The sequence below is a fragment of the Geotrypetes seraphini genome, chromosome 15 (genome assembly GCF_902459505.1).
Source record: "Geotrypetes seraphini chromosome 15, aGeoSer1.1, whole genome shotgun sequence".
Classification (NCBI taxonomy): Eukaryota; Metazoa; Chordata; class Amphibia; order Gymnophiona; family Dermophiidae; genus Geotrypetes; species Geotrypetes seraphini.
The window spans coordinates 43,177,246-43,397,576 of NC_047098.1; the positions used below are offsets into that span (position 1 = coordinate 43,177,246).

General features: G+C 42.5%; 1 protein-coding gene across 1 annotated transcript; it reads left to right on the plus strand.

The window, feature by feature from the left end:
• The first annotated feature begins 9,757 nt into the window (after positions 1 to 9,757).
• CLTC (clathrin heavy chain) lies at positions 9,758 to 220,052 on the plus strand. The gene is made up of 32 exons (XM_033921311.1): positions 9,758 to 10,247; positions 64,316 to 64,523; positions 84,637 to 84,905; positions 87,431 to 87,592; positions 93,335 to 93,448; positions 93,871 to 94,044; positions 112,515 to 112,712; positions 125,238 to 125,438; positions 125,622 to 125,774; positions 133,118 to 133,240; positions 134,158 to 134,295; positions 137,312 to 137,476; positions 145,805 to 145,985; positions 157,006 to 157,169; positions 167,214 to 167,339; positions 168,363 to 168,505; positions 171,399 to 171,633; positions 171,948 to 172,070; positions 172,226 to 172,371; positions 172,713 to 172,896; positions 173,097 to 173,289; positions 178,975 to 179,132; positions 179,223 to 179,387; positions 179,633 to 179,740; positions 180,316 to 180,483; positions 180,804 to 180,953; positions 182,514 to 182,645; positions 182,974 to 183,084; positions 184,200 to 184,370; positions 198,722 to 198,943; positions 212,986 to 213,061; positions 217,340 to 220,052. Exons 1-32 carry the CDS (start codon positions 10,206 to 10,208, stop codon positions 217,462 to 217,464), a joined length of 5,028 nt encoding a protein of 1,675 aa, XP_033777202.1. The 5' UTR covers positions 9,758 to 10,205; the 3' UTR covers positions 217,465 to 220,052.
• The last annotated feature ends 279 nt before the right edge of the window (positions 220,053 to 220,331 follow it).

Here is a 220,331-nt window from a genome sequence, read left to right on the forward strand (position 1 = left end):
AAAATGAAAGAAGAATTTCAGCATGTAAGAACAGATTTATTGACTCATTTGCTTGCCAAATAAATAATAAAAACATAAATACCAGAATGGTGTAAGCCAAAAAAAAAAGTTTTTTCACTGTAGGATGCGGTAGGTATGTGGAAGAAGACAATCTTCTAGATGTTTCATAAGAGACAACCTGAACTGTAGCCATTCATTTTTTTATCTGTTTGGCTGCTAATCTAAAATACTGTATACATTCAAGTGAATATTTGGCATGAACTCATCTAACAATTAGACCCTGTCTACAGTTTTTCATACAAATCCAAAACTGAGTACCAACCTACAGATTTTCAGTTCTTTGGCTGATACTGAGTGGCTTTGTCAGAGAGAAGCACTCGTCATCCATGCTTAACTTGTAGGCAAAAAGGAAATTAAGTGGGGGGGGGGGGGGGGAGAGATGGTAGCTTCGGCAGTTTGGGAGAAGGAGTAGTTCAAAGATAGCAGCAGAAGCTACAGCAGGCTCAGAAGCTTGCTGCTCTCAAGCAGAGGAAAAGGGAAAATGAAATGTCTTATAACTAAAGTACCATTCTCCCTCCGTATTCGCAGTGGATGCGGGCGGAACATAGCCGCGAATATGGAAAAACCACAAATAACTTTTTATATGTTATTCACGGTTTTGGGAAACTGCCAGAGTTTTTACTATTGAAACCACGAATAACATTTCAATAGTTATTCACGGTTTTTGGAAACAGGCAGCGATTCACAAAGCTGTTAGGGCTTTTAGCAGACTATTACCAAAGATCCCTAGCGTTTTTCTCTATGGATGCTGGGAAGCAGCGTTTTTCTCTATGGATGTTGGGAAGCAGCGTTTTTCTCTGTGCACACTGGGAAGCTGGGAAGCAGTGATTTTCAGAGTGAATGTTGGTAAGCTAAACTTTTTTTTATTGGTACAGTAAAAGAAAAAGAACTTTATTCATGATGTAATTTGGGGGGGGGGCGGAATCAGCATGTGAAAAATCGCGAATAAGTGAAACCGTGAGTGCTGAAACCGCGAATACGAAGGGAAAAGTGTATACCTTTTCTTATAACCTGCAATTATCAGCAAGGATTCATTGCGGTTTACAAAAAGGTTAATGGTTACTCATAAGAATAGCCGTACTGGGACAGATCCAATTTCTTGTTTCAAGCTGTGGCCACGAGGCCAAAGCAGGGTCCTCCCCAGCGCCCCACTATCGCGTGGAATGCTTCTGGGGACAAAACCCACTCACCTTGATACGGAGTCAGTCTGCTTAGGAAGTCTGCTGGAACGCTGTCTACTCCCGCCACATGCGCTGCCGTCGGCACTAGGATGCTCCATCCAATGAAAAAGAAGATGGGCTTCCTGAGCCAGAGGAATGCTCTTGGTTCCTCCCTGGTGAGTGACGGAGGCTACTGTTATTACATTAGTGGAGAAGACCCAGACCGCTTGGCTATCCAGCATCTTCTGTAATCTTGTCAGAGCTAGTCGAATGGCTCTGAGCTCCAACCGGTTGATTGACCACTTTTGCTGAGAGGGTGTCCAACACCCCTGAACAGGACAATATTTGACTCTTTGATTACCTTTAGTTGGAATTCCTTTAGATCTTGCTATTCAAGAATTACAACAATTCACAAATTTGCATTTCCTTCTCTGAAAGGTATTAAATGCACTGGGAAGCTTAGTAAATCTTTTACTTTTAAATTGGTGAGAATTAGGAGTGGACTTCCAGACTCTCTAAGATCAATTATATCAATTTTGAAAAAGTTTAAAAACCTGGTTGTTTTCACAATAGTTAATTTGATTTTAGTTGTCATATAGAAATTTTAAGCCATTCAACTTACTTTTTTCTAACTTTTTCCATCCATCTAATCTAACCAATTTCTGCTTTTATCCCACAGTTTTTGCTTGTTATGCTTCATTTTTTAATGAACTGTAAACCGACTCGAGCTTCTTAGGGAGTAGATTCGGTATATAAAATGAAGATTAGATTAGGACAGCGATTGCAATGAGCTCCCCAGCCCTGAAAGCTGGCATCTGTCATCACAATCCAGGAGGCAACGAGTAAATGAGTAATGAACACCCCAGCAATTGTGGGAGAAGCCACTAGGCCATGCTTACTCGGGCTTCCAGAATCTGTTCTGGGACAGCAAGTTTACTCCAAAATAAGAATGTGTATTTATAATGGAAAATGAGGGTATAAAATCATTTACTAATATTTCTTCCCAAAAAATGCCCATTCTTCCTAGCAATAAATAATGTACAAGCAGTGAGTCAATTCATCTTAGTATAGAATAAGTACTAGCATTAAAAGGGAAAGGCATCAAGACTTGTATACCACCTTTTTGTAGTTATTACTGCCACACTATAGAGATGAAATGAGGTAAATGTCAAAATACTGAAAGACAATAAAACCAGCTTCTCAACTAATCTAAAAATAAGCTAATGTACCAATTTGTGCAGGATATAAACATCTAAAAAAAAGGGAGGGGGGGTGAAATAATCCAGACTTTTTTTTTTTTAACCAAGCCTTTAATGACTGAAATGATAGACTTGCAAACTTCAAATACCTCCCTGACCAGATAACATCTTCCATCACCTATCTTTGGTAGCACACTTTAAAGTTGTGCTGCTAAACCAGTCATTTCATTAATCCTTTCAATTATATGGTCACACTACATTTACTTCACACTGTCTTCATGGGCTGTTTATTTATTTCAAATTGATACCTTTAATCTATGCTCACTAAAATTTAGATCCTTTGGGTATGTTACTACACTTTACTATGTGTTCCAGTCTGGATTTTAAAGATATAGATATGGTAGTGTATCTATGCAAGCTATGGTACCTTGCCTTCCATGAATTTCTGTAGTCTACTCTAAAGCATGGGTAATAAAGCCTAATAATGCGATCTGTTAAGCAACTGAAGCTACCACCTGATTTCCCTGAAGAAAATATTACATATTAGACACTTCATTTATAATAGGTAAAAAGAGAGATACTATCAGGAGCAAAAGCTTATAAAAGACTCCACATTGTATAACAATTGTGTGGCAAGCTGCAAACTGTGTGAGCACATCTCAAAGGATCCCAGAGTCACTCATATGGGAAAAACATTCAACAGAAGGGGATTATTCACAGGCTCATCTTCTAATGTAGTATACCCTGTTTCCCTGAAAATAAGCCCTAGCATGATTTTTAAAGATGCTCCTAATAAAACCCCTAGTTAAGATTGACCCCTGAAGACCCCCCCCCCAAAAAAAAAAATGTCCCCGACACTCCCTGACTCCATCCCTACCCAATTCACTGAAAAAATTGGACTCGTTGATTCAGCAACCCCCACCCCGGGTGAGATCTGACATACCTCCACTCCGAAGCCTCCTAAAGCAGCAGTGCTCTGAATGGACTGCTTTACAGACTTCCCTGCCGGGGCCTTCCCTCTGCCGCATCACTGATAACTGTTTTTGGAGATCTCGGAGGTACAGTATGTCAGTCTCAAGGTGGGAAGGTCAGTGGGGTTCTGCTGCACAGGGGGATGGGAGGGAGGGATCGAAAGATGCTGCACAAGGTGATGGGGGAGGAAAGATGCTGCACATGGGGGGGGGAAGGAGAAATGAAAGAGGAAAAATTGGAGTGGAGGAGAGGGAGAGATGATTGTTGTACATGAAAAAATATAAGACATCCCCCAAAATAAGCCCTAATGCGTTTTTTGAACCCAAAATTAATATGACACTGCCTTATTTTTGGGGAAACACGGTATATATCATTCAATGCAAAGAAATGTGCTACAATATTTTATTGAGAGCTTCTATACCGCTACTACTGACTGGGGAGTCAATTCAGAGCGGTTTACATGAGCTCTATAAAGGTGTTACGCTACATCAGCTTCTGTAAGATGTTGCCATATAGAGTTACAAAGAGCTTCTGTGAGGTGTTACAATACAAGGGTTCTATACTGAAATATACGAAGTTCTGTGGTGGTGTTACAATACAGAGTTATTAATACTGGCATGATTATGCTACAATCAATCATCCTACTTATATGCACATTTATACCAAATCAATCATCATACATATATAATACTAAGTTTACTATTGCAGCTAAATAAACTATATTTTACACACCTCCTAAAGGAGGTTGGCCATTTCAACTAAATATAATCTATTTACATGCATCCCTGAAAGATCTAGTTTCCTCTCTGTCAACTTCATAATTTCAGTCTGAGAAAAGGACAGTCTTTATCCCTTTCTTTAATTTTCCGGTATCCTTCTCTAGCTTTAATTCTTTTGGTGGGGCATTCTACCACATCGGGGCCATTACCGAGAACATTATTGCCAATGGTAAAATAGACCAGATGCTAGACTAGGATCAGCTTATACCAATATCATATTAAAAATTGCAATTCCAACCAGCATGTCACCTCTGTGGGACAACACTTTGGAAAAAGTGACCACTGTACCAATGATTTTGTGGTGAGAATACTAAAATGAAATTTTAAGACAATCCAAGAATGTAAGACCTTTGAAATTAAAATGATGAAATATTTTGATACCTGCTAGATAGAACTTAAGACCTCAGCTTCCTTTCACACTACAATGAAATTTAAACTCTTTGTCACCTCTCTGTCTCCTACTTACCCACCCCTCCCTCATCCTGTGAAACTATCACAAAAATGCTTTCATGTTTCCCTTATATATACTGATATTTGTCAACATTTGCTTATTTCTTATCTTTGAAAGCTAATCATAAAATACATTGAGCTAGTCCAATAAAAAAGATATTACCTTATTTCCTTTATGGTTTTGTTTTATTTCTATATATTACCTTGAAAAGTGGACTATTTAATTATAACAATTATGAAAGATAGCTTTCAAAAAAAATCTGGAACTGTATTAACTCCTGTCCAAATGCTAGTAATTGCTACTAGTGAGTCTTCTGCAGATAAATCTATCACCTTACAGGACGTTTGGACAGTAGTAAATAGAATAGAAAATTCCTTGCAGGGGACGGTTGTAAAACTTTGTCAATTCTCAACTGAAATTACTAATAAAGTAAGTGAGCAAGAAGCTCAATTAAACTTAATAGGAAAAGGAGTTGATAAAGTAGACTCATCTGTCTCTGTGATTCAAGCATGCTTAACATCAAATATGAAAGATAATTCAGTAATACATATGCAGATGGAGAAAATTGAGAATGCCATGAGATCTAGGAACCTCCGCTTCTTGAATTTTCCTATATCTAATTTTCTTTCTCCTTTGGAGTCTGAAATGTATTTGAAAGATATTCTCCACTATACTCAGGTGGATGGATTCTCTCTTGATAATTTATATTACATTTCCAGAAACACCAAAGCAGTAGCTGAAGAGGGAGGTGTAGATCAATTGGTATCACTGGACAGTCTGAATATATCTCTCTTTTTGGAGTCCTCTAAAGATTATAATGCAAAAAGAGCAACGTTACTAGTAACATTAAAATCTGAAATGGAAAAGCAAGCTATTCTTAAACTTTATTTCATAAACAAATATGCTCTATTCTGTGGTCAGAAATTAAATGTGTTTCCAGATGTCTCCAGGCAAACACAGTAAAGGAGAAGACAGTTTCTACAACTCAAGACATGAGTCTTGGCAATAGGAGCCTTATTCTTCCTTAAATTTCCTTGCAAATGTTTGGTTACACATGAAAGTAATAAGTATATTTTTGTTGATCCGTCTCAGTTGGAAAGTTTCTTTCAAGATAAACTTAAAGTAGATAAATTACCTGGGATTATTGCAGAGGTTGATAAGAAGTGACAAAGTAAAGAAACGAATATAGATATGTTGTCTGCTTGTCCGAAGTTATAATTATCTTTTATGTATGTGATCTATTGGGTGATGTTACAGTCCCAATAATGTGGACTTGGAATTGAAAGGTTTATTTTCTTTAATGTAATAATTTTTGTTTTATACTAGAATGTTTTTCTAGTTTTATTTGTTGTAACAAATGAATAAATTTATATAAAACAAAAGATACTTTCAAAAACCTCATCAGTACTTCTATATAGTTGTTATATGATAGTAGTGATGACGCAGAAATGGTTTTTAACATATATGAAGGTTAGTAACATAAATAAAATGTTACTATGAAAATTAGCACCTACCCTACCGAAATCCTCTAAACTTCCAATGATGTAAACTTCTCTGTATGTGAGCATGAGGGCACCCGGGGGAAGGAGGAAATGTCTCTACTTTTTATATAAGACTCTAAATTTGAGGAAAAAGTTAGTGGTATGGTTACTTTATTAGTCACTTAGTTTAATCAAACTATATAGAAAAATGTAAAAACAGTGGTTACTGACTGATAGCATATGTTAGAACAGTGTATACCTACATATTCTAGAAGTAGAAAAGAGATTTCAAAAAGTTTGTTTTATTTATCAATATAGTCTCCTGATAGCTCCATACACTCATCCACTTTTCCTGCAATTACTTTAAACCCTTTGAAAAGAATGCTTATGTTTGACCTTCAAACCAGGAAGTCACAGCTTCCTTGACATCTTCATCACTTGAAACCCACTGTCCATGGAGAGATTTCTTCAAAACTTGGAACAGGAAATAATCCAAGGGAGCCAAGTCAGGATTGTTGGGTAGATGGTTTAGTTCAGAGGTCTCAAACTCAAACCCTTTGCAGGGCCACATTTTGAATTTGTAGGTATTTGGAGGGCCGCAGAAAAAAATAGTTAATGTCTTATTAAAGAAATCACACAGTAACTCCAAAAATAATACTGCCAAAGATACTAAATAGAAACCACATAAAGCAGTAAAAAGTCTAATGAACTCACAGAGCAACCTACACTGTCTAGAGCACCAAATATATAGTCCAAAAAGGAAATAATATAATGAAATGTACTATAATAAGTGAAGGAGAAGGTCCTCAGTGTGAAGGATAAACGAAAGGAGAAGTTCTCCAGCGCTTTACACACACTGGTGAAGATATAATAACATCCACCTACACACCATCACTGGATCCCTCCTGTGCCCAAAATAATCATAAACAGTGAAGTGATAAATCATAATCAAGTGATAAAATAATCACAACAGTGAGTTGCTCAAAAAAGAAGACAGAATAGGGCGCTCAGGGAGTTCTCCAGCCGACTCCTAGATGAAAAAAGGCAACTTAGCTTGCAAACATGGTCCGGCAAGTTGGAATCAACAATGAGGCAAAGAAACTGCCGCCAATCAGGATTCTACCAAGCCCGGTTTCGGTGACACTAGGATTTTTTAGCTGAATGCTGTTCATCCCCACGGCCTCAATGAAGGTATGGAGTGAAATACCATTGTGTAGTCTTTGTTGTCGCCGTTGGGGCTCTTATTGGCTGTCCATTGATGACGTTGTCCTACTAAGTTTTTAAGCACGTTTTTGCGTGCTGCTCTTTTAGCTCCTCCTTTTCATGGCTGACTTGTGCTGGTGCCGCTCATGGCCTGATGACTGTCGTCCATTTTGCCTAACAGATTCCTGAGGAAGGGACCTAGTGTCACCGAAACCGGGCTTGGTAGAATCCTGATTGGCAGTGGTTTCTTTGCCTCATTGTTGATTCCACTTGCCGGACCATGTTTGCAAGCTAAGTTGCCTTTTTTCATCTAGGAGTCGGCTGGGGAACTCCCTGAACGCCCTGCTCTGTCTTCTTTTTTGAGCAACTCACTGTTGTGATTATTTTATCACTTGATTAGTCCTTCACTGTTTGTGATTATTTTGGGCACACCGGAGAGGTCCAGTGATGGTGTGTAGGTGGAGGTTATTATATCTTCACCTGTGTGTAAAGCGCTGGAGAACTTTTCCTTTCGCTTATCCTTCACACTAAGGACCCTCTCCTTCACTTATTATAGTACATTTCATTATATTATTTCTTTTTTGGACTATATATTTGGTGCTCTAGACAGTGTAGGTTGCTCTGTGAGTTCATTAGACTTTTTACTGCTTTATTTGGTTTCTATTTATTAAAGAAATGACAACTTTGCATGAGGTAAAACTTGTTATAGTTTATAAATCTTTCCTTAATTGCTTCTGATAATTTCAGCTATACACAGCTGAAAGCAGTGCAACATGCAGAAAGTGAAGTTTAGATAGTTTTTCACTTTCTGCATGTTGTACTGCTTTCAGCTGTGTATAGCTGAAATTATCAGAAGCAATTAAGGAAAGATTTATAAACTTTAAAGAGTTTTACCTCATGCCTAATTGTGATTTAGATACTAAAGTTTCAATTGCAAGAGACAAGATTTTGGTGTAGTCCTCTGGGCTTTTTTTGTAGAGGGGAGAATCAATATCCGACTTGTGCCTGGAAAACCTGAGCCTTAAATGTCTGGTAGTCGCGTCCACAACCGCCTTTAGCTCTCACTTCCTCCAGCACCGGACACAACCGCCATCTTACATCAAGCAGTTACCACGAGAGTTCACAAGATTACATACACATGTACAAGCTGCATTGTCTCCAAAGGTTACCTTATGTTCTGGAACTGCTGCAACCTCACACAAGTGTTTTCCTATGTCTGTATGCGATTGTCCTCTCCACCTCACAATTGTGTACAGACACAGGAAAGCGCTTGCGTGACGTTACAAAAGTGAGGTGGGCAATGTTCCAGAACAATGGTAACATACCAAGGGCCTCAAAATCATACCTGGTAGGCTGTGAGTTTGAGACCATTAGTTTAGCTGCAGAAACCAACATTCTCGGATGGCAACCTGTGTGGACCAGCACATTGTCATGAAGAAGCAGCATGCCTGCTGCGAGTTTTCCTCGTCTTTTCTCCTTGATTGACTCCTGCAAAGCAATCACTGTGTTGGTGTAACTCTTCCTGGTTATAGCTGTCTTGTGTGGCATGAACTCCAGAAGCAAAAAGTCCTTCATCATCCTAGATGACAGTTGCCATGACTTTGCCTGCAGATGTTTGTCTTGAACTTTTTCAGGATGATGGATGACTTGTGCTTCCACTGCATTAACTCCATTTTAGACTCAAGATCTCTGTGTTAGACCCAAGTCTCATCTCCAGTCACCAAACTGGAGCCTTGTGGCTTCTTACATAGCATCTGCATTCTTGGAACCCATCGTATGTTAACCTTGGACATGCCCAACTTCTCATGAATTATTTTCCAAACTGTACTTGCCGAGATGCCCATTTCTTCAGCTATTCAGGGAAACCTTAACTTGTCTGTCTGACAAAATTAAATCCTCAACTTTCTTGCACATTGCTGTGGAAGTTGCTTCCACAGGCTATCCAGCGTGAGGGTCATCTATCTACCCTATTTAAACTGCTTGCTCCAAAATTTTACTTTGTAGGATAATGGGGCAGACTCATCATAAACTGCAGTCATGGATCTCCTTTGGCTTTTTCCTTCTTTTGTGAGAAATGTTATCACTGAACAGTGCTCCAAATCTAGCAGTTTATTACTTGATTTGCACAAGGACTCTCCTATCATCCTGTCTCTTAGCATGTATCTTTAAAATAAATCCGAATCACTGTAATACAAATACTAACTTGTTACGCTAAATCTCCCCAATTCACAGCGCCACAAAAATACAGTATACATGTTAAAATTCAAGTACTCCACAAAAGTCCAATCAAACGATGAAGGCAAAATAACCTTTCTCAGCGTAACCTCCCTCTTCACGTGACACACCCAGGAAACTGGAGGAGGAAGGCGGAATCCAGCGAAAACGGAAGTGACGTTCTTTACCTAGTCGCATGATGTGGCAAAAAAATCCAAACGTGAAAATTGACCTGAAAAATAATCCCTGTTGTTCTTTTTTTACCTGTCTCTGTTTGCCTCCCACACTCGAGCCTACCCGACTTCGTTTGTTCTTCTGTTTGTTTCAAGTTCTCCCTTTCTTGTGGGCAAATAAAGCCAAATACCGATAAAGTTCCCTAGAGGTAGGAGGACCGGGACTGGGTGCTGCGACCGTGAAGGACGGTATCCGTCCGCCACCGTTTCCGGATTGCTGAGCTCACAGTTCCGCCATTGCGGCTTTTCCTGGAGTCCGTTTGCGCTGCCTTTCCGTCTCTTCAGCGCGACAGGCGGGGACGAGGGAAGAGTGGGAAGGACACTCGAGTCCAACTGTCCTGTGAACTGTGAGAGTATTTAGCCGCTGGCTGCTACTGCCTTAGGGAGTTGGCGACGCTACCTGGCCTGGAGTGCGAGTGACAGGGAAGAACTAGAGAGGGAACTGCTGCCGCCATGGCTCAAATTCTTCCTATTCGCTTCCAGGAGCACTTACAGGTGGGGAACCCTTTGGGCTGTCATATCTAACCTCGTGTCCTCTAGTTCTCCTTCACTGTTGCCCCCAGCCCTCACTGCCTTCTCCTGCTGCTGGTGTCCGTAACTCCCAGTTCCTAAGCCCGTTGATTTTAAAGATTATTTTAGCACAGGGGAAGAGCTTGGATCTTTATGGAGAAGAGAGGGCTTAGTCCCCGAAGTTCCCTCAAATCTATGAGCGGTACAAAAGGAGGGGAGGGAGGGAAGGTGGTGGCAGAATGAATGAACTCCGCGCCGCCCTTCGGGACCAGCAGAGAGATTTACTGTCTGTGTACAAATAGAAAGGAAAGCAGAATGAAGAAATGTGCTTTGTTGGACGTAGAATTTAAAGCAACGCTTATCTATTCCAAGTGCTTTTATAGTAAGGTGCTGAGCGTAAGGAAAAGCGGAAATGTCACGGAGAAGTTGAAAGCTGCTTTGATATTCCATTGATGTTTTATTGCTGGCACGTATTAGACCTTAACAATAACTTCACTATCTTTGGAAGCTTTATTTTCCCCCCCCTAGTCTATTAACCAAGTTCCGTGTGGGCGATGCTGAAGCGTGGCTTGCCCGTACTAACACCTGCTGGGAGGTGCAGAATCGGAGAAGGGGTGGTAGCTGGGCGGTCTTTCCAACCTCTGACACTTTATCATTACGAATGAATAAGCCACCTTGAATCAACTATACTAAACGAGTAGAGTACTCCCTTTTTTTTTTTTTAATGAAGTAGTGTGAACTAGTTCTGTGTGGCTGAGAGAGGTTTTAATATTTTATTTGTGAGATCATATGGATCTAGTGTAATAGAATCCACAGCATGTGTCTTAAGTTTATCGTTTTCTATCAGATAGTTATAGAGGAGGACAGTGCTGGTAAACCCTGTACTGTTAATATAGGAATTTTTAAAAGTGCCCTTTTAATTATACTTGGCTTTCCTTTTCATTTAAGGAGAAACTAAACAAACTGCAGTGCCACATGGGAGAGAGGCTGCAGGCAGCTATATCTGCACTACTCTTCATACTACTGCTGTAGCAGTATTGTGCATTGTGTATGTTCTCTTCTGTTTTTTAAACATTTTTAAAGGCTAAATCACTGTGTATTATTGTGTTCAAAATGGTGGGCAATACACTAATTAGATGCCTGCAGATAATTATTTTATTACTACATCTTTTAATCTAGATAATTACATAAGGTTCACAATATTACAGCTGTATTTTTAAACCTCAAGTTCAGCCTTTGGGTATAATAAATCTACAAAACAAGATTTTGTTCAAAATGCGCACACATTTTTTAAATGGAGTCCTTGAAGTGCACAGAAATTCTGAATAACAGAACAAGCAGATCCCAAATTTTATCTCCCTCATAATGTAACAATCAAGCTATATACTGTGTAAGTGTATCAAAGTTCTAAGGTAACTAGTATTTAATAACAATGTCCAAAAAGCTTGCTCTCTGAAGTTCACTTGGAGGACAAGAACACTTAAGCAGAATACATTAAATATAATGAATACCTCCCAATTAGGGTCTCCCAGAACATAGACAAAACAAAATATAACATATACGCAGGAGATCTGTGCACTTATACTCACTATACTGTTAAATATCCATATTTTTCAGTTCTGAAATGGTCAAAATTTAGAATTTCAATTGTATGTTTTCTCAAAGTAACTAGATGGTCATACTGCTAGATGGGTACTAGGAATATTTCTGAACATTCATTTAGCCTTGACTTGGTATCTGTAAGAATTGATATCAATTTTTTTCTAACTCATATAACTGAATGCTCTGCTCCCGACACTCATAGAGCTCCTATGAGTGTAGGGAGCAGCGCAGAGAATTCAGCACTCCGGCCTGCGCTAAAACTTGCTTTTGTGGTTTAAAAAAAAAAAAAAAGGGGGGGGGGGGTTAATTTGGCTACTCTTCATAGTCTATGATCTGACTAACTTCAAAGAGTTGTCCGGCAGCCTATCCTCACCAGCTCTTGAGTATAGCAAACCACTCCTTCCCATGTGTCAGGCATGGTGTCATCAAACTGCATCAGACTCTGTAATGCAGGATATGTCTTTGGCTTGTTAACTGAAGGAACTATCCTGATATACAAGAGATGACACTCTTTTGGATGCAGCTACTGCCTCTAGCCATAAAAACTCCATGGGGAAGGCTGGTGGGATCTGGTCTTCAGGACTGGGCTCTATCCATGCTTAAAGGGATTGCCACTTCTACCATTTTCTGTACTTCTACAGCCAATCTCGATGATAACAGCAGCTCAGGACACAAATGGTCCTACCACGGGGTTCTGTGACTCTCTAGGATAAAACTTTAGCTTTCACTTTACACTTCTGTGTAGTTGTTATAGGAGAGTAGTGTTGACACAGAAATGGTTTAACATATACAGTACAAAGGTTGGTAACATAAATGTTACTATGAAAATAGAGAGCTTTCAGGTAGTGCAACAAATCAACTAACTGTCTGCACCTTGGTTCCTCCTTCGCTTTATCTTGCTGATCAGATAAGGCTTAATCTTTGAAGATAAAAATGTATCTAAAAATAATAGAATAACCATAAGCATTTGTTACAAAGAAAAATGTTTCTGTTAAATTGAATATCTTCACAGTGTAGCAATTAGTACACAGATGTTTAAAGGTTTTTTTTTGTGTATGTCTTGGCTTGAAGAAATTTATTTATTTAAAAAAAATTATATACCGCCTGGAGTCTCAGCTGTTTCTAAGATAACATACATAAAAATAAAACATACATAACATTGTACAGTAATTCAAAACAACTTTAAGAAGTGCAACCTGAGGATTCCTTAATATCATCATTCACTGTCATTACAGGTAAATTTAGAACAAAATCCTAGGGCGCAATTCAAATATACATCAACAAATAGCTTTGTTTTTAAGCAATTTCTTAAAGCTATGATGATCCGGACATAGTCTTTATTGACCCCGTAGTTTATTCCATAAAGAAACACCCATACATGAGAACATTTTTAATTGTATGGCCACGTACCTTATGTTCATAGCCGATTTGAGATATCAATCGCATACTACCATATGATCTCGGAGCTCACGATTGTCTCTAGACCTCCCAAAGATCCTGAAACCAGTTAGGCACAGAATGATCCCTCCCTTCCCCTGATATGTCAAGAACATACTTTAGAACTATCTAGTGAATCTTGTGCTGTCTTCCACAATACAACTTAGGAACATTGGTCTATCCTAGTACTTTTTATGAGGGGACAGGATTTCAAATTGTGCCAATTTTTCCGATAGGGAAGAGAGAATTCTTGGGATCTAAGGTGTTCTCATTCCCCAGAAGCAATGGGAACATGAAATTTATATTTTTTTATGTTTTGACAAGGCTGCTGTCCACAAAGAGAATCCTGTCTTAGTGGCCAATCCAGGTCAAAAATACCTGGCAGAAACCCAAATAGTAGCAACATTTCTATGCTACTGATCCCAAGGCAAGTTGTGCCTTCCCCTGTGTCTGTCTAAATAGCACACTATAGACTTTCTCTCAGGGAACTTGTCCAAACTTTTTTAAACCCTGCTACACTAACTGCTGTTATCCAAATGAGTTCCAGAGCTTAACTATTTTTTGAATGAAAAAAAGTTCCTCCTATTTTGTTAAAGGTATCTCCATGAAACTTCACAAAGTGTCCCCCAGTCTTTGTAATTTTTGAAAGAGTAAAAAATCAATTCACTTTACTCATTCTATACCACCCAGGATTTTGTAGACCTCAATCATATCCTCCCTCAGATGAAACTTTTCTAAGTTGAAGAACCCTAGCCTCTTTAACTTTTTCCTCATATGAGAGGCGTTCCTTTTATCATTTTATTTATTCACAATTTGATATAATGCAACAGCTCACTAGCAGAGCTAAGCAGTTCACAGACAAATAAAATCAATACACAGAAAGGGAACTCAATTTTAGTTGCTCTTTGAACCTTTCTGGATTCCATTATATCTTTTTGTTGAGATACAGTGACCAGAATTGAATTCAGTACTCTGTTAGGTCTCACCATGGAGTGATACAGAGGCATTTTAATAATCTTGGTCTTATTTACCATCCCTTTCCAAAAGAATTCCTAGCATCCTATTTGCTTATTTGGCCACCGTCGCACACTGGGTGGAAGATTTCAGTATACTGTATTGTCTACAATGACACCTAAATCTTACTTGGGGGCAGACTCCTAAGGTGACTCCCTAGCATCTGGTAATTATAATTTTGGATTATTCCTCCCAATGTACATCACTTTGCATTTGTCCTTATTAACCCCACCCCTTTTTACAAAACTGCAATAGCGGTTTTTAGCACAGGCTAGCACACTGAATGCTCTGCACTGCTTCCGACACTCAGAGTTCCTTTGAGCATTGGGAGCAGCACAGAGCATTCAGCGCGCCGGCATACGCTAAAATCCACTATCGTGGTCTTGTAAAAGGTGTGTGTGTGTGTGTGGGGAGGATAAATTTCACCTGCCATTTGGATACTGTTTTCTAGTTTAAGATCTTCCTGCAGTTTTTCACAATCTGCATGCGTTTTTGACAAAAATAGTTTTGTCATTTGCATATTTAATCACCTCACTTGTTCTGATTTCCAGATCATTTATAAATGTTAAATAGTGCTGGTTACAGTACAGATCCTTGAGGCATTCTTTACACTCCTTCATTGAGAAAAATGGCCTTTACCCCCAACTTCTGTTTTCTATCCAATAACTAATTCCTAATCCTCAACAGAACATGCCTTCTATCCTATGCTTTTTAATTTTCTCAGGAGTCTCTCATGGGGGGGAACTTGTCAAAAACTTTCTGAAAATGTAGATATATCAACTGGCTTACCTTTTTCTACATGTTTATTCAGGCCTTCAAAGAAATGAAGCAGATTGGTGAGGCAAGACTTCACTTGACTAAACCTATGCTGACTCTGTCCCATTAAACCATTTATGTCTGTGGTCTGTAATTTTATTTTTTTATAACAGTTTCCACTATTTTGTCCAGTATTGAAGTCAAGACTTACTGGTCTGTACTTTCCTGGGTTGTTCCCAGAACCCTTTTTAAAAACCAGCATTACATTGGCTGGCTGCCAATCTTCAGGCACTGTAGATAATTTTAAACAGGTTACAGATCGGTAACAGCATATCAGCAATTTTATACTTGAGTTCTTTTCCTTGGGGTGTCCAGATGATTTATCAACCTTTTTTAATAATTGGCTCAGGACGTCTTCCAATTCTTCCACATTGTCACCCTTGAAAACCATTTCTGGTACAGGTAGATTTTTAGATCTTCTGTAAAAGCTGAAGCAAAGAAGTCATTCAGTCTTTCCATTATGGCCTTCAATGCCCCTTTTGCTCCATGATGACCTAACAGTCTCATGGATTCCTTCATAGGCTCTCTGCTTCTGATTAAACCTGAAACAGTTGTTGTGAGTTTTTGCTTCTTTTAGCCTTTTTTTGTATCAAAGGTTTCCATTTAACATGCCAGTGCTTATGTAGCTTTTTATTTTCTTCAGATCCTTTTTCCTCTCTTCCATGCTTTTTACTAGTGTCGCTTCATATTTCTGCAGCATTTGATACTACAGATCATAAAATTGTTACAGTGGCTTCAAGCATTAGGAATTAATTGGACTGTTTATCAATGGTTTGCATCTTTTCTATCTGTGAGATGGTTGGTTGTATGTAGTTAATGGGCAGGATCACTCTAGGTTTATGGACCTTTGTTCTGTTTGACATTTTTGTGACTATTATGTGTTTGGGGGGGATTCTTGGTCTTAGGATATGTGCTGCTGATAAGGCTGTTCTACTGTAAGGAGAAACTGAATTTCGTTAAGATACTAGATTATTTAGCTATGTTCCTAAATATGATAAATCAATGGATGAGGCTCAGTCACCTTAGAACATAGGTAAGATGGGCTATTCTGCTAGCTAGCCATTCTATACCAAATTTTGATTTGGTTGATGGAATGGAGATTCATTTTGTTCAATGGATCAGGCCTTTAGGGGCCAGATTCTATAAAGCACACCTATGTTAGGCGCTTACATTAATTACCTAAATGAGCTTTAACAAGCTCCTAATTGGAGGAAAAAAAATTCATTGGCCAATTTTATAAATGGTAGGTGCCTATCACATTGTGCTTAGGGGCGCCTAATGCCTAAATGGGTGTGTTTGAGGGTGGAGACAGAGAGAGATGCTGTTGGGTGCGATTCTGAAACAAATTTAGGCACCTGCAGTGTAGGCCATTAAAACCCTACCCTAATCTTGTACATGAGTAATTTCAAAGGTACTTCAGAAGGAAGTTACATAACATCCTGAAAATGTGGGCCTAGCAATAGTGACATTCTGATCGTAATGAACCCAGTTGAACTTTGCTGTTTAAGATTTTGTATACTTTTTGTCATTATTTTATGTGATTTTATTGTGTGTGTTCTAGTCTGCTCTCTCCCTACAGTTCTAGGCGGATTACAAGTGTAGACAATAAAGAAATTATCCCAGGACAAGCAGGCAGCATATTCTTAACGCATGGGTGACGTCACCGATGGAGCCCCGGTACGGACCTTTTTAACTAGAAAGTTCTAGTTGGCCGCACCGCGCATGCGCGAGTGCCTTCCCGCCCGACGGAGGAGAGCGTGGTCCCCAGTTTCTTCATTTCCGCGGAGCAAAGAAGACGCATGTGCTTTCAACGGCCGGTGAAAAGCTAGTTTCTGCCTTCCCGCTCGCGTAATTTTTCGTTTTTCTTCTAAGTTTTCCTTTCGGATTCCCTATTTTTACTTGCAAAAAAAAAAAAACTCATCCAGTTTTCTTTATTTTTTCAGGCCGGCCCCAGCGGGGCCTGTTGCCACCATACAGGCCTCCGGATTCGATTTTGCGGAGGCCGTGTTTCCCTTCATGCCCCCTCAACCGGGCTTTAAGAAGTGCCAGCGGTGTGCACGCCCGATCTCTCTCTCCGACCCGCACAATTGGTGCGTGCAGTGCCTGGGTCCAGAGCATCGGGCTGACTCTTGCACCCGCTGTGCTACGCTTAAAAAGCACACATTAAAAAACAGGCAGATCCAGCAAAATCTTTTATTTGGTACCGGATCTGCCATGGAACCTGCTGCGACGTCGATGGCACCACAAAAGTCGGCACCCACGACGTCGACACCACCTGACCCTTCTTCGGGGTCGTTGGGCCCAGGTAAGCCGGCTAAGAAGCCTTCCACTTCCCTTGAGCGCCCTCCTGCCACGTTTGTGACACCGGCCCTCCCGGCACCGCACCGACCCCGCAAACGCTCCGCTCCGATATCGGTGAGTGCCTCATCATCGGCCTCCTCATCGCCGGAGCGTAGAGCGGCACCTATGGTACCGAAGAAGAAAAAAGCGGTACCGGTGCCCCCCCTGGATGACCGCATCGCGGCCATACTCCAAAACCAATTACAGGAGCAGCTCCAGCAACAACTCCAACAACTGTTGCTGGCGTTGCTGGCACCGCACCTTCCGGTACGGGACCGGTCCGAGCCTCGCACTGTCCCATCGGTGTCGACCCCCTCGGTACCGATTAATACCTCCATGCTGGTGCTCTTGGCTGAAACACCTACAGTGCATACCCGTACTGCTGCCGACCCTTCCCGGTCCCAGGAACGACATCGGTCTTCCTCTCCCGGTACCGCCTCGGTGCGCTCAGGCAAATCTCTCTCAAAGACCCGCCATGCCGAGCCTTCCACACTGATGTCCAAACGTGCACACCCTGACGTTAGAGACCCAGACTTGTGGGAAGACTCCCCGCACGGTACCGAAGAGGACGCTTCGTCAACCGACGAAGAACCCTCCATGACCGATACCGCCTCAAAACCAGAACAATCCTCTTTTTCTAAATTCCTTAGGGAGATGGCAGCAGCTCTTTCCATCCCCTTAGAGTCCGACTCTAAAAAGTCTCAGACTTTCCTCGATGCCCTAGACTTTGAGCAACCTCCCAAGGAATTTCTAAAGTTGCCCGTCCACGACATCTTACGGGAAACTTTCTATAAAAACTGGGAGACTCCCCTCACTGTTCCCAGGGCCCCTCGCAAATTGGATAGCTTGTACCGGGTTATTCCAATCCCAGGGTTTGACAAACCTCAATTGCCCCACGAATCCCTCCTGGTGGAATCTACTTTGAAAAAGTCTCAGGGTTCCAGTGTATATGCCTCCACCCCTCCTGACAGAGAGGGAAAAACCATGGATAAATTTGGTAAGCGCCGTTTCCAAAATGCCATGCTAGCCAATAGAGCCAACAACTACACCTTCCACTTCTCCTTCTATATGAAGCATCTGGTGCAACAGCTCTCCTCCTTACAGACATACCTTCCTGAACGTAAGGTCCCTCTTTTCCAGCAACATATTTCCAGCCTCCTCCAACTCAGGAAATTCATGGTTCGCTCCATCTACGACTCATTTGAGCTGACCTCTCGGGCATCTGCCATGGCGGTGGCCATGCGACGTTTGGCATGGCTGAGAGTCTCTGACCTGGACATTAACCACCAGGACCGCCTGGCTAACGCACCTTGTCTGGGTGATGAACTCTTCGGAGAGTCCCTGGACTCAACAACCCAGAAACTCTCAGCACATGAGACCAGGTGGGACACTGATTAAACCTAAAAAGAAGACTCCACCTGCTCGCAGCCTATCGGAGGTCGCCTCCAAATCTTCCTCAGCCGTTGGGAGGTCATCACATCAGACCAATGGGTCCTCAACATCATTCGCCATGGCTACTCTCTCAACTTCCAGACTCTTCCACCAGACAATCCTCCCGTAGAGTCTGCTTCTCACTCCTCCCAAACCCCCTCCTCCTGAGGGAGGTCCACTCCCTCCTTCTTCTCAATGCCATCAAAGAGGTGCCTCCGGACCAAAGGGGTCAGGGATTCTACTCCCGCTACTTCCTGGTTCCCAAGAAGACAGGAGACCTTCGTCCCATCCTCGATCTCAGGGACCTCAACAAGTGTCTGGTCAAGGAGAAGTTCAGAATGCTCTCCCTTGCCACGCTTTACCCTCTTCTCTCTCAACACGACTGGCTATGTTCCCTGGACCTCAAAGAGCCCTACACTCACATCCCAATCAATCCGACTTCACGTCGCTACCTACGGTTTCAGATACAGCACCGTCACTATCAGTACAAAGTGCTACCTTTTGGCCTCGCTTCATCGCCCAGGATGTTCACCAAGTGCCTTATTGTGGTGGCGGCCTTCCTCAGGTCTCACAACCTCCAGGTGTTCCCCTACTTGGACGATTGGTTGGTGAAAGCACCTACGTCTCCACTTGTGCTACAAGCCACTCATCACACCATTTCTTTCCTCCATCTCCTGGGGTTCGAGATCAACTACCCCAAGTCGCATCTGCTTCCCACACAGCGACTTCAGTTCATTGGAGCAGTCCTCGACACCACACTAATGAGGGCGTTTCTCCCCTCCGACCGTCAACGGACCCTGCTCCACCTCTGTCGTCAGGTGCTCCTTCATCACTCCATTCCTGCCCGACAGATGATGGTCCTCCTGGGCCACATGGCCTCGACGGTCCATGTGCTTCCTCTGGCGCGACTCCACCTCAGGACACCTCAATGGACTCTTGCCAACCAATGGTCACAGACCACGGATCTTCTTTCTCATCCCATCTCTGTGACATCGTCTCTTCAGCAATCTCTTCAATGGTGGTTGAACTCCTCCAATCTTTCCAGGGGTCTACTCTTTCATCTACCCCCTCACTCCATGATCATAACCACGGATGCCTCCCCCTATGCGTGGGGAGCTCACCTGGGAGATCTACGCACCCAGGGACTCTGGACCCCTCAGGAGCGTCAACATCACATCAATTTCCTGGAACTCAGAGCCATGTTCTATGCTCTCAAGGCCTTCCAGCACCTTCTCTGCCCTCAGGTCCTTTTCCTGTGCACAGACAATCAAGTCGCCATGTACTACATAAACAAGCAAGGCGGCACCGGATCTCGCCTCCTTTGTCAGGAGGCTCTCAGCATCTGGACCTGGGCCACGGCCCGCAATCTCTTCCTCAAGGCTGTCTATATCCAGGGCGAACAGAACTCCCTGGCCGACAATCTCAGCCGCATCCTTCAACCTCACGAGTGGACTCTGGACCCTTCAACACTCCACTCCATCTTTGCTCGCTGGGGCACTCCGCAGGTGGACCTCTTTGCAGCGCCTCACAACCATCAGCTACCCCAGTTCTGTTCCAGACTCTTCTCTCCTCATCGTCTGACGCCAGATGCATTCCTGCTCGACTGGACGGATCGGTTCCTCTATGCCTTTCCTCCACTACCTCTGATGTTGCGGACGTTATCCAAACTCCGCAGGGACAGGGCCACCATGATTCTCATCGCTCCTCGGTGGCCTCGCCAACACTGGTTCTCCCTCCTGCTTCAGCTCAGCTCCAGGGAGCCCATTCCTCTTCCTGTGTTTCCTACTCTACTTACGCAGCAACGTCAGTCTCTACTGCATCCCAATCTGTCTTCGCTCCACCTGACAGCTTGGTTTCTCTCGGGCTGACCTCTCCAGAGAATCTGTCTCAGCCTGTCTGTCGCATTTTGGATACCTCCAGGAAACCGGCCACCCTCCAATGTTACCATCAGAAGTGGACCAGGTTCTCCTCTTGGTGTCTACTGCATCATCACGATCCCACCTCATTAGCGGTGGAAACTGTACTGGACTATTTGCTCTCTCTGTCCGACGCTGGCCTCAAGTCTACCTCAATCAGAGTCCACCTCAGTGCCATCACTGCGTTTCATGAGCATATCCTCGGTAAACCTCTCACGGCTCATCCACTGGTTTCCTGGTTCATGAGAGGCCTCTTCAATGTCAAACCACCTCTGAAGCCTCCTCCTGTCGTCTGGGACCTGAATGTGGTTTTATCAGCCCTCATGAAACCCCCTTTTGAGCCTCTTGCCACAACTTCGCTCAAACTTCTCACATGGAAGGTGCTTTTCCTCATTGCCATCACCTCTGCCAGGAGGGTTAGTGAGATGCATGCACTGGTCGCCGATCCACCGTTCACTGTTTTTCACCATGACAAGGTGGTTCTGCGTACCCATCCTAAATTCCTTCCCAAAGTGGTCTCGGCTTTTCACCTCAACCAGTCCATTGTGTTGCCTGTCTTTTTCCCTAAACCCCATTCTCATCCTGGGGAACAGGCGTTGCACACGCTGGATTGTAAGTGTGCCCTTGCATACTACCTTGACCGTACCAGGGCTCACCGCTCGTCCCCTCAGCTCTTTCTGACCTTCGATCCTAACCGTCTAGGTCGTCCTGTCTCTAAACGGACGCTTTCCAACTGGCTTGCTGCCTGTATTGCGTTCTGTTATGCTCGGGCCGGTCTCTCACTGGAAGGTGCTGTCACGGCCCACAGGGTCAGAGCTATGGCTGCTTCTGTGGCTTTCCTCCGTTCCACGCCCATCGAGGAAATCTGCAAGGCTGCCACTTGGTCCTCAGTTCACACGTTCACTACTCACTACTGTCTGGATGCCTTCTCCAGACGGGATGGACACTTCGGCCAATCTGTGTTACAAAATTTATTTTCCTAATGGCCAACCATCCCTCCTCCCTCTCTGTTAGCTTGGAGGTCACCCATGCGTTAAGAATATGCTGCCTGCTTGTCCTGGGATAAAGCACAGTTACTTACCGTAACAGGTGTTATCCAGGGACAGCAGGCAGATATTCTTACGTCCCACCCTCCTCCCCGGGTTGGCTTCTTAGCTGGCTTATCTTAACTGGGGACCACGCTCTCCTCCATCGGGCGGGAAGGCACTCGCGCATGCGCGGTGCGGCCAACTAGAACTTTCTAGTTAAAAAGGTCCGTACCGGGGCTCCGTCGGTGACATCACCCATGCATTAAGAATATCTGCCTGCTGTCCCTGGATAACACCTGTTACGGTAAGTAACTGTGCTTTCTTTGAAGGATGTTGTTATGTCTCCGAGAGCCTCTTTCAGTTCACCTACCATTTGCTTTTCTCCTCCCCCCCCCCCCTTTTTTTAATACATGGAATATATCTGGCTTAAACTTCCACATTGGTATTTTTAAACAACATCCAGGCCTGATATTAAAGTCCTAACCTTAGCAGCAGATCCTTTTTAGCTTCTTAACAAGTTTCTTCATTTTTATCATAGTCTCCCTTTTGAAAATTATATGCTGCATTGCTGCTACAGTAAACTTCCTTTGACCATCAAATTTGAGCTAATATCTGGAATGATCACCGTTTCCCAGCAAACTCAACACTGTTGCTTCTCGTACTATGTTTGCATTCCACTAAAGAACTAGATTTAAAATAGCTCCTCCTTTTATCAGTTCTTGGACCATTTGCTGCAAGAAGCAGTCATTTATTACTTATAGGAACTTTACCTCCCTAGCGCTTCCTGATGCAACATTTAACCAATCAATATTGGAGTAACTGAAATCAAGATAATAAAAAAAAAAAGACCTCAAAGAAAAGGAGCGAACCACTGTCGCAATTTGCTGTAATAACGCTCGCATTCATCACTGAACAAAATGAATTCCACTTAAGATAATCTTCATATTTATCAAACCATTTTCAATGTATGTGTATATAGAAGAAAAAAAATTTCATCTTGTGCAGAATTGTACGTTTCAGCACATGAAGGTAATGTCAAGCAAGTGTTGCTTATAAGCAAGATGGAGTATGGGAATGTAGTATATTTATTTATTCAATTTTTTATACCGTTCTCCCAGGGGAGCTCAGAACGGTTTACATTTATTTGTTCAATTTTCTATACCGTTCTCCTAGGGGAGCTCAGAACGGTTTACATTAATTTATTCAGGTACTCAAGCATTTTTCCCTGTCTGTCCTGACGGGCTCACAATCTACCTAATGTACCTGGAGCGATGGAAGGATTAAGTGACTTGCATAGGGTCACAAGGAGCAGCGTGGGTTTGAACCCACAACCCAGGGTGCTGAGGCTGTTGCTTTAACCACTGTGCCACACACTCCCCTATAGGCAGGATTACCTATGATACAAATAGTTCAAAATCTGACAATTAAAACTTGTGGCCAATGCACATTTATATGATCATGTAATCCCTCTCCTGATCAAATTCCACTGGCTCGCAGTAAAGTTTTGTGCTGCATATAAAATTCTATGCCTAATGCACAAAACAATTTGGGATGTTAAACCTGCTTAATTAACTAGATCTACTATACTCTACACCAGTGTTTTTCAATCTTTTTACACCTATGGACTGGCAGAAATAAAAAAATTATTCTGTGGACCGGCATTGGTCCATGGACCAGCAGTTGAAGAACACTGGGCTAAGTCATGCGCCAGACCTCGCCCATCTCTACCCAATGTCTACCCCAGACCCTGCCCCCATAATAGTACTAATTGCACATGGCATGTCCCTTGCCTCATCTGACGTTGCAACGTCAGAGAGAAGGCTTCCGGTTCAGGCGCAGGATGCCCATAAGAGCCACTGCCCGTGGCTTTGTGCACTAAATCAGTTAGGAAGAGGGAGCTGGCTCGAAGATAACGCCGCATCGATTGCACCGTGGACCAGCGGTTGAAGAACACTGTTTGGGCCTGATGCACGTGCTGGCCCTGTGGACTGGCAGGAAATTTCTTTGGACCGGCACTGGTTGAAGAACACTGCTCTACACCACCAAGATGCTTTAGGTTGCTTCAGGTGATTATAGATTTATCTATTCCACCTTTAGTGGAGCACCACAAGAGAGCTTATTTTGGTTAGCCCCTGTCCTTTGGAATAATTTACCTCAAGAAATTTGAGGGAAATGGATCATAAGTTTAAGGCAACTGAAGATCAGGGAGGTGAAGGTGGCCTTCTCTGAGATCCTCCCAGTACCAAGAGCGGATGGAAAGAGACAAGGGGAATTGCAAGTAATCAACGCCTGGATGAGACGATGGTGCGAAGAAGAAGGCTTCGACTTCGTGCGCAACTGGACGGCGTTCTGGGGAAAAAGCAAGTACTACAGAAGGGACGGACTACACCTCAACAAGGAAGGAGCAAGAGTTTTGGCAGGCAACATGAAGAAGGCAATCGAGAAGGCTTTAAACTGAAAGATAGGGGAAAGCCGACAGTCGACCACCGGTCGATGGTACGGATAGCAGGATGCCCCGACGAAGAAGCCAAGGACAACTACACCTACACAAGAGAAGACGACCTCACAGCCAATAAGGGAGAAAAAGCAGGAAGGGACAACTCAGACACAGGAGGGGACGACCACACAGCAAACAAGGGTGATAACACAGGAGCAGTAAATGATACCGTAATTGAAACTACAGGGACAGCCAAGAGTAGAAGGTCCAAAAAGGTAACACGAAGGGAACTTAGATGTATGTATACGAATGCTAGAAGTCTGGGTAACAAAATGGGGGAACTAGAGACAATAGCAAGACATGACATACTGGATATCATTGGCATAACAGAAACATGGTGGAATGAAGAAAACAAATGGGACACAGTACTACAGGGATACAAACTGTATAGAAGAGATCGAGTAGGGCAGAAAGGTGGAGGTATTGCTCTATATGTTAAGGAGGGAATAGATTCTGTTGAAATGGTTACAACAGAAATGAAAGAGAAGCTTGAGTCACTCTGGATCAAAATTCCTGGTCAATATGGCGCAGATACGAAAATTGGCCTTTACTATCGTCCACCAGGACAGGCGGAGGAAACTGACTCAGAAATGATGGAGGAAATCAAACAAGAATGCAAGACAGGCAATGTAATTATATTGGGAGACTTCAATTTCCCAGGGATAGACTGGAAACTAGCAACCTCCAACTGCGGCAAGGAAGCCAAGTTCCTGGAGGTGCTAGGGGATTGCTTCCTGGAACAAATGGTAAAAGAGCCGACAAGAGGCAACGCCACCTTGGACTTGGTCCTAAATGGCCTCACGGGACCGATAACAGAAGTGGAAGTCATGGTTCCACTGGGAACGAGTGATCACAATGTAATCAACTTTAAACTTGACATCGGGAAAGGGAAACATGCCAAAACCTTAACCACCACCTTGAACTTTAAAAAGGGTAAATACGATAGCATGAGAGCCATGGTAGAAAAACGACTCGAGAAGATGGTGGACAAACTTGAAACGGTTGATCAGGCATGGACCCTACTGAAAAATACTATCACAGAAGCACAAGATCTCTACATTCCGAGGATTTCCAAAGATCAGAGAACAAAGAGCAAAAGAGAACCGGCATGGCTTACCATACAGGTGAAGGAAGCCATAAAGAAAAGAAGGACTCTTTCAAAAAATGGAAATGCATAAAGACAACCGAAGCCTGGAACAAACATAAAGATGATCAGAAGAAATGTCACAAGGCGGTGAGGGATGCAAAACAGGAATATGAGGAAAAAATAGCCCAGGAGGCCAAAAACTTCAAGCCCTTCTTTAGATACGTGAAAGGGAAAAAAACCTGCAAAAGAGGCAGTGGGACCCCTGGACGACCAGGGAAGAAAAGGGTACATCAAGGAAGATAAACAAATCGCAGACAAACTAAATTCCTTCTTTGCGTCCGTCTTTACGAAGGAGGACACCTCAACAATACCTGAAGCGGAGAAAGTGTTTGCAGGAGAAATAGAAGACAGCCTCACCACAGTTGAAGTGGACTTAGACCAGATATACTATCAGATCGACAAACTTAAAAGTGACAAATCCCCTGGACCGGATGGGATTCATCCGAGAGTCTTAAAGGAATTGAAGGTTGAAATCGGAGAGTTATTGCAAAAACTTGCAAACCTGACAATCAGAACTGGACAGATACCGGACGACTGGAGGATAGCGAACGTCACCCCAATTTTCAAAAAAGGATCGAGAGGGGAACCGGGCAACTATAGACCTGTGAGTCTTACGTCTGTCCCTGGCAAGATGGTTGAAGCACTGATCAAGGATAGCATAGTCCGGCACTTGGACGCACATGACTTGATGAAACCCAGTCAACATGGATTCAGGAAAGGGAAATCATGTTTGACGAATTTACTCCAATTTTTTGAAACCGTGAACGAGCAAATTGATAGTGGGAAGCCGGTGGACATAATATACTTGGACTTCCAGAAAGCGTTCGACAAAGTTCCACACGAAAGACTTCTCAGGAAACTACAAAGCCATGGCATAGAGGGAGATATACAAAGATGGATAGGCAAATGGCTGGAAAACCGAAAGCAGAGAGTGGGCATAAATGGGAAGTTCTCCGACTGGGAGAAAGTGACTAGTGGTGTACCCCAGGGCTCTGTACTTGGGCCGATCCTTTTTAATATTTATATCAATGACCTGGAGGAAGGAACATCCAGTGAGATCATCAAGTTTGCAGACGATACAAAACTATGCCGGGCGATCAGATCGCAGGATGATAGAGAGAAACTCCAGAGCGACTTGTGTCGGTTAGAAACATGGGCGGAGAAATGGCAGATGAAGTTCAATGTGGAGAAATGCAGGGTAATGCATTTAGGCAATAAAAATAAGGAATACGAGTATACAATGTCAGGTGCAACTCTGGGGAAGAGTGAACAAGAAAAGGACCTGGGTGTACTGATAGATAGGACCCTGAAGCCGTCGGCGCAATGCGCGGCAGCGGCAAAGAAGGCAAATAGAATGTTGGGCATGATAAAGAAAGGAATCTCGAGTAGATCGGAGAAAGTTATAATGCCGCTTTATAGGGCAATGGTCAGACCACACTTGGAATACTGCGTCCAACATTGGTCTCCCTACCTAAAGAAGGATATAAAACTGCTGGAGAGGGTGCAGAGACGAGCAACAAAACTGGTGAAGGGTATGGAGAAACTGGAATACGAGGACAGACTTATAACACTAGGATTGTTCTCCCTTGAGAAAAGGAGACTGCGTGGGGATATGATCGAGACCTTCAAAATACTGAAAGGAATCGACAAAATAGAGCAGAGAAGATTATTTACATTGTCCAATTTGACACGGACTAGAGGACATGTAATGAAGCTAAGGGGGGACAGGTTCAGGACTAATGTCAGGAAGTTCTGCTTCACTCAGAGAGTGGTTGACACCTGGAATGCCCTCCCAGAGGAGATTATGACGGAATCGACCGTCCTAGGCTTCAAGAGCAAACTAGATGCATATCTCCTTAAGAGAGGCATATAAGGATATGGTGGACTATAAATTAAGCCAGGTGTACACCTGGCAGGGCCTCCGCGTGTGCGGATCGCCGGACTTGATGGACCGAAGGTCTGATCCGGAGAAGGCAGTTCTTATGTTCTTATGTTCTTATGTTCTTATGGCAGTGTTCTTCAACCGCCGGTCCATATAAATTTCCTGCCAGTCTACAAGGTCGGCACGTGCATCGTGCCCCAGACAGTGCTTTTCAGCCACCATTCCACGGTGCAATCGATGCGGCGGCGTCTTTGGGCTGGCTCCTTCTTCCTCAGTGCTGCAGTGTACAAAGCCGTTGGCAGAGGCTCCTACGTGCGTCCTGCACCTGAACCGAAAGCCTTTTCTCTGTCGCAACGTCAGAGGGAAGGCTTCCAGATGAGGCGCTGCCCATGGCTTTGTGCACTGTAACATTGTGTTAAAATGATTGATATTGAGATATATATTTCTATATCTATATATCTATATCTCAATATCAATTGTATTAACACATAATGCACGAAGCCATGGGCAGCGCCTCATCTGGAAGCCTTCCCTCTGACGTTGCGACATATATATAAAGGACAGACGAATACAATCACACAAGAGACCACGAGACCCATACATTCTTACACTAACTCATAGAGGGGTCACAGTGAACGTCTCCACTGACAGCATACCTAGAGACACTTGTTAAGCATCATCAGCTGCTTATTTAATAAGTGCCTTAAAGCAGTGTTCGTCAACCTTTTGACACCAATGGACTGGCGGAAATAAAATAATTATTTTGTGGCCCGGCAGTTGAAGAACACTGGGCTAAGTCGGGTGCCAGACCCTTCCCATCTCCACCCCCATAATAATACTAATTGTAACACAATTTTTTCCATTCATTGCCTCTCACTCCCCACACCCATACACAGTCCAGCACAACCCTTTCTCTCTCCAACAATAGTTTATTGTACACGTAAGAGACGGCCCCTGCTCAGAAGAGCTTGCTATCCACTTATGACAGACACACAGACTCCCTACCCCTTGTGTGATCTTTGTAAACTTACCCTGTTTCTCTGGTAACAGTCAATGATTGAAGCAGGCTGCCTTAAGCCTCCACTCAGCTGATTTTGCCCTCATTTGATTCAATTTACTGTTTCCGCAAGGGCAGGACTGGCTGAGGGAAGGCTTAAGGCATTTGTCACTAAGGTAAATGTGTGGTAAGTGAGTAGAAATGGTAGGCTGAGGGAAAAATAACATAGAAAATGGGAGAACTAGGGAGGTAAGCTCAGGAAATAAAAAGCTTAAGTGATAGATGGAGACTAAAGATGGGGGTTGGAGAAGGAGGAATAAAATCTAGCAACAGGTAAATTTAAAAAAAAAGCAGATGAGAGAAGGAAAATATCAGTTTTACCCCCCCTCCTTATGAAGCTGTGGGGGTTTTTCATCGCAGAGCTCAGACGCTCACAGGAATTCTATGAGAGTTGGAGCTTTTACTGCTGCAGCTGGTGATAAAAATACCCTAGCGCGGCTTCATAAAAGGAGGTGGTTAGTTAGATAAGAAAGGAAGAAGACATACAGTGAATATCAGGAAATAGAAATTTAGATCCAGGAAAAGGACTTGGGAGAAAACCAACAAGAGGATTTATGGTAATAGAGAGAGACCAAGACCAGCCCAAGTGGAAAAACAAAATTCTCAAGACTACAAAGCTACAAATATATTTTTTGCCTTTTTAATATTTAGAGAAATGAGAGATCAGCTTTGAGAATGTGGATTTCTTGTATTTTGTTCAGAATAGGAGGAAATGTCTTTCTCTATTTTAAAGTGTTTCATTGATCAGTGTGTTTTTTTTTTTTTTTGTTGTTGTTTTTGTTTGTTTTTAGTTTATCTAATTTTTTTTCTAGGTATTTTTTTCTAGGTGGTGGTCTGTGATTTCCTTTTATAACTGCAGAAAAAAGATTATTTTGACAAGTAGATTGTGTTCCATTGTGGACCATTTGGGTGTTTATCTGCCATCATTTACTATGTTGTTATTTTTTCAGCTGGAAGTGTGCTGGTCTTCTAGAATATCTACAGTGCTGACTTTTTTTCATAGGCAGGGTTAGTGTACTAGCTTGTCTATTTTGGATTTGGATTTAGCTCATGCCATTCTTAATTGTAACTCAATGCAAGTTGTATTCAAGTACACTTATTTCTTCATATCCACGGGGGTGAAGGGCAGAGCTGGCCCACGAATATTTAAAAAACCGCGAATAATATTTGGGCCATCTCTGACCCACCCCCCGCTTCCCTTAAGCCTTATCTGGTGGTCTACCGGGTTTTCAGGGCAGGAACGATCTTCCTACGCTCCTGCCCCGTGCAGATCACTCATAGGAAATGGCTGCCGTGAGCTCCTGTTGTAGTTTCGTAGGAAGATCGCTCCTGCCCCAAAAACCTGCTAGATCACCAGGTAAGGCTTAAGGGGGGGTCTAAGAGGGCTTAAAAATAGCCCTAAAAATTAAAATGGGTTTAAAAAAAAAAATTGTGAATAACCGTATCCTCGGATACTGAAACCGCATATTTGGAGGGAGAAGTGTACAGTAAATATTTCCCTGTCCCAGGAGGGCTTACAATTTGAGGTTTATACCCAAGGCAGTAGAGTAGATGGTTAAGTGACTTGTTGAAGATCTTGCGTAGCAGCAGTGAGATTTGAACCTTGGCTTCCCTGGTTCTAACTATTATGTGCAGATAATTTATTCCAAACATGTTTGGTAATTCAACAATAAAGGGAAGTACATCTGAAGCTTGATGGTCATTTGGCAACCTACCAAAAACATGGATAAGCAAATCATTTTATTGTTGCCATTAAACACAGGATTTCTGTAACAGTGCTTTTTTTGGCACATTCTATCAAATATGTTCAGTGGAGTAGAGAAGTAGTCTAATGGTTAGTGCAATGGACTGTGATCCTAGGGATCTGGGTTCAGTTCTCACTGCAGCTCCTTTTGACCCTGAGTAAGTCACTGAACCCTCCATTGCTCCAGGTTAAAAGAAAAGATTGTGAACCCACTATGGACAGAGAAAGTACCTGCAATTAATGTGTATATCTAGTAGTTCTATAGAAATTATTAGTAGTAGTGGAAGTGTGCAATGTTACTATCGGTAACAGAGGTATGGGGGGGGGGGGCAGCTGGTGCAGTTGCACTAGAGTGACATAGTGAAGAGGTCCTTCCCTGCTGTGTTTCAAAAGTACCCCCATTGTTCCTTTACTGCTGACACTAGGTATTGTCACCCTAAGGATTTAAACTTCACCTGCTGCACCCCACTCCGCTCTACTTTAGCCTTTTCAAAAATCTGAATCACTGACCACCTATGCCTATGCAGATTTTAACCCTCCCCTCTTTTGGCCCTTTAGCATTGCACTGGTGCCTATTTTACAAAAGTCTACTCCCCCCCCCTAACATCAAAACCTGGCTATGCTTCTGGTCCTCTAGGCACAGGGAAATATATTCAGGTGGAGTAGGAAACTCACACTGAGCTACTACAGAAAAGGTGTGAGCTAAATCAAAATATTTTGTAGATGATATAATTCCATTTTTTTTTTAAAGTTGAATTTAACCTCTTTAGTAGTAGTTCAAAGCAAGTGCCTACAGTATCTGAATGTAATTTGCAAGCCATGTATGGTAGGGAATTTCAAGTTTTTCCTGAGGCAAAGGAGGATGACCTGACTTGCCCAAGATCACAAGAAACATCAGTGAGATTGGATCCTGGCTTCCTTATCTTAGCATGCTGATTTAATTACTAGGTGGCTATTCTTCTCCAATAGGCATTACCATGCTAAAAGCAAACCATTCTGTATCATAGGGGCCAACCTTGCATTTATTTAATAGTACATTTTATGTGTGTACATTTAATGCTAATTTAAGAGTGATTCTCAAATGTCTCCATTTTTATTCTTTTCTGAGATTCAAGCATTTTTACCCTTTACAAAATTAACCATTCCAGAAGAACTGAGCAAGGTGGTAGATTTCATAAGAACATAAGAATTCATCTTCTTTTGGAAAGGCTTAAAAATAGGATGGGATAAGATGTTCGATGTTCTGCTATAACTTGAGTGCTGTAGTCAATGGAATATAGTAGACTACTAAGACTTTTTTTCCCAAATAATTAAAACTTAACAAACAGAAGATCTTACAGATACAAGAATCAACCACTGTCATTTGTAGAAAGTGTTGTCAATTGTAGAAAGTGTTATTTGGTTGTTGGGATTCTGTGTGTGAACTACCAGAACACTTAATAGTATAAATGCAAGATTGGTCGCTTCATCTGTATAACCAGTTGTATGTATGTCTGTCCATCCACACACATGCTAGTTTAATCACGGATTATGAAATATCAAAAGGGAACAATGCTAGTATGCTAGACTAACCAGTTTGAGGCATAAAATAATGAACTTCATCTTGGTCATAAAGACAAGGAACATAATGCTGGAAGAATCATGGAGAGAGATTGGGATACAAAGATAATGTATTAGAAAAGCCAGGGTATAAAATAGTTTGCAGTGGAGTTTTTCAGTCTACTTCATGGCTTATCTGGAGGGAGAAATTTTGAAAATTTGATTACTGCTAATGGGATTAATACCCATTTTTTTAAAAAAATTGTCCCCTTTTTATCTAAAGAATAGTTAGATTTTTCATTTAAGACCTTGCATTTTTAAATACCTAGTAGGCTATATGGTATTAGTTTATTCTGCTCAAAATTACAAATGGCCTTGATTGGTTAAACGTTGACATTCTTGCAGTGTTGCCTCTACTCCCTTTGATAACACCTAATAGCTGTTCTAGTGCAATAGGTGTGTCATTCTGGACGGATGGGGCAATATTCCAGTGCTTGCGAGCCGTGCAAAAGGAATCCACTCCAGTTTTTGAATCCCTCCTACTTCACCAGTTTTTTTCCTTGTGCATGCGAGCTGAACTGTTCTTATTTCTTGCCAGTGTTTTTGTGGTCTTTTGCTTCATTTCGGTGCTGTAGAGCTCTGCCTGTGTAGAAGAGAAACAGACTACAGTCGGCAGCTGACAGGCTGATCCCTTGCGATTCATGTTTGCCATACTGCAGAAGCCTTTTTGGAGCTCAGGGTTCATACCACTTGTAGCATTGCTTGCCTACTGCATTGGAGGGACTTGAGCTTGTAGGGGGGTTCAGTGGGGTCTCGCAGGGTGCTGGCTTTGTTTTACCTCCTCTCTCTCCCACCCACCCCCACACCTTTTGTGTCCGCATGTGTTGGAGATTGTCAGACACCGGTCAGACTGGCAGCCCAAAGATTCAGTGCTGGAAGAGTGATCTATTTTGAGGCAGTGATTTCTTCCAGATACAGCTACCTTTGGAGTAAGGCTTTCACGGCCTATGAGAAAAATCGGAGGGTCTGTAAATCTTATTTTTAAAGGTTTCTGCCTGTTCCATGATGTTCCCCCCATCTCTAAAATCGCTAGGACTTTTTTTTCTCTTCATTTTATTTCAGTAATTTGGATCAGTTTTTGACATCAAAATGCTGCCATGGCGGTCATCTAGGATTTTCTGATTATTCCCTCCCCCCCACCCAACACAAGTTCTCCAGAAGCTCCAAATTGCCTTGTTTTGTCTCAAAACTGGCAGGGGTAGAGTCTTTGGGCTCTTTTTTAACCCTAATTCATGCCAGGTTTGCACTGGATGGGCGCCTGCCCTTGTGCCATGTGCCATGCAGCATATGAAGGGGGGTGGGAGTGGTCAGCTTAGCTTCCCCTTTGCTCTTTAGGGCCAAGGAATGGACAGGAAGCCTATTGACTGGGGCCAAATTCCTTCTGGAACCCCGGAATAGTGGGCGTCCTAAATGCAGGGCCGCAAAACCCAAGAGACACAAGATGGGAGTCCTCTACAGAAGACTCGGCACTGCCTAGTATGGCATTTTCTCCAGAATTTAATTTGATGTGAAGAGGCTTTCTGGACAGCCAGACTTCCAAAAGGAAGTCTAGCAGTGCATCTGAGGGCACACGCTCGGAGGTTGGCTCTACCAGTGAGCTACACCTTCCCAGTTTGGACTGGTGGTTCCATCCACAAGCTTTATTGAGGGGCATAGCTGCCTAGGTGCTTGTGACAACAGATGCCAGCCTGTTCAGCTGGGGGGGGGCTCACTGCAACTGATGTTTGATTTAGGGATGTTGGTTGGCCTCCCAAAGAAAGTGGTCGATAAAACAGGCTGGAACTTTGAGCCATTCGATTGGCTTTGCAAAAGACTCTAGAGCAGTATCTTGCCAACTTTGCCAAGCTGTAGCATACTAAACGTGATGGCTGTGGCTCGAGGCATCCAGAAGTGTGCTGACGTCGACGTGATGATGTTGCGCACTTGCGCGAAGGCCCTTCAGATAGGCCCTGAGCCGCCACTTGCTGATGTAGAGGGAGAAGCGGTCTGAGTCTACAATGGCGGCCTATGTCGATCACCAGGGAGGCACCAAGCGTGCCTAGCTGGGTGTGGAAGCCTACTTACTGTTCAGGTGGGTAGAGCTTCATCTTCAAGCTCTCTCGGTGGCACATGTCATGGGAGTGGACAGTGTCTGAGTAGACTTCCTCAACAGACATACTGGATCCGAGTGAGCAGACGCTGCCTGCATTAGCCTTCCAAACAATTGTTCATCACTGGGGTCACCCGATGTTTGATATCATAGCAAAAGCACAAAACTAGAAGGCGGACAGATTCTTCAGTTGAAGGTCCAAACCCAGAAGTGTGGGTCTTGATGCTCTGGTCCAGTCATGGTCACAAAGCAAGCTGTTTTAAGTGTTCCTCCGTGGCCCATGATAGGTAGGATCCTCCATAGGATCGCAAGCCATCAGAGAGAGGTCATGCTCATGGCTTCAGATTGACCATGCAGACTGTGGTATGCAGATTCGGACCTGCCTGAACACAAACTAGTCTCAGACTACGAGTGCAACCGACTTCCATTCTCAGGTGGTCCTAGAAGATCAGATCGCTTTGCTCATAACGGCATGGCTCTTGAGTGTGAGACATTGGTGCGCAAGGGATACTCATAGGTAGCCATTGCTACTCTGCTCGGGTCTAAAAAGCCAACAACAGTCTCTGCCTATGCTAAAGCATGGAAAACTTTCCAGCACTGGTGCATCAAGGAAAAGGAGGAACCTTTTCTCTGGTCTGGTCTGTGTTGTTAGCTGGCCTTGTCAAGGGATTCAGTGGCATTCCTTAGAGACCAAGTAGCAGGACTCTTGTTTTAGGGCTCGAGACCAAAGAACTACACTGGCGTCCCATCCAGACATAGCTAGATTTCTAAGCGAGAACTGTGTATCAAGCCCCCAGTGAACTTCCATTCTCTTCTTGGGATCTTAGTGCAGTTCTGCAGGGTCTCAGCCAGGCTCCATACAAACTGCTGAAGGAAGTTTATCCTTAATGGTTCTGATGCTCAAAACAAGTTTTTTTGGTGGCCAGTAACTCAGCGAGAAAGGTCTCAGAGTTACAAGCCCTTTCTTGCAGAGAGCCTTTATTCAAATTTACTGAAGCTAGAGTCTTTGTGCACCGTTCCATCTTTTTTGCCAAAGGTTGGTTCAGCATTTCATGTCAATCAGGAAGTCAGATTGCCGGTGTTCCCCTCCACAGGTTCCAAGATAAAGGACCAGATTCTGAAGAGGTTGGAAGTTAGAGTGCTTCTCCAGTATCTTTTCAGGTCACCAATAAGTACCATCTCTTTTGTGCTTTCAAATCTAGCTATAGGTGGTTCACTGGCTTCCAAAGCCACATTTTCCAGATGGATCTGTAGGGCAATTTTGTACAAATATATTGCTTATGGGAAACAGTCCTCTGTTCCATAAAGGCACATTTGACTAGTAGCATGACTTTGTCATGGGCAGAAGCTCCGGTGGTCTCCCCTGAGATTTGTACGGCAGCGACTTGGTCCACTCTACATACATTTATTTTTTTTCTGGTTTTAAAAATAGATGTAGTGGCAAAGGAGGACTCTGCCTTTGGGTCCTCAGTGTTACAATCCGGTAGTGGTCACACCCTAGATTTCTGGGACTGCTTTTGTACTTTCCATCTGTCCAGAATGGCATTGCACTAGAAAAAGAGATTAGGTTCTTACCTTGCTAATATCTTTTCTAGTAGATAGATGTGTCATTCTGGACCCCTTTCCTGTTATTTATTTCCTATCCAAACCTGAACTTTGGATACCAGTCAGATTTTAAGGGTATGAAGAATAGAACACTTTAGGGTATTATTTGAGCTCCATAAATGTTTGTTTGGCATGATTTGTTTTGCTGTTTTGATCAATGTTTAACATGTTTGTTATAGTTTCAACGCAGAACAGGGTGGTTGTTTGGGAAGTTACCCTGTATCCCTCCTTCATATGTATTTCTAGAGGGGACTGTTGCCTGTTTTCGAACAAACTGAAGTGGGCAGCAGAGCCCTCTGGTGAAGTAGGAGGGATTCAAAAACTGAAGTGGTTCCTTCTGCATGGCTCGTGAGCATTGGGATATTATGCTGTCTATCCAGAATGACACACCTATCTACTAGAAAAGATATATTAGCAAGGTAAGAACCTAATCTCTTTTTCTTAGTCTTATAACTACAGAACATAAATCCTGAATGATAAAGTGGGAATTTGTTGCGAACCTAACATGCTTAAGAATTGGTGTCTAGATAAAAACAGTTTTTTTCATTTATAGAATAAGGGAATGTTTAACAGTGAAGACCATTGTTATATTTATGTCTGGATTCTAAAGCAGTTTGTGTTCAGGTAGTGTTTTTTTGACCATGTATTACTTCCCATACCTAGTTTACTTTTACAGTTTACATAATTTAAGCATATAAACATTGTGAGGCAGATGGGAGCCAAAATTGGCATCTCAACTTTTTTTGAGAGTTTGGGTGATTTTCACATTAATTGAAAGGGAATGGGACTTTGTACATATCCATTTGAGACAAGCCCAGATGATTCTAGCTCCTTAGTGGACCCAAGCTATGGGAATCTAGCAGATGCCATCACTGTCACTTTCTTTCAAGAAGTCTGTCTTGGTGGATGATTTTGAAGCAGTTTGGCCAAGGGACTACCATTCCAGATTCTCCTCTCCACAAAACATTGACAGGTACATCCAACCATGACTGGAAAAGTCCTGTTGATGGGCTCCACACCTAGGGGCCGTGGTCTCTTCAGAAGAGTCAGCTCCATATCAGCCTCTTAAGAGTTATAGGCCTTATGGAACACTCAAAAGGTGTTCATGGATTTGCAAATGCATCAAATTATCCACAATCAATTGGGTTGCAATAAGCAGGGATGCATTAAGTTATACCTCCCTGTGTAAGGAAACTGTATGTGGTCCTGGATATCCAGCAATGGCATGGTTCTTAGAGCCACTTACTGACAGACCGAGCCAGATAATGAAACACAAATAGTCTCTCAGCATGGGCTTAATCTGGGAGATCTATCAAGAGGGGGGGGGGGGGTTCCATGCTCAAAATATCTTTTCCGCTCACCTGAGCAACAAGACCTTTCAGTACTGCTCCAGACTGAGATCATGTGATAGCTAGCTTCAGATGCTTTTCTCCTCTATTGGAGGAAGGGACTTCTGTATGCATATCCTTTCATACCCCTTATAGGGAAAACCTTTACGAAGTAGGACTGGGGAACTACAAGGAGTGCTAAATTCTCAGCAAAACCAAGAAGGGAATGATATGGATCCATTAAACTTACAAGTTATTCCACAGATTCACCTCTAAGTTCAACACATTTGGCACATTGTGTCTGAAGTTTCTGTAACCCTTCCAAAAAATACTCTAATGTCTGGTCACTGAAATACTGCTCCACTGCTGCAATTACCTCTGAATCACTCAAATTCTTGCCCTTTCAAACTCTCTTTTTAAGGGTTGGAAACAAAAAATAGTCAGATTTAGCAAGATCTGGTGAATAGGGTGTATGTATGATCTATACACTGAAACCCCAACTGTGTCAAAACATTTATCATTTTGCCTTGCTTGTAAGCAGATGCATTGTCTTGCAAAAAGAGAACTCCTTCCCACAGCTTCCCTCTCATTTTTTTCTTTCAATGTCTCCTTTAATCGGCACAGCAAGTTACTGGAAGTCATTACAACCAACACCTTCCTGATCCCAAAACACTTTCCTGCTGTCTTTTGGGTCTTGAATTCCCTTGGCCATGGAGAACCTGAGTGTTGCTGTCGCATGGACTGTGTTTTTGTTTTTGTTTTTTTCCTCGGGATCATACTGGTGTAACCATGTTTCATCAACAGTAACTAGTCATTCCAAAAAGTTGGCACCAGCTCGCTGAAAATACTGCAAAAACAACTTGGACGTTATTTCTCGTTAGCAATCAAACATTTGGGCACCCACTTGGCTGATAGCTTCTGCATATTCAGCTACTCAATACACCATGTTCACGGGATCTCTGTAGTGTCTCAGCAATTGTTTTAGTCAGTATTCACAGTTCTGCCAAAATCAGGTCATAGACATGGTCAACAATTTCAGAAGTTGACACCGTTTGAGGCCTTCCAGACTTTAATTAATCTTCGGCCTCAAAATCTCCATGCTGAAAGTTTGCACACCACTTCTTCACTGTGGAGCATGATGGGCATTTGTCACTCAGTGTTTGCATCAGACATTCATGGATTTCCTTTGAAGTTTTCTTCTGCAGGAGTAGAAACTTCCTGATGGCTCGGAGTTCCGCTTTAAATTCCACACTTTTAGTTGACCATGGCATTATTTCCAATTTAGGAAATTTTTAAATCGTTCCTTTTTTTTTTTTTTTTTAAATCATGACTGGGGTTTAAAAAAAAAAAAAATTGGGTTTTAAAATAAGTTTGTGTTTTAATTTGTAATTCCTAGACAAATTGGTCTGGTTTTCTTTAGTTTTGTTATCTGTCCTTGAACTGGCTAGGTAAAGGTAGACTAGAAAAAACTAGAATAGAACATGGTTCAATCAATGATCTGATACAATGTCAAAACATACATAGCATTACAGTTCTGCAAATTGACATTTTGTAAAATAAAATAACTTTTCAACTACAGTGGCAAAATAATGTTCAGAATTTAGGAAGTTGATTAGGCTGAGAACTTTTCAGCAGCTCCTTGATCCTCATTGCCCCAGACTGGCTGAGACAGATTAGCTTCCTCCTACTTCTGGAGTTATCCTCCAGAGACCTGTGAAGACTGGCATGTGGGCTGTTATCATAACTCATAACAAAGGTTTCTTTCTGCATTCCAGCTTTCAGTCCCTGGCTCTCACAATTTGGAGAGAGTAAACTTTTAGTCTCGACCTCTAATTGCATACGAGTGTCTCTTGTTTCCTCCTTACTTTCAGAAAAGATTCCAGTGAGAGGCCATACAATTTTGAGTGGAGGAGGTTTGTCATCTGGTTTGAAATAGGGCCATGGATCCTTTTTTTTCCCTGTCCTACACAAACAGCTTCAATATCTTCTCCTTTGAATCTGGCCTTGAAACAGCTCTGCAAGAGTCAACCTCTTTGCAGCTGGAACCTTCTGTCATGTCAGGAAAATTTTATTTATAGCTTTATACTATGCTGAAAATGTTTCTATTTAAGAACTTTCTCCTTGATAATTGATTTTGTGATGATGTAATTTTGTGATATTGATTGTAAGCCACATTGAACCTTGATTGGAAAATGTGGGATACAAGTGTCAATAAATAATAAATGAAGACAGTCATGTAGAGTGTAAATCAATCTGTGCAGCCTTTAGTTGTTTGCTACATGGGGGATTGGCTGTTACTGAAGCCCTTGGTCAGGCCCAGCTCCAGTGTTGTGGGATCTCGTCGCCACTCACCTAACTGATGAAAACTCCTTTTGAACCACTTGATACCTGCAATATGAAGTACCTGACATTAAAAGGTCTTTGAATTTGGTGGTGGTCAATTCAACCCACCAAATACAACAGGTCACTGAGCTCAAGACTCTAGTACTTGATCCATCTTACACAAGACTTTATCATAGAATGTGTGCGAAAAACTGCTCTTGTTTTTCTTAAGGTTGTGTTAGAATTCTACCTTAATCAGTCTGTTGAACCAACATTTTTCCCCAAAATGTCATGCCTATCTTGGTGAAAGTACACTGCATACTTTGGACAACAAGAGTTTTGGCCTTCTATATGGAACAGAAGGTCTACCTAACCTTTTGTTTCTTTTGACCTTAATAGAATTGTGGAAGCCATTGGTAAATACACATTATCCAGTTAGCTAGCAGACTGCATCTCCTTCACCTAGGCCCATATGGCTCACAATGTTAGAGCCATGGCCATTTCAGAACAGCTATTGAGATTTGTAAAGTTGTAATGTGGGTATTGGTCTTCACATTCACATCTTATCTCAGTACTATCTGGATAATGATGCCTGACTAAACCAGCTGTCATGTTAGGAAGTCCTTCAGAATTCAGGGTATAGAATCCAGGTCTACCCTTCCCAGACTCATTTTCTTTGTGTTCCAAGCTGTCCTGTTTTTTTTTTTTTTTTTTTTAAACACTTGTTTTCTATTGGCTGGCCTTGTGTTTTCCCTCTTATTTCAGACAGCCTCATTGCTAGGGATCACATATGAGAGATGTCCTTTAGAGAAAGTGAAGTTACTCAACTGAAGCAGATGTTCTCCAAGGACAGCAGTACATATTCTCATATACTGGCCCACCTCCCCTGTGATTTGAATTGTCAACCATTGTCCTAAACTTCCCTGGTCTTACACAGCAACAGTGTGAGGGGAAAATACACACATGTGGTAGGCACTTCTAAAAGCTTTGAGAGAGAACATTGGGGAGAGTTTCAATACTATGCTTCGTTGGTGATATTGCTGAAATATAAACATATGTCCTGTTTCAGAGAATACCTTCTACAAGTGAGTAACTTCACTATCCACAAAGTTTCAGTCCTTCAATAAGGAGAAATGAATGAGAAGCATAGGAAGAGAAGAAGTGATAGGCTCAGGAGTAATCTAAGGAAATTTTTTTTTTTTTTTTTTACAGAAAGGGTGGTAGATGCATGGAATACATAGTCTCCCAGTAGAGGTGGTGGAGATACTGTGTCTGAATTCAAGAAGCATGGGACAGGCATGTGGGATCTCTTAGGTAGAGGAGGATATAGTGGATACTGCAGATGAGCAGACTGGAAGGGCCATTTGACCTTTATCTGCCATCATGTTTCTATGCTTCTATAAAATTTGCTACCTGGGTTTCTGCCAGGTACTTGAGACCTAGATTGGTCACTGTTGGAAACAGGATCCTGGGCTAAATGGACAATTCGTCTGACCTTGTATGGCTGTTAACGTTAAATTTATTTTTGTTTTACTTTTTTTGTGTGTGTGTGTTTGTATTTGTTCATATGGCTGTGCATTAAAGTAGTAATGGGAATAAAAACATTTTTTGTGAACCTCTTAATTTCTTTTAAAGACTGTTTAATACTTTTCCTTAGTGTCTAGCTACACTGTTCTGCACAAGTGGTTGTTATCCCCTCCTACCAACAGATGGAGGTAAGAGAACCTGAGTTCTACGATGACCTCACTGGCCTGGAAAGAAGCAAAGCAACAGAGGAAAGCAAAGTTCCACAAATGACATCAAAGAGCAGAACAGTGGAGATGAAATCCAAAGTAATAGTGCTTTAAATTATTTTTCCTTAGCAACAGCAGCAGATGAATCCAGAGACCAATGAGATAGCACACATCTACCAGCAGGCGGAGATAGAGAAACTGATTAACAGGTGGTCCTATTGGCTGGCACTCCTCCTGTATTTCCAGTATGCTCTATCTCCCAGCAGGTGATGGTCGCTATTCGAATAGCTCCTGGATTCCTATTTCTGATTTACAAAATCTGGGGTTTCAGTTCGGACGGTACCACAATTTCTTTCTAAGGAGGTGTCATCCTTTCTTTTATGACACTCTCACTTTTCCTTCCTTCTTCCTGTGAGGAGAAATGGGGAGACGTGCTTTTATTCACTGCATTTTTAGAAAGTGCGTAGTGTTCTCCGCGAGCTAGGTTTCTAACGACTTTTGTTGGTTTAGATCAGTGGTTCCCAACCCTGTCCTGGAGGAACACCAGGCCAATTGGGTTTTCAGGCTAGCCCTAATGAATATGCATGAAGCAAATTTGCATGCCTATCACTTCCATCATATGCAAATCTCTCTCATGCATATTCATTAGGGCTAGCCTGAAAACCCGATTGGCCTGGTGTTCCTCCAGGACTGGGTTGGGAATCACTGGTTTAGATAACCTTTTTGTATTCTTCACGGGACGCCTCAAACATATGGTGGCGTCCAAAGCCTCCATCGCTCGATGGGACCAAGAGGACATTATTTCCGCTTGCTTGATGGCAGGGAAGCGGTTGGCGAAAGAACTTCATGACTATTCCACCAGAGCGATGGCTACTTCTTGGACTCGGTCCAGAGGTTTTTTCCTTGGAGGAGTTTTGTCTTGCGGCTACTTGGTCTTCCAAGAGTGCTTTATCTCAGCATTACTGGTTGGATGTGGGGGCGCATGCGGTGGATGCATTTAGTGCTTCGGTTGTTGCGGAGGCGGCGTTTGCTTCCCACCCAGATAGAGGATTGCTTTGCTACATCCCATTGGTCTCTGGATTCATCTGCTGCTGTTGCTAAGGAAGGAAAAATTATGTTCTTACCTGTTAATTTTCTTTCCTTTAGACATAGCAGATGAATCCAGAGCCCCACCCTTTCTGGATATTGTCTGTCGTTTTTTTATTTTCCAACTTTCAAAGTTTGTTATTATTGATGGTTGTATTCTGTATTATTGCCTTTTGAGATTTGTTATGGGAAAGAAGTTTTTTACATGCTATGCGTATTGATGGTTACGGATGCTTGGGCAAGGAGCTATACTGGAGATACAGGAGGAGTGCCAGCCAATAGGACCACCTGTTAATCAGTTTCTCTATCTCCGCCTGCTGGTAGATGTGTGCTATCTCATTGGTCTCTGGATTCATCTGCTGCGTCTAAAGGAAAGAAAATTAATAGGTAAGAACATAATTTTTCCATTGTAATCGTTTCTGACTCGGAAAAGATTACAAAAATGATTTTTGAAGCACTGTGCTTTGTCATGATGTCCACTGCTCTGTTTCATGTACTTTCTCTATCTCAGCTGATGGAAGGTTGTGCTGTTTTGGTGCTCCTGGTCCCTAGCCTAGCTCCCCATGCTCCTGGTTGAGGCTGCACAGCATGGTTCAGCGCCCGGGCTCCTCCTTAAAAGGAGTTGAGTCGGGTGCGCAGCAGGAGAGCAGGAGGGCTTCTGGCCGCGAGAGCCGCGGGCACGAGGCACGCCGGAGAAAAGCAGGAGGAGAGCGGAGAGTCAGTGAGGGAAGAGGCAGGCAGCTCGTGGCAGCTTGGGGTCGCGGCGAGAGGGAGCTCCGCCCACCCCCACCGCGTCAGAGGCACAGTCAACGCCCGGGCTCCTCCTTAAAAGGAGTCGAGTCGGGCGCGCAGCAGGAGAGCAGGAGGGCTTCTGGCCGTGAGAGCTGCGTGCACGAGGCATGCCGGAGAAAAGCAGGAGGAGAGCGGAGAGTCAGTGAGGGAAGAGGCAGGCAGCTCGTTGCAGCTTGGGGTCGCAGCGAGAGGGAGCTCTGCCCACCCCCACCGCATCAGAGGCACAGTCAGCGCCCGGGCTCCTCCTTAAAAGAAGGCGTGCCAACGGTGCGCAGCCGTTTGGCGCGCGGCAAAGGCGAGCGGCAAAGGCGCTCGCCTTAGCGAGAGCGCCTTTGCGAAGGAGCCTTGAGAAGGAGCCCAGGCAGCCCAGCAGCGATATCTAATATCTAAACTTTTGTAAACTAAACCACAGGTACTTTCTTCTCTACTCATTTCTCTCTCTTCTCTCTCTACTCTTTCAGCTAGCTGCGCGCCGGGCACCACTCATACACCGTGGGACATAGGAGCGGGAAAAGAGTAATGGAGGCTGTAGGAACCCAGCAGAGCTACCCAGTATACTGCACCGAGTGTCATATGTATGACTACCTCCCCTCGGGGAGGCAGGCGTACATATGTGGTCGGTGCCAGGAACTCGATAGCCTGAAGAAGGTGGTCGGGAGACTGCAGATTAGAGTCCAGGAACTGGAGGGACTCTGCACCATAGAGGAACAGTGCTGGGCAACTGAAGACACCACCAGGGAGAGCCACATCACGGAACAAGTTAGAGAAGTTCATCGAGGAGACCTGCAGGATGGTGGAGGCACAGGACCACCAGCACACCAGGAGAGAACCAACAGTTGGACGACAAAATCCACCAGACACCATGGGAGTAGGACCTTGCGGAGGACCTGGACAGGCAGATGAGGTGGAGACCCAACAGAGCCCGGAGGAAGGACTAGCGGACAGCGCCACTGATACAGACCTGAGACCAGAGAGACAGTTGAGGAAGGGGAGATCTGCTATCGTAGTGGGAGACTCAATCCTGAGAGGAGTGGACAGTCACATAGCCAGAGGGAGAGAGGACCGACTAGTGACATGTCTCCCGGGGGCAAGAACGAAGGACGTCATCGACAGAATTGAGAGGATCCTGGAGGGAGCTGAGACAGAGGAGACGGCAGTAGTAATCCACATTGGAACCAACGACGTCAGCAGGAGGAACTACAACAGGACTACACTAACTGACCAGTTCAGGATCCTGGGGGGGAAACTGAAACTGAGGACCAAGAAGATAGCCTTCTCAGAGATCCTGCCAGTACTGAGAGCGGACGCAAGGAGGCAGAGCGAACTACAAGCAATAAACGGTTGGCTGAGGAGATGGTGCAAAGAGGAGGGTTTCCACTTTGTTCGGAACTGGATAACTTTCTTGGGGAAGAACAAGCTCTACAGGAGAGACAGACTGCACCTGAGCACGGCTGGGACGAGGATGCTGGCACGCAACATCCAGAGCGTCAAAGACTTGGCTTTAAACTAAGGAGAAGGTGAAAGCCGATAGTCGATCTGACCTCGACACATCGGACAATAGTATCAAATAAGGATACTGAGCAAGGACATTGTAAAAGAGGGCTCGGGACTGAGTGGGAATTTTTGGAAAAAGGACCTAAGGACGCATTGCAGGGGCCCAGGATACAAATGAAACTAGCAAGCAGGATCAACAGAGAACAACAGGAACCAGAGGGGCAAGGACATTGTAAAAGAGGGCTCGGGACTGAGTGGGAATTTTTGGAAAAAGGACCTAAGAACGCAATGCAGCGGCCCAGGGCACAAATGAAACTAGCAACCAGGATCATCAGAGAACAACGGGAGCCAGAGGGGCAACCAAAAATGGGGAAACAGGCTGAGGACGAAACAGACACACCGCAGGAGGAGGGTGACCGAGCCGAGGCAAGGGGACTGACAACCCATGAGGGGTCGGCAGGAGTGCCAAACCACGAGGAAAACCAACAGGGAGAGCAAATAAACGGGACTTACATTGCCTATACACTAATGCTAGGAGCCTAAGGGCCAAAATGGGAGAGCTGGAAGTCATAGCCAGCAAGAAGGACCTTGACATAATTGGAGTCACGGAAACGTGGTGGACTGATGACAATAAATGGGATGTGGCCATACCAGGATACAAACTCTACAGGAGAGACAGGACACACAAAAAGGGTGGAGGAATAGTGCTATATATAAAAGACTCCATACCCTCAACCAGAATGGAAACAACAGTAAGGGCGGATGGCTTGAAATAGCTATGGATTAAGCTACCAGGAGGAACTAGAGCAGACATAAAATTGTGTCTGTACTATCGCCCACCAGGACAACCGGAAGAAATCGACCAGGACCTGGAGGCTGAACTGAGGCAGGTATGCAAAAGCGGAAGTGTGGTGGTGATGGGGGACTTCAACTACCCTGGGATAGACTGGAATATCGGGCACTCAAATTGCACGAGGGAGACCAAATTCCTGGAGGTCACGAGGGACTGTTTCATGGAACAGCTGGCCACGGAACCAACACGGGGAGATGCCACTCGACCTAATCTTCAACGACTAGGGGGACACGCAAAGGAGGTGGCGGTATTAGCCCCACTTGGAAACAGCGATCATAACATGATCCAGTGCAGGCTAGAAATTGGATCATCAAAGGTGAAAAGAACCACAACGACGGCACTCAACTACAAAAAAGGGAATTACGATGTCATGAGGAAAATGGTGGGAAAGAAACTCAACGGCAACATAAGGAAGATGGAGTCTGTAGAAAAAGGCTGGACCCTACTCAAGGGTCCTGTGCATCCCCAAGTTCAGGAAAGGGTGCAAAAAAAAAAAAAATAGAACAAAAAACCCAGTGTGGATAACAAATGCAGTGAAAAAGGCGATAGGTGACAAGAAAGCATCGTTCAAAAAATGGAAAAAGGACCAAACAAAGGACAACCAAATGGAGCACAAAGAACACCAAAGGGAGTGTCGCCGAGTGGTTAGGAAAGCAAAAAGAGAATACGAAGAGAGACTGGCGGGGGAAGCAACAAACTTCAAATCATTCTTCAGGTACGTTAAGGGGAAGCAACCAGCAAGGGAGGAAGTGGGACCCCTTGGATGATGGAGGAAGAAAGGGAGTGTTAAAAGAGGAAAAAGAGATAGCTGACAAGTTAAATGAGTTCTTCACATCAGTCTTCACGAGGGAAGACACAACCAACATTCCGGAACCCGAAGAGATTGTAAATGGAGATCAAGATGATAAGCTGGTTCAACTAGAGGTAAGCCAAGAGGATGTCCTCAGGCAGATAGACAGGCTAAAGAGCGACAAATCACCAGGTCCAGACGGCATTCACCCAAGAGTACTCGAGGAACTAAGGAACTGAGTTCAAAGAAGCGTGGGATGAACACAGAAGATTTAGAATCAGAAAATAATATTAAAGATTTAACTAGGCCAGTTACTGGGCAGACTTGTACGGTCTGTGTCTGTGTATGGCCGTTTGGAGGAGGATGGGCAGGGGAGGGCTTCAGTGGCTGGGAGGGTGTAGATGGGCTGGAGTAAGTCTTAACAGAGATTTCGGCAGTTGGAACCCAAGCACAGTACCGGGTAAAGCTTTGGATTCTCGCCCAGAAATAGCTAAGAAGAAAAAAAAAAAAAATTTAAATTGAATCAGGTTGGGCAGACTGGATGGACCATTCGGGTCTTTATCTGCCGTCATCTACTATGTTACTATGTTACTATGCTACTTCAACAAATATACAACCTATCCTTAAAACCTGGAAAGATCCCGGAGGACTGAAAAATAGCAAATGTCATGCCCATCTTCAAGAAGGGTTCAAGGGGTGACCCAGGAAACTACAGGCCGGTGAGCTTGACCTCGTTCCCGGGAAAGATGATTGAAGCGCTGATTAAGGACAACATCTGTGAATACATCGAAAACAATGGATAGCTAAAGCCGAGTCAGCATGGCTTCTGCAAGGGAAGATCATGCCTCACAAACTTATTGCACTTCTTTGAGGGGGTAAACAGCCAGGTGGTTAAAGGGGAATCCATAGACATCATTTACCTTGACTTCCAAAAAGCCTTCGACAAGGAACCACACGAAAGACTGCTTAAGAAGCTATGGAATCACGGGGTGCAAGGGGAGGTCCACCGATGGATCAAAAACTGGCTGGCAGACAGGAAACAGAGGGTTGGAGTAAAGGGTCATTACTCAGACTGGCAATGGGTCACGAGCGGAGTTCCACAGGGCTCGGTGCTGGGACCGCTCCTGTTCAATATATTCATTAATGACCTGGAGGCGGGAACAAATTGTGAGGTGATTAAATTTGCGGATGACGCCAAACTATACAGCAGGGTTAAAACCACGGAAGACTGCGAAGATCTCCAAAAGGATCTAACGACACTGGAGAAGTGGGCCAAAAAGTGGCAAATGAGCTTCAGCATAGGGAAATGCAAGGTCATGCATGTAGGGAAAAAGAACCCGATGTTCACTTACAAAATGGGGGGATCACTACTAGGAGTAAGTAACCTTGAAAGAGAGTGATGATAGACACAACATTGAAGGCGTCGGCATAGTGCGCCACAGCCTCAAGGAAAGCAAACAAAATGTTGGGTATCATTAAAAAGGGTATCGCGACCAGGACGAAGGAAGTCATCCTGCCACTGTATCGTGCAATGGTGCGCCCGCATCTGGAATACTATGTCCAGTGCTAGTTGCCGTACCTCAAGAAGGACATGGCAGTGCTTGAGGGAGTACAGAGAAGAGCAACTAAGCTGATTAAGGGTATGGAAAATCTCTCATATACTGACAGATTGAAACAGCTAGGGCTGTTCTCCCTGGAGAAGCGGAGACTTAGAGGAGACATGATAGAAACCTTCAAGATCCTGAAGGGCATAGAAAAAGTAGACAGGGTCAGATTTTTCAAATTATGGGGAACCACAAATACACGGGGGCACTCGGAGAAATTGAAAGGGGACAGGTTTAGAACAAACGCTAGGAAGTTCTTTTTCACCCAGAGGGTGGTGGATACATGGAACGCGCTTCCGGAAGCTGTGGTAAGAAGGAGCACGTTACAGGGCTTCAAAGAAGGTTTGGACAGGTTCCTAGAGGACAAAGGGATTGAGGGGTATAGATAGGAGTAGAGGTAGGTTATAGGGATAGGAGTAGAGGTAGGTTATGGAAATAGTCAGGGACCACTGCTCAGGCAATGGCCCTGATGGGCCGCCGCAGGAGCAAACCGCTGGGTGAGATGGACCTCTGGTCTGCCTCAGCGGAGGCAACTTCTTATGTTCTTATAAGGGCTGCTCCCAGGTTATCCAGTCTTGGGATCAGACCTGGTTGAGCATGGCAGTTGCCTTTGCTACCCTGATTATGCTCCTTAACTTTCCTTCATTTTAAATGCCGTAGTTCTGCTTTTCACACCGTTCCTTATCCTTGTCACAAAACCTGGGTGTTGCCACTTTTTGTGTTTAGAATTTGAAAGTCTCTCCTAAAATGTCTTTAATCTCTGACACCAGGTCTTATCATGGTAAGCCAACTCCCTCCTAATGTTAGCAGTGCTGGTGGGGTCTTTATTGACTTTTTGCAAATGCTGTCAGCATCAAGGTCATTAATCTGGCCTTCCTGTCAGGGGAAGCTGTCAGAATTACCAGCACAAAATTAAGTAGCTACTTGGATAAGTCAAATATGCTTATGAGTGTGTTTTCTTCTGAACTGAAGTACCACAGAACTAATTTCCTAAAAACACTTTTTTTTTTTTTTGTCAGCTGTGCTAGGACTTGATTTGAGGGTTTTTCTCTTTAAAGTTCTAGGAAAGTGAAGAAGAGATGACCAATAATTGCTGTGAGTAAATGAAAGAGATGTTGGTGGGGGATGCAATTCAATTTGGGAGCCATCTGTAATTAGGAATCAGGACAACAATGTTCCTTTTTTGGATTTTTTTTTTTTTTTTTACTGTAGTTCAGTTTTTCAGTTTCTTTCTGTTTTTGGGAGTTCTTCTGTGCCTTTTAACATATTCTCCCATTCCTTCCCCTAGCTTTTGTCAATCTTATCAAAAACTTTATCATAGACCCTCTGCCCCAGCTATGTTGGAAGAGTTGGGGAAACTTCATACATTATGAAATCTTTGACAAATAAGATTCCAGGACTGTATGGATTTTCACTAGAGTTTAAAAAACAATACTTACTTTGATAGTGGTATGTGAAGAAATGTTTACATAGAAGAAATTTCCCTTAACAATGAATGCACAGCTATGATACCGATATCAAAAAAGGGCAAAATGTCTTGCATCAGAGTTTTATAGGCCATTTTTGCTTCTCAGTGTTGGTCTTCAAATTGTTTACTGTGGTGATTGCAGCCAAGCTGGTAGATGACATAATAAGACTGGTTGGTACAGAAATTGGCTTTAAGAATCACAACGCTGTCACTAATGTCATTTGATTGCTGTTTACTATGGAAACAGTACAGAATGGTTTTGGAGGCCATATAGGTAAATGGTTATATTGAAAATGTGTTTTGAAGTAGTTATGTGGGACTACCTTTGGCAAATTTTTAATTATTTGGCTTTAGAGGGCCAATTCTAGACTGAATCAAACAGCTCATGTTTTGGCATGTGGTGGTCTTTCGGCTCCTGGAAGAACAATGATGTATGTACATTGCAGGAATGTCCCTTGTCTTACTCATTGTGCTCTGTATAGAACTTTTGTCTTTAACTCCTAACTCCTGCTCACTTGTCTGTTTTCAGCCCCTCTGCGAGTAAATTCCCTAACCCCTATTTGTCCTGTCTGTTTTAATTAGGTCGTAAGCTCTATTGATTAGAGATGGTTTCTTGCATTTTAATGTACAGTGCTTGCGCACATCTAGCAGTGCTATAGTAGTAGTAATAGTAGAAGTTTCAGAAGCTATTTATAAGATTTAAAAATTTAGGATATCCCTACAGATTTCCATGAACTTAAGTAGCACTTTTTGGGTTTAACATGCTTGGTATGCCTCGGATTTCCTTGTCAGGTGGCTTTGACATTTATGATACTATGTTCAGATTTCTGTACATTTAACTGCATTAAATCAGAAGTCTTATTCCGGAAAGATGGTTATGAACACTAGTGCGTGAGAGGTTTTCCACTTTGGGCAGGTGATCATATAAAGCATCTTTGGTATAGTTAACACACTGAGTGTGACCTATATTGGGTGTCACCCAGCAGCTTTTTCAAAAGTGGTAAACATGCCCATTTCAATATGGTGGGAAGAGCCAATTCATTTTTCTGCCAAAGTGACTCTACCCATTGCATCATTTGCTGCTTATCCTGAAATCTAAAGTCATTAAGGTGTGGAATAAGATATTACAGAACTTCATTTGGGGTGGGTAGAAACCCAAGGGCAGATAACTGTAAGCTCTGCCTTAACCGCACAAGCCTTGAACACTTATGATTTTCAAGTATTTGAGGCTTGTGCAGATGAGGATGGAGCAATGGGGCAGGGTTGGGAAAACGAGTTCCCACAGGGACGTGGAAAAAATTTGTCCCAGTGTCATTCTCTAGTTCTCAGTAAGGTTTTAAGAAGCATTTCTTTGATATTAGTCCCACAGTTTCCAGATGTAATAAATATAATTCATACATTTCATATCTCCAGAGTGTCAGTCGGGGTTGGTTGCAGCTCAAGGATCCTTCAATAGTTTGTTCAAATTCTACACTACAAAATTCTAAAGTACCAAATGAAATATACCTGCAATTGCCTGATCTGAAAACATAACCAGTCTCAAACCCCCTTTCCCCATCTTAGAACCTGTAGCAAATCTGAATGGGGCAGGGACAGTGACAAAACTCATGTAGACAGGGACAAATTTGTCCCCATGTCATTCTCTATTGGGAACCTTAACAATGAGAGCTTGATCTACTTGGTGGCGGCAGCGGGGTGGTGGGAGCAGGGGACCGTGGGAAAGGGTGACAGGTCGGGGGCGTGCGCTGACGGGGGCGCGCCGGGACGGTTGGGCGCGGGGTGGAGGCTCGCACCGAAGAAGGGTGGTGTTTTGGGAGGCTCCGACAGGGGGTGTGGGTGGAACCCCACACTTTGCTGGGTGCGGATCGCGCCGGCGTTGTGAGGGAAAACAGGGAAAAAGTTAAGTTTCCAGTATAATGAGGGGGGTTACAACTCCCCAAGCCCCCCCCAATGCCGGCGTAATCTGTGTTCAGTGAGGTGGGGGGTTTCCCCACCGACACCCCCTGTCGGAGCCCCTTGGGACACTGTTTTTCTTCGGCACGGGCTTCCACCTTGCGCTCAGTTGTCTCGGCGTGCCTTTGTCGCCGCACGCTTTTGACTATGAACCGGGGAAAGGAAGGAGTGAGGCTTTTATTTTATTTTATTTTTTTTTGCGCGACAAGTAGGGACAGGAAATGATCGCCTGTCCCGTTGTCCCCGAGCACAGCTTCGGGATGCTGTCCCGGGGCTGTGTGTGGGGACAACGGGATAGGAGGTCGGAAAACAGTCATCTTAATCTTGCTGGCCCTGCGCGGACCGGCAGAGATTTCCTGCGGACCGGCAGTTGAAGAACAATGGGTTAGTCTCAGTTAGGGCACTGGTCTTTGACCTAAGGGCCGCCGCGGGAGCGGACTGCTGGGCACGATGGGCCACTGGTCTGACCCAGCAGCGGCAATTCTTATGATCTTATGAACTTGAAGACTTAAGGCTGGCAGAATAAGAGGAGCTTTACAAGATGACACTGTTTTGCTACCATGATTTTTGTGTGACTTGAGATATGACAGCATTGGTTGCCGTACATGAAGAAGGACATGGTACTACTCGAAAGGGTCCAGAGAAGAGCGACTAAGATGGTTAAGGGGTTGGAGGAGCTGCCGTATAGCGAAAGATTAGAGAAACTGGGCCTCTTCTCCCTCGAACAGAGGAGATTGAGAGGGGACATGATCAAAACATTCAAGGTTTGAAGGGGATAGACTTAGTAGATAAGGACAGGTTGTTCACCCTCTCCAAGATAGGGAGAACAAGAGGGCACTCTCTAAAGTTGAAAAGGGATATATTCCGTACAAACATAAGGAAGTTCTTCTTAACCCAGAGAGTGGTAGAAAACTGGAATGCTCTTCCGGAATCTGTCATATGAGAAAACACCCTCCAGGGATTAAAGACAAAGTTAGACAAGTTTCTGCTGAACAAGAACATTCGCTGGTAGGGCTAGTCTCAGTTAGGGCACTGGTCTTTGACTAGAGGACTGCTGGGCATGATGGACCACTGGTCCCAGATGGCATGATGGACCCAGAAGCGGCAATTCTTATGTTCTTATGATTACATTAAAAAGTGACAACATAGTTTGCTACTAAGACAAATCTCTGATTTCTACTTTCATAGTATAAGTTCCTTGAGAAATAGTAACTGTATTTTTGGAGTGAAAAAAAGATATGTATGGTAATTCAGTTGAGTGCCTAGCTGATGAGAGCTATCATAGGAATTTAAAGTATAGGAAATATTGAGAACAGCGTAGGTTCTGTAGGCATATTGCTGAAATGCTAAATAATGTAGTAGGATACATGGTAACTGAAGGTGTGTATCTTGTTACAAGTTTCACCATTGATCTCTTTCATGTGTTGCTGTTTAATCTTTAATCTATCATTAAGCATGAAGTACTATCCTGTAGAAATCATTAAACTGGATTTATTGTCCTTGATATACCACTATGGCAAAAGTATTAAGCGATTTACAATACTAATTACAGTGATATTTCAATAAAAAAATAAAATCTACAAACCAATAACATCACAGTAAAAATAAATACAAAATATAATTGTAAGTGCTTCTTCACATTTGATTTGATTTTAATACTTGATATACTACTCAAAACCAAGGTGCTGGAGTGGTTTACGAAACTGTCAATTTACAATAATACAATCAATCAATCTCATAACAATATAACCCACCCCTCTATACAATAATCATTTCTTCATCATATCTAAATCCATCATTTAACCTTAAAACCATATGATTTCCATAAAAATAGTTCACAACTGGCTGGAGAGGGCTTCAATGGCTGGGAGGGTTTAGATGGGATGGAGTAGGTTTTAACGGAGATTTCGGCAGTTGGAACCCAAGCACAGTACCAGGTAGAGCTTTGGATTCTTGCCCAGAAATAGCTAAGAAGAAAATTTTAAAAATTTAAATTGAATCAAGTTGGGCAGACTAGATGGACCATTCGGGTCTTTATCTGCCATCATCTACTATGTTAATTTAACTTTTTTTAAATTAAAGAGCCAAGTTTTCAACAACTTCAAAAACTCAAGTAACTCTGTAGATTGAAACTTAATTGGCAATGAATTCCAGAGCTTTGGTCACATGTAACAAAAAACCTTGTTTGTTCCAATCAATCTCACCTGAGCCAAGGATGGCAGTTGGAGCAGATGTTTTTGAGATGAATATATATATTTAAAGGTATTAACATAGAACAAAATCTTTTCCAGAGAAAGGAAAATGGTAAAAACCAGAGGACATAATTTGAAGTTGAAGGGTGGCAAACTCAAGAGCATTATAAGGAAATTCTTCTTTACGGAGAGGGTGGTGGATGCCTGGAATGCACTCCCGAGAGAGGTGGTGGAGAGGAAAACAGTGACAGAGTTCAAAAAGGCGTGGGATGAACACAGAGGATCTAGAATCAGAAAATAGTAAATATTGAAGAACTAAGGCCAGTACTGGGCAGACTTGCACAGTCTGTGTCTGTATATACCACTTGGGGGAGGATGGGCTGGGGAGGGCTTCAATGGCTGAGAGAGTGTAGATGGACTGGAGTGAGCTTTGACGGAGACTTCAGTAGTTGGAACCTAAGAACAGTACCGGGCATAGATTCTTGCCCAGAAATAGCTAAGAAGAAAACAACAACAACAAATTTTTAGATTGAATCAGGTTGGGCAGACTAGATGGACCATTCGGGTCTTTATCTGCCATCATCTACTATGTTACTATGTATCTCAACTCTTGTGTGCACTGGAGGGGATTTGGCTGTAGTTTCGCTATTTCTCCATCAGGGGTAGTAGGTGCCTATTCTTTCAAGCATGGCTGCTTCTTCTCAGGTATATATATATATTTTATTTCTCCCCCTTATAACCCTATTGTATTATGTAACATCTTTCTTCTCTCATGTATTCTTCCCCCATGCTTCTCCAATTCATGATGTAACTTCATTCTTCTTGCATTTTGTAATTCGCTGATTGTCCAGCCTTCTTTCTATGTGAACCGCCTAGAAGTCAGTTTGACTCTGGCGGTATAGAAAAATAAAGTTATTATTATTCTTCTGCAATAACTCTGCATGCACTTTCTCATTGCAGCACCCTACTAGGCAGTGCTGCCGGACATATCTGTTCTAGCGCTCTGGCTGTCTGCACATAAGTTCCAGGTTTGAGTGAGACACTTCCTGCCTGTTAGCCCATCTGGACCCAAGCACATGCCTCATTGGAGCTAGTCTTTTTAGGGGTCTATTCCTCCTTAGAAGGGCCAGGGGAGCTCCCTACCACTTCAGCACAGCTCCATCTCTGTTTCTTGATATGGAGCAGGATGCCTTCAGCTAGTTTGTCATGATTCTTTTCATGGTTCTCCTCAATATCTGAACTTAAGAGTCCGAGCAAGTGCCATTTCCACATGCAGGATGGGACACCTTTGGTCCATTTGTCTCGGCTCCCTTGCTCCGGCTGCATCTGCCACAGCTCCATTGCTAGAGGGGCAGTGCAGCCTCAGCTCCATCTCTGAATATGGAGATTTGTCTACCGGAGTGCTCTAGGTTCCCGGGCTTCACTTCTCCGTAATAGGCTGTAAGTTACAACTTTGGTTCTCTACTTGGCTAGGCTCCATCTCAGGGTAGAGCTCGGCTCCTCTTGCCTGCTTGGTACTGCTCCATCTTTAGAGTTAATTTGGGGTCCATTGACGTCTTTTATGGATTCATTATAGTTGTCTTTTTCCTTTATTTCTGTTGGTATAATACACACACACCCAGGGGGAGGGAGGGCGGGAGGGGGGTAATTTTTTTTTGTATGGTTCTATTCCCTTATGAAAATGTTGGTTGGGTGGTTTTTTTTAATGTTGTATGGATTCTGACTGATTATATGTGCATATATGATTACTATTACTTGTATAAATATTGTATTGCATTTTTGTTAGCTTTAGAAACTCAAAGATTAAAAAAAAAAAAAAGATGTAGAGCTGCTTGGTGCAGTTCCATTTTTGGTTGTGGGGTGCGGCTCCATCTAGCAGTCTGACACAGTTCCATCTTTGAATGTAGAGCATGGCTCTGTTTGATGGTTTAGCATAGCTCTATCTTTGCCTTTCTATGGTACAGCCAAAGTGGTTTAAATATTACTTGCAGATACAATAGGCCTCTGTCCTTTATACCTTTCAATTTTAAACCATAAACTATAAAGTTTGGAAAGCAGTTTTTCCTTGAAGAAAATTAAAAGTATATGGCATTTGCACTCATTGGCACCATCAGTTAACACAAGTAGCATGGCTTGAATGGTAGTGTAGAAAAATGATGAATAAATGGCATGGTCGCCTTGGGGAAGGTAATAGACTTATGAGGAGCGCTTTTTTCCCCAAAGTTTTTTAAACCCTGGCCCCCCCAAATAATAAAAAATTGCAGGGAAGAAAATTAAAGCTTGGTGCCTCCAGCACAGCAGGAAGGAGAATAGATGTACATGCAAACTAAATGGGCCTTATGCTCTTTATTTGCTATCAGTCTCTGTGATTGAGAATGAAAGATTACATTGCACTATATAAAGGGAAATTTTAATCTGCAAATGACTTGGAAAGATGGGTCTAACCTTAACAAGAAAAAGTGGTTTGATAGTTTAAATTCTTGTTAAACTTGTGCATTTTGTGTTCCACACTAGACTAGCTGTATGTGACGTGTTTTTCTCTCCATTTCATTCGGCTTATGTTTAATGTAAAGGTAATCCTATCTACTGGTAATTGTGAATGTAATAGGCAAATACATATATGCTGCGTGCAGTCTAGGTTTGCTCAACATATGAGTGTAGTACCACTATTAATAATTTCTAGAGCACTACTAGGGGTATGGGTATATGGAATGCCAATGACTATTCTAGCTGTAGATATTCATTTTAAATGAGGTGGTAATATATTTTTGCAAACGTTTTGGATAGTTATACCAGTAACATGATTCATGAACTTTTTTTTTTTTTTCTTTTAAAATATTGGCACAAAATCCTTGTAAACCCATTTTTCCTACATTCTCATAGTTACCAGAAGAGAGCAGTTTGTCCAGTGTTTTCCATGACACATCCACATTTTTGATTCATAAGTCTAATTTTTTTAAATCTACTTTTATATCAAATTCATAGGTGAAAAATATGCTTTATTAGAAGATTGAAACCATATTGTTAAGCTATGTGGTATGTTGGTTGCCTGCTGATTTATCAATTATGTGAAATCTCTTAGATGGCTGAATGCAGAATTTTGTTTTCCTGGACACAGTCATTACTGTGATGTCCTTCTAATCTAAATTAAAGATCCACCTTTTACTGGACTCTCTCTCTCTTTTTTTTAATTTTAACTTTTCTTACAGTTTACTATTTTTCCAGAATAACAGTGCTCTTGGTTGAGATTTCATGCATATTATTTGGATGGAACATAACTAGATTGTACTGGAATTTTAAAAAAACAAAAAATGCATATCTTTTTGTAATGCTTGAAAACTCTTGCGATTAAGACGCTCTGGTTATAAAACACAGGTAACGTAGGGGGAAGTCACATGCGCGTTTTCAAGATGGCCGCTTAGCGCCCTCGCTCCAGTCCGAGCCTCGCTGAACTTTTAAATTTAAACCTCACAAAGCAAACTTTCAGGTCAGCACGCACTGCTCCCTTGCAGCGGAATGTCATCTAAGGCTAATAAGCCCGACTCCGCTCCTCCACCTGGCCCGCCGGCGGCGCATCCAGCGCCGAAAAGATCCAAACATGAACCGCCCTCCCCGATTAAGGCCTCCGCGTCAGGCGCCACAGCGCAGGGTGATTCCATCTCCCACGATCTCCACGTGTTAAGAGAACTGATGCAAGAAAACCTAGCCGCCACGGCTGATATCAAAACTGAAATCGGGGGCATTCTTACTCAACTTAAACAACAAAATGCTCGCATAGATTTGGCAGAAGAAAGACTTGCAGCGCATGACTCACAATATATTGAAATACAACGTGATTTTCACAAGCTACATGTGCTGCAGCGTGATATTGAAGATCTCTCTAACAGGATGCGTCGGAGTAATATTCGCATTATTGGTCTTCCAGAATCATCTGAAGGTACTGACCTTATGTCTTTCTTGCTCTCCTTCATTCCTACCACTCTAAAGCTCCAATTTGACCCTCCGCTCGAGATTGAGAGAGCGCACAGGGTCCCATCTGGTCCGCCATCACCTGCCAAACCTCCCAGGCCTGTAGTCCTAAAACTCCTACGCTACACTCAAGCTCTCCAAATCCTGCAAGCTGCTAAATCCTCTTCTACACTGCAATATGATGGTAAAAAAATCATCATGGTCCCTGTCCTGGCTAAAGCAACAGCACAAAAATGAAAAGCCTTCTTGGCAATGAGACCTCAGCTTAAAAATATTGGAGCCCGATACGGGTTATTCTATCCTGCGAGGATGAAAATCACCTACCATAACAACACCAAAAATTTTGATGATCCGGTTGACTTACAAAAATTCCTGGATGACACAGTAGGAGCTATGACCTGACTTTTCTTTTATTAAACCGTTATCTGCTTTACTGTTTATGAGGTTTAAATAATAACATTTGATACACAATTTAGGCTCGAGCGGAGGGCTGCCTGAGCACCTCTTGTCAGCATGGGATCCCATTTCTGGATCTTTTTCTACTTTTTGATATGGTTCTTTGTTAGACTGAATCATCCTCCTTATTTTTTACTTTTTCCCCCTTTTTCTGTTTTTATATGCTGTGATACTCACAAGGACAAAGCATGGAATTCAAGTCTTTATCCATATTTTGTTTTCTGCTGTGCAGAGCTTAGATGTTTCTCCCGAGAACAATCCCCAGAACCTGTTATCCAACAGCTTACCAATGGTTAAACTACACATAGTCTCACTAAACGTCAAAGGAATCAACAGCCCTATTAAACGAAAGAAAATCCTGCACTATCTCAAACACCTTGAAGCGGATATATGTCTCCTGCAAGAATCACACATCAGCGCTGAAGAAGCTAATAAGCTAACTGGAGGATGGGTTCAATACTGCTTTGCTGCCCCCGCTTCAGGAAAGAAAAATGGGGTAATCACACTAATAAAAAAATCTCTTAATTTTCAACTTCAAACCCACAAATTTGATCCTTCTGGCCGCTGGTCCTTTTTAGAGGGCTCCATAGCCGGCAGGCCGATAAAACTGTTCAACATCTACGCCCCTAATGCAGATGACCCTTCCTTTTTTCAAACATTCCAAACACTCTGCCACTCATCACTTTCCTCAGACACCATTTTTGCAGGTGACCTCAACTTTCCTCTAGATCCCTTTCTTGATCGCTCATCGAAATGCCGTCCAGCAAAACTTCGAGTGAGATCCACTGTTAAAAACCTAATGGACTCTTTTGGCTGGTCGGACATCTGGAGAATACTGCATCCGTCTGACAAAGATTTTACCTTCTATTCTGCACCCCATCAAACATACTCAAGAATTGACTATATTCTTGGATCTAAAGACATATTAAATATGGTTTCTTCATCACGCATACATGACATCACCATTTCAGACCATGCGGCTATCTCCTGCCACCTCAATTGGACCACCTCTTCCACATCCAGACAATGGAGATTTAACAACTTTCTTCTACATGAAGACTCCTTCATCTCACATATCAAGGAAGAATCTCAATCATTCTTTGACACTAACATCTCTTCAGTTGACGACTTCTCCATAGTATGGGAATCTTATAAAGCATGGCTGCATGGTAAAATCATCAGCTTCTCAGCCTTTCAATTGAAACAAAAAAAATCTAAACTACATCTACTTGAAACAGACATCCATACTTATGAATCTCAACTCTATAACCATTATGATCCTGAGTTGTACAGGAAATTGCAGCAACTTAAATTCCAATATAATGAACTCTTCAGTTCCATGGCTTCCGCCTCCTTATTCAGACGTTCAACCACATATTATGCCTCTTCCAACAAATCAGGTCATCTTCTTGCTCTTTTCCTGAAAGGGAAACGTTCAAAAAACCGTATCACACACATCAAAACCAACTCTGGTCATATCCACCATACAACCAAAGACATATTAGAAGACTTTCGCAAATTCTATGAAGACCTTTACACATCGGAAGCTTCCTCCTCCTCCTCGTCTATTCAAGATTTCCTTCATTCGCTTGACCTACCGACTTTATCTGACCAGCAACGTCGTCCCCTGCAAGCACCTATTTCCACTGATGAAGTCACTCGTGCCATCTCTTCTCTACCTTCAGCTAAAGCGCCTGGACCCGATGGATTGTCTTCAGAATTCTACAAATCATTCTCAGCTCTTTTATCTCCTCATTTACTCTCCTACTACAAGGGTATCCAGGAAGCTCCGGCAACCCTCCACAGATTTCTTGAAGCGAACATTATAGTTCTACCAAAGCCGAACAGAGATCCTGACCTCGTTAAGAACTATAGACCTATATCTCTTTTAAATTTGGACTATAAAATTTATGCTAAAATATTAGTTTTTCGGTTGGAAAAAGTAATGTCTTATCTGATTCACAGAGACCAAGTGGGATTTCTAAAAGGTCGCTATGGTGCAGATAACACTAGACTTTTATGTCATGTACTCCACTCCTCTCAATCGTTCACTCAGCCGTCAATTCTTGTTTCTCTAGACGCTGAAAAAGCGTTCGATAGAGTGGAGTGGAAATACCTATTTGCAGTCCTGTCTAGATTTGGTTTTCCCCCATCTCTCATTCATATGATCTCCATACTTTACAACTCCCCCTCAGCAAAACTTATCGTCAATGATGAGGCATCTGCCCCATTCACCCTACACAGAGGCACCCGTCAAGGATGCCCTATGTCCCCACTTTTATTCAACTTAGCCCTAGAACCCCTTCTTACAGCCATCCGCCTCTCCCCAGATATTAAAGGGATTAACATTGCATCCATAGAAATAAAAATCTCTGCCTACGCAGATGATGTCCTCCTTTATCTCACTGATCCCGAGAACTCGCTTTCTGCATTGACACAATTAATTTCGACATACTCCTTGTTTTCAGGATACAAAATAAATTGGGATAAATCTGAGATTATGTCCCTCCATGATTGTAATCCCTCCCTTTTTCAAATGACTCATTCCTTTACATGGGTCACCTCAGGTATCAAATACTTAGGGCTATTGTTTGATAAAAACATTAATTCATCCCAGCAATTAATCTCTTCCAGAATCCTCGCTCAAGTACAGAACTCTTTATCCTCCTGGTCCCCCTTACACCTTTCTTGGTGGGGTCGATTAGATACCATAAAAATGATGATAGTCCCCAGAATCACATACGTCTTTAGCATGCTTCCTATATTATTTCCATCTTCTATATACAAACAAATTGAGAACCTACTCTTACGTTTTCTATGGAATGAAAAACCCCATAGAATTTCTCTTCAGAAACTAAAAGCTCCTCGCATCTCAGGTGGAGTTAACTTTCCAGATCTTCTTCTCTATCATAAAGCTTTTATTTTGAGACAAGGTGCTGAATGGCTCTCTAATCCTATGTCTACTGATATCCCAAATTGGCTACGATTAGAGCTTTCCCTTACATATCCTTTCCCCCTCCTCCGTCTTATAGGGACACATAATTCTCCCTATATTAAACATAATCCTATCCTGTACACCACTCACAAAGTATTATCAAATCTAGATTCTTTACTGGAGATACCCTGGAATAAATCAACACTCTGTCCTCTCTGGTTTAACAAATTCCTATTGATAGATAAGAAAACCTTCTCATGGCCCTCCTGGTCCCAACATCATCAAATATGGGATTTGGGATCGGTGTGTCATTCTGATGGTTCACTCTTTACCTTTCAGGACATGATGGCCTCTTTTTCCCTCGCTGAATCTAACTTTCTCAAATGGTTACAACTCCGGTCAACCATTAAAAAATCAGGTCTTCTCTCCTCACTTTCCCTTTCTTCTCCCACGTTATACACCTACTCTCAGAAATTTCTAGCTCATGGTCACACAGCATCTCACTTCTATAAGCTACTTAAATCCTTTTCGCCCAATCCCTTCTCCACTACGCAATCCGCTTGGGAACATGACATTGGAATGGCTATAACGGATGATGCTTGGTCCTCCATATTCACTTCCACGTTCAAAACATCGAGATCTGCCTCAATCCTACAGAATATGTTCTTCTTTCTTCACAGAGCCCAATGGACTCCTATCAAATCCATCAAAATAGATGCTTCCTATTCTAAAAACTGTTGGTCTTGTAAGAAAGAAGAAGGAACTCTATATCACTTATTATATTCCTGCCCAATGATTCAAACTTTTTGGCATTCTGTTTGGAAAACAATTTGCTTAATTTTCAACATAAATATTGCCCTTTCCTATCAAATGCTCCTTCTCAAGTCCTTCGCACTCAATCATTTAATCTCTGAAAATGATCTATATTTAGTAGATATGCTAATCACTCTAGCCCTAAAAATTCTTTTATCAACATGGAAGGACTTATCAAAGGCCTCCCACCCACAATGGTGGAATTTAGTTTGTTCAACATACAGAATGGAGGCTTATCTTGCTAAATCATATAACAGGATGCATCGCTTTCATTCCAGATGGAACCTACTAAAACTTTACCTTTCTTCCCACAACAAATGATTTCCATGATCACAGTATACCCCTTATTTTCTTTTATTAACCTACTCATTTCTTTATTCCCAGGATGATTCACTCTACCAATTAATGGAATGTTGTCATTGTCTTCTGAGATGTTTTCTATGATATCATTCTTTATTGTTATTATATCATTATGACTCTCTGTTTAATATGATGAGCACCATATTACTGCTGTATTCATTTCATTTATATCAGAATCTGTATTAGCATATTCCACTGGTTTACATTTGTATTTTCTTTGCAAAAATTTTTCAATAAAAATACCTTGACAAAAAAAAAAAATAAAACACAGGTAACGTAAACAATCTGCTACCTGCAGATTTTCCTCAACTAAATGCAATGCATAAGAACATAAGAATGGGCATACTGAGTCAGGTCAATAATCTAGCCCAGTATCCTGTGGCCAATCCAAGTCACAAGTACCTGACAGAAACCTATTTGTTGCACTATTCCGTGCTATGGATCCCTTGGCAAGCAGTGGCTTTTCCCTTGTCAATCTCAAATAGCAAACTATGGACTTTTCCTCCAGGAACTTGTCCAACCCTTCTTTTAAATCCAGCTATAGCTAACCACATTCACCACATTCTCTGACAACAAGTTCCAGAGCTTAACTTTTTCTTTGAAGGAAAAAATATTTCTTCCTATTTATTTTAAAGATTTTTGCATATAATTTCATTGAGTATATCACCTAGTTTTCATAATTTTTGAAAAAGTAAAATATTTATTTACTATTTTACCTGCTCTACATCACTCAAGATTTTATAGGCATCATGAAGAGCCCTAAGTTCCTTAGCCTTTCCTCATATGAGAAGCGCTCCATCCTCTTTGCCACTCTTCTTTGAACCTTTTCTAATTTTACTATATCTTTTGAGATACAGTGACCAGAATTGAAGGCAGTAATCAAGGTGAGGTTGTGCCATGGAGTGATGAGGTATTATAATAATCTTGGTCTTATTTACTATCCCTTTCTTAATAATTCCTAACATCCTGCTTGCTTTTTTGGCCACTGTTGCACATTGCAACTAGACATATTCTCTTGGAATAAATTACCCTTGCTAGGCTGTCAATTCTTTTAACTGAAAAATTTGCAGAAGATAGTAGAAATGATCTACCTAGTCATGACACAACTGCTGTATGTGTTCTGGTGAGCAAGATGAAATGGGAACTAAATCAGGCAGATGAAAAGGACAAAATTCAAACAGTTCTTTTTATTGTGGAGATTTCACAATTAGTACTCAACACAAGCTGTGTTTTGGCAACAAGGCCTTCATATGAGTCTAATCAATATCTATCAAAGTAATAAGACATAAAAACAAATAATTGAACATATAACAAAAACATATAAACTTAAAAACAGTAAAGAATAAAAAGTTATAAAAACTTCTTACCAGAATGTCCACAAGACTACTACTACTACTAATTATTTCTATAGCGCTACTAGATGAATGCAGTGCTTTACAGAGTCATAAAGAAGATTTATCCCAGGACAAGCAGGCAGCATCTTCTCAACATATGGGTGATGTCATCCACGGAACCCCAATGCGGACAGCTTGACAAGCAGACTTTTAGAAAGTTCGCGACTGCTGCCTACCCACCCAAGATAGGGCGCGTGTCTCCTCAGTTCTAAGTTTTCCGTGGAGCTGAGAAGCCCTCGTTTCAAGGCTCTGCTTGAGAGTTAGTTCTAACTCATGCCTTCTCTTCACCACAGCTCGTGTAATTCTTTTATTTACTGGAGTCGTTGTGTAGCTTTAAAAAAACCAAAAAAAACCAAATTATTTTTCTTTTTTTGTTGTGTCATGGCAGGGCCTACTCTGCGGCCTCAGCCTGCGGGCTTCGATTTAGCTTCGGCCGTCCTTCACTCCATCTCCCAGCCGGTCATGGGGTTTAAGTAGTGTAGCCGGGGTCAAAGCGCAATCTCTCTCACTGACCCATATAACTGGTGTATTCAGTGTTTAGAGTCTGCTCACCGCCCGGAGTCACGAGCCCGTTGTTTGGACTTCCACAAAAACTCCAAAGAAATATCATCGTGGCTGATGCCATTGTGCAGTTGGCTTAAAACAACAAAAGATGACATTGAGAAACATGCGCATTGATCGCAAAATGTCAACCTAGCCAACGTTGTGGGATAATTAGCTGAAAAGGATGACGGAACATGACCTGCTGAAAAATTTGTAGTAAAACTCTTAACTTCATCTAATGAAACTCTCCGTTTAAAACAATATAAAACACAAGTGGGCAATAAGATGGACAAGCAGCATCGAAACATGACTCTAAAAAAAAAAGCATGCAAATGAGACCACATACTTTAGTGGCATTTTTTTTTAAATTAAAAACTTAGTGGCATAACTTCATTTAATAGAATTCACACAGAAATAAAAACATAAAGAAAATTATATTTTAAAAAAATGAAGAAATTATAATCATATCAGACAGGTATTACTAGCAAGTTAAAAGGAAATATAATCAAATAGACAGATACTAGTGCGCTATAAAATATTGTACGATTAGTCAAATACTCCAACACAGACATACTAAAAAAAAAAAATGAAACAATTGTACAATTATGTACTCATGTAGAATAAACAAGTATCTCATGTAAAACTACAAACTAAAAATAAACTAAACACTCATTTTATGTGTTCTGGTTCCATTTGTTGGTCTGTATTTCTGTTGTAGTTATTCCTTCAATTTAATTTTGCCTTTCTGGTTTTTGTTTCAATAGCTCCAGAATCTAGGTATTAACCCAGCTAACATTGGCTTCAGTACTCTGACCATGGAGTCTGACAAATTCATCTGTATAAGAGAGAAAGTTGGTGAACAGGCTCAAGTGGTAATCATTGACATGAATGATCCCACAAACCCCATTCGCCGTCCAATTTCAGCGGACAGTGCCATCATGAATCCTGCTAGCAAAGTCATCGCCCTAAAAGGTTTGATTTCTTTTTTTTCCTTTTAAATTAATTGGGATGTAGTTATATATCTAATGTGTTCTTAAAGTTATGATTTTATTTGGGGAAGGAGATCATTTTCTTTAAAAATCTGTTTAGCTTCTCTAGGCAGGGTTTTTTTTTTTTTTTTTGTTTTTTTTTTTTCATGTTCTGAAATATTCAGAAAATGTCCCGATATTCATTCAGAATCCCTAACTAAAACTGCAAAAAACAACTTGTATCTAAAATTTCTCTAATTTTGTATATCTGAACAGTAGGATTGTATGCTCCAGAAAAGCTCATAGGGCCAGATTCTACATATGGTGCCTAGATTTGCATGGCCAAGATGCTCAAGATGCAAATTAGTTCATAGTTTACCTTTTGTTATACTGTAAATTAATTGCTTAATGAGCTCAATGACATCAATAATTAGGTGCTAACCAGTTTGCAGTTTATTTATGGCTTGATATACTGGTAAGGTCCAATGAGTGGGTTGATGCAAGTTGTGCAGAAATCTACACTATGAAATCACATTACCTCGTACATAAAATTTTTGATAATTGGCACTTGCTTATGTGTGCATCTGGTTGTGCTCTGTTCTATAAGGCAGTAACACCTAATTCTGTAGTATGCATCTTGAAAGGGGGCACGGCTATGGGAGGAACATGGACATGTCAGGGGTGTTCTGAAAATGTGCATACATAATTATAGAATGCTAGATCAGTGTGCCTATCTTGGACACCAGTATTTACACCAGGTTTTAGCAGGCATATCTGGTGCCTAAAGTTAAGCACAAGATCTGTGCTTAGGCACTATTCTATAAAGGGAGCATGTCTTTTACAGAATAACACTTAGCCCTGATTTGTGGGTTTTTTTGTTTTGTTTTGTTTTTCAGTGCCTAATTTTGAGCACCATCTGTAGAATATGGTCCTATGTGCTTTGTACTGCTATTCTCATTCACTACAATTGCCCAAGATCATTGACCTTTATAGCTGTAAGGCTGACCATCGGATAATATCAGTTCTTCCTAGTCTTTACAGTAGACTTTTCCAAAGTTGTTTCAACTTTGTAAAGGTAGTTCTTCAAGGACAAGCAAGCATAATATTCTCACATCCATAGAACACAGTATGGACACTACCAAATGCACCTTGTCGTTTTCCACAGAGCTGAGAAGCTATATCTTCAGTTTTCTCTTCAGCGTGTCAAATGTTTCTAAATTTTTGTCCCTTTCTATACTTTTTTTAAATATATAGTTTTCATCATAATTTTTATTTTTATCATGTTCCAGTATTTAACCCAACTTTTGATTCATTTTTGTCAACTTTTCAATTTTTAACCTTCAGGCCAACTTGTGCCCCTTTCCTCTCAGGAGCATCGATCATTTTTGGAATACTCTTGACTCATGCTCCCTGGGCTATTGAGCCCTTTGATGTAGCATCAGCCATTTTCCCTTCCATGTCAAATGGTACCAAGAGGCTTTAAGCAATGCTCTCAATGTAATTGGACCATCTCGGGCTCTGACCCAAATAATTGGTGTTTCTGGGTCCTGGACATCAGGACATTTAGCTGTGTTCTCTGCCTCCATATGCAAAAGAGGTCACTTAAAGCCCAGAAACTTCAGTTTGAAAAAACTTTTTTTCGATCCTGTCTGCATCAACATCGAGCATGCTAGGGGACTTGGAACACAATACCCAGCTGCCTATGAACATTCTTCCCCTTTTAGGCATGCTACTGTTTCCTTTTAAGTGTTAATGCATAGATGATGGTTCTCTTTACATCCAAATGATGTCTCCTTGAAGGTATGCATTAACATTCAGATCTCCCATGGTCCACCAACCGGTAGAGCAGACTACTTCCATGCCGATGTCTCTTCTGGTACTGGCTCTGTTTCTCCAAGAGAAGATCCTGGCTATGTTCAAATGAGTGTTCGGGGCTACTGCATTCAGTCTTCAAAGGCATTAAAGGCTTCCATGCCTGCCCAGCCCAAGGATACATCGAGCGTCGATGGAGCACGAGGTTATTCATTAATTGTGGAATCTGCCCTCAGACTTTCACACAGCTCGTGATCTTATGCATTTGCTTCTCCAGACAGAGAAACCAGAACATTGGACTCTTTTGGCAAATGCATTTTCCAGTCATCTGTGCTCTTTAATAGAATTATGGACTACCAGTTTTACATGTCAGTTTACTTCAGGTCTTAACAATTGTTGGAATTTGAGGAATTTCTTCTCCCAGACAATTTAAAACAATTTCAACAGTTATCTAAGAACTTTTTTACTACTAGAAAGTTCATGATTATAGCAGCTTTTGATGCCTTTGTTTTCTTCCCAAATGTTCTGTGCTGATGGAGATTAGATCTTCTTAGGCCAGATTTCTTGACCATTGAAGTCTGGGGGTATCCCAGTATAGCAGTTCTGTGGTGTCCTTTGCCAGATGTGCTGTGGCATTGTCCTGTTGGAAGATAAAGTAGTCTCTCGACATATGATGGATCGCTGGCAACAGCTTCTGCATCAAGAGGACGTTCCAATAGTATGCATCATTGATCTTAACCCCAGGATCGATGAAGAACAGATCTGTGAATCCAAGTTTTGCGATTGCGACAGAGACCTAACTGGTCTAACTAAGAAAAACCTCCATAGACTTCAGCTAATTCAGAATGCCGCGGCTAAGTTTATTTTCGCAAAAGGCAAGTTCGATCACATCTCCCCACTCCTGTCCAAGCTTCACTGGTTTCCAGTACACTCCAGAGTCCTCTTTAAATGTGCCTGCTTAGCCTTCAAGATCCTACATGGCATCCTTCCTCCCGTCATCCCACTCTTTTGGAACTCCTCAAACCCCAACTCCACCAGACCCTCCCAAAAACTGAAACTATCATTCCCCTCTACAAAAGGAATATCCCGCGCAGGAAAACTTGGAACATCCCTCCCCTTTAGAATCACAGAACTCTGGAACAACCTCACATCCCCGCTCAAAAATTTAAGCTCCCTCCAATCCTTCCGCAAACACTTGAAAACTTGGTTTTTTTCAAAAATCTAATCACCTCCCGCTCTCTGGTACCCTTGTCCCTCTCTATCTTCTTAGTTCCTCTCCTATAACCCTTCATTGTAGTTCCTTTCTATCTTAACTCTGTAAACTGTGCCGATCTCTAAGCTCACGGAGATGGCGCGGTATACCAACCCAAGGTTTAGTTTAGTTTAGGTTTTTAGCACCGGCTGGTGCGCTGAATGCTATGTGCTGCTCTGACAGTCAGAGTTCCTCTGAGCATTAGAGCAGTGCAGAGCATTCAGTGTGCTGGCCTGCGCTAAAAGCCTCTTCTGCACTTTTGTAAAAAGGTGGTGGGGTAAATTTCATAAAAATCGGCCAAGTTCTGTGGAAGATACGATAAACATTTTGGTGTGGTTTTTTTTTTTCAGTTCACAGTGTATTTTCATTGACATCAGACTCTTATAACAGTTCAGTGACAAAATGGTGTGGTAGCAATGAGTTTGGTCTGTTCCGCACAACCTTGCAATTTTACCTGTGAAATACCTTCTACTCTTTGGAGCATAGTGATGCCTCATACAAAATGCAAGGGCTTTCTCCGGGTGGACCCTCCTACGCCCCAAACTTCGCTGGACAGATTCCTCACTAGCTCACCGGCTAGTATTGAGGGTGGGATCCTAGTGGTTACTCTGGTGGAGGGAGCTGCCAGAGTCTTGGGACTTCAGACCTCATTAATCCCCTCCAGCAGCCCGGTTTCCACCGAATCCGGCATCAGAGGACGTGCTAAGCGTAAATGCTGATGAGCAGAAGCGTTAGACGCCCTTGCGAAGTGGGGGGCCCCACGTTCTCGAGCACACTGAGTCTCTAGCATTGCAAGTGGTGGAAGAAATCCGCGCTTCACAGGTGACACTAGAAAATGTATGGACTGTCCTTCAAAAGCTCTAAGTAGTAACTACGAAGACTTCAGGTGATATCTTGGCTATACTCTCTAAAATTGATACATTGTCAACCTCTGTACAAAATATTCAAATTGAAACAAATGTTAAATTTGATCAAATGAAATGCAGAAATTGCCTCCATACAGAAATTCTCAGGTACGGGGTGTGGCTTGATGATCATGGCAGCCAGAAGTGCCGACTGAACTCTCCATAATAACGGTGCGTACTTCTGAACGATCCTACTATATACACAGAAATCAGAACGTCTTTGCTATCAATATAAGCTACTAAGCTATAACTGCTACGAACTATTTTATTTATTTAAATAAGACTATTTATAAATAAACTATTTATAAATAAACTATTTATTTAAATAAGACTAACAAGAACGAACAATCTTCCAAAGGGCACACTAGTAGCAAGAAGCCTAAACATGAGGTCGCCTCACCTGAAAAATCACCGCCAAAGTCTATGGAATCACAGTTTGAACTCTTACTAACTGAAATGCGAGCCTTTAAATGTCTCATGTCTAAACAAGTTGAAGAATCCCAACTTATCAGGACGGAAATAGAGGCTTTGAACGCACAATTTACAGATGTAAGACACAGGCTTGACACGCTTGAAGATTTCAAAGTACAGTACTCACCTAATGTTTCTCTTATACACACCAAAGATACTGCCACACTCAAATTAGACCTAGCGAATAAAAACCGTCGAAGTAATGTAAGAATTTTGGCCCAGACATCATTTCCTTCCTGCAGAATTTAATTCCATCTTTACTGGGCATTACCTTCGAAACGCCATTAGAATTGGAGCGAGCACACCAAGTTCCATCTAGGCCCACTCCAAAACAAAAGTCACCTAGGCCTATTGTGGCCAAACTACTAAGCTATCAACACACCTTGCGTATTCTAACTTCAGCAAAGGAAAAGAAATAACTTCTCTATCAAGGCAGGAAAATTATTTTCATTCCAGATCTGGCGAAGACCACAGAGGCCAAGAGGAAGCTCTTTTTACAACAGCGGCAAGACTTAAAAGACATCGGAGCCCGATTTGGTCTACTCTATCCTGCTAAAATGCTGATCACTCACAACAACAAAACTGTAATGTATGTGGCTCCTGCTGAACTTCAACTCTATATAGATTCTATTAAAATGCAATAACTTTGGTATTATGCTCTGTTGTTCAAACCTAATGCATATCTCATAGCTGTGTATATTACTTACAGTATCTTCATTTATTCGCACCGCAGGGGAGACTCCGCTGTTCACGGAGGCCAGCCAATGAGGCTTCAGTCTCACCCAATCTTTTTTTTTTTTCCCTAGTTTATAAATGTCATTTCTCTGGCACTGTTTGCCTTTTACAGTTCTGACATTTTATTGTTCTTTACAGGTTAGGAAGTTTTGGTACTTTCTATGACAAAATGCCTGATCATTTTTATAATTGCATATTTGCTCTTCTATAATCCAATTACCAGTATGATGATCACATATGAATAGTTTGCATATAATAACATTCAATGCCAATGGGCTCAATCATTGTATCAAGCGGAAAAAAGTGTCTAACTATTTGAGATCACTTAATCCTGATATCTTTTTTCAAGAAGCTCATCTTTCACATGCTGATAATTTAAAAACTAAAATTCAGGGATATAATGCTCCATATTTCTCTCCAGCAAAAAACAAAAAGAATGGAGTTTCCATCTACTTTAAATCCTCCTTACCTATTATAATACATTCACACAGCACAGATTATGAAGGGAGATGTTGTTTATTGCATGTATCAATATATGGAAAACTTTTCATACTATTGAACATTTATGCACCAGTTTCTGACTCCCCAGAGTTTTACCACTCCCTTCAAAATATCCTCTTACCTTTTCACAATTTCCAATTATTATTGGCGGAGATCATAATCAGCCTCTTGATTATATACTGGATAGAACATCCACTTGTAGACCTACAAAATCCAAAACTCTAGAAGAAATTAAATCTCTGATTCTCAATTATACCTTACTTGATCCTTGGAGAACTTTAAATCCCACACAAAGCGAATACACACACTTCTCAGCACCACACAATTCCTATACAAGACTAGATTATTTCTTAGTCTCCTCCTCCCTAGCTCCAGATTTAATACAAGCTACCAACCACTCTATTCTTATATCTGATCACGTGTCTGTCTCTTTATATATCAATTTAAATGGCCCCAGTCAATCCACGCCTAATTGGAGAATAAATAACAGCATCCTAATGGATGAAACTGTTGTTTGCAAACTTCATTCCTTTACTGAAGAATTTTTCACTCAAAATTCCTCACCAGATATATCTCCTGTTACGGTATGGGAAGCCTATAAAGCTACATTAAGAGGACAAATTACAAGTCTAATGGCATAGAAGAAGAAACAATCGGCCCAACATCTCACCACATTAAAATCTGAAATTAAATCACTAGAAACACAACACATCTCTAATCCATCTAATTTCATGGTACGCACACAGTTTATCCAAAAAAAAAAAAAAGGTGAATATGGTAATTCCATAGCATTTAAATTAGCTAACCATGATATTTTCCTTTTAAAATCCGGTCACTATATTGGAGGAAATAAAATGGGAAGATCCTTAGCTCAATACCTCAAAGGCAAAAAAGAAAGATCACATATTTCCTCTATATGCACCCCAAACAACACAATTCAAACAGATACTCATGCAATAAAATCTGAATTTGAAAACTTCTATCTACACTAAACTCTTTCAGTCAGAAATATCTTTCACAGCATCAGATATTACAAAATACCTTAGTTCCATATCCCATCCAGAACTATCATCCCATCTCCAAAATGTACTTGAACAACCAATAACCACTCAAGAAATCAAATCCACTATTACTGCACTAGCCTCCAATAAATCCCCTGGCCCCGATGGCATTACTAGTGAGTTTTACAAAATCTTCCTTCAAAGAAATTTCGCACAAGCTAACATTGTAATTTTCCCTAAACCAGGTAGAGATGCCACCCAACCCAAAAATTATAGAACAATATCACTACTTAACTCTGATTAGAAAATCTTAACCAAAATCTTATCCAACAGATTAAACAAAGTTATAGAACTGATCTCTCCTGATCAAGTGGGCTTTATCAAGCACCGATATATTGGAGACAATTTAAGAATATTTCATAATGTAAATGATTATGCCAAAACCACCTTGGAGCCTGTGATAAGGCTTGCTATTGATGCGGAAAAAGCCTTTGATCGGGTAGAATGGGAGTTCTTGTTACAGGTTCTACAGTGGTTTAATTTTGGGGATAATTTTGTCTCCTCGATCCGGGCTCTCTACTGGAGGCCTTCCTCCAGGATTCTCATTAATGGTTCTCTCACAGCACCTATAACATTGAAGAGAGGTATGAGACAGGGATGTCCCCTCTCTCCTTCTCAATCTCTCATTAGAACCACTCCTTTTGGCACTTAGACAATCTTCTGTACATGGTATTCCATTAACATCTAGGGAGCTTAAAATTGCAGCACATGCTGATGACATTATGCTTTTCATTAGAAATCCTTCGTCTTCCCTCCCATCCTTTATACAGATTACTGATACGTATTCCACATATTCTGGGTACAGAGTTAACAGGGAAAAATCAGTTATACTTTCTCTCAATAACCAGGTCTCACAGGTGGAACTTTCTAATTTTCGATTTGCATGGTCCACTTCCCAAATTAAATACCTTGGTATATATATTCATAAAGATCAAGAAATTATAATAAATACCAACGTTGCCAAATTAAAAGAACAAATTACAGCCTCTATATCTAAATGGCAACCTCTGTATATAATAATAATAACTTTATTTTTGTATACCGCCATACCCAAGGAGTTCTAGGCGGTTTACATTAGATTAACAAAAAATTACAAGTGGTTTAAAAACAATTGAACACTAATTAGAAGCAAGCAATAAATAACAAGTGGTTCGAAAACAATTGAACAATATTAGGAGCAAGGAGGTAGAATGAAGTTAGGAGAGAGAGGGGGGGGTAGGTTAGGGGGGAGGGGGTGGGTAGGTTGGGAAAAGAGAGGTGGAAGGGGGCAGGAGGAGATTGTTGTTCATTGGAGAGGGGTGTTAGGTGTCTTGTCCATGGAATAGGTGAGTTTTGAGAGATTTTCTAAACCCGAGGTAGGTGGGGGCCTCAAGGACAATTTGGGCTAGCCATGGGTTCAGTTTGGCAGCCTGGAAGGCAAAAGTTTTATCAAGGAATCTTTTGTAGTGACATAGTTTTAGGGAGGGGAAGGCGAAGAGCTGAATTCTGCGGGAGTGCTTGTTTATGTGATTCAGATAGAAGTGAGGGTTTAAGTAGCTTGGGGATAGGCCAAATACTGTTTTATAGCAGAAGCAGGCAAATTTGAATAGGACTCTGGATTCAAAGGGTAGCCAGTGAAGTTTGTGGTAGAAAGGGGTGACATGTTCCCATTTTTTCAGGCCGAATATGAGGCGGACCGCAGTGTTCTGGATCATTTTGAGTCTTCTAATGGTTTTCTTCGTGGAGCTCAAGTAAATAATATTGCAGTAATCCAGTATGCTAAGGATGGAGGATTGTACTAGCAGGCGGAATGAGGTCTCGTCAAAGTATTTTTTAATGGTGCGGAGTTTCCATAGCACCGCGATGCATTTCCTAACTGTGATGTCTGTGTGTTTCTCCAGGGATAAATGTTTATCTAGTGTGACTCCCAGTATTTTTAAGGTTTGTTCGAGGGGGAAAGTAGATCCTTTCACTTGAATTGTGGTGTCTTTGATTTTGTCGTTGGGGGTGGCTAGTAAGAATTTTGTTTTGTCGGGATTTAGTTTTAGTTTGTAGGATAACATCCAACGTTCAATCTGAGTGAGTATATTTGAGAGTGAGGTAAGAAACTGGTGTGAAATTGGTTAGTGGGATGACTATTGTGATGTCATCCGCGTAGATAAAGAATTTGAGTTTGAGGCTTTGCAGGAGGTTTCCTAGGGAGGTAAGGTAGACATTAAATAAGGTGGGGGACAGGGGGGAACCCTGTGGAACGCCACAGGAGTTGTCCCAGCTATATGAAAGAGAGTTGTTCTTAAACACCCTGTATGATCTGTTTCGTAGGAATCCATGAAACCAGTTGAGAACTTGGCCGGAGATGCCAATATAAGCAAGGCAGTCTAGTAGGATGGTGTGGTCGACCAGGTCGAATGCACTGCTGAGATCAAGCTGGATGATCAGGGCACTAGAGCCCTGGCTGAAGAGTGTGTGAAGGTGGTCTAGTAGAGAGGCTATAATGGTTTCAGTGCTGTGATCGGTGCGGAAGCCTGATTGATTATCATTTAGGACATTAAATTTTTCCAGGTGTGTGGTAAGTTCGGCATTTACCATCCCTTCTGCTATTTTGGTGAACAGTGGGATACTAGCGATCGGTCTGTAATTGGATGGGTCATTGGGTGGTTCTTTCGTGTTTTTTATTAATGGGGATATCGAGATGTGGCCCTGCTCTGTTGGGAAACTACCTGTGGATAGTAGGAGGTCTACCCATGCCAACATGTTGGCTTTGAAATGGATTGGCGCGGTTTTCATAATGTTTGGGGGGCAGGTGTCCAGTCTGCAAAAGGAGTTGGAGTACTTATTGTAATATTTGTTGAAGGTTTGCCAGTCTATAGTTTTGAATTGGTTCCAGCTTAGGTCTGTTCTGGACCCGAGGTCCGGATTAGACATGTCGGTGTTGGGGAGTATGGGAAAGTCCTCGTGGGGCTTGGCTGGGGCAGTTATAGATAACCTTAGTTTTTGTATCTTGTTGTTAAAGAAGTCTGCAAGGGTGTTAGCGGTTAGTGTGGATTCTTCATGATTATCAGTGAGCGTCTCAAGATTGTAAAGGTCGTTGACTAGTTTAAAGAGGTTGCTACTGTTAGTTGTGACGTTTCCTATTTTATGGGTGTAGAAATTTTTTCGTTTTTCATTGATGAGGTGTTTGTAGTTTTTTAATTTGAGTCTCCAGGCCACTCTGTGTTCCTGGGTTCCAGATTTAGTCCAAAGTCTTTCAGATTTTCTAAGGTCCCTTTTTACTAGGAGTAGTTCTGCGTCAAACCATCCATCCAGGTTAGGAGTTCTGATTCTGCGAGTTTTTATGGGAGCTATTTCGTTTAGAATGTTTGTGTTGTTTTTGATCCAGGAAGTCATAATTTGAGCTGTTTCTTCGTTTTGTTTTGTGATGGTTTCATAGCGGGACCAGAATACTATTGGGTCGATTTTACCTCTAGTGTTGTGAGTTTTTTTGTTTCTTGTTTTGTTGTTTTTGGTGGTTTTTTGTTGGCAGTCAATGGCGAAGCTACATAGTCTGTGGTCAGACCATAGGAAGTCTGTCCAGTTATCTTGTTTCCAGCGGAATTTGGGATTGGTTGATTCTTTGGCGGAGAATGTCACCAGGTCTAGTAGATGTCCTTTTTGGTGAGTTTTGATGGGTGGGGGTTTGGAATAACCTAGTTGGGAGATTAGCAGCCAGAAGTCAGATACATCTGGTTGTTTTGTTTGCTCTAGGTGGATGTTGATATCCCCACATAGTAGGTTGTATGGACTTGTTAGAGAGTTGGTTAGTAGGAATTCTGCAAAGTCTTCTTTGGCTAGGGTCCATTTTTTTGGAGGGATATATATCTTGGTGGGGATGCATTTCTTCCCTTAAGATGACTTTAACACCTCAGATCACTTATATCTTAACTATGTTACCGAATCTGTGCAAACTTTCCCTGTATAAATGGATCAAAGACTATCAGACTTTATTTGGAGAAATAAAAAGCCAAAAATTGCCTTAAATACACTAAAATCTCCCAGAATATATGGAGGAATGAATATTCCTGATTTTCATAGATATCACATTGCATCCCTGACAAAATATGGATCAAACTGGATAACCCATAATCAATCTCAATTTACTTCCTTTGTCCCAACCTGGCTGGAGCTAGAAATTTCATTATGCAATCCAATCCCTATCAATATTATTCCAACTATGCCTATCCCATCCCAATTAAAACTTTTTTCTCTTCTCCTAGCAACAATTTCTGCAATACGTACTTTGGATCGTACAGCTCATCATTCTATTTTCACACACAATGACATGGCCCTTTGGAACAACCCGGCCATTAAACATAAAAAACGGTTATTAAACTGGACATCCTGGAATAAACTGGGTATATGGCAGGTCAAACAACTATCAAAATAACTAATTGCTCACTTTTTGTAGAATTCATAAAAAAAAATACCCAACCCTCTCCGGAAAGAGATCTAAATGGTCTCTATTGACCTCCTTACTTTCTTCCATACAGAAAATGGAGTACATTAATAGAGACCCAAGGGAAGGCAATATCATACTTTTATAAATTGCTTCAAGGTACACAACCCATAGTTAATATAGAAATCAATCGCAAATGGTCACAAGAACTTAATATACAACTCTCAGATGAAGAATGGTTTAGGTTTTGGACAAAAGTGAATAGACCTCATATCCCAGGACAAGCAGGCAGCCTATTCTCACATATGGGTGACGTCATTGACGGAGCCCGGATGCAGAAGACACGCAAGCAGACTTGCTTGTAGAAACTAGAAATTTTGAGTTAGCTGCACCGCGCATGCGCGAGTGCCTTCCCGCCCAGCGCAGGGCATGTCTCCTCAGTTCTCAGTTTTCCATGGAGCCGAGAAGTCCGTCTTTGACTCTCTGCGTTTAACTTTGTTACTTCGTGCCTTCTCTTTCCGCGGTTTGTATTTATTTTCTTCACGAATTGCTGTTTTCTTTTATTTCTAGTTAAAAAAAAAAAAAATTATTTCTTCCGTTCAACGGCCGGCAACCCGTGGGCTTCGACTTTGCGGCGGCTGTTTGTCCTCCTATGTCCCAGCCAGCAACGGGCCTCAAGAAGTGTAGCCAGTACCAGCATGTGATTTTCCTCACGGACCCACAACGTTGGTGCCTCAAGTGCCTTTGGCCGGACCATCAACCGAAGTCGTGCGAGCGCTGTGCTGCTCTTCAACCTCGAGCCCTTAAACGTCATCGGCTTTTAGTGGAGAAGCTTTTCAGGATGGACTCTTCGACCACTTTCCCGACTTCAACAGTGGCCTCTGTCCCACCTTTGACCGAGGGTCCTTCTGCCTCCACTACTCAGACCTCGAGCCTCATCAGACCTTCTTCGTTTGCAGCGGCTCTTACCTCGATTACACCTGCTGTATCTTCCCTTGCATCCTCAGTTCAGATAGCTCAGCAGTAGGTTTCAGCGGTGGTAATCAAGGTGGCCAAGACTTCCAAGTCGAAGCACATTTCCACTGCCTCTGTGGAACCTCCAGCCAAAGCAAGTGGTTCGGTTTCAGATGTGGATCCATCCTTGCCGGTTTCTTTCCAGACCATGTTAGAGAAGCAGTTCATTCAGTTCATCACTAATATGGGACCGAAGCTTGCTACTCTGATCCAGCCTGGGCATTCTGCAGACTCCCGTGAGGTTGAGCCTCTTCCTATGCCTCCGGCTGAGACTACACACTCTATGCAGGGAGCAGAGTCTCTGCGAGTGTCTGGTCTGGCATCTATGCACGTGAAGCAAGGAGCAGATTTCTTTGCAAGTGCCTCAACAGAATCCTCATACTCCATACAAGGAGCAGAGTCTTTGGGAGTGCCTCAAGGTTCCTCCATCAAGCTTTCTGAACTTCGATCCACAGCTTCTAGCCCTATCCATTCATTGGTAGCAACATCTGCTTCCATCTCTGGGGCGAAGTCTCCTCGATCTTCGAGATCTGTTTCCAAGCACCACTCTCGCCGACAATCGAGGCCTTCCTCGAGGCATACTTCCAGGCATACCTTTTCTTCCAAAGACCATCCTTCTTCCACTAAGCTTCGATCTATGCCTTCCAGCTCTACTAGACCACCGACTCCTCGACGAGGTCCCCGTTTCCAGACCTCAAGGACTCAGTGGTTTCTATTGCTTCGTCCAAGTCTCCTTTCTCTTTTGATGCCTATTTTCTTGCCGAAGCTTCATCTTCGACCCAGGCTGCCTCGACGTCCTCGAGTCCTTCTCGAGGCAAGGCATTAGCAGATCGGCTATCTCTCGCTTCTTTTCTTCGTCAGATGGCTGCTGACCTGGACCTTCAATTGGATGCTGGTGGTAAATACTCTAAGGAATATCTCGAAGTCATGCATCTTCCTCAACCTCCTGCAGAGTCACTTAAGCTTCCTCTTCACAAGCTTTTGTCTCAGACTTTTACACGATGCCTGGAGACTCCTTATGTAATTCCTGCTGTTCCAGGCAAGTTGGACTCCAGGTATAAAACTATACATTGCAAAGGATTTGAGAATTCGCAGTTGTCTCACCAATCCTTACATGTGGAGTCTTCCTTGAAAAGGTCCCATCCTTCCAAGGTTTATGCTACCATTCCTCCTGGAAGGGAAGGGAAAACTATCGACAAGTTTGAACATTGCCTCTGCCAAAATGCCATGATGTCCTCTAAAGTCCTCGATTACAATTTCCATTTTGTCACTTATTTCAAGTTTCTCATTGATCTTCTTCCTAAATTTCTCAGTTATCTAGATAGCTTCAAATTTCAAGAGGTCATAGCTACTCTGTCACAACTCAGATTACATCTACTTCAGTCTTCTTATGATGCCTTTGAGTTGTCCGCCAGGGCGACTGCTTGTTCTGTAGCAATGCGCCACCTAGCATGGCTTCATACCATTTGACATGGACCCTAATCTTCAGGACCGCTTGGCTAATGTTCCTTGTGCAGGCAATGACCTCTTCGATGAAATCTATCGAGGCAGAAAACTGATTTACCACCAGAATCTAATCAGGTTGACAATCCATAATTGCTTGACTTTAATAATATTACTGATATATTGGAAAGCTTTCAAGAAGTAATCTGTTACCGAGGGACATTTATTAATATTGTTTGTTTTTGAACAAGACCTAAATGCTTTAATGAGAATGTTCTTCCCAGACGTCACCAAGTCAACCCAGGACCGTAGAAAGCTATTTTTGGATATGAGGGAAGAATCAAAAAATTTGGGAGCTACCTTCCAGTTAAATTACCCATGTAAATGTCTTATCAGACATGCCGGGACTAAATATGTTTTTTTCGTACTAGAGCAACTTCAAAGTTTCTGGGATATGAAGAAAATAACTTAGAAATTGAGCGTACTTGGGAACCTTTTTGGACTACCTTGACTCCTCTGGCTCGTAGCCGGGTGCTTAACTGTTGATTCCTGTTTTGTGATTCCTTTGGTTCTGATTGGTACATTAACTTTCTTTTCTATTTCTTTGATACTGTGTATTTGTATGGAGGACCCGGGGGAGGGGGGGTTGCTTGGGTTGGGATAGGGGCGGGGTTGGGGGGTTCTTTGGGGGGGGGTATTCTATAAACTGCTGAGCTGTTTTGGTTCCTTGTATCATTGCTTTGTTGCAGTCTTGTTTGCTCAATAAAATATATTTGACTATAACTTAGAAATTGAGCCGGGAAGGTCTACCCGTTAAGCCTTTTACTTGCATAAAGTTGTTTTGAATGGGTGCAAGGGGTGAAAAACGCTACAATCCGACTACTAAAAAACCTGGGTTTCCGCAACCACGTCACCCATGCACTAACTTCCATGCACTGGCTGCCTATTCAAAAACAATGTGCCTTCAAAGTCTTGGTGTAAGCCTTCAAGACTTTCCGCAAGATGACACCAAACTACATAGCATCAAAACTACAAATTTATGTCCCCAATCGATCACTGAAATCTCAAACAGAAAAACAGCTGATCTTGCCACCTGGCCGCTCACTCACATCTGAGACAGCCCGAAGACACTCTTATTCTCATCACACTGAGATTAGGGCACATCATCCCCCCCATCCATTAGATCACTAAACAGTCTTTGGAACTTCTGGAAAGCCATGAAAACATTCCTCTTTACAAACCCAGCTCCTTAACAACCCGTGTCTACACCCCGGATGGATGGATGGATCTCAAAGGCACCACCTAATACACCAGAAGACATCTCTAAATTTGTGGGCCACCGCAAATTTAACCTGAATTACCACCACATTCTCCGACATCAAAGATACACCCACCTGTTAGAAAAGCTGTTACCTCCATGTTATATCTACACTGTTAACGCTGCAATTTAATCCACCCTACACCTAAGTCTGTATTTTTAAGTCTATGTTATATCTACACTGTAAATGCTGTAATCTAAACCCCCCCTTGTGTATACTGTACTATACTGTAAATGCTGTAAAGTCTCTGTATTTCTCACTAAAGTTTGTCCTACCCATACTATGAATGTACTCTTGTAACCTGTTCTGGGCTTCTTTGGGAGGACGGGCTAAATAAATAAAATAAATAATTTAAAGCTCCCTTCGTTCCATTTTTCTCAACCCCTTTTTGAGGTCGTATAAGAATTTAAGATTAGTTGTTAATTTACATACCTAGCATAAAATGTATATTGAATATTGATTTAATTTTGATAATTTTAGAGCTATTTCAGTCATTTTTTTCTTTTAGTTAGGTATTTTCCAAGTTAAATAAAATTAAGATGTTAAATACTCTGATTTTCTGTAACAAGAGGATTTCTTGTGTATTTGTTTGTAAAAATGAATAAATAGTTTAGTGGGAGCTTTCTCCAGCTAGACACAATAGAACCTGAACCTCTTCAGGAGATAGCTGAGGGTTTTACTCCCAAGTATTTCCTAATACTGAAAAAAATGGAGGCCGCCTACCTATTTTAGACCTCAGGGCCTCAACAAATACTTGCTGAAGGAGAAGTTCCACATGGTCTCTTTGGGAACCCTTCTACCTTTCCTGGAAAAAACGTGATTTGCTCTGCTCTCTAGATCTCAAGGAGCCCTACATTCACATTTCCATTCTGTCTGCTTTCAGATAGCACCTTTGCTTTCAGGTTGGATCTCAACACTTCCAGTACAAGGTTTACCTTATTGGCCTAGCTTGGCTTCATGTGGTAGCCAAGTGGTAGTGGGGGCAGCCTTTCACTCATGGGAGTTTCACATATTTCCCTAGTTAGACTGATTGATCAAAGCATCATCATAGCAAGTAGCTCAGCATGCCATAACCTCAAAAGTTTGTCTATTGGAGCTGCTCGGGTTTGCCGTCAACTACCAAAAGCTGCATCTACACCCATCTTGGACACATGAGTTCATAGGAGCTCTCTTAGACACTATACAAGGTTAAACTTTTATACTGAAAGAGTCGACAGTCTTATTCACCTCTGTCAAACAAATCTCCACCCTTACACGCATTACCGCACTAACAGCACTGCTTATTTCACTGAGCAAGTAATTGCTTTTTGCCTCTCAGCTGCAATATCTTCTGTAATTTGAAGCATCTAAGAAACTTTCCACTCAGCATTGTTACCACTTCAAATTAATGAGATTTTCTTCCTGGTGAGCAATGCATTCTCTGGAACCTGTTGCATGTCCCCTTCCATCTATCCTAAACTTACCACCTACACCTCTCTAACTATGGTCTGAAAACCAATTCAATTTGAGTACATCTTGGTGCTGTCAGTGCATTTCTCTCTCCCTTGGACAAGCAACCTCTATCTGTTCATCTCTTGATAGAGAGGACTTTACCACACCAAATTTCCTATCGAGCCACCTCCTGTTGCCTGGGAACTTAATGTGAAATCTAATTGCTGTATTTTGTACAATTTGAATTCTTTTAAGTGACAATTTGGGGCTTTAGAAAATCAGGCTTTGATGTAAACAAGACTGTTCATCAATTCTGATTCAGTTTTGCTTTATCCAGGCAGTCCCCGAGTTATACCCGACTTAGTGGTTGCGGCTTCATTTGATTTCACTGAGCAGTATTTCTAGTGGCATAGACTCCTACATTTCTCCTATAGCAGATTCAGGAATGATGCAAGGCCACATTTAAGATCAGGGTGTGGTTGTGCATGCTGTACCTTAGAAGGAAGGAACACTGGTAGAGACAGTTTGCCTCTTTGTCAGCTGGGAGCAGAGTTAAAGAGCAAGAATCTTAAAATCTACAAGTTCTGAGTTACATACAAATCTGATTTAAAAACAGCTTTAAAAACGTAACTTGTTCTTAAACCGGGAACTGCCTGTATATTGAATTCTTAAACAAGTGCATTTTTTGTATTTTATTATATATAATTTATAGGTGCTCTTTCTTAAAATAGGTGGCTTTGTGTTTAAGCAAAATTAATTGCTTATCTAAATCACCTTAACCCTTTCAGGACCATAAGGATCGTAGGCCAATTTTTGTGGTTTTGACGATATTTTTATGGTAAAAAGGGCTTGCAGATGCCAAAAAATTGATTTTTTTTGTGAAATATCATTATTTTTATTTAAAAAATCAAACTTCTGGTTTATGGACAGTGTGGCAAGTGAATCTTCTCGTCAATCTGGCAACGACGCTAATGAATGAATGTCGGAACCAGTTTGTTTACATAAAGGCAGTATCATATGGAATCCGTACATATCAAATTTAGAACTGTAGACTATCCCAATCAAAATTTATAGGATTTTAAAGTTATGGGACAAATATGTCCCTTGGTCCTGAAAGGGCTACTCTATTTCCATCTTTGTGGACGTATTGTGCTTTTTGGTTTCCAAATTGATGGACAGTTTTTTCTAATACTTCAAGTTTATGATCAATGTTTTGTCAGCTTTTAATAGTACAGTTAAAATTCAAATGCAATACATAGAATTTACCAAAATTGTCATGTTTCACAATAAAAAAAATTCAACTATTTAAATTGATTAATTTTGTGGCAGCATCCACATTTTACATATTTTGCCTTTTTTCCACGTTAATATTGTATGAGGTAATTGATGTAGAGAAACAATCCTTCTAATGTGGTTAAATGGCTTTAGCATGTCCTTGCATGAGTTTTTCCTATGTGCTATAGCTATTTTACTGCACAGGTCCTAGACCTGTTGGGCCACCGCATGAGCGGACTGCTGGGCACGATGGACCTCAGGTCTGACCCAGTAGAGGCATTTCTTATGTTCTTATCATAAGAACATAAGAATTGCCGCTGCTGGGTCAGACCGGTAATCCATCGTGCCCAACATAGGTGTAAAATGGCCAATTTTTCTATTTTTTGTATTGAGGCAATGTGCTAATATTGCTATTGGTGCACAGCCATTTAAAATAATATATTGTGTGAGCAGTTACCACTACCCATTTTGTAGGCAGTAAGAGTTCTTGCAGTAATCCTGTGCTAATCAGTTAGTACATTTGAATATACTAATTGTTTTAGTGCAGGCATGTTTGTGGGGTCATGGATTTGATATACCACTTTGTGATACAATCAAAGCTATTTTACACTTTTATTATGTGCAGGTACATTGGGCTAGATTCACTAACCCCACCGATCATGTTTTGACCTGATTTTCCTCCGACCCGATTCACTAACCTCTGTGCCGATCATCCTCCGATCCGATCCGATCCAATCTGCGCATGCAAATGAGGGGAAACGGCATACAAAATAGGAAGGCAGCGATTCACTAACAAAAATGACTGCCACCCGACTCTCCTTTTGCCACCCTGCTCTCAGCTTTGACTTCGTTATTCCCTTTTTGGAAGTTCAGTGCCATGGCTGTCATTTTGGACCGACGTTTCTCCCCTGCGTCCAGACCAAAGCGGATCATATTGTGATTGCTGCTTCCCAGCGTCCCTTCTACTTCTACATCTTGTGCTGGTCCTCGCAGGCTATTCTAAATGGCCTGCAAGGACCAGCACAAGATGTAGAAGTAGAAGGGACGCTGGGAAGCAGCGATCACAAAAGATTTGGAAGTTCTGATCGACAAGTCGATGAAGCCGTCCATGCGACGGCAGCAAAAAGGGCAAACAGAATGCTAGGAATGATAAAGAAGGGGATCACGAACAGATCAGAGAAGGTTATCATGCCGCTGTACTGGGCCATGGTACGTCCTCACCTGGAGTACTGCGTCCAGCACTGGTCTCCGTACATGAAGAAGGACACGGTACTACTCGAAAGGGTCCAGAGAATAGCGACTAAGATGGTTAAGGGGCTGGAGTTGCTGCCGTACAGCAAAAGATTAGAGAAACTGGGCCTCTTCTCCCTCGAACAGAGGAGAATGAGAGGGGACATGATTGAAACATTCAAGGTACTGAAGGGGATAGACTTAGTAGATAAGGACAGGTTGTTCACCCTCTCCAAGGTAGGGAGAACAAGAGGGCACTCTCTAAAGTTGAAAGGGGCTAGATTCTGTACAAACGTAAGGAAGTTCTTCTTTACCCAGAGAGTGGTAGAAAGCTGGAACGCTCTTCCAGAGGCTGTTATAGGGAAAAATACCCTCCAAGGATTCAAGACAAATTTAGACAAGTTTCTGCTGAACAGGAACGTGCGCTGGTGGGGCAAGTCTCAGTTAGGGTGCTGGTCTTGGACCAGAGGGCTGCCGTGTGAGCGGACTGCTGGGCATGATGGACCACTGGTATGAGTCAGCAGTGGCAATTCTTATGTTCTTATGACTCTTCCTGCTCACCCTACCCTGCAGTGTGAGCCCATGGTTGTAACCCACGGGCTTAAAGTGGGTTAAAACCATGGGCTCGTGAAGTAGTAAAAAATGTTTCCAGCTCTGTAAGCATGCGCAGACTATCTACAGGCAAAGATGGTCTGCACATGCGTTAGGATCGCTCTCTAGCAATCCGTGTAGTCGGTGGGGGTCGTGCCTCCGATAGGCCTACTTTGCATGCGGGCGCGTTGAGACTCAGTCGCCCAGCCTCAGATCGCCTACGGATCAGATCCGTGGGCTTTGTGAATCTAACCCATTGTCCCTAGTGGGCTCATGATCTATGTTTTGGTATCTGGAGCAATTCAGGGTTAAGTGACTTCCATTCTTCACCCCCGACACCTTCCTTCCACCCCACCCAAAAAAACTCTGAAACCAGAAAACTGTTAGCACCCAGATTAGTGTTAGCTAAATTGGCTGTTATCACAGGACACCTGAGCACATTCTGCAATACATCATTTTAAGTTCTAAGGTGCTCATTAATGCCTAATGCAGCTTAGTAAAGGGGCCTCAAAATCAGGTAACCACTCTTGTTGGTCAACCTAGAATATGCATTGATTAATTAAAATTTCATAGCAGAGACCCATTTTTGTGTACGGTCTTGTTTGCTAACTAACCATGATTGGTGGTGGTGAAAGGTTTTGATCCTTAGTTGAATTTGATTTGCAGCTGGAAAAACACTTCAGATCTTTAACATTGAGATGAAAAGCAAAATGAAGGCGCATACCATGACGGACGATGTCACCTTTTGGAAGTGGATTTCTCTGAACACCGTTGCCTTGGTAACAGATAATGCAGTATACCACTGGAGCATGGAGGGCGAATCTCAGCCAGTAAAAATGTTTGACCGACATTCCAGCCTGGCAGGTTGTCAGATCATCAATTATCGTACAGATGCCAAGCAGAAATGGTTGCTTCTGACGGGTATTTCTGCACAGGTATTTATTTTCCTTAATATTTGTGAAATAAATCTGAGGGTATTGGACCTGAAATGAAGTATGGGTTTTGTTCTGACACCTAGTCAGATTCAGGTGATGAGATCTGCAGTAAAGTTGGGTTTTTTTTCTCTTTTTCTCCGCCCACAAATTTGCTCCGGTAGCCTCCCCTTCAAAATTACCTCCTTTGCAGCGCATGCGCGCTCAAGGAGCAGATCCTGCTCCTTTATGCGCTCCTTCATGCAGCTTCTTCCTGCACTCTTATTTTCAAGTTCTTCTAAAACCACCTTCTACAGTTCCATCGGTAAAATTCTACTCCTCTTCCTAAATATTCTTTTACTTCATCTTTTTGCTACAGTTCCACCATCACCCCTCCCTTTACTTCTCTCCTAACTGCACAATCAATTCTATGGACTCAATTCCTGTATCTTGGGGCCATCAAACCCCCCCCCCCCCCCACCGCCGAGTCCTCACAGGCAACTGGCCCAGGTGTCTTAAGCCATTTCTCTAATTCCATACTATATAGCACATATAAAATCTTCACACCACTATACCAACCCCAAAATACGTCTCTTAAATGTTTGCTCTGTTAAAAACAAACGCCACCTAATACATGATTTAATTCTCCAACATAATCTCCACATTCTCTGCTTAACTGAGATATGGCTAACTCAAGGCGAGGAGGCATATATCAACCAAGCCTGCCCAAACAACTATAAATCAAAACTTCAATGCTGCCCAAATAAAAAAGGAGGAGGCCTAGCCATGATTTATCATTCTTCTATCCCTTTCAAAATTGACCTTTCTCCATCTTACAACATCCACCCAGTTGAAACTCTCCAATTCTTGATTGCAAACTCCCAACCTTTCAACTTCCTTCTCATTTATCTCCCCCCTCTCCCCGCCACTAAATCTTCCTTAACTGCTCTCATGTCTGCAATCATGGATTTCAGCATCTCCCACCCAAACCCTATTATCCTTGGATTTTAATATACATTTCGATCAGGCCAATCACCCAAACATATTAGAACTCTTTAACTCTAACTTCAGATATCCACCCTACACCATTGCTCTCATTTCCTACTCACACTGAAGGACACAACATTGATATGCTATTTGGTCCAAAAGCTATCAGCCATATCTTTTAAAATCCTCAAACCTACTCTCTCTCCCATTCCTTTAATCTGAACCTACAAGACTTCACTAATCTTACAATGGAAGAACAATCTGATCTCTGGAAAGACTCAGCACAATCTCTTATGGACCTTCTTGCCCCCTCCCAGGAAAAAATATCCCACTTGCAACCCAAAAAGAAGCCATGGTACACTGAAAATCTTACCCTCCTCCACCGTCAACTCTGCTCTGCTGAACATAAATGGCGGCAATCTCGGTCTAACAATTCCCTTCGCCATTACAAAGAAATTGCTGCACAATACAAAACTTCAATACAACAAGCCAAAAAAGATGTACTATTCAAAATACATAACCACTGCCCGCAACTCTTCCGCAGTGTTTAATATAGTATGATCCCTATCCCCATTCTCAAACAAGAAACCCCCCTTCACTTACACAACCATCAGCTTCACAACTCGTTAACTACTTTGACCAGAAAATAAAAGATATCAGATTGAACCTAGGACAATCCATACCCTTACAATCTCCAGATCCCTCAGACTAGACAAACCACTTACCCTTCAGCACTCTTTCTAATCTTAAACCTCCTTCCTTACCAGACCTACTCAAACTCTTTCAATCAATTAACACCTCTAATAACCCAAGAGAGCATTCCCCCTTCAATTCTAAAAAAATTCCAACTTGCAGGTAATGCCAAGGGGGGGTTCCGGAGTTGGGGGGTTCGTTGGGGGGTGGGTCCGGCAGGAGGGCTTGGGTACCCTCCTGCCATGATCTTCAGGATGGCCGTTGGGGGGGGTCGGCAGAAGGGGTTGAATACCCTCCTGCCGTGATCGTTGGGGCGGAGTGGGTTCTGTCGGTAGGAAGGGTTGAGCACCTTCCTGGCGGTGATCATCGGGTGGGGGGGGGTTATGTCGGCAATAGGGGTTGGGCACCCTCCTACTGCGATTGATGGGGGGAGGGGAGACTTGCGGCTGTAGCCGTGGCTGCTATACTAATCACGGCAGGGAGATCCTTACCGCGATTAGGTACAGCGGCTGCGTCTACTTACCATGTAGGCCAGCATTTTGCTAGCCTACATAGTAAGCGTCTCCCGTTCTGCTAAGGAGACACGTAGGGCCGCCTAGGTTCGCTTAAGGCTACCGCCTAGCTTTAGGCGTGCTTGTGGGCCTCTCTAGGCTCCCTGGAGGCGCCTTCAATATAGGCGGCCTGACTGGGGAGAATTTTTTTTTTTTTTTAGAAAAAGTGCCTCCCGATTGGCTGATTAGACAGCTGTAGGACGCCTACAGCTGCCTACAATCAGGAGCACTTTGCAGAATCAGGGCCTTAGTGCGTCTTTGTAAAAGAGGTCCTAAATGGTTGTTTCAATGATTTTTCAAACTATATTTTTTGTTCAGCAAAATCGTGTGGTCGGTGCAATGCAGCTTTATTCTGTGGATAGGAAGGTGTCCCAGCCCATTGAGGGGCATGCAGCAAGTTTTGCTCAGTTCAAGATGGAAGGAAATGCTGAAGAATCAACGTTGTTCTGCTTTGCTGTGAGAGGGCAAGCGGGAGGCAAGGTAAGCGGGTGGGTACTTTTTTTTTTAAAAAGCATTGAAAACACAGTACTGAATGTAGCCACATTTTTAACCACTTTCTCAAATAAACATAAAGTTCTCTTTATACCAAGATATGGATCTTCTTGTGGCACTGGGAATCTAGCTTCAGTAAACACTTGTAGGCTTTTATTTTTACAGCATAATAGAATTACACATTTTCTAGCAAAGCCTAAATCCTTTGAAGAACATGTTAATGCCAATGTAATAATCTTTAAACCCATCTTTGTGTTCAAATTGAATATTTTATGGAAAATTGTCATAAAACGATCCAGTTGGTTTAATAAGAACAAAATAGATTGGAACAGAAAATGTGCTGAAAGCCTGTTGAGTTCAAATGCAAATATAGCTGCCCAAGCTGTTTTGCCTGTTCACTTTTGTGAGTGGGAAGCAAATCTGATAAGACAGATAAGTTTCTGTTGACCTCTGCATTTTTTACATTTACACAGAGCTGTTGCACTTTCATTTTAATATCTCACAAGGGAAGTTTATATATGACTGTTTCTTGGATTGATATATATACCTAAGATACTCAAATTTTGGTCTGAAGAGAGCTAAGGGAAAATGACAGTATGAAAGGATAGATTTTTAATAATTAAAGGTTGGAAAAACAGACATTTCCTTGTTAGCAGCAGATGAATCCAGAGATGTATGGGTTGTGACTGTGTACCAGCAGGTACAAATAGAGAATACTGTCTGACTAAGGAGCTTGCCATCCTATATGACAAAGCTCAGTTGGTTCTCTGTCTTCAGAAGCCGGATGAATGGTTTCCCACGAGCTCCTTGTCTTCTGACTTGCTCCTTTTCTGGGTTTCCCCAGGGTGAAATCAGCTAGCTTAGCAAGGTTTAAAAAAGATTTGTCCTAAAAAAGAAGTCCATAGACCCTTATTGAGATTGCTTGAGGAAATCCACTGCTTATTCCTAAGATAAGACATGAAGGCACTGCCAGAGCAGCCTCTGAGGCCCAAGAGTACCTCAGAGCTGCATCTTAGATCTGAGAGGATCACCTGAGCCTCACTCTAGACCTGAGAGTGCCGCCACAGCAGTAGCCAAGACTAGCATCTGATGTGAGTGCACCACCAAGGTTCCTTTATAAAGACAGTTTAAATCTTAAAATAGCAAACTTTACTTATTAGCTAGTTTCCATAGGTAAAAGCCTTTTTCATAGTTTTGAAACTTAAACTTTCTGATAAAGATAGACTTAAACTGTCAACATCCTACAGCATTAACTGTCTTTGGCAGGCATAGCAGGGCCTAGCTCAGGATATTTAGGGAATCCCAATGGAGAAATTAAGTCTTATCTGATAATTTTCTCTACATTAGTCCTTCATGCTTTTCCAGACCAGTGGGATAGTTATGTCCATCAACCAGCAGGTGGGGATAGAAAACAAACGAAGAGCTGCCTGATATAGGTCCCCGCCAGCCCTACAACTCCTCAGTATTTTCAGAAACAGTGGAAACTCAGGAAAGAGCCAGGCAATGCTTGCACTCAACCCTTGCCCTGATTTGATCCCCTTACTGCCAGCTGTCATCTATCTTTGTAGTTCACCTTTGGTTTCACTTTTTTTTAAAAAATAAATTTTGGAAAAACAGCTGAGTATCTCTTCCCAGAGGACGACCGACCAATTGAGTGAACCACAGCTCCCCTAGACCAGTGATTCCCAACCCTGTCCAGGAGGAACACCAGGCCAATCGGGTTTTCAGGCTAGCCCTAATGAATATGCATGAGAGAGATTTGCATATGATGGAAGTGATAGGCATGCAAATTTGCTTCATGCATATTCATTAGGGCTAGCCTGAAAACCCAATTGGCCTGGTGTTCCTCCAGGACAGGGTTGGGAACCACTGCCCTAGACCCACAGAGGGAGAGCCTCTGGAATAGTGTGAAGGACTAATGGAAAGAAAATGATCAGGTAAGACCTAATATTTCCTTCCTAAGCATCTTCCCACTATTCCAGACCAGTGGGATGTTCCAAAGCAGACCTCATCAAGGGGGAGGGTAAGAGGAGCTGCAGCTCACAACACCAACGCCTCAAACCAAACATCTGAATGAGATGCCACATCAATCCGGTAATGCCTGACAAAAGAAGGAGAGACAATCAAGTAGCTGCTCTACAGATCTCATATTTCAGGAAGAAGCTTCTGGACACTGCTTTCAGTGTGTCCCAAACAATAAAAAGAGAAGAACCAGAGAAAAGGTTGTGTTCCCCTTAACTGTATCTATGACATCTTGTTTGTCTGTCTTGCCTGTTTAGATTGTAAGTAGAGAATGATACGGTGGATGTTACCCGCGGCTAGTAGCCACAGGTAATCAGCCAAAACGGTGGAGGGGGAAAGGTGCTCACCGCAGGTACAGGGACAAGGCCATCCACCGCCCCCTGGAGCGGTGAATGGCCTTGTCCTTGCAGTTAAGGGAGGGAACGCGTGCGGTCACCTCCCTCCTTCCTACCTACCCAAATCTATCTATTTCCCTCCCTCCCCTTACCTTCGCAGCGCGTTTTAAGGTTTGAGACTTGTTGAAAGCCACTGGAGCGTACGTGCAGTTGTGTGCATGTGTGGGCAGAAGCTTCTCATCTGACGCAACTTCCTCTCTAATGGTGGGGGGGGGGCCCCACCAACAGGAGCGCCAACACTTCTAAGTAAAGTGGGGGCTTCCCCCACACCCCCTTGGACCACTGTAAAATAGTGTTTGAATCCAACGTGCTGATGTCCTGCGCGCGATTGCCCTCAATTGTCTTATGTGGTTTTGTCTGTATAGTAATCATTACCTACTTGATCCCTAAGAAAACCATACAAAAATATGTAGTCTATATGTGAATATAAACCATGCAGGAAAGAAAAGTATGTGTAGACCCTTTGAGTATTATAGATCTCTCTCCAGACATCATACAGTCCCAGGTCCTGAACAAAAGGTTTAAAAGCACGAGTGATGGATTTATCCTCTGAGCCAGGTTAAGATAAGCATTAAAATTGCCTGCATAGATCAAGGAAGCTTCTGCAAAAACATCCTATTGTATTTGAAAAGCTGCAAAAAACCCCCCTCATTTTATACCATGTTTAGAGCAAAAATATTAACTAGGGCCAGTAAGTTTTCATCAACTAATAGTCACAAAGAGGGATCTCCCATGGGGGTCCCTTTGCACCTTCTGCACCAGCACTTTAAGATCTTTATGAAATAGCAATGCTATAACCTACTTTTTAGTGTTGGAAGAATCAGACACAAATGAAAGTAGTGGATACAAAAAGTAAAAAAATTTCTTCCAAAAAAATGGAACTCTTGTACAAATATTATATATATGGGCTCTCTGAATTAAATCCTGCATAAGCAAATACCATTTCTTGGATGGACTAAGGCCATTGCCATTTATGGTAGCAATTTGAACACCAGTAGACATTGTAGTTAATACAAACCTGTTACAGAATTTAACAACCTAAAGTAAAACTCCAGCACATGTGAAATGACTTCTCTCCCAAATCCCAGAACCTTCCAAATGAAAGACCAACAAAAAAATTTTAAAATTTTTTAAAAAAAGGAAAAAAATTAACCTGAAATCCTCCCCTTGTATCCCTTCCCATCTCTCATCCTATGAAGTAAACTCCCAGATCCCATCTAATCACAAGAAAGGGCAAAGAAAAGAGCAACCTAAGGAGAGAGTCCTCTGTCCCTTCATGATTTCTTTGCACCCCCTCCCCAATGTAACATTCATAAAACATCTTGCTAACATCAGTGCTCTTAATTCAATAAATAAGGCAACAATCAACACTCTCACACTGATCAAGCTAAAAAAACAAGCTACATATTTGGGCATCATTATGTATTTGGGGCAGTATTAGCAGCATAAGTCCACTGAGAAACAGTCTGTCTTTTTTTGTCATAAAATACAAAAAACCCCGCACCGAGGGGAATTATCCCAAAGCAGATACAAGGATAACTCCAGAACATGCTCAAGTGTGGTCATCTTCAGGATGTCACTGCAGCCTCTTTCACTTGTTGGAAGAACAAGACCGATGTTTAGCTTTCAGTGTTGAGCTGGTAGAATGGTCAGAGGCCAATCAAGCTGCTAGCAAAGCCTTCCAAACTTTAGTGTTGTTGTTTGTTTTTTTTTTTTGTTACCCTACAGATTGAGCTTTGCGGGGAAAAACTAAATCCCAAAGGAAAGGTCCAGTGGTACTTGACTTTCTCCTTATGCAGTAAATAAGGAAAGGTCTTCTTACACTGAAATTGAGGTAGCCTGAAATTGAATATAGGATACAGATTGTGCTTTCTGCATAATCAATTCTTTATCCAAGTGCTGTGTAAAGCACACAATGATGTACTATGGTCTTGTGTCAAAAGCAATGCATAGGGCCGTATGCACTTGTTCAGTTCTATATCAGGTGCTGATTCAGTAAATCCCAGTATCTGATGACAAAGAGTCTGAATCATTGACTTAAAAAACTTTCTCTTGATTGTTATTTTCTACATAGAACCTTAAGTGGTTCTGATGGTTTGTTTTCAACGGAAAGAACAGTGAAGGCGACCTCTGTGTTCAACTGGATTAATTTATTCATTCACATAAAGACTCGACACATATGTGTTTTGGCCTACACGGCCTGCATCAGGAGTCTTAACAGAAGTCTAGGTCTTATTAGACAGGCCTCTCGAAGTTTAGATGCACTTGATATAGTGTTGTACTAATGAGTTGCAGAGATCAGTTAAAAGCCCAAAAAATCCTGCATGGATGTCTTCTCAGAAAAGCTAATGAACCAAAAGGCTTTTAATTGTAGTTTGAAAATTAATAAAGAATTTAAAAAAAAAATAAAAAAAAATAAGTCTGAAGGATGAAGGAAAAAAAAGATGAAGGGGAAAAAAAGAGTAAGGTTAAATAGACAAATCTGTCATTTGAGGAACCCAGGGCTTTTTAAAATTTATAAATAATCTGGAAATAGGAACAACAAAGTAAGGTGGCCAGATTTGCAGATGAATCAAAATTTATATTTGTGAGTTCAAAGCTTCGATTGCACCATGCACATTTTTACAAAAGAACATAAGAATAGCCTTACTGGGTCAGACCAAAGGTCCATCAAGCCCAGCAACTCGTTCTCACAGTGGCCAATCCAGGTCACTAGTACCTGGTCAAAACCCAAAGAGTAGCAACATTCCATCGCTACCAATCCAGTGGCTTGCCCCATGTCTTTCTTAATAACAGATTATGGACTTTTCCTCCAGGAAATTGTCCAAATCCTTCTTAAAACCAGCTACGCTGTCTGCTCTTACCACAACCTCTGTCAATGCATTCCAGAGCTTAACTATTCTCTTGAGTGAAAAAATATTTCCTCCTATTGGTTTATTGGTTTTAAAAGTATTTCCCTATAACTTCAAGTGTCCCCTAGTCTTTGTAATGTTTGACGGAGTGAAAATATGATCCACTTGTACCCGTTCTACTCCACTCAGGATTTTGTAGACTTTAGTCATATCCCTCCTCAGCCTTTACCGATTCTTTGCAGCATAGATTGATTTGAAACTTTCTAAATACTTTCCTTGCTGACATTTTTTTACATTCTACTACTTGGTGGGTCACTTGAAAATGCTTTTAGATAGCTTTTGCTTATTTTTAGGGGGACATTCTGTGGAAGTGATGTCCTCTGACATTAATGTTAAAAATCAGGGAATACCTGGAGAAAAGTGTTTTCTCTTGACACCCTCTTCCCTTTTTTATTGTACAGCTGCATATCATTGAAGTTGGCACGCCTCCCACTGGGAACCAACCATTTCCAAAGAAAGCAGTTGATGTCTTTTTTCCACCAGAGGCACAGAATGATTTTCCAGTTGCAATGCAGGTATGGTGTAACAAAAGTTGGAAGGTCTTTTATTGCTTTTTGATAATACTAATAGCAAGAGGAATTGTGCTCCCAGGCATGCTCTAGAGGCTGTTTTAATGCTTCAGGAAAGAGGGGGGGGGGGGGATAAAAAATACTTTTTTTTAACTAAGCAACTCTTTGAGAGGATTTTGGCATTTGAGTTTTTCAGTCTTTTCCCCCTGATTCCTGCTTTGAATGAGGGAGGAGATGCAATGAGATGAAATGAGATCATTTGGAAGCAGCACACACAAGTATGCAGAATTTTGTATGTTCATACCATGTGCTATCTGAAAAGGATGAATCTTGAAGCTTGATGTTAGAGGGTTGTAGTATAGCAAGACTTGTCACCTGATTTATAATCTTATTCTTTCTGAAGGCTACTTTTTTATTTCTTTATGCAGATTAGTGAAAAGCATGATGTGGTGTTCCTAATAACCAAATATGGTTATATACATCTATATGACCTAGAAACTGGAACTTGCATTTACATGAACAGAATTAGTGGAGAAACTATCTTTGTCACCGCACCCCATGAAGCTACTGCTGGAATTATTGGTGTAAACCGAAAGGGACAAGTAAGGAAATTCTCTCTTCACTTCAACAAACCTCATATAAATAGTTGCTGAGGTAATGAATGTGTGTATTGAGTATAGTATTAAAATTCATCACCTTCATTCTTGCATGTAAAAATAATCAAAAGCTTTTAATCTGAGTTTCTTCCTTTTGATTCCCAGCTCAATTAGAACTGTGTTTAATTAGTGGGTATTTCCCCTTATTTATATGTCAGTTGTTGTAGTGAGAGTCCTTGCAATCAAGGGTCTAAATCCCAGCCACTAGATATCTCCCCATAGCATGATGACCAACTCTTCACCCCCCCCCTAGCCAATGGGACTGCAAGTGCTGCCTCCAGAGTATTTGCTGGGTGATCTGAAGAGTAATGACTTGGACTAGCCCCTTTCAGAAGCAATGTACTGAGCCTACCAAGTAGTTTTAGTTGTAAATGATTGTAGTCTTTCAAAACTGGATTGGCATGCTCGTGTACTCTGACATTCACAGCTTATTTAGAATGTTGTTGGTATCATGGACTTTGTTATAAGCAGGGCCTCCAATTCACTTTAGTAAGGTTTTAATACTTCTGCCCTTGCCATAGAATAGGCCCGCCCCATGGAATCACCATGGTAGAACCAAGGACAAGACCTAAGATGCAACTACAGAGGCTGCCATTTTTCTGTTACCGCTACTTTTCCTTGCTATAATCCTCTGGCACTAGGATAATGATGGCAGTATAACACATCAGTTAAGTTATTTACTTGTCCTGTCCAGTACCCAAATGTTAGGAAAAGCTTGAAGTGGTGTAATGCTACTGTCTTCCATGGAGGGTTAATGATGGTGTTTGGGAAAGGGATGAAAATGGGAAAGGTAATAGAGAGGAGGCATTGGAGCAGGAGGGATTGAGCATCCCTCCTGCTCCATTAAAGGTATGGGGAGGGGGGGTGGAAAGTGGGCCTGGAATGGGTAGGGGGTGTCCAGGGGGGTGGGGTTGGCAGGAGGGAATTGGCATCCCTCCTGAGTTTGTGTTTTTGGTGGGTGGGCCTGGCCCAGCCAGCCGGCTGGCTGGCCGGCCGGACTAGATTTTGTAACAGGGAGGGAGGTGGGCTAGGCCAGGAGGGGTTTAACATGGCAGGAAGGAGTTGGCATCCCTCCTGCCTTTTGTGGGGGGGGTGTCATCCGTGACTGCTTTTTTTTTTTTTTTTTACTTTTTTGTCAGGCAGGGAGCCCGTGGTTTTAACCTGTGGGTTAAAACCATGGGCTCGCATTGCGGGGAAGGGCAGGAGAAATTCAGGGCAGCAGAGAGCAGGGCTTTTAATGGAGCTAGAGTCAAAAAGACTTTTTCGACTGGTCCCCAGCAGTCGCTTTTTGGGTTGATGGGCCAGCCCAGTCGGATCGGGAAATTTGTTTAGTGAATTGTATCCCTAACTACTTTGCATGCAGTTCCCCTCATTTGCATGCACAGATTCGAAGCGGATCGCAGGAGAGATTAGTGAATCGGGCCGGGGTTGCTAAGGGGTCGCAAACTGATCGGTACAGTTTGCTTAGTGAATCTAGCCCATTGTTTTTATGACTTTTCCTTGGAGCATTATTCAATCAGATTAAAATTATTGTAAGTAATGTGGATAAGGATCTCTTAGGTGTCTGTGCAGCCTTATATATTCCTGATAGCACTTAAGAAGTTTAGTAGATAACAGGCAAAGGCAATCTTGCACCTTTTGGATTTTTTTTCTCTCTGAATTAAGCATGGTGTGATCAGGTTATCTGAACCCACAGAGCCTAAGAAGTTTTAAACTTGGTTCTCTGTGATGCTGCCACAGCATTTGCCTTGCTTTCTGTATGTTTTTCTTGTACCCTTACTGTGCAGTATAATACTTGGATTACTCAGTATGTGGCTGTAAAATACTGCCGCTGTCTAGAGGTTTGTTCTGTACTATTATGAAGCTTTCTCACCTCATTTCAATTTTTTGGACTTTACCAAAATCATCTTTTTGTAACCTATTGCCTTTTTCTTTATGAATGCAGAACAGAAACTGATGGTGTGCTAGACCTTTGATTTTTATTTATTTATTTTTAAGTCTGGTGCTGAAACCCACCCATGTGATTAGTGCCCTCTGCCACTAATAAGGAACATTCTAGAGTCCATGTCCTAAGTTAATTCCTAGTTTAGTGTGATACAATGGGGGATGATCTTCTCTGTCAGTCATAGGATAGGAGTCACTTTGGAAGAAATTATAAAGGGCCTGGAAAGCTGTTGCTCAGAGGTTTTCATTCACTGGAGTCCAGAGAGTGGAGGTGAGGATCCTTGAGCTCAAAGCCTGGAAACTTGCTTCCTAAGTGACTTCAGTGGTCCATTGTATAGGAGGACTTTCATTCCTATGCCAGCCAAAAAGGGTTCTGTGGAAACTGCAACAGAGGAGCTGGTATAGCACAGGAAAGGCAACATGCTGTCTAGCAAGTATACAATATACAAGTGTGTGTTGAGAAGAACCGGACTCTCAGGTACCTCTCACTGTTCTGCTTCCTGACCATCTTCTGTTTCTTCATATACACAGCTGGGAGTAGATGTCATCTAGGTGCATGCCTAACCTCCTAGTCAAATAAATATTGAATCTGATTAATTACAGTATTTACATTGGCACTCTTGGGATGGGGGTGATTAGCAGGACAACAAGGTTTCAGGCAACCTCTACTGGAAGGATTTTTAAGAGAGGACTGATACAAGTCCAGAGCATGCTGTTTATAGTGTCAGTGGCTGAGTCTGTTGTCACTTCAAAGAGAAAAGAGGAGAAAAGGAGTGTGCCCACATGAGAACAAACAGAGGAAGAGGAGAGAAACCAGAGTCCAATGATGTTAACAAGGGGTTGGTTTGTTTTTTTGTTGTTCTTTTTATTTTGCCTTGGGTTATCTACTTTTTGTTTTGGTCTTGAGTTTAGGCTCCCTCTGTCCACAGAGACCCTTTGTTTTAGATGCTGTGTTCTGCTGCTATCCCCTCCTTTAATTAGAGACACAGGTAACTTTATAAATTTCTGCTTTGTGGTGAGGATTCAGTAGAGACCAGTCATTTGATTAATTTAAAGGTATATGAACCAAGAATGCCCTCATTCATCTCTTTATAGCATGTATGCAAAAACAAATGCAAATCTATTTGAATAGTGAAATTTCAACTTAATGTAGGCTAAAAAATCATTTGAAGACTACAAATCTGTGATGAAAGTACTAGTTGGAATCTTATCAAAATATAACTTATTACAGGAAAGATAAGTTTGGTATGAGGGAGAAACAACTCTTACTATGGTAAAGCTTCCATTTTTTCCATGAGTTCGTATTGATTGGGTTGAGCCATTGGTTTAATGATCCAGATTTTTCCCTTTTCTTATCCATCCTTTCTGAGCAAAGTAGGGAAGCAGGGTGATGGAGAAATTGGGGGGAATCCAAATCCCACAAGTTGAAAACCACAGCTTAATTTAATCTGTTAGATGACATTTGTTGCACAAACAAGAATCCTAAAATAAGGCTGAGGATTTGAGACTGCTATCTTTCCTGGAGGAGTAGATCTTTTAATGAAGGCTTTAATTTGTGTGGTGATGCATAGAGTGCCGACTCCATTGAATCTCTTATTTACCTGTTTAAAAAGTCATGCAAGTCTATTTCATAAGTTTGCCTAGTAATCTTTCTGGGCAAGCTGCCACAGAATAAGTGTGTGAGGCACTGCTGAACAAAAGCATGCAGTAAACCTAGGAAATCTCTTCTCCCTAATTACCTCTCTTTCTGGCAGCTTCACAGACTCACTTACTGAAGAATGCCACAAAGCTGTCTGAAACACTTCAGTGCCCATTTCTTTGTTCCCATCCCTGCTTGTATGTGATTGCATGTTAATGGTTATCTATGTACCTTTTTTGAGCATATCCATCTTAGGACCATGATGCCCTGTTTTTTAGTATTCTTGTTTGAAGCATTCACAATTTCTATTAATACATTTCCCTTTTATTCTTTCCAACTAGATAGGATGTTGGAAAGAAATGTATACATAAGGGGTCAAAATATTCTGAACACTTAACAGAAAGGAGCCAAATGCTGTGATAGTAATGGTGGGGGAACTGGTGAAGGCACATGAAGTTTGAAAATAGGAAAGTCATACTGGAGGTTCCAGAGAAATTGTTCCCTTTGCCCCTCCCCTCAAAAAAAAAGTCCCATATTTTTCTATGGGACAAGTTCTAGCTGCTGCAGCATATCAACATTGAAACAGAACAGGAAATGGGGCGTGGCTTGGTTGCACATGAAGAAGGTTGGGTAGTGAGTGAGCTCCACATCGGTAGACCTTGAAAGTATTATAAGTCGCATGAAAAATTTTTAACTTCATGCTTTAAACCAGGGGTCTCAAAGTCCCTCCTTGAGGGCCGCAATCCAATCGGATTTTCAGGATTTCCCCAATGAATATGCATGAGATCTATGTGCATGCATATTCATTGGGGAAATCCTGAAAACCCGACTGGATTGTGGCCCTCAATGAGGGACTTTGAGATCCCTGCTTTAAACGAAAAATAAAGGTGTGCAATGGCTTCGGGGAAGCAAAATAAGAATGAGTTAGTGTTTCCAATGTCTGGAAGTAATAAGAGAGCGAAGATAGTCAGTCGGCATCAAAAAATGGCGATAATGAGGTAATGAAGGAACTGAAAGAGATTAAGGAGATTGTGTCGGGTATTGCAAAAAAAGTTAACGACTTAACAGAGGAAATTTCCACCCTGAATAAGAAAATGGAAATGTTAGAAATGAAGTCGAACAATATGGAGGAAAGAATTGTTACTGTGGAAACAGAAATTCTACATAGTAAAACAGATCGAAAGAAAATTGAATTACTTACTTGTGAGCTGGAGGACTGCTCTAATCGAGAGAGGAGGAGTAATTTAAGACTTTTAGGGCTACTGGAATGGGCGGAGAAAGGAAATGCGATATCCTTCCTTGAAAATGTACTACCTAAAATATTGCCGATTAAGTCAAAGTTCCCCTTAGAAGTCGAGAGAGCACACAGGATTCCTGCGTGGAAATCGGTTAAGCAAAAGGGTCCTCGGCCATTAATTTTTAAGTTAAGACATCAACAGGTCATGGAGATCTTTCAACTAGCATAACAGAATAAAAATTTGAAATATCAGGACACCTGTATACATTTTGTACCCGACTTTGCCAGAAACACGGCAAACAAGAAGAAAAGCTTTTTGGATCTTAGACCCCAGTTGAGAGAGATGGGGGCTAAATATGGTCTAATATATCCTGCTATCATGAAGATTACTTTTGATAATAAAACAATCACTTTTGACGATCCAGAGAAGTTACAAAGTTTTATTCAGCAGCAGGAACAGCCAATGTCTACTTAACTCCTCTCAACGAGGAAAGGAAGAAAAGGGGGCAAAACGTTTTTTAATTATATTATTATACGTATCTTTATTCTTTTCTTTTCGAGGATGGTATATAAATGAAAACTTTATGCATGAGTTAGTGTGTCTTCATTGGTTTCTAAGGAAAACGGATTAGAATGTTTGCAGCTTTATTTTAAAAATCTGATTCAACGGTCCCGGCATGGAATTCATCAATACTAGGAATAAACATTCTAATTGGAACAAGCAACTAGAGTGCTGTGGTTATACCTTTTTCTATCTGTTAGGATTGCAGAATTATACTGCTAATATGCTTGGAGGTGTTTGTGCAGGAGTGCAAATACAGTAAATATATGCACAGAAGATCGGGTGGATCAAGGGAAGATCCTAATACAGAAATCTACAGAGAAGAGTCAGGAACTGAAGGAAGCTAATAAACAACAGAACTTCAAAAATGGAATTAAATGTTTTAGATTTCGGGCTATTATTGCTCTGAAAAACCAGTTTCTGACAGCTAAACTGGTGAAAGCCATGACCATTGAGGATCGCCTTGCTGTCCGGAAGTAGCGTGAAAATCAGCTGGTGGTTAATTCCGCTACTAGGAAAAAGCAAGGGTATAACTGCAGATGTACTTCAAAAGGTTGACGTTTATTCCTAGCAATTGCTAAAGAGTCATCGCATTTAACAGTTGATTTCAGAAGGTATAAGATGATCTAACAGTTGCCACGCGTTGTATTTCATAGGAGGCAATTAATGTACTTTGTTAAGCACAAGATGCTTTTTGCACTACGCTCAGTTCTGTTAATGTAGTTTTCATCCAGCTGACAGAGATGAATTGATAGATCAAAAATTTACAATGTAATATTAAATCCATACATTTGCTTAACAACTGTGCACTTGATGAATCCTGGAGAAACTTACAAAGAATCATTTAGGAGCGTGAGTTGGAAATACAGAAGGGCAATGAAGACAAGAGTGAAAGGACAAATTATGCTAATAGTTTGCATGACATCCCAATAATAAGATATCATTATATATTTATGCTTTAGAGTTTTTACAAATGATTTTCAATTTAGAATTTAGAATAGGGAAGATGCTAAGAGTTTCATAAAGATGAAGTTTTAAATGGAAGAAATTATATGGATTAAGTTCTAGGTTTATTCTGTTTGTTTCATACATAAATGGTAACATAAGAAGCTGGTTCTAAATAGTTATGTATTTGCTTAGTGATACTTATGTGATTCTAATTATTCTCATCATCAAAAGTAATTGATTTAATTTAAAAATTGATTCAGGTAAATGATTCATTTCAAGATAATATAATTTATTCCCTTAAAGATAGCTGCTATGTTTCAGTGTTATCCTGATTTAATAAAAAAGATATCAAGAGGATATACTTAATTTAATGTAATCTATTGATTATAGGGTGTTTTAAATGGATTACAACTGAGTCTTTAGGTATATTATTATAAAAGACTAATTTAGAAATTTTTAAACTGCATACAAAGTTATTAAATTGATATTATTATATGATTTTTGATATAGATTAATTTATCAAGAATGATTATATGTTACAAGTATTTTAGATGTGACTTATTTCAATATATTGTTTAAGGAAGGTCTCTGGAGTTTATCATCGCCTAATCTAATATATGTCACTAAGTTGATACTATTATTAATAATTTGGGGTGGGTGGGTAGGGGGGAGGGTAGAGAAGGAATTTTTTTGATAGGGGTATCTTATGTACAACATTTTTATAATATTGCTAATGGTGTCTAATTATTATAAATTAATTATATCTGATTACTTAGAAAACAAAATATATAATGGAGATTAAACTTTTTCATTAAATGTTAATGGCCTTAACTATCATATAAAGAAGAAAAAAATGCTTGCTTTCCTGAAGAAACAAAACGCAGATTTATATTTCATACAAGAGACTCATTTATCAATGGTGGAGTCACAAAAACTGGAAGGGGAATGGGTAAAGTTTTTTTGCACCTGCTACTGGGAAAAAAGCGGGGGTTGCCATATTGATAAATAAAAAGAATACAGCTAATTTGATTCTGATCCCTTGGGAAGGTGGGTACATATAAGAATGAGCATGGGAAATAATATCCTGGATTTGGTTAATGTGTATGCCCCAAATACGAATCAAATTGAATTTTTCAAGAATTTACAACAATTATTACTCCCACTGGCTGTCTCTAATTTAGTGGTGGCTGGAGATTTCAGTGCTGTTATAGATCCATTAATGGATAAAAAACCAAGTAAAATTATGAAGTCTTTAGGGTTAGATAATTTGGTACAGTCTTGTGATTTGAAAGATATATGGCGGATACTTCATTTTGATGAGCGGGAATTTTCTTTTTGTTCACAAGTTCATAAATCTTTTCAAGAATAGATTATATTTTTGTTTCAAATCAATTAGTATAGCAAGTTACAAAAGCATCCATAGACCCGATCATATTATCAGATCATGGAGGTGTATGGATTGATTTTAAGTTTGGAGAACAAGAATATAGTAGGTCTGTTTGGAGATTAGATAATTCATTGATTGCAGATTCAAAATTCCTTGAAGAATTTAAATTAAAAATGATTGAATTTTTTCATATTAACACCTTGAAAGATACTAATATAGAAACATTATGGGATGCATTCAAGGCTACCATGAGAGGCAATATTATTTCATATTTGGCATATATTAGAAAACAACTTAAAAAACAATTTTGTGATTTGGAAAAAGAAATTAATCTTGGAAGCTAAATTAGTGGAGAAATGGGAGCAGAATACTTTATAGGCTTTATTAAAGGCAAAAGATAAATATAATGAGATTTCATCAAAATTTGCAAGGAATGATTTGTTTTCCCAACAAATTTTGTATTATGGAAGCCCAAATAAGGCGGGAAGATTATTGGCAAATTATCTTAATGCAAAGAAAAGAAGGACAAAAATTATTGCAATAAAGGATGAGAAAGGAGTTACACATACTCAAATTCGAGATATTTTGAGTCAATTTCTAAATTTTTATAAAGACCTATATTCTTCCGAGCCTTATGAGGATAGGAAAAAAGATGGTTTAGAATTATTGGACCTAATTATTGGACCAAAGGTTCCTGAACGTATAAAAGAATTAGAAACAGCGTTGAAGTCTCTTAGAGTTGGATCCACTCCAGGTGGTGATGGTTATACAGTAGAATTTTATAAATCATTTCAAATTACCCTATTACCTCATTTATTAAATTTATTTCAATACCAACTAACTAAAGGTTGCATTACTGGTACTATGGCATTCAAGTTTCAAGTTTATTAGTTATTTGATTAATCGCCTATCACAATTACTAAGCGATGTACAGATAATAACATAAATTACTAAAATACACAAAAATAAGAGGTAAACATTAACAACAATTTAAAAATCATTAAAAATAGACAAATTAAAACAAGGTAGTTAAACTATAACAGGGAAACCAAACAGAGATCCCACTTTGGTTTCAAACTACAGGCCTATCTCACTAATTAATGTTGATGGAAAACTTTTGGCTAAGACATTGGCTTTGCGATTAGCTAAGGCTCTCCCTTTTATTACTGATAATCACCAAACAGGATTTGTTGCTAAGATACATTCTTCTAATTATACCAGATTGGCTTTTCATATGTTAAACTTAACAAAAGACATAAAAGATCCGGCTTTCTTGGTCTCTTTAGACGCGGAAAAAGCCTTTGATCGAGTTGAATGGACTTTCATGTACCAAGCATTAGAGTGGTTTGGTATAGGTTCGGGATTTATACAAATGATTCAGACGTTGTATAGCTCCCCGGCTGCAAGATTGTATATTAATAATAATTTATCTGAATGTTTTAATTTGTGGAGGGGGGGTTAGACAAGGTTGTCCATTATCTCCTTTGCTTTTTGATATTGTGTTAGAACCCTTGCTATTAGCTATTCAACAAGCAAAGGGGATACAGGGTATTCCTCGTGCAGACTGGGAATATAAAGTCTCTGCATATGCAGATGATATACATTACATTACATTACATTACGGATTTCTATTCCGCTTGTACCTTGCGGTTCTAAGCAGATTACATTGGAAGATAACTGGGCATTTCCAGGAAGTTACATTACATTGGGAGATAGCTGGACATTTCCAGGAAGATACATTGGAAGAAAGTTGGACATTTCCATAAAGGTAGAAGGTAGTTGGTTTCAAGTTACATAGTGAGGTTTCAGGTTATTTTGTGACATAGAGAAGAAGATTCTAGCATGATGGGATTCGTGTTAGATTAGGTTAACTGAATATGTTTTTTGAATAGTAGTGTTTTTTATTTCTTTTCGGAATGCTTTATAGTCTGTTGTTGTAATCAATAGGTTGGATATGGAGGGGTCAAGTTTCGCTGCTTTAGTAGCTAGGAGGCTGTCGTATAGTTTTTTGCGTTGAGTACCTTTGAGTGCTGGATAGGAGAATGGTGTCTGGGTTCTCCTAATTCTGGGTGAAAGGTTTCGATTTAGGCGATTGTTTAGGTAGGCAGGCGTAGTTCCGTTTATTACTTTGTATAATAGAATAAATAATTTGAATTGGATTCTGGCTTGTATGGGTAACCAGTGTGAGTCTAGGTAGGCATTGGTGATGTGGTCAAATTTTCAGAGTGAATAGATTAGCCTGAGAGCTGTGTTCTGAACGGACTGTAGTTGTTTAATTAAGTTTATTGGACAAGGTAGGTAGAGGATGTTGCAGTAGTCCAATAGTCCTAGTACAAGGGATTGGACTATGATCCTGTATTGTTCTTTGTTGAAGAATTTTCTTATTTTTATTTTTCGTAGGTTGCGCATGGTGAAGTATGCTTTTTGTGTTGTTTTGTTGATTTGGGTCTGCATTGAGCAGCATCTGTCTATCAATACTCCAAGGATTTAAGAGATGTCTGTATTGGATATTTGGTTACATTTATTACCAATTCTGTTATGGAAGGGTTTTTGTCCTTTTCAAGCAGTAAGAATTTTGTTTTATCTGAATTAAGCTTCAATTTGTGGTTTGTCATCCATTTTTCCACTGCTTTCAGAGTTGTTTCCAGGTGTCCTGTTGAGTTGGGGGTCTTGGTTATCGAAGGGGAGCAGAATGGTTATGTCGTCTGCGTAACTGAATGATATTACATTTAGGGTATCTAGAGTGGTACCAAGGGAGGATATGAATAGATTGAAGAGGATGGGCGATAGTGGTGATCCTTGTGGGACTCCACAGGGGTTAGACCATGGGACTGATTTGAGATCGTTAGACTTTACTCTATAGGTTCTAGTTTTAAGGAATCCTTGGATCCAGTTGTATACCCCACCTGAGATCCCTATAGCATCTATTATTACATTAGTGATTTCTATTCCGCTTGTACCTTGCGGTTCTAAGCGGATTACATTAGAAGATGGCTGGTCATTTCCAGGCGATGACAATACAATACTTTACATTACTTTACAAATTTTGCATACCTTACTTTACATGACTTTTCGTACATAACTTTACGTAGTTTTACATTCCTTTACTTTACATTACCTTACAGTACTTACATAACTTTACCTTACGTTATTTTACATATCATAACTTTACATTACAGAGAGCTAGATTCTGTTTATAGGTGGAGGTATCGGTCATTTTGAGATATTTGGTGGTTTCAATGTTTCCGGGTATGTATTGACGTATCGTCATAGCGACTTTATAAGATGTTGCCTGAGGGGAGGAATTGCAGGGAAGGTGCGGAGGGGATAGGAGATGAGGGGAGATTATGTTGTTGGTATGTGTTTTTTGAATAGTATGGTTTTGATATCTTTTCGAAATGCTTTATAGTCAGTAGTTGTGGTCAGCAGTTTGGAGATAGTGGGGTCAATTTTCGCCGCCTGTGTAGCAAGTAGGTTGTCGTATAGTTTTTTGCGTCTGGTGCCTTTGAGTGGAGGGTAGGTGAACGGGATCTGGGTTCTCCTTATTCTGGGTGAAAGGTTTCGGTGTAGGCGGCTGTTTAGGTAGATAGGTGCAGTACCGTTTAGTACTTTGAATAGTAGACAGTATAGTTTGAATTGTGTTCTTGCTCGTATCGGTAGCCAGTGAGAGTCTAGATAGGCATTGGTGATGTGATCATGTTTTCCTAGCGAATAGATGAGTCTGAGAGCTGTGTTCTGTACTGTCTGTAGTTGTTTAATCATGTAAGTGGGACAAGGTAGATAAAGGATGTTGCAGTAGTCTACAAGTCCTAGCACTAGTGATTGGACTATGATCCTGTATTGTGCTTTGTCAAAAAATTTTCTTATTTTCCGCAGGTTGCGCATGGTGAAGAAAGCTTTTTGGATAGTTTTGTTGGTGTGTATCTGCATTGTGCAGCACCTGTCTATCGATACTCCCAGAATTTTAAGCGTGGGCTGTATTGGGTATTTGATTGCATTTGCCACCAATTCAGTTAAGGTTGGTTCTTTGTCTTTTTCTAGCAGAAGGAATTTGGTTTTATCCGTGTTCAACTTCAGTTTGTGGTTTGTCATCCATGTTTCTACGGTTTCCAATATTGTTTTCAGGCGTCCTGATGAGTTGGGGTCTTGAATGTTGAAGGGGAGAAGGATTGTTATGTCGTCTGCATAGCTGAATGATACTATATTTAGGGTGTCTAGGATTGTGCCTAGGGAGGATACGAAGAGATTGAAAAGTATGGGCGATAATGGAGATCCTTGCGGTTCTCCGCAGGGGTTTGACCAAGGGTCCGATATTAGATCTTTTGACTTTACTTTATAAGTTCTAGTTTTAAGGAATCCTTGGAACCAGTTGAGCACCCTACCTGAGATCCCTATGGCGTCTAGTATCTGGAGTAGAATGGAGTGGTCTACTAGGTCGAAAGCTGCTGAGAGATCTAGTTGGATGATTAGTATTCTGTTTCCTTTACTGAAACAGAATACTAATCATCCAACTTTACTATATCCATTAGAGATACAAGCAGTGTCTCTGTGCTGTGTTTTTTTCTGAATCCTGATAGTGATGGATGAAGTATGTTGTGGTCTTCTAGGTAGTTGGAGAGATATTGAGCTACGAGACCTTCTATTAGTTTGACATATAATGGGATTGAGGCGATGGGTCGGAGTAGTATTATCTGGAGTAGTATGGTGTGATCTACTAGGTCAAATGCAGCAGAAAGATCTAGTTGGATAATTAGTATCCTACTTCCTTTACTGAGGTATTGTCGGGCTGTATCCAGTAGTGTTGCTAGTAATGTCTCTGTGCTATGGTTTGTTCTGAATCCTGATTGTGAGAGATGGAGTAAGTTATGGTTTTCCAGGTAATTTGTGAGATATTGTGCAACAAGACCTTCTATTATTTTAACGTATAATGGGATTGAGGCGATGGGTCTATAGTTAGAGGGAGAGTCAATTGGGCCTTTACGATCTTTCAGTAGAGGGGTGATTATGATCTCGCCTAGTTCTGGTGGGAATTGGCCTACTCTGAGTGTGATTTGTATCCATTGCATTAGGTTAGCTTTGAAATTAGGGGTAGCATTCATTAGTAGATATGAGGGGCAGTTATTCAGATCACATGAGGCTTGGCTGTATTTTTTGTAGAGTCGGTCCAAGTCAGTCCATTGTACTGTTGGGAAGTTGGTCCAGGTTCTGTCAGCAGTTATGGCTTCTTCCATTGTGGGGTTTATTAGTATCTCGTCGAGGTTGGACTGTGAGTTATTAAAAGTGGTTCTGATTGTGCGTATTTTGTATTTGAAGTGGTCTGCTAGTTGGGAGGCTGTTGGTGGGTGGTTTCCTTGAGTGGCTAGGAAAGGTGTGGTGTCAGTTAGTTTTCTTACTAGGTTGAAGAGTGTTTTAGTGTCTGGTGTGTTAGTGCCAATTAGTTTGGAGTAGTAGGCATTTCGTTTTTCCTTAAGTTTGATCTTATATTGTTTGGTTAGATTTCTCCATGCTGTTTTGGTTTGTTCCTGGTTCTGTTTTTTCCAGACTCTTTCGAGTTGTCTACAGTGCCTTTTTAGTTGGAGAAGTTCGGTGTCAAACCATTTGTCGAAGGTCTGCAGATTCTGTATTTTGATTTTGCTGGGGCTAACTCATTTAAGGTTGTTTCGCTTAGGGTTCTCCAATGGCTTACGAATTCTTTAGGGTTGATGGAATTGAGTGCGGGGTCTACTTTATCCCAGAATGTGTTGGGTTCGATTTTCTGGCGAGTCTTGAAGTACTTTTTTTGAGGTTTGGGTTTGTTGTTATTGTTAGCCGAGTTGATGGTGAAGGTATATTTGTAGTGGTCTGACCAGAGGGAGGGATGCCAGGTACCGTTGGAGATGTGGATATCTGGTGTGTAAGAGTTTAGGGACGTGTATGCAGCAATATCAAGTTGGTGGCCTTTTTCGTGAATGGGTTGAGGGTTAAGAATCTGGTAGGAAAGGGCATCGAGATATGAAAGTAAACCTTGTACTTGCTTGGAGGTGTGGTCTTCTAGGTGGAGATTTATGTCTCCGAGGAGCAGGTTGTGTGAAGAGTTTAGAGAGTTCTGGATGATGAAATCTTCGAGATCATGTTTTGAGACGATCCATTTTCCTGGAGTGATGTAGCAGAGAAGGCATGTCAAGGTGCCTTTGAGTGTGTCGTCGGATATTTGGCAGGCTAGAAGGTCTAAGTGGGGGGTTGAGTGTTTATCAAGGACTTTTAGTTTGAGGTTATTTATTACAAGAATAGCTAATCCCCCCCCTCGTTTGTTTTCTCGACAGACTAACTCCAGTTTGTATCCTTTGGGGCAGAATTCGGTTATGCATGGGTCTGAGTCGGAGGTTAGCCAGGTTTCGGCTAGGAAGAGGCAGCCTAGACGTTCTTTGTCCAGCCAATCCTTGATTAGTTCTGCCTTTGGGCTGACTGATCTTATGTTCATATACGCACAGGCTATCGAGGTGTGTTTTGTGTGAGGAATGGTGATACAATTTGGGTAGATGAGGTTTCGAGGAGTTGTCTCATGTGTTTCAGTTGTTGTCTTGGATTTTGGTGGATGTCTTTTTCCCCATATGGTGGTGATGTTTTCATGGTTGACTAATGGGACGGATATCAGCGTCCTGGGGTTGTGAAGTTTTCTAGATGGTTGGATTTGTCTGTAGGTTGTTGTCAATATTGGGATTGGTGAAATGTGGAATCCTGCTGTTTTCCAGTTGGGTATGAATAGGAAGAGCAGCAGGAGGGCAAGTATGAGTTTAGGTGTGAAGGTTGCCATTATGTTCGAGTAAGCTGCGTTTGAGTGGAGGAGGTTCTTTATCTCTATGCCTTGCTTTACTGGAGCGGATAGTGTAGCACAGGAGTTTTTTAGGAGTTTTTGTGTCTTGGTTCTATTTTTTTTTTTTCTTCCTGCTAGTGGAGTGGTTGTATCTAAGCTCTTTTGAGGGATCTATGTGTGTCTGGATGATGGGTGCTGGAGCTTTGATTGGTTTTCTTCGTCGGCGTTTTCTATCTTTTTTGTCTATGTCCCGAATTGTTGTGAGTCGTTTGTAGCAGGTTCTTAGGAGTGGAGTGAGGCACGCACACTCAACTCGCTGGTGCAAGGTATCTCCCAAGGTTCTTACTTCAGGTCGTTATAGGGCAGTTGGTTCCCTGGAGGCTTCCCTGCAGTCACTTCATGAAGGCGCGCACTAAGGCGCAAGCACCTTTGTTGCACGCCTTCGGCAGCGCGCCGAATAGCTGCGCGCCGTTGGTGCTTCCAAATTTCTCTGTCAGATCCCCTGCTGGTCAGGGAGAGTAGCGGAGCAGGGCTCCCAAGCTTCTCTCTCCCAGGGTCTGTGGCTGCAGCTGAGAAATCCGGAAACTACCATTCCATGCTTGCTCGAGTTGATAGAGAAATTTGCAAAAATTTTCAGGTTATAAGATAAATTGGAGCAAGTCAGAAATTCTTCCACTTAATGTCCATTGTACTAAAGGCTTATTTGACTCATTCTCATTTGTATGGAAGGAAGATGGATTAAAGTATTTAGGTATTAAGATTAAAAATACACTAGAAGACACAGTAAAAGAAAATGAAAAACTTTTATTAAAGAAAGTAACAGAAATGTGTGAGCAATGGAATCCTTTACATCTTTCTTGGTGGGGGAGAGTCCAAGCTATTAAAATGATGATATTGCTTGTGGTTTGTTATCAAATGAGTATGATACCAGTTTTTTTGTGTTTTTTTAAATAAAAAGTTAAATGGTATTCTTACAAGATTTGTTTGACTGGGTAAAATGCCTAGAATTGCCTTAGTATCTTTACAACAACCAATTATGGAGGGTGGGGTAAATTTTCCAAACTTTTATAGGTATCAGGCCTATATTTTATGCCAGGGTATGTATTGGGTCCTCCCAGAGCTCATGGAAAATACCCCTGATTGGTTGTATTTGGAATGGCGACTCATGTTTCCTTTACATCTATCTCATGTTCTCAGTATTAAGATGCCTAGGAAATATAAAGAGAACAGAATATTAATGGATACATGGAAAACATTACGTTATGTCAGTAATTTAACACCTAACCCAATACACAAATCAACAAATCAATCTTTATGAGTAAACTCCAAGATTCAAATTGGCAGATTTAAAGTCGTATGGAAGCATTGGATTATTGCAGGTATACGAACTTTAAATGATGTTATTTCAAATGGTAAACTGCTTGATTTTTCAACATAAATTTGGTCTTAAGTCACAAAGTTTTAAATGGTTGCAGCTGAAGCAGGCTATTCAGGAGGGGTTCCCTGAATGGACCAATCTTAATAATCAGTATAGTCGAATTCTTATGCTTTCAGGTGGATTTCTTGGGACACCAAGCCGCACAGTGGTATAAATTGATATCTGGATATATAAACAAAAAACCAAAGAATAGTCTTAGAGACATTTGGAGCATTGAGATCAAGCATCAAATTTCTGCGTCTCAATGGCCACGAATTTGGTCTTGGAGAATGAGATGTACAATGTCAGCATCTATGAGACAGACTTGTTGTTTTTGTTACATAGAGCTTTTTGGACCCTGTTCGATTACAAAAGTTAGATAGCTCTAAGTCTAATAGATGCTGGCATTGTAATCTAGAAGCTGGGACTTTGGGCCATTTAATATTCTATTGTCCCTGTATCATGGTCTTTTGGAAATCAATCTGGTCCCAAATTAATTGTTTACTAGAAAACCATGTAGCATTATCATATGATACAATTCTGTTTGAGATGTCAATGATAGCAAAAAGTCAAATTTCATCAAATAATAATAAACTTTTATTAATTATGACAGGAGTCGTCATATAACATATTACCAGTAATTGGAAAAATTACAAAAGGCTTAGTTATACATTTTGGTGGAATTCGCTATGTCATATTTATAAAATGGAAAGAACAATTGCCATACAAAAAGGGAACTATAATAATTTTAAAAAGATTTGGGGGCCATTGACAAATTATTGTAATGATTAGACGCCATTATCCAATGAAAGTATATAGGGGGGAGGGTATAAAGTTATACTAAAGGATTGATCAATTGATAAAATATAATATTTATATATGTTTGATTAAAATATTTATGGGAAGGGTGGGTGGGGAGGGTATAAATTCATGTTTTTAAGATGATATTAGAAGAAATACAAGTAATGTTTACATGGTTTAAATGATGTAATATTGTGTTCTTGTTGTAAGATTGAAAATGAATAAAGAATTTGAAAAAAAAAGAAACAGAACAGGAAATGATTCATTTCAAAATTGCACTTCCTGCTCCTCATCAGACATGTACATATATGTACCTAGGCAGATTGTAAATTCCATGAGACATGTATGGTTTCCTAACCAGGAATCCCACCCCCATACTCCATCTTCACTGGGTTGACCCTTAGTGAATTTAGGTGTCTTTTGTTGTAAAGTTTACTGTGAAACCTAGTGACTGAACAGTACAGTTTGCTACTGGCTGCTATGTATATAGCCTCCTTTTTATTATGAAGCCAACACAATTTTTGGAATTATTTTATGCAAACCACCTTTGCCTTCCAAGTTACTCATTTAGCGGGATTGAAAAGAATTCCATGAGCCATGCTTTGCATGCTTTCCCTGCGTGATTCAGGCACTGTACTACATAATATACTGCCACCAGATTGAAATCTTTCAATTAAGACTTCAATCATGATATAGTACTAGTGTGTTTATATAATCAAAACTTCCTCATCAGACTCCTGGTTTGAAATATGTAGATAATTTAAAATGCTACTTACAAATAACATTACAATTTTTTTTTTTTTTTTTGCTCATCTTCTAATTTTTATCTCATGCATGCAGGCTGACGAATTCATTAAAGGCCTGCATGCAAATGGAGATGATCGTTGGCATGCCCCCAGCCAACTGCACGGATTGCCGCCAACTGCAGATATTTTGCATGTTTCACACATGCAAAGTATCAGGCTGAGCCTAAGGAAGTCCCTGATTGGCTCAGGTGCCCCTGGCCCCTCCCAAGTTAGGAGCCTGAGCCAATCAGGACCTTAGGTCCCGCCCCATGCATCACATGATACGCCGGGGCAGGGCTTAAGGCCTCAGAGTCGTCGCTGGTGGTAAAATCCCTGATACAGTTACTAGTAAATTTATAGTTATAGCAGGATACTTGCTCTTGAATCTGTTACATCGTGGTGCAGCTACTTCTGAGTAGTTTTATGGATCCCCTCTCATCAATAGGCCTCCATGACTGATGACCAGCCTGCAAGTCCTGAGCACAAGGGGGCTCTAAAACATTTACTAGAAGCAATGATAATAACAATTTTGTCCTGTTTTCCATCCACCTGTTTCCCATTAACTCGTATTTCCAGCATATTATGCTCTAGTTGGTGAGGAAACTGAAGAACAAACGTACATCTCACCTTCTCTGGGCAGATTTTAACCCTTGGTGCAGCAAATACAAATTTGAGAGAGAGACCTTAAGTTCCCAAATGGCAGCAGTGATATGCTGCTTCTGGGTTATTGAACCAGCATCCTATAATGCATTATTTTTCCTGCCAGTAGAACACAATCTCAAGTAACGTAGCATGGTGAACTAAACATACTTGTATAATTTAATCACCACTTACAGCTTTTATTCAATAGTAAAGTGTACTAAAGAGAATATCTTTCCCTTTTGCATTTTCATAAAATTATAGGTGTTGTCTGTGTGTGTGGAGGAAGAGAACATCATTCCATACATCACCAACGTTCTGCAGAACCCTGACCTGGCTTTGCGGATGGCTGTACGGAACAATCTGGCTGGAGCTGAGGAGCTTTTTGCCCGAAAATTCAACGCCCTCTTTGCTCAGGGAAATTATTCAGAAGCAGCAAAAGTGGCAGCAAATGCACCAAAGGTTGGACATAAACTTTTTGTAATAAGTTTTTGATAAAAATATTATAGAATAGCATAATCAAATTCCTTATCATATGTATATTAAGCTATTTACTAAATTTGATATATCTGTAATTGAAAGTTATAGTCAGCAAAGCAGTTTACAGTAAGTTGTTCAGAATAAGATAAAACAGTAATACAAGACACAAAGGTGAAACATCATAATAAGAACATAAGAATAGCCTTACTGGATCAGACCAAAGGTCCATCAAGCCCAGTAGCCCATTCTCACAGTGGCCAATCTAGGTCACTAGTACCTGGCCAAAACCCAAGGAGTAGCAACATTCCATACTACTGTTCCAGGGCAAGCAGTGGCTTCCCCCACATTTTTCTCAATAACAGACTTTGGACTTTTCCTCCAGGAAAATAAGAACATATGAATAGCCTTACTGGGTCAGACTAATGGTCCATCAATGATCTAGAATGGTTACAAGCCTTCAAGAACCATAAGGAGCAAAACAGACATACACCATAGACCCAATATAACACACATTCACAATGCAGTATAAAGTTTGAACCCCATTTTCTGTGTTGTATCGGTTCTGTAGGAACTGTACCCCCTCTTTATCAAAACATACCTTTGCTGGCCAAGTCACACATTCCAGTGTTTAATTAAATACTGCACGTCTCGTTGATAAACCATATGAATTTTATTAAACATTGTATCCACAAACAAAAAGTGAATTTGATCACAGGATAAAATTAACATCCTAATTTAGTAAATGAGACCAGTGTCACCTTTTTTGTTGCCTCTCGCTTCTTCAGTTTGCAGTATCAATATTCAATTTAAAATGAAAGCTATGAATCATAGGGACAGCAGGAGAGATCTGTTGCTCTCTTTGATGGGGAGAATCAGCTTAAGTGGGGTAATCTTTTGTAGGTGGCTTTATTTACTTCAAACACTTTCTATTAGGTTAATGTTGAAGGACTTGAAATGTCTATATCAGATTGATGAATTTTGTTGGGCAGGCCAAAAATCAAAAATAGGATTTCTTTTCTTGCTAGGATCTTGGTGGTCTGAGAGGGTTGGGCATCCCAGTTTCAAACTTTATAACTATGCTTGTATATTGCAGCCTCTGAGAGATTGGATGTTTTGGAAGAGTCATTTCTCACCACTTGAGTTAAAACAGCCTTTTTTTAGCCCTACACAATTCTCTCTCTCTACTTCACTTATTGATTGCCAACATTCCTCAATGATTTAAACGTTGTGTTCTTCTTAGACCTGTGCGGATGTATGGAGAACACTTTTTTGGTTGTTGAGGGAAGACCATAAAGCACTGATCAACTTTTATTCAGGAAGATCTTGCCTCTATCTAGGTTAGACAATGCTGTGTTCTAGATTGGGAAAAGAGAGGAGTTCATACCCTAGAACACAGTTCTTCAACCGCCGGTCCGCGGACCGGTGTCGGTCCGCAAAAAAATGTTGCCGGTCTGCGAAGGATTCGGGTCCCCAGCCACAGCAAAAAGTGCCGGCGTCAGCTGACGTGCAACTTCCTGTTGCCGTCGCTATGCCCGACACTTCTACTCCTGCCGCTTATGTCTCCGCACCCCCAGACAAGCAGGGGCAGCTTTGTGTGCTTTTAACTTCGGCACACAGCTGCCCCTAAGCAGTATTTTAGCCGCGGTTTCATGAGGCAGCCTCGGGGCCTTTGGTAAGCCGGCCCGCTTTGATGATGCGAAGTGGGCCGGCCTATCAAAGGCCCCGAGGCTTCCTCATGAAATCGCGGCTAAAATACTGTTTAGGGGCAGCTGTGTGCCAAAGTTAAAAGCACACAGAGCTGCTGCTAGCCTACATAGAGGGAACATTTTCTGGAGAGAGAAGGGAGAAGGGGTACTCCTGGACAAGGTAGGGGAAGAGGCTACTGCTGACAGGGGAGAAGGGAAAGGGAAGGGATGAGAATTACTGTTGGATAATAGGAGGAGGAAAGGGAGAAGGGGTACTCTTGGACAAGGGAGGGGAAGGGGCTACTGCTGACAGGGGAAAAGGGGAAGGGATGAGAATTACTGTTGGATAATAGGAGGAGGAAAGGGAGAAGGGGTACTCCTGGACAAGGAAGGAGAAGGGGCTACTGCTGACAGGGGAAAAGGGGAAGGGATGAGAATTACTGTTGGATAATAGGAGGAGGAAAGGGAGAAGGGGTACTCCTGGACAAGGGAGGGGAAGGGGCTACTGCTGACAGGGGAGAAGGGGAAGGGATGAGAATTACTGTTGGATAAGGGGAGGAAGAAAGGGAGAAGGTACTGCTGGACAGGGGAGGAGGAACATTGGAAGGAAACAGCTGGCAGGGAGATTAGAGAAGGGGAAGGAGTCAGGATGGAATGGAGAGATCAGATGAGGGAAAGGGGAGAGACAGGAATGACAAAGTAGAAAGAGATTGATGCTGGGAAGGGGGATCAGATGAAAAATAAGGAAAGAGGGACCTTTGTACCTGGTGTAGGAGAGAGGGGCATAGAAAGAACGCAGATACCATATGGAAGGGGGAGGGGTAGAAGGCAGACAGTGGATGGAAGAGGCAGATGCTGGATTGAAGAGACAGGGCAGACGCTGGATGGAAGAGAGTGAAAAGAAGATGAAAGCAGAAACGACAAAAGGTAGAAAAAAATAATTTTATTTCTATCTTGTGATTAGAATATATCAATTTAAAATATGTATATTGCTAGAGCTGATATTAGACATAACTGGGGAGTGCAAAGCCCAGGCAGTGCATCTTTAGCTTCCAGCTGGCTTAGGGCTCTCTCTGACCAGGAGGCAGTTGCCCTAGTTCCACTCCCCTAACACCATTCCTGCCATGTGTGACTGTGGTATTCTGTTAGCATGATATTTGTGTAGCATTCTGTAATAATTTGGCTTATTCAGTTTTCTTGATAGTAGAGGGGATATATGTGAAGGGGAGGGGAGACGGGGGTTTTGTTGATCCTTGCCCTGTATTATTTATATCTATCAAATGACAATTGTACAGGATATTGTTTCTTTTTATACTTTAATAAAATATGTTCAATATAAAATCATAACTATTTGAGGCTTGTGCGGATGGGATCAGATGGTTAATGGGACCGAGCTCACGGGGATGGGGCGGCAATGGGGTTTTTAAAAATTTCAGTCTTATTAGTTTGTCGGTCCATGAAATAATTATTTTATTTCCGCCGGTCCATAGGTGTAAAAAGGTTGAAGAACATTGCCCTAGAATATATTCTGACTAGAGAAAGTACTATTATCCCCTTTGAGATTCTTCAACAGTGGGTAGGAATCAGGTTTGCTTATTGCCATATTAAGCACTATATCGCGTCTCTACCAGGCAACTCACTCAGACAGGGGATGGGAATTAAGTTGAGAGAGTTCTTTAACACTCATAAGAACATAAGAACATAAGAAGCGCCATCTCCGGATCAGACCTTCGGTCCATCAAGTCCGGCGATCCGCACACGCGGAGGCCCTGCCAGGTATACACCTGGTTTATTTTATAGCCAACCATACTTTATATGCCTCTCTCAAGGAGATATGCATCTAGTTTGCTTTTGAAGCCTAGGACTGTCGATTCTGCAATAATCTCCCCTGGGAGAGTATTCCAGATGCCAACCACTCTCTGTGTGAAGCAGAACTTTCTGACATTAGTCCTGAACTTGTCCCCCCTTAGCTTCATTTCATGTCCTCTTGTCCGTGTCAAATTGGACAATGTAAATAATCTTCTCTGCTCTATTTTGTCGATTCCTTTCAGTATTTTGAAGGTCTCGATCATATCCCCACGCAGTCTCCTTTTCTCAAGGGAGAACAATCCCAGTGTTTTAAGTCGATCCTCATATACCAGTTTCTCCATACCCTTCACTAGTTTGGTTGCTCGTCTCTGCACCCTCTCCAGCAGTTTTATATCCTTCTTTAGGTAGGGAGACCAATGTTGGACGCAGTATTCCAAGTGGGGTCTGACCATTGCCCTATAAAGCGGCATTATAACTTTCTCCGATCTACTCGAGATTCCTTTCTTTATCATGCCCAACATTCTATTTGCCTTCTTTGCCGCTGCCGCGCATTGTGCTGACGGCTTCAGGGTCCTATCTATCAGTACACCCAGATCCCTTTCTTGTACACTTTTTCCCAGACTTGCACCTGACATTCTGTACTCATATTCCTTATTCTTACTGCCTAAATGCATTACCTTGCATTTCTCCACGTTGAACTTCATCTGCCATTTCTCCGCCCATTTTTCTAACCGACACTCAGTCAGTACAAGAAGTCACTATATCTGGACTGTACAAGGCCCTGCAGCAAGTAGGGAAAGAGAGGTGAATCATAAATGAGCTAGAGAATTTTGGATGTTCTAGCAATAATTAAAAAGCTATCATGTCTAGTTTCAGCTGTGTGGCTCCAGGAATGTTATTTTAGAGCACTGTTCTTCATTGCAAGGCCCACAGGAACCTCTTGTGTGGCCCGCAGTTCCATATACAGTTCCAAAGTCGTCCTCTTACCTCAAACTAAAAGGAGGATGTGACAGTGATTCTCTGGCACTGCCAATGGTTTCCTCTGCACTGTTCTTCTGCCATGGTCAACCCCCAGCTGAAGCAACTTCTTGTTTCTGTTAGGCGGACCACAGCAAAGGAACCGTGCAGAGAAGGCTGTGGGCAGCACTAGAGAATTGCTGCCGTGCTGGTGACCTCCTTGTAATGTTTGAGGTGGGGGGGAGCTTTGGAACTGGGTGGGGAAGACATTTAGTGGAACCGGGGGTGGTGAGGAAGGAAGGGAGACATGCTGAATGGAAGGAGGCAAGAGAGGAGATGGATGGTGGGGAAGGGAAGGAGATGAATTATTAAGATGGCAGAAAAATGGAAGAAAACTGATTAGGAAGATAAGTGCCAAAGATGGATGTAATTTGTAAAGTGAAGAAGGAGAGGAAAGAAACAGCAAATGCATAAGGAGGCCTTAGAAACAGTTTTAAGAGCATAGAGGAACAAGATGATCAGAAAAATAAAATTGCTAGATGACAAAGGTAGGAAAAAATGTTTTTATTTTCAATTTCAATTTAATTTGAAATATGTCAATTTTGAAAATTTGCATGTGGTGTTTTTATATATTGGATTGTTCAGGAAGAAAGGCATTGCTTACTGTTTCTCCTGTGGTGTACTGTGTGCAGAGTCTGGCATATTGGTGTTTAGTTTGTGGGTCTGTATTTGTAAAGGTTTTTTTTCTATTTTCTGCATGTGTCTGAGGCCAAGTGTTCTGATGAGAATGGAAGTCAAGAAATTTTGGTGGTTGTCGTGGCCCCAAGTAGGAAGCTATGTATTTGTTGGATCTCCTTCAGCTTTTTTGTACTTGAAATGGCCCAACTTAAAATTAATGCAGACTGTTGCTTTAGAGTGTTTATATAGAATTTCTTTTTCTCGTGCACAAAAGTTTAAAATGAGGAGAGTGTGGATTTCTACCTATCTAAAATGGAAAATACTTTGGTTCACTCTCTTTTTGTAGTTGTAAGGAGATAGTGTTTTCGGCTGATCTTGTGCTATATATGACTTCCATTCTAAGGTGTGCAATATTGGGCTCTGAAGATTAATTAGTTTAGGACATACAGGGGGGCCTTTTGAAGGAAGAGATAAGGGGAGAACACTACCTTTTGCAAAATATGCCTAGTGGCTTGCAAATGCATGTTACAACATTGGATGTATGACCTATTGGCACTGGAGAAATTGACTTCACTTTCTTGCTATTTGGGAGGTGAGGGAAGTGCGGAGTTATCCCAAGAGGAAAAAAACATTATTTAGCCATATGGGGCTCATATTTGATTCTTTTTCCAGTGTTGGGTATAAAAAAAATTATTAGAGAGTAAAGCAAGATGGCGCTCGAGCAAGACGTGAGTTGAGAGAGCTCCCGTCATGTGAGGGATTTTTCTTTTCAATTATCTGCGGTTATGCCTAAGAGACGGGGAAGGCCGAGTGGCAATCCTCCAGCTGCTCCAGAAACCTCAACACCGCGACAGACTGTGATAACAGCATTCACAGTCCATCAAACCTCAGCGGGCGTTTCTGCTGCTATGCTGGGGGAAGTGCATAGTTTAGACGGCGATCTGTCGCTGAACCCTCGTGGACCACACACTCCCCTTATGCCTGGAGACGCTGAGAAGGGACTGACGAGCTTGGAGGACTCACACACTGGATCTGGAGAGGAGCGTCCCGAATGTCCAGCTAACCCGGATGTCAACACGTCGTCATCGACTCACGTTTTGGAGCCGATGCAAGCAGGGAGTTCTTTCCCGCTGGGACTGAGTGATAGTGAGAGAGAGGGAGCCCTGTGGGCCATGTCCCACGGAAGGAGACATATTTCAACCGGCTGATTTTTTATTTTTTTTCCCTCCTCAAGCCACTTGTGAAGCCGCCAGTGATGACTCTGGATTCTATTTGGACCGCGATAGAAAACCTTCACGTGGTATGTACTAACTTTGTTACTAAGACTTTAAATTCATCTGCTAAGATAACCCATTTAGAGACATTGTTCAACTTCAGAAGGAAGAGTTAACTAAATTGGAGAAAACAATAAATGAAACGAAGACTTTGCTTGTCAAACAATCTACTGACAAAATGAGGAAAATAGAAAACTTGGAGAATCAACAAATAAATTTAAATTTAAGACTTTTAAATTTTCCAATTGCTAAATATACATCTCCTCTAGAACTCTTTAAAATATTCATGGTAACGATGTTGAAAGTTCCAGACTCTAATTTACCCCTATACAAAAAATTTACTACTTAGAAAAGATTTCAGACGATACTCAAGGGGAGAAAACTGAGCTAGATGTCTCTGCACTTTTGGAATCTTCTGTGCTACATTGTTAGTTACACTTGTGTTTTTACAAGATAAAGAAATGTTGTTGAAGCTATACTTTAAAGTGAAACAGGTCTCCTATTTAGGTGAAAAGGTGAATATATTTCCAGATGTATCTAAATGGACTCAATCTCGCAGGGAAGAATTTCTTACATACTGTACAAGAGTGATTTTTTTAGGGGCAAGTTTTCAATTAAGATTTTCTTGCAAGTGTTTTGTTTCCCATCAAGTGAATAAGTATATTTTCTTTGAACCTGCCCAATTGGGTTTCTTTTTGGAGGGTAAAGGGGTTCCTACCGTGGTCCAGAGTGAAACAGTATAATGTGGTCATGGAATGTTAGGAATGATGCATGCTCGAGTAATTTCTCCTCTTTATTATATTTTGTTAAAACCTTAATTCCCACAAGATGGTTTCTTGATGCTTTTTCTCCCTCCACAGGTGGACTATGTTAAAGATTTTTCTTCTTTTTATGTTTCAGATTCATTTATCATTTTGATCAATTGAAGAGATGTATTCAGTATTTCCTGTACAATTGTGTATGTAATTATTTGAAATGATAAATAAAAAATAACAAAATACTGATGGATTCTTTTTGATATCAAGCAGTACAGCGTTGGCTTTCTTTGTTTTTTGAACTTCAAGCTACTGATTCATATTTTTTTGTAAAAATTTATAAACTTATTTTGATACTCTTTTGGGGATTTTTCTTTCTCATTACCTGCTTTGGACTACTTACTGTGGGAGTTGGCAGGATGATATAACTGTGTTAATTGCTGTACCATCCACATTACTACAAATAACACAGTTAATTTCAACGGTGTTATCAGTTACAGAACACTGGATGCAGGAATTTAGATTAAAACTCTAAGGATAAGACAAAATTCTTTCTTGCTGCTCCTTGTAAAAAGAAAGCCAAACAAAAGTAGTGGTAGGTGGAATTTCCTATCCATTAAGCCCAACAATTAAGATCCTAGGGATCACATTAGACCAGTGGTCTCAAACTTGCGGCCCACCAGGTACTATTTTGAGGCCCTAGGTATCTTTATCAGAAATCACAAAGTAAAAGAAAACAGTTTCTTGATCATATGTCTCTTTGGCTATAAATGACAATATTATTATTAAGACTTATCCATAAGGAAAGATTTATAAACTATAAAGAGTTTTACCTCATGCAAAATTGTCATTTCTTTAATAAGACATTAACTATTTTTCTGAGGCCCTCTTCAGTAAGTACCTACAAATCCAAAATGTGACCCTACAAAGGGTTTGAGTTTGAGACCACTGCATTAGACCAAGGTTTATCAATGAAAGAACATACTAACCAGTTTGTTCGGAAATGTTTTTGTATACTTTGGAAGCTACTTACTATAAGATCCTATTTTAATTATCCTGCCTTTAAATTGCTGGTGCAATCTTTAATTCTCAGTTCTCTGGATTATTGTAACATTATCTATTATGCCGGCCTTAAAGAGTAATCTACACAGACTGCGATTGATCCAGAATATGGCTGTAAGATTGATTTTTGACTTGAAAAAATATCAGATCATGTCACTCCTTTTTATCGTAGGCTGCACTGGCTTCCGATTAAGGCCAGGGTTATTTTTAAATTTGGATTACTGTGCTATAAAGTGTTTGGCCTCACAGTTGATCATTTAGTGGAACACTTTGTATTTGCTACATTCTAGATGCTCACAACGTATTCTGACATTTGTCCTTCTGTCAAGAACTGTATATAAAAGATGCTTCGATAGGTTACTCTCTTTTCAGGCAGCAATTAGAGACAAAGGCCCTGATTCTCCAAAGTGCATCCCGATTTTAGGCGTCCTACAGCTGTCTAATCAGCCAATCGGGATGCACGTTTTTTTAAAAAAAATGCTCTCCAGGCAAGCCTGAAGGCACCTCCAGGAGCCTAGGGAGACCCGCAAGATGCCTAAGCTCGTCTAAGGGCCTTAGGCGGGCCTTAGGCTGAACCTAGGCGGCCCTACGCGTCTCCCTAGTAGAGGAGAAGCTTAAAATGTAGGCCAGCAAAATGCTGGCCTACATTGTAAGTAGATGCGGCCGCTATACTTATCGCGGCAAGGGATCTCTCTGCCGCTATAAGTATAGCGGGCCGCGGCCCCCTGACTAGGAGGGTGCCCAAACCCTCTGCCCGAAGACGCACCCCCCTCCGACACTACCGACCACCCCCTCCAACACTACCGACCACCCCCCCCGACACTACCGACCGCTCCCCCCAGACAATATCGATAGCTGGCAGGAGGGTGCCCAATCCCTCCTGCCCGAAGACGCCAATCAGACCTTAGACATAGTGGGGATGGGCGGACCCGCTATGCCTAAGGCCTGATTGGTCCAGGCTTCTAAAGCCTGGGCCAGTCAGGCCTTAGGCTTTGGCGGGATGGGCCGGGAAGGGGCGGGCCCGCTTAATTTCGACGAGGCGTGCCTGCCGGCTCAAGACGTGCAAGACCCATCTAAGAACAGGTTTGGTGGAGTGGAGGTTTGGGGGGGGTTAGCGCCGGGGGGGTGCGTCTTCGGGCAGGAGGGATTGGGCACCCTCCTGCCAGCTATCAATATTGGGGGGAGGGGGGGAGATCGGTAATGTCGGGGGGGGGGGCGGTCGGTAGTGTGGGGGGGGGGGGGTGCGTCTTCGGGCAGATGGTTTGGGCACCCTCTTGGTCAGGGGGCCGCGGCCCGCTATACTTATAGCGGCAGAGAGATCCCTTGCCGCGATAAGTGTAGCAGGCCGTGTCTAATCTAACCCGTTTCTCTAACCCGCGTCTGTAACATGGACGCCGGTTACAGAATCGGGGTTTAGTTTAGGCCGATTCTGAATAGGACGCCTCTCCCGGGCGTCCTATTCAGAATCAGGGCCTAGGTGTCTTGCGGGCCTCGCCTTCAATATAGGCGGCCTGCCTGGGGAGCATTTTTTTTAAAAAAACGTGCATCCCGATTGGCTGATTAGACACCTGTAGGACGCCTACAGCTGCCTAAAATCGGGACGCACTTTTAGAGAATCAGGCCCAAAGAATTTAGCCGGTTATTAGTCAATGCTGTGTCTTATACACATTTTAGAAAACTTCTGAAGACACATTTATTTGATAAATTTTTACAAAATTAGAACTGGATAATTTGTTAATCTGTATTTCCTGAGATTGTCTCAGCTTCTTCTAGTTGTAAACTGCATAGAACTGCAAGGTTAGGCGGTATATAAACAACAATGTAATGCAGGGGTGTCAAACTCTGGCCCACTGTGTAATAAAATTTGGCCCGCCAGACAATTACAAATTTACACTTAAGTTGGCCCGCTGGCAGACTTTTTTTTTTACCCAATTGGGTACAAGCACCACATCAGCTGTAGGTTCACGCAGGATGCGTTGTGCAAGGCTTTGCTCCAACAAGACGTCCTTCACTGAGGGTGCCGGGGCATCGACTGTGCTCTTGCCACGGTCGGCATGACTACAGCTTTCTACTGCTTCTCATTCATTTGCTCACCTTCATTTATAAGGGTTAATAGTATTATAATGGAGTATATTTAATTGTTCTTTATTTGTTCTTCATACATTGTAATGCCTTTTCTTTGTGCTTTTTGATAAAAAAAAAAAAAAAAAGCAAAGAAGGAAAGAGTTGCATGCACTCCCAACATTGACTGAAATCTTTCCCATTTGTATTCATGGTAGATATCCTGAAATGCTGACTAATAAGGTGTGGCTTGTGGGGAACATTGGACTAAGAAAAGTGAGGGGGGTTTGTTGTGCTGCCTAATATTTATCTGCTGCAGTTCCATCTGTATGGGAAGAGTAGCCTAGTGGTTACTGCTGTGGCCTCAAAATCAGGGGAACTGGGTTTAATTCCCACTGCATTCCTTGTGAGCCCGGACATGTCACTTAACCTCTATTGCCCCAAGTACATTAAAAAAAAAAAAAAAAATTGAGCCCACTAGGTTGGAGAAGTTGTTACCCTATATTTCTACTAAGACTAAGGGGTCCTTTTTATTAAGGTGCGCATTTAGCACGCGCTAAATCGGTTAGCATACCTTAATAAAAGGACCCCCCTAAGTATCTTAATAAAAAAGTTTGGCCTGTGATTTAGCCTATGTTTTAGATTAATACAAGAATCACATTACATTTAAATCCAAACAGACCCAGTTTACTCCTAAACCTTTTATGAAGTAAGGTTATTTACTGATTTGTCAGTGGTTCTTAAACCTGTCCTGAGGGCTTTCAAGATATCCCTAATGAATATGCATGAGTGAAATTTACATGCATACTACATACCTTATAGGCAAATCTCGCTCATGCATATTCATTAGGAACATTTTGAAAACCTGACAGTCTGGGGGCTCCCCAGGACAGGTTTAAGAACCACTGGATTATGTATTGGTATACCAGGAGTAAATAAGACAGATTAAGGGGGGTGGGGGCAGGTGATTGATATATTTTTTTTCCCCACAGGAGTTCTGAGGATCATAAGAACCAGGACTCTTAAGGCGTCTGGATTAGGGTGGAGATGGGGTTGATGAGTTGATTTTTTTATCACTTGGGATTTTGAGGATCCTGAATATGTTGGTGGGAATCATTGGGGAAGGGGGGAGGTTTGGAGTTTCTTATAAGAAGTAGATGATTATGTATCATGTTTATGTTCCAGCTTGTCTTGTTAATTTTGACTACCAATAAAAAAAAGTTTTAAACCATAAAGTGAAAATATTATATATTAATAACCCACCTTCTCCCAATAAAGTCGAAAGCAAAATTGCAAATGAAGAATCTAGTGAATAGCACTAGGAATATTACCAGAAAATACAATGATATATTATTTTTGGATTAAGTATTTATTGAAAAGACAATTATTTTTTTCAAAGACAAGAAGGCATTAACTGGAAATTAAAAGTATAGTTGGAGAATGCAAGTTTAAAACTCAGGGTTTTTTAAATTTAATCCTCCAATCGGGAGCTAGTGCTGTTGTTTATATTATAATGCAGCTTTAACACTAGCTTGAATAAACTGGAACTGTTGTAAAGAAGTTTGACATAAGTCAACATATATTGAATTGCAGGAATCCAATCAGTTTATCAGCATATGTAACAAGGTCCTTAAATTTTGATGTGACTAAACACTAACTTCCATGGTCTTAAATTTCAAGATGCTTCATTTTGTTGATGGAATAAGTGGAATATAACTCATCTCATTTCTTGATTTAATGGTTGACCTGAGGCAGGGATTGGTTTTTATTTTAACCCTCTCTATACCTCAGATGGAACAGGCTCTCTTGTAGAAGTCTTAAGTTTCAGGCTAATATTGTTCAGGGGTAGGGAACTCCGGTCCTCGAGAGCCGTATTCCAGTCGGGTTTTCAGTATTCCCCCAATGAATATGCAGGAGATCTATGTGCATGCATTGCTTTCAATGCATAGTCATTGGGGAAATCCTGAAAACCTGACTGGAATACGGCTCTTGAGGACCGGAGTTCCCTACCCCTGTTTAAGTGATGGTAATGATCAAACAGATTATTAGAGGTATAATTAAACCAAACATTCCCAGTAGCATTGTAGACTACATAAGTGTTAGAGCAAGAGCTAAACAATACTACCTTGCCACCTTCTCCCCTACATATGATTAGGTTTGTAACAGGTCTTGATGACTCTTCTTGCTCTGATCAAATAATTACTTTTCTTTGCCTTTTTCTTGAAGGGGATCCTGCGTACGCCAGATACTATTCGTCGGTTCCAGAGTGTTCCTGCACAACCTGGTCAGACTTCCCCATTGCTCCAGTACTTTGGAATCTTGCTGGATCAGGGCCAACTGAACAAATATGAATCATTGGAGCTTTGTAGGCCTGTCCTTCAACAAGGGCGCAAGCAACTTCTTGAAAAGTGGCTTAAAGAAGACAAGGTAAAGCTGAAATTGAGATCCGAATATAGGGTTTTGCAAATTTTTAGAATACTGCTTATATGTTGCTGTTTTCCTATGTCTTAATTATTAAAAGTTTTTATCATTTATTCCCCCAAGCTTTCTGAATTTTTAAAGAATTTAATGTAGATCTGTTTTGGATAATTGTTCTTGCCATTTTAATAGCTGGAATGCTCGGAGGAGTTGGGTGATTTAGTGAAGTCTGTGGATCCCACCTTGGCGTTGAGTGTTTACCTAAGAGCCAATGTTCCTAATAAAGTTATTCAGTGCTTTGCAGAAACAGGACAAGTCCAGAAGATTGTGCTGTATGCTAAGAAAGTGAGTTTAATGATTAAGTTATTTTTCTACTTTGTTTTTCTCAAGTCAAGGAGAACTATAATAATCTTTCATTATAGTGCTTATTAGGAAGTGGTCATAGGATTTTATTTGTAGGCTAAACCTTGCTTTTCAAACAAAATATTTTGACAACACTTACCATATATACTTGAATATAAGTCGACCCGACTTTGAGCCGAGGTAGCCTTTTTTCCCCCAAAAGGAGAAGAAGGGTTGACTCTAATATAAGCCGGGGGGGGGGGATTTAATATACAGGTACCCTGCCCGGCTCTACACCCAGCCCTCCTCTCACTTCCTCCCCATCAGGCTCTGTACCAAGCCAACCTCCCTGCCCTGCCAGGCTCTGCACTCTGTCTTCCCTCACTCACTCCTGATGCCTTGCAGGCCTCCACCAGGCCTGCCATAAGACCTGGTGGTCCAGCAGTAGGCCAGAACAAGAGGGATCCCTCCCACCTCCTGTCCCAGCTGATTCTTAAAAACATTTACTTCTCTCCCCTCCCCCACATACCTTTTGAATTCCCTGGCAGTCTTGTGGTGGACCGGGACAGGAGGGATCCCTCCTGACAACTATGACAATTTTTACCTTCCTCCCGCCTCCCCATGTACCTTTCAATTCCTTGGTGGTCCAGTGGTGAGCTGAGCAGGAGCAATCTCACGAGAACTCACAACAGTCATTTAGCTAGTGGCTCTTGGCCAAATAGGAAAGTGGAAAAATCACTCCTGCTTGGTTCACCACTGGACCACCAAGGAATTTAAAGGTACGCGGGGAAGGGGGGAGAGGAGTAAAAATTGTCAGTCTGTGGGGACAGGAGGCAGGAGGGATCCCTTCTGTCCCAGCCCACCACTGGACCACCAGGTCTTACAGCAGGTCTGGCGGAGGCCTGCAACAGGTCCTGGAGGGGGGGGGGCAGGAGGGCGCTGACCCGAATATAAGCCAAGACTCCCATTTTGGGGCCATTTTTTGGGCCCAAGAATCTCAGCTTATATTCAAGTATTTATCCCAGGACAAGCAGGCATGATATTCTCACATGTGGGTGACGTCATCTACGGAGCCCCGGCGCGGACAGCTTTTCAAGCAAACTTGATTGAAGTTTCAAGTTTGCACACTGCACCACGCATGTGCGTGCCTTCTCGCCCACTAGAGGGCGCATCCCACCTCGTGGTCCTCAGTTCAAAATTTTCCGCGGAGCAAGAAAGCCCTGTGGATCTGAGCTCCAGTGTTTTTGCCTTCTAGCTGCCGCGTTTAGTTTGTTTTTCCCTTCGAATTAGTTCGCGGTACTCCTTTCCTTTCGTTTCTTTTAAAAAAAAAAAAAAAAAAAAAAAGTAACTTTCGTTTTTCGTCGGGTTCCGGGGGCTCCCGGAAGCCGTGGCCGCGGGACGTCGGTACGTTCCCGGCCTTCTTCTTTTTCTTCGTGGATGTCCCGTCCTGTTACGGGATTCAAAAAGTGCAGCCGGTGTGAGAGGTTGCTTTCCATCACTGACCCTCACCGCTGGTGCATTGTCTGTCTTGGGCCCGAACATCCGACAGACTCGTGTGATCGCTGTGCTACCTTCCAAAACAGGGCCCTCCGCCGCCGTAAGGCAAGAATGGCCGAATTGTTCGCCGTCGACGCGCCGCCTAAGGCCTCGACGTCGGCCTCGGCTTCGGCCCCGGCCTTGACCTCGGCCTCGGCGTCCTCGGGGGCCTCGGCCTCGCCTCGGCCCTCTTCCTCGAAGTCGTCGTCAGTGAAGCAAGCTTCGGGTAAGTCCTCTGTTCCATCCCCTTCAGCAAAGAAGCCATCCTCGAGTCAGGCCAAGGCGGGTGGGTCGACCCCGGCCCCGCATCGGACCTCGACTCCGCACACCCCGAGGGAATACTCGACACCGAGGTCGCCCTCCAGGGAGTGTGCCCCGGACTCGGAACTCCCCACCTTCGTGGGGATTCCGGCCTTCCAGGATCTCCTCCGAGCTCTGATCTCATCGGAGCTGTCGGGAGCCCTGGAAGTGTTGCAGCGTGCTGCGGTTCCGGCGGCCTCGACCTCGGCCTGGACGCCTTCGGTCTCGGAGGCCCCGGCCTCGGCTCCCTCGGGAGCCCCGGCCTCGGCGACCTCGGTCTCGGGTACTGGGACCCCGTTCACCTCGGTCTCGGCCCCGCCCCGGACCTCGACCTCGGGGGAACCCCCTGAGCGGAGTGTAAGGCCCAAAGAAAAGTTGCGCAGAGTGCGCCGTCTTTCCTCCTCTTCCTCCGGGTCTTCCAGACACGCCTCGCCCTCGACGCGACCTCGGACGGGGCGTCGATCGAGGAAGTCTAAGCGGCCCCGAGGCTCCCCTCGGCGCGACCGTTCCTCGTCGTTCGGGGGCGAGGCGTTGCAGGTGTCGGAGTTGCGCCTCGACAACCCGAGGCTCCTCCGCTCACCCCATGGGAAGTCTTCCCGAGCCGCCTCGCCGAGGAAACGGGAGAGTGTCCCACGAACCCCGGGGTCCTCACCCAAGGGTTCTGCGAGGAGGACAACTTCCCCTTCCCCCTCGAGGGCCCTCGAGAGGGGATCCTGGGATTCGGGATCGGTTAGGGATCCTCATTATTCCCATGAGGCCTCCCCCCTCTCCTCGGTGGGGCGGTCGAGAACCCCCTCTCCCCAGGCTAGGCCGTCCTCATTTTCATCCTTCGTTCAGGACATGGCCCAAGCCCTGGGGATTGACCTGATGGTAGGCTCTCGGTATTCCAAAGAATTTTTGGAGGAACAGGACCTCCCCATTCTTCCTAGGGAGGTGCCTAGACTCCCTCTCAACAGTGTCCTTCTGCAAACCTGGCTGAAGAACTTGTCAAACCCTCTTACAGTCACGTCTGTGCCTTCAAAAATGGAATCGAAGTATAGGACGATTCCCCCTAAAGGGTTCGATAAGGCGCAGCTCTCACACCAGTCTCTTCTGGTGGAGTCTGCTCTTAAAAAATCACAGCCCTCACGGGTTTCTGCGGCGGTTCCACCAGGCAGGGAGGGGCGGACCCTGGACAAGTTTGGCCGCCGCCTCTATTCAAATTCCCTGATGGCCACCAGGGTTCTAAACTACGCCTTCACCTTTTCCTCCTTTTTGCGTGGTATGGTGAAGGACCTTCCTCAATATCGAAACTCGTTACCGGACCCCCAAAGAGCAGGATTCGACAAGTTTATGTCCAACCTGTCTCAATTGCGGTTGTACCTATTCCATGCAGTGTACGACGCCTTTGAGCTGGTTTCGAGGGTGTCGGCCCTCGCGGTGGCCATGCGCCGCTTGGCCTGGCTTCGCACCCTCGACATGGACCCAAACCTGCAGGAACGCCTGGCAGACTTGCCTTGTGTGGGGTCCGAGTTATTCGACGAGTCGTTGGATGCGGCGACCAAGCGCTTGTCGGAACAGGAGCGCTCTCTAGCATCCCTGGTCCGCCCCAAACCCAGGCCCCCGCCGCAGAAACCCTTTCGGCCTCCACCGCGCCGATACCCTCAGAAGTCGACCCCGGCTTTCTCGAGACCGCCTCCGAGACGTCCGTCTCAGCGAGGCAGAGGGGGACAACCCCAAACCCCGGCGCAGGGCCCTTCTAAGCCAGCGCCTTCCTTTTGACGGGATGAGCGGACGGGGCGGGTTCCCCTCCGCACTTTCTCAGGAACCCCTTCCTATCGGGGGCCGTCTTCGGTTCTTCCGGGAGGCATGGACCGGGATTACCTCAGACGCTTGGGTGCTCCGGATCGTCTCCGAGGGCTACTCGCTCAACTTTGTGTCCTCGCCGCCAGACAGTCCCCCAAGTTTAGTCCCCTGCAACCGTTCGCAGCTACCGACCCTTATAACCGAAGCCAAAGCCCTCTTGAAGCTTCGGGCGGTCGAGCCGGTCCCCAAGGACCAGCGGGGTACGGGATTTTACTCCCGCTACTTTTTGGTCCCAAAAAAGACCGGGGACCTGCGCCCCATACTGGACCTCAGGAAGCTCAACAAATTCCTGGCCCGGGAGAAGTTTCGAATGCTATCTCTCCCGGTTTTATACCCCCTCTTGGGGGAAGGGGACTGGATGTGCTCCCTCGACCTGAAGGAAGCATACACCCATGTTCCGGTGCACCCCGCCTGTCGAAGATTCTTACGATTCCAGGTGGGGGACCTCCACCTCCAGTACAGGGTACTGCCCTTCGGCCTGGCCGCGTCCCCACGAGTTTTCACGAAGTGCATGGTGGTGGTGGCAGCAGCCCTCAGGTCACGTGGACTCCATGTATTCCCTTACCTGGACGATTGGCTCATCAAAGCCCCGACCAGGGAGGGGGTTATCTCAGCGACCCGACAGTCTATTGCCTTCCTGCAAACTCTCGGGTTCGAGATAAACTTTCCAAAGTCTCAGTTGAGACCGTCGCAGTCTCTTCAATTCATAGGTGCGGTGCTGGACACGGTGCGCCTACGCTCCTACCTGCCGACCCAGCGGGTGGAAACCTTGGTACGGATGAGCCGCCAGGTCTCCCAACTATCGAGGGTGTCGGCCAAGCGCATGATGATGCTGCTGGGCCATATGGCCTCGACGGTACATGTCACGCCGTTTGCGAGGCTACACCTGAGGATCCCTCAGTGGACCCTCGCGTCCCAGTGGCGCCAGGAGTGCGACCCGGTGTCTCGCCTCATTTCGGTAACTCCGCCCTTGCGGAAATCGCTGCGTTGGTGGACAGACTCTTCAAATCTGTCCATGGGGCTATTGTTGCGCACTCCGCCTTTTCGCAAGGTCCTGACCACGGACTCCTCGGAGTACGCGTGGGGAGCCCATCTCGACGGTCTTCGCACGCAGGGCCTGTGGTCGTCAGAAGACCGTCAGTGTCGTATCAACGTGCTAGAGCTGCGAGCCATCTTCCTAGCACTTCGAGCCTTCGTTCACATACTGCAGGACCAGGTGGTCCTCGTCCGCACGGACAATCAGGTGGCGATGTATTATGTGAACAAGCAGGGAGGAACAGGGTCATGGCCCCTCTGCTCCGAAGCTCTTCGCCTCTGGGAGTGGGCGGCCTCCCGGAACATCTTCCTCCGGGCAGTCTACATCCAAGGAGAACGGAATTGCCTGGCGGACAAACTGAGTCGACTTCTGCAACCGCACGAGTGGACTCTACACTCAGCAGTTCTACGCGAGGTCTTCGCTCGCTGGGGAACGCCACAGGTGGATCTGTTTGCCTCTCCGGAGACACACAAACTACCACTATATTGTTCTCGGATGTACTCGCAGGACCGTCTGGAAGCGGATGCCTTCCTACTCGACTGGGAAGGGAGGTTCCTGTATGCATTCCCGCCGTTCCCTCTGATCATGCGAACGTTGGTACACCTAAAATCGTCCACGGCCACGATGATTCTCATAGCACCTCGGTGGCCGCGTCAGCACTGGTTCTCCCTGCTGCTACAGCTCAGTGCCAGAGAGCCTCTTCCCCTGCCTGTCTCTCCTTCTCTGCTGTCTCAGAGTCAAGGATCCATGTTACATCCCAATCTGCAGTCATTGCACCTGACAGCCTGGTTTCTTGTTCCCTGACTCCTCCGGACCTGTCTCAATCGGTGAAGGAGGTGTTGGAAGCCTCCCGCAAGATCTCGACGAGGCTTTGCTACGCGCAGAAATGGACCAGGTTTTCCACCTGGTGCTCGTCTTTTCACCTGGATCCGGTATCAGTTCCGGTATCCTCGGTTTTAGAATATTTGTTTCATTTGTCGCGCTCCGGCTTGAAAACCACTTCGGTGCGGGTTCATCTCAGTGCGATTTCTGCTTTCCACCAACCTCTGGAGGGACGCCCTCTGTCACTCCATCCCTTGGTGACACGCTTCATGAAAGGGTTACTCAGGGTTTGTCCCCCTCTTAAGCCTCCGTCTGTCGTGTGGAATTTGAATGTGGTTCTGGCTCAACTGATGAAACCCCCGTTTGAGCCACTCAACAAGTCCCTCTTGAAATTTCTGACTTGGAAGGCGGTGTTTCTAATTGCCCTCACCTCCGCCAGGCGGATTGGGGAGTTGCAAGCCTTGGTTGCGGACCCTCCTTTCACTGTCTTTCACCACGACAAGGTGGTTCTCCGCACCCATCCTAAGTTTTTACCTAAAGTTGTTTCTGACTTCCACCTCAATCAGTCCATTGTCCTTCCTGTGTTCTTCCCGAAGCCCCACTCCCATCCTGGCGAGACGGCGCTTCACACGCTTGACTGTAAGAGGGCGTTGGCATTTTATCTTCAACGCACCAGGCCTCATCGGAAGGTTCCTCAATTGTTTTTGTCCTTCGATCCCAATCGATTAGGGCACCCAGTTTCCAAGCGCACTCTGTCTAACTGGTTGGCCGCTTGCATTTCCTTTTGCTACGCTCAGGCTGGCCTTCCTCCCCCGGGTCGAGTCACGGGGCACAAGGTCCGAGCGATGGCAGCTTCGATAGCTTTCCTCCGATCCACTCCGATGGAGGACATATGTAAGGCTGCCACTTGGTCTTCGGTTCATACATTCACCTCTCATTACTGTCTGGACACTTTATCCAGGAGTGACGGCCGGTTTGGCCAGTCAGTTTTGCAAAATCTGTTTTCCTAAATTGCCATCCTCCCACCTGCCCTTTTTTGGTTAGCTTGGAGGTCACCCACATGTGAGAATATCATGCCTGCTTGTCCTGGGATAAAGCACAGTTACTTACCGTAACAGGTGTTATCCAGGGACAGCAGGCATATATTCTCACAACCCGCCCGCCTCCCCGGGGATGGCTTCCTTGCTAGTTATGGAACTGAGGACCACGAGGTGGGATGCGCCCTCTAGTGGGCGAGAAGGCACGCACATGCGTGGTGCAGTGTGCAAACTTGAAACTTCAATCAAGTTTGCTTGAAAAGCTGTCCGCGCCGGGGCTCCGTAGATGACGTCACCCACATGTGAGAATATATGCCTGCTGTCCCTGGATAACACCTGTTACGGTAAGTAACTGTGCTATTCGGTAACTGGCAGGAATTCAATTTTCATTATAGGACTGATTGAAAATGGAGATATCCAAAGTATTTGCTGTATGTGCTGTCGGTTAATTTACATATTTTTTGGCAATTGGATAAGAGCATGTGAATGTTGTTATGCTATCACATATTAGCTCATGAAGTAGATAATTTATCATGAAACACCTTAAGCTTCACCTTCCCAGGTGATTTGCAACGATGTATTTTTAAAATCTCTTCCCAACACTATTTTCTTAAAACGCTATTCACAAATCTATAATTCTGGCTGCCTAAACCATCCCTCCCTTAGCCACCTTCACGGAAATTGTTGAATATGTTTCCATGTTTTTTCAAACCTTTACTTGTACTAGCTGGAAAGCTTTTAATATATTTTCTGTTGCTGTTGTCCCCTAGGTTGGATATACTCCTGACTGGATCTTCCTTCTGAGGAATGTCATGAGAATCAGTCCTGATCAAGGCCAGCAGTTTGCTCAAATGTTGGTTCAGGATGAAGAACCTCTTGCAGATATTACACAGGTAAACTGAAAATTGATTTGATATCTGTATCGAGGTTTAATTTTACATGGCATAGTACTTTTGCTTTGCTTTTCAGGGAGGATGAAGTAGGCCCTGTGGTTAAGAGTAACTGTCACAACTAGGGCGGAAGGGGTTCAGGTAACAGTGATAAAAGTACTAACTTTAGTCAACTTTGGATTTTGGTATTGCTGGGGAGAGACACAACTGGGAGAGATGTCAGGCCTCAATGGGATAATTGTGTACCAAGAATTAAAAATAAATGTAATATGTAAAAATAAAGCAAAAACAGAAAGGAAAAAATAATATTGTTTTTATTGGACTAACTTAATATAGTTTTTGATTAGCTTTTGAAATCTGATGTGAGGAAGAAGGAGTTACCTTTGAAAGCTAATCATAAACTACATTAAGTTAGTCCAATAAAAAGGGTATTTTTTCCTTTGTTTTTGTTTTATTTCTACATATTACCTTGAAGAGTGGACAACACGACCACCAGAATTTTTGCTTTGAATTCTTGGGCATAGAGATTTGTATTGAGACTGATTTTGAACTGCCGATGTTCTTCCCTAGCATTCAAAAGTACATCTAGAGATTAACATGGTAATTTATCTACAGAACAGTATTAAATATCTGATCAGACATTGTGGAGAACATCGCAGATTTGAATACCATCCCTTTCTGAACTTGAAACGTCATTAATTCTGAACCCACTTTTCTTGCATGGGCCAGTTTGAAATAGTATTTTCATCTACACTTGTTTGGGGTTTTTTTGTTGTTTTTTTTGTGTGGGTTTTTTTAAAAAATGTTAACACCATCCCAACCTGTAAAATATCTAGTTATACATGTGACTTGAGAGGGAGGAAATCATGAAATCTTCTGTTCCTTACTATGTAACTGAGCTGTTTTCCTATGTTTTCTAGATTGTTGATGTCTTTATGGAATACAACTTAATTCAGCAGTGTACTGCTTTTCTGTTGGATGCACTGAAGAACAATAGGCCATCTGAGGGTCCCCTACAAACGCGTCTGCTTGAGATGAACCTCATGCATGCTCCTCAGGTATGTCCCAGCTGTGAAACTAAGCAACCTGGATCCATCTGCACATGAGTGAATATTTTACTGAGAGGCAACTCAGAATTTATTTATTTATTTCAATTTCTATCCTGTCCTCCCAGCTCAGAACAGTTTACAAAACATTCACAGTAATAGATACATTCAGTCAGATGATATATGACATTCATGGCACAATACAGTTATATTGGGAGCTCATGGTAAATTACAAAGGGCAGCCTTGAAACTGCACTTAGTCATGGTAGCATAGGACAAAACGGGGTACAGGGTGCAGAGAGATGTTCATAGTGGTCACAGGAGGTGTTTCTTGCTGAGAGAAGAGAGAGGGCACTGCTTGCTGGAGGTAGTTCAGGTGAAAAGGAAGGTTTTTAAAAAAATATATATTTATTTATAGAATTTTATAATATTACTTTGCTTGTACAGCAAAGTGTGGTCAAAACATAATAAACTGAGTCCATAATTGAAATGTGAAATGTGCAGTAATACGCAATTAAATTTAAAGATAAAAATACATAAAGTAAAGATAATCTAATTTGATCTCACACTAGTCCTCAATAATTGGATCCAAGATTTAAAGAGTAGAACAAAATAAGTCAAATAAAGTTATCAGGAAAGCCATGTCTACTGCAGTACAGAGAGCTGATCTTCCTTAGGCGCAGTTATTCCCTTCTCAAGACGTTTCATTGAGAGAAAACTTATCAGATGAGATGGCTCTGTGAAAATGTACTTCAGGGATAAGTATCTAACTACACATTTACATGGATATCTCAAAAAGAAAATACCCCCTATTTGAGTCACTCCAGGTTTCAGAAGTAGAAATTCTTTTCTTCTCTTTTGAGTCTCTCTTGAGACATCAGGAAAAATCTGAATATGATGTCCCAGGAAGTCCTTGGATCTATTTTTAAAGAAAAGTTTTAATATCCAATCCTTGTCTGGAGCCAAGGCCACAGACAACAAGAGAGTGGATGAAACAGCCAATTCTCTATCCGATTGTTCCAGAATTGCAGAAATGTCCAATGGTCTATCCCAGGGTTCCTCAACTTTTTCTTCTTCTTTGAATGGGGACTTGGTGGGGAGATAGTACACTCTTGTGGAGGTAAAGAGCTTTCAGGAATTTCCAATATTTCCATAAAATAACGTTTCACCATTTCTCTAGGGGAAGTTGACAAGATCTTAGGAAAATTTATAAATCTCAAATTGTTAGCTCGACCATTGTTCTCCTGAGAATTATATTATCTTTAACCAACAAATCTTGATTTTGTTTTAGTGATATTAGCTCTTTACTTGTATTTTGTGTCTCTGTTTTTAGCTGAAATATGTCCTGTTTTATCAATTTTATTTCTCCTTTCTGTTCTTTTAATTCTTTATCCAAACTTTTTATTTGAGGATTTAAGGAATTCCCCAAATTCACTACCAAGTCCCATAATGCTTCAAGTGTGACTTTAGGAGGTTTGGTAGGAGAAAAAAGTTGTAATTGTGTAGTATCAGACTGTTCTGAAATTAGTTTTACCTCAGTGAGGTCTTGTACTCCCCTGACCTCAGTTATCCCGGTCGCAGGCCCTGGCAGAGAGAGCAAGTCATTCTGGGTTGTTTCATTCGGCGAGCCTTCCATAGCACTAGCCTCTGGAGACGAGAAAGCTGCCTCTTCGGGTGCATTCTGGTCCCATGGAGAGCTGGCTGCCTGTGGCGTCGGATGAAGGGGTGGGCGTCCTTACGTCGGGGCTAAGGGTGACATCAAGCCCTGAGGATTTCACCACCGCACTACTCTCCGACGGTGTCCCTAACGGGCTAGCTCCCGACTCTTCCTGCTCCCACTGTAGACGCCGAAGAAAATCATCGATGGTAACCGATGGGGTTATGGGTCGCCGGGAGGCTCCTCCAGCATTCCTGCCACGTCTTTTTGGCATTATTTTTGTAAGTAGATCTCGACGGCGTCCTCACTGCAGCAGAGATGCAGTGGCCATCTTGGATCGGTTTTTACTGCTCTTTGGAAGTTCATCAGCGAATTCAGTGATCTTATCTGAGCAGGCAGTTGGTTCCATAGGCATGGGACAAAATGATTATAGGAGCACTTGCGGACTGTTTCCATCTGAAGATATCTCCCTGGGGGGATGAATAGCCACCTTTCTACCTCGGAGCGGAGGGGCAGGCGGGGGTAGACACACACACTTTAGTACAGTGTTTCTCAACTTCTTAAAGCCAAATATCCCCTAAGTCTAACAAATATCAACCAAGTACCCCTGCCCAAGCTCCATCCCTGACCCCATCCCCATAATAATAGTACTAATTGTAATGAAATCAGAGGAGAGAGGAGGGAAATAAGTCAAACGCAGAAGAAATACAGACGGGCGGTGAATGGCCTTGTTCCTGTACCCATGGCAGCCAGTTAATTTCTCCATTCCAGCGGTTTACCCATGGCTAGCTGCGGATAACAGTCACCGTGTCATTCCTAGCCTGCTCCTTGTGACTCTGGGCAAAATACTTAACTCGCTATTGTGAGCCAGCCAGGACAGATAAGGAAAAAATGCCAATTATATATTTGATTTGGGATTAAAAGGTGGCCAATAAATCCCAATCAATAAATATATAATTGGCATTTACTGTATTTTCCTTCTGTAAAGGCAAAATTTCAATTAAACAGCAGCAGTCTGGCCAGAGATTTTATGTATTTATATGCTAAATGTTTCAAGTAGCTAGACCATCATTGTGGAACTCAGTCCCAGATTACATTCATTTGATCACTGACTTTTTGGTCTTTCGAAAAAGTTTGAAAGCCTACTTTTTTTGACTGGCATTTTCAGATTTGGTTATTTTTTAGTTCTGCTATTTTTTTGTTTATTTGCAGATGTTTTTGTCTTGTATAGTGTATGGTGGTGATTTATTTTGATCTGTCTAAGTCTGTCTAGTTTTATTATGCATGTAATGGTGTTATCCATGTAGGGGGTTGATATGTGGGCTATAAATGTTTTAAATAAATAATAAATAAAAGGATGATCTTTTTCAGGTGGCAGATGCTATTTTGGGAAACCAGATGTTCACTCATTATGATCGTGCACACATTGCTCAGTTGTGTGAGAAGGCAGGACTTCTGCAGCGTGCTCTGGAACATTTCACCGATCTCTATGATATTAAACGGGCTGTGGTTCACACACACCTCCTAAACCCTGAGGTATATAAGCCAAACACTGAACCAGCTTTGTCTATGCATCATTTCTAACAAATGGGGTGGTTTATTAATAGTTAATATGAGAGGCAGTCGAGATGCTTGATATCTTACCATGACACTTGATTTCTTAAATACTTCAATAGTAATTTTGAATTCAAACACCTATTTACTGTAACATGCCTCTCATAATAGCATTTCTTATTTCCAAAATGTTGAGAAAATAGACACATGGATGTATTCTTTTTTGACTTTGGGCATATGACTTAACTGAGATGTGTTAAATGTAGATATTTTTCCTAATCCTAGTCCTAAACAACTTCTGTATCATTAGAAACCAACGCCACCTTCATTTCTCTACTATTAAAAAAAAAACACAAAAAAACCTTGCTTTATTATGAAAGCTAAGAATCTGGACTTCCAAATGCTATCAAGCACCAATAGAAATATTATCCCAGGACAAGCAGGCATGATATTCTCACATGTGGGTGACGTCATCTACGGAGCCCCAGCGCGGACAGCTTTTCAAGCAAACTTGATTGAAGTTTCAAGTTTGCTATGCTGCACCACGCATGTGCATGCCTTCTTGCCAACTAGAGGGCGCATCCCCACCTCGTGGTCCTCAGTTCAGTTCTTTCCGCGGAGCCAGAAGCCCTGTGGAAATTGTGCTCTATATTAGAGAATGACACGGGGAGCGATCCCCGCAGGGAGCTGCGGCGTGGCTGCGGTTTGGCTGCGGGTTATGGAGACTCCAAAGCCAAATCGCCGCAGACACGGGGACAAAAGTTTTCACCGCCCGCAAAAACGGTGAAAAGATTTGTCCCCGCAGGCCAATGTACCCCCTTCTAGGAACCGCTATTTACCTGTGTTTCACCGTGCTCCTCATTTGTCAGATCAACCCTTCCTGCCAATAGAACCCGCCCCCCCCCCCCCCGACGATCGCCAGCAGGAAGGTGCTCAGCCCTTCATGCCGACAGAACCAGCCCTCCCCAACGATCGCGGCAGGAGGGTACCCATCCCCTCCTGCCTACCCCAACAGCCCCCCCGACAATCGCAGCAGGAGGATATCCAACCCCTCCTGCCAGCTCCCCAACAGCCCCCCTATGATCACTGGTAGGAGGGTGCCCAACCCCTCCTGCCGGCCCCCCCAACGGCCCCCTATATCGCCAATAGGAGGGTGCCCAACCCCTCCTGCCGGACCCTCCCCCAACAAACCCCGCCATCCCGAAACACCACCCTTAGTCTTACTTTCCAAGTTGGACCGGACAGCTCCTCGCTCGTCTGGCCAGCAGGCCTGCCTCCGTCCAAATGAGGCGGGCCCGCCCCTCCCCTCCCCTGCCTAACCCACAGGATCCTAGGGCCTGATTGGCCCAAGCACCTAAGGCCCCTCCTATAGCGGGGTGGCTTTAGGTGCCTAGACCAATCAGGCCCTAGGATCCTGTGGGTTGGGCAGGGTAGGGGCGGGCCCGCCTCATTTGGATGGAGGCAAGCCTGCTGGCCATACGTGTGAGGAGCCGTCCGGTCCAACTTGGAAAGTAAGACTAAGGGGGTTCCGGGGGGGGAGGGTTCGTTGGGGGGGGGGTCCAGCAGGAGGGGTTGGGTACCCTCCTGCCGGCGATCTTAGGGGAGGCCATTGGGAGGACCGGCAGGAGGGGTTGGGTACCCTTCTGCTGCGATTGTCGGGAGGGCCGTTGGGGGGGGTCTACAGGAGGGGTTGGGTGCCCTCCTGCCGTGATCGCTGGGGGGAGGGGAGACTTGCAGCCGTAGCCGCGGTCACTATGCTAATCACGGCAGGGAGATCTTTGCCGCGATTAGGTACAGCGGCCGCGTCTACTTACCATGTAGGCTAACATTGTAAGCATTAAAAGTACATGTCGTGTTTGTTTTTGTATAGTTATTAACTAATATTTAACTAAGTTTTAAAGTTTTAAAGAATGTTTCCTTTATACGTAAATAAAGAAAAGTATATAAAATCGTACCCGCTTGAGGCTTTTATGTATGCAGCGGTGACGGTGACGGGGCGGTGAATGGGGTGGCAGTGGCGGTGACGGGGCGGTGAATGGGGTGGCAGTGGCGGTGACGGGGCGGTGAAGGGAATGGCGGTGACGGGGCGGTGCAGAGGATGGTGAGACGGGGACGGGGCGGTGACGGGGACCAATTTTTTCACCGTGTCATTCTCTACTCTATATCTTTTGCCTTCTGACACCGCGGCTGAGTGTGTATTTCTCAGTCGCTGTGCTTGATTTGTTGTTTTTATTACTTCGTGTGTTAGTTATCGTCGAAAAAAAAAAAGGTTTTTCGTTCGGCTCCGGGGGCTCCCGGTAGCCGTGGCCGCGGGACCTTGTTCGTTCCCGGCCATTTTTGAGTTCATGTCCCGTCCCTTGACGGGCTTTAAAAAGTGCACCCGGTGCGATCAGTTGCTTTCGATTACTGATCCCCACCGGTGGTGCTTATTGTGCCTAGGTCCTGAGCACCCGACTGACTCCTGTACAAGGTGCTCGACGTTTCAGCCTAGAGCTCTCCGCCGCCGTCGTGCCCGAATGGCGGAGCTCTTTGCTGTGGACCCCGCGGCAGGGAAGGCCTCGACGTTGGCCTCAGCTTCGGCCCCGGCCTTGACCTCGGCCTCGACTCCCTCGACCTCGCCGCGGATGTCTTCCTCGTCCAAGCCTACCTCGGCGATGAAGCCTGCCCAGGGTAAGTCCTCACTTCCTTCCTCGACTCCAGGGTCTGCGAAGAAGCCGTCCTCCGGCTCCTCGACGGGGGCGGGTGGGTCGTCCTTGGCCCCGCCCCGATCGTCGAAGTCGGGTGCCCCGCGGGAATACTCGAGACCGAGGTCGCCCTCGAGGGAGCACCCGCCGGCCCCGGATCTACCGGCTATGATGGGAGTTCCCGTTTTTCAGGACTTACTCCGTGCACTCATTGCCTCGGAGTTGTCCGGTGCCCTCGCGCACCTGCAGCCGACGTCGGCCTCGACTGCCTCGGCTTCGGCGGCCTCGGTCTCGGTTCCCTCGGCTTCGGCCCCCGGGGTGATTCCGGCCTCGACCCCGACCTTGCCCTCGACCTCGGTTGACCAGCCTGAGCGGAGTGTGCGGCCGCGAGACAAGGTGCGTAGGGTTAGGAGGATCTCTTCCACTTTTTCCTCGTCGAGGTCCTCCCGGGGCTCCTCGCCCTCGGGTCGGCCTCGGGCGAAGCGTCGGCCGAGAAAGCCCAAACGTCCTCGGGGTTCTCCTCGGAGACGCGGTCGCTCCTCGCCGACCGGGGCTGAGACGCTACGTGTCTCGGAGCTCCGCCTCGACAATCCGAGGCTTTTCCGTTCCTCCGAGGGAGGGTTATCGAGAGACTCCTCGCCGAGATGGAAGGGGCATGCCTCGGTGCCTCGTACCCCGGGGACTTCCCATAGGGGTTCCTCGGGGCATAGGCGGTCCCCGACCCCGTCGAGGTCGCTTGGTGCAGCGTCGTGGGGTTCGGGGTCTGGCACTGGTAGGGAACCTCGGTATTCCCGTGAGGCTTCCCCTTCCTTTTTGGCGGCGCGGGCTTCTCGATCTCCCTCTCCGCCTTCCAAACCCTCCTCCTTTTCGAGATTTGTGCTTGATATGGGGAGGGCCTTGGACCTGGATCTGGTGTCCGGTTCTCAATATACGAAGGAATTTTTGGAGGAGCAGGATTTGCCTTCTCCCCCAAGGGAGACTCCTCGTCTGCCTCTCAATAAAATCCTCCATCAGAATTTCCTGAGAAATTTGGACTCCCCTCTTACGGTCACAGCGGTTCTGTCGAAGATGGAGTTGAAGTACCGTACCATCCCGTGCAAGGGCTTCGAGAAAGCACAACTGTCTCACCAGTCGTTGCTGGTGGAGTCGGCGTTAAAAAAGTCTCAGCCTTCTAGGGAAGGCTGCGGTACCTCCCGGACGGGAAGGGCGGACCCTGGACAAGTTTGGTCGCCGCCTCTACTCCAATTCCATGATGGCGGCCAGGGTCCTTAATTATGCTTTCACTTTTTCATCCTATCTGAGGCAGATGGTGAAGGCGTTACCCCGTTATCATGGGGTCATGCCGGATTCCCATAAGAGGGACTTTGGTAATTTTATGGCCAACTTGTCACAGCTGCGTCTATACCTTTTTCATGCCATTTACGACGCATTTGAGTTGGCCTCCAGGGTCTCCGCCTTTGCGGTAGCGATGCGCTGTCTCGCATGGCTCCGAACGGTTGATATGGACTCGAACTTGCAGGAGCGCCTGGCCAATCTGCCATGTGTTGGGTCGGAATTGTTCGATGAGTCCCTGGAGGCGGCGGCCAAACGCCTGTCCGAACATGAGCGCTCCATCGCCTCCTTGGTCCGTCCTAAACCCCGGGTACCGCCGCAGAAGCCGTTTAGACCTCCACCGCGGCGATACCCTCAAAAGTCTACACCGGCATTCTCTAGGCCTCCGCCCTGGCGTCCCCCACAGCAGAGCAGAGCGGGCCAACAAAAACCTCAGGCGCAAGGGGCGTCTAAGCCGGCGCCGTCTTTTTGACGTGATGAGCGGATGGGGGCGGGCCCCCTCCGCACTCTCGCCGGACCCCCTGCCCATCGGGGGCCGGCTGCGGGCCTTTAATTCGCCCTGGGCTATGATCACGTCGGACGCTTGGGTGCTCCGTCTCATCTCCGAGGGTTACTCGCTGAACTTCTCAGCCACGCCGCCGGAACAACCGCCAGGGGCCCCTCTTGGCAGTCGAGCCCAGCTCCCTCTTCTCCTCTCGGAAGCCAGGGCCTTGTTGAGCCTTCGGGCGGTGGAGCCGGTCCCCCCAAACCAACGGGGGTGGGGGTTTTACTCCCGTTACTTTTTGGTCCCAAAGAAGACTGGGGACTTATGCCTCATTTTGGACCTCCAGAAGCTCAACAAGTTCCTGGTCCGAGAGAAGTTCCGTATGTTGTCGCTTCCGGTTCTCTACCCTCTGTTGGAGGAAGGGGATTGGATGTGCTCCCTAGACTTGAAGGAAGCGTATACTCATGTTCCGGTGCATCCCGCCTTCCGCAAGTTCTTACGGTTCCAGGTGGGGGAGTTGCACCTTCAGTATCGGGTCCTCCCTTTCGGGCTGGCGTCGTCGCCTCGAGTCTTCACGAAGTGTATGGTGGTAGTCGCGGCTGCCCTGAGATCTCAGGGGCTACAGGTCTTTCCCTACCTGGACGATTGGCTGATCAAGGCATCATCCAGGGAGGGGGTTATCTCAGCGACCCAACAGACTATCATCTTCCTTCAACGTCTGGGGTTCGAAGTGAACTTTCCCAAATCGCAGCTGTGCCCTGCTCAATCCCTTCAGTTTATTGGGGCCGTGCTGGACACGGTTCACCTTCGTGCGTTCCTCCCCCCTCCGAGGGTGGAGGCTCTACTTCGACTGTGCCGTCAGATTTCGCTGCAGCGCTCCGTCTCAGCGCACCGTCTGATAATTCTACTTGGCCACATGGCGTCGACGGTTCATGTCACACCGTTCGCCCGATTGCACCTGAGACTCCCTCAGTGGACCTTGGCCTCCCAGTGGCGTCAAGATCAGGACCCGCTTTCCTTTCCTGTGACAGTGACTCCTTCCTTGAGACGCTCGCTCAGTTGGTGGACCAACTCTTCCAATCTTTCCAGGGGTTTGCTCTTTCTCGTCCCTCTGCATCGCAAGGTCCTGACCACGGACTCTTCGGAGTACGCGTGGGGGGCTCATCTCGACGGTCTGCGGACTCAAGGTCTATGGTCAGCAGAGGACCATCTTTGTCACATCAATGTGTTGGAGCTTCGTGCCATTTTTCTGGCCGCTCGAGCTTTCTGCCACCTGCTGCACGATCAGGTAGTCCTCGTGCAGACGGACAACCAGGTGGCAATGTACTATGTGAACAAGCAAGGGGGGACGGGCTCTTGGCCCCTGTGCCGGGAAGCCCTGTGCCTTTGGGAATGGGCGGTCTCCCAGAACATCTTCCTGCGGGCGGTTTACATTCAGGGAGAGAAGAATTGTCTGGCCGACAAACTCAGTCGTCTTCTCCAGCCGCACGAGTGGTCACTAAACTCCCGAGTTCTGCACGAGGTTTTCGACCGCTGGGGGACTCCTCAGGTGGATCTGTTTGCCTCCCCGGAGACTCACAAACTGCCCCTCTATTGTTCTCGGATGTACTCCCTGGACCGTCTAGAGGCCGATGCCTTTCTTCTCGACTGGGGAGGGAGGTTCCTTTATGTGTTTCCTCCTTTCCCTCTGATCTTGAGGACGTTGGTTCATCTCAAATCGTCCAGAGCCACTATGATTCTCATTGCGCCTCGTTGGCCTCGTCAGCACTGGTTCTTCCTGCTCCTTCAACTCAGTGTCAGGGAGCCTCTGCTTCTGCCTGTCTTTCCCTCTCTGCTGTCTCAGAGTCGGGGTTCGCTGTTGCATCCCAATCTTCAGTCATTACATCTGACGGCTTGGTTCCTTTCCCCTTGACTTCAGTTTCTGTTTCTCAGTCTGTCAGGGAGGTTTTGGAAGCCTCGCGCAAGGTCTCGACTCGGCTTTGTTATTCCCAGAAGTGGACCAGATTTTTATCCTGGTGTTCCTCGCACCATCTGGATCCGAGTTCGGTTCCGGTGTCTTCGGTTCTGGAATATTTGTTGCATTTGTCCAAGTCTGGGCTGAAGACGACTTCCATTCGAGTGCATCTTAGTGCTATTGCTGCTTTCCATCGGCATCTTGAGGGTCGGTCTCTCTCTCTTCATCCTCTGGTGACTCGTTTCATGCGGGGTCTGGTAAATGTTCATCCCCCTCTGAAACCTCCCCCTGTAGTTTGGGATCTCAATGTGGTTTTGGCTCAGCTGATGAAGCCTCCTTTTGAGCCTATTGCCAAATCTCATCTTAAGTTTCTCACTTGGAAGGTGATTTTTCTGATTGCACTCACCTCAGCTAGGCGAGTTAGTGAGTTGCAGGCTTTGGTTGCGGACCCACCTTTTACTGTGTTTCATCATGACAAGGTGGTTCTTCGCACCCATCCTAAATTTTTGCCTAAGGTTGTGTCTGATTTCCACCTCAATCAGTCCATTGTTCTTCCGGTGTTCTTTCCGAAGCCCCACTCGCATCCTGGCGAGGTGGCGCTTCACACGCTTGACTGTAAGAGGGCGTTGGCTTTTTATCTTCAACGCACTCAGTCTCATCGGAAGGTTCCTCAATTATTCGACCCTAATTGGTTGGGACGTCCTGTTTCCAAGCGCACCTTGTCTAACTGGTTGGCTGCTTGTATTTCCTTTTGCTACGCTCAGGCTGGTCTCGCGCTGGATGGTCGGGTTACGGGACATAAGGTCCGAGCAATGGCAGCTTCTGTTGCTTTCCTCCGGTCTACTCCAGTGGAGGACATCTGCAAGGCTGCCACTTGGTCTTCGGTTCATACTTTCACCTCTGGATACGTTGTCCAGAAGTGATGGCCGGTTTGGCCAGTCGGTTTTGCGTAACCTGTTTTCCTAAATTGCCATCCTCCCACCTGCCCTTTTTTGGTTGGCTTGGAGGTCACCCACATGTGAGAATATCATGCCTGCTTGTCCTGGGATAAAGCACAGTTACTTACCATAACAGGTGTTATCCAGGGACAGCAGGCATATATTCTCACAACCCGCCCTCCTCCCCGGGGATGGCTTCTTTGCTGGCTATGGAACTGAGGACTACGAGGTGGGGATGCGCCCTCTAGTGGGCAAGAAGGCATGCACATGCGTGGTGCAGCATAGCAAACTTGAAACTTCAATCAAGTTTGCTTGAAAAGCTGTCCGCGCTGGGGCTCCGTAGATGACGTCACCCACATGTGAGAATATATGCCTGCTGTCCCTGGATAACACCTGTTACGGTAAGTAACTGTGCTATTTGAATAATAATATGGAAACATCCTGATTTTGTTTTTTGATACTGGCAGTTGACTTGTGCTCCTTTTTTGAGCTTTTAGCATTGTTTGGAGCAAGGCTGGAATCTGGTGTCACAAGTCATGATTTGCAGTAATCTGGGGATTATTCTCCTGTCTCTAATTTAAATGTAGCCATGGTAAAAATCCTTGCTACATTCCAGAATTCCTTCTGGAATCTTGAAATTCTAAGCTCTAGATTCAACTTCTAAGTGTCATTGCATGACTGGTACTCTTTTCCAACTCTTCCCATCCCCTTGTTCAGATAGTGGATACTGCTTTCACAGCATCCCCATTCATGGTTAATCTGGAAAGTGGCAGACCTGATCTGAGAACTGAACCAAGCTCTCAGCATGCAATGAAAACTTTATAATTTTTTAATATTTTAAAACATGGGCATTATTAAAATTGTAATGCATTCTAGTCTCTTTTTAGAGTGAAGTTTAGAATTTTCTTCCTTTCCTAGTGGCTGGTGAATTACTTTGGCTCGCTGTCAGTTGAAGATTCTCTGGAGTGTTTGCGTGCTATGCTCTCGGCAAATATCCGCCAGAATCTGCAAATTTGTGTTCAAGTGGCGTCAAAATACCATGAGCAGCTGTCGACAGTGTCGCTTATTGAACTCTTTGAATCTTTCAAGAGTTTTGAAGGTAAGATTGCCTATTATATTAATAGAAAGTAGTAGACTTGATGTATCTAGACTTAGTGCAAACTTGGGGGCATATTGGGCAGCAATTGTGAGATTTTATATTTAAAATTTTTAGAAGAGGGAATGATGTAGTAGGGTTACTTGTTGCAGTTTCTTTTGTTGTGAAGATTATGTGAAATATTTGGTGTTGGTTTTATTGTAATCCGCCTAGGTTGTAGGCAGAAAAGAAATTTTTTAAATAAATAAAATTGTTCTCTAGTGTGTTCTGTCAGCCCCAACAGTCAATCTCATTCCACGTGGTGCCAAGGTGCTGAAGATTCTCTTTGAATGTGCTATACTATCTCTTCTTTGGCTCCCTCTTTTCTCTTACCACAATTTTGGAGTTGATTATTCAGCCTTAGAATATGAGAGTGGCAGATTTTTTTTTTTATTTCTAGTGCAACAAACACATCATTCCTGAACCTTTGAGTAGCCAATCTTTACCAGTGACTAAGTGCAATAAAACTTTCACAGGCAATTACAGATCAGCAATTATCCTGTACTCGTGTCTAGGGGAAACACAACACCTAATAAAATGTCCAATGGTCATACCAATATGCAATCTTATTGGAAAGTATGAAGCCAGTGTGCAAGATTGTTTAACAAAGTCTTGGCCTGACAGCAGGCCAAGAAATCCCTAGGGGGTAATGTCCAGGTAATTTTTGTAGTTCCAGGCATTTTTGCCAGTATTTGGGCGGACCATTGGTCCAAAGATCATTTCATGGCTCTAGACAGAGATTTGGAGGAGCCATGTTTCCCCAATCTTCAAGTTCCCATCCTACATCTGCTTCCAAGAAGCAGCGATGATGCCAGGATAGGAGCCGGAATTCCAAGAATTGGAGGGAGGTTGATATTTTATTGGGAGGTATGGGCGAGGATTACTTCCAACCGCTGGGTATTGGAGATTATTCAGGTGATGTACAAGCTCATGTTCTTTTGTCTCCTTGCAGATTTTTTTTGTGTATTCTCCAGCAGGAAGGCCAGAGAAAGCAGTCGGAGGGACTGTACAGAGACTACTAGATCTGGAAGCCATAGCAACTATACTGGATGAAGAATTGAGCTCAGGCTGATACTCCATGTCTGCCCAAATGTGGTCAACATGTCCTTTGTCAGTGACGCTGGGGGAACTTCTTGCCTCAGACTTGACAGAAGCCTATCTGCACATCTCCATATTTCTGAAGCACTGGAAATTCTTGCACTTCCAGTTTGCAGCCTTGTCGTTTGTCCTGACAAATGCACTTTGCACTTCACCAAGGTGGTGGTGGTGGTAGTAGCAGCGTACCTCCACAAAGTGGGGATTCAGATGCATCCATTGGGTGATCAAGAGCCCTGTCTGAGTCTGAAGGGACAGCAATACAGAGGGTGATTTCAGCTCCTGCAGAATCTGAGCTGGATGGTCAACTTTCAGAAAAACCACCTAGAGCCAACTCAATGTCTGGAGCATCTCGGCATCCTTTTCAACACAAAGGAGAACATAGTCTATCTGCTGGAGACCTGCGGAGAGAAACTTGTGCGTCAAATCAAGAGTTTTGGGACAGTCCAGACCCCACATCTTGCCATTATTTGCAGGTGCTGGGGGGTCAATGGCAGCAACTATAAATGTGATTCCCTGTGCAAGGGTACATCTACATCCTCTCCAAGAAGTGCTCCTATCTTGATGGTGTCCGCAATGGGATGTGTTGCAGATGCAGCTGCTTTGGACAGTGGAGGAACGTCTGTCTGACCAGGTGGCTATGGCCACAGTGCATTGCCAGAGGAGTCCCTCTCCACATGGGTGATTCTGACCACAGATGCCAGCCTTTACGGATGGGGACCGTACTGTGAAGGGCATCCCAGAGAGAGTGGTCGATCAACCGGTTGGAGCCGAGAGCAATCTGCCTGCATGCAGATGTTTGAAAGCGTGCTACAGGGCAAAGTGGTGCGTGTTTTCTCAGACAATGCAATGGCGGTGGCCTATGTCAATCGGCAAGGGGGCATCTAGAGTGCCTCTCTTCGTCTGGAAGCTCAAATGTTTCAGTGGGCAGAGACCCACTTCAAGGCACTCTTGGCTTGTAGCAGGACTGGACAGTGCAAGCGGATTTTCTCAGCCAGAAGACTCTGGATCTTGGAGAATGGGAGCTATCTCATGAGGCATTCAACTGCATTGAGAGCCGGTGGGGTCACCCGACATTCTATTTTATGGCACCGATGGCATCGGTGCCAACAAGAAGATGGGGAAGATAAGAGTGGGATGGTGAGGAAGGAAATTGAGAGAGTATCCTTGGGGAAATGATCATTAAAACCCAATTGTCTGTTGTGGTGATCTGCCATGCTGAGAAAAAAATGGGTTAGCTGCTGACCCTCCCCCTCTCCCCCCGCAGATCAAAAACTACGGACAGGTTTAAACGGAGGGAGCTGAGCAGCTGGTGGCTGCTTGCGGTCCCGTGAATGTTGCGTCTGAGGAAATGAGGAAGATTGGGATCTCAAAGGAGTGGTCCAGGTATAAGGAGTTGATGGTATGATGATATGATAAAGCAGAGGAAGATCCGTGAAAAAGCTGCGATTGATCCTGAGGATGTGCTGAGAGCTCTCGCATGGCTGTGGACTCTCTCATGAGTTGGGAAACTGTAACTTTCACTTTTTCACCAAGGAGACTATCTCCCAGACATGGGGCATCCAACATGAAGCGGCCACTATCTCCAACATGATTACCTGAATAATCCTGTGTAGGTCCAGAAGAAGACTGCAAGGCAGTAGCATTGCTGCTGGAGGCCTCCCTTGTTGTAGCCTTTTGTTTAGAAGCAGATGCAAGCTGTTTTTGTGGGCCTTGCACTTGCTTCATTGGAACCGGTGGGGGAAGTGTTCTGCATGCATGCCGGTTGCTTTTTTCTTTCTCTAGCTATGGATGACATTTTTGTACCTTCCGATGGCCGCGGATGTGAAGGTCTTCCCCTGGCAGTACCTGACTTGGGCCCTGAAGGGGAGGAACAAGCAGCAAGGAGATTTTCTGGTGCTATTGATGCGAAGTGCCGCTGAAGAGGGGTTCCGTTCGATATAAAAGAAGTCTTTGTGGTCCTAGTAACCGCCTGTGAAAAGTTTGCTGGTTTGTCAAAAACAAAAATACCGGCAGCGTGTTCATGAGTCGTTTTATTGGGGGGGGGGGTGGGAGGAGAGAGGGATGTTTATTAGAAAAAAGAATTGTGGCAATCTTTTCTTTTAAAAAGCTGTGTCTGTGTCCAATGTGGTTTTCGGTTTGTTTGTTTGTTTGTTTAAAGAAATATCAATAATTAAAATGTTTAGTAAATCATTAAAAAAAAAAAAAATCCTGTCTGAAGAGGCAAGAAGAGGGGAGAGCTGCGATCTGTAAGGCACCAGTCAAAGAAAAAACTGAGTAGCCACGGGGTGTAGCTTGGGACATGCTCAGTAGTTTAAAAAAAAAAATAACAACCCAAAAGAAAAAAACCTGCTGTATCTAGGGGAGAGCACCCTGCAGGCCCAGTCAGAGGACTTCACCAGCAAGTGTGCCTGCATTTCCCCTGCTTGTCTCCGGAGAACACTAAGTACATATGTCATAGGCAATGAGCCTTCACCAGTAGTATTTTGCTGTTTTTATCATATGATGTAATGTGTAATAAAGGTGCTTGCAGCATTGATCACATACTTGTTCTGTAGTATATTTCATACCTTCATATGCATTAGCTTTCCAGTTTTAATACTGTATAACCTCCTACTTTGTACACATAGATAACACCTTATGAGCCCAGTGTTCTTAAAAAAGAACACACCTATTTTTTTTTTAATTTTGTAGAAGCGTTTATTGAAACTCAAGTACAGACTGACAGAAGAATACAAACAAGATCAGTATGTATATAAAATAAGTTCCTACTATACTGCACAAGAGCAACATCAGAAAGCACAGAAATCCAATATAATGCTTCTAACCATTTTTGAAATTGAACACTCAAATAATCCCACACCACCTCTAACCTAAAGCATATCCAAGTTTCCAAGTTCTATTAAAATTTGATATACCGCCTAAAAAATTGTCGAAGTGGCATCAATCATATTTACAAAATTTTAAAATTTAAGGGGAACATAATTACGACTGAGCATTAACAAGACTTAAAGAAACAATCGGGGAAGAGGGAAGAAACATAAAAGTTTAGAACATGAGGAGAAGGGAGGATGCTCTTCGTTCGGTCATTTTATTCCATGGTGGAAGTTATATATTATCCCAGGACAAGCAGGCAGCATATTCTTAACGTATGGGTGACGTCACCGACGGAGCCCCGGTACGGACCTTTTTAACTAGAAAGTTCTAGTTGGCCGCACCGCGCATGCGCGAGTGCCTTCCCGCCCGACGGAGGAGTGCGTGGTCTCCAGTTTCTTCGTTTCCGCGGAGCGAAGAAGACGCATGTGGTTTTCAACGGCTGTTGAACACTCCTTTTTTGCCTTCCCGCTCGCGTTATTTTGATTTTTTCTGCTTTTTTCCTTCGGGTTTTTCCTTTCTGTCTAATTTAAAAAAAAAAAAAAAAAAAAAAACTTTATTTTTTCCTTTATTTTTCAACAGGCCCCGGCGGGGCCTGTTGCCATCATACAAGCCTCCGGCTTTGATTTCGCTGAGGCCGTATTCCCCTTCATGCCCCCTCAGCCGGGTTTTAAGAAGTGCCAGCGGTGTGCACGCCCGATTTCCCTTTCGGACCCACACAACTGGTGCCTACAGTGCTTGGGTCCGGAACATCGGGCTGACACCTGCACCCGCTGCGCGACTCTTCAAAAACGCACACTTAAAAATAGACAAATTCAGCAGAATCTCCTCTTCGGCACCGGTTCTGCTATGGATCCGACCCCGACGTCGACGGCACCGCCGAAATCGGCACCGTCAACATCGACACCACCTGATCCTTCTGCGGGGTCGATGGCGCCAGGTAAGCCAGCTAAGAAGCCTTCCACTTCCCTTGAGCGCCCTCCAGCCACGGCGGTGACACCGGTCCTTCCGACGTCCCGCAAGTCCCGTAAGCGCTCCGCTCCGATAACGGTGAGTGCCTCTTCATCGGCCTCCTCATCACCGGAGCGTAGAGCGGCACCTATGGTACCGAAGAAAAGTAAAACGGTACCGGTGCCCCCATTGGAGGACCGTATCTCGGCCATCCTCCAAACTAAATTACAGGAGCAACTCGAGCACCAGCTTCAGGAACTGCTCCCGACCCTGCTGGCACCGCTCCTTCCGGTACCGGTCCGGCCCGAGCCTCGCAACACTACGCCAGTGACCACCCCCTCGGTACCGATGAATACTTCGATGCCGGTCTTATCGGCACAGCCTACATTACAGACCTGCACGGCGGAGGACCCATCCCGAACCCAGGATCGACATCGATCGTCTCGGGACCGGGATCGACACCACTCCTCCCGGGACAGAGATCGGCACCGGTCTTCATCCCCCGGCACCGTATCCATGAGATCTGGCAAGTCCCTTTCTAAAACCCGCCATGCTGAGCCGGCCATCAGGGACCCTGACTTATGGGAGCAATCCCCCCTCGGTACCGAGGAGGATGCCTCTTCCACTGATGAGGAACCCTCCATGGCTGAATCCACCTCCAAGCCCGAGCAGTCCTCATTTACAAAATTCCTTCGGGAGATGTCTGGGGCTCTTTCCATCCCACTCGAGTCCGACTCCAAGAAGTCCCAGGCCTTTTTAGAAGCCTTGGACTTCGACCAACCCCCCAAGGAATTTCTCAAACTCCCCGTCCATGATATTCTGCGGGAGACGTTTTATAAAAACTTGGAGAACCCCCTTACTGTTCCAGGTGCCCCTAAGAAACTGGACAGTTTATACAGGGTCATCCCTATCCCGGGATTTGATAAACCCCAGTTGCCACATGAGAGCCTTCTAGTAGAATCCACTCTCAAGAAATCTCATGGTTCCAGTGTCTATGCCTCCACCCCTCCTGGCAGAGAGGGTAAAACAATGGATAAATTTGGAAAGCGCCTATACCAGAATGCCATGCTGGCTAGCAGAGCCAACAATTATTCATTTCATTTTTCTTTTTATATGAAATATCTGGTACAACAACTTTCTGCTCTGCAAAAGTACATCCCTGAACGCAAGGTCCCTTTGTTTCAACAACAAATTTCCACCCTCCTTCAGCTCAGGAAGTTCATGGTACGCTCAATCTATGACTCCTTCGAGCTCTCCTCCCGTGCCTCTGCTCTGGCAATTGCTATGCGACGCCTTGCCTGGCTGAGAGTATCCGACCTGGATGTCAACCACCAAGACCGCCTTGCCAACGCGCCCTGTCTTGGTGATGAACTTTTTGGGGAGTCTCTAGATACCACCACACAAAAACTTTCGGCTCATGAGACCAGATGGGACACCCTCATTAAGCCTAAAAAGAAGACTCCGCCGACACGACCATACAGACCTCAGTCTTCTTACCAACGGCGTTTTTCTGCTAGGCCGCTGAATCCTCCTCAACAGCAATCTCGTCGGCCTCGCCAACAACAGCAACAACACTCTCAGGCTCGCTCGCAATCTCACCAGACAGCTAAGCCTCTCCCTCAAACTAAGCCTCCTCAGCCCTTTTGACTCCTTTCTCCAGGGCATAGCCAGTCTCCAACCCTCGCTGCCTCTGCCTCAACCTATCGGGGGCCGCCTCTCCATCTTTCTACGACGCTGGGAGGCCATCACATCAGACCTGTGGGTTCTAAACATCATCCGTCACGGATACTCACTAAGGTTTCAGACTCTTCCTCCAGACCATCCTCCCGTAGAGTCTGCTTCTCACTCCTCCCAAACTCCTCTCCTCCTCAGGGAGGTCCAATCCCTCCTCCTTCTCAATGCCATCGAAGAAGTTCCACCAGACCAAAGAGGTCAGGGATTTTACTCCCGCTACTTCTTGGTACCCAAGAAAACAGGAGATCTTCGTCCTATCCTCGACCTCAGGAACCTCAACAAGTGTTTGGTCAAGGAAAAGTTCAGAATGCTCTCACTTGCCACACTTTATCCTCTTCTGTCTCAACACGACTGGCTATGTTCCCTGGACCTCAAGGAGGCCTACACTCACATCCCAATCCATCAGGCTTCACGTCGCTACCTCCGATTCCAGATACTCAATCACCACTATCAGTACAAAGTGCTTCCCTTTGGTCTCGCATCTTCGCCCAGGGTGTTCACCAAGTGCCTGATTGTGGTAGCGGCCTGTCTCAGGTCCCACAACCTACAAGTGTTCCCCTACTTGGACGATTGGTTGGTGAAAGCAACGACCGCTCCACTTGTGCTGCAATCCACTCACCACACCATCTCTTTCCTCCATCTCTTGGGGTTCGAGATCAATTATCCCAAGTCGCATCTGCTTCCCACGCAGCGCCTTCAGTTCATCGGAGCACTTCTCGATACCAACTCCATGAGAGCGTTCCTTCCTGCCGACCGGCACCGGACACTGCTTCACCTCTGTCGACAGGTGCTCATCCAACCATCCATCCCTGCTCGCCAGATGATGATTCTTCTGGGTCACATGGCCTCGACAGTCCATGTGGTTCCTCTGGCGCGACTCCATTTGAGGATACCGCAATGGACCCTCGCCAACCAATGGTCGCAGACCAGGGATCCTCTTTCTCATCCCATCTCTGTGACATCATCTCTTCAGCACTCTCTTCAATGGTGGTTGAACTCCTCAAATCTTTCCAGGGGCCTCCTTCTTCATCCGCCCCCTCATTCCATGATCATCACCACAGATGCCTCCCCCTATGCATGGGGAGCTCACATAGGGGATCTACGCACCCAGGGACTCTGGACCCCTCAGGAGCGTCAACATCACATCAATTTCCTGGAACTCAGAGCCATGTTTTATGCTCTCAAGGCCTTCCAGCACCTTCTCTATCCTCAGGTTCTTCTCCTGTGCACGGACAACCAAGTCGCCATGTACTACATCAACAAGCAAGGCGGCACCGGATCTCGTCTCCTTTGTCAGGAGGCCCTCCGAATTTGGACCTGGGCCACAGCCCACAATCTTTTTCTCAAAGCGGTCTATATCCAGGGCGAACAGAACTCCCTGGCCGACCAGCTCAGCCGCATCCTTCAACCTCACGAGTGGACCCTGGATCCTCCCACTCTCCACTCCATCTTTGCTCGATGGGGCACTCCACAGGTGGACCTCTTTGCAGCTCCTCACAACCATCAGCTGCCCCAGTTCTGCTCCAGACTCTACTCTCCACATTGTCTGGCCCCGGATGCATTCCTACTCGACTGGACGGATCGGTTCCTCTATGCCTTCCCTCCACTTCCTCTGATGTTGCGGACCCTGTTCAAGCTCCGCAAGGACAGGGCCACCATGATTCTCATCGCCCCTCGGTGGCCCAGACAACATTGGTTCTCCCTCCTGCTTCAGCTCAGTTCCAGGGATCCCATTCCTCTACCTGTGTTTCCTACTCTTCTTACACAGCAACATCAGTCTCTACTACATCCCAATCTGTCTTCGCTCCACCTGACAGCTTGGTTTCTCTCGGGCTGACCTCTCCAGAAAACCTGTCTCAGCCAGTCCGTCGCATTTTGGATGCCTCCAGGAAACCCTCCACACTCCAATGTTACCATCAGAAGTGGACCCGGTTCTCCGCTTGGTGTCTTCTTCATCATCACAATCCCACCTCTCTGGCGGTGGAAACTGTACTGGACTATTTGCTCTCTCTCTCCGACGCTGGCCTCAAGTCGACCTCAATCAGAGTCCACCTCAGTGCCATCACTGCGTTTCATGAGCCTATCCTTGGAAAACCCCTCACGGCTCATCCTCTGGTTTCCCGGTTCATGAGAGGCCTCTTCAATATCAAACCACCTCTTCAGCCTCCCCCAGTCGTCTGGGACCTCAATGTGGTTTTGTCAGCCCTCATGAAACCTCCTTTTGAGCCTCTGGCTACTACCTCGCTCAAACTTCTCACATGGAAGGTGCTTTTCCTCATTGCCATCACCTCTGCCAGGAGGGTTAGTGAGCTACATGCACTGGTCGCCGATCCACCGTTCACTGTTTTTCACCATGACAAGGTGGTTCTGCGTACCCATCCTAAATTCCTTCCTAAGGTGGTTTCAGCCTTTCACCTCAACCAGTCCATCGTGCTGCCTGTTTTCTTCCCTAAACCCCATTCTCATCCTGGGGAACAGTCTCTTCACACGCTGGATTGTAAGCGTGCCCTGGCGTACTACCTCGACCGTACCAGGGCTCACCGTTCCTCTCCTCAACTTTTTCTGACCTTCGATCCTAATCGTCTGGGTCACCCTGTATCTAAACGAACGCTGTCCAATTGGCTTGCTGCCTGTATTGCGTTCTGTTATGCTCGGGCCGGCCTGTCACTGGAAGGACCTGTCACGGCCCACAGGGTCAGAGCTATGGCTGCTTCTGTGGCTTTCCTCCGTTCCACTCCTATTGAGGAAATCTGCAAGGCGGCCACTTGGTCTTCAGTTCACACATTCACTACTCACTACTGTCTGGATGCCTTCTCCAGACGGGATGGACACTTTGGTCAATCTGTGTTACAAAATTTATTTTCCTAATGGCCAACCATCCCTCCTCCCTCTCTGTTAGCTTAGAGGTCACCCATACGTTAAGAATATGCTGCCTGCTTGTCCTGGGATAAAGCACAGTTACTTACCGTAACAGGTGTTATCCAGGGACAGCAGGCAGATATTCTTACGACCCACCCACCTCCCCGGGTTGGCTTCTTAGCTGGCTTATCCTAACTGGAGACCACGCACTCCTCCGTCGGGCGGGAAGGCACTCGCGCATGTGCGGTGCGGCCAACTAGAACTTTCTAGTTAAAAAGGTCCGTACCGGGGCTCCGTCGGTGACGTCACCCATACGTTAAGAATATCTGCCTGCTGTCCCTGGATAACACCTGTTACGGTAAGTAACTGTGCTTTGTAGGCATCTGTAAATAAAAAAAGTTTTAAAGTTTATTTTAAATCTGTCAGTGTGGGTCTCTTCACGTAAATGCAGGGGTAATGAGTTCTAGAGAATTGGTGCTGTAACAGAGAATATTTTTTCCTGATGGAGTCATAGAATGTATGTCACAGTGAAGGAATATTTAGGAGATGTTGATTACTGGAATGAAAGATTCTTGGAGAGCATTAGGGGATGAGAAGTCTCTCAATGAAGGATGGGGTGTGTGTGATTTTAGTTTTAAATGTAAGTAGTAGAATTTTATAAGCGATTCTGTGTGTGATTGGTAGCTAGTGTGATTTTATCAGTAGAAGCATAACATGGTCAAATTTTTTAGCTTTGTATATTTTACTGCAGTGTTTTGAATAATTTGTAATCTCCTTCGTTCTTTTTGGGTAATGCCTTGATACAGGGAGTTACAATAATCAAGTTGTGAGATCACCAGGGAGAGTAATAAAATGTTAAGAAATGATGGCTCTAAGAAGCTTGTAACACTTTTCTTAACTACTGAGCTAACTTGTTGCTGAAAACTCAAATTTGTCATCGATGATACCATTGCCCTAAGATATTAATTAGAATCTCTGTTGCAGGTCTCTTATCTGATGTGTATTTGAATTGTCAATCTTGTGGTCTCTTCTCCCTTTATTGTAGTCCTTTTAAACTGTAGCAATTCAATTTGTTGCCATTGTGTTTTTGTTTTTTTTGTTTTTTTTACTGGAGGGGTTGTATTAGAAAATATAAGTTAATATGATAAGTTTCCTTCCTGCAGTTGGCAACAGGGTACTTCCTTCCTGTTGTTGCGCTTTGTTCTACTTTAAATGTAAACAACAAATAAGAAGCTAAATGACTAGGGGATTCAGTATAGTCTTGCAGAATTGATTCAAACTCAATTAAAATGTTGTCTATAGCTGTATAGTGTGTCAAGTGGGTTTTTAACAGTATTCTAATCTAAATGAATACATTTTTGATTTTCATAGTGTTTTTGACTTATTTTCATTGTTGCATCACATGATGCTTGTACCTAGTTTCAGGTGTGTCGTCAGCTGTATAAGTCCTTATTATGATTTCTCCTTTAAGGCCTTTTTTACTTCCTGGGCTCTATTGTAAACTTCAGCCAGGATCCCGATGTGCACTTCAAATATATTCAGGCTGCCTGCAAAACTGGCCAAATTAAGGAGGTGGAAAGAATCTGTCGAGAAAGTAACTGCTATGATCCTGAGCGTGTGAAAAATTTCCTGAAGGTAAATAATGAAAGCAAAGTTCTTGAAACCCCCCTCTCCCAGATATTTAGAAAAGGATTTGTATGTCAGTAAATTCACTTAATATTGTAATGAATTATTTCCATTACCTTATAATGAGAGTAAATCTAGATGTGGTCCATATTTTAATGGTTGTGCCTGTTGATGTTTGAAGGTGGAACTTGAATATGACATGATGTCTCATTACTGAAGCATAAAATCTTACTGTGCACGTTTATCAATAGTTCTGATCTACTCAGTTTTCCTATTTCAGATGAAAAGGGGCATTAACACATTTGAAACCTTAGGCTTCAGTATTATCTACTGTCTATGCATCTTTCACAAGCACAAAACATTCTGGCTCGAAATTCTTAATGCATTCTATTAGCAAATTTTAAATATCATTGGGGATATTGGTGGTGGATGTGATTTGTCTAGGGAGAAAGTGTATGTAAAAGCTTCCTCTCTTCCAACCCATGTCTATCATGTTCCCTTCTTTCCCCATGTGCAGCATCTTTCCTTCCTTCCCTCCCCCACTCATAACTCCCTTTTCCTAAGGCATTGAGTCAACGGATCATGGCAGCAGCAGCATCGATTCCTATATGCTGCTTACCTCTATCTTGAAAGCCTCTCTGCTGCAGAGGCAAGGCTTCTGGGTTAGTGGCAGGTAATGTGTGGGAATCTCTGCTGCTGCTGCCAAGACCCATTGAAGCCTTCTGATTGCTGCATGTTGATCTGAGATGCGCCTGTTAGGATCATGTAAAGGGAACTGCTGTGATAAGATTCTGTGAGAAAATACAGAGCATGATTTTTTGGTTTTGGTTGGATGGAGCTTACCCAATGAAAGCCAAGATGTAGAGTACACCCAAATAGTGGCAACGCCAACGACCAAAAAAGGAACTGTATGTGGCTAAGACTATAATCCTGAGGGTTTCGCCTATCTTTCATTTGAAATTTGTACTAGTGCTTGGTGCGTTTCATCAGTGCTTATCTGTATTCATTTATTTAGTCTTATGTTGTGTCACTGGGCAGAATATAACTTTCAAACATTAACAGATGCTCACATAATGGAAACTGAAAATGTAAAGGCAGACTTTTTTGAGCAGACACGTTTTGGACCCAAGAAAGTGGGAGTTGTTCAAAGCCACCTGCCATAGAGTGGAGGAGTAGCCTAGTGATTAGTGCAGCAGCCTGGGGAACTGGGTTTGATTCCCAGTTCAGTTACTTAATCTTCCATTGCCCCAGGTACAAAATTAAGTTATCGGTACTTAATATGTAAACTGCTTTGATTATAGCCACAGAAAGGCAGTAGATCACATCCCATTCCCTTTCCATAGTTGTACATCAGTAGGGAGTTCAGACAATGGACTTGGGAATCCAGCCAGAATGCCAAAGTACCTCTGTTCTTAAGCTGCAAAAGAGCCAAAATCAGCAGGTCTAGATGCTCTGCTTCAGAAGTGGCTTCAAGCAAGCTTGCTTGTATGTCTTCCCTCTGTGGCCACTGTTGAGTTGGCTGTAGCAGAAGATAGTATTTCATCCCAATCTGGTAGTTGTAATAGCTCCAAATTGGCCAAGGCATCCTTTGTATTCAGATCTAGTTTGGCTGCATATATATAAACTGAGACAGCCGCAGATTGGAGTCTTTTTGGGCAAGAGCCAATAGTAATGCACATCGCATCTCCCTTTTGTCTTATAGTTTGGCCACTGAACGGTTCAGTTTGAGGTGCAAAAGCAATTTGGAAGCTTATTGCAATGCTTTTGCAGGACAGAAAGTGTTGTACCTCTTTGACCTATGCTAGAGTTTGGAGAAACTTCTAAGTGTGGTGCTTGGCAAGACAGTTGATTTTCATATGTCAGTGGCTCAGTTTTTTTTTTTTTTTTTTTTTAGGATAGTTTGAGGAAAGGTCTGGCTTTGTCTTTGCCAGTACAGGTGGTAGCATTAACTTGTTACAAACAGAAATCGGTATTAATGATGGGTCTTTTAATTGTCTTGTGTGTTGTGGAAATAAAAACAGAATTATATTCTACTATTTCAAAATCTCTCTCTATTTAGATAAAGATATAGATAGATATAGAGATATATCAGTTACATCAATAAAATTAGCAGAGCATCTTTAAGATTGATCTAATAACACAAATCTTCCTAGATTCAATCAACCCTTACATCAATGAAATGCCTAGACATAAAGATATGTCTTCAATAATTTCCTGAAACTAAGCATTTTCTCACAGAAACGGAAGTTTCCAGGAATACCATTCCATAAAATCAGATTGGCAATAGAGAGAGAATTTGCTATATTCACATAATGCGCATTACCCCTTATTCTGACATCCAATAGTTCCTTAGCAACAGCAGCAGATGAATTCAGAGACTAGTGGGATAGTGCACATCTTCCAGCAGGTGGAGATACATAATTGATTTTCAGGTGCTCCTCTTGGACGGAACCTCTCCTGGCTAATCAGTATGCTCTTATCTCCAGCAGGCGGATGGTTGCCATTCCTCTAGCTGCTGTTGCAAGCCCCTCTTATCTGTACCCTTCTCTTCCACTGCCAATTCCAGACTCCTTCCCTTTTTTCTTGCGGCACCGTATGCCTGGAATAGGCTGCCTGAATCAATACGTCGTGCTTCATCCCTGGCAGTGTTCAAATACAAGCTAAAGGCCCACTTTTGTGAAACTGCTTTCAACTCTTAAATCCCAGTCAATGCCGTCAGATACCTATACCCACTGTATCATTTCCTCTACCATAATCTTCCCAACTCTGTAATATCCTGCCTAAATTAGATTGTAAGCTCTTCTGAGCAGAGACTGTCTATTGTATGTTAAAATGTACAGTGCTGCGTACGCCTTTTCAGTGCTCTAGAAATAATAAGTAGTAGTAGTAGCTCCTGGCTTTACTGGCTAAAAAGTGCATCTCACTTCTGTTGCTACAGCTTCAGTTAGTGCAGGGGTGTCTGACTGAGCAATGCTGACTTTGGGGGTTGCACCTAGGCCCCCAGTCTTTTCCCCACTCTCCCTCCAGTTATTGAGGGATTTCCTTCAGTCTCTGTGCCTTTTTCTTTTTTTCCAGTTGCTTTCTGTAAAAAAAAACCAAAAAAACCCCAGAGACCATTTGGAGGGATTAGTGCTCTCACTATCCTTCCCAGATCAGCTGCAACTGCTAGCCCTAACAAGAGTGATGGTGCTGGCCGCTTCTGACGGTGGCTCACTTCCTCAGCACCTCAGCACCTCCTGCACAAGCCTCACTGCACTCTTAATACTCTAAGTTATTTTAAAATTTGTTTTACCTTTGTTTTAACTTTTTAACCTTTACTTGTTTATTCAGCCTGCTTCAAATCTCTGCCGCCGCACAGCGGCGGCGCGCCCGACGTCTCCCACACCAGGTCAGCTGATGCAATATTTAACCAGCTCATTTGCGGCGCACGCCGAAGGAGCACGCATAAGGAGCAGGTTCTGCTCCTTAGTGCGCTCCTTCGTGCGCATTCTGAGGGCCACCCCATTTTCCCTAACCCTAACTCCTCTCCTCCAAATACTGATTCTTTAATCAATAAACTCTGGACTATAATATTAATCTTTTTCATTTTATATCTCTTTTCTTTCACTTCCTTTGATTTAAATTTTCCATTTCAAAACAATATGACTACTAACTTGTCCACTAATATAATACCAACCCATTGGGGCCATCGCCCGCCAAAAAATAAAACACAATTCCCTGATTACACCTCTCTTTTAGAAATTCCATTCTCCTTTTTTTCACACACAACCAAAAACACTCAGAATGAATTAAGATGTGGACTCATTAACGCGAGATCTATCAAATCTAAATACCATCTTCTAAAAGATAAAATCCTTCAAAACAATCTGCACATTCTTTTCATTACTGAAACATGGCTCGCCGATGGTGAGGAAGCATACTTGTCCTATTGCTGTCCCTCAAATTATGATTATCTTTTCAACCACCGCTATAACCGCAAAGGTGGTGGGTTAGCAGTTATTTTTCAAAATAACCTACTAAACCTTTACGATCATTCCGCCAAGGATGCCACTATTGAATACCTACATCTTAAATGTATCTCCAACAATAAACTTGATTTTTTATTACTTTATGTGCCCCCTCCCTTAGGTCAAAATAAATTTGCTCTTCTTCAAGACATCTTGACAGATTTTTGTTCATCAACAACCATTCCTTTCATTTTAGGAGATTTCAATATTCACTTTGATAATACCGCAGATTCATATACTAAAGATCTACTGAATACTTTAATCCCACTAAACTTATTCCCAAAAATAGATGAACCAACACACAACGCAAATCACACAATTGACATGATCTTCACCCCTCAATCTCATTATCTCAATTTTTCCGATCTAACTATCTCTCCTGTCCCTTGGTCAGACCACTATTTCATTTCTTTTGCTATGACATTAAGTAAATTAAGATTATCCCAATTACCACCCAAAATAAAAACTATTTCCTGTCGAGACTATTCAAAACTGGATAACATAGACATTACTTCTACTATTGATTCATCTATTCTTACTCCCTCTTCTATCTCTTTAGAAAACATTTTAATTACTTGGAATCAATCTTTGCTATCTATGTTAGATAATAATGCCCCTCTAATTACAAAATCCATTTCAATCCGAAAACTGTCAAATCCCTGGTTTTCAAGCGAACTACACACGATAAAACGTCAATTACGTTCATTGGAAAGAAAATGGAGACACAACAAAACTCTATCAAATCTCCAAATTTATAAGGATAATATTATATATTACAAGGATAAAATTAATAATGCAAAAAAGACATATTATTCCAACAAAATTGACAAAGCCAAAAATTCTTCTTCACTATTCAATATTTTAAAAACAATAGATTCAAAAAACAAAATAAATACTACTAGCCATAATTCTACATTAACAGCACAAGATCTCTCTAACGCCTTCATCCAAAAAATTAATAACATTCGAAATTCCTTTACTACAAATACAAATAGTAATACGACTAACATAGACCAAATTAAATCTGTCCCTATAGCAAGATGCTCAAATTTCAAAATCCCTTCCATTACAGACATAGAATCTCTGTTTCAACAAATTAATCTAAAAAATTCTGGTTCTGAGATCATCCCACCTTACTATTTAAAAAAATATATCTCTCATTTTGGACCATTCATTCACTCAATAATTCAGAAGAGTCTAATGACAGCGACCGTTCCCCCTCTTTGGAAAACTGCAACCATCACTCCTATCATCAAAGATCATAATATCAGCATAAATGATCCAACTAATTATCGGCCAATAGCTAATCTGCCTTTCTTGGGAAAACTTACAGAGAAACTCATATTTAATCAACTCTCTGATTTTATAGAGAGCACTAATGCACTGCATCCAAACCAAACAGGGTTTAGAAAATTCCATAACACAGAATATTCTCTAATAGGGCTAATTTCAAATATTCAATACCATTTAGACCATCACAAATCCGTCATCCTTTTTTCTTTAGATATTTCAGCAGCGTTCGACACCATAGATCATGACTTACTGTTACAAAGACTAGAATCCATAGGCATAACAGATAATGTCCTAAATTGGTTTACTTCATATCTCGCCGATCGCACTTCCTCTGTTAAATTTAAAAATGAAATGTCTATAACTCATTCTTCCACATTTGGTATCCCTCAAGGATCCATTTTATCTCCTCTTCTGTTTAATATATTTCTTTCTCCACTGTTAAGCATTTGTCAATCTATAGGCTTTACCCCATTTGCATATGCTGATGACGTTCAACTTATACATCCCTTAGATCCTAAATGTAATAATGAAATCAAATCCATTAATCACAAATTAGAAATAATTCATTCTTGGCTTAACACAAACAAATTGGCTCTTAACATAAAGAAGACGAAAGCCGTGTTATTTACTTGGAGGAACGATATATCTTTGTCAATCCCATTCATTCTTAATAACACCACACTAAATTTAGTTCCTTCAGTTAAGATTCTTGGCGTACTAATTGATGAAAAATTCACTTATCACGAGCATATTTCTCTTACTGTTAAAAACTGTTTTTATAAATTGCGCCGTATTAGATCAATATCCAAATTTCTGACCCCTAAATCTATCACAATACTAATTCATTCATTAGTAATATCGAAACTTGATTACTGCAATTCTCTCTTTCTTAACATATCATTAAAAGAAAAAAGGAGATTACAATTGATTCAAAATACTGCAATAAAATTAATATACAATGCAAAGAAATATGATCATGTTTCTCCGTTGTTAATAGATTCTCATTGGCTACCTATTAGCCATAGAATCACATTTAAAATAATTCTACTTATCTTTAAAACTTTAGCATGCGGTGAACCTCAATTCATATCTAGACTCTTGATACCTTATAATTCACAACGCTCACTTCGTTCCTCCAACCAGAATCTTCTTTCAGTACCTTCCCTAAAAATCATTGGTACAAGAAGGGCCAACATTTTTTCAGTGACAGGCCCCCTATGGTGGAATGCCCTTCCCCAATACATTCGTAATGAAAAAGATATTTTAATATTTAAAAAACTTTTAAAATCTTATTTATTTAGAGATGCTTTTAATGTTTAAAGTATAGTAAATTTAAAACTGCTGAGGTTATTACTCCCCTTTACCTATTGTCATTTCCTTTATTCTACCCCAAACAAAAATTGTAACTTTTATCTTTTCCTTCCCAACTGTATGTTTGTTCAAGTTAAATGTTCTTTTGTTAAATTGTTAATCCCTTTTTACTTGATAAATTTTGCTATGTACATCGCTTAGTGATTATAATAGGTGATTAATCAAATTGTGTTAATAAACTTGATAAACTTGATAGATCCAGGAGAATGAATGGGCACTATCTCAAGAGGCTTTCCAACTCGTAGTTCAGAAATGGGGCTTTCCGGAGTTGGATCTCATGGTGTTAGCTCGCAATGCAAAACTTCCTCTGTTCAGCAGATGCAGAGAACAGAATTCCAAATGGGTGGATGCACTGGCTGTCCTGTGGCCTCCGGGAAGGCTTCTGTATAGTTTTATTTTTCCCCCCTGTCCGTTTTTCCCACCTGATGGTAGGTTGGGTGTTGCATCACGGTTCCCGCTTTTGAGTTTCAGTGATCTTGGTGGCTCCAGACTGGCCTCACCATCCATGGTATACGGATCTGATGGGCCTGGTAATGGGGATCCCTTCCAGTTACGCCAGACTTGCTCACACAGGGTCCAATTCGGATGGAAGATCTCTCCCGCTTTGGTCTTACGGCTTGGCTCTTGAGCAGTCGAGGCTGAGGCGTAAGGGTTTTTCAGAGCCAGTGATTTCCACCCTTCTACAAGCAAAGAAAAGGTCTACGTCCACGGCTTATGCTAGGATTTGGCTTGTCTTCGATTCTTAGTGTAGACAGCAGGGTGTTTCTCCTTTCAGGCTTCTGTCTCGCATCCTTGACTTTTTGCAGGATGGCATCTCTAAAGGGTTGGCATACAATTCCCTTTAGGTTTAAGTGGCGGCTATTGCCTGTTACACAGGCAGGGTATCGTGCTCTTCTTTGGCTTCACAGACAGAAGTGATGAGGTTCCTGAAGGGGGTGCAACACATTCGCCTGCCTTTGCAGAAACCCTGTCCGGATTGGAGTCTTAGGTTGGTGCTTGGTAGGTTGCAAAGGACTCCTTTTGAACCTTTACTCTCTGCCACCCTCAAAGATGTCACTTTGAAAACAGTGTTTCTGGTAGCTGTCGGAGTTGCAGACTCTATTTTTCAGAGATCCTTTTTCTTCATTTTTCGGCTGCCGGAGTATTGGTTAGGATGGTCCAGTCATTTCTTCTGAAGGTAGTGTCACTGTTTCATGTAAATCACTCTTTTCCTTCCCTCTTTCAGGGTCATGATTCCCTTCTTTGCAGCTTCTAGATGTGCGCAGAATGCTCTTACACTATCTCCAGGTTACTAATGACTTTAAGCATTCTGATCACCTGTTTGTCTTGTTTTTGGGACACAAGAGGGGCATGCCAGCTTCAAAGGCTTCGGTGGCCTGATGGGTCATTGAGGCCATTGATTCTGCTTACTTGTCGGCGGGAAAGCCATTGCCAGCGAATCTGCATGCTCATTTGACCAGGGCAATGGTGACTTCATAGGCTGAGTCCAGGGGATTCTGCTTGGAGGAAATTTGTAAGGCTTCGACATGGTCATCTTCGAATAAATTCTCTAAGCATTACTATTTGGATGTGGCAGTGTGTGGGGAGGCTTCCTTTGGCGCTTCAGTCATTGCAGAGGCGGCTTTCACTTCACAACGTGAATCTCTGGATTCATCTGCTACTGTTGCTAAGGAAGGAAAAATTATGTCTTACCTGTTAATTTTCTTTCCTTTAGACACAGCAGATGCATCTGAATTGGCTACAGAATTCTTCTCTTAACCTTCAAAACCCGTTTAGGTAATCAGCCAGAATTCATCGATAAACGCCTCATTTCATATAGCCCATCCAGATCTCTCCGTTCTGCAGCCCAAAACCTACTTAATATTCCATCTTTAAAACATATCAATACTTTGAGATCTAATAATTTTTCAGTTACTGCTCCTTCCCTTTGGAACTCCATTCCCAATTACATAAGGGAAGAAACTTTGATAGGTCCTTAAGTCAAAGTTGAAAACTTTCTTATTCTTTTTTTTTTTTATAAATCTTTATTCATTTTTAAACTTTCAACAAGTGTACAAAATAGAACCATACTTTCTTATTCTTAGATGCTTTTGAAACATAACTGCCCTCGTAAGGGCAAAATCTCACTGTTGTTCTTAGTTCAACCCTCTTTCCCAATGTTTTTTCTTATTCGTTCTTTCCTTTACATATTGTAGTTCTTCCCTTTTTACCATCTTGTTTTTGTTTTGTTTTTTTACTTTTGTATGTCTAATGTACGTGTTTTGTTACTAATCAATCCCCTGTAATGATATGTATTTTGTTTTTAATTCTCTGTTTTGTATTATTGTGCGCTGATTATTTTGTTGTAAATTGCTTTGAATTTTGGATTAAGCAGTATAAGAAATTTGTAATAAACCTTGAAACCATGATTCAGAGCCCTCCCCAGTCTGGATATCTGTTGTTGATTCCCTCTTGGGTAGTTTCATAGTTCTTGTTCTTGTTATGGTTGATAGTTAGCTACTCTTTGATTTTGGTTTTGTTTCTGGGAAATAAGTTTTTTTTGTATGCAGTTTTGTGGTTCCTAATGCTTGGGCAAGGAATGATACTAATTGGCCAGGCACCTGAAAATCAGTTCTCTTATCTCCACCTGCTGGTAGATGTGCGCTATCCCATTAGTCTCTGGATTCATCTGTTGTGTCTAAAGGAAAGAAAATTAACAGATAAAGACACAATTTTTCCTTCCCAGATCTCAATGTATGCTCTGGCTTATAAATCTGTAAAAAGTCCAAAGTGGGTTACTGTTGCAAAGCAAAACATTGCCGAGGCTATTTCAATAATTTAATCAGTTAATTGAGATTATCCTCTTTTTCCATGGTAATAGTTTATTTCCTGATGTATAGGCCTTTACTTTTTTTGTGTGTTTGTTAGAACAACTTGTCTGTTTAGTTATTTGCCCCCTCACCCCATTGAGTTAAATTGTGGAGTGCAGCTGTCCTGGCTCTATCAGAACTCTAGGCAGGCATCACTGACATGTGCAAGATATGAATAAAAGTACGTTTTTTTCCCTTCACTTTTCTCCTTCTTTAAACCCTTACCCCATCTCCAGGTGGCACCAGGAAAATTGCTAGTTCTGATGACCAGGAAGGAATGCTTGATTTCAAGATGTTAGCTTACCCTAGCAGCTGCTGTGTTGCCTCTGCAGCAGACCTGGTCTCTGGGAAATAAAAATAAATCTTTTGCACTACAGCCTGAGCCAGAGGACAAAGCCAGTTTGTCTCTCTGTGGTGGTTTTAACTTGTTTCTAGAGAACAATTTTGGACCACATAAGTTAACATTTTGGTAAAATTCAAAGGCTTGAGTCTGCTGCTATAACAAAATTAATTTTATTTCCCTCTTATTGCAGGAAGCTAAGCTTACAGACCAGCTGCCCTTAATTATTGTATGTGATCGCTTTGACTTTGTCCATGACCTGGTGCTTTACTTGTACAGAAACAACCTTCAAAAATACATTGAGATTTATGTGCAGAAGGTAAGTGTAAACTGGCATCATGAAACAGTGAGCAAATGCTTTTCCATATGAATAGAATTTTTGTCATATGGAACAGAATTTAACCATACAAAAAAACCTTGTATTCAATATGTTAAGAACAGTCCACACAAATACTGAGATATCATATACATGCCTGCTGAATATAGTTTTATTTTTTAACCTGGCTGGTTCCTACTCTTTTAGTATTCATGTTGTGCTAGAGCAGATCTCTTAATGGGACTGTGGTGCCATACCCTATATAGGTGTGCTCCCATCTCTCTTGCTGATGTTGTTGGGTTGGTGTTTTTTAATCCTTCATTTCACCAATGTAAATTAATCATCATGGTGATGGTCCTTAGTCAAGAGGTATGTCATGTCTGAGTTCAAGAAAGTCATCTTTATTCTAAATATTTCTAGTAGGTTTCACTGTTGAGCAATTTATTTATTTAAGACATTTTTAATCTGCCTTTATCCAAGGAGGCTCACCGTATCATATACAAATTTCAGGGTCTGAACATCTTAAAAATCACATACATCAGCAAAAATCATGATTATATCATCTCAGCTTATAAATTACATCTCAACCGCCCATCTACTACATTACTTCAATAAAGCCAGGATAGCATCGGTGCTTTCTCTGTCTGCCAGGCCCAAAGAGCATACAGGCTCAAAAATTTCATCCAGGTGTCCTGTAAAGTTAGGCAAGAATGGCCAAGAAGGGCAGCCACTCTAGGCACCAAGTTGGGGGAGAGGGATGGAATAAAGGGTAATACCATGCTATTTTTTTATTTGTCTAGCGCATGAGTATGTATCAAAAATAATCGTTCCAGAAGTGCCACCCTGTTTCATAACCATGCACAGCAGGCATTGCTTCCACTGGGTCATAGGGCTAGTCATCTTTTTAAACAAATGCATTGTGGTTTTGTAGCTTAGAACTACTTTTTATCTTAACAGTTGCTTTTAGATAATGGCAATAATTTTAGGGTTCAGAGCTCCCTGTGTTTTGTCCTTTTGTTTCTATAGGTAAATCCAAGCCGTCTGCCAGTGGTGATTGGGGGATTACTGGATGTAGATTGTTCTGAAGATGTAATAAAAAGCCTAATTCTTGTTGTGAGGGGTCAGTTTTCAACTGATGAACTTGTGGCTGAAGTAGAAAAAAGGAATAGGTAGGCTTTTAGTTATGTTAAATCTTATTTATGTTAAAATCTTTTTATTGAACAGAATATAAACCACTCCAATAAAACAAAGGAAGGAATTGTATGCTTTGAGCCTTACTAAGTATAAGGGATTGTACCAGAATTCGAAATGATGAGACGTCGAAGTAAGCTCTGATGGACCGAAGCTTCCAGATGGTTAGAAAAGTCTTTCTCACTCTCTGGAAGCTTCGATCCATCAGAGCTTACTTCGATGTCTCATCATTTCGAATTCTGGTACAATCCCTTATACTGAGTCAATTTGATTTTTCTAACATCGCCTACTTGGCACTCCCCCAGAAGAATATACGGCGATTGCAACTAGTACAAAATGCAGCGGTTAGACTTCTTTGTGGACTAAAGAAATTTGATCACATAACACCTTCCTACCGACTTCTACATTAGCTGCCGATGGAGGCACGTATGAAATTCAAATTTGGTTGTTTTTGCTTCAAGGTACTTTGTGGCTTAGCCCCTAAATATATAACAGACCTTTTCTCTTTCATAGCCAACAGACACAAGCGAAGCTCTCACCCAAACTTTGTTTCCCCATCGGTTAGAGGTTGTAAATTTAAAAGTCATCACCAATATCTTTTCTCACATCAAGCAGCACTATGGGGTAAAGACCTAGAACAATTACTCGTGCCTACTACCTATAGGGAATTCAGGAAACGCCTAAAAACGCATTTGTTCCTGAAATACTTAGAAAACCAACCTATACAATCTTAGTCCTCAACAAACGATCTCTTGAACTATCAATCACTAAGTCTGTACTTTGTTTATTCCATTCAATCTGTAACATTTCTAATCATTGTAAACCGCATAGAACTTTACGGTCCTGCGGTATATAAATTGTTGTTATTATTATTAACATCTACTCATCTAAACCTCATCTCTTAATACTGCAACATGACAAATATACGTAAAGACTGGCAGTGAGGAGAAAACACATGAAATTCAACAAACGATAGGTAGGTTTTTATTTAAATGATATTAAAGCATCAACTTCTCTGTTTATGGAAATCCTTTCTTTCTGATCTTAACTCATAAGGAGAGATTTCAGTTGAGTGTTCTTTCTCTATGAATAGGTACAACAAAATCAGCCACGCATGGGTGATATCTTTATGGTATGAGATCAGATTTGCTCTCTGAGTCTGAAAGTCTCAAGATCCTTGGCATGCCTGAGTGCTGCTTCCTGTGTGACCATTGTTCTTCCCCCCTCAGACTACGTCACATTCTTGTTAAAGCAGTAATGGATTTGAGTATGCAAACTTTTTTTTTTTTCTTCTCATTAAAACAAAACGGCATGGAAAGGAAAATAGATGGCCCTTGAAGGCTAATGATTCCTCAAAAGGCCCCAGCCCAAAGGATCCTGAAACAATTCTACTGGATATTTTATATCTAGGTACTATACTTGAAAAATAAATAAATAAAATAAAACCAACCACTTGAAGTGTTAATAGTATCATGTGGCAAGAGGGACATTTCTTGGCCTCAGGGAAGCTGTCTTCTCTATGCCTACATCCATTTTGTGTTGTAGATTGTCTCTTAAAACTAATGTCTCATGGAACCCCTGTCACAGCTCAGGTGGATAAACCAGTCTTAAATATCTTGATCTTCACATATCCTACACAGATCATAACTCTCTCATTGAGCCTGGCACATATCATTAGGGGTGCATCTTCTGATTGGCACTGCCACTGGTGTATCCTGATTGTCATATTGGTTATATATGCTTACCTCTGGAGCTGACAATCCACCATAAGGGACTAGTGTTTCCTTCAGCATTTAGGTGAGCTTAGCATCCTTCATAGCTTATGGTTTCATATAATATAGCTGCTGGTGCAGTGACTGAGTAAAACATTGCATAGTATTGTGCCATCGGCATTGTCACTCGGCAATCATGACCCAACTGACATAACTACAGACAAACTTCATGTTGTCATGGTTTTTCCACTTTACAATCCTCTCATGCTACCACCAGAAAATTCACAAGCATAATTGCTCCTCTTTACTTGGTTTTCTACTCCAGCCTGATGCAATCATGCCATTTGACTGATTATAATAGGTGTCACTGACAAGTTATTTAATAAATGTTATTCTGAGAGATGCTATTCCTGAGGAAAGAATTAACACCCATTAAAAAAGGGAACTGGCTAAGTCTCCTTATTTTTGTATGCAGGGCAGCTGACAATATTTTGTCCTGAGCTTTGGGACCAAAGTTACTTGAACAATCCTCCCACATTGCAAAGATCCCATTTATTCTCACCAATCTAAGGCATACTTTCCACAGTAGATATCTCCAGGTAGACCCTCTAACTCCCATATCGTAGGATAAATTTTTTTCCACATTCTTTTCCTTGGCATCACCATAGACGGGTTCCTTAAGGTAATTGGTCTGAGAAAACCTTGATTAGTACTTATCCCATAGATTTGGTCAACTTCTTTATTAACTGTTCCAGCAAGGTTAGACCAAATATCCAGTGCCTTAGTTTTGATGAAATACCTCCATGACCACAGTCCCATCTTCCTTTGACTTTAAATGTTACATAGTACCCAATTTCAAACCACTTTGCTATTTGAACATGTATAAAATTCTCACTGAGATACAAATCTTGTTAAAGTGGAGTCTGTCATGTACACTTCAAGAAGTGATACTGCATATTTCTATAAAGGAGGAACCTGCAACTTCCATGTATTGACAGTGTCCCATAAATGTAGTATAGCCTTGAGTCTTCAAGCGAATGTGACACATTGAGTAAGACCTGGTTATCTCTGGATATGTTGCTTCATTTTCTTAATGAAGTTATGTTGAATATTTACCCTAACAGTAAGAAGGAAATAATGGGAGTGGTTTGTGTCTTAGGTTGAAACTATTGCTACCCTGGCTGGAATCTAGAATTCATGAGGGATGTGAGGAACCAGCTACCCATAATGCACTGGCCAAAATCTACATTGATAGCAACAACAACCCAGAAAGATTTCTCCGTGAGAACCCCTATTATGACAGCCGAGTGGTTGGGAAGTACTGTGAAAAGAGAGACCCACATCTGGCATGTGTGGCTTATGAGCGGGGCCAGTGTGATATGGAACTTATCAATGTAAGTATATTCTGTATTGAAATTAGTCATATGAATGGTTAAAACGTGGATTAACTGTTGCTTTAACTTCAATCTACAACATTTGATGAAATTAGTTCTACCTTTGGCATTACAGGGTAGATCTTCTATAGCTCAATAGACAAGTCAAGGGATATGCCTTACCACAGCAAGACAGTATATAAAGATTAAGAAAACTCACTTTGTGGGCAAATCTGAAAATAGGATTGTTAAAACAACTTCATGCTAACATCTTATGGTTAAGAATAAGTTTACTTTTGTGATATAGTAGATATGTCAATCTTTTTATGTTCCAGGTATGTAATGAAAATTCTCTCTTCAAAAGCTTGTCACGCTATCTAGTACGTCGTAAGGACCCTGAGCTCTGGGCTAGTGTCTTGCTGGAAAGCAACCCTTACAGGAGACCTCTTATTGATCAGGTAAGTGTCTTTCTGGTGGGCTAAATGTGTATAAATCCATGATCTGGCATCTATGATCTGGTATCTATGATCTGGTATTATCTTTTCACCATGCCAGACTGTGCATACTTTTTTTCCTTTATTTGTGGTTCCATTCTGATTTTCCTTTTTTATAGGTTGTGCAAACAGCACTGTCTGAAACTCAGGACCCTGAAGAGGTATCGGTTACAGTAAAAGCCTTCATGACTGCAGATCTTCCCAATGAACTCATTGAACTACTGGAGAAAATTGTCCTAGATAACTCTGTTTTCAGTGAACACAGGTACAATTGTGAGGGTATTTATCTTTTACAAAAACGAATGGAGGAAACCAAGTTCTGTCTGCATAGGCATGGGGCTTGACAAAATACCTACAGTCCAGCTTAGTTTGTTAATGCAATAAACTTTACCAGCACCCTTGCCAAAGAGCAAACTCTCCCATAACTTTTGAGAAGCAATATTTGCAACAGGATTTCTTTTCCCCTGCCCTTGTGGTCATTGGTATTGAAATGGTGGTAGACTTAAATAACTGTAACATGGAATCCTAATGTTAGTACAGAACTTCCTATAAGACACTTAACTTTATTCAGGAGCCATAGATTTCCTTTTTTTCCTTCTAATGCAGAAATCTACAGAATCTCCTCATTCTCACTGCCATCAAGGCTGACCGTACTCGTGTTATGGAATACATCAATCGTTTAGACAATTATGATGCCCCAGATATTGCTAATATTGCCATCAGTAATGAACTTTTTGAGGAAGCTTTTGCTATCTTCAGGAAATTTGATGTGAACACCTCTGCTGTGCAGGTATGAATTTACATCCAAGAAAATTTTATATGCCTTTACATGAATACTTTCTTGTCATTAAGAATTGTTTAAATTTTTGTGGTTGCATGTGAAAGACATGTTCCTGGACAAGCATCCATTTAAAAGCAGGAGAAGAGTGAGAAATGTTGGACTGTTGACTTGATATTTCCATGATTTGATGCATTTTACTTTATTGGCAGGTACTGATTGAACACATTGGAAATCTGGACCGCGCTTATGAGTTTGCTGAACGATGCAATGAACCAGCTGTATGGAGCCAGTTGGCAAAGGCACAACTGCAGAAGGGAATGGTCAAGGAAGCTATTGACTCGTATATCAAGGCAGATGATCCATCTTCCTACATGGAAGTTGTTCAGGCTGCTAATGCCAGTGGTAGGAGATGTTTCCACATTTTCAACTCTGGTACCCTGCATAAAACTGCCTGGAAACAGGATCTTTAGTTTTTAAATCACTCTTTGCATTTCCTTGAAGTTATTGTAGAATGATTTTATCATATAGCCTCTAGGTATGAAAGGCTGTGGTGGATTTTGTTTTTTCAAAATATGACACATGGTAGAGAGGCAATTCAGAAACCATATGTGGTTTTATCAGAATCTCAGTCGTACACAAAATGGATTTTCTAAATTATACTGTATGTGAACAGTTGCACAAGGAAACAAGACTTTGTTGCCACTTTTACCCATTAATTATTTTGTGAGTAAAATATGATTTACACCTAAAATAAAGAGGGCTATTTGATAATAGGTCAGTTCTTGTACAATCCCACTTTATTCCAGGACTATTCCCGCCCTCCCTGAGAATCTCAGAAAGGAATGGAGCTAGCAGAGGCCTTGAGCATGCACAAATGCACAAGGCCCCGTTCCGGCCCAATACACAGCATTGGCCTCAGCTTCAGACAGGAAAATAACAGTGCCAGTAAAAACAGTGCGGGTCAGCCAGAGGGAGGGACAGATGTGCCGGTCATCTGGTAGGAAGGTGGTAGCACTGAAGTGCCCGTTGGGCAGGGATGAAAACAAATGCAGGTTAGTGGCTAGGGAGGTGGTAGGACTGAAGTGCCAGGCGGGCGTGGTCAGGAACAGAAGTGCTGGTTAAGGGGGGATGTAATCTTCAAAGAGGGTATTTTGATTTATATTATCAGACATTTTAGAGGGGGGGAAAAGGGTTTAGAGGGTTGGGATTTGGGGTTAAAGTATTGGACTATGCAGAATAATTATTATCTTAGTTAACGTATATCATTTTAGTATTTATCTGCTAGTGTTGTGGTTATTCTTATATTATATGCTGTAATATTTTTAATTTATGTTTCAGCTATGCTATACATTAAGTGCCATATTGCTTGATTTTATCTTTGATTTGTGACTTATCTATTTTTATGTCTTAGGGGTCCTTTTATCAAGCTGCGTTAGCAGGGTTAGCGTGTCGGACATTTCATCATGCGCTAACCCCCGCGGCTGGCTAAAAAACTAACGCCTGCTCAATGCAGGCGTTAGCGGCTAGCATGGCAGGCAGTTTAACGCGCGGTATTACGCGCGTTAAACCCCTACCGCAGCTTGATAAAAGGACCTTTTAGTCTTTTGTTTAGTGTTTATATACAAAATCTTTTCTTTTTTTAAGGTTTATGTCGGGGAAGCAAAGAAATTAAAAGGAGACATTGTAAAGTTAAATGTATTAAAATGTATGGCAAAAATGCCTAGTTTTTGTAGATTGGCTTACAATGATAACCCAAGTTTCTAACCTCGGTTTATATTAGTTAACCTTTTCCCCCCCCTTTTTTTTTGGGGGGGGGAGAAGGTTACCTCAGTTTATATTCAAATTTATACAGTAGGTCCTTCCCTTTTAAATGGATTGCACAGTTAATCTGATTCTTAGGCATACAGGATTAATCTAATTTATTTTGGCACCAAACTATTTCCTTTTTTGATATTAAAGTATCCCTAGATTTGGGGAACTGGGCCAAGGTGAATCTTCTGTGACTGGGCAGTATTGAGGCTATAATAAGGACAGTGCTTCCACAATATATTTACTTTTTTCAGACATTACTTGCTCAGATTAAGAAAGGATTCTAAACGTATCAGTATAGGAAAATATGTATCAAAAAGGTGCCCTTCAAGGATAAGGTAAATTTCTTATTAGGACCAAGGAAAGAGGCTTGACAATGTCCAATTTGTGGAACTATTTGGCATGTTTACTACAGACTATAGTGGAATGGCAGGAAGGTCAACCTAAGCAATGGGTGATTTTTGGACAGAGTATATACTGTTATCACCTACCTTAGTTGGCAGGAAGGAAAGGAAATTTACATTGAACTTGAATCCTGTGTAATTGGGCATGTTGCAGGGAAAAATACTCCAGGGGAGATGCTGTTCATATGATACACCTATCAGATACAAAGAAGAATGAGTTAAACAAGGGTGTGGGATAGCTAGAATTTTAAGAGGTGTGGAGAAGTAGGAATGTATGTATGGGACAGTTTCTATTGCTGGGAAAAGGGGTGGTGGCAGGTGGTAAAGTTTTTGAAAAAATTGAGGAAAAAATTTAGCTTGGAGCAGGGAGACTTAATTTATTATTTAACCTGTAAATAAGGAAGCATCAATCAAAACATAAAATTGAACAAAAGATAGGTGTTCAGAAAACACATGAATTATTGCTAGCTTCCCAGATGAACTGTGATGATCTGTAGCTTTTAGTCCATTCGGAATGCCAGAAGGTGGAAGAGCAAGCTACTTTATTTAAAAAAAAAAAAATGTATTGACTTTAGGGAGAGAATTGAAGCCAAAGGAATGGGCAGGCAAATTTTAAGAGTGGCAAAACTTTTCAATTGCTAGCAGTATTTAGAGAATACATATTAATTTCTATCATATTGCTACTATGCAACTGCAGAGCTGCAAAGGATCCTGAAGGTGGGGAAAGGAGGCTATTGGCAGAAGTATGGAGGTCATAGAACCTTTCTGCACGTAGTGAGAGTGTCCAGTAATCCAGCAGTATTGATCCCAAATTTTTGACTTTGGAAGTAGTATTATTTATTGTCAAGTCCCAGGTTTGGAAGGATCCAAGGATTAACTATTATGTCAGCTGCTTATTTGGTGCTGGTGGTGAATTGACAGTCTAATCCAGTAGTTCCCAACTCTGTCCTGGAGGACCACTAGGCCAATCGGGTTTTCAGGCTAGCCCTAAAGAATATGCATGGAGCAGATTTGCATGCCTGGCATTTCCATTATATGCAAATCTCTCATGCATATTCATTAGGGCTTGCCTGAAAACCTGATTGGCCCTGGTGGTCCTCCAGGACACAGCTGGGGACCATTGGTCTAATCGATCATCGGGGATTTGAGAGGCGATAAGATGCAGTGTGTGTGATGTATAGATTAAGAGCTGTGTGATCTAATGGAATAGTACAATTGGCGAAGACGTGATCATACTAACATGATGGCAGATAAAGGCCAAATGGCCCATCTAGTCTGCCCATCTGCAGTAACCATTCTCTCTCTCTCTCTCTCTCTCTTACCATTCCCTCGGGTTTTTGCAGCCCAAATACATGACTTTGCATTTCTTAGCATTAAATTTTAGCTGCAAAATTTCAGACCATTCTTCAAGCTTTACCAGGTCTTTCTTGATGTTATTCACACCATCTGGCGTGTCTACTTTATTGTAGATTTTGGTATCATCTGCAAAGAGGCAAATCTTACCTGACAACCCTTCTGCAATATTGTTTATAAAAATGTTAAAAAGAACAGGCCCAAGAACAGAACCTTGAGGCACACCACTGGTAACATCCCTTTCCTCAGAATGATCTTCATTGATCACTACCCTCTGTCACCTTCCACTCAATGAGTTCTTGACCCAGCCTGTCACTTTGGGACCCATCCTGAGGGCACTCAGTTTATTTATTAGACGTCTGTGTGGAACACTGTCAAAGGCTTTGCTAAAATCTAAATACACCACATCTAGTGCACATCTTCTATCCAATTCTCTGGTCACCCAGTCAAAGAAATTGATCAGATTTATCTGACAAGATCTACCTCTTGTGAATCCATGTTGCCTCTGGTCCTGTAATCCAAAGGATTCCGAAAAGTGACCATTCTCTGTTTTAGAAGTGTTTACATTAATTTGCTTACCATAGAAATCAGACTTACCGGCCTGTAATTCTCTACTTCTTCCTTACTTCCACTTCTCCAGTTCTCTGGTACCACTCCCGACTCTAGAAACTCATTGAAAAGGTCAGTCAGCGGAGCTCCCTCGGATGTACACCATCTGGCCCCATTGCTTTGTCTACCTTTATTTTAGCTAGCTCCTCACGAACACAACTCTCTGAAAATCGATCACTGTCTATTACTCTTCCATCCCTATTCACGTTTATCTTCTGCAGTTCCGCTCCCAGCATTTCAGCCTTAAATACAGAACAGAAATAATTATTAAGCAATTTGGCCTTTTCTTTATCCGCTTCTACATACTCCTCCCCTTCACCTTTGAGTCTCACAATGCCACTTTTGCGCTTCTTCCTTTCACTAATATATCTAAAAAATGTCTCGTCTCCCTGTTTTTACCTTGTCAGCTATTTTTTCTTCCATTTGCATCTTTGCTTTCTTGACTACACAACCAGCCTCTCTTAACTTTTCCAGATATTTTTGCCTTTCTTCCTCTTTCTGCAATCTTTTGTAGTTTATGAAAGCTAATCTCTTATTCCTTACCTTCTCAGCTACTACTTTTGAAAACCAAAGCGGCCTTTTCCTTTTCCTTTTACTTACTTGTCTCACAAAAAGATTTGTCGCCCTTATAATTGCTCCTTTCAGTTTTGCCCACCGCATTTCCACTCCTTCCAGACGTTCCCATCCAGACAATAATTCCTTGATGTAAATCCCCATCCTAACAAAGTTCATATTTTTAAAAGTCTAGAACCTTTGCTTTTGAATGAGCCTTCTCTATACCCATCTTAATATTAAACTGTACCATGCAGTGATCACTGGATGCCAGATGATCACCCACTGTAACATCAAAAACACTTTGTTTGTAAGCACTAATACCAGTATGACCCCATCCCGCCTGGGTTCCATTACCAACTGCTGGAACAGTTCTCCTTGTAGAGCATCCAGGATCTCCCTACTTCTAGAAGACCCCGCAATAGGGATACCCCAATCAATATCTGGGTTATTTGAAATCTTTGGAGAATTAATCTTCTTTATGGGGGAGAGAGTATTTAGGAGGAAGTTATTCTATTGGAATGAATCTTATAATGGGGTTGCTGAGATGTCTTAACACTTGTATTCTTTCAGAATTGAAATTAAAAAAAAATATATATATGGAATAGATTCCCAGTAAAATTAATGAAAATAAAATTGTCAATAGAAGTCAAAAAGCAAAAAGGCTACTGGTATGCCACATATTATCAAAGTCAGGCAAACTAAATGGGCTTTATAATTTTGTCTGTCATTGTATTTCAGTGGTAGGAAAGATTAGAAGGTGCACTGTAGGTGCAAGGAGAGAAATAAAGACAAAATAGCACATAAAGGATGCATGAAAGTGATAGAGTAGGTTTTAAATAGTGTGGAGATAGTACCAGCAGGCGGCAACTGACAAGCCAACTGGGTTGTTGACAGCAGGTTGGTAACTGGGTGTTGGCCAGCAAGACCACAGGGATCCAAGAGGTTATATGTTCTAGTTTTAGTCTTATAGCCCGTTTATAAAGCTTGGTTGTAAGACATGAGGATGAAGGCTGATGTTGGATTAGGATCATCTACTTCTCTATCCAGGATAGTAGAAAAGCAGTGAGAGAGAACAAAAACTGACTTGATTAAGAAATATCCCAGAAGTGGACACAGACTTCTGTAGCTGGCAGCTAGAGTATATCCATAGAATCTAGTGAATTTTTCAGTTGGCGTTTCTGCTGTCATTTACTTCAAATAAGCAAGTTCTGATGATCCAGTTCAATGTTGGATCCATTGATATTAAGGAAACAAAATGAAGGTTATATTAAGGAAGAATTGCTTTTTACATATTTCACTTGGAACCTGTTATCTGGAAGCTATGAAATTATACTGAAAATAACTAACTTCTCTTCAGGTAATTGGGAAGAGCTGGTGAAATACTTGCAGATGGCACGCAAAAAGGCCCGGGAGTCTTATGTGGAGACAGAACTCATCTTTGCTCTGGCTAAAACCAACCGCCTGGCTGAACTAGAAGAGTTTATCAATGGACCTAACAATGCCCACATTCAACAAGTGAGTGTTGCTGTTGCATGCAATTTGGTAAAGAAACATATTTTGCTTAATTTTTGGAATCTGTATAATACTCTATGCTTTCTTTTCTAGGTTGGTGATCGCTGCTATGATGAAAAAATGTATGATGCTGCTAAGCTGTTGTATAACAATGTCTCAAACTTTGGTCGGTTAGCATCAACACTGGTTCACTTAGGCGAATATCAAGCAGCTGTTGATGGTGCCAGGAAAGCCAATAGTACTCGCACATGGAAAGAGGTACTTGTTTCTTGTTTTTGTAATCACCTGGAATAACCTAGTTTGGATTGGTGGGTTAAATATTTTACCAAATATAACACAAATGTAGGAAATACAAAAATATTGAAGCTATATTTTGAATTGTTTCATTTATGAAAGATTGTGGTATAAATGTGGATTTCTTTTTAAGCCAAAAACCAATTTTGAATTACTTGTCTTGTTTAACATAACTTTTGAAAACTTAATTCGTAAATGTTAAATTTTAGGTTTGCTTTGCTTGTGTTGATGGGAAAGAGTTTCGGCTGGCCCAGATGTGTGGCCTTCATATTGTGGTACATGCAGATGAACTGGAGGAACTCATCAACTACTACCAGGTAATGGGGTGGGAAAGTAGTTGGAAGTGACGGAAAACAGACATTGAAAGGGACTTGTACAAATTTGTGTTAAGATTACACTGAAACACTGCTTGTAAAATAGGATTAAAATAGCATTGTTATATGCCCAGTTATATGGATGCCAAAACCTAGACGATAATTGGAACAAACTTTGAGGTAGCACCAAAACTTCCTGCCCAGGAGCCTGTCTGCCTGTCTTTGGTGTTTGGATTTTGTATGTTTGTGTATGTGCTTAAGCTTGATGGTTTCATTCATAGACACACTTTCAGATATTAAGTCACTTCCCTTGTACTTGGCAGAATAGCTTGTAACAGTTTTGGTTTTTTTAAATATTTAGCCTGACACATTTGATAGCTCAAGGGTATGAATTCATTACAAACAGATGCTATTTTCTGCTTGTGTAAGTTTCCAAGTTTACTTACTATTTAATATACCAACCATCGACAAGTATCTGGTCGGTTTACAGTACTAAAATTTTTTTAAAAGTATAAGAAAATAAAACTGAATTTTGTTTATACTGTGTAAGAATGGGTCTCTTTCTTTTGACTCTGTAGGACCGAGGCTACTTTGAGGAACTAATAACAATGTTGGAAGCAGCACTTGGCCTAGAACGTGCCCATATGGGAATGTTTACAGAGCTAGCAATCTTATATTCTAAATTCAAACCCCAGAAGATGAGAGAACACTTAGAGCTTTTCTGGTCTCGTGTGAACATTCCCAAGGTAAATATCTAAAGGCAAATTTAACAATGTATGAATGCAATTGCAATAAAACATGTTTGATTCTTGTGAGGCATGTTTATGGTGATGTGGTTATTTTTATTTATTTTTTTAAGAAAAGTGTGTCTAGAATATTTATGTAAGTGACAACAAAATAGCTAGAAATAGACTAATACTATGTATTTGGAGTAATAGTAATTTTAAATTTTACACCAATTGTTTAAGAAAACAGGTAAATCTGGTGGTCTAGAGAAAGTATATTTCTTGTACATTACTTTGGCAAGTGGTTTTGTTTACGTATTAAAACATTGTCTTGTGCACAGGTGCTAAGAGCAGCAGAACAAGCTCACCTCTGGGCAGAATTGGTGTTTTTGTATGACAAATATGAAGAGTATGATAATGCTATCATCACAATGATGAATCATCCAACAGATGCATGGAAAGAAGGACAATTTAAAGACATCATCACTAAGGTACAGTTTGCCTTTGAGCACAATATAGCTTCTCAGGATGGAAAACTGGCCTTGAAAATGCAGTGATAAATGAAGTGTGTTGGACTTCTTGCAGATGAGATTTCTGATCAACTTGAGACTCTTAACAATACATGGTTTAGAGCCTCTACGGACTGGCCCAAATGGACTTTAGAACCTTGGTAAAATACTTGGTGCTCTATCTTCCCAGGTATCTTGATATTAGGACTCAAGCATCCATACTTGAGCACGTGATCTTCAACTGGAATAGTGGGTGAAAGAAACAGTATTGATTGAACCAAGCTATGAGCACACTTTGGTCTTACTGGCTCATTTGGATTATATTAACTCTTTATATTAGCTTAAGTAAGTATAATTTGAAAAGGCTGCTACTTATAATAACATAAGAATAGCCTTACTGGGTCAGACCAATGGTCCATCAAGTCCAATAGCCCATTCTCACGGTGGCCAATTCAAGCCACTAGTACCTAACCAAAACCCAAGGAGTAGCAATATTCCATGCTACCTATCCATGACAAGAAGTGGCTTCCCCCATGTCTTTCAGAATAACAGACTATGACAGCTATGATCATATTACCCCCTGCTGAAAGTCTTGTATTGGCTTCCAGTTTATTGGAGAATCCAGTTTAAATGTGCCAGTATAGTATTCAAAATCTTGTATGGGATTTTTTTCCCTATTGATTATTCTCTCATTTAATTCCCAACAGCCACTACATTCCAGGGGAATTCATAAATATAAGCTTGCCTTCCCCTCTATTAAGGGAATTAAAGCCTTAGGCAAGATATGGTGATCCTTTACCTTTTCTTTTACTAAAATTTGGAATGATCTCCCTGTAGAAAAGTCAGACTTCTTCCTTCTTTATCAGCTTTTCGTAAAACTTGAAAACTTATCTACCGTATTTTAGAAATCCTTAACTGACACTCTAATTTAAATCAAGGTTTATACATGATGAAGCCTGCACCTTATTATTTTGTTCTCCTTGCTCGGTATATAAGACCAAGGATTGGATTGGAGAGATGGAGGAGTGGGTATAATGGTTAGATCAGCATGTTGTGAACTAGAGAGACAAAGGTTCAGAACTTCAGATTCTGCTGTTACTACTTGTGGCCTTAGACAAGTAACTTAACATTCCATTGCCTCAAATACAATCTTAGATTGTAAGCGCTCGGAGGACAGGGAAGTAACTTATGTGCCTAAAGGTAACTCACCTTGAACTATTTCTGGGAAGGTGTGAGCTAATTACTAAACTTAAAATTTGAAACAGGCAAATAGTATGTTCTGTTGCTGAGCCATAGTGCTTTAGAAAACCAATTATGACTACTGCTTGACTGTTGTGGAACAACACTGCTAGTTACACAGCAATAGACTAGAGGCTGTATGAATAGTTTAATAGCTCTCTGTTTTTTAGAATAGAAAATATACTTCAAATGTAGATAATTACCTGCTTTTGTATACAGAACTTGAACAGTAGCATTTCAAATATTAGGATTATTTAGTTATTTCAGCATTCTTAAACTTTCTGTTATACTTTTTTTATATAGGTGGCTAATGTCGAGCTGTATTATAGAGCAATCCAGTTTTATTTGGAATTCAAACCTCTGTTACTTAATGATCTCCTTATGGTGCTGTCGCCTCGGCTTGATCACACCCGTGCTGTCAACTACTTTAGCAAGGTATGTGAGTTTTGGATTTATAGAAAATGGAAAAGTGTCAAGTGTAAAGGAGAACAGAAAATTAGTTCTGTTAACTGATTCTGCAGAATTCAGAATTGTGCAAAAATATTGCTAGGATGAGGCTGCATGATTGCAGGCATGTGAGGAGAATTCTCATGAACTGAGTATCTCCAAATACTCTCTTTACCTCAAAAGTTTTATAGAATTTGAGGGTCTTTCATTCTACTTAGAACAACCAAATTCTCATTGATCATGGAAAAACCTCTGCTGCATGACAGTCTTTTAATTTAAAATTAGTTAGCACTAAACTATTTTTCTCTTTGTTTAGGTTAAACAGCTTCCGTTGGTAAAACCATACTTACGTTCTGTTCAAAACCATAACAACAAATCTGTGAATGAGTCTCTGAACAACCTTTTCATTACAGAAGAAGACTACCAGGTAGGAGAAATTATTCTTGCTGCGTTAAAATAATGGGCAGAACCCATTGACCTTAAGTTCTCTTTGGGAATAGTTCATGATCTAAGTATGCATGTGACAGGTGACATACCTAACTAACTACAAAGAGATTTCATGATCTCTAATGTTAAAGATGTAGCAATTTAATATGCATTTTAAAATAAGCATATAGAGCAGACATGTCAAACTCTGGTCCACATTGGGCTGAAATTTGGCCCACCAGACAGTTTCAAATTTCCCCTAAAGCTGGCCTGCTGGTACAAGCGCCGCACAATCTGTAGGTTCACAGGACCGTGCCAGAGGAAACGTGCAGCTGAGGATACGGCGGCCTGCTAGGATTGCTACAGCCAACCAGTGATCCTTTGTAGGCCACGTGAACCTACAGATGATGCGGCTAATGTTGGATATTGTTTTTAAAGTAGGGAAACATTTTTGCAGCAAAGATGAGGATATAGATATTGATGCCGTTTAAGTCAAGCTAGTTTTAAAGATCCATTGTTCTGCATTTTATGCCAGAAGTGCAACATGGATGTTACAAGCTGAAACGACTGACTACACTTTGTATTAAATGTTTGAAATGCAGGCATTGGTATACTAGAATTGAGCCTATTGTAGCATGTTAATTCTTTTTAAAAATACTTGTTGGGACACTGTGCATTTATGTTTTGTGGAAATAAAGATTTGGGATTACAAAAAAAGTTGAGACGACGTGGGGTTGAAGATGTCGTAACCCTATACTTCTACTAAGGCTAAGCCTTAGTCGCTTAGGAGTCCTTTTATTAAGGTGTGCATTTAGCGCATGCTAAATCAGCATACCTTAATAAAAGGACTCCTAAGTATCTTAATTAAAAATTCAGCCCGTGACTTAGCCTTTTTTAATTTTTTTTTTCTTCAGATTTCGGCCCCTTATGTGATTGAGTTTGATACCCCTGATATAAGGCTATGTTCCTCGTCCAAAAGAGGCTTTTTTTGTGGGGGATTGATGGGGGGGGGGGTGGATTTTGTCAGATGCACAAAATAAGTAAAACTCTTTGTTGCTTATGGTCTATTTTCAATTTTGTTTCCATTTGACTGGTTGCTTCTGCTCCTTCTCAAAGGCACTGCGCACGTCCATAGATGCCTATGACAACTTTGATAACATTTCTCTGGCTCAGCGTTTGGAGAAACATGAGTTGATTGAATTCAGAAGAATTGCTGCCTACCTTTTCAAAGGCAACAACCGTTGGAAACAGAGTGTGGAACTGTGCAAGAAGGATCGACTCTACAAGGTTTGATACGTGAGAAGCAACTTTTAAACCAAAGTGTGCCAGATTAGAGAGTCCATAGAAGCCTTAAAGGTAGATCAAGTGGGAAGGAGAAAATGATTTTATATAAATAGTGATCCATTTTTTATGGCTTAACTTTAACTGTGATTTTTTTTTAATTCAAATTTTTATTGAACAAGTACCCATCCACATACACAAAAACCATCTTGTGTAAATAGTACAAGTAACAGTTTGTTCAATACACATTCATTCCCTAGTGTATTTAACTCTGCTTTGGAGGAAAGTGTTTTGGATATACTTGTCCCATATCAAAATAAATTTTATTCTTTTAAGGGTAAGCCTAGTCTTCCTCAATTCCATTATTGAACCAAAACATTGGGCAGTTCTGTAATTGTCCTTGTTTGTAGTACACATTTCTTGCCAACCACCCATATGAGTAATCTATATCTACTCCTTTTTTCCTGTGCTCTAAATTTGTTATATCCAATAATAATCCCAAATATGTCCTTGGAATCTCATGGCCCACTATCCATTCTAGCTAAAGAATTTCTAGACATTGCCCCAGGTACAGAGAAACCCCCCCAAAAAAACCTTAGATTAAGAGACTACTAGGGACGGAGAACATATCTACATATAATATGTACAGTATTGTGTGCGACATGTAGCACTAAAGAAATGATTAATAATATTCATTATTCTAATACAAGTCTAAAAAGCTTGCAAATAAGTGTTCTAGTGCAATAGGTATGTCATTCTGGATAAGAGGGCATTCTTCCCATGCTTGTGAGCCATGCAGAAGTAATCCATTCCAGATTTTCAACTCCTCCTCCTCCAAAGGATTCTGCTGCCCCTTCAGTTTTTCCTTTTGCACGTGAGCCGGAAGGTGTCTTTCTGATCTGCTCTGTATATTTCTTTATTTTCGGTATTTTTCAGTTTCTTGTAGCTATTAGGGCACCAGAGCTCCCTAATGAGGGAACAATTCTGCCTGCCTGGAGAAGAAGCAGACTTGGGTCTGCAGCCAGCAGGTTAATCCTTTGGGGTCCTGTTTGGTCAGCCTGCAGAAACTATTGTGGAGCTCATACCTAGTAGCTTAGCTCACCTACTGAATCACATGGGCTTGAGCGTAGGCTGTTAGGTCTCCACAGGAGGTATCCACAGAGGGCTCAGTGGGTGCTCTTCAGGGTGCTGGCTGCAATTTTGCCTTCCCCCCACTTCCCCCCCATTTTCATGCATGGAGGTTGAGGATCAGTCCAACTGGCAGCCTGAAGATCTCAGTGTTTGGAGAATTGGCTAAGGCATGACCTTCCTTGCGTCATTCTTTCCCTGTGTGGGATCTTAACATTGTTCTGCAGGGCATTGTGGTAGCCTCTTTCCAGCCACTGAAGGATGCTTCTTTTCTGGATCAGACGATCGAGACTGTCTTTCTAGTCACCATTGTCTCAACACAGCAAATTTTAGAACTTCAGGCTGTTTCATGCAGGGAACCCTTTCTATGGCTTACGGAAGTGGGGGTAGTTCTCTGTACGGTATCTTCTTTTCTGTCGAAGGTGGTTTATGATTTCTATGTCAACCAGGAGGTTCGTTTGCTTGTTTTGCTCCATTGGATTGGAATGAAAGGATCAAATCTTAAGCTATTAGGACATCAGGAGAGTCTTGCACCACTATTTGGAGAAGATTAATGACTTTCAGCTGTTTGATCTCTTTGTCCTGACTAATCCGTCTCGGCAAGGTAGGCCTGCTTCTAAGCCCTCGATCGCCTGTTGGATTTGTATGACCATTTCAGTGACTGACTTCACCCACAGTAAGCAGCCGCCGGTTTCTGTTATGACTCACACATGTTGCGGCCTTGTGGGCAGAGTCTTGAGCGATTCATCTAGATGATATTTGCAGGGTGACTAGTTGATCCTCTCTTCATACCATTACTCGGTTGTCTGAGTGGATGGGGCGGCTCGCTCTGATGGCCAATTTTGGGGCCTCGATGTTGTGGGCAGGCTCTTCTATTCCTCCGTAGATGTTGCCATTGCTTTGGTACGTCACCTAGAGTATGGAATCCAGAAGGGACGTAACAAAATGGAAGATTAGGTTTTTACCTTCGATAATCTTCTTTGTTAGTCCCTGTAGAATTCCATACGACCCACCCTCTCTGTGTAATAAGCTCAGTTGTTTTGAATAGCCTGCTTTCTTTCTGTCTCGGTTATTCTCCTTACAGGCTTCAGAATTTTCCAACCAGTCAACAGATCCTGTTGGCAGTTCGCTCTTCTGTGAGTACGAGGGCCGTCTAAAAAGTATCAGACCTTAATTTTTCTTGCGTAAACAAATAAAGCTAGGAAGGTGTGGTTTGGTGTATGTATGTAGGCAACCCTAATATGCATGCTTGAATTTTTTACCACCTACAGAAGCTGTCAGTCACTGGCAGACTGCCGATGAGTGAGGAAGTGTAAGTGTGCGCCATCAGATTTTCTTTTTTGACAAAATGACAGAAAAAGTTGAACACTAATGCATTAAATTTTGTGTAAAGCTTAGCGATTCCCAAGTGGAAATGATCCGCAGAATTCAATAGGCCTTCGGAGACGAAGCAATGGGCGTCACACAGATAAAGGAGTGGTACAACCACTTCAGAGATGGCCGCACATCAGTGGAGAGTGAAGCACGTTCTGGTAGGCCCTCAACATCCAGAAATGAGATCATCATTGATCAAGTGAGGACCCTGGTGATGCAGGATCATCGAATCACGATCAGAGAACTTGCAGATGAGGCACGCATCAGCATTGGAGCTGTTCATTCCTTTTTGACTGAGGATTTGGGCTTCAGGAGAATTTCAGCAAAGTTCGTACCAAAGCTGCTAATGATCGAGCAGAAGCAACTCCGTTTGGAGATCGCACAAGACATGCTGGAGACTGAGCAGTGATCTCAACTTCCTCAGTGATCACTGGTGATGAGTCCTGGATTTATATGTACGACCCAGAAACCAAGTTGATGCCATCACAATGAAAGCATGCAACATCCCTGAGGCCAAAAAAGCAAGGCAGGTCCTCAGCAATCATGCTGATAGTCTTCTTTGACTCCAGTGGCGTGGTTCATCATGAGTATGCACAACCATTACCAAGAGGTTCTGTGTCGCCTTCGTAACGCTGTGAGATACAAATGGCCGGACCTGTGGGCAGCGCGCAATTGGCACCTCCACAATAACGCACCTGCCCATTCTTCACATTTGATACGGAGTTTTCTGGCCAAACACAACACACCTATAATTCCTCAGGCTCCCTACTCTCCTGACGTGGCTCCGTGTGACTTACGGCTTTTCCCTAAGCTGAAAATGCCCCTGAAAGGGACCAGATTTTAGTCAAGAGAAGACATCATGTAGAATGTGACGGACCAGTTGCGAGCAATCTCAAAAGAGGCATTCCAGCACTGCTTCCGACAGTGGCAGAACCATTGGAAGAAGTGTGTGGCAGCCCAAGGGGATTAATATAGGATTAATATAAGATTGTTGTATCTGAATATGAGTATTTTTTATGAATAAAGGTGTGATACTTTTTGAACAGCCCTCGTATGCATCTTGCCAATGGCTGTTTCATCTGGGTGCTCGTTGCACACAGCGGGTTAGTTCTACATTGTTACTCAATGTCTTTTCTGTGTTGCCTTTTGCCTGCCGGTTTCTTATTTTTGCATTTTTCAGAGCTGATCTTAAATTGTTATGTTGCCGGGGAGGTTCCCCTGTGCCCCTTTATTTGTCATGGATTGGCTTTGGAACTGAACTGTAGGGAACTCTAAATCTCTCTCTAAAGTGTTTGGATTTCTTTAACTCCTGGATTCTGGGAAGGGATTGAACATTTGGAATATGGAATCCTACAGAGACTTATTGAAGATAAAAACCTAATCTTACATTACAGCCTATAGGCTACATCCTCTAGGGTTCCCCACCTCTAAAATCCTATTTTCTGAATTTTTTAACTTTTAGTTAAGGCGTTTTTAAGCCATTTATTTGCGACAAAATGCTACTGCAGTGGCCATCTTGGATTCCCAATTTTTTTTCAAAGATCTCCATATCCTTCAAACGACCTCATTTTAACTCAAAACTGGCAGGGATGGAGTCTGCAGGCATTACCCCAAATTCATGCCAGTTTTACTCCAGGATGGATGTCGGAAGGGTGCCCTTTTGCCATTTGCTGCGCAGCATATGAAGGGGGAGGCAGGAGCATCGGGCTGAGGATTCTTTTGGAGGCCTGTCTACCATGAGCAAATCCCTCCTGAAGCCCTGGAATAGCAATGTACCTAAGCATAAGAGCATGGAAGTCATAACTGAAGAGACATAAGGTGGAGTTGCCTAAAGGGGACGCAGCAATGCTTGATTAGACCTTTTCTCCTGAATTTGTTAATTTGATATAGAGAGCTTATTTGGATTGTCGGAATCCTCATATGAGGTCTGGGAGCGAGCTGGGGATCGCACTAGAGAGCTTGGGCTCCCAGGGTGCATAACAATCATTAGAAGCAGCTAACCAGGATCCTGTGGACCTTTCTGACAGGAACTCGGAGGGTTGAGGGATTAGTCTGTATGCCCTTGCTGTCACAGTGCGAGTCTTCCCTGCTGGGAGATATAAAGTCACAAACAGGAGCAGGTATGCTTGACCATGGGGAGGATCCCACAGTATGCCGGCTGTTCATTTCTTTGGCATTATTAGAACTCATTACTAACTTCCTGTGGGAGTTAGACTCCCAGCAGGCTCCTTCCACTCAGTGTTCCTGAGCAGAGTGAGAACACAACCTATGTCTTTTCCTGGCATCATGATACAAGTGTTTTAGTCACAGAGCACAGGGATGCTCCTGAGGGCTCTTTAAATGTAGCCAAAACAATGTCTAGGCTGTTTCCTATGACACTAGAGTGTCAGCAGATGTTGGCTCAGCCTAAGGTGGTTTCCTTGGTTGCTCAAGTAACCAAGTGCGTATCTCTGAAAAGTAAGGAAGGTGTAGTATTAAAGGATACATAGGATCGCAGAGTGGATGTGGTCCTATGAGGTAGCTCAAAGCTTTGGCCTTACAGATCAAAGCAGCTGCAGCAACCTCTTTTATGGCACGTGCTTGTCAAACCAAGATCCATGGGCTCCCCCTGGCAGAGGATGAGCCTTTGCCACAGATTATGCTAGCAGGGGTGAATTATGTAGCCTATACTCTCTATTGACATCATCAAAGTCTTGGCTTATTACATGTCAGCCAGCAGAATGCTCTAGATCAGGCAATGGGCAGGAGATTCTACCTCCAAGGCTACTCTGACTCCCTTTCAAGGGACAGATGATGTTAGGAAATGTCTGGATGAGAAGATAGGGGAGCTTTGCATCCATGGACCCTGAAGCATGATAGGCCTGCCACTGAGACTCTGAGTGATGCTGCTGCGAGGCCTTTGTCAAGACCTGCTTTTAGGAAAGTTAGTACCACCGCAATCAGAACACTAAACGGTTCCACCTAATTTTTCATGCACCAGTGTTGAAACGTCTTCCATGTCTTAGAGTAAGTAGAGACAGTCGTAGACTTCTTGGCTCTGAGAAGAGTAGCAATGACTACCTCTGAGTATCCTTTGTGCTCTAACACTGTTTTCTCAAGAGTCATGCCGTAAGACCAAAAGTATCCAGATCTTCTGTGACCACTGGGCCCAGAGAGAAGTTCAGGCTGTACCTGCAGTCTGAAACCCTGGTCCCTCTGAAAGCACACTAGGTCCATGTGCCACGGCCTGCGTGGTCAATCCAGTGCAATGAGGACCACTTTTTCCTGGGTGGTGTGCTATTCTGTGAAGTATTTGCCGCCTTATGGACCATGGAGGACACATGTACAAGAGCTTGTTCTTTGGCCATGGAGGAAACATGTCAATCCAGTGCAATGAGGACCACTTTACCTGGGTGGTGTGCTGTTCTGTGAAGTATTTGCCTTATCATGAACCATGGAGAAAACACGTACAAGAACAAGTTTTGGATTGACCACCTAATTTTGGTAGAGCTCTTGCTTGCTTGGGGATTAACTGTAAATGGCAGTAGAGCTCTTGGTGAAGTAGCTGAATGAAAAGATCTAGCAAGAGTGAACTGGATATCATTGAAGATACATGGGATAAGTGCAATTGAACAATTGAAAGAATTTATAAGTGAAAATTGGTGAATCCGAGCATTGTGGATGCTGGTTTTGGACGTTGGTGCTATTTATTTATTGTTGGTATATCCCAGCAATGGGTGAACAATTCATGGATTTTTTATGGGGATTTTTTTTAACAGATGAACTGGGTTCTAGATTTATTATAATAAGATATGTAGTATGATGATTTTTGAAAGAAATTAATAAAATATTTTGTTAATGTTTAATAATAAATGTTTTGAATATATGAATAAATAGCTTTTTAGTATTTAGGATCTATATTTTAGTGAAGTAGGAGGGATACAGAAAAAATCTGGAGTGAATTCATTCTGCAAAGGCTTGCGGCAATGAGGAGATTACCTGCTTGTCCAGAATGACACACCTATCTACTTGAAAAGATATTAGCAAGGTAAGAACCTAATCTTTTTATCGGCAATGCAATCGGCAATGCTACACTTTAAATCAGTGGGTCCCAACTCTATCCTAAAGGACCACCAGCCAATCGGGTTTTTGGGATAGCCCTAATGAATATGTATGATAGAGATTTGCATATAATGGAGATGATAGGCATACAGATCAGCCCCGTGCATATTCATTAGGGCTTTCTTGAAAATCTGACTGGCTGGTGGTCTCTGGGACAAGGTTGGGAACCACTGCTTTAAATAAATGGATGAGTTACAACTCCCTGATTATAGGTGTGCACTTGAGAGAGAGATGCTTTATGTAAGATCCTAAATTCTCTCATAATTGTGCTATATGTTTAGAGTATCCCTACTGTTAATTTCTGTACATTAAACAAAGGTAAAGGAAGTCCTAGATCTCTTCCCCATTGGCCTGCCACATACCACAATCTGTGACTGGGCTTATGGCCTAAGGACCAGTGGAGGTTAGGTATCGACATATGGCCTAGGGAAACATCAGAAGAACTTCATAGCTTACTACCAAATTTAGATTGCAATCCAGTTTTATCTAGGGTACTGATATAATGCATTATCCCAGGACAAGCAGGCAGCATATTCTTGACTGATGGGTGACGGCACCGACGGAGCTCCGGTACGGACAATTTTAGAGTGATTGCACTCTAAGAACTTGGAAAGTTCTGGTAGGCTGCACCGCGCGCATGCGCGAGTGCCTTCCCGCCCAACAGAGGTACGCGGTCCCCAGTTTCTTAGTTTCCGCGGAGCTAAGAAGACGCGTTTCTTTCAACGGCTGTTGAAAGTTCTTTTTTCTACTTAATATCGCCTTCCCACTCGCGTAAACCCTTTTGGAAATTTTATTTCCGTTGTTTCTTTTCTTTTCTAAAAAAAAAAAACTTAATTTTTTTCTTCAGTTTTCGGTTAGCCCCGGCGGGGCCTATTGCCATCATCGAGGCCTTGGCCTTCGATTTGGCAGAAGCCGTATTCACTTTCATGCCCCCTCAACCCGGGTTTAAAAAGTGCCAGCGGTGCGCTCGACCAATTTCACTGACAGACCCACACAACTGGTGTCTGCAGTGTCTTGGTCCTGACCATCGAGCGTCTACCTGCTCCCGCTGTGCGACTTTAAAGAAGAGAACACTTAAAAACCGCCAGATACAGCAGCAGTTATTGTTCGGCGCCGAGATGTCTGATTCCGCACCACCGGCACCGACGTCGGCTCTATCTCAGTCGGCACCTACTTCGTCGACACCGCACGATACCGCGCCGGCAGGTAAGCCGGCTAAGAAGCCTTCCCCGTTGGAGCGTTCTCCGGTCTCAGTAGCAGCAAGTCCAATCCTGCCGACCACGAGGCGCCCACGGAAGCGCTCCGCTCCGATTGAGGTGAGCCCCTCGACATCGGGTTCCTCATCGGAGTGTAGAGCGGCACCCAAGGTACCGCAGAAGAAAAAAGCGGTACCGGTGCCTTCATTGGACGAGCGCATTGCCGCAGTCCTGCAGGTCCAGCTAAAGGAACAACTCCAACAGCTACTCCCTGCTCTTTTGACTCCGAGCCTTCCAGTCCCGGTCCGGTCTGAGCCGCCGGTACCGACGGTGCAGCAGCCCCCTTTATCGGCATCCACTTTGTCGGTACCGGGGCACATCACTTCTTCGGTATCAATGCCAGTCTTGGCACCGGAACCGAGACACCAGGCTGTTCAAACATCGGCACCGGCACAACCCTTAATATCTCCCGGTACCGGTTCACAGAGGTCTGGTAAGTCGACTCATAAGACTCGACACCTAGAACCCTCCACACCGGAGTCACGAGACCGCAGTTTTCAGGTGAGGGACCCTGATCTGTGGGGTGATTCAGAAGAGCCTTTCCTCTCTGAGGGAGAGTGTTCATCAGGGGACGAGGATCCTTCTGGTTTTGATCCATCTTCCAAACCTGATGCAACTTCTTTCATCTCTTTTCTTAAAGAGATGTGTGACTCTTTATCTATTCCCTTGGAGGCTGAATCCAAAAAATCCAAGGCATTTTTAGATGCTCTTGACTTTGACCAGCCTCCAAGGGAATTTCTCAAGCTGCCTCTCCATGACATTTTAAGAGAGACATTTTACAAAAATCTAGAGACACTCTTGACCATTCCAGGAGCTCCCCGTAAACTGGACTCCTTATATAAGGTTATACCAATTCCAGGCTTTGACAAGCCTCAACTCCCCCATGAGTCTTTATTAGTAGAGTCTACTTTAAAGAAATCCACGGGGGCTAGTGTATATGCTTCTGTCCCTCCTGGCAGGGAAGGTAAGGCCATGGATAAGTTTGGCAAAAGGCTGTATCAAAATGCAATGCTAGCGAACAGGTCAGGAAACTATGCTTTCCATTTTTCCTTTTATCTTAAGCATCTTATTCAAAGTTTGTCATCTTTTGAGAAATATCTCCCTGACCGTAAGAAATCAGCCTTTCGACAAACTTCTTCATTGCTCTTGCAACTGCGCAAGTTCATGGTCAGATCAATCTATGACACTTTTGAGCTGACCTCTAGAGCCACGGCTATGTCAGTGGCTATGCGACGACTGGCCTGGCTCAGAGTGTCTGAACTCGATGTCAATCACCAAGATCGACTGGCCAATGCACCTTGCTTAGGGGATGAGCTGTTCGGAGAATCCATGGACTCTACTACTCAGAAACTTTCAGCTCATGAGACTCGATGGGATACTCTCCTTAAGACAAAGAAGAAGACCCCACCTTCTAGGCCTTTTCGTCAACAATCGGCCTACCAACGAAGGTTTGTGGCTCGTCCCTTACCTCAAACGCAGCAACAACCCCGACGTCAGAGGCAGCAACAGAGGCAACCTGCTCGACCTGCCCAGCAGCAACAGCAAGTGAAACCTCCTCCTTCTCAAAAGTCAACTCAGCCCTTTTGACTTGGTTCTCCGGGACATAGCCAATCTTCCTCCTTCTACTCATCTTCCACAGCCCATAGGAGGACGCCTTATACATTTCATAAGCCGTTGGGAAATCATCACCTCGGACCTGTGGGTCCTCAACATCATCCGCCACGGCTACTCTCTCAACTTTCAGACACCTCCTGCCCAAAGTCTGCCAAGAGAGTCTGCTTTCAACACTCCTCGGTCTTCCCTCCTTCTTCAAGAGGTTCAATCCCTCCTCCTTCTGAACGCTATAGAGGAAGTTCCTCTAGATCAGAGAGGGCAGGGATTCTACTCCCGTTATTTTCTAGTCCCCAAAAAGACAGGAGATCTAAGACCCATTCTAGATCTTCGCGATCTAAACAAATGCTTGGTCAAGGAGAAATTAAAAATGCTTTCTCTGGCCACTCTTTACCCTCTTCTCAATCAAGGCGACTGGCTATGTTCACTCGATCTCAAAGAAGCATACACTCATATACCGGTCAATCTGGCCTCCAGACAGTACCTACGCTTCATGATCAATCGTTGTCATTACCAATACAAGGTGCTGCCCTTCGGTCTTGCCTCCTCTAAAAGAGTGTTCACCAAATGTCTGAATGTGGTGGCTGCCTTTCTACGATCTCACCACCTTCAGGTCTTTCCTTACCTGGACGACTGGTTAATCAAGGCCAATTCATCTCAGACTGTTCTCTTGGCCACCAACCAAACCATCCTGTTTCTTCAACTTCTGGGGTTCGAGATCAATCTACCCAAATCTCATCTCATCCCCACTCAGAGACTTCAATTCATCGGAGCTGTCTTGGACACAGTCCTCATGAGAGCGTTCCTGCCATCCAAACGTCTTCAAACGCTTCAATCTCTGTGTCAGCAGGTGCTTCTACAACTTTCCATCTCTGCCAAGCAAATGATGATACTCTTGGGTCACATGGCCTCCACAGTTCATGTCACACCCTTCGCTCGTCTTCACCTGCGCACTCCTCAATGGACCCTAGCTACCCAGTGGTCCCAAGCGATGGATCCTTGCTCACGTCACATCTGTCACATCATCTCTTCGTCAGTCTCTACAATGGTGGTTGATATCTTCAAATCTATCCAGAGGTCTTCTGCTCCATCTACCTCCTCAACTAGTCATCACCACCGACGCCTCCCCTTATGCCTGGGGAGCTCATTTGAACGAGTTCCAAACTCAAGGCCTTTGGACAGCCCAGGAAAAGAAGCATCACATCAATTTCCTGGAACTCAGAGTGATGTTTTATGCCCTCAAGGCCTTCCAACATCTTCTCTTCCCTCAAGTTCTCCTGCTGTGCACAGACAATCAAGTTGCGATGTACTACATCAACAAGCAGGGTGGGATGGGCTCTCGCCTCTTGTGCCAGGAAGCCCAGAAGATCTGGACTTGGGCCATAAATCACCACCTATTCCTGAAAGCTATCTACATTCAGGGAGAAAAGAATTCCTTAGCGGACAAGCCCAGCAGAATTCTCCAGCCTCACGAGTGGACACTCGATCCTTTCACTCTACAGTCCATCTTCGCTCAATGGGGCACTCCTCAGATAGACCTCTTTGCAGCTCCTTACAATCACCAGCTGCCCCTATTCTGCTCCAGACTCTACTCTCCTCACCGTCTGGCAGCGGATGCATTTCTCCTCGACTGGTCCAATCTGTTCCTGTACGCTTTCCCTCCTCTGCCTCTCATGTTGAGAACCTTGTTCAAGCTCAAGAGGGAACGAGCCACCATGATTCTGATTGCTCCGAGGTGGCCCAGGCAACATTGGTTCTCCCTTCTACTTCAACTCAGTTCCAGGGAACCTTTTCTTCTTCCACTGTTTCCTTCTCTGCTTACACAGCATCAGGAGACCCTTCTACATCCCAACCTCCAGTCTCTGCACCTGACAGCTTGGTATCTCTCGGGCTGACTTCTCATGATACTCTTTTGTCTCAGCCCGTTCGTTCCATTCTAGATGCCTCCAGGAAACCAGCCACTCTGCAATGTTACCATCAGAAGTGGACAAGATTTTCTTCCTGGTGTCTTCTTCACCATCTTAATCCCACTTCCCTGGCAGTGGAGTCATTGTTGGATTATTTGCTTTCTTTGTCTGACTCTGGCCTTAAGTCTTCTTCCATCAGAGTCCATCTCAGTGCATTGCTGCCTTCCATGAGCCGGTTCATGGAAAACTTCTCTCAGCTCATCCCCTGGTGTCCAGGTTCATGCGAGGTCTTTTCAATGTGAAACCACCTCTTAAAGCCCCTCCTGTTATCTGGGATCTCAATGTGGTTCTTTCCGCCTTAATGAAGCCTCCATTTGAACCTTTGGCTACCACCCCTTTCAAGTTTCTCACTTGGAAGGTACTTTTCCTTATTGCTCTTACCTCTGCCAGGAGGGTCAGTGAGCTACATGCACTATTTGCAGATCCACCTTTTACGGTCTTTCATCATGACAAGGTGGTTCTGCGTACACATCCAAAGTTTCTCCCTAAGGTTGTCTCTGAATTCCATCTCAACCAATCCATTGTTCTGCCTGTCTTCTTTCCGAAACCTCACTCTCATTCTGGGGAACAGGCTCTGCATACTTTGGATTGTAAAAGGGCTCTAGCTTACTATCTAGAGCGTACGAAACCCCACAGATCAGTTCCCCAACTCTTTCTGTCCTTTGATCCGAATAATTTGGGACGTCCTGTTTCTAAACGTACGTTGTCTAATTGGCTGGCAGCGTGCATTTCATTCTGTTATGCTCAGACCGGACTGACACTGGAAGGTTCTGTCACGGCCCATAGAGTCCGAGCGATGGCAGCATCTGTAGCTTTCCTCCGTTCCACTCCTATTGAGGAAATCTGCAAGGCTGCTACTTGGTCCTCAGTTCATACTTTTACATCTCATTATTGTCTGGATGCTTTCTCCAGACGGGATGGACACTTCGGCCAATCTGTTTTGCAAAATTTGTTTTCCTAATGGCCAACCTTCCCACCATCCCTCTTTTTGTTAGCTTGGAGGTCACCCATCAGTCAAGAATATGCTGCCTGCTTGTCCTGGGATAAAGCACAGTTACTTACCGTAACAGGTGTTATCCAGGGACAGCAGGCAGATATTCTTGCGTCCCTCCCACCTCCCCGGGTTGGCTTCTTAGCTGGCTTATCCTAACTGGGGACCGCGCGCCTCTGTCGGGCGGGAAGGCACTCGCGCGTGCGCGGTGCGGCCTACCAGAACTTTCCAAGTTCTTAGAGTGCAATCACTCTAAAATTGTCCGTACCGGGGCTCCGTTGGTGCCGTCACCCATCAGTCAAGAATATCTGCCTGCTGTCCCTGGATAACACCTGTTACGGTAAGTAACTGTGCTTTAGTTACTAATAGGCATAATAGTGTTCTTGTCAAACTGGGAAAGACTGCTGCAGTAGTTCCTCAAATCGCGTAAAGTCACTATTCTCTAAATGTATGTTCCATTAATAAAACTAACTCTTTAACCCAACTGGCAAACATCTCATGCTCTGTTCCTGACAGGAAGGCTGCGTTTCCCTGAGGAGCAATTGATCTGTGCTGTAAGACTTTAGACCCCAATATCTTACAAGATCCTAAAGTTAACATTATACTCTTTTAAATCACTTGGTACATCCTTGCTCTATGCCTGTAAAAGGAACTTGAAATTCTAGAGTCCTGCTACATCCTAACATAATCAACTGCTGAGCGACAAAGGAAGAGTAGCCCAGCTGGTTATCTGTTGTCTTGTGATGTTTAACAAAGTAGCAACATTTAAAGCTTTGTGTGTCCATTGCTACCTCATTTTGCAATTGGCAAATTATTTGCTTACCTTAAAGGAAATGGACCCGCCCACCCTTCCTTCAGAATTTTATCCGAGGCCAATGTTTCCAGTTTAGAGAGATTCAGTTTAAACCCTAAAAAATCTCCAAACGTCTTAAAAACTCTCCAAAGCCTGGAGCAAACCATGTGGCTCAAACACTGCTATTTTAAACTCTATTTTAAACATTACTCCTTTAATTTCAGGGTTAGCTAAGATATTTTGAATAAATGGGTCTAAGGTCAAAACAAAAGGTAGGCAGGGGGCATCCCTGCCTGGCTCTCTTTTGAATAGAGAACTGTCTGACCCAGTATCATTAAATCCATGATAAATTATATAAATTGCAGCTTTAAATGGGCCTGTTCCATTTTTATCTACATGGCTACATGCCTTCTCTGTATTGAAACTAATCAGAAGACAAGATTCCTCTGGCTTTTGTATTAACTCTAGGGAGGTCTGGGTGGTTCGCACATTTTTAGCCACACACATTTCTAACAAACCTTACCTGTGGCTCTGCAATGGGGGAATCATGCCAGCTAATTTGCCAAAAGTTTAGCTAACAATTTAGCTTCATAATTCAGCAAAGATATCTGGAAATAACTCTGGCATTAAAGGATCTTGACCTGACTTTGTGGGTCCCTTTATTGCCTTCATTTCACCGTGAGCCACAAGCTGACTTGATGAACCCTGATATCAGATCTTGCCCACAGTGTTATCTTTTAAGCTGCCTCAGTTTCATCAATATGTGGATGTATCAAGATTTGGTACTTCTTCCCCTAAAGTTCAGGGTTGTTGTTTTTTTTAAGATAATTGTGCTCTATGAATCCATTGTACTTGAAAAGCAGTACTTTACCAAAATTGCAAAAAGTGTTTTGAAACCCATTCTTAGAAGTTTAAAAAAAAAATAATTGTAAGAGTTTTTCTTTACCATAATGTATTTCTGGAACTGTTGGGTTGTTTTACTGTAGCAATGTAGCTTTAAAAGTATATCTAAAATGCTCTGAAGTACAATAGTTGCATACTGTAGTTGAGCATATGCTATAGCTCTCAAAAAGCTCGCTTTTCTGCTCTTGACTTGTTTCTGTGGTTGACTTGCTTCTGTGGTTGTCCCTTTTTAGGATGCTATGCAGTATGCCTCAGAATCAAAGGACACAGAACTGGCAGAAGAACTGCTGCAATGGTTCCTTCTTGAAGAGAAGAGAGAATGTTTTGCTGCTTGCCTTTTCACCTGTTATGACCTTCTCAGGCCAGATGTGGTTTTAGAAACTGCTTGGAGGCACAATATCATGGACTTTGCCATGCCCTATTTCATTCAGGTCATGAGGGAATACTTGTCAAAGGTATTTTTCAGCATTTCTATCTTGGAACAATTAGACTCTTGGAACAATACCATTGATTAGGGCCTGAAAGGTGAAGCAATCACCTTTTAATTTTTTACTAAGAAATTAAAGTGACTATATTTTTTCTCCTGCGCACACACAAGTGGTAGATTAGATCAATATTTATCAATATGCCTTTCATATTTTAATTTCTTCATTTTTTCCTACTTCTTCCTGTAATTCTTGGACTCCATGTTGTGGTAACCTGTACTGGAATGCGTGGAACTGAATTTGGAACATTATGCTTTTCCTGGGTAGTGGGACAACTTCTAAACATTAGGCAGATTAGGTAATTGTATAGTGTGACAGCTTTTATAGGGTGGGAAAGAGCAAAGCAATAAAGCCTGAGAGCTGCAAAAATCACCTAACAAAAATCAATATGTACCTTGGCCTATAGGGAAGGTAAACAGTTTTCAAATAGTCTATTTACCTGGGTAAATAGCTTTTGTGAAAATGTTTTCTGTGTGTATACATATCATGCACACAGCTATAGGCAAAGCTTTAAGCACCCTTTTCACTGAATCCTAAGTACAGAAAGATATTGCATAGCTATTTGATTTTAACAGATTTTCTATAATGAAGTATCTGGCAGATGCAGTAGTTTGGACACCCTTTCATTAAGTATTTTGTAACATCTCCTTTGGTGAAAATGACTTAAGAGATTTCCTGTAGCTAGCTAAGAATCTTTCTATTCTCTTGGTATTTTTTTCCACCCTTCTTGTTTCATACCTTCTCACACATTTTCAAACAAGTATGAGTACTGCAAAGAACATCTCAAAAGTTTCATTTTTTTCCTCTTACGTTTTGTTTTGTGTGTTTGAGGTATGTTTGTATATTTCAGCAAAATAGCAACTCAGGCTTCTTTTTCTTCAGCTTCAGTTTCCTCACTAGTTGAGGGCATTAGCTTCTTGGATATTTAGTTCAATCTATTCTTCCATCCATACACTCATGTTTCTAGCTGACATACTATCCCAAAATATAATAATATCCACCTGGGTGCTTAATATGATTGTGGTCAAACAATTCAATTTTCATTCCCATCAGTTCAAAGCACATCATTCCAAAAAGATTCAGGCTTATAACGGTTTATTTTTCAATACTTAGAAAGTGACTTGTGATGAGATCTTAGAAAAAGTTTCCTTCTGACAATTCTGTGCAGGTCATTGTTTAAGCAATGTTATAGACCCGTGGAACTACTGCATTTGTCAAATAAAGTTCAGTAAGGTTCTGTTTTACCGATTTGGCTAGTTTTTGGACAGTTTATCAGATTTTTCTTACTTTTTCAAATCTTGCCATAATTTAAGTTCCATATAACATCTATTCCTGTGCAATAGGAATAGTATGCTGAAATTAGGGCTCCTTTTACAAAGGTGTGCTAGAGGTTTTAGCGCACACGCTAGCCGCTACTGCCTCCTTTTAAGCAGGCGGTAATTTTTTAGCTAGCACGCTAATCTTGTGATTGCGCTAAAAACGTTAGTGCACCTTAGTAAAAGGAGCCCTTTAGGGTACTCTGTCCATTCTTGCAAGCATACTGCTGAAGAATGTCAATCACAGCTTTGGAAACCTCCTTCTCCTAGGAGTCTGCTGCCCTCTTCAGTTTCTCTTTTTGCAGGTGAACATGAAAGATGTCTTCTGATCTGCTCAGTTTATTTCTTTTTTAATTTTAAAATTGTTTTGCAGTTTTTCGCTGTAGTCGTGGCCTTTTTTGTGAAATCAAAGATCTCTTTTGATAAGGGTCTACTCTGCCTGGAGAGAAGTGTATCATTTGGGAGACTTGTTTCAGGCAGCCTGCTGAAGATTCATGGAAATCAGGGTCTGTTCCCTTGGTATTTGCTCGCTTCTTTGACTTGGTCAGGGGTTGAAGCACAGGCTGTTTAGGTGCTAATAGCATTCCTTCAGGGTGCTCATGGTGCTGGCTGCATTTCATCTCCCTTACCTCCCCCCCCTTTTTTTGTGAGAGGTCTGGGGGGGGGCGGTTTGAAAGTTGGTCTGTGGAGGTCTGACCAGCAGCCTGAAGATCTTGGTGAAGCGGCTGAGTGACCTAGAAGCAGAGGGCCTCTCCTAGAATAGCTACACCTGTGAGTAGCTGAAATAGGCAGAGGCAGCAGCATCATTTCCCCAGCACATGGTCTGTGAGTAAGGCTGTGACAGCCTATTGGAAAAATCGGGGGGAGGGTCTTCAAAAGCTGTTTTTTGTAACTGTTCCTACAGTTAGGGCCTTGGTCCCTGTCCCCTGGTTTTTTGTTTTTTTTTTAGGTTTTTTGGTCAGCCCTGAGGTGATTTTAAGCTGTTTTTAAGCACTAAAATTCACCAGCAGTGACTATCTTACAATATGCAACGATTACAACTAATACAGAATGCAGCAGTCAAACTGATTTTCGGACTGAGGAAGTGTGACCACGTGACACCTTACTACCAACAGTTACATTGGCTACTGATCGAGGTACGCGTAAAGTTTAAATTCACCTGTTTCTGCTTTAAAGCACTATATGGCCTAGCCCCCAATTACATAACTGACCTTTTTTCCTTCTCAGCCAACAGACACAAGAGAAGCACACCTGACCTTCGTTCCCCCCCCCCCCCCCAGTTAGAGGATGTAAGCTCAAAAGACACCACCAATACCTTCTCTCCAACCAAGCAGCACTATGGGGTAAAGATCTACCTCACGCCTTCCACTTATGGGGAATTTAGGACACGCCTAAAAATACATTCCTGACGTATCTAAACAACTGACCCGTACAATTCTTTCTCTTCAATATCGGTTACCTTGAACTGTTAACTCGATCTTTCTCCTCTGTTAAGTTCATTCAACCTGTACTATCTTTTAATCTTTGTAAACTGCATAGAACTTCACAGTCCTGCGGTATATAAGCTGTTATTATTATTTTCTTGGATTTCCCCCCTTTTTTTTTGTTTTGTTTTGTTTCCCCCTTTCCCCCTAGGTTCTCAAACTTCTCCAAAACACCTCGTTTTGCTTCTAAGGTGCCAGGGATGGAGTCCTCTGACTCTAATAATCGAGCGGCTATAAGCCAGAACCGGAGCTCCTTTCAGGGATCCCGACAATTTCCCGTGTATGTCTCAAGAGGCTAGTCTCATAGAACCTATTAAGGTTCCAGATAGATGTTCCGGAAACTGGAAAATCCAAAATACAGGTCCTTGGGCCACAACAGCAGCCAAGAAGCTGCAATGATGCTGGGCCTCCAGCTGCCCATCAGAAAATTGGAGGTCAGCTCTTGGACTTTCTGGAGGCCTGGGAAAGCATAACAAAAGATCTTTGGGTCTTTGAGATTGTCAGAGAAGGTTACAAGATAGTTTGCATTCCCTATGTCTGACTAGTTCATGGCTTCTCTGGTGGGCCAACCCCATCAGGTGGTCCAAGTCCAGGCAACGTTAAATAGATTTGCAGATCCTTGGTAAACTGTTGTGTCCAAGAAAGATTCCGATGATTGGAAACCCATTCTGAATCTCAAACATGCCAATATGGCCATGAGAGTTTTGCATTTCAAGATGGAGATGGTAAGATCTGTCATTGCAGTACTCCAGCTGGGAGAGTTTCTGGCTACCCTGGTTTTGACAGAGGCTTATCTCCACATTCCAGTTTTCCTAGCACACAGAAGGTTTCAGAGATTTCACATGTTGAAGAATCATTATCAATTCTTAGCGTTACCTTTTGGGCTGGCAATAGCACCCCAGACATTCACCAAGGTGATTGTGGTGGTAGCAGTTCATCTCTGCAAGGCAGTCTGGCTGGTTTCATACTTATCTAGATTACTGGCTTATCAGAGCACCCTCTCGAGAAGACGGAGAAGAGCAGTGGTGGCAGTTGTGCAAACTTTGCAGAGTCTGGGCTGGATTGTAAAACTTTGCAAAGAACTAATTAGTCCTCACTCAGTCTTTGGCATATTGGGAGGTCTCTTCAACATGGCAGAAGGCCAAGTTTTTCTACCAGAGGTACAGAGACCGAAGTTTTGGGGGCAAATTTTGAACCTCTTGTTGCAGCTAGCGTCTACAACTCCATCTACAGGTTCCAGGCTGGATGGTGGCTGCCATAGAAGTAGTGCCCTGGGCAAGGGTGCAAATTAATCCACTTCAGGATGCATTGTCTCGTTGGTCTCCCCAGAGAGACTCCCTACAGGCCCCTCTACCCAAGACGGAGGCAGCCCGCAGTAGCATGAGCTGGTGGTTCTTCCCACAGTTGCCATCTAGCAAAAGGGGTTCCACGTCATATTGATTCCTGGATCACACTGACAACAGATGCCAGCCTGTTCAGCTGGGGGTTGCATTGCAGTGGTTGCTCAGTGTAAGGGAAATGGACACTGTCCCAGCGGGAAGTGGTTGATTAAACAGGCTAGAATTGAGAGCGGTCCATCCTACTCTGCGAAACCTACAGTTGGTGTTAGAAGGCAGAACCGTAAGAGTATTCTTAGACAATGCCACAGCAGTGGCTTATGTCAACTGGCAGGGAGGCACAGAAGCACATCTTTCCAACTAGAGGAAAAACTACTATTTGCTTGGACAGAAAAGCACCTGCAGGCCATCACAGTGGCACACAGCTGGAGTGGATAATATGCAAGTGAACTACCTCAATATGTTATGTAATTATATTGTTAAAATGTTAGTTTCTTTGTATTATTCTCTACTTGGATTTTGTACATCGCCTAGCAATTTTAATAGGCGATTCATCAAATGAATAAATAAACTTGAAACTTGAAACTCAGTAGACAGACATGGACCCGAGCGAGTGGTCGTTGGCTCTGTGGGCATTCCAAGACATTGTTGGACATTGGCGGTGTCTTGATGTTTTTATCAGATGGCAACAGTGTGCAATAAAACGCCTCAGGTTTTCAGCCAAAGATATGAGACCAGAAGTGCAGGGCTGGACACCTGGTGCAACCATGGCCGATGTCTGGATTGCTATATGTGTTTCCTGCATGGCTCTTCATAGGTGTATCTGGTCTTTCTCACACAGGGGACAATTGCTCTAGAAGATACGGGTCGCTTTGGTCTTGCGGCATGGCTCTCAAACGTGCAACGCTAGCCAAGAAAGGATATTCAGAAATGGTCATTACACCCTGCTGAAGGCTAAGAAACCATCCACTCTTTCGGCATATATTATGCCAAGGCATGGGATTCTTTTTTAGGGTTGGTGCAATAAGGAGAATCTGAAGCCCAACAAAGCACCAGTATCATCAGTATTGACCTTCCTTCAAGAGGGCCTGTACAAGTGATTAGCAGTGGTATCCATTAAGATGCAGATGGCAGGCCTGGCTTGCTTTAGAGGCCAAGAGAAGCGAGTCTCCCTGGCTGCTACCCAGACATTATTAGATTCTGCAAAGGAGCCCTTAGGCTCAGGACACCCAGGGCTGTGGAGTTGGTAGATAAATCCGACTCCAGTACCCAAAATTGTCTCCGACTCCACAGCCCTGAAGACACTGATCCAAGATCCCTTCCTGGAATCTCAACAACATATTCAAGTTTTTATTAAAAATTTGATTAAAATGCTTACAAAAAATTTCTAAGCGATTAACAATATAAAAATAGGGTTCTTGTAACATATAAACGACAGACATTAACCATAACAAACTTGAGAAAGGGGATAGAGGGTAGAACTACAAGAAAGAGAACATAGATGGGAAAAACATAGAAATATGACGGCAGATAAAGGCCAAATGGCCCATCTAGTCTGCCCATCCACGGTAACCATTAGGGAGGGCCCTTTTATGAGCCTTTGGAGGAAGCTTCTCTCATGGATCTTACAATCAAAGCTGTGTTCCTAGTTGCAGTTACCACAATCAGAAGAGTCTCAGAATTGCAAGCTTTGTCATGTAGGGAACATTTCTGAGGATCAAGAAAATGGGAATGACCTTGCGTTTGTAGTATCTTCCTTTTTGCCAAAGGTGGTTTCAGCATTTCACATCAACCAGGAAGACGGGTTACCTGCCTTTCAACCTACTGGTTCTAAGAAGAAAGACACGGCTTTAAAAGCTGCTGGGCGTTACCTGGAAGTGACTGAGTTTCGTCTATCGGACATCTCTTTGTCCTAACCAAAGAGTCAACCTGAGGCAGACCAGCCTCCAAAGCCACCATTTCCCAGTGAATTTGGACAGTGATCTCTTCCACCTACATTGTCTGCGGCAAACAAACACCGGCATCGTTGAAACCACCTTTAACCAGAGGAGTAGCCTCATTTGGAATTGAGGGCAATACTTCCGGAGGAAATATGTGGAGCTGTAACATGGTCTTCCCTACACACTTTCACTAAATACTATAGGGTGGATGTTGCAGTGCAAAAGGATTCCGCTTTCAAATCCTCAGTACTGAAAGCGGGTTTATCTCTCTCATCCAGGTCTTCAGGGACTGCTTTGGTACGTCCCTAAGGCTCAGTATGTACCATTTTTATCTTGATAAATACTATTTCTATCTACTGGAAAATATATGCTGAAACCCCCCGCCTGATAATTTCTAATGCGTCTGTTTCTGCCTTTAAGCTTCATGGTCCTCTCCATAGCTAAGGCTTCTCTGCCAATCGAACCATGGGATCAGAATCGGTTTTTAAATAGAATCTAAAGAGCTCCACTAATAGTCATACTGTTGCTTTTATTTGATGTATTTTACTGTTCAATGGTAATATTCGTTCATTTATACATTACAGTTTCATTATTGACCTAAAGCGTTAATGAGCAGATCAGAACCTTGGTTTCAGAGAGTTCCCTGTGTCTCTTCTTGTTCTGTCTTTTACTATAAAGCTCTTGCATACTTTGGAATAAACTGAGGGAGGCAGAGGAGATTTCAAAAGCTGTGATTGACATCTTTCTGCAGTATGCTCGCAAGAATGGACAGGGTACCCTAAGGTTCAGCATACCATTCCTATCTACTGGAAAAGATATTAAGGTAAGAACCTAATCTTTTTTGTTAACAATGTTTGACAGTTGAAATTTCTAGCTGGAAGCATTTAGAGCTTAAAAAAATACATCTCTAATATCCCTCCTTTGCTTTGTAAATATGGGTTTTCATTTTCATATACAGTACTTGGGTAGCAACCCATGGTTGTAAAAGTTGAATACCAGTCCTAACTTGAGAGATTATAAGTATCAGTAGATGTTCACCTGTGGAATTGTCTTCATCTGACTAATTGAAGACTTAATATGTTACCTTTTTTTGTGATGTACTAGAAAGGTATGCAAACTTTTGCACCTGCCATACTTTCTATTTTTTAAATCAGCAAGTAGAATTATGCACTAAAATGTGCAAAAATGCCATGTTAAATTTTGTATCATAGAGGCAGCTTCCTTTTAACTTAAAGACTTGCTGAAAATGGTACCTAAACTTAAGCTCATGACTGTATATATGACCAAGTTTATTTAAAAGTATAATCTTTGTAAAAATGTATATATAATTGGACTATTTGATGGGGGAACATTGGTGTCATTGAATTTAATTAGACCCTCCCCTAGATTTTGTTAAGGGCATGAAAGTTAATGGAGAGAGAGAAAAGGGGATACAAGATAAAAGGTTCTTATAGGACACCTAATACTACTCTGTATCAGCCCTACCACTGTTAAGTGTTGGTGCCTATGTGAATGTCGATAATAGACCTAAGATGAAGACTTGTTTGAGACATCTCTATTCCTAAGAGATTACTGTAGAGCTCTGAAAAATCAGTGTTGGGGCTGGAACTGAGAACTAGGATACATGTAAATCAGTACAGTATTCTAATATAAAACCATTATGCTGTACTCTTAGGCTAGACAGAGACGTGGCTTTTACTTGAAAACATACAGTATGTAAGCTATCACCATAACTCCACCATTTTTAATAAAGATTATATATACTGTATATACTCGAATATAAATCGAGGTAACCTTTTGTTCCCCAAAAAGGAGGAAAAAATGTTGACACAAATATAAACCGGGGGCTCTGCACCCACCCCCTCTCTCCCGGCTAGGCTCTGCACCCTGTTTGCCCTCCCTCCCTGCTCTTCCGATCTCAGTACCCAACCCCCCTCTTTCCTGTCCTGCCAGGTTCTATACCATGTCCCCCCTCCCTCCCAATGCCTTACAGGCCTCCACTGGGCCTACCATAAGTTCTAGTGGGCCAGGACAGGAGGGATCCCTTCCATATTCTGCCCTAGTTGACTTAACAAAAAACCTTTTATCTCTCTTTCCCCTCTGCATACCTGTTAAGTCCCTGGTGGTCCAGCAGTGAACTGCCCATGCAGAACCACTAGTTAATTGGTGAGTTCATGGCAGGCAATCAGCTAGAACTTCCTTTGCTCCTGCCTGTGCAGAGCCATTCGCTAATAGGCTGCCAGGAGTTCTCACAGTCACACAAAGGACGATTGCTCTTGCCGCAAATCACCACTGGACCACCAGAACAGGTATGTGGAAGGGGCAGGAGGGAGATAAAAGTTGTTTTTGTTCTTTCTTGTTTGTTTGCTATTGGTTTTGCCTAATAAAGAAATATTATACTAAAAAAAAAAAAAGTCAGCCAGGGCAGGAGACGGAAGGGATCCCTCCTGTCCCAGCCCACTGCTGAACCACCAGGGATTTAAAAGATATGGGGGGGAGGGGGTAGTTGAGGTGGCTGGAGGGAGATAAAAATTATTAAAGTTGGCTGGGGCAGGAGATGGGAGGGATCACTTTTGTCCCAGCCCACCGCTGGACCACTGCAGGCTTGGCGAAGGCCTGCAACAGGTTTGGGAGGGCACTGACCCGAATTTAAACCGAGACTTCCCATTTTTTGGCCCCAAAATCTTTGTTTATATTCGAGTATATACAGTAACTTTTATCTTATGGATATTGATTTAAGTGCATGGGTTCTGATCTGTTTTCTCCAAACATTTGATTAGTGAAGCCCACAATTTATTATTGGAGGAATCAGAATACACTTAGATACATTTAGATGACATTCATATAAATGATTAGGCTAGATTTACACAGCATGCATCATAGTCCTCAAGATATGACTTTGTGGTTGTAAACCTTAATACTATTGCTTTGTTCTGATCTGATTGTGGTCATTTAAAACTAAATTTATTTACATATATGAATGTCTCAAAACTTTTTTCCATTATTTTGCATTGCCAGTCTTCTAGAAATTGCAGCTATGTTTCATTGCCTCTTTTTCATTTAATTATTTCTTGACATCTCTTCTGTTTTTAAGGATATCACATCCCTTTTGAACATCATATTTCAGTTGATGTGCTTTTTCTTCTCCATGTAATTGATGTTTTAGGCTGAAAGTAGAATAGCTTGCTTTAAGGGAAAAATGCCTTGTAATAGCTTAGTCAGTGATGAATTTCCATGAAATCTTAATTTACTTTTCTCACCTAGCGTTTCTGGCTTTCATTTGGCCCACAAAAATTAGGTAACTGGTTCATTTAAAATTTTTGTAGTGCACTGAAACTAGGCTTGGAAGGGTTTGTCAGGTGAGCCTTGGAATAACTGATAATGCAATGCATGCAGCTGTCAGACATTGCAGGTGTCGTGAAAGGACCAAATCTTTGTTTGTTCCTTATTGAGACCTGGAGCAAGGTCTTAGGCATTTTTAAATAATCTTGAGACAAGCTTGGGAATATTACTGAGACACATGCTAAAATTCTTTTCTTCCTCACCTGCAACACAGAAAAATCAAGATGGCTTTCCCCTGAATGGATGCTGCAACTGCCAATTCAGTATCAGAAAAGGGAAGGCTATTGCTTTTGAGTATGTGGTATTTTTTTTTGTTTTGTGGTGTGCTCTTTTTGAAAAAAAAAAAAAAATTATGAAAGGCTTTTTCTAAATACTGGCCACATGTCTTAATGGCAATGTGCTGGCTTTTTTTTTTTTTGTCCTTGGACTAGCCTGCCCTTTAGCTCAGCTGGGATGCTGCAGAGAGAGTGCTTGTAGCCACTGCTCAAGAATAACACCTGTTGACTGTCTTAAGAGCACTTTTATACCAGGCTCTGAAGGGAATTGAAGTCTGCATCTCAGCCAGAGACTTGCTGCAGCAAGGGCTGGGCATAGATTGGAGAAGGAATATAAATGGATAGAAAAACATGATTGTCTGAATGAAGGTTCAGGCCATAGTCCCAGCTGAAGAAGGCTCAGCTTCAGTTAGTAGCCCAAAGGTGTGAGAACTATTCCAGGCAAAGAACTATCAAAACCTTTCAACACCCTTTATACACGTTGCTGTAGGATTTTACTTGTCTGATGAAAGAAGAAAATTGTGTTCTGTTCTCTTCTGGTGAATATATTTTAATATGTGCATCTCGGTCTTAATACACGGACTTCTACAATTTTAATTTAAAATAAAAGGCTTTTTCTAATTTAAATGGCTTTTGGAAGTTTATACCCCTGGGGGTGTCCTTTTACGTTCTCTCAGCTTGTGTATTGCCAATGAAATTTCTTCCCTAACTCTTATGTTGCTGATTCTGCCTTTTATGCTGGATATGGATTTTAATTTTCTAAGCTGCACCCTCTGAATTCCTTTGCAGGTTGATGCAATAAAGGAAAAGGTGAAAGTTGATTCTTGTTTTCCATCTTTAAATCTGGAGGACTAAGTCTAAGGAATCTGCATGAATTATTTTTCCTTTCTACACTACTACTACTGCTGCTGCTTTTCTCCCTCCCACCCCCAACCAAATCTCACTGAAAGCCTCTGCTAGTCCTTTAAAACATAGTTATTTGTTAGAACTGTAGGTTATTAGTAGAAACACTTGCTACTAATCGGCTAATCTAGTTTGAGGAAGGGCAGAAGGCTGATCAGATGGTGAATCGCAGTCTATGTGTGAGCATGCCTCTGAGCTATATCTGAAGGATTCTCATTACTTTCTATATGACTATAATAAACTTTAAATATGTCAATTCTTAGAAACTTTTTATATTTGACAGAAATTAGTAATTTTAAATATATATGCTTCCTTTAATCCTGATAGGATCCCAAGGAGCATCACAGTTAATAAGGAATTATAATATAGATAACCATTGGCATAGAGGATGTGGCAGTATAACCTTATAAAAACTTTGAAAATGAGGCATTAATGCAATTGCAAACTAGTAGTTAATTTTAAGGCATAAGAAAGTAAGATGACATGCCTGAAGTCTGCTAAATTAGGAATTAGGGTTTACAAGTGTTCACTTGGCTTGTAGCTAATTTGTCTTATTGCTTAAACCTCAGATGCTGTGTTGATTAAATCCTTGAGATATAGAAAAAGCCTCTTTTGGCCATGCATTTAAGGACTGTAATCCACCTTCTGACCTCTCCTTGATTCTTACTAATTCATTTTGCCGATTCAGGACAGAGTAGATGCTAGCTGCTCCAGGAGACACTTTTTGCATTGCTTCAGGTTTCCAGTTCTGATGGTGGAAGCTTCATCCTTCTAATTTTCAGCTGAAGCTGTGCATTTTGGTTTTCACCCTTGTTACATACAGCTGATAGGTTGTATGGCACTTAGTGGTAATATCTAAAGCAAGGGTATTTTCAAACACTTTATTTATCGATCTAGGCAGAGTAACTTCTAACTAAATATTTAATGCTCAGTTTTCTTAATCTAATCAGAGTCAGGAAAGATTGAGAAAAGCAAATAAGCTTATAAGGGAATGTGTGTGGTGGCGTGATTTTAAGAACTTGTAGCAGAAGGATATTGTCCATATGTGAACAACAGTACTGATGTTTTCAGTTTTTAGCGTCAACATCCTTGAATTTGAGGCTATGCTTTAAAAATGTTCTCTCTTCATCCCCATACTTCTGTTCTAATGCTGAACGAGTGTTTCGTCTATTTCTGCCATCCTTCTAATCTAGCCTTCCTTCCTCCCTCCCTCCCCTTGTTTCTGAATCTGGCACCAAGGATATTGCCAGATATGTAGTCCTGGAGGACTCCCTCCAGCAAAATATGAGTGAAGAAAGGTTAAAGAGTTGCAGTTGCAAAATATGGTTTTTGAAAAGGCAAGCTTAAAAAATAGTTTTGAAAATAGCCTAGGCAAGTGATTCTTTGTGGTTTAAGTGTATTAAGTGTCAGTTTGTGAATGCACATGATGTGCTTGGTCCCCATCAGAACATTAAACCAACCTGACTACATGCAAGGTCTTCAGCAGCTAAGAAGGCAGGTAGTAAGAAGGCGTGTGTGTGAAAAAAAGAGGTAATTGAACTGCAGTGTTTGTGTTAAACTTTAAGCATGTGTTATGATCATTGTAATGACATCACGCTTCCTGAAGCTATAAAAAGCATTGCTCTGGGCTGTGTTTGTCTGTTTTCTTTTTATATTTTGGAAGCCTAAATGGCAACAACCATCTTCAGATTTCACTTCTTGCTTCAGTACTTTTGCCTTTTTTTTTCATGCACACATAACACCAAATTAACATTAAACGCATGTTTTCCTTTTCCTCTGCAGCTTTTTGCAGTCTCTGTGGAAAAGCCTTTTGAAGCAGTTTAACTACTTTTACTAATTCTAATTAGCAAGCAAGTGCATAGAGAACGGAACCCAGCTGTCTGTTATATGCTGATGCACCAAAACTGATTTAGGGGAGACTGGGGGGAGGAGTGGTTTCTCTTCATCAGTTTTGACAGCACTAATGAAAACTTTGTTGACTCAGGTTTTAGTGAATTGGATAAAAGGAAAGTAAAGCACTATTTTTCTAAAAGGAATTATGCCTTGAAGCAGCTGCAAATGTACAGGAATTTGTGGCCAGTTCAGCAAAGATGTAAAACTTTGTTACTTGCAAAATTCTCACCTCTTTAATAGTCTGTGCTTGAGTTTTCTCCTCTTCCCTTTTCTGTGTTCTTACAGCAGACTAATAGGCTTAAAGCCAGAGGAAGTGTGTGGTTACTACTGTGGTCACCACCTATAAAGCTTAGGACATCTGAGTTCCCCAGGATAGTTCCTAGCTCTTATGTAATCCAAACTAAATCTTGGTATTGGTTTTTAAATGTGCATTTGTGTTTGGTTTGATGTTCAAGTATAAAGGTCTTAGTGTGTTATTCCAAAATCCCCCTCCCTTCTCACAAGACTGAAACTGTCAGCATGGTTGCAGAAATTCATGGGCCCATAACAAGTGTAAAAACACTTTTCTAATCTGTGGAAAACTTTCTTACTTTTCTTTATTTGATGACATGCTTCACCAAAATAGTTTGAGGCCAGTTGTAAAATAAAAATGAATATAATTTATTTCAGTAGTAGTTTTCACCTTAGGCAGAGAGAGATGCACATGTTTGAGAAATTTTTGTTGCTTTGATTTTTGGACATATTCTGTAGGAACAGCTAACTATGGAATCCATCTAAGCAGGGTATTTTAATTGCATATGTATTTTAAAACAATTAAATATGGAAGGAATTATTTATTCAGATTGTTAAAACTAAAGTAGAATTAATTAACTTCATTTTTTAATGCAGAAAAGCATAAAGGAACTATGAAGAAAAGGCAGGAAATTTAAAATCTCTCTCTCTTTCCCTCTCTCTCTCTGTCTTTCTCTCGTTTAGTTTTCCATTTCTTTACTATAACATGGTAAGGTAGCTAGATGGGATCAGTTTGCTATATTGATATTATATGTACATGTCTAATAGCTGTATTGGTTCTGGTGATACCAAGAAAGACTGAAGTTTTAGGCCTGGAAAGTTCATGTACTAAAAGTTATTTGCTACCTTTGAAGAGTCTATAGTTGAAGTTTTAAACAAGAATAAAATAAAATTTTGCAACACTTGGCAGCTATTTTAAATAAAATGTTCTAGTGGTTACTATTTCTTTTAGTAATTACATATCTAAGGACTGGTTTGTATACACTGGAAAAGTAACAATGTACCTCTTCATTGGATACTTTTGGGTTTTGTTTTGTTTGGAATGTATATCTTAACAGCACAAACAGAATGAAAAAATTAGATACTCCGTTTTATTTTATTACTTTTTTCAGTGAGGCTTTAGTATTCCCTGTAACTAGTTTGAATTAAGGCTTTTCCACTTCTGCCACCAGTGTAAATCTTTATAGAAGCTGATGAATGTTGATCTTTTTTTTGTGTGTTTTGTTTCCAGGTGGATAAATTGGATGCTTCTGAGTCCCTGAGGAAAGAGGAGGAACAGGCTACAGAAACACAGCCTATTGTTTATGGTATAGTTCCTTTATTGGCTTATTCTGATGTAAGGCACTCTGGTTATCTTGATGGCAGAATGGAGCCTTTATAAATTTTAAGTTTTTTTTTTTTGTTTTGTTTGTTTGTTTTAACTTATGCCTTTTCAGTAATAGCTCAAGGAAAGTTAAATTCAGGTATTTCTCTCTCCAGAAAGTTCACAATCTATATCTCAGGCAATAGTGGGTTTAGTAACATGACTAGGGTCATGGGAAGTGTCCATAGGATTTCAAGCTTAAGTTCACCACCAGATTGCTCTGTTTTCCACACAAGAGAAGGATGGGAAAGTCTTTGAATTTTATAATTTTTCTGTTCCATTCCCTCTTGTAGCAGTAAAGGGTTGCAGCGAAATTCTACTATTCTTACAGCTGTGCTATTGCATGACATTTGAGAACAAATGCTGGTGGTTCCCATTTTTCCTTTTTACTACTTTGTTGGTTATTTTTTAAAGGACTTAATTTTGAGCCAATAGTTTGAATAGCCATGTGTATAATTTTTGGGCAATGCAGTTTTCTCTTGCTGCTTTGTTTCCAGCTCATTTAGAACCAGGGCTGGAATCGGACATCATGAGCAGCTGCCCAAGATGTTTCCTTGTCCTATATCCCTCTTCCTATCTGCCCCTGATATGCCTTGTCTGGTCATCACAATCATAGCTCTCAGCCACAAGCCAGAATATTGCATCTTGCTGCACTGTGTGCCTAGAATAGAATTCTGAGGCAATCCAGACTGCTTTTAACTCTTAACCTCTTGTTCACTTATTCAATATCCATGTTTTAATCATTCCTGTAATAAATGTATGTTATTACTTAATCCCTTATTTGTCCTGTTATCAGTCTTGAGTAGAGTCAACTTCATGTTACTGTTTGTTTGTGTACATCACTTAACAGTGTTATAGGAATAAGCAGTAGTAGTACCATATTTCCCAAAAAATAAGACACTGTCTTATATTAATTTTGGGCTCAAAAAAGGCACTAAGTCTCTTATTTTCGGGGATGTCTTATTTTTTTCATGTACAATGATCTCTCCCTTCCTATCCTCCACCCTAATTCTTCCTATTTCCTTTCTCTCCCCCACATGTGCAGCATCTTTCCTCCCCTCTCACCCATCCCCTTGTGCAGTATCTTTCTATCCCTCCCTCCCATCCCTTGTGCAGTAGAACCCTTGCAGATTCTTTCCCTCCCTTCCTCCCATCCCCCCGTGTAGCATCTTTCTAACCCCCCCACCTGCTGACCCATCTCTCCCTCTCATCCGAACTGTGAGACTGAATACCTTATAACAAACAATCTAAACAGGCTGCTTCGTGGCCTAATATTGCCCGGGGTTCCTCTGCCGCAGTGGCGTATCTAGCATATGTGACACCCGGGACCCATCATTTTTTGACACCCCCCCCAACTGTACGAAAAACATGATTTTTAGTAACAAGCCACATGTCACACATGAGTACCTAGGAAAAGGCAGCATCTTACATACTACAGTGAGCCGTACAACATCAATACACCCATTGTAAAACTCAACAAGCCAAACTAGTACAGATCAATCCTGCAGTCAATCCTAACAAAAAACCATGTCTTTCGAACACACAGAACACACCTTCGCCTAGTATGGAATATGTCATCACAAACTAACCCCTTCCTCTTTTACAAAACGTGGATTTTAGCCACGGTGGTAACAGCTCTGACGCTCATAGAATTCTGAGCATCAGAGCTGCTACCACCACGGCTGTCGCTAAAAAACACTCCACAGTTTTGTAAAAGGGGGGGATAAAATAGAAATACATAGACAAAGGTTAAATTGAACCAGTAAGAAGCTGGACTCTGCGTACAGTGCACCACAGAAACAGTGACACATGTCTCTTAAAGCAATAAATAAATAGAAATTTTTTTTCTACCTTTTGTCTTCTGTGGTTTCTGCTTTCCTCATCTTGTAACTCTCTTCCTTACATCCACTGTCTGCCGTCTCTCTTCCCCTATATGGCATCTTCTCTCCTTCTGTGCCCCTTCCAGAAACTGTATGCCTCCCCCTTCCATCTCTCCTTTCACCCCCATTGGTCTGGCATCTCTCTCCTCTCCTTCCCTCTCCCACACCTCTCCTCTGCAATCCCTTTCCCCTCATTTTCCTTTTCAGTTTATTTTCTGCATCTGTCTAGATTACGTTCTTACTACCCTCTCATCAATGTCCTTTTTTACTGTCTACCTAAAGCTTGCCACCTCTTTCCCTCACCCCTCCAGTGTTTCCCTAACTCAAACCTTTTCTCTCCATCATGTGCCCTCTTTTTATTTATCCCCTCCTTCCATCATGTACCCTCTTTCTCCAACCCTTCCATCTAGTACCTTCTCCTCTCTGTCTACTTCCATCCAGCATCTGCTCCCCTCTTTCTCTCTTCCCATTTCCTTCCTGCATTTGCTCCCTTATCTCTCCCATCTGCACTTGCATCCAGCATAGGCTCCCCACTACCATCCAATGTCTGCCCTTTCACTCGCCATCCACCCCTCTTCAATCAGCATCTGTCCCCTTTCTTTCTCTCCAATATCCTTCCACCTTATATCTCTCCCCTTTCTCTGTATATCAATTCGATCAGCACTACCCTTCCATACCACCCTGCCCCCTTTCTTTACCTCCACCACTCTTCCATTCCAGCAATCCTGCTCCTTTCTTTCCCTTCATGACTGTAGCTGCCGGCTGCCAGTCCACCCCACTCTGACGTACTTGCTCTGGAGCGGACTCAGCAGCCGCATGCTGGAAGGTCCCGCGATGACTCGTCTGCTGGCTCTGCTCCGGAAGAAGTAAGTTACGTCAGAGGGGGTGGAGCCGGCAGACGCAGAGAGTTGTGGCAAAGTCCTACAATGACTGCGTCTGCCGGGTTCACCCCCTCCGACGTAACTTACTTCTTTCGGAGCAGAGCCGACAGACGAGTCATCGCGGGACCTTCCTGCACCTCAGCGTGGCTGCTGATTCTGCTGCAGAGAAAGTAAGTCAGAGGTAACGTGACCATTTATTTTTTTCATCAAAAAGGGACATCTGTTAATTGACTATGTATCCTTTCTTTCATTTATTTCTGCACTCAGGCCCAACAGTTGTCCCTTTCTATTCCCTCCCTCCTTCCTTCCCATGTCCTTAGTGCCCCCAGTGCCTCCGTTCCGTGTCCATAGTGCCCCCAGTGCCTCCGTCCAGCGTCCATAGTGCCCCCGTCGCCTCCGTCCCGCGTCCATAGTGCCCCCGTCTCCTCCGTCCCGTGTCCATAGTGCCCCCACTGCCTTCCAGATTTTGTCCACCCCCAGAGCCAGCCTGCCTGCCTACCTATCTCCCTCCCTCCCTGCTGTGCTAAAGCCAGCCAGCTTGCCTGCCTACATCCTTCCCTCCCTGTCAAGGGAAAAAAAAAGCGCCTCTCTCCTTCCTTTCCCCCGGTCCACACCGCTGCAATCTTACCTCCCCGCTGCTGCTGCTAATTGCCGACAAGAAGTCTTCTTTCCGACATCAATTCTGTCGTCGGAGAGGACGTTCCGGGCCAGCCAATCACTGCTTGGGGGGAGGTAAGATTGCAGGCGCGGCCCGGGGGAAAGGAAGGGCAGGAGGACCTGGACTTGGCCAGCTGTGCACCCCCCCAAGCCGTGCACCCGGGGCGGACCGCTCTCCCCCCCCCCCCCTTTTTGGTACGCCACTGCCCTTTGGAGGAGTACTTTGAGTTTGGGGTTGAAATTGAGTGCTTTCACCCCCTTGGGAGTTTCTCTGGAGGAAGGGGGTTGCCCCTTTAGAACAGCATGAATCTGGTTGTCCCTTTAGAACAGCATGAATCTGGTTGTTTCCTCAGGAGAAGTTGGTGTCTTTTTTTTTTTTTTTTTTTTTTTTAATAGTCCAAGTGATGTCCTCCTTGCAGGTTACAGAGATTAAGGGGTAGAATTCAAGAAAGTTCAGTTGAAACTATGCAGAACATCCATTGCACAGAAAGCATTACATGTTAGTGCAAAAGTGATCCATCATCTTTGAACTTTATAGTGTGATTCCCTCTCTGCAGGGATATGTATCGACTGGTTTATCTGCCTCCTGAAACAAACCTGATTTATGTTTAGCTTAAAACTTTTCATTGCTAGTTCAAAGCAAGTTACATATTAATCAGATTGTATTTCTCTACTCCCAAAGGGCTTACAATAACCAGCTTTCTTTGCCAACAGAATTTTTCCATCATAACTTGTTTGGGGTATTTTTCTTTTTATTTCTCAGTTTTAATGAGAAATAACCAATTTTCAATTCTCTCCTTTTAGGACAACCACAGCTGATGTTGACAGCAGGGCCCAGTGTGCCAGTTCCCCCACAGGCACCTTTTGGCTATGGTTATGCTGCTGCTCCTTATGGGCAGCCACAGCCTGGATTTGGATACAGCATGTAAAGTGGAGAGACCAGAGACACCACACTGGCAGATTCTTACTAAAACTCCTGTCCCTCCCTGCTTCATAATGGAAATGGAACACCCATTTCTGCTTTGTGTTCTTGTACCCTTTGTTTCATGAAGGACTTTTTTTTTCTACTGCACATTTGGATCACTTTTTTCCACATTCCATGTTAAATTGTTTATTTCTAAAGAGGAATAGTTTTTGGTTTAAGTGGGCTTTTTTCCCCCTGATGGGACTGATTCTTAACATTTAAAACAGTCTGTTGTGAAGAATCTGATTTGCACTCTCTAGTGTTAAACTCTAATATTAACACTCTTAAATTCAGTATGTGAGCAGCTTATGTGCAGTTTCTCAATGCATTTAAGTCTCATTGTAAATTCAGGAAAATAAATAAAGCAAAAATGTTTCTATTTCCACGTGCAAAAAAAACTGCCGACAAACAGAACACTAATCTGCATATCGTTACACTGTTTGCAACGTGTGGCTCTTAAAAGAAAAATTATATATTTTAAATGCGTAAAGCTTGCCTGATTGAAGGTGGATTCCAAACTGACTCAAGTTCTGCAGTTACACAAACAGAATGCTAGTATGTTTTTCTCACTCCACATGTAACAGATGACCTTATATTGTGCTGTACCCTGTGCTTTTTTGTGGGACCATTCCATCCAGGAACAAAGAAAGCACCATGATTCCAATATGTGTATTTACTAACCCTGTCCCAAGGTTTGTGTATGTTGGATATTGTGGTGTTTTTAGGTCACTGTTTTGAGTGTACAGAAAAATTCAAACATAACATTGCTGTTCAGTTTTGTTTGTGCAATTTGAAATTACTCAAATTTAAAATAAAATTACCAGACTGTGGACATACATAATACAGTAGTTGCAGTTTAATGATGTACTTTTCTTGTGACCGGTTAACGGACTATAGAATGTATAGAATAAACTATTACAGTTTCGTTTCAGGGAATTTCAATTTTTAAAAGAAATCACTGTAGTTTTGCATGGTCTTGCAAACAGTTGCATAGTACTTAAAAACGAATGTTCTTGTTGGCTGTTCCGATAACGTAATTTGTGGTCTTTGAAGACTGAAGCTGGCCATGTTCTATGCAATATCAAGTTTTTTTCTGTATTTATAAAAACACAAAAATATTGCCATGAACTTGTCTGTCATCTTTCTGCTGCCAGCAATGTGATTCAATTATTGTAGAGATGGGCTAGCTTTGTGTGGCCCTGCCTAAAAAGATGGGCCACCGTTGAGAGCAAGCAAGGTATCCTCCGGGAAGCAGAGAATTAATTAAATGCAGATCTAGCCTGCAGAAATTAGGTTGCTTCCTCTCTTGCAGTCCAGCAGAAATGTCAGTATTTGCAAACTGGGACACTGTTGCTGCTGCAGGTTGTAGTTTGCATATTTATGGTTTAATGCTTACCTTGCATATAATAAAAAACTATGCTTTGTGTATTTTTGTTTATAAATTTTTAATGTCAGGTGAAAAATTTTTAAATGGTAAAACTACATATAGCATTTAAGTTTGAATAAGCTAAAATCTATAACGGTGTGGGTTCATTAAAACAGCCTCTAGCTGGAATCCCAGTACATTCGTAATGTCTAGCTGGCATTCTCATTTATTCAGAATCTCAGCAATAAAGTTGTCTTCAGAAAGTAATTTGAGAAACTTACCCCCTGTTTTATGAAGCCGCGTGGCAACGGCTCCAAAGCCCTTTAAATCTTCGTAAAACAGGCCCTTAGTGATGGCATTTTCAGGTTCTATTAAGTCAGTTGTTGCAAAATCTCAACCACTAAAAATACTATATTTTAATGATTTTTAAGTGATAAATGTGGGCAGAGGGTCAGAATTTTCTAGTTCCTCAGATCCATTTTTGGTGCTGCTTAAAAACAAATAAAAATAAAACACAAACCTTCAGTGATGGGCCTTCCTTATTATATGTAAGTTGCAAGGTATATAAGTGTTGTGCTCTTCATTTGCATAAATTATTATAAATGCATTGCCACTTATGAACAAATGAGTACCTATAAAGGGAAAATGTTTTAAGTGATATACCAGCCGTTATGTAAACTTAGTTCTCAGACCAAAGTTTGTTTTATATAAACTTAATCATTTACATGTGATGAATTATTGATCCTGGAAGCTCAAACTGAATTTGCACTGTTTTAATATGCCATGAGTTATCCATAAACAGGATATTGGTCACACTTTCCATTATTCTCTCAACTACCTTACATCTCCACTAAAAGGGTAGAAAGCTTGTACCTAAATCCTTTGGGTCATGTTATGGATTGATGAAAACAAATGGTATCTAAATTGCATGCTAAATAGGTTTGTGACTTTTTTATTATTAATATAAAGAATCTGATGTTCAGGGGGAAGAGAGGAGGAAGACAGTTTGACATTTAACAGGACACAAGGCCATTTACTGTTTAGCTTACATTTCTTTCAAGAGGAATATGCATCTTAGGCAAGTGTTGGAGCTGGACCAATTTAAAATATAATCCAAAATGTAATTTTTGTACTGTTTCTCTACTTTATTTTTGTTCACCTCAAAATAAAATTCATTACCAATTCAGTAGGGTAAGTGTGTGTTTCCTGTTTTAAAAGTAACCAAGTCTGATTGCTTGATTTAGGTCCATGACATTTAGGCTAAAGGGACACGAAACCTTAAGTTCTGTACTAACCCCTGGATTTATGGTGCCTGAAATTGGATGCTGATCCAAGTTGTGCACCCCACTAAACTGGCTCACATGCCAATAACTTGGTGCTAATGGCAGTAATTGGTGCCAAATTGTATTGGTTTGCTATTGGTTTGCACATCTTGCTACATGCTATTCTATAACAGTGCGTGCCCA

What these genes read in the sequence shown, in the direction of transcription:
- CLTC (XM_033921311.1), top strand. Translation starts at nt 10,206, where the DNA reads ATGGCTCAAATTCTTCCTATTCGCTTCCAGGAGCACTTACAG. An exon ending in ACCTCATGCATGCTCCTCAG is followed by an intron (nt 134,296 to 137,311) that starts GTATGTCCCAGC and finishes GATCTTTTTCAG; the next exon opens with GTGGCAGATGCTATTTTGGG. An exon ending in ATCTTTCAAGAGTTTTGAAG is followed by an intron (nt 145,986 to 157,005) that starts GTAAGATTGCCT and finishes TTCTCCTTTAAG; the next exon opens with GCCTTTTTTACTTCCTGGGC.